The sequence below is a fragment of the Salvelinus fontinalis genome, chromosome 31 (assembly GCF_029448725.1).
Source record: "Salvelinus fontinalis isolate EN_2023a chromosome 31, ASM2944872v1, whole genome shotgun sequence".
NCBI classification, from domain to species: domain Eukaryota; kingdom Metazoa; phylum Chordata; class Actinopteri; order Salmoniformes; family Salmonidae; genus Salvelinus; species Salvelinus fontinalis.
In genome coordinates this window covers 34,119,897-34,408,254 of record NC_074695.1, presented here as the reverse complement: position 1 = coordinate 34,408,254, position 288,358 = coordinate 34,119,897, and the positions used below count along the sequence as shown (strand labels likewise).

At 42.0% G+C, this 288,358-nt stretch overlaps 7 protein-coding genes across 17 annotated transcripts; 4 read left to right on the top strand and 3 right to left on the bottom strand.

Annotated features, from left to right (window-relative positions):
- The first annotated feature begins 17,478 nt into the window (after positions 1 to 17,478).
- Positions 17,479 to 28,588, top strand: ttll9 (tubulin tyrosine ligase-like family, member 9). Its single transcript, XM_055892337.1, has 14 exons — positions 17,479 to 17,667; positions 18,022 to 18,068; positions 18,560 to 18,652; positions 18,896 to 19,007; positions 19,775 to 19,960; positions 20,345 to 20,413; positions 20,585 to 20,675; positions 20,800 to 20,840; positions 21,039 to 21,126; positions 21,721 to 21,779; positions 21,921 to 22,117; positions 25,195 to 25,308; positions 26,878 to 27,002; positions 27,194 to 28,588. Exons 1-14 carry the CDS (start codon positions 17,653 to 17,655, stop codon positions 27,262 to 27,264), a joined length of 1,308 nt encoding a protein of 435 aa, XP_055748312.1. The 5' UTR covers positions 17,479 to 17,652; the 3' UTR covers positions 27,265 to 28,588.
- On the bottom strand, positions 27,418 to 38,806 carry fam217ba (family with sequence similarity 217 member Ba). 3 transcript variants are annotated; one of them, XM_055892334.1, is made up of 4 exons: positions 36,072 to 36,574; positions 32,418 to 32,511; positions 32,226 to 32,290; positions 27,418 to 32,152 (listed from the first exon to the last, which is right to left on the bottom strand). In XM_055892334.1, the coding sequence occupies exons 1-4, from the start codon at positions 36,176 to 36,178 to the stop codon at positions 30,760 to 30,762; spliced, it is 1,659 nt and encodes a 552-aa protein (XP_055748309.1). In that variant the 5' UTR covers positions 36,179 to 36,574; the 3' UTR covers positions 27,418 to 30,759. The 3 variants fall into 3 exon arrangements, with proteins under 3 accessions (XP_055748309.1, XP_055748310.1, XP_055748311.1); XM_055892335.1 differs by lacking the exon at positions 36,072 to 36,574 and adding an exon at positions 38,308 to 38,806 and having other exon boundaries at positions 27,418 to 32,290; XM_055892336.1 differs by lacking the exon at positions 36,072 to 36,574 and adding an exon at positions 35,067 to 35,188 and having other exon boundaries at positions 27,418 to 32,290.
- Positions 37,145 to 45,791, top strand: ppp1r3da (protein phosphatase 1, regulatory subunit 3Da). 5 transcript variants are annotated; one of them, XM_055892340.1, is made up of 3 exons: positions 37,145 to 37,314; positions 38,766 to 38,939; positions 43,047 to 45,791. In XM_055892340.1, exon 3 carries the CDS (start codon positions 43,075 to 43,077, stop codon positions 43,981 to 43,983), a length of 909 nt encoding a protein of 302 aa, XP_055748315.1. In that variant the 5' UTR covers positions 37,145 to 37,314; positions 38,766 to 38,939; positions 43,047 to 43,074; the 3' UTR covers positions 43,984 to 45,791. The 5 variants fall into 5 exon arrangements, with proteins under 5 accessions (XP_055748315.1, XP_055748314.1, XP_055748317.1 ...); XM_055892341.1 differs by lacking the exon at positions 37,145 to 37,314 and adding an exon at positions 38,126 to 38,326; XM_055892339.1 differs by lacking the exon at positions 38,766 to 38,939 and having other exon boundaries at positions 37,147 to 37,314.
- Positions 45,792 to 50,275: 4,484 nt separating this feature from the next.
- On the top strand, positions 50,276 to 60,675 carry LOC129830102 (calcium/calmodulin-dependent protein kinase type 1B-like). The gene is made up of 12 exons (XM_055892332.1): positions 50,276 to 51,415; positions 52,261 to 52,347; positions 52,667 to 52,798; positions 52,883 to 52,957; positions 53,069 to 53,207; positions 53,476 to 53,599; positions 53,702 to 53,777; positions 53,874 to 53,986; positions 54,204 to 54,282; positions 54,987 to 55,074; positions 57,074 to 57,176; positions 60,286 to 60,675. The coding sequence occupies exons 2-11, from the start codon at positions 52,271 to 52,273 to the stop codon at positions 57,173 to 57,175; spliced, it is 1,005 nt and encodes a 334-aa protein (XP_055748307.1). The 5' UTR covers positions 50,276 to 51,415; positions 52,261 to 52,270; the 3' UTR covers position 57,176; positions 60,286 to 60,675.
- A 31,008-nt stretch (positions 60,676 to 91,683) lies between these two features.
- Positions 91,684 to 211,363, bottom strand: LOC129830101 (plexin A3). 2 transcript variants are annotated; one of them, XM_055892330.1, is made up of 32 exons: positions 211,156 to 211,363; positions 203,530 to 204,799; positions 196,121 to 196,303; positions 157,739 to 157,879; positions 154,173 to 154,273; positions 145,163 to 145,286; positions 144,776 to 144,932; positions 143,868 to 143,967; positions 137,145 to 137,259; positions 126,542 to 126,742; positions 117,084 to 117,180; positions 115,973 to 116,163; positions 115,669 to 115,817; positions 115,391 to 115,511; positions 112,036 to 112,172; positions 111,644 to 111,814; positions 111,009 to 111,102; positions 106,191 to 106,430; positions 105,724 to 105,867; positions 104,129 to 104,363; positions 103,548 to 103,696; positions 102,718 to 102,974; positions 102,520 to 102,586; positions 100,477 to 100,623; positions 94,729 to 94,888; positions 94,193 to 94,296; positions 93,966 to 94,062; positions 93,668 to 93,858; positions 93,378 to 93,547; positions 92,180 to 92,392; positions 91,930 to 92,080; positions 91,684 to 91,800 (listed from the first exon to the last, which is right to left on the bottom strand). In XM_055892330.1, the coding sequence occupies exons 2-32, from the start codon at positions 204,712 to 204,714 to the stop codon at positions 91,705 to 91,707; spliced, it is 5,688 nt and encodes a 1,895-aa protein (XP_055748305.1). In that variant the 5' UTR covers positions 204,715 to 204,799; positions 211,156 to 211,363; the 3' UTR covers positions 91,684 to 91,704. The 2 variants fall into 2 exon arrangements, with proteins under 2 accessions (XP_055748305.1, XP_055748306.1); XM_055892331.1 differs by having other exon boundaries at positions 103,554 to 103,696; positions 211,156 to 211,362.
- A 12,203-nt stretch (positions 211,364 to 223,566) lies between these two features.
- On the bottom strand, positions 223,567 to 236,375 carry LOC129829308 (tyrosine-protein phosphatase non-receptor type 18-like). The gene is made up of 16 exons (XM_055890987.1): positions 236,295 to 236,375; positions 232,749 to 232,857; positions 232,558 to 232,634; positions 231,788 to 231,883; positions 231,575 to 231,613; positions 231,360 to 231,428; positions 229,692 to 229,754; positions 228,821 to 228,963; positions 228,380 to 228,446; positions 228,146 to 228,223; positions 227,899 to 228,022; positions 227,216 to 227,247; positions 226,845 to 226,918; positions 224,376 to 224,704; positions 224,078 to 224,167; positions 223,567 to 223,867 (listed from the first exon to the last, which is right to left on the bottom strand). Exons 1-16 carry the CDS (start codon positions 236,373 to 236,375, stop codon positions 223,794 to 223,796), a joined length of 1,545 nt encoding a protein of 514 aa, XP_055746962.1. The 3' UTR covers positions 223,567 to 223,793.
- Positions 236,376 to 241,748: 5,373 nt separating this feature from the next.
- LOC129830100 (GRIP1-associated protein 1-like) lies at positions 241,749 to 285,077 on the top strand. Of its 4 annotated transcripts, none has more exons than XM_055892327.1 (28): positions 241,754 to 241,928; positions 242,877 to 242,943; positions 243,244 to 243,305; positions 243,466 to 243,492; positions 244,234 to 244,341; positions 244,556 to 244,712; positions 244,850 to 245,022; positions 245,996 to 246,044; positions 246,576 to 246,742; positions 247,077 to 247,124; positions 247,233 to 247,264; positions 248,901 to 248,948; positions 249,108 to 249,207; positions 249,445 to 249,522; positions 250,286 to 250,378; positions 250,793 to 250,927; positions 251,177 to 251,272; positions 251,720 to 251,932; positions 252,040 to 252,153; positions 252,558 to 252,635; positions 254,107 to 254,202; positions 254,379 to 254,435; positions 254,968 to 255,067; positions 260,733 to 260,866; positions 263,294 to 263,410; positions 265,087 to 265,180; positions 280,777 to 280,961; positions 282,900 to 285,077. In XM_055892327.1, exons 1-28 carry the CDS (start codon positions 241,887 to 241,889, stop codon positions 282,975 to 282,977), a joined length of 2,748 nt encoding a protein of 915 aa, XP_055748302.1. In that variant the 5' UTR covers positions 241,754 to 241,886; the 3' UTR covers positions 282,978 to 285,077. The 4 variants fall into 4 exon arrangements, with proteins under 4 accessions (XP_055748303.1, XP_055748302.1, XP_055748301.1 ...); XM_055892326.1 differs by having other exon boundaries at positions 246,573 to 246,742; XM_055892329.1 differs by having other exon boundaries at positions 241,761 to 241,928; positions 246,672 to 246,742.
- The last annotated feature ends 3,281 nt before the right edge of the window (positions 285,078 to 288,358 follow it).

Sequence of the window (288,358 nt, the reverse complement as noted above, 5' to 3'; positions counted from 1 at the left end):
CTATGAGGGGTGGCCAGTCCTCTTCTGGCTGTGCCGGGTGGAGATTATAACAGAACATGGCCAAGATGTTCAAATGTTCATAAATGACCGGCATGGTCAAATAATAATAAGGAGTAAATGTCCTTCTTTATATCCCAAAAAAGTTTGTTTAGTTGGCTCGTTTGACTCAGTAATCCACCGTTCCACTCGTTCAACATGCAGACAAAGGAATCCCAAAAGGTACCGGTAAACTTCATCCAAACAAGTCAAACAACGTTTCTAATCAATCATCAGGTACCCTAATATGTAAGTAAATGATACAAATTTAAGACGGAATGTAGTATGTTCAATACCGGAGATAAATAACGAAGTGCGCAAACTAATGAGAGTCCTAATGAGGGACACCTTGAAAAACTACAACTACTTGCTCATTTTTCAAAAACCAAGCCTGAAACCCTTTCTAAAGACTGTTGACATCTAGTGGAAGCCATAGGAACTGCAATCTGGGAGGAATTATTTTGAATATCCCATAGACTAGCATTGAAATGGCTTGTGACCTCCAAAAACAATCTGCTTGGATTGTTTTCAGGTTTTTGCCAGCCATATCAGTTCTGTTATACTCACAGACATTATTTTAACAGTTTAAGAAACTTCAGAGTGTTTCCTATCCAATGCTTCCAATTATATGTATATCCTAGCTTCTGGGCCTGAGTAACAGGCAGTTTACTTTGGGCACTTCAGTTATCCGAACTTCCGAATACTGCCCCCTAGCCCTAATCATTTATTTATTTTTATTCCAGGTTATCAGTTAACATTGTGTTACTTTCATCCCACCTGTATCTCCTGTAACCTTTCCCAGGTTTTTCCCTTTCCCTATGCTCTCATTTAGTCACTAGATGCGTTAAGAAAAGGACATTATGTGATTGGAACCTTATAAAACTAAACACTACTAACTCTACAACTGAAAAACATTTCTGGGTCAATTTCTTTACCTACGGTTGAAGTCAGAAGTTTACATACCATTAGATTGGAGTCATTAAAACTCGTTTTTCAACCTCTCCACAAGTTTCTTGTTAACAAACTATAGTTTTGGCATGTCGGTTAGGACATCTACTTTGTGCATGACACAAGTCATTTTTCCAACAATTGTTTAAAGAAAGATTATTTCACTTACAACTCACTGTATCACAATTCCAATGGGTCAGAAGTTTGCATACACTAAGTTGACTGTGCCTTTAAACAGCTTGGAACATTCCAGAAAATTATGGCATGGCTCTAGAAGCTTCTGATAGGCTAATTGACATCATTTGAGTCAATTGGAGGTGTACCTGTGGATGTATTTCAAGGCCTACCTTCAAACTCAGTGCCTCTTTGCTTGACATCATGGGAAAATCAAATGAAATCAGCCAAGACCTCAGAAAGAAATGTTGACCTCCACAAGTCTGGTTCATCCTTGGGAGCAATTTCCAAATGCCTGAAGGTACCATGTTCATCTGGAAAAACAATAGTACACAAGTATAAACACCATGGGACCAGCCAGCCGTCATACCGCTCAGGAAGGAGACGCGTTTTGTCTCCTAGAGATGAACGTACTTTGGTGCGAAAAGTGCAAATCAACCCCAAAACAACAGCAAAGGACCTTGTGAAGATGCTGGAGGAAACAGGTACATAAGTATCTATATCCACAGTAAAACAAGTCCTATACCGACATAACCTGAAAGGCCACTAAGCGAGGAAGAAGCCACTTGACAATTATGTGGATATATTGAAGCAACATCTCAACTTCTGACCCACTGTGACAACACAGAGGCGGATGCAAGATGCAAGCAACGATGGTTTAATGAAATACAGTTTACAGCAGCAACAGGACAGACAGACTGTACTCAGACGGAATCCGACCCAGGGACTATGGCGCATATACCGATGATAGCGTGCTGAGTAATCCAGGGGAATGTGTCCGGATGGGTAGGAAGGAGCCCAGAAGATAATCCACACAAGGGCGCCGAGAGAAAGAGCCCAGACACATGACACAACCTCAGGGAAGTAACAATGATCTGACAACAAGAAACACTGGTTACAGAACATATAAAGGGAAGATAAGTGATTCCAGCTGGCGCAGACAATCAGGCCGAGATTGGGAACCACGCCCACACAAACACGGGAGAGAGAGAGAGAGAGAGAGAGAGAAAAAGAGAAAGAGAAAGAAAGAGGGAGTCAGTGGATTCATGAACCGTGACAATACCCCCCCCTAGGAACGCCTCTTGGCGTTCCCAGGCGAATTTACCTGTCGATTGAAATCATCGATAAGGGAGTGATCCAGAATGTCCCTAGCAGGTACCCAACTTCTCTCCTCCGGACCGTAACCCTCCCAGTCCACCAGGTACTGGATTCCGCGTCCCCTCCTTCTAGAGTCCAAAATACGATTGACAGAAAAGGTGGGTTCCCCATCAACAAGTCGTGGTTAACCTGTCTAGGATCAGCGTGGCGCTAGCGGCACACCCCCCCCCCCCCCCACTGAAAAACCAGTGCCGCGAAATTCAAAAAATAATTTTTTTTTAAATATTTAACTTTCACACATTAAAGTCCAATACAGCTAATGAAAGACACAGATCTTGTGAATCCAGTCAACATTTCCGATTTTTAAAATGTTTTACAGGGAAGACACAATATGTAAAGATGTACATCTATTACCTAAAAACACATTAGCATAATCCACCATCTTTTATTTGTCCACCAACACCAGTAGCCATCACCAATTCGGCTAAACTAAGATATTTATAGCCCCTAACCAACAAAAAAACTCATTAGATGACAGTCTGATAACATATTTATGGTATGGGATAGGTTTTGTTAGAAAAAAGTGCATATTTCAGGTAGACTTCATAGTTTACAATTGCACCCACCATCACAAATGGACTAGAATAATTACAATGAGCAACGTGTTTACCTAACTACTAATCATCAAACATTTCGTAAAAATACACAGCATACACGAATCGAAAGACACAGATCCTGTGAATACAGACAATATTTCAGATTTTCTAAGTGTCTTACAGCGAAAACACAATAAATCGTTATATTAGCTTAGCACATAGCAATTAGCAGCCCAGCATTGATTCTAGCCAAAGTGAGCGATAAAAGTCAACATCGCCAAAAGATATTAATTTTTTCACTAACCTTCTCAGAATTCTTCCGATGACACTCCTGTAACATCACATTACAACATGCATATACAGTTTGATCGAAAATGTTTATATTTAGCCACCAAAATCATGGTTAGACAATGTGAAATGTAGACAAGCTGGTAAAGAAAATGTCCTTGCGCCACTTAGACAGTGATCTACTCTTATACATAAATACTCATAAACGTGACTAAAAAATACAGGGTGGACAGGGATTGATAGACAATTTAATTCTTAATACAATTGCGTTATTACATTTTTTAATTTATCCTTACTTTTCAATACAGTTTGCGCCAAGCGAAGCTACGTCAAAAAACATGGCGTCCTAAGCCACTAAAATGTTTCGACAGAAACACGATTTATCATAATAAAAATGTCCTACCTTGAGCTGTTCTTCCATCAGTATCTTGGGCAAAGGATCCTTTCTTGGGAGAAATCGTCTTTTGGTGGAAAGCTGTCCTCTTGCCATGTGGAAATGTCAACTGCGTTTGGGATGAACTGAAAAGCGTGCCCAACTTTTCACATCGTTGCAAAAATAAATGTCCCAAAATCGCACTAAACGGATATAAATTGCTATAAAACGCTTTAAATTAACTACCTTATGATGTTTTTAACTCCTATAACGAGTGAAAAGATGACCGGAGAAATATAACAGGCTAAACTAACGCTTGGAACAGGAGCGGGTCGGTGTCCAGCACGCGCGTTACGCAGCTCCAAAAGAATGACTAGCTTCAGGGTTTTTTCATTTGTAGGGCCTGTGAACGAGCAATCGACCCCGTTGGAATCGTCATCACGTAAAGGCATCCAGGGGAAGACGTAAGAAGTGTCCGTATAGTCATAGCAACGACAGTGCCCTTTTAAATGACTTCAGAAGAGTGGCCAACATTTCTCAAATCTGACTCCATGTCAGGGAAATTGCTGTAGAATGGGCTCTGTTCCACTTAGAGACAAAATTTCAACTCCTATAGAAACTATAGACTGTTTTCTATCCAATAATAATAATAATATGCATATTGTACGATCAAGGATTTTGTGGGAAGCCGTTTAAAAAATTAGCCAAATTAGCATAAGTAGTCTAAACAGCGCCCCCATCCCCAACAGGTTAATGCGTGCCTGAAACACAGGTTTTATTTTAGACACATGAAAGGTAGGATGAATTCTCCTATACGCCGGAGGAAGCTTGAGCCGGACCGCCACCGGACTAATGATCCTGGTGACTTTGAACGGGCCGATAAATTTGGGGGCAAGCTTGTTCGAAACGGATCGGAGTGGAATGTTCTTAGTAGAAAGCCACACTCCTTGGCCAACGACATATACCGGAGTCTTCGACCGGCGGCGATCGGCCTTAGCCTTGGTGCGCGCCCCCACCCGGAGAAGAGTCTCCCGGGCTCTGCTCCATGCGTGACGGCACCTCTGGATGAAAGCGTGAGCGGAGGGCACAGTGACCTCGACCTCCGTACTGGGAAAGATAGGTGGCTGGTAACCTAAACTACACTCAAACGGAGAGAGACCCGTGGCTGCCACTGGCAACGAATTGTGAGCGTACTCAACCATAGAGAGTTGTTGACTCCAGGAAGAGGGATTCTTAGAAACCAAACATCTCAACACTCTCTCCAAATCTTGGTTGGCCCTCTCCGTTTGACCGTTGCTCTGGGGATGAAACCCTGAAGACAGACTGACACTCGCTCCCAGTAACCTACAAAACTCTTGCCAAAACTTGGACACAAATTGGGGCCCCCTGTCAGAAACTACGTCCATCGGCAGGCCATGTAAGCGAAAGACGTGATCCACGACAGTTACCGCTGTCTCCTTGGCAGATGGTAATTTAGGCAAGGGAATAAAATGAGCCGCCTTCGAGAACCGGTCCACCACGGTCAAAACCACCGTCTTGCCCTGGGAGGGCGGGAGGCCGGTAACAAAATCTAGCGCGATGTGGGACCAGGGTCTCGAAGGGACCGACAGCGGTTGGAGTAACCCATCTGGAGGTCGATTAGAAGTCTTCCCAGTGGCACAAACCGAGCAAGCCAAGACAAAACTGTGAATGTCACGAGCCATCAGTGGCCACCAAAAGCGTTGCTTAACCAAAAAGCTAGTGCGGCTGACTCCTGGATGACACGCTACGTTGGAGCAATGCCCCCACCGAATAACATCGGACCGACACCCCTCCGGCACAAACAACCGATTAGGCGGGCAACCGGGCGGAGGCTTTACCCCTTCTAAGGCCGTTTTGACCCTCGATTCAACCTCCCATGTGAGTGTGGAGACCACTAGGGTCCCGGGTAGGATGCACTCGGGAGTGGATGGGCGTTCGGAATGGTCAAAAATGCGAGAAAGGGAATCGGGTTTGACATTCTTGGAACCCGGGCGATACGAGAGAGAGAAGTCAAAACGTCCGAAAAAGAGTGCCCACCGCGCCTGCCTGGAGTTGAGTCGCTTGGCGGTTCTGATATATTCCAAATTCTTGTGATCGGTCCAAACTATAAAAGGTACCCCCGAACCCTCTAACCAATGGCGCCACTCCTCCAGTGCTAACTTCACTGCCAACAATTTCCACGTGGGCGAGGATATTGGAAATTTAATCAAAGTCTACTAGATGATAAATTGTTTAGAACTAGGACAGAAGATTTTATAACTGACTTTTTCAGACATAACATAGGTACAGCAGATCCCCTTATTGTATGGGACACTTTTAAGTGTGCCTTTAGAGGCCATGCAATTCAGTACTCATCTATAAAACAAAAGCAATTTAGATCAAAAGAGTCCATATTAACAAAGGAAATTGAAGGACTAACAGTACAGTTAGATAGCAATAAAAACGGTACCATAGAGGCACAGAATAATTTAGAGGAAAAACAAAAAGAAATGGAGGAACTTATTCAAGAAAGATCCAGTGTAATATATTATAAAAATAAAGCGAACTGGATGGAATATGGGGAAAAATGCACCAAATTCTTTTTCAATCTTCAATATAGAAATGCTACCAAAAAAAATGTATTAAAACTTGTGACAAATGATGGAGTCACGCATGATTCACCAAATGATATTTTGAAAGAGGAAGTAAAGTACTTTAAGAATATGTTTTCGTTTCAGGCTCCTCCATCTCCACTAACTGAAACTAATTGTATGGATTTTTTTCCTATTAATAATGTAAAATTAACATCTGAACAGAAAGACTCATGTGAAGGCCAAATTACAGAGGAGGAACTGCTTGTTGCAATTGGGGCCTTTAAAGATGGGAAAACTCCAGGGCTGGATGGCATACCAGTGGAAGTATACAAAACGTTTTTTGATATACTCAAAGGACCATTATTAACTTGTTTTAACCACTCCTATATAAATGGTAGATTATCAGACACACAACAAGAAGGTCTGATATCGTTATTACTGAAACAGGACCCAAGTGGTATATATAAAGATCCAGTCCAATTAAAAAATTGGAGACCTCTTACACTTCAGTGTTGTGATGCAAAAATCCTAGCAAAATGCTTGGCGCATAGAATAAAAAAAGTTTTGTCAGATATTATTCATCCTAATCAGACAGGTTTTTTACATGGACGATACATTGGAGATAATATAAGGCAAGTACTGGAAACAATAGAACACTATGAGATATCGGGGACACCAGGCCTGGTTTTCATAGCTGATTTTGAAAAGGCTTTTGATAAAGTACGACTGGAGTTTATATATAAATGCCTAGAATATTTCAATTTTGGGGAATCTCTTATAAAATGGGTTAAAATTATGTATAGTAACCCTAGGTGTAAAATAGTAAATAATGGCTACATCTCAGAAAGTTTTAAACTATCTAGAAGAGTAAAACAAGGTTGTCCACTATCGGCATATCTATTTATTATTGCCATCGAAATGTTAGCTGTTAAAATTAGATCAAACATTAATATTAAAGGATTAGAAATCCATGGCTTAAAAACTAAGGTGTCATTGTACGCTGATGATTCATGTTTTCTTTTAAAACCACAACTAGAGTCTCTCCAGGGCCTCATAGAGGATCTAGATACCTTTGCTATCCTCTCTGGATTAAAACCAAATTATGATAAATGTACCATATTACGTATTGGATCACTAAAAAATACACATTTTATATTGCCATGTAGTTTACCAATTAAATGGTCTGACGGAGATGTGGACATACTCGGTATAAAAATCCCAAAAGAAAGAAATGATCTCACTCCAATCAATTTTTATAGAAAGTTAGCAAAAATAGATAAGATCTTGCTACCATGGAAAGGAAAATACCTGTCTATTTGTGGAAAAATCACCCTAATTAACTCTTTAGTCATACCACAGTTTACCTATTTGCTTATGGTTTTGCCTACACCTAGTGACCTGTTTTTTAAATTATATGAACAAAAAATATTCAATTTTATTTGGAACGGCAAGCCAGATAAAATTAAAAGGGCCTATTTATATAACGAATATGAATTCGGAGGGCAGAAATTATTAAATATTAAAGCATTAGACCTCTCACTAAAGGCATCGGTCATACAAAAGTTATACTTAAATCCAAACTGGTTCTCTAGTAAACTGGTACGAATGTCTCATCCTATGTTCAAGAAGGGCCTTTTTCCCTTTATTCAGATTACACCTGCTCATTTTCGGTTGTTTGAAAAGGAAATGATCTCCAAAATATCCTTATTCTTTAAACAAGCCTTAGAAAGTTGGTTGCAATTTCAGTTTAATCCACCTGAAAGGACGGAACAAATAGTACAACAAATCTTGTGGTTAAATTCAAATATAGTAATTGATAAAAAAACTGTATTTATCGAAGAAATGTTTAAAAAAGGTATAATTTTTGTGAATGATATCATAAATAGGACTGGTGGAGTTATGTCACACATGCAGCTAACACAGACATATGGAAAAGTCTGCTCTACCCAAAATTACAACCAATTAATTGCAGCATTACCACAAAAATGGAAGAGGCAAGTAGAAGGGGAAAAAAGTAAGGAACTTGTATGTCGGCCCTGTATTAAAGGACAAAAATGGTTAAAGAAAAGTGTGATAAATAAAAACATATACCAATTTCATTTAAGGACCAAAAAACTAACAGCTGTGCCATACAAATTGCAAAATAGTTGGGAAGAGATTTTCGATGTACCCATTCCATGGCACATGGTTTATGAATTGATACGCAAAACAGTTGGGAAGAGATTTTCGATGTACCCATTCCATGGCACATGGTTTATGAATTGATACGCAAAACAACGCCGGATTCAAAACTTCGAATTTTTCAATATAAATTACTGTACAAAATTCTTGCAACTAATAGAATGTTATATATATGGGGTATACAATCTTCCCAGCTCTGCAGATTCTGTTGTGAGGAGGCAGAGTCATTAGATCATTTATTTTGGTATTGTCCATATGTAGCTCGTTTTTGGTCACAGGTCCAGGAATGGCTGAAGAATTGCAACATTTGCCTAAAACTAACGCTACAGATAGCAATACTGGGGGATTTGAAAAGCCATAGTCAATCATTCAATAATATAATAATTATTTTGGCAAAGATGTTTATTTTTAATTTACAATGTGTAGAAGCTATGAGAATAGGAAGGTTCAGGTCTTTTGTGAAGCATCACAGCACAGTTGAGAAATGTATGGCAAATAGAAATCCGAAATGGATGATGTTGGAAGATAGATGGGAGGGGTTGGGTGGAGCTGAAGGGTGGGACTAATAACAAGATAAACAATATAGGGCATACGGGATCTGTGAAATGTGTATAGGTGCGGAGCTTTTGTGAAATAGCACAGTTACAAGTGGAAATAAAATTGGATGGACAACAGAAATAGAGGAAGGACTAAGAACAAATAAGAGAGAACTCTTGTAAAGTGGACTGTGTCTGTAAGATAGGTATAAGATGTAGAAATTGAAGGTAAAAGCAGAAGTGTTTATAAGTTTACTCCAATTGGGGGATTGGTGGTAGGGTCGCGGGGAATAATAATAAAGGCATATTCTTTAAAAAAGTATGTCTATATAGGTATGTGTATGTATATATGTGTATATGTATGCATACGTGTATGGATATATATATATATTTACCCAAAAATATATGGGGGAATGGAAATGATGCAGACAATTACATTGGAAGCAACATTCTTTCCGCAATACTAAGCTGATCCACCCCTAAATTAAAGAAAAAAAAAAAAAAAAAGAAAAAAAAACTTCACTGCCAACAACTCTCTGTTGCCAATGTCGTAGTTACGTTCCGGAGGTGATAACCGATGGGACAGGAACGTGCAAGGGTGCATCTTGTCGTCAGAAGAGGAACGTTGGGAAAGTACCGCACCTACCCCCACCTCTGAAGCGTCCACCTCCACCACGAACTGACGCGAGGGATCGGGAGCTATGAGGATGGGGGCCGAAACAAAGCGGCTCTTGAGTTTGGCGAATGCAGCCTCGGCTGTATCGGACCACCTGAACGTCACTCTGGGGGAGGTTAAGGCGGTGAGAGAAGCTACTATCTGGCTAAAGTTGCGAACGAAACGCCGGTAGAAATTGGCGAATCCCAGAAACCTCTGTAGGGCCTTACGGGAATCTGGGCTTGGCCAATCCACCACAGCCTTAACCTTGTCAGGATCCATGTGAATACCTTCAGTCGAGACGATGTAACCTAGGAATGGAACGGATTGTGCATGAAAAATGCATTTCTCCGCCTTGACAAAAATTCCATTCTCCAACAACCTCTGAAGCACTCGTCTGACGTGCTGAACGTGTTCCTGGAGAGAAGAAGAAAAAAATCAGTATGTCATCCAGGTAAACATATATGAACTGATCAATCATATCTCTCAGCACGTCATTGACGAGTGCCTGGAAAACCGCTGGGGAGTTGGATAGCCCAAAAGGCATGACCAAATATTCGAAGTGTCCTCTGGGGGTGTTAAACGCGGTCTTCCATTCATCCCCCCTCCTTATGCGAACCAAATGATATGCATTACGTAAATCCAACTTAGTGAACACGGATGCTCCCTGTAACCTTTCAAAGGCTGAGGACATCAACGGTAAGGGATAGGTATTCTTCACTGTGATGTTATTCAACCCACGGTAATCAATGCAAGGACGCAGAGATCCGTCCTTCTTCCCCACAAAGAAGAACCCCGCCCCCGCTGGAGAAGAGGAAGGACGAATGAATCCAGAGGCCAGAGAATCAGAGATGTATCTCTCCATAGCCTCCCTCTCAGGAACAGAGAGTGAATATAACTTGCCTTTAGGCGGAGACTCACCTGGCAATAATTCTATTGCACAGTCATAGGGACGATGCGGAGGAAGAGAAGCAGCACGGGACTTGCTGAACACCTCCTTCAGGTCGAGGTATTCAACGGGCACGTTAGACAAATCCACTGCCTCCTCTAGAAACACAGAATCAGACACAGATGAACAAGCAGACACTAAACAGGACTCAAGACACTTGTTACTCCACATGGATATAGAGTTATGACCCCAGTCAACTCTGGGGTTGTGTTGGGTGAGCCAAGGGTGGCCGAGAACTAATGGTGCAAGGGGTGAGTCCATGAGTAGAAATTATAGTGTCTCAGTGTGATTGCCAGAAGTGATGAGTGTGATAGGTTCAGTGGTATGAGAAATGTTGGGGAGTTCTTGACCATTGAGAGCGTTGACGGATATCTTGTGCGTGAGTGAGGTGATAGGAATCTGGAGTTTGTGAGCGAGCTTGAAGTCCATAAAATTACCCTCTGCTCCTGAGTCCAGTAAGGCTTGGGTGTCGTGCGTGTGGGTGGCCCATCTTAGTCTTACCGGGAGGAGAGTAGATGATGAGGTCTTCTCTGTGGTGACACCACCCGATAGTAGCCTCATACTTACTACCGGGCCTGATCTTTTACCGGGCAGGAGTGGATAAAGTGGCCCGCTCTACCACAGTAGAGACAGAGTCCTTGGGATCTCCGCCTCTCCCTCTCTTCCCGGGAGAGGCGAGCTCTCCCCAGCTGCATGGGTTCGTGAGCGGAGGCTGAACTGGCCGTGTTCCCGCCGCTGGCATGCCAGCCCTCCGTGGCGTTATACGGTCTGTTAGGGCATGCTCGGCGGCCAATACGACTCAGACGAGCGTCGACCCTCAAGGCTAGTTCCACTAGTCCATTTAAACTCCTGGGAAGGTCCAGAACATAGATCTCCTTCTGGATCCGGTCCCCCAGCCCATGCAGGAACATGTCCCACTGCGCCTCCTCGTTCCACTGACACTCTGCGGCCAGAGTGCGGAATTGGATGGAGTATTCCGATACTGAACGGTCTCCTTGGCGAAGGTCAGCGAGTAGTCTGGCCGCCTCCCTACCCGCCACGGCCCGATCGAAGACCCTTCTCATCTCCTCGGAGAGTGTCTGGAAAGAGGTGCAGCATGGGTCCTGGTTCGCCCACACCGCCGTTCCCCAAAGAGCCGCTTTGCCTGATAGCAGTGTGAGTACGAATGCTACCTTAGACTGTTCACGGTTGAAGGTCCGTGGCTGCAACGAGAAATGCATGGAACATCTCGTGAGAAAAGCTCTGCAATAGTCAGGATCACCTGAATAACCCTCTGGTGTCGGTAGCCGTGGCTCTAGCTGGGAATCCGGCTCTGGCGGGGCGGGTTGAACTGCCGGTGTAGGTGGCGCAGCGAGACCCCTCAGATGTTGTACTTGTTGGGTCAGCTGGGATACCTGCGTCACAAGGGCTTGTACTGCCCGACCTGTGCTGGAGATGTTCTCCTCTTGTTGATCCATTCTCGTGATACTGCGGGAAATGAATTCGGTCAGACTCGTTGAACTCGCTGCATCCATGGTAGGTCAGATCATTCTGTGACAACACAGAGGCGGATGCAAGATGCAAGCAACGATGGTTTAATGAAATACAGTTTACAGCAGCAACAGGACAGACAGACTGTACTCAGACGGAATCCGACCCAGGGACTATGGCGCATATACCGATGATAGCGTGCTGAGTAATCCAGGGGAATGTGTCCGGATGGGTAGGAAGGAGCCCAGAAGATAATCCACACAAGGGCACCGAGAGAAAGAGCCCAGACACACGACACAACCTCAGGGAAGTAACAATGATCTGACAACAAGAAACACTGGTTACAGAACATATAAAGGGAAGATAAGTGATTCCAGCTGGCGCAGACAATCAGGCCGAGATTGGGAACCACGCCCACACAAACACGGGAGGGAGAGAGAGAGAGAGAGAGAGAGAGAGAGAGAGAGAGAGAGAGAGAGAGAGAGAGAGAAAAAGAGAAAGAGAAAGAGAGAGAAAGAGGGAGTCAGTGGATTCATGAACCGTGACACCCACTGGGAATGTGATGAAATAAATAAAAGCTGAAATAAATCATTCTCTCTACTATTATTCTGACATTTCACATTCTTAAAATAAAGTGGTGATCCTAACTGACCTAAAACAGGGATTTTTTACTAGAATTAAATGTCAGGAATTGTGAAAAACTGAGTTTAAAGGTATTTGGCTAAGGTGTATGTAAACTTCCGACTTCAACTGTATATAAAGAAATGTCAATTGAAAATAGGTAAAACGAAACAAAGTGCAGCTAGTTTTCAGTCTTTCCAGCTTCAGTTTAAAGTGATTGTGTTAGCTGTGTTGTTGGCTAGCTCCTCTGAACAACAGTATCTTGACGAGTGATGCACATTTTCTATGCCAGGCAAAATCACGCCTCATTAGCTCATTGTTATGGATGTCTCCAAATAATTGTCTCTAGAAAACAGCTTAAACAAATGCAAATGCAGCTATTTTGCTGCTCTTCTGGCTGCAAAGTAGTGACTGTAAATTAGCTGTAGTTGGCTAGCTAGAAAGCAATGCATAAGAACATTGCCAGCCAGTATGGCAATAGAACATTTAGAATGAATGACTGGATCACGTCTATAGATACAGAACAAAAAGACTGAGCGTCTGGGTCGGATCTCTAGCAACCGAACCAATAGAACGAACAACCAGCCGGCTTGGGTAGCAACCCTAGATTTGTTTCAGGACTATATTTTGTGGAAGGATGAAATAGTATGAATAAATTAATGAAAATAATGTTTTTAATAAAAATATTTAAATCATTATTTGAATATGTTGGTAACCCTTTGTATAAAAGTGTTAATGCCCTCGAAGCCGGTGTTTGGAGGATATATTGGCACGGTTTGCCGGCCCAAGACGAACCATGCCAATATATCCTTTAAACACCGGCTTCGAGGGCATTATCACTTAATTAACACATTTCATTTACAGCATGGTAATGTCACCATGGAAGGCCAAAACTCCATCCCACCAAAACAGGCTGAAATGTCAGGTGGTCTTTTCAAACAGCTCTTACACTAAAAGAGCATTATCATCATGTTCACAATTTCACAGTATTATTCCAAACTTATAGTGTGGAAATATATATAAAACATAGAAAAATCACGTTTTTGACTACACTGGGCCTTTAAAACTGCCGGCCCTGCTTGGACACCACTTGAGGGATTGTAGTCAAGCCTACAGGCTATCATATTTAGTAAAATCTCCCAAAATGTAGGCTATAGGCTACAACTGAATAAATGTGAAGTTGTGTAAAAATCCTGCTTACTTGCGATTTGTGATAGAATAAAGGTTTTGAGAAAAAAAAAATGACCATGGGGCCTATTAAAATCGTATTAACTCTGACTGTTAATAAAGCTAATAAATCTTCCCTATAAAGCTAATAAGTATTTTTATTTATCCTCCTATAGGCTTTAGTATGAACACTAAAAAAAATCCAGTCTGCTACATCAACAGTCACTCCTCCCCTCTAACAAATGACCCAGGATATTCTCCAATGTGCTGAGCTATGGGGTCTGGGGGTCTACTCCTGGTAATTTACTCCAACTAGCTCAGATGTGTGAGCAAGGCAAGAAAAAACAATACTGTGGTCTGTGCTTGCCAATGTTCCTGCAGACGTCATCTGTAGCTGTCAGTTACTGAAAATCCACTTGCATTTTTTATGTATGGACACTACACTCTCAGACAAAAGGGTTCCAAAGGGATTCTTTGGCTGTCCTCATACGAGAACCCTTTTTTGGTTCCAGGTAGAACACTTTTGGGTTCAGTGTAGAACCCTCTGTCGAAAGGGTTCTGCATGGAACCCAAAAGGGTTCTGGGACACCCATGGTGGCCCAAACCCTGCGACTAGAGCCACACCAAAGCCTCCTGTGCACACCCAGAATGGAGCATTGGCAGCCACTCCGGTCTCCTGCAACAGCTTCACTCCTTTGGTGGGAGCTTCATCCGACCGGACTGATCTCTGCCAACACTGCTCACCCAGTTCCCGCCCCAGCCCCTGCATCCAGCGACTTTAGGGAGGTCTGTCGAATGCTCAGTCTGCTCTGCTCTTACATGGTTGGCCAGGGACCGTGGCAAAGTCTCAGCTCACTCAACAAATATCTGCAGGTGACTCTATGCCTGTTAGCTCTTATGGGAATGAGCTGAATACCCCCTCTGACTTTAAGTCACGTAGGAGGCTTGGGCTAATGCACCTAAATGTGCAAAGTATGATTTAAAAAATTGACACAATTTACATTTGGGTACAGGACTTGTGTCCTGACATTCTGGTTCTCTCAGAAACATGGTTAAATGGTTCTGTCTTTGATAAAGACGTTGAAGTAAATGATTATAATGTATTTAGATTTGACATATTACAGAAAGGGGGAGTTGTGGCCATATATGTAAAATCAATATTTAAAGTGTAAAATCTCATGGCGCCCTGTTCTTTAAATATTTCTGTTCCCAAGAAATTTGAGCTCCTGGTTGTAGATGTGTCCACAAACCAGATTACTGCCAAGGCAGATGCTGTTGGTGCTACATCTAAGTGTTTAACATATTTTCTTTCCTCTGAGTTGGTAATTTTTTAGGATTTGAATCTGGATTGGCTATCCCCAACCTCAATCAATTTAAGAGTAAATGCATTGATTTTAGTCTGACTCAATTGATCTCAAAACCCCCACGGCTAAATGGGGAAAATGCTGTTAACTCCTCATTGATTGAATTCTTACTAATAACCCCCATAAAAATGTGTCTAGTGAAGTATTTGCATATGATCTCAGTGATCATTGTCCCGTAGTATGTGTTAGAGATACCAAACAGCTAAATTCTAATCCTTGTTTAATTAAGAAGACACATTTTTGAAAGTTTTCTCCTCAAGGGTTTTCACATTACATGTTCTACTCTGATTTAGTCATACATATAGTCTCCTGTATTCCTGACCCTGAGTTGGCTCAAGAAAATGTATCATCCATATTTATTCTTCTGGCAGATACACATGCCTCTTTTAAACAATTCAGAGAAAAGAAATCCCCTGGGGTTGATATGATTGATCCATTTTTGCTGCAGCTCTCTGCCCCCCTGATTGCTGAATCCTTAAACCATATTCTTTTTTACTGACGTCCCCCTTCACACTCCCCCGACCCATATACTCCCCCCTCACAAAGCTGGTTACCGCTGTGACCTTACTAATTATCACCCTATTTCTAAACTTTCTTGCCTAGCTAAAATATTTGAATCCTTGATTAATTCTCAGCTGAAACCTTTCGTTTCTTCGAAATGTATTCTAAATGTACATCAGTCAGGTTTTAGACCAGGTCACATCAGTATCTCTGCTGCATCCATAGTTATAAATTATGTGGATAAAAGGCAACATTGTGCTGCCCTCTTCATTAACCTGTCAAAGGCCTTCAATACTGTTGATCACTCACTGCTAATTCAGAAGCTTTCCTCAATTGACCTAGACCAGGCTATATTAACGCACCTACCACTTCATTAAAGCCGTTAGATGCAGTTTAACATAGCACACTGCACTTTATTACTGGCGAGTTTTAGTACTCATCCCTGCATTCTCTACCAGAATGTTAGTTGGCCCTCTTTGATGTCACGTAGGGTGATACATTGCTATGTTTTCATGTATAAAGCTCTTTTACAAAAACTCCCACTTTACCTAGCATCATTACTAAACTTTAGTCTTATGAGTTACCACACCCGGTCTCAGGGATGGCTATTATTACTATTCAGAAATCGAATTGAGGACATTATTACTGATGAATGTATTCGTTTTTTATGAGACTTTTTCTATCTGCTTGTATTTTCTGTAATTATACTTTTTTTTAGAAACACTTCAACGTCAACCAGTACAATCTAATATTTTTATTAATAAACCAAGATAGACCAGAGCATGTCGTTTCCAATGGAAGCAAATTAATCATAGCGTGCAGAAAACTCAGTGGGCAGAGCCAAGCACGAGCTAGTGAGATCCTATTGGCGCGTTATTGCATTTATTTAAAACAATTCGTTAGCGAACCCTAGTTCTGTGAAGTGCGCGTGTGCACTCCTAAACAACGCAATTTTTTAGAAACTCCGTCCATTCTGTTTGTTACAGATTGTAGTTTTGGAAACAGAAAACTGTATAGATATTAAATGTTTCATAGATTAAAAAAATGAGCAGAATGTCGCCCAAAATCCATCTCGCTCCATCTTCTCTCACTGCCGGCCCCTGGGCTTCCTCTCATCACCATATATGGTACTGAGTGAACACGCCAAGCGGATGCTTCACATTTATACATCAGTTGAAATATCTGGCTCGTTGTTCTAGCTGTAGTAAATTGGCTCTTTGGCTAGCTTTTGCTACAGCCTATGGCATTGAGCGTTAGCATTCTAGCTAACAACTGCTGCATCCAAAATAGTTATTTTTGCAAAGATCACAACCAAATATAGTCTTAGCGACTGTTAAAGCAATAATCAAAACGTAATTAAATGCGTATGAGAACCTTAAAAAGTTAGTTTGTTTAGAAGTAATAAAAACGTAAATCTAGGCTATGTTGAATGGGCGCAGATGACGATGATGGCTTTCTCATGGTGCATTCAAGACAACTGAGAACTTGGGGGGGAAAACGAGGTAAAATGACGTCATGAATCTTAAATTCGTAAAGTCGGAGCTCTAGAAAGAGGCCAAAGTTCCCGACTTGAAATCCCGAGTTAGATGACCGTTGAAAACTGATTTTCCCAGTCGGGGCTTGTTTTTTCCTAGTTCCAAATTGTCTTGAACGCACTGAAGTTGGAGGTTTCCGAGCTTCCAGTTGGTTTGAAGGCTGCATTAGTTGCGCATTCAAAAGACAAGCGCGTCTGTGCGTGACGTCAGTGTGTCTTGTACTGACTGAAAGGGGGTCTACCAGTGCTGTACGCTTTTTCTCTCTTCCTATGATTTGGGAAATATGAAAATAAATGTAAATAAATGTTCAAAGATTGTGTGTGTGTGTGTGTGTGTAATTCATTGGAATTCATGATTATAAATACATTTTTTTCATTCATGAGGTTGCCATGACAACATGTGTTGTCAAACCAGGTAGATACTAGCTAGCTAGCTACTCCTTTCTAGTATCTCTGGTCAAACTACTCGACAGCTAGCTGACGTTAATGCTAGCTAGCTAAACATTTAGCTAATTAACCTTTTAGCTGACCCTGGTAAACAGATGTGGTGAATGCTACCACGAAAACATGTCAAAGAATAAGGTAGGAAAGCCCTTAAAATTAAAATCTATGCATGCTCTGATTAGCCAACTTTAACGTTACTGTTAGCGCATTTTGACCTGTAGTTCTGATATTGGTGAAGCTGAAGGCTCTGGTTCTTCTAGGCAGCCGATAGTGGGCTCTACAGCAGATTTAGCACCGATTATCAGCTGCCTAGGCTGGTCTGGTCACGACTTCATTGTGTCCGAAAATATATATTTAGCTTTGTCTCTTTTGTGAAAGTTAGCGAAGATAATCAACTAACGTTAAATGTCTAGCTAGTTAATTTAGTAGCCTATCACTTGTTCAGGCAATTGTGAATGGCTAGCTAGCTTAAATCATTAATTGTTTCACCAGACGGCTGGATACAAGGGTCCTTATGGTTATCAAAAAAGAAGAGAGGGGTGAGTTGTTCTGCAAATATGGTTGTTAACCAGCTAACGTTAGCTAGTTAACGTTACGCACTAGCATGATTGGAAACATCTGACAGTACATAGACAATTTGACATTCATTTTGACACCCAGCTAGTTAATTGATGATAGCCACTGTAGGCTAATGCTGTTAGCTGTATGTGTTTTGTTTATTTGCATTTTACTAGCTATATTGTGTGTACACACTTTAAGAATAAAAGGTTTTACATGTAACCAAATGAGTGTTCTTCAAAGTGTCCTCCAATGGGGACAGCCGAAGAACCCATTTAGGTTCTAGATATAACTTTTTTTCCTTAGTGTAGACGGACTTACTTACATGACAAGAAGTAAAATGCACATGATTTGTGATATGTGATCACAGTAATGGCAAATGGGATTGTATTTGGTGTGATGTTGGATGGCTGATGTTTGTGACATAGCCTGGCAATGGAAGATACTAACAAACCACTTGTTGACTCCATAGGGATGGAAGAAGTTGTGTACGTTACAAATGTGGCCTAACAAACACCATTCAAGATGTCTTGCGACAAAGACCAGGCTGGATGGAGGTCAAAGAGTGAGTTGTGTAGGCTAGACCTAGTGATGTAGCCATAATGTGTGTGTGTGCGTGCGTGCATCCACTACATTGAATTTTGATTAGGCTTTGTAGCATATTGTATCCAGAGTGTGTGTATCTATGTATGTGTGAGTGCATGTGAGCATTTTAATTAGCATATTGTATCCTGAGTGACTTAGCCTACATTACAAGATGTCAAATGCCCATGTTTAAAAACTTTTTTTTTTAAATCTGTGAGCGCAGTGATGGAGAATGGGATTTTAACTGGTGTGATGTTGGGTGGCTGAGGGAGAATTTCGATCACTCCTACATGGAAGAACACGTGAGGATATGCCATTTCCGCAATCATTATGAGGTCAGTCAGTACCATTACAGATTAGTCAGTAACACTTACTGTGGGATCCCCCTATCTATGTATTCATAAAGCCTTTACAACACTAGCCTACAAAAGACATTAGGCTATAACAGCCGTCATATGTATTCTTGTTAGATGACAGGCAAATCTGTTGTCATGTGCTTCTATGTCAACTACTGCACATGACAACAGATTTGCCTGACTGTAGCCTAACTAGCATCATAGAATATTTTGCCGGTGTCCATAAGGTTCATGTTTATCACTGCCTATGGGGGACATTATAATGTCTTAGCTGTTATGAAGGCTTTTATGATGCACGAGGATCCCTACAATAGTGTTACCATGTATTGTAAAAATAGCTGTTACCATATATGGACAGCAGGTGTCATTGTAACATATTTTCCCATGTGGCGCTCTTATTTATAGTCATGTGTATTATAAAGGCAATCTGCAGTTCAAACAACAAAGCGGTCACCCCACACTGTTTTGGTAAACAGCTGAGGAATGGGGCTGGAGAAATGCAACCACTCTCAAATTCATAGTTAGATAGACTTATGGATAAAAGGACTGACCATCCATCCCTGAGATCAAAAATTTACATTATTAGTTTAAGTAAGATCATAAGGCATTTCTTAAAGAATCAAGGTGTATATAGGCTATCATTAATTTAAGAGTCAAAAAATTGATGTACCAATTGCAGATTGCCCCTCATAACATAACACTTATGTTTGTACTGTATCATAATCTTCATTTGATTTATGATGCAGCTGACGCGCAAGAACCTAATGGTGAAAAACCTGAAGAGGTACCGCAAAACCCTTGAGAGGGAAGCTGGCCGCATTGAAGCGTCCAAATGTGACTTTTTCCCCCGAACCTTTGAACTACCCAGTGAATACCACCTCTTTGTGGAAGAGTTCAAACGGAGCCCGGGCAGCACCTGGATCATGAAACCGGTGAGAGGACTTGCAGATTTGTTTTATTGTTTAATATAGGCCTATCGAACCTTTAATTAATCCATTCCCATCAAAGATACAAAAACATATATATTCCAAGGGAGATGTGGCAAACAAGGCAGCTCCAGTTTAAAAAATACACAGAACAATCATACAACCAGAACATACTGTACCTGTGCACTAAATCTATAAGTCTACAAATACATTATTTTCAACAGTAAACGTGACAATTCACACAAGCTTAGTTTAGCATTAGGTTGCCATCAGTAATAAGAAGAGTAGACAAAACAAAACTTTTGCTTTTACATTATGCACTAACATAATACATTTGTATCTTTATACTATAGTTATGAAGTTCATCTCCCTCTATCAATCTTTGTTCAGGTTGCAAGATCTCAGGGGAAGGGCATTTTCCTATTTCAAAAACTGAAAGACATCATGGACTGGAAAAAGGTAACACCATGCGGTAATATAATAAATTGAAACATGACATTATATGATTGTTGTGCAATGTCGATGTCTTATAGGTTGTTGCCCTTAACTTATACATGGTTTATGTTCATGTTTGTAAAAAAAAAAAGACTGACAAACACACACTGACACTGTATGTTTGTGTTTGTACAGGATGGGAGTCGCTCAGAGGAGCAGAGAGATGAGACTCAAGTGGAGAGCTACGTTGCACAGCGCTACATAGAAAATCCCTACCTTATCAGTGGTGCATTAAACTTAAGTTTGATAATAGGTCTAAGTTTGGAATAAATTATTACACAATGGATTATTTTGATATTTCTGTATTGCTCTTCTCTAACTTTCTCTTTTTATGACCTTTCCTTACATAGGAAGAAAATTTGACTTGAGGGTTTATGTATTGGTTACATCAGTAAGTTTAGGTCTTCTCAATCACTAAATGAATCAAAATCAAAGTAATCAAATCTAAAACTATTTTGGTAGATCATTGGATTAAAGCACTTCACTCATACGGGCTTGACACACGTCAACCGATGAAGTAAGCAACACATGCTGTAAAATATGTACATTTAACACTGTTAACTAGAATTCATTTGTGTGTGTGTCTTAGTATATCCCACTGAAGGCATGGTTATATCGAGATGGTTTTGCTCGATTCTCCAGCACCCGATTCTCTCTCACCAGCATTGATGACCAGTGTATCCTTCTCCTTACCTCATTACAGCCTTGAATGTGAAGCTGAGTTATTGTCTAAGAACAGTTATCTGCACACAGTAGTCGACTGTTCTGCAGCCAAATAATAATTGTCTTTTCCTAAGAAACAAACTCCCAACGGTCGGCTCTATTTCATCTCGACTCAATTCAGGATTAAAACCCGGAATCCTAATAATAAATTGTCTCTAACAATTTGAGTCTTTTGAATCGCCTGGAATTTAAATACATTTGACCCAAATTCTGTTCTACTATTTCTCTATCATCTCTTTCTCCAGTGCCAGTCTGTTTGTGCCATAATGCCAACTCCTTGTCACTCATTATCCTGTCATATAGTGCATTCCAAAAGTATTCAGACCCCTTGACCTTTTCCACATTTTGTTACATTACAGCCTTATTCTAAAATGGATTAAATAATTTTTTCCCCTCATCAATCTACACACAATACCCCATAATGACAAAGCAAAAACAGGGTTTTAAGAAATTGTTTGGCTTGGCAATGACAGCAATGGAGTTGGCAGGAGTACAAACAGATCTGGGACGAGGCAAATAGAACATGTCTCTTTAATGCTTCTCCTAAGATGTCCATCTCACCAATGTGGCAGTGCAAAAAACAGCGCCAGATTATGATCCTGAAAAGGTGTGTAGAATTCCTTCAAAAGTCACAATGTTGGGGGTAATCTAATCCGAATGTTTAGTAAGACCCCTGCTAAACACAATTGAAGAATAAATTACTTTGCTATGAATCTCTCTCTCTCTGTTCTCCCTTCCGTGTGTGTAGGGCTGTAAGTGGCAGATGCAGCAGCTTCGGCGATACCTGACTGCGAGGCATGGCACAGAGACCATAGAGGCTCTGTTTAAGGACGTTGACAACATATTTGTCCGTAGCCTGCAGAGTGTGCAGAAAGTAATCATCAACGACAAACACTGCTTTGAGCTCTATGGCTATGACATCCTACTGGATCAGGACCTCAAACCGTGAGACACACGCACACCTCCCTCCTCATTCCCCACCAACTGACTGCATTTTTAATGCAAAACATTAACCAGTCTGAGCCCAGTATGTAACCATTGAATTGCTTTATAAATCTGACATTTATGTAGGAAGGAACCTCATGAAGCTGGTTGAGGGAATGCAAAGAGTGTGCAAAGCTGTCATCAAGGCAAAGGGTGGCTACTTTGAAGAATCTAAAATCTAAAATATATTATGATTTGTTTAACACTTTTTTGGTTACTACATGATTCCATATGTGTTATTTCATAGTTTTGATGTCTTAACTATTATTCTACAATGTAGAAAATAGTAAAAATAAAGAAAACCCCTTGAATGAAAGGGAGAGAGGGATACCTAGTCAGTTGTACAACTTCAACTGAAATATGTCTTCCGCATTTAACCCAACCCCTCTGAATCAGAGAGGTACGGTGGGCTGCCTTAATCGACATCCATGTCTTGAGTAGATGTATCCAAACTTTTGACTGGTACTGTATATATACACAGTATATATACAGTGCATTCGGAAAGTTTTCAGACACCTTAACTTTTTCCACATTGTTACGTTACAGCCTTATTCCAGAATGGATTCAATAGTTTTTTTTCTCATCAATCTACACACAAGACCCCGTAATGACAAAACAAAAAACATTTGCAGATGTATTAAAAATAAAAACTGATATAACATTTACATAAGTATTCAGACCCTTTACCCAGTACTTTGGCAGCGATTACAGCCTCGATTCTTCTTGGGTATGACGCTATAAGCTTGGCACACCTGTATTTGAGTTTTTCCCATTGTTCTCTGGAGATCCTCAAGCTCTGTCAGGTTGGATGGGGAGCGTCGCGGCTTAGTTATTTTCAGGTCTCTCCAGAGATGTTCGATCGGGTTCAAGTCCGTCCTCTGGCTGGGCCACTCAAGGACATTGAGACTTGTTCCAAAGCCACTCCTGCGTTGTCTTGGCTGTGTGCTTAGGGTCGTTGTCCTGTTAGAAGGTGAACCTTCACCCCAGTCTGAGGTCCTGAGCGCTCTGGAGAAGGTTTTAATCAAGGATTTCTCTGTACTTTGCTCCATTCATCTTTCTCTCGATCCTGACTAGTCTCCCAGTGCCTGCGGCTGAAAAACATCTCCAGAGCATGATGCTGCTACCACCATGCTTTTCCATAGGTATCAGGTTTCCTCCAGACGTGACGCTTGACATTCAGGCCAAAGAGTTCAATCTTTGTTTCATCAGATCAGAGAATCTTGTTTCTCATGGTCTGAGAGTCCTTTAGGTGCCTTTTGACAAACTTCAAGCGGGCTGTCATGTGGCTTTCGTCTGGCCTGATTGTTGGAGTGCTGCAGAGATGGTTGTCCTTCTGGAAGGTTCTCCCATCTCTACAGAGGAACTCTGGAGCTCTGTCACAGTGACCATCGGGTTCTTGGTCACCTCTCTGACCAAGGCCCTTCTCCCCCGATTGCTCAGTTTGGCCGGGCGGCCAGCTCTAAGAAGAGTCTTGGTGGTTCCAAACTCTTTCAGTTTAATAATGATGGAGGCCACTGTGTTCTTGGGAACATTCAATGCTGCAGACATTTTCTGGTACCCTTCCCCAGATCTGTGCCTCGACACAATCCTGTCTCGGAGCTCTACAGACAATTCCTTCAACCTCGTGGCTTAGTTTTTGCTCTGACATGCACTTTCAACTTTGGGACCTTAAATAGACAGGTGTGTGCCTTTCCAAATCATGTCCAATCAATTGAATTTACCACAGGTGGACTCCAATCAAGTTGTAGAAACATCTCAAGGATGATCAATGGAAACCGTTTGCACATGAGCTCAATTTTGAGTCTCTTAGCACAGGGTCTGACTACATATGTAAATAAGGTATATCTGTTTTTTAAATTTAATAAATGTGCAACATTTTCTAAAAATCTGTTGTCCCTTTGTCATTATAGGATGTTATGTGTAGATTGATGAGAGAAAACAAATATTTAATACATTTTAGAATACAACTGTAATGTGGAAAAAGTCAAGGGGTGTGAATTATTTCTGAATGCACTGTAGATGAGCAAACAAATAGATGAGTGATACCCCCTCCACTTATTTGCCCATCCAGAGAATTAACCAAATATACAGATGGAGATTGTGAAACAAAATCACATTGATTTGTTAAGACTTGTCAGTCTTTTGGTCGGGAGTAGGCCTAGGCTACTAATTGACATAGAGTGAAGAGCAAAATAATCCACTTGTTAATTTTTCAATTTAACCTTTATTTAACTAGGCAAGTCAGTTAAGAACAAATTCTTATTTACAATGACGGCCTACACCGGCCAAACCCGGACAATGCTGGTCCAATTGTGCACCGCTCTATGGGACTCCCAATCACGGCCGGTTGTGATACAGCCTGGATTTGAACCAGGCTTGAAGCTTTTGACCCTCTCCACTGTGGCCCTGTCGATGTGGATAGGGGCGTGCTCTCTCTGCTTTCTCCTGTAGTCCACGATCAGCTCCTTCGTTTTGTTGAGGGAGAGGTTATTTTCTTGGCACCACTCCGCCAGAGCTCCCACGTCCTCCCTGTAGGCCGACTCGTCATTGTTGGTAATCAGGTCTACCACTGTTGTCGTCAGCAAACTTGATGATTGAGTTGGAGACCTGCATGGCCAAGCAGTCATGGATGAACAGGGAGTACATTAGGGGGCTGAGCACGCATTTCTGTGGGGAGTGGTTCAGACCCAGGGCCCTGAGCTTAGTGATGCGCTTGGAGGGCACTATGGTGTTGAAGGCTGAGCTGTAGTCAATTAACAGCATTCTGACATAGGTATTTAGGGTCAGTCTGCAGTACAATGGCGATTGCGTTGTCCGTGGATCTGTTGGTGTGTCCACAATGTAAAGTGGTAGCTAGGTCTGTCACAATTCTTGGATCATCTTAATGTTAGATCATTGCCGTCATCCTTAATCTCTTTTGGGCCTATTCAGAATTATAAGCGGGCGCAACTCTTCACTTAATCTTTCATTGATGTCAATGGGAGACTGGTGCGAACATTCAAGTCGGATCGCAATTCCTAATTTGTGTCTCTCCACAGGTGGCTGATAGAGGTGAACGCCTCTCCCTCTCTCACCGCCAGCAGCAAAGAGGACTACGACATGAAGTGTTGTCTGCTGGAGGACACCTTACACATCGTGGACATGGAGGGCAGGTAGGGAGTGGGGAAAGGATACTCAACCCAGGGCCAACATGCCTACTGGTTTCCTTCTTTGCTTTTGATTTAGACCTTGGAAATCAAGATTCTCAGGCCAATCTGTGACATTATTTGGGTTTTAAAGTAACGCTCCAGGGAAAATATAATTTTTAAAAGCTCATTCTGTGAACTCATAGCCAAATAAGTTTGTTGACTCACAAGTCCTTTACTTTGTGGCCAAAGCATAAATTAGATAATAACCACTGTAATACCCCTCCTCAAACCTGTATCTGAAACAGACTGTTTCAAAAAGTTGACCTCTCACACTTTGGCCGATATGTCTCATTGGCTGAACAAGCAAATCAACTGTTCAGACAGGGGTTCACAGAAGGGGGGGGGGGGGGGGGGTAATCTATTTCACTCATATTGTATAGGTCATATTTCCTAGAAGATCTGGACAGCTAAAATACTGGACAGCTACTGAAAAATCCACAGACAAAATGGCCCCCTAGTGATAGAGCTGAATATCTCTGGATTAGGGTAGACGTCATTATGATCCTTTGTGGCAGGGTTGTGGGCAGTTCCATTTCAATTCAGTTAATACAGGAAGTACAGAAATTTCAATTGGAATTTCTTTCTTATTGAATTTGAGTTTACCAATTTGAGAAACCAGTAGGCATGAATTTGAGTTTTCCCTTTTTTAAAAGGGAAACCACACTACAGGTTCAACTCAGAATGTTTACTCTGTATTAACATTAACTGTGTTACACCTGACATACCCTATAAGCTCCAGTGCAGACTGCAATTGTCACTAGATATTGACCTAACCTCAAAATATACAGTATCAACATTCTGAGTGACCCGCAGTGTGGTTGCCTTTAGTGATGGAATTGGATCCATATATTGGCTTGCTCCTTTCCTACCTTCGTTACTTTCCACTGATGAAAAGACTTGATTGGTAGTCTCCCTGTGCAGATGGAGTACCTCTCGCATGAACAATGTTCCAACATACATGTCTGCACCGATACAAACGTCCAGTTGCTATAGTCGGAAATGGACAGGAAAGCAGGAAATCCAGCTTTCTTACTTCACTGCCTTTTCCGATTGTACCCTGGTATAAATATCCCCACCGGACACAAAATTAGTAGCTAGCTAGATGGAGCTGGCAGAGAATATCTTCAATATGTATTTTCCAAGTTAGTAGTTTGCATGAGCCATGACAGCGAACATTAGTGTTACAAGCTTTCCACCACTGACTGGCTGTGGCTATAATTAATTAGCCTAGCTATCTGCGTTCACGTTGGGTCCACCTCTTTCATGTTTCCGAGGTGATAATATATCAAGGGCACAATTCCCGCCTGCATTTTAAGCTGAGCCTACCCAAATGTATGATTTGTTGGGAGAGTTGTCTGTCTGAAGAGCACCCTCCCTGGAAGATTTTTTTCTCCCCTTTCGAAGTTGCCAAGAAAATCCCCTATTGTTCCCAGACCTAAGGCAACAGCACTTCCCGAGACTACTTAATAGGGGAAAGTGATTTGGTGATATTTTTCCTATCATCTATATTCTCTCTTTGGTTGTTGTCTTTAGATTGACTGGCAGAGAAAAGAGGGTTGGTGGTTATGACCTTATGTGGAACGATGGACCTGTCTACAGAGAAGATATCAACCTAGAGACACTGGGCAGCGCCTGTTTCACTGCAAACACACACCTCGGTAAGTCTGGCTTAAACTGTTACTCTCAGTCACCACACTTGGGTTCAAGTTCGTCTCAAGTCAAACAAAAAAGCCTCATAGAAAATGATTGGCTCTTAACCATGAATTTTTACACTTCAATACATTTGCTTGTCACCTTAGAGAGAGCATAATATCAGATTGTGTTTTGACAACTGTTTTCCCCACAACAGGCTGTGTAAACGACAGAAAGAAGCAACTCCGTCAGCTTCTAAAACCATTTCCTGGGAAGAAGAGGATATGACGCACTACCCAAAAATATTTTCCAATTGAAACCAACACGCCTACATATCACCACCATTATACAGTTTCCAGCAATATTTCATAAATATGTATTTTCTTACAACCTCACTCATAGATGGTAAGGTCACACTCACTCAATGATATCACTCAATGATTCAGTGCAAAGCATATTTATTTCTATGCCTTACAAACAACTGCATTCAACATTGAGAAAATATGCACCACTTTCTGTGTGCGTGTGAGAATGTTTACGACAACTCTACTCCCTGATCTATGGCTTTACATTAATATTGAATAAATAAAGTGCAATTTAACACAGTATGACTATTACATGTATGTAGCGCTTCAATTAATAAATTCCACATAAAGTACAATACATTGATAGACGTTCTAATGTAAACAAATGGAATAACTGTTAAATTATGCAAAAAAATATACATTCAGCTTTTTTGCTTAACATTTTTCCTACCCAAAACTGTAAACATAAATGTCAATGACAAATGCGAATCAAAATGTGATTAACACAATATCTATCATAAATAGAACTATGGTATACAAAATTTGGAAAAATACGCATTTACATTCGTAGCAAACATTAGACTGTCTCTCTTGAACAAAAAAAAGAGCTTAGCCCTATGCAAATTATACTTGTAATAGACAATGTCAATTAAAGTCTATTCAAACAAGAGAAAGCCCTTACACAAGTATACCTTGAATAGAGTATATCATTCATATTGAACCAATAAACCATCATTCCAACAATATCACAAAGTGTGTGTCTCTCCGTATTCAACAATTTAACTCTTAGACACAGAAACAAATGAGGCACCAAAGAAAGATACATGATGGTCAAGCAACAAAGAAAAACATATAGTGAGAGAATAAAGGAACAAATACATTCCAACACCAAAAACAGCTCCACTAGACCGATGATGATGGCTATTTTGAGTGAACCTCAGGCTCTGTGGATCAGCCTACTTGCTGACTAAATAATTAATGGTCGACTAATAATAGGCCTATATGTTGTCTACTTTTCAACATCAATAACCTGTACTAACAAAAATGGCTGTACAGTGCAAAGTGCCTTGAGCCAACGTCTTCAGTTTGCCTAAAAGCCTTAATTGATTACAGTCTGAAATAAACATGTTTGGAAAGAATATTTGCTCCACACATTAGATCATAATATCAGATATCATGGTCCAAGCTCCATGTAAAGGCTTGTGTGTATTGCCCAAACCAAAATTGTTACAGTGCAAGATTGTTACAGTACAACATGTTGGCAATGTTTTTATTCTTTGACCTATTAAAATATCACTTAAAATCAAGTCTACATGAAATAGATGATTATATATATTTTATTTGACCTTTTGAAAGTTGCAAACAGCTAGCGTAGTGATTTAAACAGCAGCAAAACAGTAAAAAGAGCCTTCAGAAAGTATTCACACCCCTTGACATTTTCCACATTTTGTTGTGTTAGATAGAGCCTGAATTTAAAATGGATTAAATTTAGATTTTGTATCACTGGCAGAGCCTGTTTCACTGTGGAATTATGTTTTTAGATCATTTTTACAAATTAATTACGGATGAAAAGCTTGAGTTAATAAGTATTCAACCCCTTTGTTATGGCAAGCCTAAATAAGTTCAGGAATTTCAAACAAATATTTGACCACAAATTCCAGGGATGTTTTCCAATGCCTCGCTAAGGGCACCTATTGGTAGATACACATTTTAAAAAGCAGACATTGAATATCCTTTTGAGCATGGTGAAGTTATTAATTACAATTTGGATGGTGTATCAATACAGTGTAGTCACAATGTAGTCACTTCAAAGATACAGGCGTCCTTCCTAACTCAGTTGCCAGAGAGGAAGGGAACCGCTCAGGAATTTCACAATGGGACCAATGGTGACTTTAAAACAGTTACAGAGTTTCATGGCTGTGATAGGAGAAAACTGAGGATGGATCAAGAACATTGTAGTTACTCCACAATACTAACCTAAATGACATAGTGAAAAGAAGGAAACCTGAACAGAATACAAATATTGCAAAACATGCATCCTGTTTTACAAATATTGCAAAACATGCACAAGGCACTAAAGTACTATTGCAAAAAAAAAATGTGGCAAAGAAATTAACTTTATATCCTTAATACAAAGCATTATGTTTGGGGAAAATCCAACACATCACTGCATACCACTCCATATTTTCAAGCATGATGGTGGTGGTTTCATCATGTTATGGGTATGCAGCAGCATACCACCCTGCATACCACTGCTGGCTTGCTTCTGAAGGGTTGGTCCTGGTCAGTCTCTGGATGGGAGACCAGATGCTGCTGGAAATGTGGTGGAGGGCCAGTAGGAGGCACTCTTTCCTCTGGTCTAAAAAATATCCCAATACCCCAGGGCAGTGATTGGGGACACTGCCCTTTGTAGGGTGCTGTCTTTCGGATGGGACGTTAAACTGGTGTCCTGACTCTCTGAGGCACTCCCATGGCACTTATTGTTAGAGTAGGGGTGTTAACCCTGGTGTCCTGGCTAAATTCCCAATCTGGCCCTCAAACCATCATGGTCACCTAATAATCCCCAGTTTACAATTGGCTCATTCAACCCTCTCCCCTGTAACTATTCCCCAGGTTGTTGCTGTAAATGAGAATGTGTTCTCAGTCAACTTACCTTGTAAAATACCAGAAAGAAAAAAAATGCTTGTCATCAACAAGGACTGTGGAGTTCTTTTTAGGATAATAGAATATACTATGCACAGGCAAAATCCAAAAGGAAAACCTGGTTCAGTCTGCTTTCCAACAGACACCGGGAGACAAATTCACCTTTCAGCATGACAATAACCTAAAAGTTGCTTACCAAGACAACATTGAATGTTCCCAAGTGACCTAGTTACAGTTTTGGCTTATAATCGGCTTGAAAATCTAGGGCAAGACTTGAAAATGGCTGTCTAGCACTGATCAACAACCAACTTCACAGAGATTTTTTTAAATTATAATGTGCAAATATTCTACAGTCCAGATGTGCAAAGCTCTTAGAGACTTACCCAGAAAGACTCAAAGCTGTAAATCGCTGCTAAAGGTGATTCGAACATGTATTTTTTTTTATTTAACTAGGCAAGTCCGTTAAGAACAAATTCTTATTTACAATGACGGGGGACTGCAGTGACGCCCCTTGTACTGAGATGCAGTGCCTTAGACCGCTGCGCAACTTGGGAGCCCCATTGACTCAAGGGTGTGAATACTTACGTAAATGAGATGTTTCTGTATTTAACTTTCAATACATTTGCAAACATTTCAAAAAACATGTTTCCACTTTGTCATTATGTGGCATTTTATGTAGATGGGTGAGAGAAAAAGATAGATTTCATCCATTTTGAATTCAGGCTGTAACACGACAAAAAGTAAAAGGATATGAACACTTTCTGAAGGCACTGTATATTATATAGAACTTTATCAAGCATAACTTTAAGCTCCTGTACTGAGCCAGGAAATGTGGTTATTTTGCAATAAAGTGAACATTCTTTGCTTTTCCATTCGCTTTGGCAGACAACGGTGCCTTGAAGAGAGAGAGTGGCTCTTTTACTGTTCTTTTAACCCCACTTTTAGATGCCTGACTTCCTGTTTCTGTCCTCTGACAGTCTTTCTCGAACCTCTTGATCGTGTTAGACTCTCGTTTACTTCCAGAGTGTGTGTATTTCTCCACACCTGCCTTAGCCGTACTGGACTCCTTCCTCACCTCGGCTTCCGAATTGGCTCTGGCGCGGCCTTTCTTCACACCGGCATGACCTGTACCGTTAGTGCCTGGCTCCTGGGCGGGTTTGCGGATGTTGCCAACCGCCTGCATGTGTCTGACGTGGCTTCTTCCTGCCGAGGGGCTACCTGGAGTCTGTCCTCCTCCACTGCAGCCTGTAGCCCTACTCTCAGAGGAAGTGACCCGGCTCTCACTGCTGCTCCTCTTCGGGGGAACCCCGGGCCTGGCTCGGCGCTCCAGCAGGGGACTGAGGCGCGAGTGGCGCTGGTAGGCGTAGGAGGAGCAGCTCCCGTTGCACAGAGGGTAGCGGATGTGACAATGGGGGCAGACAGGGAGGCGGGCGAGCTGCTGTGCTGCCAGCGAGGGGGGGTTGTGAGGGGCAAACGGGAAGGCGCGCTGACACTGCCGCAGGCCTTTGGGGGAGCTGAGGCGGCTGGGTGGCGCCGTGTGGGGCCGAGGTGCGTTCGTGGTGGTGGCAGAGGGGAAGCCCAGGGCCCTAGGACGGCCCCCCGCAGGTCGGCAGGTCTCCGCCTGCACAGTCTGGATCTGGAGCCACTCCAACTGCAGCAGCCTCTCCAGGTACTTCTCCAGGGGCCCCACAGGTTTGGGGCGAGGTGCGCCTCGGCCCTCCGTGTGGAGGAACACAGCCAGCTGGCGTAGGCTCCAGGTGTTGAAGGGAGGAGGCAGGAAGTCAGGGTAGTTGTAGCTGACGCTCTCATTGTCGCTCGTGGCCCCGTGTGGTCCTGGGAAGGCTGGGGGGAAGTCGCTGGAGTTGATCACTTCAGCACGGAGGTTGAGATGGGGTGGGGTGCAGGGGGTACAGGGGGAGGGGAGTACAGGTAGTCTCTCTGAGTCTGACAGGTCACTGGCGCTGTCCGAGTCGACTTCCTTCTGCTCAAACTGCCTGAGAGACTCCAGGGTGGGGACTTGAGTGTGTGTGTGAAGCCGCATTGGCCCCTGGCGCAGCCCAGGTATAGGGGAGAGGGGCAGAGAGAGAGCTTTCCGACTTCGGCCCAGTACCCCATGGTTCTGATCTAACTCACCGCAACATGGGGACGTTCGCTGAACCTCTCGCTTCTCCTGCCTCTGTGTGGAGGAGTGTGTGTGTGGTTTAGACTTCAAGCCTCCTTCTTGAGGGCTGTGGAGAGTTAAAGTGTTAAGGATTTGACTGGACTGAGTCATTTTAAGAAAGGGTTCCCCTATAAACTTACCTTGCCAGTTTGCTAGTGTTTCGAGTAGTGCCAGATTTGACTCTGCTTCCCTTTGAATGAATGCCCTGAGGAGAAAATGTACCATATAAGTTATTTGCCAAACACTAGTCTGGTTATTAATGGTAATTGAGCACATAACAAGACCTCATGATCTGCAAGACCTGCAAGATGATTTCACCACCAGTCACTCACCCTCTGGATTGTCGACACAGTGTCCTTATCCTGACCTGGAAGGGCATTCTTGAGCTGAGCTCCTGCCTTCTTCACCTTGTTAGCTTTCTTTGAACTGTTGAAACAAGAGAGTGGAGTGAGGAGACAGGAGAGAGTTTGTAATTATCTCTTTGCACTATACGCAATTTGGAGTGTTCCTGCATGTGGGCTTTCCTGAATTTGCAGGAACCCCTCTTTATACTTCTATTGGTCACTTTTTAAGCTGCAACTCCAGTATACAGGCAGGAGGCGGTGGCGCGCCAGTACAGTAGGTGGCAGTAATGCACCATAACGTTGGATGCCAACCGCCAATAAACCCCACAGAAGAAGAAGTGCCTGTCGGGCATTGCTTTCCTGCAGTTATGTTAACGATGGCAGGTGTTCGACAAGTGTTAGCGAAGGACACTGGATGCTAGGTAGCTAACTAGGACACCGGCGGTACATAGAAAGCAGGATGCGGGATATGTAGGTAGCTAGCACACTGTTTCCCCGCAGTTCTGTTAACCACGGTGAGGGCAGCAGGTGTTCGGCAGGCGTTTAGGCCTCGAACACACCGACTGCGTCATTGCGTTTCGATACACTAGAAGTACATTCATTTCCAATGGAACGCTGCATTTGCCTTGCAGCATTGCGTTGCAGAGGCAGTTGCAGTGCGTTCTGTGTGGTGCATACGTTCGATAAATTTTTATAAATAAAACTCATACAATTTGATGCATACGTTCGATTTATCAAATTATCAAATTGTATGAGTGGACTTGACAAAAAGGAGCAAAATATGAATGTAGATTTTTTTGTTGTTGCACACATTCAGTAAAAATTTGGGATTACATAAAAACAGTTTGATTGCATAATTTCTTTACATTTTTTATTTATTTATTTGCCAAGTATATTATTTATTCGATGACATCCTCAAATTAATTGTGAGAGCCTATAATATAATTTCCCTCCAAAATGCAGTTTTGGAGCGAAATGCAATAATAAATAGTCAAGATAGGCAGAGTAGGCTCTTTCAACAATGAGACCAACGTTGAGGTAGGTGGTCTTGATCGCGCTGTTGGGCCGGGACCAGCCCCGCCCGAAAGCGCAGGTCTGTGTGGGTTCAGAGATGGTTAAAGTCCCGAAAGCAGACAGGGGAGTTCCACCGTCTAATTCAAGAGCTTCGACTGTTTGGAGAGGAATTCCGATGTTACTTTCGTCTGGACCGAAGCCCGTTCGATCACCTACTCCAGATGGTTGGAGCCATGATCGCCCGGATGGATACCAACTACCGGGAGTCCATCAGCCCAGTTGAACGCCTGGCGATTTGTCTAGGTTAGCTAGCTAGCTAACGCTAACTAGCCACATCTAGCACAAGCTCACTACTAAACTGACCTGGCAATCCTACTATCGTGGACACTTGTCTCCAAGCAGCATTTTTTGTGTTTATGTCCCTGTAGCTGTCAGCAGTTGTGTCAAAAAGACACGGTTTTGAGGATACTGCGAAAATGATTCTCTCCTCCATGTGTCCAACCGCATGCGACCATTTGCAAAAGGTACCTGCATCAGTATAGTTGCCTAGCTGCGCAAAATGTTATGCAGCAGTGATGCAATGACGCAGTCGGTGTGTTCGAAGCGTTAGAGAAGGAGTAAATCCATTTGAATTCAATCACATTTTGTGATTGCGTCAAACAGTATGCGTAGCTGGCTTGACAGAAATGGTAGCAGAAGGTGAATGTTTAACTTTTGTTGCACGCATCCACATTATGCTGCATACTGTTTTGCCCCAACAACAGTATCTGTGTGATCAAGGCGTCCCGCACGCAACTCTGACGCTTCGATTGCGCGAAATAGTACGCAGCATCATCTGGATATGTATGCAACAAAAGTTCAACATTCACCTTCTGCTACCATTTCTGTCAAGCCGTCTACACATACAGTTTGACGCAAACGTTCGATAAATCCAACTTATGCACCACACCGAACGTGCTGCAACTGCCTCTGCAATGCAATGCTGGGAACACAACGTTTAATTGGAAATGAATGTAATTCTGGTGTACCAAAATGCAATGATGTCGGTGTGTTTGACACGTTAATGCTTTGCAGTTGTGCATCCTGATGTACTATGCTGACTGCTCCCTTTTATGTACTCTTTTGTACATACATTCTGTTTATATTTCAATAAAGTTTATTGTGACGTGCTGGCCACCTACTCCTCTTCTTTCTTTTACATTAAAAGGTACAACAATTTTTAGAATGTTTATTCAATTTATTTATGAAATTATAACATTTTGACAACCCTGTTTGTAAGCTTTTAAATGATATCAACCATTTACTGTATATTTTCCAGTGATGAAGACATTAATGTCTCTTGGTATGGTGGGGTATGGGAAATGGGTCAACTTCGAGCACCTCTATCTCCTGAATGATTTGGCATTCAGGTCCAAAAAGTAACTTACTGACCATTTCTTCCATGGGCAAACATGTATACAAAGTTTTATTTCAATCAAAAGCGAAGCTGTCAAAAAGTGATTGAATTCATATGATTTTACCCGAAGGACAAGTGGTGCTAGCTAGGACTCCAGCGGTACACAGTAGGCAAGAGGCTGGATAGGTAACTAGCTAGCACAGCAGTATAGTGTACTTCGCCCCCACCTGTCAGGGCACTGTTTTCCCGCAGTTCTGTTAACGACGGGCAAGGGCAGGTGTTCGGCATGCAGGCGCGAAGGACACTGTATGCTAGCTAGCTAGGACTCTGGCGGTACACAGCAGGCAGGATAGGTAGCTAGCTAGAACACCAGTAGACAGTGTCCTCCGCCCCTGAAAAACATCAATTATACTTTTATTTCCCATTTGACCCAGATTTTAATAACATAGACAATCAGGGGAAATCCAGAATATCAAAAGTGTCACACAAGCTTGAAGATGTCTTGCTCTTTGGGAGGGGGCGTGCCTGCAGATGCAGGAATGCCCACATGCAGAAACAATTGCAGGCCGCAATTACACACTATTGGGAAATTGTGGGGAATGCATGAATTATCAACCCAAAAAGTGCTAGCTAGCTCTTTTACTCCTGAGGTGCTGACCTGTTGCACCCTCTATACACCCCCCCCCCCCCCCTCCCTATTTCTATGGGCACAAAGACTGTTCATGACACAAACTGTTCACACCCCTCTTGTTGGCATAGAGAAGTTTGCAGGTTTAAAGCTTATGTCCTGTAATTCTACACATTTTGTCATGAAGTGCAGATAAAAAAAATACTTTTAAAGCTAATTTTCTTGCAATTTTATACATTTTACCACGCCTAATGTATATTCATATGAAATTTGAGTGACTCGAACATTACTACAGTTTTGGAAACCACTGCTATATATATAAGCACTGTGATTATTATTTAACCCTGCTGGTCATCTATGAACGTTTGAATATCTTGAAGAACGATCTGGCCTTAATGGCCATGTACCCTTATAATATTAACCCGTACAGCCAGAAAAGGAATTGCCACCTCTCAGAGCCTGGTTCCTCTCTAGGTTTCTACCAGCCACTGTGCTTCTACATCTGCATTGCTTGCTCTTTGGGGTTGTAGGATGGGTTTCTGTATAAGCACTTTGTGACAACTACTGATGTAAAAAAGGCTTTATAATACATTTGATTGATTACCTCGTAATCGGTCCGTTATTTTCAGAATTTTTCGTACGTATCTTCTCTTTGGAAACAACGCGTTTCAATGCCGTGGAGGCAGTGCGTTCCTGCATAATGGGGCCCATGATCCTGGAGCTCAAGGGCAGCTGCTTTCAGTCCAATGCAACGGAATAATGTCCTACTGTAGCTATAGATGCCAACCTAAATCCCATATGAGGTACTCTATGTCGAGGGTAAAATCGTCCATATTATCGAAAGTGATGCAGTGCATAATGCGCATATCAGCAGTCTATTCCCGTGCGAAAACAAATACTGTAATAATATTCCAGTTTTTTCAAGGGTTTACTGCCGTGTCGTGTACGGCAGCTAACGTAAGCCCCCGATCAATATAACAACTGTATCCTAAATTCGCTTCCACTATCAATGTGTCGAATAGGTTTGTTTACTTGCTGCGGTCCCTGTCTGGCACTGTTCTGTAGCCCACTGCTGGGATGCGTTCAGTTCATTAAACGATTTGCTACGTTGCATAACGTACACGTTTCCCCAAAACGCTGCGCACCGTTCTTCAACATTATTTGAAGTGTGTTTGCTCCCGTTTGACAGGTGTGATCAATATGTGTCTGCCCATTTCAAATCGCAAAACTCGTGCAGCACACAATCGTCCCCTATGCCACCATAGCCTATTCACAACATTCAACTGGTCGTTCAGAACAGGACCGTTTACAACACAACGCTTAGTTCTGCTGAATGCGGCCCTGTTATGTTAGCAGAGGAGAGCATTATGGGAATTGATGTCATTACAACTGACGCTTTAAACACACACATGCTGTATTGTTTTCTGTATTTAATCCTTAACCATACAGACGTTTAAATGTGTTTCAGGTTCAGTAGGTACATTTATGTTAACTTATAATGCACACTAAAACGCTGACAAATATTACTATCATGAGCTCAACCACTGCATTTCCCGTAAGACAGACAACCTGATAAAATCAGGTCTGTCATTGGCATGGCAAAATTAAAGTATGTGGGCGCATCTTCGATGATCTACACATTGTGAGTTTTGCATCCGGGATAGGCCATCTGTGTGTTGGCTACATGAGTATTTACCCACATGTTGTGCGAATCAGTCCGCGTAATCACACGCACGCGAATGGCCAACTACGAAATATATAGGCTGCTAGTAAATGGAGGATCAGTCTTCGGCTTCAACCTACAAAATATAGCCTACTTGACAATCACTACATACTTCGTACAAATGGTGAGCTGTTGTGATTTGTTCATTCGTTTTTATTGAATAAGCCAACCATTTCAAGTGATCAACATAAGAATATAATATTTATTTCCTGACTCGAGAGGATACGCCATAGACTGTAGAAAGACGCCAAGTCTTCCTTTCTGTCTGAAAGTGAAGTCGCACCATAAAGACCGAGGCTGTGTTTGAGAGCAACAAAACCGTGTTGTATCATGGGTAGAGTGTGACTGCCTGATCTACAAATAATGAGTCATTATGGTGTAAGGTGATTTGCAGATTATGTTAATAAAGTCTGATTTAAAAAACATACGACAGCAAAGATTTTTATAACTAAACCAAGACAGACCACAGCCTCTCGTTTCCAATAGAAACAAATGAGTCATAGTGGGCAGAACAAGCAAGGAGGTGGGCAGAGCCAGCGAGATCCTATTTGCCTGTTCTAGCAGACGTCTGCATATTTCCGTTAGGGAACGCACAATCTGTGAAGCGCGCGTGTGCAATAACGCAATTCGCCTTTGCACACTCTCTAAGCAACGCGATTTTATTTTTGCAAATGTTAAAGTCTAAAATACTTAATCCACTCTGTTTAAAACAGATTCTAGTTTTGGGAACAGAAAGCTGTATTGAGATCAAATGTTTAATCGATGAGAAATCCATCTCCTTCCATCTTCTCCCACTGCTTGCTACTAGGCTTCCTCTCACTTCCATATTTGGTAGTGAGTGGAAATTCCAAGCGGATGCTCCACATGTGTACATCCGGTGAAATATCTGTCTCATTGTTCTATCTGTGACAATAGTCCGTTTGAAAAAGGTAAAGGGTACAACATTTCCAAAACATCAGACTCTTGCCATGGTTAACCCAGGGATATTCAGTCTGAAAGAAGTCTGCCTAAAAAATATGCAAGACTCTACAAGCCAGAATGTTGGATAAAATGAGATTTACCGTTGTCAGTGCTGTTGGTTCTTTTGACAGTAGGAGAAGGAGAAAGTGTAATTTACCTGACTTTTTGCTGCGGTGGTAGGTTCTGTCACTTGTATGTTCAATCTCCTGATGTAATGCGCGTGATGAACAATATGTAAACAATAGCTTAATGTAACCGAAGGTAGTCAACCGAAGCACGTTTCCTTGCAATCAGCTGGGAGTGTTTGTCAAATTTGCCAGCTGATAGCGTGGGACAATGTTCGGTCTGTGGTTTGGTTAGGCTCGGCCATATTGTACAAGTGTTTGTCGCATGCGAAAAACTGATATACAGGATAGCATAGTGAAGGTTGGGTTGATAAGGCTTCCCTGTGGATATTTTGTATCAGATCAAACAAGCGGGGAGAGGCTGCCCGTTGTCACAGTTCCAAGATCAGTCAGAAGCGTCCAGTTAACTTTACCCCAATGAATCTTAAAACGGAACTTTGATCCGCATGAAATACTATTGATATCCTTCGCCACTGTCGTTTTACGACAGATATTTAGATCCAGTCATGACCAGGGGTGTAGTGCTACCGGACAACACTGGGCCAATTGTGAGCTGCCCCATGGGACTCCCGGTCATGGCGGGTTGTGACACAGTCTGGGATCGAACTGGGATCTGTAGTGACGCCTTGCCTTAGACCGCTGCGCTACTTGGGAGGCCCCTGTAGTAAGGATTTATGTTTACTACTTGGTCAATTGATTTGATAGCATGTTTAATCTATGCAACTAAATTCTATGAATGGATAGTTCACCTGTTTTCTTTTATCCTGTAGTAGGGTATATTGTATCCATCTGTTCAAGCTAATCAAAATTGATTTATGATACAGTGTGTAAGCTACACAAAATGCTTACTCGCAATAAAGCTATCCTCATAAACAGTGCAATGATAGTAAGCTATTTGTATTTACATTAGGCTATAGCCTACAAATAGATGTACCATGTAGTCGTAGGCCTATTAGGCTGTAGGCCTACTGCAAGTGATTGTTGTTTGTTCCTGAACTGGGCGAATGGCAGAGCTATCCTTCAGCACCACAAGTTGGTTCAACTTCTTTAACGTCATTGCGCGATTCTGGCGCTGTCCTTTCAAGTCCACAAAGGGCGCTCCAATCGCTTAAAATGACATCTCATCAAGATCTGTTGCCTACGCAATAGTCATACTCATCACTTCTTATTATTACAAATAGAAAAGTATCACTTCTCACAATGGTGCTTGTTTAGTAAAGTTAGATCAAAGCTGAATCAATCTTTTGCAAGATCACAATGATTCATTTGCATTTTACATAACAGAACCGAATATAATAACATAGTAGGCCTATAACATTAGTTACACCAAAAACGCCTAATTTCAAATTATATTTTAGGATGGTTAGCTGAAGTTGACCATACAGTGCATTCGGAAAGTATTCAAACCCCTTTACTTTTTCCACATTTTGTTATGTTACAGCCTAAAATTGATTTTTAAAATGGATTATTTTTATTTCTTATCCTCATCAATCTATACACAATAATACCCCATAATGACAAAGCAAAAACAGGATAATTATTTTGTGTGCAAATGTGTTAAAAATAAATACGTTGTTTACATAAGTATTCAGATCCTTTGCTCTGAGACTCGAAATTGAGCTCAGGTGCATCCTCTATTCATTGATCCTCCTTGAGATGTTTCAACAACTTGATTGGAGTCCACCTGTTGTAAATTCAATTGATTGGACATGATTTGGAAAGGCACACACCTGTCTATATAAGGTCCCACAGTTGAAAGTGCATGTCAGAGCAAAAACCAAGCCATGAGGTTGAAGGAATTGTCCGTAGAGTGCTGAGACAGGATTCTGTCAAGGGCGTTGGTCAGGGAGATGACCAAGAACTCGATGGTCACTCTGACAGAGCTCCAGAGTTCCTCTGTGGAGATGGGAGAACTTTCCTGAAGGACAACCATCTCTGCAGCACTCCGCCAATCAGGCCTTTATGGTAGAGTGGCCAGACGGAATCCCCTCTTCAGTAAAAGTCACATGACAGCCCGCTTGGAGTTTGCCAAAACAAGATTCTTTGGTCTAATGAAAACAAGATTGAACTCTTTGGTCTGAATGCCAAGCGTCACGTCTGGAGGAAACATGGCACCATCCCTACGGTGAAGCGTGGTGGCAGCATCAGGACCTCAGACTGGGGCGAAGGTTCACCTTCCAACAGGACAACAACCCTAAGCACACAGCCAATAAAATGCAGGAGTGGCTTTGGGACAAGTCTCTGAATGTCCTTGAGTGGCCCAGCCAGAGCCTGGACTTGAACCCAGTCGAGCATCTCTGGAGAGACCTGGAAATAGCTGTGCATTGATGCTCACCATCCAACCTGACAGAACTTGAGAGGATCTGCAGAGAAGAATTTGAGAAATCCCCAAATACAGGTGTGTCAAGCATGTAGCGTCATACCCAAGAAGACTTGAGGCTGTAATCGCTGCCAAAGGAGCTTCGACAAAGGACTGAGTAAAGGGTCTGAATTCTTATGTAAATGTGATATTTCTGACTTTTATTTTTAATAAATGTGCAAAAATGTAAAAAAAACGGTTTATTTTGTCATTATATGGTATTGTGTGTAGATTAAGGGGGGGCGGGGGACGATTGAATCCATTTTAGAATAAGGCTGTAACGTGGAAAAAGTGAAGGGGTCTGAATACTTTCTGAATGCACTGTACATGCACTAGTAGGCAGTATATATTCTTTGATTGAAACAAAATACAAGTGGGTGTAACGTGGTTCATTCTGCGTTGTGTACTTTTAATTAGGACGCTGCCACAACTGACGGTCTGCTAGTTGAATTCTTTTTATTTGCCCTGCACACGAAGAGACAACACACATTATGTTAACCCTTGGCGCAGTCCTAGCTCTCAGGCACCTTGCTAGCCGAAGGTCAGGCAAAAGAGAACAGTAAGGGGTACGGAAATACAGATAACCCGCGATGGGCCAAACCAAAATATACAAAACTTTTACAATCACATGTATGTACAATATTGATATGAAAAAGTGTTTGTACACCAAAGAAAAACATTAGCTATGCAGCTGTAATTAAATAAAAAATACACTGAATTATTATTAACATCCCCTCTTGACCTGGCCTATTTGAATTGGTCCTTGTGTGCAATTTGGTGCATAATCTAGGGGAACAACATCACACTGCTACATGGGTGCACAGGCTAATTCAGGAGACAGATTGTAGTTTTTATGCTCTGATATCAGGAGCTGGCAGTGAAAAGTTTGATTAAACAATTCAGAGACTGTAGCTAATAAATCAGATGACTTACATTTAAGGAGAGCAAATTGATATACAATCAACTAATCAGCTGTAACTGTCAATAGTAAAACAAAGCTTAAAACATTGAGTAAACCCAGAATACAGAAAATGAATGGGGAAGTTGCTTTCCTAATCCTCACCACTCTATGGCTGCCAGTCCACCCATTATGACATCATTGACTAGACTGGGGAAGTCCATTCTGTTCATTCTATTTCAATGCTGAATCATGCAAACCCCCCCCCCCCCCCACACACACACACACACAGGAATTTTGGGGACTGTATTTATGCTATATAAAGTCACATGTTCTGTAGCCCAGACTAGTCACACCATGAATTGTTTGTTTTACACTGGTTCTTTTTTGTGCATGTTATACAATATGTATTTGGACAGTGAAGCTAATATCTTGTCTCGATGGGTCGATGCTACCATTTTGGATTTGAGATCAAATGATGAATATGAGGCGGCAGTGCATAATGTCACCTTCTCTTTCAGCGTATTTTCATACATCTGTTTTGCCATTTAGAAATAAAAGCGCTTTAGGTAGGCCCATCTAGTCCACCCATTTTAATAGTTAAAGGGATAGTGTGAAATGTTGGCAATTAAGCCCTTTTTCTACTTACTTATGGTCAGATGAACTCATGGATAGGTCTACCATTTTAATGTCTCTGCATGCAGTTTGAGGGAAGTTGAAGGTAGTTTTGCGAGCCATCGCTAACTAGCGTTAGCACAATGACTGGAAGTCTCTGGAAGCATATAGCCAAAGATGTTTTATATCTAACCTTTCTAGAATATAATTGCGTATTTCTGTTAGGGAACACCTACTCTGTGAAGTGTGCGTGTGCAGTAACTCAATTCGCCCTTGCACTCCTAAACAACATTTTCCCAAACTTTGGCAAAGGGTAAAGTCTACAAAACGTAGTCCACTCTGTTTATTACAGGTTTTAGTTTTGGAAACAGAACTGTGTTGAGATTAAATGTTTCATCTCGGAGAAAATGTGCAGATGGGCAAATGATAAATCAATACCATGTTTGCAATTTCTTTAGCTAAATGGGTATATATTGCTTTATCATTTTCATGATTGAGTATGCATAATGCCTGCTAATTTGAAAAATAAAAAGCAAGCAAAGTGTGTGATATTTGTGCCGCGTTCACGTGCTCGCCGGAATGAGAAACTCAGACATTTCCGACTTGATAACTGGTTATACACGTGTCGCATTCAACCAGTTAGCAAGTTGGATATTTCCGAGTTTCCTATTTCTGACTAGCACGTCAACGCGACACCAAATTCCCATGGTACTATCCAGTACAATACTGACACAGAGACAAAATGTGAAGTTTCACTGTTCAAAAGCATATGGTGAAGAATGTAGTTAACACAGGATACTTTTTTATTTATTAAATGCCCTGAATGTGTTTTTACATTGCAAAACTCACCAGATTTGAGATTATGCACCCATAACTTTTTCCTTCCCTTTTTTTATAAGGTGTGAAGGACCTCTTTAATTAAACAGCATGGATTGGACTATTGGGAAGGAGAGAATTCCCTCATGTAATAGTGAACTGCCTAAGGCCTCAAAGAATGCCTCCGGAACCAACCTCACTATCAATCTGAATGAAATGCTCAGATCAAAAGCTGACGTGGAAGGGAAGCGTGTTCCAATCCGCCCACCCAACCCAAGAGCCTCTGCACCCAGGGAATTGGGGTTTAGTCGAGGCCTTTCGTGTGAGCCCATGCCCAAACCCATTATCCGAAGACGTGCACGATCTCTGTCCTCCTCCACAGAGTGGAAGAGGCACACTCGTAATGTTGGGGTGCGTTTTGTAGACTGTCTGGGCCTGGACCTAGAGGACGTTAAGGTTTTCAAAACCGGGGAGGATCCCTTTGTGCCACAACATGTCTCCTTCAGGCTTTTGATGGGTGCAGAGCTGGCTGGGGGGAAGAACTTGGAAATCTCGCTGCCGTATCTGAAGCCGGTGTTCCCTCAGCAACCCGGTGATCGACCTGAATTCTTCAGCCGCCTGCGCCAGCAGAGAGTCTGTCTGGAGAGGGTTTTGTGCTTTGACCTGGGCATCATCGGGATCACTCAGGTCCTCAACCTCCATTTTGAGAAAGAGGTGAGCGTGCGCTATTCTTTCACAGGATGGAGGTGCAGCTCAGAAACCAAGGCCTCCTGGGTATCCACCACCTGCAAGTCCTGGGATGGAACGCAGGAGCAGCTCAATTGTGACACCTTTCGTTTCCACCTGCCTGTTCCTCCCTTCCTGCTACCTGGAGCTGCCTTGGAATTTGCTGTCCGATACAAAGTGTCTGGGAAAGAGCACTGGGACAACAACGAGGGGCAAAACTATAAGTTGGTCTGCCATAGCTACAAACTGACTGTGCCCAAGGAGTGTGAGCATAGCATGGTGCACTTTATTTGAGCTCATTTAACAAGGAGCATTTACTGGTTGCTCTCATAAGTTCCAATAAATGATTTGGCCATGAGGTCAAAAACATCATCAGAACTGAGAGGCAGCAGTAGTGTTCAGAAAAAGACAGATCTGGTATATATGAATAACATGTTATTGGAGCACTCAGCCAATAGAGAAACACGTCATGGTTATCTGTGACTGTGGTGGAAGCCATGTTTTTTATTAATTCATACACATTTATTTTAACAGAGCACACCTATTAGTATTGGAGTGCATGTTTTCAAATGCAAATGCACTTTATTATATACAGTGCCTTCGGAAAGTATTCAGACACCTTGACTTTTTCCACATTTTGTTACATTACAGCCTTATTCTAAAATGGACATAAATCTACACTCAATGCCCCATAATGACAAAGCAAAAACTGTTTTTTATCAATTTGAGCTGGCCTCCCGGCCAAACTGAGAAATCGTGTGAGAAGGGCCTTGGTCAGGGAGTTGACCAAGAACCCAATGGTCACTCTGATAGAGCTCCGAAGTTCCTCTGTGGAGATGGTTGTACTTCTGGAAGTTTCTCCCATCTCTGCAGCACTCTACCAAGCAGGCCTTTATGGTAGAGTGGTCAGACGGAAGCTACTCCTTAGTAAAGACGCATGACAGCCCTCTTGGAGTTTGCCAAAAGGCACCTAAAGATTCTCTGGTCTGATGAAACCAATATTGAACTCTTTGGCCAGAATGCCAAGCGTCACAATTGGAGGAAACCTGGCACCATCCCTACTGTGAAGCGTGGTGGTGGCGGCATCATGCTGTGGTGATGTTTTTCAGCCGCAGAGACTGGGAGACTAGTCAGGATGTAGGCAAAGATGAACGAAGCAAAGTACAGAGAGATCCTTGATGAAAACCTGCTCCAGAGCACTCAGGTCCTCAGACTGGGGCGAAGGTTCACCTTCCAACAGGACAATGACCCTTAGCACACAGCCAAGACAACGCAGGAGTGGCTTTGGGAAAAGTCTCTGAATGTCCTTGAGTGGCCAAGCCAGAGCCCGGACTTGAACCAGATCTAACATCTCTGGAGAGACCTGAAATAGCTGTACAGCGACGCTCCCCATCCAACTTGACATAGCTTGAGAGGATCTGCAGAGAAGAATAGGAGAAACTCTCCAAATACAGGTGTGCCAAGCTTGTAGTTTCATACCCAATAAGACTCGAGGCTGTAATCACTGCCAAAGGTGCTTCAACAAAGGACTGAGTAAAGGGTCTGAATACTTATGTAAATGTAATATTTCAGTTCTTCAAACCAGTTTTTGCCTTGTCATTATGGGGTATTGTGTGTAGATTGAGGGGGGGAAAACAATTGTATGTATTTTAGAATAAGGCTGTAACAAAATGTGGAAAAGTCAAGGGGTCTGAATACTTTCCGAAGGCACTGTATACAGCACTTGTTCAGATAAGACTGACACAGAGTACACATTTCACTGTGGCAATGTGCCTCTGGATAATGCACTTACTTTATGGTTTCTACTTGTCGGATGTTTTAAAATAATTTTGACTTACTCTGACTCTGGTCATGTAACTGGTTGAGATTAATTTATAACAGGAAATAAAGAGTTGTCATCTTCAAGAGAAGATCAAGAGAAGATCAGCCAAGCATTTAAACTATGCTACCAAGCAGCTTTTAGTTCAAATATTACTCATGATATAAATTGAAAATATTTAGCTACTAACAAAAGAAATACACTGTTTAACTGGTCGTACTTAGAAAAGTTAATACTATTGTTTCTTGTTCTTTTTACATTAAAGCACAGTTGATGATAGAAACCTCTGTTGTGAATTATTTGCCTTTGTTGCTTACAATACAACACTAAAGTTGTCTTTACACTGTAGCTAAAATTGACCCAATTCAACAACAAAATAATTCCCCTCCTTTAGAATGGTGTGAACAGCTAAAAACCACATGGAGTCACATCTTTTCAGTTCTGATTTGGACCACATTCATATGTGCTAATATATCCAATACTTAGCCACGTGACCTGTATCTGGACATGCCATTCAGATTTCTTCAGTGCCCAGGTGATTTTTACTACACTCTCCATGCAACAGGTTAATTTTGTCACAACGCATTGGTGGTAACAGTTGAAATGGACAGTGACAGCACGTACCAGCATAGCCTCTTCGCTCGGTCGACCAATACATAATGGTCTCCCATCACTGAACACTATATCCTGGTACACCGCAAAATATTTACCAGCTCTATGATTTACATGTTTCCGGGAAAAAAAATTCCCATCACTGAATGCATATCTAGAATTAATCCGGAATGCCTTACCAGTCAGCATGGGTTATCCTTTTTACTTTACACCAGGGGTAAGCAACTAGATTCCGCTGCAAACCAATTTTTGTCGGAATGGATGGTAAGGGGGCCGAAACCTAATTTATAATCATTTGTCGAATTCAAATTGACAACAAGTAAGCCCAAATCCGATTTGTATTTGACAATAACAAGCATTTTATACCTTCATTACATTGAGACACGATTACATATGTCTCTTTATTTGTGAGGATACCTGGGAACATATTTCTTAGTTTAAATACATTTTCTGCTGAATTCCTGGTAGGTTAGTCTCATTGAGATTACAAACCTATTTTGCAAGAGAGACCTGGACAAAAAATCAGCAAGCAAAGTTTCAAACATTTACAACATAAAACACAAGCACTACAGTTTAAAAATGTCAGTTTACACATTGAACAAGCACATTAGTTTTGGCAGAAGTGGTTAATCTAGGGGTCAAAACATTGACAGCCCCCTAAACCATTTTCCACCATAGATTTTACCCTGGCTTTAATATCAGTTAAGGAGCTCCTGTCATTTCAAGTCCTTTTGTAGCTCCTTTAAAGTAGAGGGCAGGGTACTGGAACGCTTTTTTTAACCTTGGTCTGTGCCGGCCTTAGGTATCATCAAAGAGATGTAGTTCTGGGAGCAGACAGTGCTTTCATAAAGTAGTCGCACCCCTTGACTTTTTACTGATTTTGTTGTGTTACAGCCTGAATTTAGAATGGATTGAATAGAGATTTGTTTTGGCACTGGCCTACATACAATACCTCATAATGTCAAAGTGGAATTATGTTTTTCTGACTTTTTACTAATTAATAAAAAATGAAAAGATAATGTCATGAGTCAATAAGCATTCAACCCCTTTGTTATGGCAAGTCTAAATAAGTTCAGGAGGAAACGTTTGCTTAACGAGTCACATAATAAGTTGCATGGACTCACTCTGTGTGCAATAATAGTGTTTAACATGATTTTTTAATGACTGCCTCATCTCTGTACCTCACACATACAGTTATCTGTAAGATCGGTCAGTCGAGCAGTGATTTTCAAACACCGATTCAACCACAAGACCAGGGAGGTTTTCCAATACCTATTGGTAGATAAGTTAAAATAAATACAAATATAAAGCAGACATTGAATATCCCTTTGGTAGTTAGTCTTGTCCCATCGCTGCAACTGTACGGACTCGGAAGAGGTGAAGGTCAAGAGCCACGCATCCTCCGAAACACGACACTCCCAAGCCGCACTGCTTCTTGACACACTGCTTGCTTAACCCGGAAGCCAGCCGCACCAATGTGTCGGAGGAAACACAGTACAGCAGATGACCGAAGTCATCATGCATGCACCTGGCCCGCCACAAGGAATCGCTAGACGAGGACATCGCTAGACGCTAGACGAGGACATCCTGTCCGGCCAAACCCTGCCTTAAACCGCTGCGCCACTCGGGAGGCCCATGGTGAAGTTGTTAATTACACTTTGGATGGTGTATCAACACAAGTCACTACATAAATACAGTTGCCAGAGAGGAAGGAATCCGCTCAGGGATTTCACAATGAGGCCAATGGTGACTTTAAAACAGTAATGGCTGTGATTGAGAAATGAGGCTGAATCAACATTGTAGTTACTCCACAATACTAACTTAATTGACAGAATGAAAAGAAGCCTGTACAGAAGAAAATATTCCTAAACATGCATCCTGTTTGCAACAAGGCACTAAAGTAATACTGCAAACATTTCTAAAAACATGTTTTCACTGTCATTATGGGGTATTGTGCGTAGATGGGTGACAAGAAAATATATTTAATACATTTTGAATTCAGGCTTTAACATAACAAAATGTGGAGGAATTCAAGGGGTATGAATACTATCTGAAGACACTGTAGGTGATCATTGGCCTTAGTCTGCTGGACAATGTAGGTACGCGAATGAGAACTGTCTCAGTATGGTCTTATAAATAAAAATGTACCAATGACTTAGTCTCCGAAGAGCTATGGAAGGCCAGTTAACTGGTGTGATTACAAGTCCACTTGCTGAAGGGTATTCCACATGTGTGATTACTCATGATCTATTTCATGTTTTTGCAAACTTATGTATTGCAATTACACATTTCAAAGTCACCTGTGAATTACCATGTTAATAACTCCAAACAAAATGTGACATTGTTACATGTAACTACAAGGGAAAGTATAACAAAAAAAAACAGCTAGCTATATTGTTGATATGTGCATCCTAATAGACTAGGACCTTGTAACAACCCTTAAACAAGGCACACCTTGCCATGTTATAACCTGTCCCAAAGGATACATTGAATCAAATGTTATGTTACTACGATGCTGTTGCAAAGGATACACTTGTAATTATAATGTATCTACCCAGGATCAAGCAATTTGATGCAAAGTGAAACATGTATTTTTAATTGCTATGTATTTACAATGTAACAGTATTTGCAGACAGTAGGCTAACCAAGAGAAATAAGGACACAGGAGAACATTAGGTATAACCATGGAAAGAAGGTGTACCCAAACGTACAATTCCCTATTTCAGACTCATACCCAGGGTTGGGTAGTAACGGATTGCATGTAACAGGGATGCCTATGGACGGGGTGGTGGGTAATGCCCAGGGAGAGGGGTGATGGCGTGGCAAGGTGTGGAGGTCTGGACTTGGGCTGTGGAGGAAAAGTGGAGGTCAGGTGGAAAACCTGGACACCCAGGCCAAGGGAGAGGGCATGTTCCCTGAGCAGGGAGTATCGGCCAGGAGATCTGGACTTAGGATGTGGAGGGACAGTGGACTCTCTTAAGGGTCGGCATGCCATTAAATCTAGTTAAAGAGGAAACCGATACCGTTGCATCCAGAATGAAGGATCTACGGAGTGGTACGGGGGGACACGAATGTATTAGGGGTGGCTTCAATTCGGAATTTCTGAAATGAATCCTTGAATTTGAATTGAATTGGCCACAACCCACAGGAAGCATAATTTTAATTGAAGGAACTAGAATTTAATTAAAAGCAATTCAAACCAATTCAACTGAGACATTAAAGTCTCATTAATTTGACACATATTTTATCAAATGGATCTGCCACTTATTAATGCAAAGAATACTCATACCATTTGAAATAATAGTTTGACTTTCATTGTCATGAAATTGACATTGTCATTGGATTGTTCCGTTTCATACTGCAGTGTTTGAGCTAATGCATTCTGAGAAATGTATTTATGTTTCTGATATTTAAAACATTAAAGGAAGGATGAATTATTATAGACGACACACGTGTAATTATTTAAAATTGTTTTAGGAGGATGAGTTTTAAAAATGACACGTTTCAACCATATGCTACATGGCATTGGTAGCCATACATGAAGTCAAAATAAACATTTGGTATAGTGATGTGTAGAATAAATAAATCATTTGAATTTCATTTAATCAAATTATACTTCCTTTAATTCAAATTCAATTCAAATTCTGCTTTCTGTTGGGTGTGGACAATTCAAATTGAATTGAAATTCAAGAATTGAATTGCAATTAAAGAGCAATTCGCAACTCTATTCAGAACTGACCCCAACCCTGGAGTGTATCAGCAGCTGGGCAACCCTGGAGTGTATCAGCAGCTGGGCAACCCTGGAGTGTATCAGCAGCTTGGCAACCCTGGAGTGTATCAGCAGCTGGGCAACCCTGGAGTGTATCAGCAGCTGGGCAACCCTGGAGTGTATCAGCAGCTGGGCAACCCTGGAGTGTATCAGCAGCTGGGCAACCCTGGAGTGTATCAGCAGCTGGGCAACCCTGGAGTGTATCAGCAGCTGGGCAACCCTGGAGTGTATCAGCAGCTGGGCAGATTATGTTTGGACGTCAGAGGACAAACGTCATCAGGCATAATAGCGCCCTCTGGCGGGAATTTCGCCTGAGTCCAATGTGTAAAGAGAAGGGTTTTGAAATAAATTAAGGCCTATTTTATACATATATATATAACAGTAGAAATCTATGAATGGAATCTTGGGGGAACCTGTCTGCAAATCAAGGTGTCTTTTAGTACCAGTTTCACTGATTGTGCTACAGTGAAGAGTTTACAGATGCTTTCCCAAAGGTTCTACTGTGAACATAAAGACAACATCATGTGTATTCAGACAATGTTTCCCTCTAGTGGCTAAAATGTCCAAACATCACAGAAAGATGATTTTGTAATAGTATTCACATTTAAATTGGCAGTATTGGATGGCACAATAACAACAATATCAACCTGCCTAAAATGTGGACAGTTATCACTCAGGACAGTTTGAATTCTACACTGCAGTTAAAAGTTTGAAATTACCGTGTCTAACAGCAGATTATAGATTACAATAGAGAGTGTAATAATATTCATATGCAAAATAATATTCATATTAGTATACAGTATATATTTGGATTTCGGATGGAGTAGGCACAGTAATTAAGCCCAACTAATTGTTTTTATTTTTGTTCCAAAGCATGATTTTGTCCTCAGGGTAAATGCATCTTCTTCTGTTTTGCAGCTCTGCTATGAAAGGCATGCAGAATGTGGGATAGACTGTTCTTTTGGCCGAGAGGATTGTTTGAGTTCTTTGTGCCAGATGGATTGGATAGATGAGATTCACTGGATAACCCTGTGCCCGTAGAAGGATAGTGAAGGTTGGTGTTGCAGAGACAAAAGCCAGGTTACATAATGTAAATATAGGGCCTGTGGTGTTCCTTTCACAGGCTTAGACAACCTGCAAGTAAACTGGTGCACATGGCTTTCTCCTTGATCAAATTGTAAACAGTGCTACCAAACTTAATGTACCAGATGCAGAGAAATGTACTATTCACTGTATGTTCTACTGAGTAGTTCCTCTTGACAGGAAGCTGTTACACATGGCTTGTTTTCTTGAAGCTGATGCGTTGAGTAACTGTGAGAGGCAGTTTTCATCTTTGCTTTCTCTATCCGCTTTTCTCTTTGTACTGTTAGTGTGTGGGTGGAGTGGACAAGGTTGCTTCAGGAAAAAAGTGTGATTTTCAATTAATGCTCATAGAGGAGAGTGGTGACGAAGGTACAGAGAGAAGAACTGTGAAGACCGCTAACAGTCAGTCAGTCAGGATTATTTTCCGCCACTGCAATCAACAGGTAAACTGGCATCCTATTATTTTTTGCCACATATAACCAAACAGCACACTTGTTTTATATTGTATAGACTTTACAGGTAGATTAAAGTTTATTTGAATAGTCATGTGATATTTAGACTAGGAGGTTAGATTTGACCAAGTCATTCTGCCATTCTATTTGGAGGTAATACAATAGGTTATAAACACATGTATGTTATAGGCTTGAACACTATCAAAATATATATTTAAAATGCGCCTGAGGCTGTAAAGTTGAATTCTGCATTTAACATTTTGGTTACACTGTTGGAAAAATATAATAGTGAAGTCCTTGTACAGACATATATATATAATAGTGAAGTCCTTGTACAGACATATATATATAATAGTGAAGTCCTTGTACAGACATATATATATATATATAATAGTGAAGTCCTTGTACAGACATATATATATATAATAGTGAAGTCCTTGTACAGACATATATATATATAATAGTGAAGTCCTTGTACAGACATATTTGGCACGGAACATGACCATTCGATGGAAAGGGACGGAAACTTCAGAAACCTTCAAAGCAATATAAAGATGATTCAGATTACTTCCAGACTTATCTTATGAAGGCTATTTCATTTGAACACCTTTTAAAAGTAAGATTTGGGAAGTTACACACGTTAGAATATAAAATAAAGGCTACTCTTAACCTAATAATAAAGATGTGCAGACCCTAGAGTTATTTTTTGCCAAATAACTAACCAGTGTAATTGGATTGGGTGAATAACCTTATTGCTTTTCCTTTGAATGGTGAATTAGTTATTTCTGCTCAAATAAAGGAGACATTACATTTTTCTATTTTCCCATTGCATAAAGCCTATTGAAGATGCCTCTGGGGAAGGAATTCAGGAAGAAAGCAGAGGACATCACAGCAGTGTATGATCTGAGAGAGAAGATAGGAGAGTGAGTGTCTGTTATATTTTTGCTACATAGGATTAGATCTGCCGTTTCCACACAGATATAAGGCTCTTTACTTGGTGTGAGAGCCATACCATTCTGTGAGAGCCATTACCTTGATGCCTTGATGCTGACTGAAATACTGGCACATTCTTCCCATTATGAAGTATTACAATTCTCTAGCAGAGGCCCCCGGAGTTGTCAGAGGGGGAAGCCATTGCAATTCATCGGGTGACTGAGTAATTATTATCCCAAAATAAAGCAATGAGAACGAAAGCCTGTATGAATGGTTACTAATATGATGTGGGCCGTGGGCGTGTTTCAGGGGATCATTCTCCGTGGTGTACGTGGCTCAGCACCGCCGCTCCCTGAAACTTGTAGCAGTCAAGTGTATCCGCAAGAGGGCGCTAAAGGGCAAAGAAGGCATGTTGGAGAATGAGATAGCAGTGCTACGCAGGTTAGTGTCACATCTGCACTTTTAGCTAATACAAAATAGACAAGAAATCAATGGTTCAGAGTGTATCCATTGTTTCCCCTTCAGAATCAACCATCCCAACATTGTGGCATTGGAGGAGACCTTCGAGACATCTACAAAGCTTTATCTGGTTATGACTCTGTGGGTGGTGGGATTTTAATTTAGATACCCTGAAATGATCTAATCCAAGATGAATTGTTGATTATTTCGTTGCTTATATTTTACAATGCAATTGAAGGCTTGTTACCACAGTGTTACAGGAGGCGAGTTGCTGGACCGTATTCTGGAGAAGGGGAGTTACACTGAGAGGGATGCCAGCCGTGTCATACAACAGGTTCTGGAGGCAGTCCAATACCTCCACCAGCTGGGCATCGTGCACAGGGACCTGAAGGTACAACTGTCCACTAGCTGTTAGGAAAACACTTAACCTCACTATAAACAGCATCGTAGGATTACTGTTATGTCCCCCAAGTATATCAACATAAAAGAGAATAGAATGGATCTGAGAGTTCTGAGGTAGATAGATTTTCAATGTGCTCAATATAATTGGGATCAACACTCTCATGTGATTTTCTTATTGTTTGGTAGAAGTGTTCAAGTGATTATTAGATACAGCTTAATTGTCAATTATTTTAGGCCTTCTATTGTCATCATTCCAGCCTGAGAACCTACTGTATCAGACTCCATCGGAAGATTCCAAGATTGTCATCAGTGACTTTGGCCTGTCCAAGATGGAGGAGCAGGGGGTGCTCACCACAGCATGTGGAACCCCTGCGTATGTGGGTGAGGATCCCCAAATACATACATCACTTCTGAACCCTCATCATGTAGAATTAAAGCAGTTTGAGCCTCATACATTAACCTTCTCTTTCATTTTGTGTGCAGCACCAGAGCTTCTGCAGCAGAAATCATATGGCAAAGAAGTGGACCTATGGGCTCTGGGGGTGATCACCTATATACTGTGAGTGTATGGTAATGGTTAATTCCTCACAGTTGACTTAATACAGACAAGTGAAAAGTTATGTTGTGCTAAAAGGATTTATTTTTTACGTTCCAGACTCTGTGGCTACCCTCCGTTTTATGACGAGAGTGAGTCACATATGTACAGGCAGATCATAAAGGCTGAATATGAGTTTGACTCCCCGTATTGGGATGAAATCTCTAATTCAGGTAAAGTATGACCTTGGTCTATGAGAGATCCTTTTAGCTAGCCTGTATTAGTTCATTACATCACATCTCACACATATTTGACACACAACGTTATCACTGTCTTGGCTATAATTACTTATTTTTCTTTCTTTCAATGTGCTTTTAGTTTAACTTTCTTTTGTCTTGAAATTGTATGTCCTCCTGAATGCTGCTTCTCTCTCCACATTTTTCCGTTCAGCAAAAGATTTCATTCCGCACATGTTGCAGAAAGAACCAGAGAAGAGGTACAATTGTGAGCAGGCCTTGAAGCATCTTTGGTGAGTTTAAAAAAAGATTAGGAGCTTTGTGTGTATTCTTTTCTATAACACGTTTAGTACACATTCTCAGTACTATCAGTGTGCATGTCTTTGGTCAGTTGAAGAAAATAATGAGATGTTCTATACAACACAATGAATGGGTACTTTGATAAATATGGATATTTTCAAGTATTTCTATACTTCTATAGCCTATCGTAGTGTCCATGGCAGTTGAGTTTTAAACATAGATCACTTTAATCCAAACAGACAATAGATTCTTTCTGCTCAAAATATAATAATTTTCTTGATCTATATTGATTGCATATCACTTTATGTTTCCTTTGGGATTTTGATGAAAAGCATCCTGTAGGTCTGTTACTATATCACATGTAGTATACGGTACACATAGCATCCCACTGGGCACAGATGTCAGTTCAATGTCTAGTTTTGATTTACATTTGGTTGAGGTGTGGTTGTCAACTAACGTGAAATCAACAAAACATGTCACCATGTCATTGGATTTAGGTTAAAAGTTGATGACTTTTTTCAAATCCAATCAGTTTTCCATGCTGATTCAACGTCATAACATAGAATTTTGGTTGTTGAAATGATGTGGAAACAACGTTGATTCAACCAGTTTTTGCATAGCGGGCTAATGACTCCAAAGTTATATGATAATGGTATTGAGGGCTTGTTGATTGGTGCTGTGTGTGTTGTTGAATCAGGATATCAGGAGGAGCCGCTCTGGAGAAGAACATTCATGGATCCGTCAGTAAGCAGATCCAGAAGAACTTTGCTAAGAGCCAGTGGAAGGTAAGATTAGTCCTGCCTGGGCACTGTTTAAAATGTCCAAATCATCTTCCACAATACAATATCTCCCATAAAACTAGAATCTGGATATATGCCCAGTTACATTGACTTATGTAAATCAATTATTCTGTGTGCAGGAATGCACTACACTCTTAGAAATAAGGGTGCAGTTAGTGTACAATATTGTTCCCTGGGGAACAAAAATATCAAAATACACAATGTGCCTTCAGAGGTACACATAATGATCTCACATGGTACCTCTTAGTAAATTTTAGGGTACATATGTGGATAAAGTGTCTGGTGGTACATTTTTGTACCCAATATTTTGAATATAAATGTACAATAATTATACTCTTGTTCTCCAAAAAAGGGATACGATGTGAAGGTACATTTCTGTTTCCGAGGATACTAACAGCTTTGTCACTGGGGTGGTACCCTAAAAAGCCACATTTGTACCATAATCATTATCATATTTGCCAGCATGCTCTACTGCAGGTTCTTTACCTACTGTATTTATCTATTAATTTATTTTGCTCCTTTGCACCCCATTATTTCTGTCTCTACTTTGCACTTTCTTCCAATGCAAACCAACCATTCCAGTGTTTTTTTAGTTTTTATTTTACTTGCTGTGTTGTACTCACTTCGCCTCCATGGCCTTTTTATATTTTTATTTATTTATACATATATCTGTTTGCCTTCACCTCCCTTATCTCACCTCACTTGCTCACATTGTATATAGACTTATTTTTTTAATCTTTTTCACTGTATTATTGACTATATGTTTGTTTTTACTCCATGTGTAACTATGTGTTGTTGTATGTGTCGAACTGCTTTGCTTTATCTTGGCCAGGTCGCAATTGTAAATGAGAACGTGTTCTCAATTTGCCTACCTGGTTAAATAAAGGTTAAATAAATAAAATAAATAAAAAGGTAGATTATTTTTGAATAGTTTGTAATATCTTTGTTTTTGCGTATACATTCATTGATTGATTAGTCTTATGCTACATAAAGATAAATAACATACATTTTTCTAAACTAATCCAATCAGTTAGCTAGATTTTTTTGCACCTGTTATTGAAATGTTTGTTCCAGTTTAAATGGCGTAAGTAGTCGCCACACAATGTTTTTAATTTGTAATTTTATTTCACCTTTATTTAACCAGGTAGGCCAGTTGAGAACAAGTTCTCATTTACAACTGCGACCTGGCCAAGATAAAGCAAAGTAGTGTGACAAAAACAAGAACACAGAGTTACACATGGGATAAACAAACTTACAGTCAATAATACAAGAGAAAAATGTGCCTAACTCTGGCAGTCATAAAGAATGCAGGTTGCGGGTGAATAAAAATTCCAGCTGTTGGATATCCAAAATCTGTCTGGATTCAAATAGGAATTACATATCACTTTGCAAGCCAGCATAATGTGACTTGTAGGTAGGATAGCAAAATTCTGGTAACATTCCCACATTTCACATGTTTTCCAGAAATCACAGTTGGAAGATTCATGGAAAACAGAGGGAATAAGCAAGAAATGATTCAACCAGGATTTCTAGTTAGGGGAATATTGCAACCCTACTTGCAGGCCTGGTGTGGCCTGTAAACCATGAGTTTCCTAATGAGATATGTAAACGTATTGTCATAAAGAGCTTCATTTTAATGATAACATACACCTAGGAACTCACTTGGTGAAGGCCACGAGACTGAAAATGAACAAATTCAACAACCATTTCACTAACAAATACAGTCATGGGTGGTAACGCTACAATTTCCTCAACAAAGCAAGCCACACTGGGAAATTATATTGGATGCGTGGCTCAGCCTGTTCTTTCAGTTAGTTATTTTTGAGTGGAAGTGTTGTACCAGTTTAAGTAGTCTATGGTAGAGGTACGTTTTTGTCACCTACTAGAAACATGTGACTTTGTCACTGTGATACACTGGGGTATAATGGCAAAATGTACTTTTTCTAAAAGCACACTTTTGTACCTGTGGATTATATATTTTCAGAGGGCATTCAATGCCACGATGGTGGTGCGGCACCTCAGTAAGAAGAATCTAGTAGTAGAGGAGGAGGCTAAGGATAAGGCAGAGACCAAGGCTACACTGTAAGGTGAGGGATGAAATAATAATGGCACCGGAGAAGAAGGCAGACATTTTACGTGTCCCCAACTGGTTGTGTTTTTTGGTTAGTTTATTTGCGTTTTTTGTTACTTATTTTTTTTACTTATTTTGTACATAATGTTGCCGCTAGCGTCTCTTATGACCGAAAATAACTTCTGGACATCAGGACTGTGATTACTCACCATGGACTGTCAGAATCCTTTTTTTTTTTTCTTTAACGAGTCTGACGTGCCTGATGAGAACGATATACTGCTTTCTCGGGAACAGGCCCAGATCCCTGTGATTTGCGTGAAGAGGAGGTGGAGAAAAAGGGGCCAGAGGTCGAGCTGCCTTCTGAGAATTCGTAGGCGATCGAATAAACCTCCACTTCCTTCCATTCTTCTAGCAAATGTGCAATCTTTGGAGAATAAAATAGAAGACCTACGCGCAAGATTAAACTACCAACGGGACATTCAAAACTGTAATATCTTATGCTTCACGGAGACGTGGCTGAACGACGACACTATCAACATACAGCTGGCAGGTTATATGCTGTACCAGCAGGATAGAACAGTGGCTTCTGGTAAGACAAGGGGCGGCGGGCTATGTATTTTTGTAAATAACAGCTGGTGCACGATATCTAAGGAAGTCTCGAGCTCTTGCTCGCCTGAGGTAATCTCATGATAAGCTGTAGACCACACTATCTACCTAGACAGTATTCATCAGTATTTTTCGTAGCTGTTTACATACCACCACAGTCAGAGCCTGGCACTAAGACAACATTGAATTAGCTGTATTCCGCCATAAGCAAACAAGAAAACGCTCACCCAGAGGCTGCGCTCCTGGCAGCCCGGGGACTTTAATGCAGGGAAACTTAAATCCATTTTACCACATTTTTATCAGCATGTTAAATGTGCAACCAGAGACAAAAAAAACTCTGGACCACCTTTACTCCACACACAGAGACACATGCAAAGCTCTCCCTCGCCCTCCATTTGGCAAATCTGACCATAATTCTATCCTCCTGATTCCTGCTTACAGGCAAAAATTAAAGCAGGAAGCACCAGTAACTAGATCAATAAAAAAGTGGTCGATGAAGCAGATGCTAAGCTACAGAACTGTTTTGCTAGCACAGACTGGAATATGTTCAGGGATTCCTCCGATGGCATTGAGGAGTACACCGCATAAGTCATTGGCTTAATCAATAAGTGCATCGATGACGTCGTCCCAACAGTGACTGTACGTACATACCCCAACCAGAAGCCATGGATTACAGGCAACATCCGCTCTGAGCTAAAGGCTAGAGCTGCCGATTTCAAGGAGCGGGACTCTAACCCGGAAGCTTATAAGAAGTCCCGCTATGCCCTCCGACGTACCATCAAACAGGTAAAGCGTCAATACAGGACTAAGATTGAATCGTACTACACCGGCTCTGATGCTCGTTGGATGTGGCAGGGCTTGCAAACCATTACAGACTAGGGAAGCAAAGGGAAGCACAGCCGAGAGCTGCCCAGTGACACGGGCCTACCAGACGAGCTAAACTAATGGCACTAAAACATGCAAATGGCAAATGGCACTAAAACATGCATGAGAGCACCAGCTGTTCCTGGAAAACTGTGTGATCACGCTCTCCGCAGCTTAAACAGGTCAACATTCACAAGGCCACAGGGCCAGATGGATTACCAGGACGTGTACTGCGAGCATGAGCTGACCAACTGGCAAGTGCCTTCACTGACATTTTCAACTTCTCCCTGTCCGAGTCTTTAATACCAACATGTTTTAAGCAGACCACCATAGTGTATGTGCCCATGAACACTAAGGTAACCTGCCTAAATGACTACCGACCCGTAGCACTCAAGTCTGTAGCCATGAAGTGCTTTGAAAGGCTGGTCATGGCTCACATCAACACCATTCCAGAAACCCTAGACCCACTCCAATTTGCATACTGCCCCAACAGATCCACAGATGATGCAATCTCTATTGCACTCCACACTGCCCTTTCCCACCTGAACAAAAGGAACACCTATGTGAGAATGCTATTCATTGACTACAGCTCAGCGTTCAACACCAAAGTGCCCTCAAAGCTCATCAATAAGCTAAGGACCCTGGGACTAAACACCAGGCCAACAACCTCTCCTTCAACGTGATCAAGACAAAGGAGATTATTGTGGACTACAGGAAAAAGAGGACCGAGCACGCCTCCATTCTCATCGACGAGGCTGCAGTGGGCAGGTTGAGAGTTTCAAGTTCCTTGGTGTCCACATCACCAATAAACTAACATGGTCCAAGCACACCAAGACAGTCCTGAAGAGGGCACTGAAAAGATTTGGCACGGGTCCTCAGATCCTCAAAAGGTTCTACAGCTGCACCATCGCGAGCATCCTGACTGGTTGCATCACTGCCTGGTATGGAAACTGCTCGGCCTCCGACCGCAAGGCACTACAGAGGGTAGTGCGAACGGCCCAGTACATCACTGGGGCCAAGCTCCCTGCATTCCAGGACCTCTATACCAGGCGGTGTCAGAGGGAGGCCCTAAAAATTGTCAAAGACTCCAGCCACCCTAGTCATAGACTGTTCTCTCTGCTACCGCACGGGAAAGCAGTACCGGAGTGCCAAGTCTAGGTCCAAGAGGCTTCTAAACAGCTTCTACCCCCAAGCCATAAGACCCCTGAACACCTAATCAAATGGCTACCCAGACTATTTGCATCGCCCCCCCTCTTTTACACCGCTGCTACTTTCTGTTGTTATCACCTATGCATAGTCCCTTTATTAACTCTACCCACATGTGCATATTACCTCAATTAACCTGTGCCCCCACACATTGACTCTGTACCTGTACCCTCCTGTATATACTGTAGTCTCACTATTGTTATTTTACTGCTGCTCTTTAATTACTTGTTTTTTTGTGTTTAAAAAAAATAGATTTAACTGCATTGTTGGTTAAGGGCTCATAAGTAAGCATTTCACTGTAAGGTCTGCACCTGTTGTATTCGGCAAATGTGATTAATACAATTTGATTTGATTTGAATAGCATAAATAGCTCAGTATCACAATCCCGCAGCTAACAGACAATGGTCACAGTAGCTACAGTAACCTGTGTTTCTTTTCCCTTGGTTTAGGTTGTGACCTTTAATCCATGGGTAGAAGAGAAATTGCCCAGAAGAATCCTGTGACAGACCAGTCTGAGTGGTCATTTCTGTTCTCAAGCGTCTCTGTATGTGATAAAAAGCAAATACAGTGTGAAACTTTCTTTCTGCCAGCAGAGAGCACTCTTAATCAAGCTTAAGTTCTTATTTTTGTTGTCTGTCATCTAAACATTGCTCAGTCTCTGGTTGGGCCCCATACACTTCAGCAATAAGACTAATTTGACTCATCAAGTGTAATTGTGTTGATAAATCCATATAGGCTTAGTATCTGTTGACCATGCATGGATGTAAACATGTTTTCTTGAACGTTATTAAGTCTCTATAGACCCTTGTATTCTTCACCAATAAAAATGTTAGAAAACACTGTATTTTTTCCTCCTAGTTTGATCTATGATCACCCTCTTGTTGAGTTTGACACAGTCATTAGCATTCTTGATTGTCTTGGGAAGAATAAGAACAAATGAAATTGACTAAATCTGCAGCATTGAAAATGACGAACCCCAAATGAAAGGTTCAATGCAGCTGTTTTTATCTCAATATCAAATCATTTCTGATTAACAATTAAGTACCTTACTGTGATTGTTTCAATTAAAATGATCAAAAATAAACAAAAATAGCTTCTTAGCGAAGAGCAATTTCTCAAGCAGGAATTTTGCTAGGACTGTCTGGGAGTGGTCTAAGTGGAGAGTGGAAAACTGAAAACTAGCTGTTATTGGCAGAGAAGTTTGGAATTCTCGTTCTTATTGGTCTATTAACAAATTTACCACCTGGTGATGTCACCAGGCAGGCCAAAACTCCATCCCACTGAAATTTCAGGCGGTCTTTTCAAACAGCTCTTACACTAAAAGGGCATTATCATACTTTTCACAATTTCCCAGTATTATTCCAACTTCATAGTGTGGAAATGTATATAAAATATTTTTTTTGGACTGCACTGGGCCTTTAAAGCAACAATATGGGATAGGGGCAGAATACATATTGCCTTTGACAGGAGAAACAAACCATGCTTACCCTAAACTAATGAGACAGCTCCTAGAAAGCACTCCGCTGTATGTGTGTGAGAGAGAGGCAGCCATATGTGTCCTAGTGACCTAAGAACCCATAATATCTTACATTTGGGTCAGAATGCGTCAGAGTGCCCTTGAACATGGAGCAGTTCTCTTTTCATTAGAACAATGCCTGGAAAGAGTTTTAAAGGGGAATTTCACCCTGCCTCTGCCACAGAATATAGTCATTACTATACTAACAACATTACGTTTTTATCATAAACGTCACAATTATTCAAACCACAAGCTAAAACTAGCACATTTTAATTTCACTGCTATAATGGTGAAGTTTCAAATACCTGTGTATTTGTCTGCTCATAGCGAACCACAAAGTCCAGCATTCAAAGCGAATGCTGAAACCGCTCGCTAGGTAGAGGGGCCATGCCCACAAACTTGAATAATGACGTTGTTTACTTCAAACAACCAGCACACAGAAATCTCAGAACATTCTCGGCAAGATTGTTTTGAAAACATTTGTTTTTCAGTGTTTGTCATCATGCCCGTGTTGTGTTCTGTGCCTGACTGTGCTAATTACAAACAAGTGTGAAAATCTTTCACCATTTTACCTACCAGAGATTTCCCAGTGGCTTGCGACTATCAAGAATGATGCGGTGACCAAAGAGTATCTGAGGGAATTTCAGGCTGAACTGATTGGGAATCCATTTCGATGACAGCTGAGAAGTGATGCGATACCATCTATTTTTTTTATCCTTCACAACAAAACAGAAGATTCTCAATTAGAGGTAACCTAACGTTAGCTAGCCTCTTAAAACCTGTCTAGGACTCGCCAACAGCCAATTAAATTACAGAGCGCCAAATACAAATCAACAGAAATCTCATAAATCAAATTTCTCAAACATACAAGTATTAGGCACCATTTTAAAGATAAAATTCTCGTTAATCCAGCCACACTGTCTAATTTCAAAAATGCTTTACAGCGAAAGCTCCACAAACGATTATGTTAGGTCACCACCAAGTCACAGATAAACCCAGCCATTTTTCCCGCCAAAGAGAGGAGTCACAAAAAGCACAAATAGAGATAAAATGAATCACTAACCTTTGATGATCTTCATCAGATGACACTCATAGGACTTCATGTTACACAATACATGTATGTTTTGTTCGGTAAAGTTCATATTTATATCCAAACATCTTATTTTACATTGGCGTGTTAGATTCAGTAGTTCCAAAACATGCAGTGATATTGCAGAGAGCCACAATAATTCACAGAAATACTCATAATAAATGTTGATGAAAATACAGCAATTATACATGAAACTGTAGATACACTTCTCCTTAATGCAACCTCTGTCAGATTTTTAAAAAACTTGACGGAAAAAGCATAATCTGAGAACGGCGCTCAAAGCCCAAACCAGCCAGAGAAATATCTGCCATGTTGGGTAGTCAACATTATTCATATTATTTATATATAAATATTCCCTTAACTTTGATGATCTTCATCAGAATGCACTCCCAGGAATCGCAGTTCCACAATAACTGCTAGTTTTGTTCGATAATGTCCATCATTTATGTCCATTTATGTCCAATAGCTTCTTTTGTTAGGGCGTTTGGTAAACAATCCAAAAGCGTGTTCTAGTCCATTCGGACGAAACGTTCAAAAAGTTATATTACAGGTCGAAGAAACTTGTCAAACTAAGTATAGAATCAATCTTTAGGATGTTTTTATCATAAAAGTTCAATAATGTTCCAACCGGAGAATTCCATTGTCTGTAGAAATGCACTGGAACGAGAGCAACCTCTCAAGTGAAAGCGCTTGACTGAGAACGAGGCTGTAGGCAGACCACTTAGTAAAACAGCTCCCATCCGGCCCCCCTTCACATGAGCAGCCTGAAACCACGTTTTAGAGACGGTTGACATCTAGTGGAAGCCTTAGGAAGTGAAAAATAACCCATATCCCACTGTGTATTCGATAGGGGTGAGTTCAAAAACTACAAACCTCAGATTTCCCACTTCCTATTTGGATTTTTTTCTCAGGTTTTTGCTTGCCATATGAGTTCTGTTATACTCACAGACATCATTCAAACAATTTTAGAAATTTCAGAGTGTTTTATATCCAATACTAATAATAATATGCATATATTAGCATCTGGGACTGAGTAGGAGGCAGTTCACTCTGGGCATGCTATTCATCCAAAAGTGAAAATGCTGCCCCCTATCCCAAACAGGTTGATCCGACCCTTTTTTTAAATTAAAATGACATACCCAAATCTAACTGCCTGTAGCTCAGAACCTGAAGCAAGCATATGCAAATTCTTGATACCAAGAGTAAAAGAATAAAACACATTAGATCTGGTAAAAGATAATACAAAGAAAAAAATGTGTTTTTTGTATTTTTTTCTTTGTACCATCATTTTGAAATGCAAGGGAAAGGTCATAATGTATTATTCCAGCCCACGCGCAATTTAGATTTTGGCCACTTGATGGCAGCAGTGCATGTGCAAAGTTTTAGACTGATCCAATGAACCATTGCATATATGTTCAAAATGTTATGTCAAGACTGCCCAAAAGTGCAGAATTGGTTTATTAATACATGATTGTGTATTCTCCTCCAACAATAGCAGGGTATTATTTCACTGTAATAGCTACTGTTAATTTGACAGTGCAGTTAGATCAGCAAGAATTTAAGCTTTCTGCCCATATCAGATATGTCTATGTTCTGGGTAATGTTCATGTGACTTACAACCTCTTGCTAATCACATTAGCCTACGTTAGATTGACCATCCCGTGGGACGAGGACGGGGACGGGGGGTGGGGGGGGGATCCTGTTAACTTGCTAGCCTAGTTGGGTAAGTTAGCTAGCTGGCTAACGTTACAGTCCTGTACAGCTAAATCATGTATCTATCGTTTGGGATACACACTGTCAATCAGTTTCGCCCTAATGCCATGGCAGTCACTGCTAGACTGGTAGCTACCTTCAGCAGAGTAAACAAGTTTGTTAGCTAACGTCAGTCAAAGATAGAACATATTACCAAATAAAGGGTATCTCAATTTGGTGACCATCTATTCCACCCTTGTCTAGAAAACACTCCCTTAGTAAAAAATAGAATTATCGATATAGCTAACTAACTCTCTGTTTGTGAATGTGTATAAGTCGTCTATGGTTGGTTAGTTGGTTCTCAGCCAGCTAGCAATCTTGCTGCCAATTTCGTGATGCTAGTTAGCTGACAGCAAGCTGACAATGTTGAAATGTCCATGTAAGGTATGCTTAGCTAGCCAGTCTACTAGAGATCAATGCAATTAGTGGGGTGGTTAAATTGTGTATTTTTATACAGAATCTGATTCCACCAACCTGCGCTTGCCACCCCTAGCTCTGCACAAGGTAAAGGTAGGTTGGCCAAAATATTATAAGCTAAGATAGCTCAATTTAAAGGAAGCATGGTATAAACATGAATTGGGTAGTGTTTGTATGGTTTGTGTTTGCGTTATGGGGTTACAAGTGGTTAGAGGTAGCCTGAGGACCGCAGAATACCTTCCAGACCATGTAATCAATTTAGTCTACCCCTCTTCCCTTTTTATCTTTTATTTTTGTAAAACTCAGGTTATCTGGAGTCATTCCACAGTGCCCTGCTGAAAAATACCCCAAAGCTGGGGTATTTTGGATACACAAGCATGAGGGAGCGGACACACCTTGCAGTTATGGAGTACAACAAGATTGTGGGACAGAAACCAGCAAGAGACACTGAAAGGTCTAAAATCAAGACTACAACAGTAATGATACAACCACCTCATTATTCTCTCTGCAGATTCTCAAACCCCAATATGAACTTTAATCATATCCCAGATTACCTATTTGCTTATGGTCTTGCCTACACCAAGAGACCTGTTTTAAAACATTATATGAGCAAAACGTATTCCATTTTATTTAGGCAAGCCAGACAAAATTAAACGGGCATATTTATATAATGAATTTGAATTCGGAGGGCAGAAATTATGAAAAATTAAAGCATTAGACCTCTCACTAAAGGCATCAGTCATACAAAAGTTACACTCAAATCCGAACTGGTTCTCTAGCAGATTAGTAAGAATTTCTCACACCATGTTCAAGAATGAACTTTTTCCCTTTATCCAGATTACAACCTCTCACTTTCGGTTATTTTAAAATGAAATAATCTCCAAAATATTGCTATTTTTAAAACAAACCATAGAAAGTTGGTTGCAACTTCAATTAAATCCACCAGAAAAGACAGAACAAATAATACAACAAAAACATTGTGGTTAAACTCAAATATACTAATTGATTTTTTTTTTTTAAACATTATATATAAAAAAAGGTAGAATCTTTGTAAATGATATCATGAATAGGACTGGTGGAATTGAAAAATTACAACCAACTAATTACAGCAATACCGCAAAAATGGAAGAGGCAAGAGGAAGGAGGAGAAAGTAAGGATCTTGTCTGTCAGCCCCACATTAAATATTAAAATTGGTTACAGAAAAATGTAAAAATTATAAAAGTATAACAATTTAATTTAAGGACAAAAAAATTGACAGACGTACCATATAGATTGTAAAATGGTTGCAAAGAGATTTTCGATGTAGCGATTCCATGGAACATGGTTTATGAAGTAATACGCAAAACGATACCAGGTTCAAACTTAAGAATGTTTCTATTTAAATTATTATATAAAATTCTTGCAACCAATAGAATGTTATATACATCGGGGATACAACCATCCCAGTTCGGCAGATTTTGCTGCAAAGAGACAGAGTCATTGGATCATTTGTTTTAGTACTGTCCATGTGTAGTTTTTTTTGGTCACAGGTCCAGGAATGGCTTGTCACGTTCCTGACCTTATTTGCCTTTGTTTTACTTTGTTTAGTTGGTCAGGACGTGAGCTGGGTGGGTAGTCTATGTTATGTGTTTCTATGTTGGGTTGAATGTGTTGCCTGATATGGTTCTCAATTAGAAGCAGGTGTTTGACGTTTCCTCTGATTGAGAACCATATTAAGGTAGGCTGTTCTCACTGTTTGTTTGTGGGTGATTGTTCCTGTGTCTGTTGCACCACACGGGACTGTTTCGTTTGTTCGTTCGTTTGGCTAGTCTTTCCTGTTTGTGCGTTCTTCGTGTCATTATGTAAGTTCTCAAGTTCAGGTCTGTCTACGTCGTTTGTTGTTTTGTAGTTTGTGTAAGAGTTTTCGTGTTTCGTCTTTCTTTAATAAATATCCTTTATGTCTGCATACAACGCTGCGTTTTGGTTCGACCCTTACTCCTCCTCCTCTGCCGAGGAGGAGGCATTAGACAGCCGTTACAGAATCACCCACCAACAAAGGACCAAGCGGCGTGAGAGAAAGCAACAGCGAGCGCAGGATTCATGGACATGGGAGGAAATATTAGATGGAAAAGGTCCATGGGCACAGCCAGGAGAATATCGCCGTCCTCGTGAAGAGCTGGAGGCAGCTAAAGCCGAGAGGCGGTGGTATGAGGAGGCAGCACGGAAGCGAGGCTGGAAACCTGTGAGTCAAGCCCAAAAAATTATTGGGGGGGGGGCTACAAGGGAGTGTGGCGAAGTCAGGTAGGAGACCTGCGCCAACTTACCGTGGAGAGCGAGAGTACGGGCAGACACCGTGTTATGCGGTAGAGCGCACGGTGTCTCCTGTACGTGTGCATAGCCGGTGCGGGTTATTCCACCTCCCCGCACAGGCAGGGCTAGATTGAGTATTGAGCCGGATGTCATGAAGCCGGCCCAACGCATCTGGCCACCAGTGCGTCTCCTCGGGCCGGCATACATGGCACCAGCCTTACGCATGGTGTCCCCGGTTCGCATACACAGCCCAGTGCGGGTTATTCCACCTCCCAGCATTGGGCGGGCTACGGGGAGCATACAATCAGGTAAGGTTGGGCAGGCTCAGTGCTCAAGGGAGCCAGTACGCCTGCATGGTCCGGTATATCCGGTGCCACGTCCCCGCCCCAGCCCAGTACCACCAGTGCCGGCACCACGCACCAAGCCTCCTGTGCGTCTCCAGAGCCCTGTTCCTCCTCCACGCACTAGCCCTATGGTGCGTGTCTCCTGCCCATTTCCACCAGTGCCTACACCACGCACTAAGCCTCCTGTGCGCCTCCAGAGTCCTGTGCGTCCTGTTGCTGCTCCCAGCACTAGCCTGAAGGTGCGTGTTCTTAGCCCGGTACCTCCAGTTCCGGCACCAGGCCTACAGTGCGCCTCAGCCGGCCAGAGTCTGCCGTCTGCCCAGCGGCGCCTGAACTGCCCGTCTGCCCGTCTGCCCAACGGCGCGTGAACTGCCCGTCTGCCCAACGCCGTCTGAGCTGTCCGTCTGCCAAGCGCCGCCTAAACTGCCCGTCTGTCCTGAGCCTTCAAAGCCTCCCGTCTGTAATGAGCCTTCAAAGCCGCCCGTCTGTACTGAGCCTGCAAAGCCGCCCGTCTGTACTGAGCCTTCAAAGCCGCCCGTCTGTCATGAGCCTTCAGAGCCATCTGCCAGACAGGAGCCGCTAGAGCCGTCCGCCAGAGAGAAGCCGCTAGAGCCGCCAGCCAGCCATGAGCAGCCAGAGCCGCCAGGCAGCCATGAGCAGCCAGAGCCGCCAGCCAGCCATGAGCAGCCAGAGCCGCCAGCCAGCCATGAGCAGCCAGAGCCGCCAGCCAGCCATGAGCAGCCAGAGCCGCCAGCCAGCCATGAGCAGCCAGAGCCGCCAGCCAGCCATGAGCAGCAAGATCCGCCAGCCAGCCATGAGCAGCAAGAGCCGCCAGCCAGCCATGAGCAGCAAGAGCCGCCAGCCAGCCATGAGCAGCCAGAGCCGCCAGCCAGCCAGGATCCGCCAGCCAGTCCGGTGCTGCCCTTCATTCCGGTGCTGCCCTTCAGTCCGGTGCTGCCCTCCAGTCATAAGCTGCCCTCCAGTCATGAGCTGCCCCTCAGCCCGGAGCTGCCCCTCAGCCCGGAGCTGCCAGTAGTCCAGAGTTGCCCCTCGCCTGAGCTACCTCTCTGTCCTGAGCTACCTCTCTGTCCTGAGCTACCTCTATGTCCTGAGTTATCTAGGGGGGACCGGTGTTAAGGTTCCTAGACCAGGGTCGGGGGCGAGGATCGCCACTCAGAGGACGCTAAGGAGGGAGACAGTGGTGGAGTGGTGTCCTCGTCCTCGTCCTGCGCCGGAGCCGCCACCGTGGACAGATGCCCACCCAGACCCTCCCCTTGAGGTTCAGTTTTGCGGCCGGAGTCCGCATGTTGGGGGGGGGGGGGGTGGGGGGGGGGGGGTACTGTCACGTTCCTGACCTTATTTGCCTTTGTTTTACTTTGTTTAGTTGGTCAGGACGTGAGCTGGGTGGGTAGTCTATGTTATGTGTTTCTATGTTGGGTTGAATGTGTTGCCTGATATGGTTCTCAATTAGAAGCAGGTGTTTGACGTTTCCTCTGATTGAGAACCATATTAAGGTAGGCTGTTCTCACTGTTTGTTTGTGGGTGATTGTTCCTGTGTCTGTGTCTGTTGCACCACACGGGACTGTTTCGTTTGTTCGTTCGTTTGGCTAGTCTTTCCTGTTCGTGCGTTCTTCGTGTCATTATGTAAGTTCTCAAGTTCAGGTCTGTCTACGTCGTTTGTTGTTTTGTAGTTTGTGTAAGCGTTTTCGTGTTTCGTCTTTCTTTAATAAATATCCTGAGTCTGCATACAATGCTGCGTTTTGGTCCGACCCTTACTCCTCCTCCTCATCCGAGGAGGAGGCATTAGACAGCCGTTACATGGCTGAAGAATTGCAACATTTACCTGGAGCTTACTCTGCAGATAGCGCTGCTGGGTGATTTGAAAAGTCATAATTAATCAATCAATAATATACTAATACTTTTAGCAAAATGTTTTATATTTAATTTACAATCTGTAGAAACTATGAGAATAGAAAGGTTCAGAACTGTTGTGAAACATCACAGCACAGTTGACAAATGTATGTCAAATAGCAATCCAAAGGATGGTGTTATAGATGGGAGGGGTTGCGTGGAGCTGAAGGGCGGGACTAATAACAACAAGATAACTAATGTAGAATATACTGTGTCTGTAAAATGTATATAGGTTCAGAAATTTTGCGAAACAGCACAGTTAAAAATATATTGCAAATTGAAATCAAACTGGATGGTCTTCAGAAGTAGATGGGAGGGTTCGAGGAAAGCGGAAGGATATAAGTAAAAACAACAAAATATTATTATTGTAAAATAAACTGTGATGGTAAAATGTATATAGTATGTGGAAGCTGGAAGTAGAAGCCTAAGTGTTGTTTTTCATTAGTTTACTCCAATTAGGGGAGGGGTGATAGAGTTAGTGGAAAATAATAAAGGAAAATACTTAAAAAAAAATGTGTGTGTGTATATATATATATATGAGTAGGTGTTCTAAAAGTAAAAGCAATGAGTAGGTGTTCTAAAACTTTTGACCGGTAGTGTGTATATATATATATATATATTATTCATTATATACATATTCATTATACACACTACCGGTCAAAGGTTTTAGAACACCTACGCATTGCTTTTACTTTTAGAACACCTACTCATATATATATGCACACACTGCCAATCAAAAGTTTTAGAACACCTACTCATTCAGCGTTTTTTCTTTGTTTGTACTATTTTCTACATTGTAGAATAATAGTGAAACATCAAAACTATGAAATAACACATTTGGAATCATGTAGTACCTAAAAATATTTTATATTTCAGATTCTTCAAATAGCCACCCTTTGCCTTGATGACAGCTCTGCACACTCTTGGCTTTCTCTCAACCAGCTTCACCTGGAATGCTTTTCCAACAGTCTTGAAGGAGTTCCCACATATGCTGAGCACTTGTTGGTTGCTTTTCCTTCACTCTGCGGTCCGACTCATTCCAAACCATCTCAATTTGGTTGAGGTCAGGGGATTATGGAGGCCAGGTCATCTGATGCAGCACTCCATCACTCCCCTTATTGGTAAAATAGCCCTTACAGAGCCTGGAGGTGTGTTGGGTCATTGTCCTGTTGAAAAACAAATGATAGTCCCACTAAGCCCAAACCAGATGGGATGGCATATCGATGCAGAATGCTGTGGTAGCCATGTTGGTTAAGTGTGCCTTGAACTCTAAATAAATCACAGATAGTGTCACCAGCAAAGCACCCCCACACCATAACACCTCCTCCTCCATGCTTTACGGTGGGAAATACACATGCGGAGATTATCCATTGACCCACACCGCGTCTCACAAAGACATGGCGGTTTGTACCAAAAATCTCCAATTTGGACTCCATACCAAAGGACAGATTTCCACCGGTCTAATGGCCATTGCTTGTGTTTCTTGGCCCAAGCAAGTCTCTTCTTCTTATTGGTGTCCTTTAGTAGTGGTTTCTTTGCAGCAATTCCGACCATGAAGGCCTGATTCACACAGTCTCCTCTGAACAGTTGATGTTGATTTGTGTCTGTTACTTGAACTGTGAAGCATTTATTTGGGCTGCAATTTCTGAGGCTGGTAACTCTAATGAACTTATCCTCTGCAGCAGAGGTAACTCTGGGTCTTCCATTCCTGTGGCGGTCCTCATGAGAGCCAGTTTCCTCATAGTGCTTGATGGTTTTTGCAAGTGCACTTGAAGAAACTTCCAAAGTTCTTGAAATGTTCCGTATTGACTGACCTTCCCCAGCTAGCACAGTGGATCTAGGCCTATTCCGGCTGAGAGTCGGGGCACTCGGCTGAGAGTTAGACTCGGCCGACATCATGTGGCCCGAGTCTGGGCCACCTTTGGCAGTATTACTTATGGCTAGGATGCGGGGATTGAGCTCAGGCCGATTCCGGTGAGAGTTATCTGGCCCAAATGTATTACTTGGGGTTCGGGCCGATTGGGGCTACTCTCTGGCAGATGATTACACGGGCTGCTTTATATAATTAACATTTCATTATTTATTTTTCCATATTTTCTCATTGTTTCTGTGATCAAAAAATAAAATTAACATTTATATGAAATTCTTTAGGAGTCCTGTGTAGTATTTTAGTATTTTGATACTTTGTGCAAGGCAATTGATAAGTATTAAAAACTTTGTGGCTGGAACTTCCCGAGTGGCGCAGCGGTCTAAGACACTGAGTCGCAGTGTAAACTGCGTTTCTACAGATGCTGGTTCGAGACCCGTGCCAGCCGTGAATGGGCGACTCACAATTGGCCCAGCATCGTCAGAGTTAGGGGAGGGTTTGGCTGGTCGAGATGTGCAGTACCAGTAAATCTTCTGCAAGAGGACCAAACAGTTGGTGGATAAGAAGCCCTATGGCACTTTCGGGCAGAGTCTTTTCCAGCTGGCCCCTCACTGCATACAGGACAAGCCCATCGCCATAAGCACAAAGAATCTCAGCTTCCCCAGCCCACCATTGCCAGTGTACCGAAGCCGGTTAATGGCTGCGTTTACACAGGCAGCGCAATTCTGATATATTTTTCACTAATTGGTCTTTTGGCCAGTCAGATCAGTTCTGAAAAAGATTTGATGTGTTTAAGACCAATTAATGGAAAAAATATCAGAATTGGGCTGCCATTGTAAACACAGCCAGGGTGGCTCAGCATAAGACCATGTAGAACAGGGGTTTCCAATCATAGTTCCTGGAGTTCAACCCTCCTGTAAGTTTTCGCATCAGCCCCAGTTGTAACTAACCTGGTTCTGTTTATCAACCAGCTAATTATTAGAATCAGGTGGGCTAGATTAGGGTTGGAGTGAAAACCTACAGGAAGGTAGCTCTCCAGGAACAGGATTGGAGAGCCCTGATGTAGAACCACCATAAAATAAATATGGATATTTTCTATCAATCTTCGAAATTTGTCTGATCTTATGGATTCACAGAAGATATTTATATAAGCTGGACAGGGCTCTGTAGCATCAAACAGATGCTAGACATTCAGATATCCAAAGAATGTTTGATTATTTATCAAAATCTAAAATAAAGGAGAGTGTACACTATTTAATGCTAACTCAAGAGAACTGGGTATTCAACACGGCTATATGGTAAAAGTAACATACAAAAAACAGTGTAGTACAGTTCAGTATGTCCGAGTGTGTCTCAGGTGTAGAGACAAACAAGTGCAGAGAACTGTAGTTACAGATTGTTACACCAGATAATGTGATTTGCCCAAAGATTTTTGCCGTCATCTTGTCTATTTCAAATCTTCTCTCATTGATTGAGACAGGTGGGTGTCCACCCCAAAGAGCTGCATGACATGATGACAGCGACCTGTCTCGATCAATGAGTGAGAAGACTTGAAACGATGGCGGTGCACATATTGTTGGATTACTTTATGGAGCAAAAAAAGTATTTATTTTAATAACGGAGCATTTTCTAAATCCAAACTGACCCCCTGCAACTGGTAACAGACATTTTATGAGACTCCTGTTTCAAGGACGAAGACAGCACCGCTAAGGTTGGTCCAATATTCTCTGTACTTCACCAAACAGTACCTATCTTATATTGTCCAGTAATGGATATCAAAAATCTTTGGTTAAATCACATTATCTGGTGTAACAATCTGTAGGTAAGAGAACTGGTGATCAGCAGATGATGGGAGAGGTGGTCATGATGAAATTGCCATTCACAAAGAAACATACAGTATGTTCAGAGAATACTTGTAAAGCTGCGGGAGGAGTGTTGTCATGATCAAACTGCCATTCAGCTCCTCATGAGTCATCTGTTTGATATCCAGCATAATGTCTAATCCCTCGAGAGGAATACAGCTCTGTTACATTGACCCCCCCCCCCCCCATTTGTTTTGTATACTGCTGCTGCTCGCTGTTTATGATCTATGCATAGTCACTTCACCCCTATCTACATGTACCAATTACCTCAACTAACCTGTACCCCCACACACTGACTCGGTACCGGTACCCCCTGTATATTGTTATTTTATTGTGTTACTTTTTATTATTTTTTACTTTAGTTTATTTGGTAAATATTTTCTTAACTCTTCTTAAACTGCACTGTTGGTTAATTAAGGGCTTGTAAGTAAGCATTTCACGGTAAGGTCTACACTTGTTGTATTTGGCGCATGTGACAAATACAGTTTGATTTGATTTGACACGTGCAGGCAAAGGAATTCTGTTTCTGTGTCTAGAATCCACTCCAGGAAGACGACCAGGCGCCACATGATAATGTATGTAAGACTAAAAACAAATAAAATGATACTCTATTGTACAGTTTGTACAACAGTTGAACCGTGCCAGCGTAACATCAACATTAGGGTAGACTAGTTGAACATGCATACATGTGCACAGGCACAAAGATTAGATTTACAACAATATCTAGCCTAATAGAAAGAAATATTGTATAACCCTCAACCTTTGCACAGTGACCAAACCATACAAATGAGCCTAGGTAGGTAGACAGACAGTATCTACCTACAGCCATGTCTATCAGACATGCTTAAGCAAATATTTTTATAATAAAACCAGCTTCAGTTTTAGAGATTTACAACAGTAAATATTATTGCTTCTCCTCACTTTCTGCTAGTAAATGTAGCTAACTAGCTTGCTGAATATTTAATACTTGTTATTTGTTGGGAATCCTATCTTGCATCATGCCTATCATTTTGTGAGATCGAAATGAATCCAAAGTCATAATCATAACCAATGTCAACCCTCACCAATTATGTTACATAGCTAGCTTATTATTTACAGTTGTTAATGTTTGTTAACAGTTTACAAATGCGAGGCGTGGCACATAACAAGTTATCAGGCGCCAGGCGAACTAGCGAGCCAACTCCAGGCTAGTCAACTCCAGTCATGTGCTAACGTTTGCTGGTAATCCTAGGTGACTGGTTGTAGCGTTGTAGCTCGCTGTTAAGTAGTTAGCCATATCGACATATTTTACAATCGAGATACAAAATAACTCAGATTGTAAAACCTCTTCTATTTTTTTGTCGTAGATATGGCTACCGGTTGTTGTTTAGCTAATTTCTACCTAGCTAGCTACATTGCTAGCTAAATTAGCAAACATATTTTTTTTATATTTCCCTCCCACTGTAACACAGTATTACACTATATACAAAAGTATGTGCACACCCCTTCAAATATTTCTGCCACACCCGTTGTTGACAGGTGTATAAAATCGAGCACACAGCCATGCAATCTCCATAGACAAACATCGACAGTAGAATGGAAAGAGCTCAGAGACGTTCACGTGGCACCGTCATAGGATGCCACCTTTCCAACAAGTCAGTTCATCAAATTTCTGCCCTGTTAGAGCTGCCCCGGTCAACTGCAAGTGCTGTTATTGTGAAGTTGTAACATCTAGGAGGAACAACGGCTCAGCCACGACGTGGTAGGCCACAGAAGCTCACAGAACAGGAGTGCCGAGTACTGAAGCGTGTATCGTGCAAAAATCGGTTGCAACACTTGCTAGCGAGTTCCAAATTGCATCTGGAAGCAGCATCAGCACAATAACTGTTCGTTGGGAGCTTCATAAATGGGTTTCCATGGCTGAGCAGCCGCAAACAAGCATAAGATCAACATGTGCAATGCCAAGAGTTGGCTGAAGTGGTGTAAAGCTTGCCGCCATTGGACTCTGGAGCAGTGGAAACGCGTTGTCTGGAGTGATGAATCATGCTTCACCATCTGGCAGTCCAACGGATGAACCTGGGTTTGGCGGATGCCAGGAGAATGCTACCTGCGCAATTGCATAATGTCAACTGTAAAGTTTGGTGGCGGCGGAATAATGGTCTGGGGCTGTTTTTCATGGTTTAGGCTCGGCCCCTTAGTTCCAGTGAAGGGAAATCTTAACGCTGCAGTATGCAATGACCTTCTAGATGATTCTGTGCTTCCAACTTTGTCGCAACAGTTTGGGGAAGTCCCTTTCTTGTTTCAACATGACAAGTGCCCCCGTGCACAAAGCGAGGTCTATACAAAAGTGGTTTGTCGAGATCCGTGTAGAAGAACTTGACTGGCCTGCACAGAGCCCTGACCTCAACCCCATCGAACACATTTGAGATGAATTGGAACTCCAACTGCGAGCCAGGCCTAATTACCCAACATCAGTGCCGACCTCACTAATGCTCTTGTGGCTAAATGGAAGCAAGTCCCCGCAGCAATGTTCCAACATCTAGTGTAAAGCCTTCCCAGAAGAGTGGAGGCTGTTATAGCAGCGAAGGAGGACCAAATCCATATTAATGCCCATGATTTTGGAATGAGATGTTATGAGCAGGTGTCTAAATACTTATGGTCATATAGTGTATGTTAGCCAGCAATACACAATATGGGTTTCAGTAGATAAATTACGTTAGCTAACTAGCTAGGTAGCATCCAGGAAAAATAACTCAGCTAGGCACCGTATTTGTCATCTTCCCTCTTGATGCTGGCGTCGTATAACGGCTCTCGTCGAAAGGAGTGGACCAAAGCACAGCGTGGAAAGTGTTCATGATTTTATTTTCAAAAAACACTCAAACAAAAATAACCAAAGTGAAAACGAAAGCGCACAGTTCTGTCAGGTACAGATACTAAACAGAAAACAAGATCCCACAAAACCCAAAAGGAAAATGACAACTTATATATGATCCCCAATCAGAGTCAACGATAGACAGCTGCCTCTGATTGGGAAAAACACACGGCCAAAAACAAAGAAATAGAAAACATAGACTTTCCCACCCGAGTCACACCCTGACCTAACCAAACATAGAGAATAATAATGATCTCTAAGGTCAGGGCGTGACACGTCGGCTGTAGCTGAGCTTCTAACGTTATCTGAATCCAACTCTTTGTTTCGAATTCTCTTCTCTCTATTCCGGTTGAAATATGTGTGGTTGAATGTCTCCATGTAGCTAATAGATGCTCCATCGTCGAATTCGTGCTGATGTGAGAAATCACTTGAAGCCATTGTGTCTGGTCAGTTCTTTCAGTTTTGCCCAAAGGATTGTTAGTGTCTGCCTCCTTTTCAAAAAAATGTCTAATGGCTCTATCGAACAAGGACAACCATATCTACACCCACAAAAACGTATAGAGTGATCAGTATAACATAGAGCCTTCGCAAAATGCCACAAAGCAGGGCTATATCAATATCCCCCTTCCCCCCACCCCCATCAATACACCGGAAGACGTCATAAGGTGTATCATTCAGCACGCAAAGCCCTGACCTGCCTTCCTCCTGGGCAATTACGTGTGAAACACAGCTCACTGTCCTAGAAATGCCTCAGATATGATGACAACAAGCCCAGATTCCCCCAGGGTGAAATTCCACTTTAAAGGCACAAATATAAGGCTGTGTAAAGCTCACTCTGGTCTCACTCTGGTCTGTCTGGTGTTGCCCATATAAAACATCAATGGGCATAAAGCAATAAAGCAGCTCTTGCCTTTCCATCACCCTATGAAATCCTGGTTAGGAGCACTCATGTGGAAGCTATTTAGTGTGCACCAAAGCAATTATATATTAAACAATTTTAAATGGGCTGTAAAGGGCACTTTACTGTGTTGTCAAGATGTTCCAAGGCAGAGAAATTGAGGTAGAACCCTGATTGGGTACCGCTGATGTCTCGCTGACCAATAACAGAGTAACTGTCGGAAAGATTATTTTAAATGTGCCCACACTTCTGTATGAGAGCCATGGCTAATGCAGTGAATAAATAACTCATGGAGGAGGTTTTTAATCAACTGACATGGGAATGATGGAGATCTGGGATGGCAGGTCCTTGGGAACACAGGGTGACCTGGATTATAGTGCTGCTAACAAGGGAGAAGCCAGACGGGTAGCACCTCAACACATCATCCAGCCTGCATGGAATAGGTGTGAGGTCATGCCTGTGTGTGTGTGTGTGTGTGTGTGTGTGTGTGTGTGTGTGTGTGTGTGTGTGTGTGTGTGTGTGTGTGTGTGTGTGTGTGTGTGTGTGTGTGTGTGTGTGTGTGTGTGTGTGTGTGTGTGTGTGTGTGTGTGTAGGCTGCACCAATTGAGACCCAACACAAGTCTATGTTCCTACTAACATACTAACACCCATATGTGTTTTTTAATCGAAAGCATAGTGTTCAAAAGCCTACTGTGTAATCATTTTAAAATATGCAAATGACCCTAATGGTGTCACAGATACCTCGGGATGGAGATGTCCTCTCTGGCACACACACATGGATACATGTTAGCTATTGTAAGTTCCACACTGTTACCAGAACTGTGTTTACAGCTAATTTGGCTCATTTCCATAATGCAATCTGCCTCCCATCTGGTATAACTCATTTTAATTAAGACGGGTAATTCCCTCCCCCAAAATGCAGAGGCCTAATCATTAAAATGTCCACGTTTTTGTTTGTTCTTGACGTTTGATGACAATGCCCAATGTGGCTTGGGTCAGGTAAGAGCCCAAACACCTGTCAGGCGTCCGTCTCCCGGGCTGGTTCCACCTCACAGCCTCCTCTCCTCTCCACACTGCTGCAGCCGACAGCCAGGCAGCCTTTTCAGACATGCAGCCCCTCCTCTTTCTCTCCAGCGCTTCACTGCCCACTTCTGTGGCCAGATGTTTGGGAGGTTACGGAGACAGCAGAAGCATCCATTATTGCTTTTTACCATGTGAAAACAGTACTCTGTATGTGTGTAATTGTCCCACAAAAAAAATCTAGACTGACACCAAGTTGTTTTTCTACAGATCTCTCGTCCAGGTGGTCTCTTGTGAGTTCTGGTACAGTAACAGTGAGTCGACAGGATCTGTTTCTTTATCAGCATACTGGAAGGACAAATTGGTTATTTACAGTAGCTCAGTGTTTTAGAACATGTGTTTGATTTCACATCCAATATGTCTGCTTGCACTCACACATGTATCTCATTAGGTTGTCTAAACTTGTCTGTGTGTGTTTATTGCACACACAACCTATTGGATCCTGTTGGAATGCTAGATCAAATAACTGAATTTCATAGACAGATTTTTCCATGAGGAAATATCCAAACTCTCAAAATAATTTATCAAAACAGACTGATCCTTCAGAAGAACTATTGATTGCCAATAGAAAACGCAAGTTGGTTGTCTTGCTTGGCATTTCACCACTCTTCCCAACCCTTCAGTCAGAGTCCTGCCAAACCTTTCCTCCCTTATCAGTGGCAAACAGAACCCTCTGTTTGGCAAATCCGTGGCAGTTCAAATTGAGGCTAATGTCTTCCTCTTTGTGTGAGAGGCCGATCACATCACATGGATAAAGCGATTATGGAAATCCTGCCGTGGTGTAAAAATCAGCTTTAAGGGACCAGGGAAGGCAGTTGACATTGAGTCAAGAGAGAAGGAAGGGGCTGGGGAGTGTGGAGTATTTTATTGGAAACGCTGGGCTGTTCCATAATGATACAAGTTTTTTTGTAGACAGACAGTCTGCCAGTATTGATATTGATCTGTCACCTTGTCTGGATTTCACGTTCATCAGCAAAAACTGATTGTTCTTGATGAACCAGGGTACATAACATTTTGGCCAACATTTTGGCCAGGTTCCCTCAAGTCCCCGGACAGTAGACAGAATAAGCCTCTGATAAAGACAGGTGGTTCATCATTATCTCAGGAACGACGACCATTATTGATAAAGTGTATTAAAATTAAGTTTGATTTAGCTAAACCGGTATTCATGAGCAATCTACATCATTATCTAATATTTCAGACTCAGATTTCAGACAGGCAAGGGTGATGATGAATTCAATTTTATCCCAATTAGTCAGGGTTTTGGGCCATGGCATGGCAGTGGGAGAGATTAGGAATGTAATTTCAGAGAGCAAGCCAGTGTGTCTGGGCATGACACTGGTGTAGTGAGGAGATAAATAGGACTTTGATGGGTGGTGTGCTGTGTGAATGCCCTCTAGACTTATTATAGAGACATTACTCTAAGGTACTGTTCGGGGCGTTGATTTCACTCTCATAAGTGTAATAAGGATTTAAGAGTGAGGTTATAAGCACTTATAAGCAGTTTTAACAACTGATGCCCTGATTATGTCAAAGCTATGCCAGTAATGCCACTTATATTTCATAATTGTAGTTATGCCATATGTTTAAAGCTTCCATCATGGGCTATGCGAAATGCAATACATCTCATAAACTGTTTTACAGATTTAAACATGGCTTTTTCTGATCTGTTTATAAGTTTGTAGATTTAAATTGGGTGGATAGATTTCTCTGTTAAGGCATGGTTGCATTGGGTCATTTTTCAGTTTATTCATAGGGACATATTATGTGATGTGCTATTTTGTGGTTTTTATTTGGATTTAAAATGTAGTTCGGTGACCAAGTTAGACATCTTTGAGCTATAATGCATAAGTTGACCATGGTGCAACAGTTTGCCTAACTTTGCACTTTGAATGGTGTTTTGTTCCCCCACACTACAGATGGTACTGTCTGTATGCTCTTTGTGTGTTCCCCAAGGTCACCATTACAAGAATTCATAGAACAGTAGCTATTGGTGTTCACATACGCTACCGTTCAAAAGTTTGGGGTCACTTAGAAATGGCCTTGTTTTTGAAAGAAAAGCACATTTTTGGGCCGTTAAAATAACATGAAATTGATCAGAAATACAGTGTAGACATTGTTAATGTTGTAAATGACTATTGTAGCTGGAAACGGCAGATTTTTTATGGAATATCTACATAGGCGTACAGAGGCCCATTATCAGCAACTATCACTCCTGTGTTCCAATGGCACGTTGTGTTAGCTAATCCAAGTTTATCATTTTATCACCCTTTTGCAATTATGTTAGCACAGCTGAAAACTGTTGTTCTGATTAAAGAAACAATAAAACTGGCCTTCTTTAGACTAGTTGAGTATGTGGAGCATCAGCATTTGAGTGTTCAATTACAGGCTCAAAATGGCCAGAAACAAATAACTTTCTTCTGAAACTCATCTGTCTTTCTTGGTTTAAGATATGAAGGCTATTCCATGCGAGAAAATACCAGGAAACTGAAGATCTCATACAACGCTGTGTACTACTCCCTTCACAGAACAGCGTAAACTGGCTCTAACCAGAATAGAAAGAAGAGTGGCAGGCCCCAGTGCACAACTGAGCAAGAGGACAAGTAAATTAGAGTGTCTAGTTTGAGAAACAGACACCTCACAAGTCCTCAACTGGCAACTTCATTAAATAGTACCTGCAAAACACCAGTTTCATCATCAACAGTGAAGAGGCGACTCCGGGATGCTGGCCTTGTAGGCAGAGTTCCTCTGTCCAGTGTCTGTATTCTTTTTCCCATCTTAATCTTTTCTTTTTATTGGCCAGTCTGAGAGATGTATTTTTCTTTGCAATTCTGCCTGGAAGGCCAGCATCCCGGAGTCGCCTCATCACTGTTGACAATGAAACTGGTGTTTTGTGGGTACTATTTAATGAAGTTGCCAGTTGAGGACTTGTGAGGTGTCTGTTTCTCAAACTAGACACTCTAATTTACTTGTCCTCTTGCTCAGTTGTGCACTGGGGCCTCCCACTCCTCTTTCTATTCTGGTTAGAGCCAGTTTGTGCTGTTCAGTGAAGGGAGTAGCACATAGCATTGTACGAGATCTTCAGTTCCTTGGCAATTTCTCGCATGGAATAACCTTAATTTCTCAGAACAAGAATAGACTGACGAGTTTCAGAAGAAAGTTATTTGTTTCTGGCCATTTTGAGCCTGTAATCGAACCCACAAATGCTGATGCTCCAGATACTCAGCTAGTCTAAAGAAGGCCAGTTTTATTGCTTCTTTAATCAGAACAACAGTTTTCAGCTGTGCTAACATAATTGCAAAAGGGTTTTCGAATCATCAATTAGCCTTTTAAAATTATAAACTTGGATTAGCTAACACAATGTGCCATTGGAACACAGGAGTGATGGTTGCTGATAATGAGCCTCTATATGCCTATGTAGATATTCCATAAAAAAAAACTGCCGTTTCCAGCTACAATAGTCATTTACAACATTAACAATGTCTACACTGTATTTCTGATCAATTTGATGTTATTTTAATGGCCAAAAAATTCGCTTTTCTTTCAAAAACAAGGACATTTCTAAGTGACCCCAAACTTTTGAACGGTAGTGTACATTTGGATATTCTTCCCCTAAATCCCTTAGAAAACTCAAAACCAGCGTATCCTGCCTGAGCAACAAAACACAATCAAGAATCTATAGTCATGCATACTGTACTTACATTTTCCCTATTCAGGCAAATTAAGTAAGTATTAGGGCTTTCAAGAGAACCAGAATGAATAGCATTTTCAAATCAGTGTGTAGATGACAAATGAACCACATAAAATATGAGAAGAGAGAAAGAGGGCGCTACTAACTGCAACGTGCAGCCTGCTTGGAAGAAATGTGAAACCATGACCTATTCAAATGGATAATTTGCAAAGATCTGTCATGTCTTGATGGAAATGCTAAGCACATTCATTTAAGACCCCCTCATTTTTCTGTGCGGTTTAAAAAAGAGGCAGAGGAGTGAACAGGGGATTTGCCACAGCCAGGGATTAGATGAGGGGAAGCCTTTGATGGATTCAATTATTACTGAAAGTTTGTGAAGGAAAAGGGGAGGGACATCAAAGAGTGCAGGCGATTAACTCACTGCTAACTCTGAGGCGGGCGCAGGCTAATCTTAAAGGTGACACCAAACATCTTGTTGGCTCTTGAATCCCAATCTGGGCATGTGAGGGCTGAGCCTGTTGGTTAATTAGCCTGGATAACTTTAGTCCTGTCCTCTAGGAAGGGAAATCACAGAGGCCAAGCATCAAACACCGACTCACCTCTCCCCTCACTTCCCCAAGTCAGGAGGTCTGGCTCTGCTGCAGCTTCCATCTGGAGGATGGTTGCCCGGGATGTTACTCAATAACGCAATGCAGTTGGCACAAGCCGCAGTGGGGGAATCTAGGAGAGAGAGATAGGCTGTTGATGTGTCACAATCCCCATGTTCTCTGATTAGTTCATTATTCTGGAGGATTTGGTTCAATTGTTGAGGAATATCGACAGCATTTTTCTATTGCTCCTGTTGATAAAAGGCTTTAGAAGTAGCTGTAGGTCACCTGCATTGAGCTGCTAATCATGTCAATATAGCGGAAAACGTGAGATAATGGGCCTTGTGGGTATATATATGAAGTCAGGGGATGGGATTAATGATTTATTCTGCTCTGCTCTATGAAAAGAGCCTAATTGATGAATGAGTGTTATCTCAATACCAATTCTGTGGCTCTGAGACAGATGTTAATAGAGCATTAAAAGGCTCTTTGTTATTTATCATTCAGCATTAAAATGCCAAAGAGTTTATCATTGAGCCCCATATTTCCTTCTATTTGAACAATGCTTCTTGGAGTTTACAGTTTGACAAGTATTGGAGGATCAAGGGCATAAGTGTACTTTAACCGAGGATGTGCTCGGTTTGTTGTTTATTCTGGCATAGAATCTATCAGGCTGGGATCTGGTGAAGGGTGAAGGTAAGGACATAAGGAAAGTGGACATTTCCTTGAGTAATGTGCTGTAATGGTTGGTCCAGTCAGACAAGGAGGTAGAGGACAATAGGCAGCTAGTCTGGCATATTGACGAGGAAACTAAATATGGCTGCCTTCAATTCATTATTCGGATCTCATTTCACATCTTTACAAATATGATGTCATATATTTATGAATTAAATATGCGCAGAATTGGTGACTTCCAGTCATTTCAATAAATGATTCAAAGACTTTCTTCACTGGTGCCATGTAGTTTTTATGGTAGAATATGTAGGCTACATCATTGGCCAGAAATATAGCTTTGAGTGCCTTTTGAAAATGATATGAGTGATGGCATATGAGTCCTGACTGGTTGCCAGTCCATTTTTTAAAACTAGATAACAATATGGTAATCTCAGTAATCAATGCTCATCAAATGTATATAATTTACTCATAATTATTTTATCATCAGTTCCGCAATGAGTAAAACCAGCTATGATCACATAGCTGCCTGGTAATCATTGTTGAATTATTCTGTAATACATGATTGCTGTGTTTTTGTTCACTCTTGTGTGAAATATCACCTCATTGTTGTAGCTATCAGAGGAGTGAAATAACCTTGGCAGTGCACACACAGGTCCACAGTGGCATTGTGTAAATACGAGCACATGCAACTGCTCTAAAATCCTCTTCAGCAAAGCCTTGAAGGACGTTTCACCAGCTTCTGTATCTATAAGAGATTATATATATATATATATGATCACTACACAATCAGGATCTGGAGCTGATGATCACTACACAATCAGGATCTGGAGCTGATGATCACTACACAATCAGGATCTGGAGCTGATGATCACTACACAATCAGGATCTGGAGCTGATGATTGGTCATGACCTCCTCTTTATCCCACCTCATACAGACACAACAATGGGGCCTGTGTACCATTCTCCTTGTATACCTTCTCTGAGTCTTGACATAACATGGGCTTTCAGGCTGGGTCCAGTCAATGCTTTGTGTGATAACAAAATATGGGCATATAATCCCTCTGCAACCCATCCTTCCTGCTCATCCCTGGAGGTCGCACCAGATCACGTCACACGGTGAACACGCATATCTCCAAACACACATATCTCCTAACTTCTGTCAGTCCTTACAGAGTGAAAGCAATTAAAGTGTAGGTCTATGGGCCCAAGTCTGGATAGGTCCAGATTTCCTAAACTTTCTGGTTAGTGAAATCATTAATTTAGTGGCTGGCAGCCAGCTGTAGGGATTCTCCTGGACCTTGAGTTGAGCAGCACCTGTATTTGCATTGATACTCAGTTCAAAAGCCCTTCAGTGATGAATTTGCCAATTTACTCCTTCAAGCTCTGGTTCATTGATTCCACCAACCAGAACTTTGAGAATGATAAGGATTCTCAAAAGAAGCAGAATTCCTTAAAGCACAATGCCTGAAAAAAGTGTTCCTTCATCTCAGTCCAACCACAGAAAGCTCTCCCTATGGAGACTCTCTCTGCCAATGTTTTGAGGTTGGGCCATTCAGTCTATCTTACGTATGATCTTCATGTGAGCCAGTTTGATACAGCAGGAAAATACAGGAAATGTCAAATATTATATGGATTATAATTATTGGCAATTTTTGTAGGGGTTGATACATTTTTCGTAACGGAAAATCAAGTCTGAAATTTCAAAGTGGAAATTACAAACTTCACAAGCCATTAAACCTCAAATACACTACAAGTTGAACATTTCCTGCATTGTAGGAAAGCTCTCCTGCAACAGGCTGATCAAATTAAGACCTACATCTATACTCCTGAGTTCATATTCTGGCAGGGCCTTGCTTTTGCTGTGTTTATACCCCTATATCAGTAAATTATGCAAAAGGTAGTCAACTGGCATGATATTGCACTTCTACATCCAACACCATTCTGTGATATATGGTAGAGTAGTGTATCATCAAGTAAAATGGAAGACCTGCTTAGAAGAAATTGTAAAAGTATTCGATTCAATTCTCATCCTTTATCCAAATTGATTGAGAATACTAATATGTCTTTTAAAAGGCCATTACCTAATTGGATGCAACCTCATTCATAACAGCAACATGATTGGGCAAAGCTGTTTACACGTCTCTTCTCTACTTTAAGTAAATGAGACACCCAGTCTCATTGCCGTTTTAAGTCGTTTCCCTTGTTTTGTATGTCACTCATACGACTCCATGCTCATTAATCAGACAATCAATGGGGCGGAATGCAGAGGGAAAAAGTTAAACACCGATCAATAAAATGCAACATATTCTGAGTGTATGTGGGTATGTTGCGGGCTGACTGTCAAATAATGTGATTGGAGGCAGAAGGCAACTTTTTAATTTTCCAGAGTGGTTCTAAAGCAGTCTCACGCCTGTGGATTGGGATTAAATTAGGCACGCAATGACAGAAAGATGCATCCAGAATCCCTGGCTCCATCCATCCTGACAGCTAACTGGGGCTTCAGACTCGCTCCTGGATAAATGGAACGGACACAAGAGCATAGGGCCATTTAGAAAAATGTGTTCCCAGAAAACTAACCCCTGAGAATCCCATGGGTTGCATGGACAAAGTAGCTCTGCTCCACAGAGAATGAATTGAGTTGGATGGATAGACAGAAAATATTCTTACCTATCCAGAGATTATACAGGAGATATAAATGATTTGGCCTCTGTAATTGTGCAGAGCCATTCCTCTGAATTATTCATAAAACACCCAGGTTTATGATTTTTGAATGTGACTGCTGTCTGACAGTAAGAGGCTGGAAGTGAGGTCTGAATTCTGCATACAAGACTACTTCAAGACCTCTTGTTTCATTGTACTTCATTTTCAGCACAGTTATTACCTGCCTTTCATGTTCTTTCACATTTACTTTATTCACAGATTATAATTTTTTTATAAACTGCACCTCAGTTATTTTCTCCCACTGTCTTTATAAGTCAGTGTTTTGGAAAACAGCTTTTGGCTGGGCTTGGCTAAACTGTCACGCCTGCTCTTCCTGGTCAGGACTGTATCCGCAGGGTTTGGGCCTGTCCTGGGAGAATCTATTGCTATAGTAAAAGTAACTACCTTTAATAGTACCTATGAGGGGCTGTGTGTTTTGGACTTTGTAATCCCTGGATATCCCAGGCATATTTCTGTCCATACACTGCCTACTGGGAGAGTGGTACCTTGTCTTTTCCCATCCTACTGTGGACCCCTGGAGATAGCTCTCTCTCCATTTAACAATAGTGTCTCACAATGACTTAAATATACCTAAGAAAATCAATTTTTGGGGATACAACATCTGGATCATATTATGATATCTAAAGGTCAAGAATGTGGCGATGTTCCCCCTCAGTTGATTTCAAGATGAAAACACAATTGACATTTATAAAGTATGTACACAGACCTGCTAAAACACATCATCATTATAAAAACATCCACCTTCTGTGAGGCAGCGCTTGTGGCCCGTGGCATAAGACAGCAATATTCTCCTCACTCTGCTGGAGTCTCCTTTTAACTGAAGAAGTTACACAGTGGCTTGATAGACTATAGAAGAGGTGAAGAGTGTACTGGAGTCACCCAGCTAGGAGTGTGATTGTGATGGGGTAGCAGCAGTGCTTTAGGTGTATGTTGTGGAGATGGGGGTAGAAGCTGTGCTTGTGTGTGCAGTTATTTTGTGTTTTTGCAGCCACACATTTCTGTTCCCCTTAGTATTGAGAGTGCTCTGCTAATGAGCACCCCCCAGCATGCATTACTTATTTATAAACCCCACACCCCCAGAGGCAGCCTGCCTTTTGCCGTCTGTTTTCCTCTTTCTCTGTAATCCTTCCCTTTTGTCTGGAGGAGCAGCTCTTCCGCTCTCACTCGATTTATCCCTCCTCAGAAGTTGCACCTTCACACACATAAATATTCATGACCCTGTTTCTTCCTTTCTCAAACATATCAGCCAGTGAAAGGGCGAGTCACCATTGATTTGTAGAGGAATGTGCATATATATAACTGACTGTGTATGCCACGATTTGGAGAAAAAAATATGAAATTGCCATACAAACTGTAGATTGTTCTAGGAAATATGCTACGATTGGTCCGTCAATCCAAGATAGTCAATGTCATCAAACATCATCCTTATACACATCTCTAATAAAGACTGTTAAAGATTGTTATAACAAAAATAGAAAACGTGTATCAATTCACAACCACTAATATGAATAACATCCCACCTTGACTGTTTTGATTCATCTTCTAGGTGGAATATGGTTGTAATGATCTGTTTTTCAGCTTTATTTACAATCCTGCTTGATGTTCTACATCTTTGATCTGCTGTCCTAATTAATGAAGTTGAGGATTCTGGTACTATTTTTCTAAATATTCCACACCTAGATACTGTTTCCATGCATACCTGTACAAGTGCCCATCTTTATGTGTCAGGCCCAGATTAATTCATCTGTTTTTGATGAAATGTGAATATGGAAATCCCTGTACATAAAACGGTCTGCAATCCCATTTTTCTCTCTGATCTGTTTACCAAATCCTCTGCCCTGCTTTTAATCCAGGAAGGCAGAGAAGAAAGCACAATATCCCCCTTTCATGATAAAGAGATGATAATCGGAAAGGTGGGATAGATTTGCAATCTTTTAAAAAGATGTGATACATATTCTATTTTTATCATGAACATGCTCACAGCACCACTGGTTATTTCAAGTGTATACTTCTTAGACTGTGAATTGATCTCCTCTGTTAGTTTTGTAACAGTATTTTGAGTACTGAAGGAGCAAAGTAAGGACACTGAATTTCATATACGTGGTCCACTTTGGATAATCTTTGTGGAATTTTTACTAAAACACTTGCCTTTATTTGAATTCAAACATTGAGTTGTTCAGAGAAAATAATCCTTGAGGATCATACACGAATAAAACATTCAAGAACATACAGCATCATCCACATATTTTAATTAGCAAAACAAAACACCATGCTTGTCATTTCAACATTAAGTTAGAATCCAATCTTTTAAAAACCTCTGACTGAGTAAAAAAAAGTGCAAATATATACAAAACACTTCATTGCAGCCAGCGTTTAAAGGACTCATTACTACAACTCCTTCAAACTAACAAAATAAAATATAAAAAGAAAAAACAATAATTTAAAAGGAAACATTTTAAACAAATAATTATACAAAATATATTTATATATTTATATAGAATTAAGGACTAGGCAGAGCAATCATCCATTCGTCAGTCAGTCACAAAGCTACTTTCTCTCCAGACAAAGTTAATAAATTCCATATATCTTTGAAGCAGTAAAGAAATTTGTTACGTTAAATCGATTAAAACATTTGGGATAAACAGACAAAATCAACAAATAAATTATAATTAATTTATCTGAGACAAATGTTTAACTTTTTTTACTAGAACACTGACTGAAATGTAGTTATGGATCTAAAACTGACATAGCTTCTACAGTATCTACTTAGAAACATCACAAGTTTGCACTCCCTCTTTTCTTCCTTACATGTTACAGGTGCTTTTTTATGTTGCTGTTTATACAACATTACAAAACCAGACGTACCGCCGCGGCTCTGAGTTCTACAGCCCAATCACCTGGCCCTTCACTAGTTTACATATGATGTATGTGTAACAGTGTTGCTTCAGTCCCTCTCTTTGCCTCAATCTGGGCTCGAACCAGGGACCCTCTAATCACATTGGCAACTGCCTCCCAAGAAATATTGTTACCTATCGCTCCACAAGAGCCACGTCAAGGTCTCAGAGCGAGTGACGTCACCGATTGAAACGCTACTAGCGCGCACCGCTAACTAGCTAGGCATTTCACACCGGTTACATATGGCAGGCAGCCAAACTACTTTGGATATGATTACAGATTTCACCGCAAAAAATGTATACCTTATTGCAGTTACTATTTGAATTGTTTACTTATGTGGGTAGATTGCAACCAGATTCAAAACCTATGAGATGGCGTTAACCAAGAGGTACTAAGTCAAAATTCAAGACGTTCTCTTTCAGATTTATGATAAACTTTAATTTTGTAAAGTGGCTCAAGCAGAGCTTTGATATCTGTAATACACCTGCAATGCTGACAGGGTAGCTCTGGCAAGTTGGCAGTCATTTCTGACTGAGTCATTTTCACATATGGTGGAAGGTGATATCCCCCCCAGACCTAGATCCAGATACACTGACCCAATTTCTCTGCCCCAAAATAACACCAGGATGTTGAAACCCATTCTACTCAATTATCCTCCTGCAGCTCTTAACATGCTAATGAGCTCCAGTTTTATTTGAAAATGTATTTCCCTCAGAGTTCCAAGACCAAATTCTAAATTGATTTGGTGCTTATCTACAATGTGCATCTTCCATGTAGAAAAATGGGTCTCTCTCTCTCACTTGGTGTGGATTTAATGAAATGTGTGCAGCGTTATGAAAATATATAATAATGGCTCTTTTGTTCCTGGGCTGATAAGCAAGCCTAATTAGTCTACCGTAATGAGTTGGTTTCAGATCCATTTCGGTTAGATCTAAACAGAGCATAACCGTGTTAAAGGTCCCTATGAAAAACAACACACAGCCAGCGTCTAGAGGACTAACACCTGTACACTGATAGACCAAAGTATTGGTTTCATTTATTAACAATAAATTGTATTTCATCTTCGAGGAATTAATGGATAAAATAACTGTTAGTTATACTGAAATATTTATATTCAGGACCAGGACTACCGCAAACCTCTGGCTTTAGTAGTACAAATACATATTTGTCTAACATTAGTTATGGGGAACATTGGAATTTGAGGCTTTATCCTATTAAACTAAAAATCTTTTAAAGATATGTTTGTAGCTGAATTTTTAAACGTAATATAATCTATGGTTAACATATATTGTAATATGTGGGTCAAACCTTACGGCATTATTCAACCCAGAGACAAGAGCGTGATCATCTGACTGTTCTCTGTGCCTCCTTTGGTCAGTCTGCATTCCTCACTGTTGTCACCAAACACTTGATGTGGCGATCAAAGGTTTACTTTTCAGTTATGGATGTGAAGGAATTCTGTTATTTACTGAATCTATGATGTATCCTAAATGAACCCGGCCCTGTGCAGGAATTGGCGTCAAAAAGACTCCTGCAGCTGTGTTGCAGACTCGGCATATAGTACAGTACAGAGCGCACCAACTGTGTTCAGGTGTTCAGTCACTAAAACTGTACAAAACAAGAGTTCACATCCTTGTGTCAAATGTAAATAAATATGAAATAAATAAAGACAAAACAATAAATACTTCATCATTGGATAGGGCCAAACTCAGAACCACATGTAAATGCACTCAAATAATATTCAGGTATAAGACCCCCAGACTGCATTTCCTCCTAGTAGAGAAGTATGGAGAGGGAGCATGGGAGTGTGTACAGTAAGCCGCTGTACCACCACTGAAACACACAGAGCTTCTACTGTCTGTCATGGAGGGAGTCAACACAGAGCAATGGCATTTACCAGCTGATCAGAACCTACAAAACAGCCTACTGCTGCTGGCTCTCTGGGAACGTGGGGTAAACAGAATGAAGGATGAAGATCTCCTGGGTTGGGAATCAGAATTCAACACAGTAACCTCTAGTATGGTAATGGTACACAGGCAGCATAGAGGCATTTTCTCCATTAACTACTGCGAATGACCTACCGAAGTGAACTCACAACCACACAAGTTGTATTTAGACAGCATTCTGTTTCTAGAATTAAAAAAACAATGAATACTGGTGTCCCCTGCCTGTTGTGCTTGGTGTTGCGTTACACATTTTGATCAAGCTGTCATTTGCAATACGGAAAAAATCTGGAACAGAAAGATTACTACACAGAATGATTATCGCAACTTAGAGATCCTCTAACATAACTATTGGTTTAGTGTAATCTAATGAAACATGGCTTGCTGTTTTACAACTAGACTTATTGCTCGTGACGGATCGATTAGATTTAGGATGCTTGATATGGGTAAAAATAGTTGTTTCCACGACAGCAGTGGCCCTGGGCTCTGGATGGGAATTCCTCAGATCCTGACAGATCAGATTCACAGTGGTGCAGACTGACACAGGGATCTAAGTATAATTAGCTGGACAGTTACAGTAGGGGTGGAACGTCTACGAGGAGAGGGCTTCACTTCCTGCAACACAAAGGCAAGCTTTAAAACTCTGGACTCACCATCAGCAAAGGTCCATTTGGCCCCAAATTTCAAGAACAAAAAAATTAAGAAAAAGAAAAAGGCGCTTTGTCGCTATGGCATTTGAGAGACGAGGGGGATGGCCCAGCCTCAGCCCAGCCCCAACACTCCCCTCAATTTGTCACTTAATTAGGCCTCTGGTGCTTCCAGAATTTGGTCTCTTTTGTCCATACACTGCCTCCTTCATCACGCACTGGCATTGAACCTTCAACCCTAATACAACAAAACAGAGCCTCAAAGTTTTCCTTTGGGGCCAATAGGTTATGGTATACTACTTGTATCTTACAATACTTGTAGTAAAGTCAATACGTTTCTAGATAAAAATCCAGTCCACACCTAAATGTTACTTTTCAGGACTTTGTACAATTATTATCCCAGACCAAAAGCTACTCTTCCCATGGCACTAGCTTGGCAATTCAGAACAGTTTCCAAAGCAACTTACTGTATGCCTCTTTTGGAATGTATGTCATATTATCCACAGTAGTCCTCTTCCATTAGATTAGGCAGTTACTAAAGAGTCTGTCATTGAAAAGGCCAGTGTGGAGAAAAAAAATACTCAGAATGTTTCACTGGCAATGGCAGGTAGAGGTATGAGGGAGTGAGGATATTGGGCACAGAATCTGGTCAGTAGACATTGGGCTTAATGTGCTGTGCTGTGGTTCGTTGTGTTGATTGTCCAGTGTCTTATGTCTTCATTTTTACTAGCACAAGCTGTGGATGTTCCAACACAGGTCCGTTCCCCAGTTCAACCAAACCCCCCTTCCCCGCCCCCCTTTCCCCCCGACCCCCTGTTCCATCATCCGCCCTCAGCTGCTGCCCGACATCAGGTTAATGGCTTGTTCCAGTTTTTGTCGCAACTTGTGTTTGCGGCAGTACCCATCCCTGTCCAGTGCTGTCAAAATCTGAACAGAAGAGTAAGAGAAAGAATTCCTCAACATTAATAAGAACGTTCATTTACATTAAGGTATAAAATAAGATCACCTTTGCAATATGAGGAATAATAAAGTACAGGATTGGCCCATGCCTCTTACCTCCTCTTTGTACTTGTTAATGTAGAAGTAGAGCTCACTGAGAGCACTGAGAGTGTTGAACTCGGTGCCATGGAGACGAGACTGCTCCACCAGATAGGCATCCATGTCCTGGTCACTGATGGTAGGCATCTTACTGATATCTCTGTAGTACCTGACACAAGCAAAGGAACACAAGAGTGCTCAGTGTTTAACTCTTTGAGAAAAAAGTCGATATGACAGCAAATAAAATTGATGGTAACTGAAATCGTACCTCTCCACCCAACTCTTGTAGTTGGGGATGTCTTTAGCGTACAGCAGCTTGTTGGAGGGTGAGTCCTTGCCCAGGCGGTGCTCTGATGTAGAGCAGGAGTCCATGAAGGTCTGGGCCACGACAGACAGACAGGCGTCCGTAATGCTGCTCTTGTGGATGTCAAACACAAACTGAGGGTTCTTGATCACATTCACCCAGAAACGCAGGGGCAGACTGTTAGAGAGAAAGCAGAGAAACAGTAGGAGAAAAGGTTTGGGACCATTATAAGGGAATCTTAGAGTTAGAAACATGTATTAAAGTGTCACTGCACAATGATACAATAGTTGGCAATACAAAATACAGATTTTTAAAACCACATTGTGGACCACTCAAATAGAGCTTTGAGACAATAAAAGCAGTCACAGTCACGGTACTGTATGTCACGATTGTCGAAATAACATTCGGACCAAGGCGCAGCGTGATATGGGTTCCACATCTTTTTATTCGTGAAACGCCCAAAACAATAAAAAAACAGCAAACGATACGTGAAGCTCTGGAGTGCTCACAGGCAACAACACAAAAACAAGATCCCACAAAACACAGTGGGGAAATGGCTGCCTAAATACGATCCCCAATCAGAGACAACGATAAACAGCTGCCTCTGATTGGGAACCATACCAGGCCAACATAGAAAAAAACAACCTAGATTACCCACCCTAGTCACACCCAAACCTAACCAACATAGAGAATAAAAAGGCTCTCTATGGTCAGGGCGTGACACTGTATGGTACAATCTTATGAATTTTTATTAATTAAATCTATATTCCAAGTGTCCCATTTTAGTCATTTGTTATAAACACTTGACTAAAAAGACTCAGTTCTATACCTTTATAAAACGAAAGCCAAAAGCAACAGTGGTGAGGGAAAAACTCCCTTTGATTGAGGAAGAACCGGAAATTGCACATAATTCTTGTCATTACTCCCTCCTTTGAAAAGTTGATTATGGAGTGGGCTTGTGAGTATGCCTGTGCCATTCCTGGGAGGCTAGTAACTCTGACTCATTAGTGGCCTTTTCAAACAGCCAAGAAGACTGAGACAGATTGAGACAGAGGTCCCAAACTCTTTTACCAAATGCACAGATACAGCTTGGGTTCCATAGGCTTATTTAAGGGGCAGCTATAAGAAACAGGGGCAGACAGAGAGGTAACACTGTGCTCACCAGTTGCTCTTCCAGGTGTGGCGGACGTCCGGGTCAGTGATCTGCCTCCTGTCGGCCTGCTCGTCCAGGAAGTCAAACATATACTTGATGGCCAGAGGGAGGGCACTGCCGCGGTGGGCCGTGCTGAACACCGTCTCAAACAAATCATCAACAAACTTCTGCAGAGTTCCCTGTAGAGTGATCAGACAAGTGGTGTTAACACAGTGTCCAAGAAAGGAACGTGTGCCTGGCAATGATACCATATCATGACACATTATGAGACAAATCACAAAAATACAATGAAAAGAGACCTTGGTTGCCAGTAGGCGGGTGAGGTAGATCTCAGACACCATCTTGCTGCCGCGGTCGCCCTCCCGTTGGTCAGCGTGCTCGTGGTTCTTGACCAGGTGCCAGAGCTTGGTGCCAGTCTCCTGGTCAGGGGTGATCATGGGGGCACGGGAGCGCAGGCTGTCTGGGCTGCTGGACGTCCTCAGGAGGCTCTCTGGAAACACAACGACACACAGTCAGATACTGTAGGAGGCTGGGTGGGGCCAGGCTTTCAAACAGTAATGTAGGTATGGAAACACGGAAAGGGTAATTGATAAGTACCATAGCGGCTCAGAGAGCGGGTGAAGGTAAACGAGTTAGCAATGTTGTAGGCTGAGACCTGCTTCTGGACCAAGGCTACCAGAGAACCATCGGTCACCTGGAGGAGGAGAGATCTTTAATGTTGTATCATCAAATGAATGACCATCAATATGATAGTATTTGTCTTTGTGTGTGAATAATGTGGATGAGTATTATGTGGATGTGTCCAGCTGGTGTTGCTGTCTTACCTGGTAGTGGGCCAAGGTGTTGAGCCTCTTCCAGTCACTCTCAATCTTTGTGGTGACGTCCTCATCTTGAAGGATAATTCTGGTCAGTCTACCTTGTCGCCACTCTGTGAGGACATAAAAAACAACAGAAAATTGGTTAGATCTGATTAGTTTAATCTGTATCTTTAGTTTCAACAGGGAATCACTATTAACCAAGTTACAATAAATCCTAGTTACAATAAATCCTTCACATCCTTCACAATAAATCCTTCATACCCAAGAAGACTCAAGGCTGTAATCGCTGCCAAAGGTACTTCAACAAAGTACTGAGTAAAGGGTCTGAATACTTATGCAATTGAGCTATTTCATTTTTTTTTTTTTTTTGCAAAAACATCTAAAAACCTGTTTTTGTTTTGTCATTATGGGGTATTGTGTGTAGATTTATGAGGGATAAAATGTATTTAAATCCATTTTAGAATAAGTCTGTAATCTAACAAAATGTGGAAAAAGTAAAGGGGTCTGAATACTTTCCGAATGCACTGTACATAGGTTCTTACCCAGGTCCATGTCGTCAGCTTGGGGTCTCTGGGAGTAGGGGATGCCCTTGTATACAGCGTCCAGCAGTTTGTCCTTCACCTGAGTGACCGTGTCACAGTTCAGCACCTTCACCGGGACCTCCGTGCCTGCCTCTCCCTCCGGAGGGATACACATCAAAGTCTGGGTAGGGAGAAACCACAGGGCTGTCAGTACTAGGGATGATGCACTGTCAAACTTTTGTATAACTTCAGACCATCATTTTGAAAGTAGCTCTCTCAATCTCTCTCTGCTGTGTCCACTTGGGCCCGCCCTGCAACCACATTGGATAATGCTGGGCAGGCCTTTTGCTAGCTGTCACTCAAATGGTGAGGGGCAAGCTCATTGGCTAATACTCAAATGATCAGGGGGCTGGCGCACGTGGGGTAAAATGGAGCAAAAATGGCGCTGCACAGCGGGAGGTTTAAAAAAATACTTACTAGGAGTTAAAGTACCGTTCAATCTCTTTAAAGAAAGAGAGATTTTGACTGCAATTTCCTCAGATGTTTTTTTTTTATGCATCTCTTTATATGCAATTTTATCAATAGTCCCCCCAGATATATTAACTGTATTGTCGATAATGAAGATTTCATCTGTTTGAAGACAATCACCGAAGAATAAAAGCGATCTGGAGGACACATTTATGAGCCATCCTCAGGTCAATATAAAACTGACAGGGGACATTGATTTATCTACAAACAAGGATTTATATGACACAATGTACCATAGTTAAAAGGAGGAGATTGAGGATAGAGAGCAACCACATAACATCTTTTTAACAGTTCTGGCACCCCTTCACAGCTCACTCAGTCACAATATAGAGAAGTCAGGCTCTATTTGGGAAACTGTCATTATAACAAATGAAGATGCATTCAGCCTAATTTGCAACTTGCATTGACAGATTAACTAGCATAGAGGAGTGGTGTCACACCGAGGCCATCTTCATATACAAACTCTATGCAGGGATTATCATGTCACTGTATAGTGGACATAAATAATAGATTCCGTATTGTCTACTGGCTAATGCCTTTCTGTAAACTAGTGTGCCATGTTGACGGACGATAAAAAATGATGCTGTAGGCCTGACAGGTTTTCTGTGTTCAACACTCTTTCGCTAGAGGAATCCTGACTATTGGATAAGCATTGATTCTTGTTTTCACACAATCTACTAACTAAAACGCCATCAAATGACCTACGTTGCCTCTTGGAATGACCAAGGTGTAGTATCCATCCAAAAATGTCTATGATAGTGACCAGAGAGTAGAGGGGTCCTTCTAATGTATTTATATACTGGGCATGTACACACCGTGCTGCCAGTCCATATAAATTCATGAGGAGACCTTTGGTGTGGGCTGGGAGCGTTAATCAGGTGATTAGAACAGTGTGCAGCTGGCACAGGGTACCACAGACATCTGTACCACTGCCACTCACTGATCATTAGCAAAGTCAATTTCCTCCTTGCCATGCACTGGAAATAGTTAACAAGTGGGGAATTTGTGATTAAAAACCAATTATAAAGCAAATTATAGGAATTCTCAAGGAATGGGAGAATCCTCATCATTTGAGGAGGTCCAAGACCAAGCAAGTTCTGACAAGGGAAGATTTGTGGCACCTTGGTGGTAAAAGATGGTACAGTGCCTTCAGAAAGTATTCATACCCCTTGACTTATTCCACATTTTGTTGTGTTACAGCCTGAATTCAAAATCAAGTCAATTTTTTTTAAATATCACCCATCTACACACAATACGCCATAATGACAAAGTGCACATTTATTGAAAAGGAAATATAATATATATATCAATACAAATATACAAATATATCTAATTTGCATACACTACCATTCAAAGGTTTGGGGTCACATAGAAATGTCCATGTTTTTGAAGGAAAACTGGCCTTCTTTAGACTATCTTCAGTTTCTTGGCAATTTCTCTCATGGAATAGCCTTAATTTCTTAAAATAAGAATAGACTGATAAGTTTCAGAAGAAAGTACTTTGTTTCTGGCCATTTCGAGCCTGTAATCAAACCCACAAATGCTGATGCTCCAGATACTCAACTAGTCTAAAAAAGGGCAGTTTATTGCTTCTTTAATCAGTACAACAGTTTAACTGTGATAATATAATTAGAAAAAGGTTCTGATGATCAATTAGCCTTTTAAAATGATAAACCTTGATTAGCTAACACAACGTGCCATTGGAACACAGGAGTGATGGTTGCTGATAATGGGCTTCTGTACACCTATGTAGATATTCCATAAATATTCTGCCGTTTCCAGCTACAATAGTCATTTACAACATTACCAATGTGTAACGGTTTTCCTCTTCCTCTTCATCAGATGAGGAGGAGCAGGGATTGAACCAAAATGCAGCGGAGTTTGAAGACATAATTTATTCAAGAAAACACGAACTAGACTAATAAACTAACAAAACAACAAACGGTGTAGACAGACCTGGACGACGGACTCACATAACACGAATAACGCACGAACAGGGAAAAAGCCTACAAATAAAATGACGATGAACAAAACAAACCGAACAGTCCCGTATGGTGCGACAAACACTGACACAAGAGACAACCACCCACAACGAACACTGTGAAACAACCTACCTAAATATGACTCTTAATTAGAGGAACGCCAAACACCTGCCTCTAATTAAGAGCCATACCAGGCAACCCATAAACCAACATAGAAACAGAAAACATAGAATGCCCACCCAAACTCACGTCCTGACCAACTAACACATACAACAAACTAACAGAAATAGGTCAGGAACGTGACACAATGTCTACACTGTATTTCTGATCACTTTGATGTTATTTTAATGGACAAAAAATGTGTTTCTCTTCAAAAACAAGGACATTTCTAAGTGACCCCAAACTTTTGAACAGTAGTGTAAGTATTCACACCCCTGAGTCAACAGTTTGTAGAAGCACCTTTGGCCACAATTACAGCTGTGAGTCTTTCTGGCTAAGTTTCTAATACCCTTTACAGATATAGAACGCCAATACAGTAACGCCGCTACAGTAATGTGCTGATAGCGACAATTGATAACCTTTCAGACAATTCTTATTTTTTATTTTTATACAGTAGAATTCTGCTCTGCCATAGAATGTTCTGTATTGTTTCCGTGACAACAACAAACATTGCTGATTGATGTGCTGTTGTGTTGTTTACATGCTGTTTTTTTATGGTAGGGTAGCTAGATGTGTTTTCTTTCTACTAAATGTTTTGGTATGTCACGGTATTTAATGAACTTTAAAATACTTTTTTTAGGAGAGAGTGATCTGTGTGGAGGCAGCAGACATGCAAGCTGTGCACAGGCAGTTTATTTGATTGACAGTTTTGGTTGCCTAGTGATGGACATTAGTCCCGCTTCAAAAGAGGCATTCCTTTACAGACAAGTAAAATGCCTGTTCAGTGGCGCTTCGAAACTATCTCCAGAGAAGGTTTAGTTTTAAAAAGCTGTAGTGTACCCTTATAGACAAACAAACATGCTGTAGCCGAGACGCTTTCAAGGCAGCACATTCCATGTGTCTAAAAAGGGTATAAGAGCTTTTCACACCTGGATTGTGCAACATTTACCCATTATTATTTTCAAAATTCTTCAACCTCTGTCATATTGGATGTTGATCATGGCTAGAGAACCATTTTCAGGTCTTGCCATAGATTTTCCAAGTAGATTTCAGTCAAAACTGTAACTCGGCCACTCAGGAACATTCACTGTCTTCTTGGTAAGCAACTCCATTGTAGATTTGGTCTTGTGTTTTAGGTTATTGTCCTGCTGAAAGGTGAATTCATCTTCCAGTGTCTGGTGGAAAGCAGACTGAACCAGGATTTGTGCTTAGCTCCATTCCGTTTCTTTTTTATCCTGAAAAACTCTCCAGTTCTTAACGATTACAAGCATACCCATAACATAATGCAGCCACCACAATGATGGAAAATATGGAGAGTGGTACTCAGTAATGTGTTGTATTGGATTTGCCACAAACATAATACATCCTGAATTGCTTTGCCACATTTTTTGCAGTATTTCTTTAGTGCCTTGTTGCATGTTTTGGAATATTTATATTCTGTACAGGCTTCCAGTTCCCTCTGTTAATTAGGTTAGTATTGTGGAGTAACTACAATGTTGTTGATAAATCCTCAGTTTTCTCCTATCACAGCCATGCCATCAATGGCCTCATGGTGAAATCCTTGAGCATTTTCCTTCCTCTCTGGCAACTGAGTTAGGATGGATGCCTGTATCTTTGTAGTGACTGGGTGTATTGATACACCATCCAAAGTGTAATGAATAACGTCATCATGCTCAAAGGGATATCCAATGTCTGATTTTTTATTTTTACCCATCTACATGTACCAATAGGTGCCCTTCTTTGCCCTTCTTTTACTTATTTACTCAAGACATTTCAGCTTTTAATTTTTTATTAATTTGTATTTTTTTTAATACAAAAATCATAATTCCACCTTGACATTATGGGGTATTGTGTGTAGACCAGTGACAATATATCTCAATTAAATCTATTTTAAATTCAGGCTGTGACACAACAAAAAGTGGAAAAAGTCAAGGGGTGTGAATACTTTCTGAAGGCACTGTATATCTATCCGATCTGTGTATCTATGGTCCATAGGATAACTTTACAGTATCAGAGTATCAAATACTGAAGTAAAGTTGCCAGTCTTGGTTAATTCCATTTAAAGGGATTCAAGAGATAACTATGAATGATAGTTATCGATAGAGTGTACAGATGGCCCTAGATTTATCAATAACAGAGCCTCCATCATCCATAGGTGGTACAGATTATGAGTGATTTAAGGGTATATGGAAGCAGGGGGGCATTAAGCCGTCCTATAGGGTTGACCTTTACTGGGGTTCCCCAGGGCCAGAGATATAGACAGCTCCTCGGGGAGCATCTGTCTCTTTAGGGCTAATTCCTCTGACATCTGCTTTTCCTTCTATCGATCCCTCTGAAGGAGGTAGAGATGAACCTGTCCTGAGTTGATGCTGCAGTGTTTTACCAGGCAGTGTGCTCGCGAGTGAAGAATGGTCTCGGATACAGATTCATGAAGAAGTGGAGGGGTGGGTGTGGGACGTGCTACTAGTGTATCCTACTAAGTTAGAGTATTGTTATTTTTCCATATAAATAACTAATATGAGGTAATATTTAGAGAATTCCTGTGCTGTTTCTATTTTTTATTCGCAAATGTGGGGTGTGACGCTTTTATGTGGAAGTCAATGGGTTGCTGACGGTGAGTAAATCAATAATTGTTTAAGTGTAGTATTTCCTGGCAGTGCTGTTGTTGGGGAGAGAGAGCGATGTGGTGGGAAGGTTTGTTTTATGGGCAGACAATAAATGCTTGATTTGTTTGAATCATTACTGGCCCGCAGCAGGTCATTGTGTGATTGAGTGATGAGTGGGTTCGTTCCAAGAGACCTCCCTCACCCATACAGCCCCAGCTCTCCTACCACTGCCTACACTGGGATCCCACAGCCAATGGGGGAGCCACAGCCCACATCACTTCCTCAGTAACATGACAGGTGATTTCCATGGCAAAGCATGCTAAACATCCTCCTGTTTGTTTTGCTTCTGCAACCACATTAAGAGAGAATCAGTACATGGATTCATCTTGCTGTCCTGGGACTGAGGGGGTTGGCTCCGTTGGGCCACACTCTAATGAAACATGAAACTGGTGTGTGAGAGCTGTGTGTGTGTGTGGAGGAGGGTCCTTCCTTACCAGCTGTTTGTAGTCAATCTGCTGTCTGATGAGCTTGTCCTCACTGAGGGAGTAGCGAGCCTCTCCTGTGATGGAGTCTATAGGCCCCTTCTCCATCTGCTGCTTGATGGCACAGTACAGCATGAAGAGAGGTTCGCCCGCACACTCCTGAGAGAAAGGGAGGGAGAGAGAGAGAGAGAGAGAGAGAGAGAGAGAGAGAGAGAGGGGGGGGGGGGGGGGAGTGGGGGGAGAGAGGCGGAGGGGGCAGAGGGGGAAAGAGTAAAAGCGGAAGAGAGGGAGTGATTGGGAGAAAGGGAGAGGGATCGGCAATCACATCCCTTTCAGACAGCGTAGTGAAGAGTGGGGAAGTTACCAATTACCCACTTACAGGCTTTTGATTACTAACCAGTGATACTGAGAACACTATTATTTAGTTCTTAAGGCTGATTAATTTGACATCATTAATTACAACGTGACATCCTGAGTCTCAAGCTGCTCGCACAGAGTGGCCTTCCAGCCCAGACACACAGAGGACAATGGACAATCTAACAGGCCTCCAAATCCTCCTGCCAATGAGCAAATGGAGCAATATTCAAATCCATACTCAAACAAAAGAAAACCCCAAACATACAAACGACCCCAAATTGTCAAATTTAAGTAAGGCAATGAGAGTATGAGCAGCATTCAGTCACACTGATTGGTCATGCTGGGATATGTCAGTGATTTTCTGTATTACTGTACTGTGTTCAAGGACATGCTCTTCTGTGGTCTTAATCTGTAAAGTTGAGTTGACGTCATATTTAATAACATCATAACTACATATTTCAAGTTACTCTCCAGAATTTCTTCTCATTTGAAAACCAGTCAAACTTCTATATTTTTCCAGACCATGTCCGATGAGATTAAATCCTCAGATCATTTATTCTTCACTAAATGTGTTTATGTTGAAGATGCTATGTAAGTTTTTTGTTTGTTTTCAGAACTTTATAAATCTTAACATGGCATTACATTTGTTATTTTAAACAAGTCTAGAACCTTCACCTTCCCAAATAACATATATATTTTATTTAACTAGGCAAGTCAGTTAAGAACAAATTCTTATTTACAATGACAGCCTAGGAACAGTGAGTTAACTGCCTTGTTCAGGGGCAGAACCACAGAATTGTACCTTGTCAGCTCAGGGATTTGATCTAGCAACCTTTCAGTTACTGGCCCAACACTCTAACCACTAGGCTACCTGCCACCCCCAACTACTGTAAGGTACTGAACTCCCCCAGTTAAGATATATATTTGTTAAAACAAATGTTTTGCAGTGATAAGCCTTGCTAAGAAAGCTGAATATTGCTATGCAAGCTGAATATGAAAATGTGAAAGTCAATTCTGAATAGAGGTTTAAGTAAGGCTTGTGGAAACATTTCAGGGTAATTACTTGGGGAGACTGGGGAGATGGCCAAAACACTTTAACATCTGCACTGATGTAACTTAAATTTACTTGGCTGCCATCCATAGCTACATTCCAAGAGGCATTTCAGGCCTGAACGCTCAATGGGCCTGATGTTCGTGTCCTTAACGCAAATGGCCATTTCGATCCAACCCCAGAATAAAGCAGGAGCAGCATATGGGCAGGAAAAACACAGAAAGGCCATTTTGGTTGGTGGATGTGGTTAGACAAAATGACCACAACTGCCCCTGGAGTGATTCCCCGATATGGTTCATGCTGTGGCCGTGCTGTGTGTGCACTCAACTGTGCTGCGGTCACACAGAGTGAGAATTAACAGCACCAGGACCATGATTAGCCAAAGAACTCCACCTCAAAAATATAATTACAACTCACAGATTACACTAATAATAGTCATTAAAGATCATTCACAGAATTTCAGGTTCAAAAATGAAAAGAGAAGAATACAGTCCACAGTGTTGCTTTAGGCCTACTTGTGTTTCAGCCAAACAGACATTTTTTGAATAAATCACGAACATAAATCTTCTGCTATGTACCTAAATCTCTCTTCTCTGGACCTACATTAACCCTCAGTTAGAAATAAATCGGAGCACCATTAGAATTACCTTGAGGAATCGATGCAGCAGAAACGTAAACCAGTTGGTGAGCATCTTCTCTGCCACAGACTCTGTCCTACAGGAGAGATGAGAAAATGGTCAGTTTCAACAACACGCGTCCTGTACGCATACAGCATGAGTAGAGGTGTTAGTGAGGGAGCGAGAAGAGAACACCCAGCTTGTTTCTCTACAGGTAAGTAGCCTCACCGTCGGAGCAGCAGTTTGGGATGGTTGCGATTCTCAAGGTTCTTCTCGATGAGGTCTGCCAGCAGCTGTTTGAGCACCATGGTGGCATACTCCATGCGGCCCTGCAGCGCGGCCATGAGCAGAGAGGCCACGTTGCCGCGATCCCGCATGGAGAAGGACCTCTGGGCTTCCAGGGTGTGTATGAAGGTTAGCAGAAACATCTTATTGTGCAGCAGCAGGCTGAACAGACGCAGGGCTTTCTCCACATTGGCCGGGGACTGAGGGACAGGACACAGGAGGATGGGGGGTGTACACAAATCAAATTTCAAAGAGGGTGGTGTACACAGAGGTGGGAATAGACAAAATGAGGTCCAAAGGGTTAAGAGGGGAGCGGGATAGAGGGAGAGAGAGGGGGAAAGTGTAAGAGAAAAAGGGGGAGATAAAATTGTTTGTCTTTTGTAGTATGAGTATTACATGGAGTACCAGATAAAAACTTGACTATTTTCCAAACATTTCTGCGGCAGTCTCTAGACGAGTAGTCTACGGAGGCCTGGTGGGGCTCCTGGTTTGATTCTGCCTCAGGTTTTAATTAAAAAGAAAAGAGGTTGAGAGGAAAAGAAAATAGGTTGCTCTGAAGCTCAGCACTAAGAGAGGAGTACTGCTGGCTACTGAGCTTGGGGGATTTTTTAACAGGATCTATCGCTTTTTATATTCCTTATTTTTTTTAGCAGTGAGTTACAGTACAAGAAAAGTGAACCTCATGAAAGCATACTCTTCTAAGTTACCAAGACAAGTGAAGATAGAAACACAAGGCAGTAAAGTGAAGGGAACTGGCGCTGTAGTTCTCTTACACTTACATCCAGCTCCTTGAGGACGGGGTGCTCCTCGATACCGGGGAACATGACTCTCATGGTGTAGGTGCGATACTCCAGGAAGGGGATCTTCACTCCATCCATGTCATTGGTCAGCTCCTGGATGTCTGTCTGCAGCTCAGCGAATGCTATGTTGACAGAAGCAGAGGAGACAAATCCCTGAGTCACTGTCTGGATGCTTTGATAATCCTCATATTGTACACAGTCAGCTGTGTGACATGAGAAATACTTATTTTACCTCGTACAGAGTCAACGTCTGAGAAAACATATGGTAAAGAATGTGGAGTGATTAACTTGTATCATATTGTCACATATCTACTACAAGAGCATCACAGTAACAGAAACTGTTCAGAGAAAGCAAATTATGATAGCACACTTGTCACTACTCTTACAAAAGTACACACAGCTCTCTGATAAGAGAATATCAAAATAACCTGCGAGCACTGGTGTCATTTCAGTGACAGCCATGTATGTGGAACGCATACACATAAACCTGTTTTTTAGTGGTCATGGTGAAAAGGACAGGAGAGAAATAGGAGAAGGAAGACCAGTGCTCCAACCTTCTTTACACTCCAGGGCCACTCTGGACTCCAGGTTGTCCATCTGCAGCTGCAGGCGTTTCAGGGTGCGGTCAGCATCCCGGGTCTTCCTCTTGTAGGCGATGAGTACGGCGATGATGGCGATGAGGAGCACCCCTCCTCCCGCCCCGATCCCGATGATGGCCGGCAGGGTGAGGGTGCTGTCGGAGTAGATGTGCAGGGTGCCTGGGAAGTACTCCAGACCACCCACCACAATCTGGAGGAGAAACGCAGAGATGGAAAAATGTGTCTCCGTGATACGAAGGGTTTCATAACTACAGTATGTAGCAGAGACTCAGAGATACGAGTCGAAAGTTTTTAGATTTGACCCAGGTTCATTGGAGCCCCTTCTAACATCTCCTTTTTAAACTTCAGGCCAATTACTGATGGCCTCCAACAGGTTTGGCTAACGAGTTTCACCTTTACCCGCCCATTCCACTCTTGCTGTGTGCTTTAATTATTGAGTGGCGTGGATGGAAGGGAACAGGGAGAATGCCACTCTGCTGTCTATGTGTCTGTCGGTTGCTGTGCTGTGTGTCAGGTCATTAACACAGCTGGCCCAGCCTTCTCGCTATACCATGCATCTCCATCCCTCCCTCCCCCTGGGAGGGAGATCACTCCACCTCACCCATCACCGCTACCACTCTCTCCTCTCTCGATCTTCAATCTCTCCCCCTCTCTTTGATCTCAGCTTTGATTTGTAAACGTACCCTTCTCTCCACAGCTGACTCTATTGATCTGATGAAATTGAGTCTGAGCGTTTCACTGAATCAACAGCCAGTTACCTCGTCCAGGCGTGTTAATGTCAAGTCAATACCATAGGATCAGGACGAGGCCTTTGATACAAAAAGTAAACAAGTTGCCACACTCCAGACTAAATCTACCTGCTTCTAATCATTCTGTGCCATGATTGTCTTGGTAGCTGGCACTGTATAAGAATACATGGATAACTGCTTATGACACTTGCAGTTATCAAATTGACCAGACTGCCCTCTGCCGATTAAATCACCTGCTCCGACAACGGTTGTCTGTCCATAAAACTGTTTAAAAAGGAATTGCATTTCATCAATCCAAGATGATTATTTTTCACCTTTACTGCTTAAGCCCACAGCTGAAATCATTGTGCGCTGAGGCGTGCCTGTAATAAAGAGAGGTAGTCCTGTCTGGCATTGATGATAATGCTCCGAGCTGCGGAGTCAACAGATAGTTAGATTAAATGGGAAATTGCTTGTATCAGCAGGCCTCCGTAATCATCATAAGTGCTTAATGCAGGATGACCCTTTCCCATTTGACCTTTACATTTGTTGGATTAGCATTCAAGTTAAAAAAACATCCAGACAGCCAGAGCTATTATAGAATTGATTATGGATGTACAAAGCCCTGAGAGTCAGACATGTTCCCAAATAGCACAGATAAAAGTGCAATAACTACATGGCAAATACATTTAGGGAAATAACAGCACTGGGTTATGGCCAGAGCAGTTTTGACAACGTCAATAAAGGATACTTCACAAAAAGCTATTGTTGACATAAAATACTCAAACTACAGTAAGAGGTGGGCGGGACATCTGGTCTTACCAGGACTCTCTGCTCCCCGGTCAGGTCTGGCGAATCACAGAGCAGCTGAGACTCCGAGACGGTTAACAGACAGGGCGTTTCACCAATCATCACGCTATAGTTCAGGCGGGTGTTGCCCGGAGCAGGGGGAACCAGATTCTTTCCCTGTTTTAAAAAGAAGCGTGTTGTTAGTTTTCAAAATACATTTTTGGGGGACAACAATACCTTTATCAGACTAAAGCACACACACAATAAAGTGTTTTTATGGGTCTTCAGAGTATTATCAATCCTGACTTGTAAGTCCATCCTCAGCTCAGGGATTTGTAAGTAGACATGTAGGGAAGTTGTCTTTGTACTGGTTCTGTCTCACAGGACCTCTCTTACTTTGGGCCAATACCCAAGACGCTTAATCTCTAGAGATTTTTTCTCCTTTCTCTAAACTGACAAAAGTAACAGAAAATGAAACCAAACGAACACAATCTACTTACTTTGAGTATAATGGGAGAGCCAGGCTTGACCTCCAGTATCCCAGAGTTCCCTAGTGTTTCAAAGGTGGGGTTGGGGTAGTAGGTGAAAGGTGTCCCATTGAGGACGAGCAGTGCGGCCACGTGATCCAGGATGAAACCGTACTCGTCGGGGTGCAGGCCTGACTCTGGTGCCTGTTGCTTGGTGTAAATGATGCCCGGGGCCAGACAGGTCATCACAGAATCATTAACCACAGTGCACACCTAGACAGGAAGAGGAAGATGAAGGAGGAGGGTCAAACCAGGAACATGTATTAGAAAAAGGGCCTTATCTTACCAAAACTAGCGCAATGGTAAATCTTAGCGCTGGCGGTAGCGCTATAGGTCTGGGGGTGTGTCAGAAATATGTTTGCTATTTTCACAGCGGGAATTATGGGCACAAGAGGTGGCGGTGGTGTGAAAGGGCTGGATTTTGATTAACAAATAAGTTGTAGGTGTGACGAGGGCTTGACCATTCACTGCCCAATCAATGGCTTCCATGGCTTAATACTGCATGCGGTTTTCTCAAGTTGTGTAGCCTACTGTATGTTATTGACGGTCTTTGCTTTGTCATCAACTGCAATTTGTCTGGGGGCCGGAATATCCTCGTCCTAGTTTATTAAATACATAGCATAGGTTACAGTAACAAATAATACAAATAGTAGAATACATCCAGTTTTTGCTGAATATGTTTGAAGAGTTGGCAGTCAACATTGATGTAATTGCTTCCATGAGTATAGGCCATACATGTCTTGATGTATCACAATTCTTCTGAAAAAAAAAAAGACTAGGCTCCCCTTAAAATGTTATGTAGCCTATTGCATGTGTGAGTCACGTTCACAATAAGCAAGAGATAGGCCTATGCACCGTTGATATGGCATTATAGGACTGAATAATTTTAATATGTTTGGAGGAGCATGTCTTTGGTAACCGGACAAGAGGCACCATTTGGAAATGGGGATGGATACAAGAGAAATGGAGTATGCAGGTAGGCCTATGTGCATTGTGAATAATGAAAAAGCCTCACAATTAGACCATTTGGAAACCTTTTATGGATAGGCTACTTTGCTAATGCATGGCCAGGATAAGAAAGACACTCGACGCATTGCTGTGGAACCAGCTTTAAGGGTAGCTCACTGAGCAGGGTTGGGGTCATTACCATTTCAATTCCAATCAATTCAGAAAGTAAACCAAATTCCAATTCCGATTCCAAATTTTCCTAATTGAAAAGCAAGGAAGAGAATTGGAATTGGAATTCCAGTGTACTACCTGAACTGACTGAAATTGAAATGGAATTGACCTAAACCCTGCTCCCGAGGGCTAGTTTTTCAACAAAATGAAACGGAAAACAAGCTATTTTTACAGGAAATAACATAAACGTTTCTAAATACGAGGGTCACCGACATCATCTCATCTCTCGTTCCATGATGGGCATATGGACATGTAGCCTAACTGGAGGGGGTTTTACACAAATAATAACAGTAGCTGGCTGAAACTATGTAGGCCTACAATACATATACGAAAAGGGGATGTCAGCTAGATGTTTGCGGCTCCCAAATGTAATCTTTTAATAAAGCTTTGGTGATTAAGATTTATTTAAAAGCGGTCTCACGAGCCAAACCCTTTCTTGATAGACTTGGCTACTTTGTGTATGCATTGGGCAGGATAAAAAAACAGCCTTCATTGAGGGGAGGGGAGGCTATTCTTGAGTTTTGACTCAATTAAACAAAGTGTTTCTAAATACGAGGTTCACAGGCACAAAAAGCACATTTCTCTGTTCCATGTGCATATGGGCACTGTGTGTCACGGCTGGATAGGCTGCGGTTCCACTGTCCAAATCCATGCCATAACCAACACCGTTACTGCTAAGACCTGCTTTTGGTGAGTCTTGAAGACCCAGTGGAGTGTTTTATATATATTTACACACTATGATCCCTGATCTCTCTTTTGACGAACATATCAAGACTTTTTCAAGGACAGCTTTTTTCCATCTACGTAACATTGCAAAAATCAGAAACTTTCTGTCCAAAAATGATGCAAAAAAATTCAGCCATGCTTTTGTCACTTGTAGGTTAGACTACTGCAATGCTCTACTTTCCGGCTACCCGGATAAAGCACTAAATAGACTTCAGTTAGTGCTAAACACGGCTGCTAGAGCCTTGACAAAAAAATGTGGTCAAATTACTCCAGTGCTAGCCTCTCTACGCTGCATTCCTGTTAAGGCTAGGGCTGATTTCAAGGTTTTACTGCTAACCTACAAAGCATTACATGGGCTTGCTCCTACCTATCTTTCCGATTTGGTCCTGCCATACATACCTGCACGTATGCTACGGTCGCAGGCCTCCTTACTGTCCCTAGAATTTCTAAGCAAACAGATGGAGGAGGGCTTTCTCCTTTAGAGCTCCATTCTTATGGAATGGTCTGCAGACGCAGACTCGATCTTGACCTTTAAGTCTTTATTGAAGACTCATTTCTTCAGTAGGTCCTATGATTGAGTGTAGCCCAGGAGTTTGAAGGTGAACGGAAAGGCACTGGAGCAACGAACCCGCCCTTGCTGTCTCTGCCTGGTCGGTTCCCCTCTCTCCACTGGGATTCTCTGCCTCAAACCCTATTACAGGGGCTGAGTCACTGGCTTACTGGTGCTCTTTAATGCCGTCCCTAGGAGGGGTGTGCCACTTAAGTGGGTTGAGTCACTGACGTGGTCTTCCTGTCCGGGTTGACATCCCCCCTTGGGTTCGTGCCATGGGGGAGATCTTCGTGGGTTATACTCGGCCTTGTCTCAGGATAGTAAGTTGGTGGTTGAAGATATCCCTCTAGTAGTGTGGGGGCTGTGCTTTGGCAAAGTGGGTGGGGTTACATCCTGCTTGTTTGGCCCTGTCCGGGGGTATTGTCAGACGGGGCCACAGTGTCTCCCGACCCCTCCTGTCTCAGCCTCCAGTATCTATGGTACAATAGTTTATGTGTTGGGGGGCTAGGGTCAATCTGTTAAATCTGGAGTATTTCTCCTGTTTTATCCTGTGTCCTGTGCGAATTTAAGTATGCTCTCTCTCTCTCTCTCTCTCTCTCTCTCTCTCTCTCTCTCTCTCTCTCTCTCTCTCTCTCTCTCTCTCTCTCTCTCTCTATCTCTCTCTCTCTCTCTCTCTTTCTCTCTCTCTCTCTCGGAGGAGGAGGAGGACCTGAGCCCTAGGACCATGCCTCAGGACTACCTGGCCTGATGACTCCTTGCTGTCCCCAGTCCACCTGGTCGTGCTGCTGCTCCAGTTTCAATTGTTCTGTCTGCGGCTATGGAACCCTGACCTGTTCACCTGACGTGCTACCTTGTCCCAGACCTGCTGTTTTCAACTCTCTAGAGACAGCAGGAGCGGTAGAGATACTCTGAATGATCGTCCTTGAAAAGGCAACTGACATTTACTCCTGAGGTGCTGACCTGTTGCACCCTCTACAACCAGTGTGCTTATTATTATTTGACCCTGCTGGTCATCTATGAACATTTGAACATCTTGGCCATGTTCTGTTATAATCTCCACCTGGCACAGCCAGAAGAGGACTGGCCACCCCTCATAGCCTGGTTCCTCTCTAGGTTTCTTCCTAGGTTCCGGCCTGTCTAGGGAGTTTTTCCTAGCCACCGTGCTTCTACACCTACATTGCTTGCTGCTTGGGGTTTTAGGCTGGGTTTCTGTACAGCACTTTGTGACATCAGCTGATGTAAGAAGGGCTTTATAAATACATTTGATTGATATAAATACATTTGATTATGAGGTTGGAATAATACTGTGAAATTGTGAAAATTATGAGAATGTCCTTTTAGTGTAAGAGCTGTTTGAAAATAAATTTCAGCCTGTTTTTGTGAGTTTTGGCCTGCCTGGTGACACCACCAGGTGGTAAATTTGTTAATAGACCAATAAGAACGAGAATTCCAAACCTCTCTGCCAGCAAGTTTTCAGTTTTCCCCTCCCCACTTAGACAATTCCCAGACAGTCCTAGCAAAAATCTTGTTTGAGAAATTGCTCTTTACCATTTTGATTGAAAACAATCACAGTAAGGTACTTAATTGTTACACAGAAATTATTTGATATTGAGATAAAAACAGCTGCTTTGGGCCTTTAAATCTCTGTATTTGCACTGAATGAAATTGTCATTTTCCAATTGTTTTTAAGAACACACCTCAAATATTGCCACCCTCCCACCTCAGCGCAAGTAATTTGATGTTAGACAGGTAAATTGCAGAACCTGGCACAAGGGGTACTTTTTACATACGGAAATTTCCAACTAAAGTGGGTTGACATTTGCGCAGCCTTAGCGCCAGACAAAAATAGAGCCACCACAACACTGATGTTTCACTAGAATTCCATGGGCACAGTAGTAAAAGCTTATTGCATAAGTCCTTGCTGCTACAGATGTGGTCAAATATATTGGCACCCTTGCACTTTACAATGGAGTGCAATGGAGCAGAATGTTAAGATTTTTATTTCAAAACTGGTTGTATAGCTATTTTTACCCTGTAGACACCTGCAACTTACCACAGTTGAGATAAATTACACAGTAAACAAGAATAATTGTCTCCAACCAAATTCATTTAAATGTTGAATAATTTAGTCCAGGCCATTCTTTTTACTTCAAAGTGAAAAATCTCCATTTCAGTTTTGATTCGTTTCTTCTTGGTCCTGTGCAGGTGTAAATCAAACAAATACACGTGTAAACACCAAAAGTTTCAATTTCTGTAGCTATTATACACATTAACCAACTGTAATAATCAAAGCGGTGCTGTGTAAACATGGAATGTATTATATTTGGAACACTTGCATTAGTAGTCTCTATTCCTCCATACTTGGCACGGACTTTGGGCTCCTGGATGGTGAGCAGGTTGGTACCTGTGACGGTGATCAAGGTGCTACCACTGAAACACAAACAAGCATGGTGGTTAAGAGCTATCAAGCTATGCTAAAGACCTGCTTTCATGTCAAATAGTTATTGCACACTGGTGATATGGGCAGAGAGAGAAGGAATGAAATAAGAACTTCCGTGTAGCAAAGGTGCTATTTTGCTACAGCATGCTGTTTGTATGATTTATCTTACAGTACTGTTGGGATTCAGAGGAAAGGGAAGCTCTACAGTCCCCTCAAAGGTCCCATGAATTAGGATTTTATATACATTAGATACATCATCCCCCACACTGTCTATTGTGCTTTAAGTGTCATGGTGAAATGGCTACAATGGGACTGTGTGGGTGTCTGTGTGTGGCTTTGGGGATCATGTTGTAATCTCTGTGTGTTCCTGGGTCATTACTGGCAGTAATAGATGGTTGGGCTGAGTTTCTCTTCAGGACTCTCCCAGGACCCTGGTTATGCTCTGAGAGGCTCCAGCCCGTTGGCTGGGAGAGGAGGGGAAAGGAGAGTAGAGGAGAAGAGAGGAGCCAGGCTGGGATCACCACCACTCACTTCACTATACTCCAGCTGGGCTCGATGCTGGAGATGGTGGGGTCCTCTGTGTAGATGTAGCGTGTGTCACTGCTGGTGACTTCAGCTTTGTCAATGAACAGCTTGATTGACGCGGGGCCTGAGCCAGACAGTGACGACGGTGTCACACACACAATGTCCCTTTTGGTCCTCCTGTGTGGGTTAGGCAGAGAATGTCATATAGTAGTATCTCATAGAATGAATTCACTGTCTGAAATGACACTCAAGACAATGTCATGCTGTCACACTGTCACTGTCACAGACAGAGTGTGTCCAATATGTTCAGTTCTGAGTGTACTGCACAGACAACACTGACCTACTATACTACCACAGTCCATTCCCCTGAGGTGGGGTCAAGCTGACTGACTACTCACTTAACAAACAGACACTCCTCCTGGGCGATGAATACAGTGACAGTGCTCCCAGCGTCCAGATGACGGCCTGATATTGTCAGCCTGGATCCCCCAGACACGGGGCCCTTCTCCGGGCGCACACGGTTGAAGCTGGGGGTCTGAGAGAGGAAGGAAACTCACTGTTAACACCCAGCACACAAAACAATTATACAGTTTTTGTGAAAAGCTACAGTACAACAAACCGATTCCCATAATATTTCTGGTAATTGCTGCAACACACTGCACTGCAGTTTAAGTGTTTTCAACAGCGACATGAGTGAGAATGTTACTTTTTTCTGTAATTAGCTACATACATAATTGCTCCATTCACATGTATTCATTTGGCTGGGAGCTGCTTTTGGGTTCTGGTGGAATAGAACTGCAGGACTGCTATTGATTGCTTGTTTAAGGGCAGCAGTCAAGCCCATTCATTTCAGTCAGCTGCTCGCCTTGCAGGCTAAGGAGATTATAAACTAACGCCACATTCCTGTTTCACCGCTGCTTAATGCTCTGTTGGGATAGCTGGGTAATTACTGTATGTCACATTGGCAGGGTTGGGTAGGTTACTTTCTAAATGTAATCCGTTACAGTTACTAGTTACCTGTTCAAAATCGTAATCAGTAATGTAACTTTTGGATTACCCAAACTCAGTAATGTAATGTGATTACATTCAGTTACTTTTAGATTACTTTCCCCTTAAGAGGCATAAGAAGAAGAATGTTATCAATTGAACATCTATTGCAGGATAAATCAATGTTAAAGTTTACATAGCTGGCCATATATGGATGTTACATTTTACTTTGTTGGGTTGGTTATGTAGGCTTCTTTAACCCATCGCTTTCTACTACATAATAATAATATGATAAAATTATATCTTTACATCAATATATATCATTTATAAGTACAAAAATGGATGTAGCAACTACAGATTGCCCCTTTAAGATTGCCCCAAAGCATTACATGGGCTTGCTCCTACCTATCTTTCCGATTTGGTCCTGCCGTACATACCTACACGTACTCTACGGTCACAAGACGCAGGCCTCCTAACTGTCCCTAGAATTTCTTAGCAAACAGCTGGAGGCAGGGCTTTCTCCTATAGAGCTCAATTTTTATGGAATGGTCTGCCTACCCATGTGAGAGACGCAGACTCGGTCTCAACCTTTAAGTCTTTATTGAAGACTCATCTCTTCAGTAGGTCCTATGATTGAGTGTAGTCTGGCCCAAGGTGAAAGGAAAGGCACTGGAGTAACGAACCGCCCTTGCTGCCTTTGCCTGGCCGGTTCCCCGCTCTCCACTGGGATTCTCTGCCTCTAACCCTATTACAGAGGCTGAGTCACTGGCCTACTGGTGCACTTCCATGCCGTCCCTAGGAGGGGTGCGTCACTTGAGTGGGTTGAGTCACTGACGTGGTTTTCCTGTCTGGGTTGGCGCCCCCACTTGGGTTGTGCCGTGGCAGAGATCTTCGTGGGCTATACTCAGCTTTGTCTCAGGATGGTAAGTTGGTGGTTGAAGTTATCCCTCTAGTGGTGTGGGGGCTGTGCTTTGGCAAAGTGGGTTGGGTTATATCCTGCCTGTTTGGCCCTGTCCGGGGATATCATCGGATGGGGCCACAGTGTCTCCTGACCCCTCCTGTCTCAGCCTCCAGTATTTATGCTGCAGTAGTTTATGTGTTGGGGGGCTAGGGTTAGTCTGTTATATCTGGAGTATTTCTCCTGTCTTATTCGGTGTCCTGTGTGAATTTAAGTATGCTCTAATTCTCTCTTTCTCTCTTTCTTTCTTTCTTTCTCTCTCTCGGAGGACCTGAGCCCTAGGACCATGCCTCAGGACTACCTGGCATGATGACTCCTTGCTGTCCCCAGTCCACCTGGCCGTGCTGCTGCTCCAGTGTCAACTGTTCTGCCAGCGGCTATGGAACCCTGACCTGTTCACCGGATGTGCTACCTGTCCCAGACCTGCTGTTTTCAACTCTCTAGAGACAGCAGGAGCGGTAGAGATACTCTCAATGATCGGCTATGAAAAGCCAACTGCCATTTACTCCTGAGGTGCTGACCTGTTGCTCCCTCGACAACTACTGTGATTATTATTATTTGACCATGCTGGTCATTTATGAACATTTGAACATCTTGGCCATGTTCTGTTATAATCTCCACCCGGCACAGCCAGAAGAGGACTGGCCACCCCTCATAGCCTGGTTCCTCTCTAGGTTTCTTCCTAGGTTCCGGCCTTTCTAGGGAGTTTTTCCTAGCCACCGTGCTTCTACACCTGCATTGCTTGCTGTTTGGGGTTTTAGGCTGGGTTTCTGTACAGCACTTTGAGATATCAGCTGATGTAAGAAGGGCTAATTAAATACATTTGATTTGAGTCTATCAAAAGTGTGTGAGTATGTACATGTGTCCGTTAGGCCTATGGATAAAAAAATGTATCAGCACAAATTAGATTGAGCAATAAAAGCCCCACTTTTATTCCATAGGTCGGGATCCGCACCCAACAGCTGTTGCAAGAGCACATTTTTCACTGGCTGTCCACTGGTTTCAAAAACGATTGATTGATAGGTAGTTTAAACTTCTTCAATTCAACCATTATTGGGTTCAAATATACATTTAGATTTCTGAACAGCCATCCACAACAACCAGAATCCATAAGCCACAAACAGCTAAATGAGAGAGCAGCAGCGTGATTCACATCAATGCGCTATGTAGATATCAATATTACGTGATATCCATATCGCTGTAGACTACACCACTGCTCTCATCCTTACCTCCAAGCGTTTATTCAAGTTGGATAATCTTTAGACGCCGACAGCAGTCGCACCATTGGAAGACATAGCTTGGACTGTAGCCTACAAAAGCCTATTCCTGCTCTATACCCGCGATCCATCAAACACGTTTGGTGTGTCGTCATAGTGGTCTCTGACTTGTGGTCAGACACGATAAGGTGGAAAAAACTTAAACTTGCGCCTTTTTTCAATGCTGATTTGAATTTGATTGAGAAAACAACCATTTTTGTTTTGCAAACATCCTTTCTGAATTTAAAAGTAATCCTCAAAGTAATCGTCTAATTTTTCAAAAGTATCTGTAATCTGATTACAATATTTTTGCAGGTAACATAACAGATTACAGTTACCGTTTTTTTTGGTCATCTCTGACATGTAACATCGGCCACACTTTCTTTCACAACACGTTCACCATCTCTGTATTGCAGCATAAGACTAGTTAGTTGCCGGGGAAGAACCACTGCAATTGGTCGGGTATCCTTCCTTCGCCTCCGGAAACGGCCAGACACTTTCTTCACAGTCATCTTTCTGGGAACAGATGGGGTTATGCGGGGTCATACGCACCACAAAGGAGTAGGTCTGGGATGACTGAGTGCGGTACTCTGCACTGCACACCCCGATACACAGCTCCACTGGGCCACCTGGAGAGTGGGGCAGTAGCGCCTCGGCCATGTCACACACGATCCTGAGGGACAGAATACACACAGCTGTCAGTCAAAGGCCCACTGCTTATGTTGCCTAATGTTAAAAGGAAATAGTGTTAGCAGACATATGACCAAGTATTACTAATTTACTTGCATAGCATTCAAGTGAAACGCTATTGACAAAGTCACCACACTCACCTCTCAGCGCTGATGTACTCGGAGGGCACAGGGTTACAGCGAACCCCAGCCACCTGGACATGGGCGATCTCCCGCACCTGCAGCCCGAGGTTCTCCCCCTCGATCGTCACTCGCGTGCCCCCCTCTTTGGGCCCCGTCAACGGGCGGATCTGTCCATGGAAACAGGGTCAAGGTCACGGAGAAGCAATCTCCCTGTCAGCATGCTCGCACACAGCAGAAGGCCTGGGTTCTGAGGCTCTAGCCCACAGAATTAAACACAACCATACAGTATTATACACAGTATATCTCTGTGCTCCAGTCTTACCATGGTGATGCGGGGGTGGCTGCAGCGGACGTTGTGCCTGCCGGGGTGCATCCAGTTCTGTTCCGGCGTCTGGCAGTGCTGCTTCAGGAGACACTTCTTGTTGTCCAGGCACCAGCCACACTCAAACGCTGTGCTGGCCTTCAGACACAAGCCACAGCTGTCCCTCTGGGCCTCACACTTATACAGCAGGGCTGAGCACAGACAGACGGACAGACAGACAGACAGACAGGGACAGACGGACAGACGGACAAACGGACAGACGGACAGACAGACAGACAGACAGACAGAGACAGACAGACAGAGTTAACACTCGTCTAAGATGGAGTCTGAGACAGAAAGGTGAGTGGTGAGGTGCGCTGCACTGTGCTGTCTGTATGTGACAGCACACGTCCTGAGCTGCTAATCTCCCTTTATCCCCTTGCTCAGCCTCGTCCTCGGTCCTACTCAGCCGCCTCGATAAAACAGGTTTGAAGGTGAAGATGGTACACAGAGTTATTGACCAGTTCAGGAGGAGAACATAATCAAATACTGTGCAGCTAGCCACATGACTAGCTCTCTCCTCTCAGCTCATCTTCGTGCAGGGCCAATCGCCCAGTGGAGAGATGGTATCTGCAGTCTGATTGTGGAGAGCTACGAGTCTCTTTCAGAGTGGCCCGATGAAACCAGTGAGATAAAGCTCCTTTGAGGGAAGTATTGACAACCACTATGTGTCCCCGACTTGTCCCCGACATACAAGGTGTGTTCATACAAAACATGGGACTGCACATTTAATTCTGTATTTTTTATCTCTTACTCATCTACAAAAATGTTTGTCAATTTAACAGTTTTGAAGACAATTAGAAAAAAAACTGCCAAGGCTTAATCCACATTTGCGACTGAATTATCCCACTGAATATGATTTCTTGTGGTAGCCATAGCACCAATCCACATAGAGTCGATTCAACACTCAAGTGCCACTAGAGGGCTCAACATGGGATGACCACATATTTGACCTGTGTGTCTGCTGTTTCCCTGTTGTGTGCCAGTTACGTCTTCGACTTGTCCTTTACACTATTTAGCTGCAACACTATTATGAAGAATGTTCCATTCTGAAAATGATAAAACAACATACCTTTCATGGTGGCAGGCTTGTCGATGAAGAAGTCTCCATCCCAGACGATAGAGAAGTCAACAGGCAGGTCTCCCGTCTCGTCCCCATCATACCAGTACTGCAGGAAACACACATATAAACCATGAGTCAATCATCATACTGTACTGATGGTGCATAAAGACCAATATCATTCAGAGCATGACAAGCCTTCATAGGGCCCTATTAATAAAGACAGTGGCAGTCATTCCACTTATTGTGGTTTATGACTTGGCTCATCAGTATAAACTGAGTTCATGGCTGGCATGGCTGGCTGGCACAGTGCAGTGGAAACCATAATGCTATACTATACACTATACTGTACAACGAAAAACATTTAATCTTCTCTGTGTAACAACCCATTAGCCACCAGCCTAGCCACTAGCCACTACATTCCATAGTTGTGAGGGAGTCAGGGAAACATAGTGGCTTTTTTGACAGACTAGGCTTTGAGTTAATCTGGCTTTTTGCAGAGAGAGAGTGTTGCTGCTGCTGTGTGTCTGTCAAGTGAAGGAGGGGGTGTGGTTTTACTGCCTGTGTTTTAATTAGCAGCAACACTCAGAGCACTAAGCCAGCAGCAACCCTGAGAGAATATCGCTGATCAGCCACATTGATCCACGGCCAGAACACTTACGGGTGTTCTTAAGGAGGCGATGGAGGAATGAGGGCAGACTAAAAGCAAGCGAGGGCCCTGAATTCAGCATTAAAAATATAACTTATTTCAAACCACATTAAGATGACTCTCAGCAGATTCAAAGAGAGAGAGAGCAGCTACAGTATGACCACCAAGATGGAGATACAGTAGAACCTGATGGTTCCTGTTGAACCGTTAAGTCTTTATGAACGTATCAGATGTGACACCTTTATCCATCCATACCTATCCTTTATCCATCCACCTTTATCCATCCATACCTAACCTTTATCCATCCACCTTTATCCATCCATACCTAACCTTTATCCATCCATACCTAACCTTTATCCATCCACCTTTATCCATCCATACCTAACCTTTATCCATCCACAGCTCACCTTTATCCATCCATACATAACCTTTATCCATCCACAGCTCACCTTTATCCACCCATACCTAACCTTTATCCATCCACAGCTCACCTTTATCCATCCATACATAACCTTTATCCATCCATACCTAACCTTTATCCATCCATAGCTCACCTTTATCCATCCACAGCTCACCTTTATCCATCCATACCTAACCTTTATCCATCCACAGCTCACCTTTATCCATCCATACCTAACCTTTATCCATCCACAGCTCACCTTTATCCATCCATACCTAACCTTTATCCATCCACAGCTCACTTTAATCCATCCATACCTAACCTTTATCCACGTTGCCTAGTGGGTAGGAGCATTAGGCCAGTAACCGAAAGGTTGCTGGATCGAACCCCCGAGCTGACAAGGCAAAAATCTGTCGTTCTGCCCCTGAGCAAGGCAGTTAACCCACGGTTCCCCTGGTGCGGATGACGTGTATGTCTCTGAATTCCTCATCACTCCAGGGGCATGTTAACTGGAAAATCAGCTGTGGTATGTTGTTTTCATTATTAATTAAAATGTATTTTTCACTGCTTTTTTCTCACAAATTTTGTGATATCCAATTGGTAGTTACAGTCTTGTAACATCACTGTGCAACGGTTGTCCTCCTCCTCTTCGTCCGAAGAGGAGGAGTGGGGATTGGACCAAAGCGCAGCGTTGTTATACGACATGATATTTATTAAACAAGACGAAAACTAATCACACTTGAGAATTTACAAAATAATAAACGAAGTCAACAGACCTGAACAAACGAACTTACATATACACGAAGAACGCATGAACAGGTACAGACTACACAAACGAATGAACAAACGAAACAGTCCCGTGTGGTGCACAGACACAGACACGGAAGACAACCACCCACAATCAAACAGTGTGAACAGCCTACCTTTATATGGTTCTCAATCAGAGGAAACGTCAAACACCTGTCCCTGATTGAGAACCATATAAGGCTAATTACCAATGACCTAAACATAGAAACACAAAACATAGAATGCCCACCCCAACTCACGCCCTGACCAACTAAACACATACAAAAATAACAGAAAACAGGTAGGGAACGTGACACACTGCAACTCCCGTACGGACTCGGGAGAGGCGCCCTGCTTCTTGACACATTGCTCGCTTAACCCCGGAAGCCAGCCGCACTAGCCCGCCACAAGGAGTCGCTAGAGTGCGATGAGACAAGGACATCCTGGCCGGCCAAACCCTCCCCTAATTCGGACAATGGTGGGCCAATTGTGCGCCGCCTCATGGGTCTCCTGGTCGCAGTCGGCTGCGACACAGCCTGGGATCGAACCCGGGAATGTAGTGACGCCTTTAGCACTGCGATGCAAGTACCTTTGAACACGCTGTGGTATGTTTGACTGTGTTTGAATGTGTGTGACTATTTGTGAGTGTGTATGTGTGTGTGTGTGTGTTGGTTCTTCTCTCCTTGTGGGGACCTACAATCTCCCAAACTCCCCACGACAATAGTAAAACAAGGAAAATTCTCCTTCGTTGGGACATGAAGGCTATTTTAAGCTTAGGGGTTAGGTGTAGGGTACAAATTAGGGTTAAGGGTTAGTGGTTAGGTTTAGGGTTAGAAGTTAGGTTTAGGGTTTGGGTTAGGATTTTGAATGGAAATACATTTTGGGTCCCGACAAGGAAAGAAGAATAAAACGAGTGTGTGTGTGTACGCTCACATGCCTGTGTGTGTGTGTGTGTGTGTGTGTGTGTGTGTGTGTGTGTGTGTGTGTGTGTGTGTGTGTGTGTGTGTGTGTGTGTGTGCACGAGTGTGCATGTGTGTGAAGGCTTGAATCTTTGTGCAGCTGTTCTGCGAAATATCTGGGAGCAAGTCAAGCAGAGAATGCAACAGTGTGGGTGCTGAAAGGCTGAACTAAAGCTCACTGAACCTGTTGACACGTGGCTCCAAATGTTCTTACATCTCTATAGGGTCCAGTTGGTTCTGCAGGCACCAGACCATAATTGAGGTAACTGCAGCTCCCTGGGTGGGGTCACTGAATTAACTTCCCCCAATCATATCGCTTCACAGTGTCACACAACAAAAACTCAACTCAACTTGAGACCATCCTCACTCCGATCCATCAATCAGACATATAAACTACAGTTAACCTTTGTGGTCTCCGTTTTTCAGCCGAAAAAGGGAAAGTCTATCGAAAATGCCTCATTCAATAACAGCATATCGTGAAATGGTTGATAAGGCCAACAATATTCTTCACAGTCCAATGAGGCGTTACATTTGTTCAGTAGGTAAACCAAATCAGGTTGGTGAGTTGACGGCAGCGTTAAAGCCTTGGCAGGTTCAGAAACAGATATTCATTTGTAAATATCTAGGTTGTTGTCATGCAGTCTTCCCAAGGCCCTGATAATGAAAGCCACAGGAGAGCCATACAATGTATTTCTGGAATTAATATAATATGCATTTCCTAGCCTTCTCCCTCTTTTTCAAGTGAAAGGCAGGCAGCTTTGAGGAGATTAGCGGATATGTGTAAATGGGGGGACGCTTTTGTGTTGGGCCATACAATGCAGCTTATCTCTGCCAGTCGTGAATTGATTTTCCTCCGGCCTTGGTTCCACTGGATCTGAGACTAGCGAGTGGAGACAAATTGGCCTGGTTCTGTCAGACATGTCTCTGGGATGACAACGAGGCGAGTAAGTGAGGTAATCTTACCTTTAAAAAAACAAATCCATCACTGGATACAGATACAAACTTGCGCTACCTCTGAGACAGAGTCACTATTTTCATGATTTATTGTCTACTTATCCTTCGGTTTTAATGGGTTGCAAACAACTACAATGGAAGATTTTCCTTTTGATATTCCTTTTGATCAATGAAAATTGGGTCTATTGAAGGGACTAATGCGAGAGGTACACATTGTAAGCAAGTTCATTTTACTGTAGGAATTGGATGGCAGGTAGCCTAGTGGTTATTGCGTTGGGCCAATACCCGGGCTGACAAGGTGAAAATATGTTGATGTGCCCTTGAGCAAGGCACTTAAACTTAATTTGCTCCAGGGGTGCCGTACTACTATGGCTGACCCTGTAAAACAAGACATTTCTCTGCTGTATGTGACAAAAACAAAATTATACTTTATATCAAAGACGATACACGATACGCTCAGAGAAGAGAGCGAAGAGAGAGAAAAAAATAAAAATTTAGAATTTGTGTTCATTCAGAATAAAGTAATTAAGATTTCAATTAAGCCATTGAACATCGACAAGGATCGACTGTAGTTATCTGCAGCGGCTTAACCATCAGTCTAAATGAAGAGGACAAATACTGTGAGTAGTAGAATTGGCTGCAACTGTGCTGTCGATGCTGGCTCCTTGTAGTGACAGAGTGAAAATCTATTTACCTTAATGATGGAGGCTTTCCTCTTTCATTTAATTAAGTTTCAAAATTCGACCGACTACAGCAGAATTACCTTTGAGAAAAAGGCCCTTTTTCCTTTTTAAACATACACAGTAATTAATAGGGAGTCCATATTAGCGAACATAAATTATATTTTCTGCAAACCAAACTTTCATCATTATGATTACTGCACGAGGAAAAAATGTGTACTTGGTCATGGTGACAGATTTAAGGTCACAAGGTTTTGGTTAAAGGAACAGACAGGGTAATATGGAATGGTCTTATTGCCCGTGAAGAATTGTGCCTGGTTCAGAGCTCACTCCATAAACACAGAATATATGACTTGCATGTTGAGGCCATGTTTGAACTTGTGTCATCGTATTTGAGGTAAGTGCTTTAACACAAGAAAACTAAAGCATACTTTTCACATGATGACACCAAAGCATTCTTTGTAGATGACTTTGGGAATCTAAAAAAAAATGTCAGAGCAGGGGTAACTAATGCCCTGATTTCTCAGTTAGGGGAATACAGCTGAGGCTCTCTCCCCTTCCATTGCTAGTGCCTAAAACAAACAGGATGAAACACAGACATGATGAAACAGGCTCATAATTCATGCTATTGATTGATCACCTCGTTTAGCGGACAATTTATTCCACCAAAACCCACCTGCTACAGAGCCTCACAGGCACAATCCAGTATATCCAGCCTCAGAGACTGACAGGGATACGCAATACGCAACAATCAAAATAGAACGGATAAATACCATAGAATTAGACTGCCATTTTCTATGGTAAATACAACGAGCAGGTGTAAGATAAACCTGCATTAAAATGTATGTATGCAGTGTACAATATATCATATCCTACTACTTAGTGTGCATGGAAGCATGTTTACATTGACCATGAGGTGACATATCCACAGTATCACTAACATGTAGATTGTTTCATGCTACATTGTTTCCATTAGTGGGGCCTTTGGTGTCAAGAGAAGGGCAGGTCATTTCCATACCTTCCACTTAGAAGCACCAAAGACGTTGATCGTCTGATTGGACACTTGATGAGAATAATAGAATAATGAGGGCATGCTGGTTCAGAAAGGCTGAAAAAAGAACATGTAAGTGTTTTTATTCAAAAAGCTTTGCCACCATCGTTCGGGAATAATGGTGTTCTTTGTGAGAGCACTTTCCATCAAAAGGGTAGTTCACAACTTGGTCATTGTGCAAAAGGCTTTACTGTACGTTTCCTGGGTAACACCACCAATGCCTGTCGCTAAGGGGTCAGCAGCGCTTAGCAACACTTACGTCCATGGATTCATTTGGATTTCCTCTCATCTTGATACAAAAGATGAAAAGTCCCATGTATGCCGATTCAGCCTATCAAAGGTTTACATGTGTGCCATGTGTAATCTGCAACGTAAAGCATGCTGTCAAACAAAAATGCACAAAAACCCTTTACATTATCAAAGCAAATGCTTATTGAGTTTCAACGGCAAAGACCCTACTTATCATTTATTTGAAAGGCAGTGTGTATATGTGTGGGGGGTGTATCATACTGATTACTCTGGCTATGGCAGCACATTGTCTGCAGTACAAATCAAGCGGGGAAACAGATAAAAGACAGAAACAAGCAGGCATGCGTTTGAGCTGAATTACATCTACCCCTTTTGACGTGATACCAAATCACATTTCTGAAGGATATCCTACAGTTGGGGAATGTGATTGATGGATTGATGTGGATCAGCATGAATTATCATACAGTGTTGTCTAATCTTTATGCATATGTAACTTACAAAAAAGGTACTGTATTTCTTTTTGGATGCAGGTGGGATGTGGGCCATGCAGGATGCACCTGCTGCAGTAGAATTGAAATGACATGTATCCAGCAACGCCTGCAGGAAGCCAGTATAACAGTGGAACAGTATCTATTCTATTTAGCTGGAGAAAATGAATGAATGGAAAAGCCAAAGTAGAGGCAGAGAGACGGATAAGGTGGAGCATGGAAAGAGGATGGCATATATTTGACTTCAAGTTGTATGTGGGCAGAGGCAAGGGCACAACCTTGTGTTGTATTTATGCAGGATGTGCTGTCAGACATATGTGTTGTTCTGGTCTGTTCACTGGTCTGTCTGTCTGAGGGAAAACTGTTGTTATCTGTCTGCATCACTTACACAGGGCTACTCGAGATCTGTGGCAGATACATCTTTCACATGCTGAACTGCACATCACGGGTCAAATTCACATACAACAGTCCTGGAAACACACACACACCAACATGGACACACGAGCCTCAGGGCTAGTTTCTCTGGTGAATGACAGCTCTATGTACTATATAGTGGACTTTTAAAATGTATTTACCAGGACAAACCAGCTGGCTCTAAATTTAGATAAGGGTGTACATACAGAGAGAGCATTGTGAGAGTGAGAAAGGCCAGGCGGCGGGAAACAAGTGAGGGAGACGGGAGGGAGGCTTGTTGGTCCACTAGAACGGCCCCTCTCTCCCAGGGAGGGCCAGGAAGGGGCTCTCATTAGAAGAGAAGATCGTCACAGGGATAAGAGCGCTGATAAGAGGACAATTATGAGGCAGTGATGGGGTAATATGAGGGGTCTGGCTGTGTGTTTAGTTCCCATAGAATGAATCAAATCAAATCAAGTCTGAGTTATATCTCTGTTAGTTCCCCCCCCGAGTTCCCCCCCATTTGCATCATCAAGCAGGGCCAAAGTAGCCTGGGCGCCAGTTGTTTCTGCTCTCCTGTCAACTCCTTATGGAATTGTCATGCCAAACAATGACACGGAATACAAGGAGTGAAATGTTAACTAAGCAGACTGGTACCCAGGCTAGGGCCAAGGCTACAGCTGAGTCACAGAACAATCACTCAATCTCCGCATTACTCTACCTACAGTAACAGTTGTATTAAAGCAAGACCTGACAGTGAAATCACATCCAACTGCAACATTCAACTACACTAGAAGTTGAAGTTGCCCTGTCTGGTAAAACATACTGTCACAGCTGATGAACATGTCCAGCAGCATGTTTAACCTAACTAACCCCCACCTCAGTGGCCTCCCATTAGAGCAAAAGTGCTGACTGATACCTGAAAGTTCTCAGTGAGGGGGAGACTAAACAGCAGATGAAATTGATTGATTCAGCATTGCCCACTCACAATTGCATTAGCATGGACCCCATGGCCTCAAAGTCACCTGGCTGCAGCAGTCTTGACAGCCAATCGTCTTGATGGCCATACTGATTGATAGCCGTTGAGTGTGAGGGGAGGGAGGACAGCACACACCCCAGGAACTGAGTGTAATCTGCGGCATGTCTTCACTATGGCTAGATTACTATTCAGGAGAGATCCATCAGATAGGGGCAGAGCCAGAGAATAAGGGATGATGTGGCCCTAGCCCACTGTGTCACAGGTAATCACACTATCAATTCATCTAAAAATCCCCTCCAAACAGAGAGGGGAGGGGGGGGGGGAAGAAAGAGATAGACAGAGACAGCGGGTAGTAGCTACCAGTCAGAATGGGGGAGGGGAGTAGTAAAAAAACGTCAGGGCCTGAATATCAATCTCAAAGTGTGGTTTCTCTTTCTGCCAGATTGAGATGAAGCAGGGGAGTGTGAGGGAGGACTAACATTTACAGTTTAATGTTGTATACTCAATGTTTCAGCCTGTCCTTGCGTGTGGTAAAGAGCCTCGAATGTTTACCTTTAGGTTTTTTGAATAGATTTTTTATTTAACCTTTATTTAACTAGGCAAGTCAGTTAAGAATAAATTCTTATTTACAATGACGGCCTACACAGGTGAAGTGATTAACACACTAGAGCGCATCTATTTAATGCTGATTTACTCACTATATTCATAGAGCTGTTGCATTGTTCACACAGCATCTGCAGCTTTATGCTTTGAACAATCCAAACCCCAATGCCCAATCCTCTAACCTTTGTGCACTCACTTAATGATTGTCTACCACAAAACTACTTTTCAATTTCATTTTCAATGCATAGCCGCAGTGCGCAGGGCGGGGGTCAGAGAAAGACATAACGATGAGGGGGAGGAAATGAGTGGAAACAGATGGAAGGACAACAGTTGCTCTTCGCGGCAGGGTCCTTCCGAAGGCCTTCACAATGTAGTGCGCCAGACAGCATGTGTCAGCCAGGGAAAGGACAACAATCAATCCTAACCCGACCCGCTGGGGAAGGGCGTGTGTGCTGGATACGTGATCCTCATTATTAAATTGCCACGGGACATCAATTGTCCTGTCAAAGGACAGTGGCCCACAGCCTGACCTTTGACCGCCAGGGGTTAAGGGGGTTAGAGGGGAGACACTCCGTGGCAGAGGGCTAGTCAACCCCTACCCAAGGAACGCTCCAGCACCTCCACCCACACCACATTCCCTTTCCCTAGGTCACATTGTCCAACCAAATTAAGACCCGCATCCTGTGACTGGCTAATTATTTTACAAGATTCCCTGGGGTTACTGAGACAACCAGATGGGTCACAGAAGGCAGCCGTCTGTAACATTACTACGAGACAGAGGGAGTAGGAGAGAAAGGGAGAGAGAGAGGGAGAGAGAGAGAGAGGGTGCTACGGAGCGAGAGAGAGAGAGAGGGGTAGAGAGGATACTCTCAATGTCAGCTCTTTGACATGCCACATTTTTCACTGGGATTGAGAAAACAAGTTTAATGCTCTGAATTGATGTCTTTGCTGATTTTGCGGATAACGTTTTTTTGTGATCAGTGACTCAATGGAAAGTCACCTTGATTTTTCTGCCTATTATTTCCATGAGACAGAGAGGAAGAGAGGGAGAGGGGAGGCATACTCTTTCTTTATACAAGCATTAGTAAAGGACCTGTGGAAAACTAGTTCAAGAGATCGATATAAGAAAAAATAGTTTTTACACTGGACCAAGAACTCAAATCCAACAACAATTCACATAATCTTTAACAGTAAATACTGTATAAATAACAACATTCTGTAGGGCCTGGAAATAAGGCTGTCAGTGCGGGTAAGTCATAATTATAGGCCATGTACTCACTGAGGTGTTCTGGCACTGGATACATGAGCTGTTGAAGCGCACAGCTGGGATGCGTTGCATCTTGCCCTGGATGTTGAACACACACTCATAGTTCTTCTGTCCAGACTGAGGCTGAGGGAGGTTCCGGGCTCGCAGCGTGATTGGACGAATAATCCCTGCAGGTACCAGGATGTCACTGGTGGGCAGGATCTGGGGACAGCCCTGAAAATCAACAAACAAAGTTACAAATGAACACAGCTCATTTTCTTTGTAAACTCATCAGAATACGGGATGCCAGAACTGAATAATAAACATAATCATTCATTAAAACTTGGTCTCCATAGCTAAAGAAAATGTATTGATTCCAGTTTATTGAGCGGAGAGCAGCAGTGAGTTATGTCCATTAGCAGCTCTACTTCCCAACAAAGCAGAGGTACAGCCAACCAGATGTGAAAGATCTGCACAGAGGCCATTAAAAGTGGAATAGTTTGAAACCAAAGCAAACGGAGGTTAAAATCCCTATTACACAGCTGTTGGATCCATCTCTGATTTTATGAGCCACAAATCATACTGATGAAGCGGGAAATTAATATCTTCCTTAGTCCTGCATGTCTGCCTGTGCTAGGGAAGTGAGCACAGCTCCAGAGCCCAGTTAGGGTCCAGGCATTTATTAAAGGGATTACTAGTGACATTGCGGGAAAGAATACATAAAGAATCTCGGAAGTCACAGGAAAGTCACTATTGATGCAATGATTACAATCCGAGAAAATTGCTGATGTGCCCATCCCCAACCGAGATGCCACAGCAGGCTAATGTCCCTTCAGACCCCCTGTGTATTAAAGGATCTTTAGAAATAATCTGTTATCCATTTAGCGCTGAACAATAATCAAGGAGGCTGTAAAAGCAATTTGCCAGACTGGAGGTGATAAATCAGAGGCCTTGTCTGGGCAGGTGGAGGCGGCAAGCGACGAGGAAGGCGGTGGGGCGGAGGGGAGGGAGAGAAGCCTCTGTCTGCAGGAAAGATACACCGAGCACCAGCCAACACCATGGTAACAATGATGCAACTCCACAGCTCACACAGCCATAAATCTTGCGTCTGGCAAGCGATTTGTAAAGGTTTGTATATTGGTGCATCAATAAATCTCATTTTCATATTCTGTGGATGAAGAGAAAGATTTACTTCCTGCAGGGAGGTGGTGGTGGTGGTGGGCACAGGTGGTGGTGTTAGCAGGGGTCTGCCTGCAATATGAATCCGATTTATCAGCAGCGCCACTGAATAACCTCCATCTCCATAGTGAGGACAGAAGGCTTCAGACTGGAGATGGTTAGCCTTTTGGAAATGATGAATGGCTCAGATCGCTTCTCAACGCTGCTTTGTCAATTGGCAAATTGACGTTCAAAACACCAAATAGATCCACTGATATCACGTATGCCACATTGAGTCATCAGGGACCTAGCCTCAACACCTGGTTTGCCAGAAAATGCTAAATCATGTCCAGTATGACAAATGTATGCATCAAACGGTAATGTGAGTGAAAACATTTCTGAATAGCAAAACTTTCCCTGGTAACAGCCAAATATATTTGACCACATTTGTCCATTTTGACTGGATTCAAGAGAGGTCTGCCATGGTGAAAAATTAGATGAGACTAGCAACATCCTAGCAACCAGGCGATGGTGTACAGTAGCACATCTCTGATGGCCTAAGAGCTACTATCTTTGTAGAGAGCTCTATTCAATGGCTGACATATACAGTAGGTACAGTGGATCTGGTTACTTAGAGCCTGCTTATTGGATTTCATGGCTACCTACATCAGAGTAAAAGTAGCATCAGAAAGATACTTTGAGAGGTTGACACAACAGAAACACATGATTCATTTAACAGAGTAGTACAGTCTGTGACATATTTTAGGCGAGGACTCATGATGGAATTTAATGTTGTTTTTTTTCAATTATTTGAGTGGACACATTATAAAACCCCAAACGACTATTACATTGCTTCAGAAGTACTTATTTATGCTTCTTTTATCAGAAAAGCGAGAGTGTGTTTAATCCAAAATGTATCATTCTATTGGCCATTCAAAATAAACGTAAGCTTTCTCTAAGTCGCTACATAGAAATCCTGGTTGAGAATGAAACGACTGAACAAATGAACAGCGAAACAGCACAGGAAGTAAATTAATTAAATAGGTTCTGATGATGTTTTACTGGTAATGGGGACATGCGTAAATGCCAACAAAGTAACTTTTTGGTCAGTGTGGTGTGTGTGTAACCTTTATTTAACTAGGCTAGTCAGTTAAGAACAAATTGTTATTTACAATGACGGCCCGGATGACGCTGGGCCAATTGTGGGCAGCCCTATGGGACTCCCAATCACGGCCGGATGTGATACAGCCTGGATTCGAACCAGGAACTGTAGGTAGTGATGCCTCTTCCACTGAGATGAAGTGCCTTAGACCGCTGCGTCCATGTGTGTGTGTTAACTATTTAACTGTACTAGTATGCTTAAAAGGGCGCTAAAATGTTTAAATATCTGTTATCGGTATCGTTATTTTGGCAAGGAACATATTGGATATCGGTATAGGCCAAAAATGTAATATCGGTGCATCCCTATAATGAATACATCATTTAAATATTCACAGTGTAGGTTGGAAAAAGTATGTGAACCTCTAGCTAATTGGAGTCAGAAGTCAGCTAACCTGGCGTCCAATCAATGAGACAGATTGGAGATGTTGGTTAGAGCTGCCTTGCCCTATAAAAAACACTCACAAAATTTGACTGTGCTATTCACAAAAAGCATTTCCTGATGTGAACCATGCCTTGAACAAAAGAGATCTCAGAAGACCTAAGATTAAGAATTGTTGACAAAAGTATCTCTAAAAGCCTTGATGTTCATCAGTCCACGGTAAGGCAAATTGTCTATAAATGAAGAAAGTTCAGCACTGTTGCTACTCTTCCAAGAATTGGCCATCATGCAAAGATGACTGCAGGTGCTCAATGACATTAAGAAGAAGCCTAGAGTGTCAGCTAAAGAAATCTTTGGAACATGCTAACATCTCTGTCGACGAGTCTACGATACATAAAATACTAAACAAGAACGGTGTTAATGGGAGGACACCACAGAAGAAGCCACTGCTGTCCAACAAAAACATTGCTGCACATCTGAAGTTTGAAAAATTGCACCTGGATGTTCCACAGTGCTACTGGCAAAATATTCTGTGGACAGGTGAAACTACAGTTGAGTTGTTTGGAAGGAACACACAACACTATGTGTAGAGAAAAAAGGCACAACACACCAACAACAAAACCTCATCTCAACTGTAAAGTATGGTGGAGGAAGCATCATGGTTTGGGGCTGCTTTGCTGCCTCAGGGCCTGGACAGCTCGCTATCATCAACGGAAAAATTAACAACCTAAGTTTATCAAGACATTTTGCAGGAGAATGTAATCTGTACGCCAATTGAAGCTCAACAGAAGTTGAGTGATGCAACAGGACAACGACCCAAAACACAGAAGTAAATCAATAACAGAATGGCTTCAACAGAAGAAAATACGCCTTCTGGAGTGGCCCAGTCAGGGTCCTGACCTCAACCCAATTGAGATGCTGTGGCATGACCTCAAGAGAACAGTTCACACCAGACATCCCAAGAATATTGCTGAACTGAACAGTTTTGTAAAAAGGAATGGTCCAAAATTCCTCCTGACTGTTATGTAGATCTGATCCGCAACTATGATGTCTAAACTGGTTATTATCCTGGCTGGGTTCAGTATGATGTCTAAACCGGTTATTATCCTGGCTGGGTTCAGTATGATGTCTAAACCGGTTATTATCCTGGCTGGGTTCAGTATGATGTCTAAACTGGTTATTATCCTGGCTGGGTTCAGTATGATGTCTAAACTGGTTATTATTCTGGCTGGGTTCAGTATGATGTCTAAACCGGTTATTATCCTGGCTGGGTTCAGTATGATGTCTAAACCGGTTATTATCCTGGCTGGGTTCAGTATGATGTCTAAACTGGTTATTTTCCTGGCTGGGTTCAGTATGATGTCTAAACCGGTTATTATCCTGGCTGGGTTCAGTATGATGTCTAAACTGGTTATTATCCTGGCTGGGTTCAGTATGATGTCTAAACTGGTTATTATCCTGGCTGGGTTCTGTATGATGTTTAAACTGGTTATTTTCCTGGCTGGGTTCAGTATGATGTCTAAACTGGTTATTATCCTGGCTGGGTTCAGTATGATGTCTAAACTGGTTATTATCCTGGCTGGGTTCAGTATGATGTCTAAACTGGTTATTATCCTGGCTGGGTTCAGTATGATGTCTAAACTGGTTATTATCCTGGCTGGGTTCAGTATGATGTTTAAACTGGTTATTATCCTGGCTGGGTTCAGTATGATGTCTAAACTGGTTATTATCCTGGCTGGGTTCAGTATGATGTTTAAACTGGTTATTATCCTGGCTGGGTTCAGTATGATGTCTAAACTGGTTATTATCCTGGCTGGGTTGAGGTTATTGCTGCCAAAGGAGGGTCAACCAGTTATTAAATCCAATCCATTCTGCCGATTGTGTTGAAAATCGTTTCTTAAACGCAAGTAAACGGAATGAAACGGGGATAAACATACCTGAATTTGCCCAACGGAAACTCTTGTTTGTAACTTTTGGACTAATGATTACACCCTAGATCAGCTAGATGTAGGCAAGAGCGTACAAGGCGGTATAGAATCTGTCACTGTCTGTCACCATGATTACTTTAATTTTCCTCTCGACCTTGAACGTTGTAAACGTTAAATCATAGGCTTGGTTGTAGCAACCTCATGATGGGTAAAGTGAAAACTTGAGTCTCATGTAGTAGCTTAAACCTATCAATGTTCCATTGAGCCGGGTGAATGGAATATGAATGACAGTCATCCAATATGCTGTAATAGCCATGCTCATAACAAAAGATTTGTCCTCCCTCATCTTAAACCGCATGACTGCCACTGCTGGCTATGCTATAAGACATGTAATACATGTGAGGCTAATGCAATAAGCCATGTAATAGAGGAGCAGTCCCTCCTCGGTGGTAGGCCTACAGTAAAGTAACAGTATAGTCTCTGAGGCAGCTGTATATTCTCCCCCAGCAGGGCCGTTCCCTAATGCTGATTAGCACCCCATTAAGAAAGCCCGGGAGTTTACAGCCTGTTGACAGTGTTTCCATTAACCTTATTGTGCATATCCCAGTTATCATACAGCTAAGCACTTTTCTCTGTTGAAACATTAAAAGCCAGAGACGGTAGTGAGGTATAATTTTTCTCTCGCCTTCTCTCTCTCTCGCTCGCTCACTCTCTGAAAGCAGTGACTAGCAAAATCAGGCTGTTGCTGCTTACATATACGTACATTTCTCCGTCACCATTGCTTAGCCACTGTTCTTTCCCTTTTCTATTTCTCCTCTCTTAATCCCATTTACAGTCTCCATTCGCTGTAATCCTTGAAATGGGCTCCCTACGCGTGGTAGAAAAAACCACAACCATCCAAATCATCTGAGAGCTGCTCCAATTAAACGCTAGCTACACGGCAGGCTCCTAATTCTTCCTAATCAAACTCAAACTAGTAGCTTCTAAACTCAACGTGGGAAATATATGGATTGAACAATGTCAGTTTGCTATTCTGGACTCCAGCATCTTCTACAATTTATGCATGGATTTTTATTTTATTTTACTACTAATAGAAAAGCAACCATCTTAAAAAAAAAGAACTGTTATGATATCATAGCTGACATGGAAATAACCCTTGATGACAGAGAAGGATCCAAGCCACTTTGTGCCACAAAGACCGGTAGACTGAGGCAATAGAAAGTTCTCACATATAGGCTGTTACCAATAACAAAGCATGCAGGGAACCAATCTGATCTTGATGTTTTACTTGCAAAGTGTTTTGTAGCTTATCTTTCTTGTTTGGCATGTGAAGAGAAGACAGGGGGGGGGGGGGGGGGGTTCTTATGCTTCTCCTCAGTGGGTTGTACAGTGGCCTCTGGTAACACAGTGAGTAATGGGCCAACTTGATTTCTGTGGCCGTGGAGGGGGCTCGGTAATGGGCTGCTGGTGACAGATGCACACAGTGTCACTTCCTGTCTTGCTGAGGCACTGAACCTCTTTTGCCGTCCCCACCGCTGAGTGCCAGGACCACTGCCATGCTTCCTGCCGGGCTAATGGCTCCTCGGTCACTCATCCCATAATTAATTACTGGGCCATCACTCGTTAATAAAGGGCCGTCCCACTGAGACACAGCACCGAGGGGAACAGAGGGTTGTTTTCGAGAGCCCAGCAGAGCGCTGTTTGATCTCAGGGGCCCTCTGGGAAAGGCCAATATGAAAATGTGTCTTTGAGCTCTCACTAAATATTAGGAGTCCCAGTGAGACGCTCCCCCTGAGCTGCCGAGGAGCACCCTTTAAGGTTAAAGATCTGCATGGTGTAATTAACTTTAGTGTAATGATTAATGTGGGGGGAAATGTGGGACGGAGCAGGCAGCACAGTATCTATCTGCCAGCCTGTCTGTCTGTTGGGCTCTGTAGCTGGCTGGCTGGTGGGGCCAGAAGATTTTCTTAAGATGGAAAATCGATTCCTACTCCGATACTCTCAACTGAGGAGCTGAGGCTGAGAATAAAAGAGCATCCTTGGCCGTGAACAACTCCGCTATCTCTCGGTTTAACCAACCAATTAATAGTAAATAAGGAACCTTTCTCATCACAAAGCCTGTTTCCAAACTCTGTATGCAAGATTTGGACTCTACCCTTACATTTGCAGCACAGCAACTTTTTAAACCCATATCAGGTTTCAGTCATTCAAAACATTCCCCTCTCAGAAACCAAACAGTTTACGGCTGTTGGTCCCCACAGGGATGACTTTTCCCACCCTAATGAACGTGATGAAGGACCAGTAATGAGCTATATATCTCATGTCAATAGTAGTCATTATCACATCACTGAATACACCAACTAATGATGCTACCTAATCTAAATGATGGGCAAGAACATTTAACATTTGCCTGTAGATACATACAGAATGAAACTTTTATTCAGGGGGGAAGGGTTTTTATTTCTAATTTCCTGTGAGCCATGCATCCTTGTGGAGGACAGTGAGTTTGGACGGAGCTCAGTTCTGATCCAGTCCTATCTCTCTCTGCACACTCCTGGAATGAAGTAGGTCACTGTGCTGTGGATTATACAGTAGGATCTGGCGGGCTGGCGTGTCCTTGGAGAGACATGGGGGAGAAACCTGTTCAGAGCAGAGCAGCACATCTCCTCCCCCCAGCCCATAGCCCTCTCTCTTTCTGTTTGTCTGTTTGGAGTGCCCCCGCTGTTTCTCTGAAGCACCTCTCCAACCCAAGGCCAACAAAACCCTGGTAGCACATTGGAGAGCAGGGCTGCAGATGAGACACGCTCCACCGACACAATCACACACATGCATATGCAAACAGAGAGATAGACACACTAGAGGGCTACATTCCTGCGGGACCTGCATGTCCCGACAAAGATCATTGCTTCATGGTCTGTATTTTTTGACCTGCGGTTGGGAGCGGGCGGTCAAACAGACAGCTTTGGGATTAAAATATTTGTGTTGTCCCGCAAATCATTTGGAAACGGTTGTCTTTCTGCTTTGTATGTGCTAGCCTAGGCCAGGGAAGGGCAACTCCAGTCCCCTGGGTCTGATTGGTGTCACACTTTTGCCCCAGCCCCAGCTAACACACCTGACTCCAATAATCAACTAATCATGATCTTCACTTTAGAGTGTGATTAGTTTAATCAACTGTGTTTGCTAGGGATGGGGGAAATGTGTGACACCACTCCAGGCCCCGGAGGACTGGAGTTACCCATCCCTGGCATACCTCTTGTATTAAAAACACATCTTTGTTGCATTATTCACACACTCAGAATTCGCTGCGTCAAGTTAGTAACCTACCTCTCCTCTCCTAGTTGGGCGTGCGAGATCAAGTGTGCCTACTATATGTGTAGTCTACAGGTTCAGTAGCCATACGTGGTGCGCGTGTGGTCTCAATTCAATAGAGCAGGCTATAGCCTATGCATGGACGGAGAAGAACGGGGCAGTTAGCTATCCAAGGAAATGTACTTCACAAATATGATTAGCCTCTAGTTTACTATATTGTCTAGAAATAAATATTGGTCAACCATATTTGTCTCCGTCTGAAAATTGTCCCTCCCCTAAAAGGTAGGCTATAAAACGTAGCTCACGAGAAAGTGCAAGTCTCTCCAACTCTTCTCTCTTGAAACTATGTCTAGCCTATTGGCTGATATTGCCCAGTAATACAGATAGCCTATATAATGGGCCATGTGAGAACCTCAGCTAATTTAACATTTTCTTTGGTTATTTATGCACATTTTGATATTGCCGCGACCATGGCTGGCAAGTGAGCTGCGTCACATTCACCTAAAATAACATTGGATATATAATGTGGGAAATAATGTGGGACTGCGGTTGGTTCCGGAACCAGTTCTTGCGGTAGCGAGTGGGAGTCAGACAGAAAGTCAGCGGGTGTGGGCAGGTGTGGTATGAAAAGCCGCTGGTGGGAGCGGGTTGAATAAATCAGTCCCACACAGACCTCTAACACACACACATATGCACACAGAGGCAGAGATAGACACAGACACGTGCACGCACACAGATCCACACACTAATATCTAAAACTTAAAACCTGAACAACTGACATTGACCACTGGACAGAAATACAATCCGTTGAATAGACCACTGCGCTAAGTACAAAAAACGCACTCTGGCAGCCGGCCTACGTCAAAATAGATTTCCCCCTCTGCTTTACTTTACAGCAAATGACAGTGAACTTGTTTAATCACAACATACCAGTCCAAGCCTACTTCTAAAATCCTCTTATGATATGTGTGCTCGTTTGTGAATCACCCTCTCTTTCTCTGTGGGTGTGGAGGAAGAGGAGACAATACTGACCTGCTTCTCCACCATATTCCCCCTCCAGTATCAACAGTGCATGAGTCACTCTTTTTCGCTGAGTAATTCCTTTTTTTTCGAGGGAGATAAGGAGATTGTCAATCGTGGTGCTGGGGGCAAGGAGGCTGGGGGAGGCAGTGACGGGCGGGCTGGCACATCCCTGCCGCCCTGCTGCTGGCTGCCTCTGTCTGATAAGCCTAGATAAGGCATCGCTTTGATGTTCAGTTAAGTGTCAAATTAAAATGTGCCAAAAGCCGAAGGGAGTGTGTTTCCACCCCCCTGTTACAAAGGGACGCTGCTCCTCTTTTCTCTTCACTTCTCTCCCCTAACCCCAGTCACCCCTGATCCATATTCTGAACAGAGATTGCTCTTCTTGTAAAGTAAGGTGGTTGTTAATTAGGGGATGTATTCTTATATGATGCTTGTATTAGTCTCCAACGTCTGTCAAATTACTGTTTCATCTTCTGTCTCCAATTCATTACGATTCATCCATTATGATTCTCCTGCTAAGAATACAGAATAATGAGGGCAATTTGCTTTATTCTGTTTGTTTCAACGTTCATTGCTAATCTATCAACATTTTGTGTTATCAATCATGTTTGAACAGAACATGGAAGTTTACAAGCTGGTAGAATCTTCTGTGAGAAGACAACAACAGCAGATTGGGGCCTGTCTGCAACCCAGTCATATAAAGGGTGTTAAGGTTCTGTATGGCATCTCTTGCTGAAAAACAACCACCGCAATAAAGCTACAGTGTTAAGTCTGAGCCTCTCAATACCCTCCTTATATACTGCTGCCCTGGGATTCTCAGCTGGTCTGTGGCCCAGTCAAGTGTGTAATCAATGTGTTCTGAGACACTGAGAAAGAGAGCGAGGGGGTAAGGATTGATGCAAAGCCATTATGAGATCCAGCCTTTTTTTTGCGCAATTACTCTGGTGTCACTCTCTGTCACAGTAAACCATAAATTGGCCTAGTTTGATGGTTTGACACTCTCAGGGGCATTGGGGAATGAGCAGAGGCATATAAACGATGTAGGTTTTTATATATAACATCAAATAAATACACATTGTTCCAGATATAACGGAAATAAAAAAACTTATTGTTAAACCACATCATAGCACATTAGTTTATTGTTAACCAAGAAGCTAGTGACCTTTCTGGTCAGTTCGCTAGTCAGCTCATGCTCTTCTTTCCTGCAATTTTTTTGAGGGGAATACTACAACCCATCTTAAAGTGCCTGCATGTAAACGAAGGAAATTACATTTGCTTTGAAAAGATGGGCGAACAAAACTTCTATGGTTCAATATGACAAAGAATGCCAAGTTTACGACTGAATTGGACTTTAAGACCACTCCAGCAAGTTAGTTCCCAAACAGTGCCGACAATGTGTCCCGGTCGTAGTGAATGCTCCGATTGTGTGGATCACACACACAACATTGGGACCAGTGTGTTAGACTATGGGGTCAGCCAGACCTAGGTTCACAGGACCATGACCAGGTTGGATTCTCCATGGGCTGTAAAGGGTCACAGCGCTGAGGTCATATGAATAATAAAAGCAGACAGGCAGCTCCATGGACAGCCTTCCTGTCACCCCGGGGGCCTCATCCTGTGTTCAGTCTGCTGTAAGATGCCATTCATTAGTGTCTGTTTGGGCAGTATAGTCTCTTACCTCCACGCTGCTGACGCGTCCCTCCTGGAAGGAGCACTCAGCCAGGTTGTTGGTGCAGATGTGGCGGTATTTACACCAGTTGCAGGGGAAGGGGCTGCTCACACAGGAGGTGCACCTGTGGAGAAAAGGGGGAGGGGGTGAACTCTCAGATTTAACAGCCTGACTTTGACTAAAGAGATCTACTGTCTGTGTGGATGAGAAGGGCTGCCTACAGATCTCCTGGTCAATATGTCATCACCCTCTCTGGTAAGCCTGCAGGGCCAATGGGCTAGGCTAGCATCATATTCTAGCTGCCTTTCAATTAGAAGTTAGAAATGAATTACAGCCTGAAAAGCTGTTTCATCTGCAATCAAAATGATGATTCCAATTAAATAATGCATCTAAGAACTATGAAATACCTGTGGACAACTGACAGTCCCACCATCAACAATAGGCAACACGGGTAAACGTCAGACTCTCAACGCATTGTAGGAGGACAGAATAAAAAATCAAGTGGTTTCCTTCCATGCTCGTTCCACTCTTACTCTGAGCCTTTCTGCGTTCCCCTCCGCCCCTCCTCCGCACTAAAGCCTATTGCATTCTGAGCACAAAAAGGTCTGCATGAGGAGAGGAACATCCACTTTGTCCCATACTAATCATAGCCTTCCTCTGGAGGCACGGTTCAAATCCCCTTTGGAGGGTACTCAGCAGTCTGCTCACACTGACTCCTTAGCTACACTGCACTGTATAATCTCCAGGCTGACTGCTGCCTCCCTGTCGGTGTGGGGGATATCGGAAAGCATTTTGCAGGCAAGCCACATTTCATATACACCTGGAAATAATACCAAAACATTTTCAATACGGCGGACTGGCTACTTGTCGACCATGTTAATATCGCATTTGAGTCAGTGTATTCGTAGAGATTTACAATGCCTGCTCCACACATATCGTATACCTCAGCAGCCCTGACTCTTGTAAAGGGAATGAAAATGCCTGCTTTAACATGAGAACAATGAGTGCCAGTGGCTGTAGGCTGGTGCAGTGCTGCCTTCCACTGCAGAGGGAGGGGATTTGTTGTAAATACTGTGTGCAGATCAGCATGTCTTGACTGAAATATGCAATATGCTGCGTCAGGGGTATAAACTCCATCAATTCACTTTGGTCTAATTTCAGTGAAGCCTGAGAAACACAGCACAGCCAAAACTTGACACACTGATGAAGTGAGTTTCCTCCCTAACATCATTGCTTGGAAGTGGTTTCAGTAGCCTATCGGAGTGGTGTTTCTGGAAACTGGTCAAATCAAATGTTATTAATCACATGCTTCGAAAACAATAGGTATAGACTAAAAGTGAATGCGTACTTACGGGCCCTTCCCAACAATGCAAAGAGAAAGAAAATAGAAAAGTAATAACACATAATTGTCACGCCCTGACCGTAGAGAGCTTTTTATGTCTCTATTTTGGTTTGGTCAGGGTGTGATTTGGGTGGGCATTCTATGTTCATTTTCTATGTTTTGTATTTCTTTGTGTTTGGCCGGGTGTGGTTCTCAATCAGAGGCAGCTATCGTTGTCTCTGATTGAGAACCATACTTAGGTATCTTTTCCCCACCGATGCTTTGTGGGTAGTTATTTTCTGTTTAGTGTTTTGCACCTTACAGGACCGTTTCGGTTTCATCTATTCTCTTGTTATTTTATTATAGTGTTCTGTTCTAATAAAAAAACATGAACACTTACCACGCTGCGCTTTGGTCCACACCTTCTTCAACAGACGACCGTTACAATAATAATAAAAGTAATAATAAATACACAATGAGTAACGATAACTTGGCTATATACACGGAGTACCAGTACCAAGTCGATGTGCAGGGGTATGAGGTAATTGAGGTAGATATGTACATATAACTAGGACTATAGTACAGTTGAAGTCGGAAGTTTACATACACCTTAGCTACATTTAAACTCAGTTTTTCGCAATTCCTGAGATCTAATCCTAGTAAGAATTCCCTGTCTTATGTCAGTTAGGATCACCACTTTATTTTAAGAATGTGAATAATAGTTGAGAGAATGAAGATGATTGAGAGAATGCCAAGAGTGTGCAAAACTGTCATCAAGGCAAAGGGTGGCTACTTTGAAGAATCTCAAATATGAAATATATTTTGATTTGTTAAACATTTTTTTTAGTTACTACATGATTGCATTTGTGTTATTTTATAGTTTTGATGTCTTCAGAATTATTCTATAATGTAGAAAATAGTAAAACAATAAAAAAATATATATCCTTGAATGAGTAGGTGTGTCCAAACTTTTGACAGGTACTGTATATCTCTGAACTTTTATCTCCATATGAGCCAGGACGCAGCCTGAGATCCTCTGGCAGACCATTCCAAAGTCTAGTTTGAAAACTAAAGCAGACCGGGCATTTGCCATTAGGGCCCCTAGACCTTGGAATGATCTGCCAGAGGAGATCAGGCTTGCAGATTCAGTGCCTCTTTTTAAATCCCTACTGAAGACATACTATTATAAAAATACTTGATTTCACTGTAAGATTTTAATTAGCTGTCTTGTTTCTTTCTCCTTCCTTCTGTCTTGTTTCTTTGTTAGTACCTTTATTTTATTTGATCATTTTATGATGTGAAGCACTTTGTTACTTGTATTGAAAAGCGCTATACAAATAAAGTTGTTATTATTATTATTATTGGAATGCCTGTGGAAAATATGACTGACAGGTAAATAATGGAGATAGGAAGGGGAGAACTGAGAGGTGTTGCAGGGGAGACAAGAGAGAGAGCCTTAAAAGGTGTCCCAGAGATGTAATAATTTCTTACCTTCCAGTCAGACAATAAGAAGCTTTTGTGCTTAAATGCCTAAAATGGCAGGGGGAGATACGGTGAAAGTATATAATCAGTCAGAGCTTCAGAGCAAGCTAACTTCCCTTTCACAGGTGATCATTATCCCTGAGGATGCAAGAAGGGAAGGAGCTCTTACAAAATTGCGGGAGAAGAAAATGGGAGCCACCGTGGCAGGGCTGGGGTGAGTGAGTGCTGTCCACCAGCAACACCAGAGGGGGAAACAATTCAAGGGCTAAATGTTCCCACAGGGTTTTTGTGAAAACAGGAAATCTGGCTTGGCTTCAGGCAGATTGCTCTGGCAAGGTAGGCCTCTGCCGCGGTTGCCATGGCAACTGGCGAGCCCTGCATGGATTATGTTACCCTGCTTCCTTACACTAGAGAATTGATCGTTGTGTATGTATTCTGCCAGCCGACAAGGCAATTTTATTCTCTGACAAGAAAACGCATTCATTTAATAATAATAATAAGTAGAGCGCTTTCATTTACAGACGTAAATAACCAAGCTCTTTACATTGAGAGCAACCATTAAAATAAAAATTAAAAGGGCTCTACAAATAAAAGGGCTAAAAAACATTAAGCGAGAAATTAACAGATAGCTAGCAGTCTAGTACTATACAAGACACAGTAAAGGAGGAAACAAGGTCAAAACAATAGAACTCGACACTAACGTACAAGACCAACGACAGACACCCCAACAGAGATCACATTAAGTGAAAGCCAGTTTGAAAAAATGTTTCTTAATCTCAAACTTAAAGGCAGTGGGGGTCTGGGGCATGCGGAAGGTGGGTTGGAGCTCATTCCAGAGCCGGCGTTCGAGACAGCAGAATGCTCGGTCACCCATTGTTTTTAGGCGTGTCTTTGGGACTGCAAGGAGTCTTTGATCATTTGACCGGAGTGAACGTGAGGACTGTAAGGGCTGAGAAGCTCACTGAGGTATTGGGGACCAGAGGCATTTTTGAGGAATAACAGGACGATTTTGAAGTTGATTTTGAATTGGATGGGTAGCCAGTGCAGAGAGGTTAGAATTGGGGTGTGATGTGGGTTCTTGTGAGGACCCTGGCAGTTCTGTTCTGCACAAGCTGCAGCCTGTGGATGCCTTTTGAAGGGAGACCACCAAGGAAGGCATTGCAGTAATCGAGTCGGGAGGTGACAAGGCAGTTGACCAGCTTTTTCAGATCAGGTTTGGAGAGAACAGGACAGAGCCGGGTGATGTTTCTCAGGTAAAATTGTTTGCAGACGGATTTTATGGGGTCGGCGAAAGTGAGGGAGGGGTCCAGTAACACTCCAAGGTTGGAGACGGAGGAGGACAGTTGGATGGAGTGGCCGCCAAGGTGATGGTATTGGTTTTGGTGTGATGGGGAGTGCCGATGAGGATTGCTTCTGTTTTAGTATTAGCTTACGAGGGCTATAGTACCACTAACAAAGTCAACTACCCACAAACACCAAAGGAAAAAAGGCTGCCTAAGTATGATTCCCAATCAGAGACAACGATAGACAGCTGTCCCTGATTGAGAACCATACCCGGCCAAAACATAGAAATACAAAACATAGAAATAAAGAAACTAGAATGCCCACCCTAGTCACACCCTGGCCTAACCAAAATAGAGAATAAAAACCTCTCTATGGCCAGGGCGTGACAGATGAAGACTAAGTTTGCCAGATAACCACTTTTTCTATGTTAACGTATTAATCTTAAACTGTGAGGCATCATGTAAATTCAAAAACAATGGCAATATACACAATATTCAGTATGATACTGAGTGTCATACACTCCTCCATGTCAAAAAAAGAACACTGACACTCACACCATCGCCCCAGTGCTAACCGAGAGTCTTGTGCAGCTGAAGTGCAAATGCTCACATATGGCAGAAAAACGGTGCTGCTCCACAAACGAAGCAGAAGAAAGACGAGACCTCGGGCATGGAGCTCAGCACTTCACAGAAGCTGCAGCCAGCGAGAGGCTCTGAGAGAGGGGCTCCGACTGATCCTAGGAGAGATGCACAGTTCCATTGTTCTGCCTCAGCACAGATGTGGTCTGGAAGCCTGCCTGCCCTGCGTGAGGCTGCTGCTGCTGTTCCAGACCAGGACCATCTGAAATCATATTAGCCAGCAGCATCTGGCCAGCCTGTCCAGGACATGATCTGGTCATGTGTCCTGTGGTCGTGATGATGGATAACAGCGACAAGGAGTATGGACATAGCAGTGGGACATCACTCTATGTGTATGGCATGATTGCCAGTTCTCATTAGTCTTGTCATTGTATTTATGTGTCTTCCTTGTATTTTTGCTTTCTAACATGACGAGTTTCTGAAAGTCCTTGTTGAAAATAATGACAATAAACATAACTTTATACCATCTACAGCAGTGGTCACCAACCTTTTCTGAGTAAAGATCACTTTCGCAGTCAAAAAGCAAAGCCGAGATCTACCAATCAATTTGTTTTAAAACATGACTTGCATTTTTTTAACATTAACCTAATAAAAACAGTTATGTTGGAATGAGGTTTGTGCAGTAGGCAGGCCTAATACATTATCACAGTATATTGGCTCGATGTCAATATTGTTCTTCTCAGACCATATTATATTTCAGAACTTGAGCTTTGATGACAAAATAGAACAGTTGGTATAGCACCTGCAAGGCACAGCTGAGTATAAATTGAAATAATTAGCTTTTTTATTTTACTGGACTGATGGCACCTGCATTTGATGGTGATGGTGCTTTCAAGGCAACTGTAAACATGGAAAAAACTAGATAAAATCATGACGTCAGTGACGTTCGGTGTCGGAAAGTCGGGGCTCTAGAAAGACGGAAATGTTTTAGACTTGGAATTTCGAGTTGGATGACCATTCAAAGCAATTTTTCCCAGTCTAATCTATTTTTCCCCCTAGTTTCCAAATGTCTTGAACGCACTGAAGTCGGAGATGTCGGTGTTACGAGTTCCCAGTTGTTTTGAACATGGCATTAGTCTCAGCGGAGGGAGGGAGAGAGCAGCAGAGGGTCAGCCTCTCACGGTCCCTGCTCTCTCCATTATTCTCTCTGGTGAGACTGACCAGAGAGAGGGGACACAGTTGTCCACCTGATGGTGAAACTCGAGTCGCACCGCATCCGCATCTGCCTCAAGCACAAATTCATGTTGTTCCTGTGACCAGAGAAACTGAAATATTCCTTGATATTAAAATAGACATAACGAGCTGCTCGTTAGGTGTTTTATGTTTTGTAATAGTGTTGAATAAAAACAGTGACAGTGCTGAATAAAACATTAAACCTGAGCTCACTCATAAAAACAGCAGCTCTTTGCTGTATTCTTTGACAGTCTCTCTGGTCATTGTTTTAAAAGTGATGAAATCTCAGGTAGGCTAGTATCAAACTTCTAGGCACGGTGATTTGAGCTATCCAATCGGCCAGCGCAGTAGGCGCACTCGATTTAGCCACAGATCTCCTGGTCCACCAGGTAGGCAGAGTTTGTCTTTTCAGACAAATGAAATGGTTACAAACTTTGCCTACCCGGTATGCAGGGCTTCTGATTCAAGTGTACCTACAGCCAACAGTGCAACACGAATAATACAAAAAAAGAACGCAAGCCTTTATCATCTGCTTTTCTATAGAAATGTTTGGTAATCGACTAGAAATGCGATCGACCAGTTGGTGACCACTGACCTACAGTATTTTTTATACCACTATAAAAACAACTTGACAAGGAGATAAATGAATGAAAAAACAGGTAACCTGTTACTTGTCAAGGCAGTTTCTCTGCCTGACGTGGCTACACAGTCCCATAGAAATCATCAAGTAACTTCAAGTGACGGACTGACCCAATCAATATGTTCCTTCACTGAAAGCTCCTCTGTCTTTCCTCTCCTCAGAGAGATGAGAGATCATAGTAGATAGATACTTACGACTGGAGCACGCTGCAGTTGTAGAAGATGAAGTCAGTGGTGATGAACTTGTGGCCTGTCTCCTTGGACTTCAGGAAGAACTTGACCACTCGCTTGTCACCTGAAATGACAAAAGACCCACAGTAAGCCAAACAGCCTAGAAGCTCGGAAACAATTATCCGTCCGTCTGAGATCCCATACCCCCAGGAAAATATTCTTCTTCTAAGCAAATTAAATAATGTGGATTTGTATAAAAATGTCTAATTGCTCCTGCCTTTTATCTAACATTTCCATTACCAAGAGAAGTGCACTTATGGTCCAAAACAGGAACCCATGAACAGATGTACTATTTCATTTGAGGTAAAGGCCGCATCTCAACTAGCTCAATTATACCTGTAGGCCTGACTTCAAGATAATTGGCAAAGCATTTCTAGTGGACTTTAAATAATTGCCGTTAATGGAACAAAACACGAGCTACTGCACTTTTCAGGTTCCCATCAGTCCATCCAGCAAGAGGATTCAGTTGTTTTTCAAATGTTTTCGGAAAACACATTAAGGCCCATGTCCACAAGGCTCAGAAAAACCAAAACACTGTGTACGTCAGACACATTACAGCAGTGAATGAAGTGTATTAAAATGTATAGATAATATCATACACAAAAAGTATGGCTATAGTGATAAATATGATCATCAGAAAATAACAACATTATTATTCAATGGACAACCTTTGAACATGGTCCTCTGTATCTCAGTTGGTAGAGCATGGTGCGTGTAATGCCCGCATAGTGGGTTTGATTCCCGTGACCACCCATATGTAAAATGTATGGACACATGACTGTAAGTCGCATTGGATAAAAGCATCTGCTAAATGGTTTATATTATTAGTATTATTACTATAGAGTTATAGTGGTATCTGATAGAAGCTTTACCGTATCCCTGTGCGAGGGAGGGGACATCTCTGAGGGAGGGGGACATACAGAGGATCTGCCCCTTGGCCAGCACCTCCCCTGGGCTCTCTGTCAACTCCTCAAACACACACGTCACCCCGGCTGACAGGCTGGGCACGTTTACCACTTTCACACTCAGCTGGAGGGAAGAGGGGGGAGAGAGACGGGAGAGAAGCATATCAGGTGACAGGTGGAGTCGTCCCTGCGCGTATCCTTGCATCTCAGTGAAGGTTAGACTAACACCAGAAATCTTTAATGACAGCTTAATGAGCCAACTCCATATTGGTCATGTTGGGATTAGCTAGCGTCGTGCTTTTCTCTGGTGTGAACATTTTTTATTTATTTTATTTATTTACAGCCTGTAATTACCTGGGTGGAAGTAGAGGTCACAGATATGTTGTTAGGTGTGACACTAATGTCCACACACTGGTCCAGCTCTGTGTTAAAATGCTGCGGCTCGGCCCACTTCTCACAGGCCTCCTGTCTGGAACACCTGGGAGAAAACCCAATGAGGTTAGGGGTCAATAATGATCACAACATTACATGCTGTACTACTCCTAATATGACACTCAGCTCAATGCAGTACACAGCCCGCAGCCATATTACTGGGTAAAAATCCATCCACTCCATTGTCCAACAGAGCACCGGGAGTCTGGCACAAACTTGTAACCTCTGGAATAAGATTTAGGTGTAACAAATGACTGAGGTGGTTTAAGTGGGCAGGTCAGGTATGAGCAGCATAAGAATTATACCAGTGTATGGACTAAGGTAGGGTTAAGATGGCACCAATGGATGGCGCCTCGCTTCGAGCTCCTACAAAACATGTCAGGTTTCTACTTTTTCTTCACACCTGCACTGTTGGAGCTCGGAGCTTAAGTATTTCACTGTGTACTGCCAATACATCTTCAGCCCAGTGCACGTGACTAAATAAACATCTAATCTACTCTAATCATGAACACACATTTAGGAAAATACATGGAAATACCCCAAAATTACACATTTTGAAATATTCTGAGCCAAGCATCACATCACAACAACGTCAAAGATGTTTTTGTCACCAATTTCCCCATTGTCACGTTAATGTTGCATAGCAGAAACGTTTATACTGCTAACTGACCTAATTTACCTGGTCTTGATGATTTGAACCAATTTTTTCATAAATCCCTATTGAAGCCAGAACAATGACAATTCAACCAAATGTTTTTTGTGACAAAAAATATGATCAGGTTAATGTGGCACAGCAGCCGTTCTCTCTCTCGTTGCAGTTTTGTTTTAAGCCTGTTATTTTCTGCTGTGGAAGTGAATGTCCTATTTTTCTCCTTAGAGATTCGAAGGAGCAGCCGGATATTAAAACATTTATAACAGCAGCACATTTGTTAGACGTGGCGTTACTGTAAGTGCAGTTAAAAGTTTCACGTTTAAGCTTGACAGCTGCACTGAAAGTGGCTGAGGATTATCCCCAATAAAAAACTCCTGCTTACGCACCAACCAGCCCTGTCCTTTTTACCATGTCCAATATGCCACTGGATTTTACTGCAGACAATTAGGGATTATTTCACATTGGGACAGACAGAGCAGAGCATGACAACACACAACACTATCTCACTACAATCTCCATTAACACCATGTCCAGAAACCATTAAATAAAATATTGTAATGTGATAAAAATGAAATATAAGGAAAAATAAACATCAAAATGAAATGAATGAAAATATAAACTGTTTTGTTCTGCCAATAAAATAAACTTGAAATGTGTCACATGCCTACTTATATTTCACAGGCTCATCAATGCGAGAAAGCAGAAGCAGCGAAGCACAAACTTGATTTGAAGGTTAGCATTCAACTTAAGCGCGTGATAAGCGTGTCTCCGGAAGGAAATGTATTTTATTTTCCTTTAGAGGAACATCTTCTTAAAGAATTAAGAAGCCGCTACAGTTGCAGGGCTGTTTTTTTTTTTTTACCCAAGATGCAACACACCATAAATGATTTGTTTACTTCTAATTAAAGCCATATGTCTGGGGAAAGAATGGGGGTAGGCTTAATAAAAAATGCAGGGCCTAGCACCAGACATGACTGCTCTCTGTAAAGTAAGTGAAACTGTGGTGTGTCTCCTCGCCAGCCAACAACAAACAATTCATATCACTGCGATTCTTCTGTTGCTTTGTCATTTCTTCTCATTCAGTTTCCAGGAATGAGGTTTAATTCAATTACAGTGCAGCCCTCTTCCTAGTGGAATGGCAGATATGTGATTTATGGTGAAACGTTGTCCCCCTGGGGTGGAGGTCCCTTCAGCTGCTTTCTTTCTCTCTCGCTCTAACAGCCCTGCAATGACGCCATGAGAAATCCAGGGGATCAGGGACCTGCATTAGTGACTATTCTTTGTGGGGACAAAATGGACTCAACACATCTTCAATTAGCAGGTGAGGAGTCCTCTGTAATATATGATCAAGTGAAATGGGGCTAGAAACTGTCAGAGGATAATGTAGTGAGGCACTAAAGACACTAGAGGGACATGGGTGAGAAACAGGAGATTGGGGGCTCACATTAACCCTAAGAGAAAGCCATGCGTTGAGCACATGGCTTCCTTTAAACTTGAGAACAGGCTTTTTCTAAGGAATAAGCCCAGGAGAGCGGAGTAACTGATTTAGTCATTTATTTTGGCAGATAGGCTCCCTCCCTACATGCCCAATTCACCACTTCAGGTTACGTGAATTCTATTACCCTGCCCTCAAAGTCAAATGAATCCAAGGCCACATTCAAACCACATTATGACCTCTCTGTTCATTCTGACTCTAAAAGGCAAAGTTTCACCTTGTTCAAATGATTAATTGGACGGAGGAGATGAAATAAGCCTTTCATAACACATGTAAATCATCTACTAATAATGTCATTACATAACTAAAATGGCAGTGTTGGGGTTAACTGGGAAGCATTGGGACACAGAGACAGGATCAATTGAGCACATTAATTGAAATGGGGAGGGTGGGGGCCGTAACGGCCACTAAGGGTCTAGGTTAATTATCTATTTGACTTTGATTAGAGAGAAAGACAACACAAAAGACAATCATGTCTGCTGAGGGGGCGAAACTATTGAAAGGGCAGTCACTTATCACTGGCTTTTTTCACTGTCCATTTTACTATTAACCTTGAACCATGTTAATCTGAAACACCTTCTCTCAAAGACATCGGACAACATCTTCAGAATGTGCATTTGCTGTTCTGCAAAATGTTGGATAAAAGAAAGGCTATCTTCAAACAGTAAACATTGCAGATGTTCCATATTACATTAAAAGCAAAAGTATATGATATTTTCATGTAATAGTAGTTGCTCTCAATTATCCTCTAATTATAATAATACGCTGACAATCCCAGTCTTATTTAAACTAACGCAGAGGTACCTTCACCATTCAGTGAGCACTTTACATTAATAACTGAACAGATACTGACATATGATGGTGTGCTGTCATTTCACGGTGTGCTTTCATCATTTATAGAACATTAATGAAGTCTCTTGAGTAGGGGAAGTTTCCACAAGATAAATGCCACATGAGACATCCTAACCAATGCCCCCCTCAACAGATAGAGTAGCAGAGAAATCACTAAATAAGCCTGATTTGAATCACACTGCAAATCCATCTTCCAGTTTCCTGTTGTTACCATGGACACAGACCATTTCCCAGGGTGCATTTTTTTTCTCCTCTACCCTGGCTCGACTAACATGATGGCTCGAGGCTAAAGAGCCCTGGAGGAATAGCAGACAAAGCAGAGACAACAAGTAAAAGAAAGGGAAGCAGGTCAAAGCTAGTCTCCCAAACAAGAGTGTTTTTGGCAGGGGGTGTTTTTGAACAGCCATCTCCCATGGCAACCCATCTTCCCAAGGGAAGGGGAGCTCTGGCAACACAGTTTAAGAATTAAGATTTAACAACCCCAAAATTTCACTGCATCGTTTTTCGGAGCATCACTCCAATACGTGTCATAACAGTAGCAAGACAAGTGATAAGTGCCTAGATAAATGTAGATATTTCAGATCAGAGGAGCACATGACAACCCCCACCACAGTTTTCATATGAAAACTCATCATACCACCTTCAAAAGCTTGAGGCAGTGCATTCAGATTGATAAGTGCCTTAAATGAGGTCTTGAGAGTTATGTCACACTGTCACGTTCCTGACCTATTTATGTTAGTTTTTGTGTGTTAGTTGGTCAGGACGTGAGGTTGGGTGGGCATTCTATGTTATCTGTTTCTATGTTGGTTTCGGTTTGCCTGGTATGGCTCTTGATTAGAGGCAGGTGGTTTGCGTTTGCCTCTAATTAAGAGTCATATTTAGGTAGGGCATTCTCACTGTTTGTTTGTGGGTGATTGTCTCCTGTGTTTGTGTCTGCGCACCACACGGGATTGTTTCGGTTGTATTTCGTTTTGATGTAGTCTGTTTCCTGCTCGTGTGTTCTTCCTGTCGTTATGTAAGTTCCATGTTCAGGTTTCGTCTACGTTGTCCGTTTGTTATTTTGTTTCATTTCTAAAGTATAGTTCGTGTCAGTGTTCGTTTTGTTCAATAAATTCATTATGTCATCACACCTCGCTGCGCATTGGTCTACCGATCCTTCTCTCCTCACCTCATCCGAGGATGAGGAGAGCGTCACCCGTTACAAAATCACCCACCATCCGAGGACCAAGCGGCGGGGGAGAGCTCAACAGAGCAATCAGGACTCGTGGACTTGGGAACAGATCTTGGAAGGAAAAGGACACTGGGCGCACATTGGGGAATATCGCCGCGCTCGTGAGGAGATGGAGGCAGCGAGAGCCCAACAGCGGTGGTATGAGGAGGCAGCAAGGAGACGTGGCTGGAAGCCCGAAAAGCCAGGGGAGCAGCTGGAGGCACTGGGGAGTGCAGAGGCTACCGGAGAGAGGAACCGGAGCTATGAGGGAACGCGTCTGGCACGGAAGCCGAAAAAGCCCGTAAGTAATTCCCAAAAATTTCTTGGGGGGGGGCTAGGAGATAGTGGGCCAAGGGCAGGTAGGAGACCTGCGCCCACTTCCCAGGCTTACCGTGGAGAGCGGGAGTACGGGCAGGCGCCGTGTTACGCAGTAGAGCGCACGGTGTCTCCTGTACGAGTGCATAGCCCAGTGCGGGTTATTCCACCTCCCCGCACTGGGAGGGCTAGATTGGGTATTGAGCCAGGTGTCATGAGGCCGGCTCAACGCGTCTGGTCTCCAGTGCGTCTCCTCGGGCCGGCATACATGGCACCTGCCTTACGCATGGTTTCCCCGGTTCGCCTACATAGGCCGGTGCGGGTTATTCCACCTCCCCGCACTGGTCGGGCAACCGGGAGCATTCAACCAGGTAAGGTTGGGCAGGTTCAATGCTCAAGAGTGCCAGTACGCCTCCACGGTCCGGTATTTCCGGCACCACCTCCCCGCCCCAGCCTAGTACCTACAGTGTATACACTACGCACTAGGCTACCAGTGCGTATCCTGAGCCCTGTTCCTCCTCCACGCACTCTCCCTGTAGTGCGTGTATCTAGCCCGGTGCCTCCAGTTCCGGCCCCACGCACTAAGCTACCAGTGCGTCTCCAGAGCCCTGTACACACTGTATATTCTCCCCCTACTAATCCTGATGTGCTTGTCCTCAGCCCGGCGTCACCAGTGCCGGTACCACGCATCAGGGATAGAGTAGGCTTTGAGAATACAGTGTGCCCTGTCCCTGCTCCCCGCACTAGTAGGAAGGTGCTTGTCATTAGCACGGTGCCTCCAGTTCTGGCACCACGCACCAGGTCTACAGTGCGCCATATCCGGCCAGAGCCATCCGTCTCCCCAGCGCCATCTGAGCCATCCGTCTCCCCAGCGCCATCTGAGCCATCCGTCTCCCCAGCGCCATCTGAGCCATCCGTCTCCCCAGCGCCGTCTGAGCCATCCGTCTGCCAGGAGCCTGCAAAGCCGCCCGTCTGCCATGAGCCTGCAAAGCCGCCCGTCTGCCATGTGCCTACAGAGCCGTCAGCCAGACAGGAGCCGCTAGAGCCTTCAGCCAGACAGGAGCCGCTAGAGCCGTCAGCCAGACAGGATCTGCCAGAGCCGCCAACCAGACAGGATCTGCCAGAGCCGCCAACCAGACAGGATCTGCCAGAGCCGCCAACCAGACAGGATCTGCCAGAGCCGCCAACCAGACAGGATCTGCCAGAGCCGCCAGCGAGCCATGAGCAGCCAGAGCCGTCAGAGCGCCATGAGCAGCCAGAGCCGTCAGAGAGCCATGAGCAGCCAGAGCCGTCAGCCTGCCATGAGCGTCGAGAGCCGTCAGCCTGCCATGAGCGTCGAGAGCCGTCAGCCTGCCATGAGCGTCGAGAGCCGTCAGCCTGCCATGAGCGTCGAGAGCCGTCAGCCTGCCATGAGCGTCGAGAGCCGTCAGCCAGCCATGAGCGTCGAGAGCCGTCAGCCAGCCATGAGCATCGAGATTCGTCAGTCAGCCATGAGCTGTCCTTCAGCCTGAAAAGGCTGGATACCCAGAACTGCCCATCAGTCCAGAGCTGTCTCTCTGTCCGGAGCTGCCTTTCAGTCCGGAGTTGCCCCTCTATCCTGATCTCCCTCTCTATCTTTTTCTACCTCTATATTCTTATCTATCCCTCTATCTTGATTTATCTCTCTGTCCCGGTGTTATCCTTATTAAATATATTATTAAGAGAATTGTGTGGGGGAAAAAAGAGGGTGGACATTCTTGGAGGGAGGAAGTTAGGTTGGATTATGGTGGGGTGGGAACCGCGCCCGGAGCCTGAGCCACCACCGTGGTTAGATGCCCACCCAGACCCTCCCCTAGACTTTGTGCTGGTGCGCCCGGAGTTCGCACCTTGTGGGGGGGGTACTGTCACGTTCCTGACCTATTTATGTTAGTTTTTGTGTGTTAGTTGGTCAGGACGTGAGGTTGGGTGGGCATTCTATGTTATCTGTTTCTATGTTGGTTTCGGTTTGCCTGGTATGGCTCTTGATTAGAGGCAGGTGGTTTGCGTTTTCCTCTAATTAAGAGTCATATTTAGGTAGGGCATTCTCACTGTTTGTTTGTGGGTGATTGTCTCCTGTGTTTGTGTCTGCGCACCACACGGGATTGTTTCGGTTGTATTTCGTTTTGATGTAGTCTGTTTCCTGCTCGTGTGTTCTTCCTGTCGTTATGTAAGTTCCATGTTCAGGTTTCGTCTACGTTGTCCGTTTGTTATTTTGTTTCATTTCTAAAGTATAGTTCGTGTCAGTGTTCGTTTTGTTCAATAAATTCATTATGTCATCACACCTCGCTGCGCATTGGTCTACCGATCCTTCTCTCCTCACCTCATCCGAGGATGAGGAGAGCGTCACCCGTTACACACACAGACATAACCAAAATAAAGCTCTCTATCCGTGAAATGAGAGCAAGGGTTGAATGGGGCCATTGCAGACATCTGTGTTAAACACTGAAATATACAGCTGAAATAGCTACCTCATGATCAAAAAAGCAATATCCCACAAAGGACTCAAAATAGAAAACCTCAAAACCAACAAAAAAATAGCTTTAGAAAGTTCAGTATATTATTAGTTTCATTTTAGGACCTGTGACCGCATCGATTGGCCTAGAAAAAGTAATATCGAAGATATCGAAGAAACCACAATGAGTTTTAGTAGTCTGGTCAGAAATTCTCAAAATTAAAGACAATCTAAAGTTGAGCACCAAGTAAAGTGTGTGCTGTCTGAAAACGTGGCTCATTGACTGGGCTTGAATAGGAGATGCCCATTGTGGTCCATGGAAGCGAGTCATCCCAGTCATTTGAGTTACCTCCTGCACATGAATGAGCAGTCTGAGGTTGCCTGGCCTGGCCTGTACCCTGCTAGGAGGAACAAAGCCCTGCTCTCTGTTTCTCATGGGCCCCAACACTGTGAGACGACACAACTCAGACTCCACCGAGCATATGACCTGAGTGTGTCTGCTGTCCCACAGACTGAATGTGCCTGTCCCCCATCTCAATCTGACCCAATCAACTTCCCTTTGTTTCTCTGTTTGAGCATCATAGGGGTTCAAGTAGACAGCCAGCCTGACAGACAGCACGTTGAAGCCACCTAAAGGGGCAGAACACGAGTGGATGGGAATAGAAGCGGATTGTGTCACACTGGGATGACGCTTCACCAGAGAGGAACAGAGGTTGGACGTATGAATCAGGCACAATTCAGCCATTCAATCTATTCATCACTTTGCTTGATCTCACACTAATTGCGCTGTGCAGTGGTTGTCACAAGTTCATGTAAAAAATGTTGGGGATATCGCATTAATATGCAAACAAATGTCACTTTCAAACTAGTTTGGCAAAATATATGCTAATTATTACATCATCAGTCCGAAGATTGTTATCTTGATTAAAGTATGGATGGCAGGGAAAAATATAAAAGGACTGAATTATTATTATTATTATTTTCTTTAATTGGTCGTCATTGAGGTCTTCAGAAGAAAAAAATAATAATCTACCTCTGGACATTATCTAGATATGTAACACAGTGACAAAACCAGACCTTAGTGTGAGAAATGTAACATAATGAAACAGTTTCAGGACTTTCCCATGGCTGGCTATTTAAAAGACCTGCTTACATTTCTGGACGTTTCATTGAAATCCACTCAGGGGATTTCTGCTCTACTTTGTGTTACTTTGTTTTTCCGTTAATCATATGTCAGAGAAACCCCCTCCATATTGTGGCCATTACACTCAATAAATGAAAGTGTACACTATGCAGCAGCCACACATGCTTCTCCCTTCGCAGGAATACCCTTCTCCCCGTAACTGAACACATCACTCTGTCATGACGTACCCAGTCAATTAATCTACAGTGGGACTGGAGGAAATATTTGCTTGATGACAAGTAAGGGAGTGAGAGAGGAGTGGCAGAGGACCAGTAATATTTAGACATTTCCTGAGCTCCTACTAGCTGCTGCCCAGGGGTCATCCCAGGGGTCAATAGGAAGGATCACATCTGGAGCAGCTGTCACCTGTCACCTGTCACTTCCTACGTGGAGCGGACTAGAGCAGGCCAGGTGGACTGGGTGACAGCAGGCAGCTTCCCACTAGTTGGGCTGAACCCCGGATCTCTTAGTGGTGCCATTAAAAGTCCATAATAAACTGGCTGTATTGCTGCTAGACTGTTACATTCCAACAGCATCTGGCCACCCTGATGTTGAACAGAGCCTCCATTATTCTCACTTTGATTGGTATCAAATGTCACCTTGGAAATCTGTGCAGCAGTTCTGGAATCAATTAATTCTGTTAAAGTTGGCATCAACTGAGGCAACTTGATCACACAAACCAACCAAGCATTATTCCCCCCCCCCAATACATTCATCTACCCTTACAAGATATGAATGTAAAGTGATCCACTTACTTGTTGTGAAGAACACACCATCCACAGTGGGGGTCTCCAGAGCCCAGACAGGTCTTGCAGGTGGTGTACTGGCCACAGCTCTCCACAGGTAGCCTGCTCACCTGCAGAGCACAACAGAGCTTCAGCTTAGCATCTGATTCAACCCACACACACCCTCACAGGCTCACACTAGCACACTAGCACTGTGCTTTTCACACATACAGGTTTTTTTTTTTTTAAATGCGAAGAGAGTGTCAAACAAATCTAAATTCAAGGCATAACCGTGAATTTGTCACGATAGCATTAAGTTTACGTAAGATTTTCTGCTATGAAATAAAACAGAGTGAACATTTTATGCTCACAATTTTCATGGGTTTTGGGGCACATCCAAGCTTCACAGACTAAACAATTCCCCGACACGAGGTCTGAATCAATTTATTAAACTGTGGCTTTTGACACAGACGTCTCGGATGCTGAAAATCTTTTTTTAGTGTAAGAGATGATGTGGATGCATCAGACCAAAAAACTGTAAGCACTACACTACACTAGACTACACTAGACTACACTACTTTAAACTACACTGTATTTGGTTCAGTGACACCAGCTAAGCCTCCAGCCTCTGCAGTGATAGAGTGGGTCAATTCAACAGTGTTAGTAAACATTTCAAGCCTTTAAACGCTAGACGACTTATTCAACATACCACCCATGGCTAACTAAGAGTGACACAGTGCAGAGTCAGTGGAAAGAGTAATTTGCGGTTGTTCCCTTGTCGTAAACACGCACAGTCTAATGGGTTGCCTTGAATGATTGATTTAAATATAAAAAACATATATTTTAGTGATCATCCCCCTCCCTTTGGCATCAAGTGAGACCATCCTTTTACATTTCTAGATGTCACAGGGTAATATGCCACGTACAGTGTATGCACAATGCCGTTCTCTGCATGTCAATCATGTGCCCGGAAAGGACTTTAACAAAGACATCCTTGCCACTTTCATCTCTCCTAAAGTGCTGAAATGCTTACGCTGAGGGTAACTAATCTCCTTTGATCGCCTTAATTTTTTTAAATTTTGAAACAGAGAAAAACACAATCCCGCCCAAAGGGATGTGGCGTTGCCTTTCAAGTTGCTGAGCTTCTGGTTCCTAGTACTGCTGCAGTGGAGAGGGCTACTAGCATTAACGCTAAGCGTTAAGCCTGGCAGGCCCTGTGGAGCGCAGGCCTGCCTCTCTGCCTCTAGTGTCAGGGAGTCAGGCGCTGGGTGGGCGAGGTGTTATGCCGAGTTCCGTGCTTCCTGTCCCATGCTAATTTATGCAGCAAAGCGCCAGCATGTAAACATGCCACCACCACCGACATGTTTTATAATCCTCTGCCCTAAGTCTCCGTTTATGACATGATGCTCGGCTTTCAGCATCCCACAAGCACCTTGCAGACAGACAACTCACAAAGGGATGGAATTAAACAAGTCATTTTTATTGAAGCTGCAGCTAAAAACTGCTGAAAATGCAATATTTTTTCTTATGGAAAATATATATCACAGTGGTGTAGATGGTACAATGATTCTCTACACTATACATGCTTATTTTGTCACATAAACTGAAATTAGGTGATCTATTAGAATTTTAATAGCCAGGAAATGGCGGAGCGATTTTTGCATAGTGCAGCTGTAAATAGATAATAAAAGCAGGCTGTCCACTGAGGACTTATCTTTTATCCTTTTTATGTATGATGGTTATATATTATATATGCACAGTACTGTTAAAGTTTGTGTATAAAAATAGCATCATCAACTGCCACACATTAATCTGTGTTTAAAGTGGGCCCGTGTGAAAGGCAGAGAGCTATAGGAGTTAATCTTTGATCCAATGTATTTACCTCCCTGTGATGACCTACAACAAGAGGGTCGTTATGGGGCTGAGGTGCACTCACGCCAACCTGTGCACCTGCCTTTAATGAAATATTCAAATCTCCCTGCAACGCTCTGCTCTGCCGGTCAGTGTTGTCTATTAATTATTTACCTACCGCAATTCATTCACATTTCATAAATAGTGAAAACGTAAGCAGGAGGCAGGCTCTGAAGACACATGTACGGTACAGTAGGCAAAAATCCCAGTGCAGGAGCGGTTTTAGAGAAGATGAGAAAAAGGGTCTACTCTACATGCTTTTCTTTAATCAGTTCCAGATAAACAGCTCTTAATACACATTCTGCATACAAAACAAATCAATTGGGAATCATTTGACACACGCTTAAGCATCGGAGTGCCTCACATTTAATCATTATGGGGAAATATCAATATCTGGAGCAGACTCATGTGGTTTTACTCCATCATGCATAAGGAAGCCCTTTGTTTGAGTGAATGAGCTAGGCCGCACAGAGCGGTGCCATTCTCCCTCTATCAGATTCCCTTCTTTCATTCTGGCCATAGGGGATCCTCCTCTCCTCTGTGATTCCTGTCCTCGTGGCCACCCCACCCCCCATGCTCCAGGAGGGGCTGCTCTATTCTTTTGATCATGCACCACTTCTCTCTAACATCAGTCTCTATCTAACAACTCTTCAACGACAACTCTGGATTATAGCTGGGAGTTTAGAGAAAGGTAAAAAAAATTGCTATACACTAAACTGTAGTACTGAGGTTTAACAAGAGCTCTACAAGCTGCGTGGCGTATATCTACTTATATAACACTGCGCCAAAATCATATCTCCTCATTTTGACTACGTAGACCTTTTCTAAATAACAAGACAGCCTGCCAAGTCTTCTCATTGGAGGGCTCTTTCTTTTCTCTGAGACATGCATTCTGGCGGCAAAAAGTGAACGGCTAAAGATCAAATCTTTGTGAGAACTGCACAACGACAGCAATTCATCCTTTCTTTCAATGAATTGCTCAATTCTGAACAAAACAAATAACCTCTGAAAGATGTATTATGCAGGGAACCAGCATCATTATTGTGTGCAGCTGCGTGTACTGTATGTATGTGGCTCTCTTCTAGTCAGCTGCAGAGGAACTTGGTGTGTTAACCTTCCTATCCGATCCTCAGCTGTACAATAAGACCTCTTAGAATAGAGCTATTCTGCAAGCCTCTCCATGGAGACACTTCCCCGAGGTTTCCTATTAGGGAACCAGCTGAGGCAGAATTCAAAGACAGAACTGGTGTTTCATATTCCGTCTTCCTGTCGCGCAGATGCTAAAACAACATAACTGAAATTCCGGTTAGGTTTCAAAACAAAGCAGACTGTTGACAGTGCCTGAGTCTAATTCGATTCCTTTTGACAAATTTATCTTTATATGCCCAAGATAGGTCATCATAGCGCAGAACAAATATTTTCACACGCATTATGATTGGAACCATGAAACAAAAGTAAATCTCTCGAGAAGTAAATCAGTTAGAGATCACATAAAGGTCTGAGAATCTCTGAAAGTAAGACAACACTGTATTAAACTGTGGTGGTTAATGCTGGAACAATCTACTGTAGACGAGTTCATACTTTTCCTTTCCCACATCCTGAAATAAAACTATGGATCGTCTTTGGTGGTCAGTGCTTTTTTTATGCTGTGTGTGTGTTTGTGTGTGCGTGCGTGCTTCTCTCACCTGTTTGTCACTCAGCAGGTAAATGTATTGGTAGTCAGGGCTGAATACCATGTCACGCAGAATAGGTTTCCCTTCAACCACTGTAACGGTCTCATACAGCAAAGCACTCTGGGATGGGGGAGGTATGCCATCCACTCGGATCTGAGGAAGAAAGAGACAACAAATTGCAAAATAATTTCATAATTTTTCTAATTACTATTTCATGAATCATGACGATGTAATATCATGTGGAGTTTTTTTATACACCAAACTGCATGTGAGGAACATTTTTAAGGTTTACAAACATATTTATTTTTTATTTTGCTTTGCATCAGACACAAATAACATTCCACAAATCTCCCACAAATCCTCAGCTCTTTCGATGACCTAGAAAACAAATTCAGAGGAATTCTGAATATGGATGGCAGAGGGGGGCTGATGAGGAGGAATATCCTCAATATGTAAGATCAGTAAAAAAGATTAATCAAATTTTAATGATGCGTACTATACACAAACAGTAACAAACACACACACACACACACACACACACACACACACACACACACACACACACACACACACACACACACACACACACACACACACACACACACACAAACACACACACACACACACACACACACCCAACCCCCACTGTTTCATCATTACCACCTTCTCTGTTTCCTTACACTGATAATTAGAACGCTGAGCGGGCTTGGTAAAGGAGTTCTAAAAATGTCAAATTCGCATAATCTTTGATGTGATTGGAAATAAATGCTGTGAGCTCTGACAACTGCAGTTACAGCTGCAAAGCTCACCTATATTCACATCCTTTATTCAGGAGGGAAAAAAGGTGGCAGCTTGCTTTTCTGTCCTAATCAATTTTGATGGAAATGTGACAGGGGGAGGAATGGAACGGTAAACAAACCAAATGAATGCAGAGGAATCCATTTTGAAAGAACATGAAATAGAAACGTAGAAATCTAAGGGCAGATAAAGTGGAGCAGATGTCAAGGTGACAAGATCGGCTTTCTCCTAAATATCTGGGTCAGCCTGAAGTGACAAACATCGTTAGTCTGTTAATTAGCTGCCTCCTCATTGCTGCAGTCTTAGTAATTAGTGTTGACAAGGTGGCATCAATTAGTCGAAGGCTGCCATATTGGATGTCACAAGTTTCTGGGCAAGATGCAGACTGACTGAGACCATGTCCCCCCAAAGCAGTGGGACAGCAGGGATGGAAAAATATGACGTTTATTGTCAGCGCTTTGTCAGTTCAAGTGATACCAGCTGCAGTCATCTCACACCCAGCTATCTGCTGCCATGTTCCTCATTTTCACAACTTACAAATGCAGACACCATTAGCATGTTCCTCTATCCAGTTCTCATTTTTATCTTGGGCCATCAGATAATTCGGGAAATGGATCCTGGGGCTTATACCTGATTACACATGATCAAATATGAGATGTTAAACCACTTTGCATGGCTGTTACGCAATACTTTACATACAAACATTCAAAGCTATGAAGAAAAATGCCCTCAGATCAAACTGAAGAAATTCTTACTCATAATTAGTCGTGATCAATAGTTTCAGAATCCCATTTCATGGACTCATCCTCTCAATGTAGTGAGTTGGAATTTATTTTATATATGTTTTAAACTACATCCAACTATATTTTCTTGCCAAATCAAAAATAGCATAAAAAAAGGAAATTGAACTAAAAGTGGGCTACTTCACTGACAATAACTGAAACACTGACTGTAACAATTGTCGCATTATCAAGCAACTAAGCAAACAGGCAGCCAGAATACAGCAAGTTCACACTTAAACAAATCGCTGACATGCAAACAGCTAAAGAAAAACAACCTGCCAACCTGATATGATGCAGGACCTGCCAGGTCCAAAATAAACCACTGTCTAACAGTTTACCTTTTATTGGGCCTGTTTAAGACTGAAGAATATGTAAACACAGCAGAGCAAACTCCTTGCCTTGTTGATGCTGTAAAACCATGTGGCATATAGTTAATCAGGCCTGATGGTACAGTACAGTTGGCTAGCCCTGCGGGAATATGACATGCTAAACCAGAACAATATCACTGATGCTAAAAAGATGCTGAGGAAAATGCTGGTTCATCTGACTAAATGAAAGTACGGTGTTGTTTTAATGGAACAAATATTTGAAAAAAATCCTAATTAATAATCGGTTCTTATTTGTGAGCAGTCCTCAAGCCATTTTAGAATCACGCTGGCAGTCCTGCAGCAATGCTTCATGAAAGTAACACTGCTATGATCCACAGATATGGTGCTGCTAGTGATAGACAACATTTAGAGACTGCATGTGTCTAAATCAGTGGAGGTCAGTGCCGTTTAAGATGAGGGAGAACAATTTATTTTATTTCTATTAAGGCATATTGAATGACTATCATTTATATTTCATTCACCCAGTTCAATGTAACAGCGATAGGTTTAGGCTACTACATGATACGCACATTTTCCCTATACCCAACATGAGGTTGTTACAACCTAGCCTATGAATGACAGTTTATAATGTAGGTGCGCACAAGTCATGAGACAAATTGATACATGGACAGACATTGTCATTCAATACCGCCTTGCACACTCTTGCCTGCATCTAGCTGATATAGGGTGTAATCATTAATCCAACAATTGCAAACGAGAGTTTCTATTGGACAAATTCAGGTATGTTTATGCCATTTTGTTCCGTTTGCTTCTGTTTAAAAAACGTTTTTCAACAGAATCAGCGGAATGAATACACCCCTGATTACGCGTAAACACAGTTCACTTTCATAGTAGCAACGTTGTATTCCTTCTCACAGCTATGCGCTCTCCTCCTCTCACCTTGTCCCTTCGCTTGTGAACTTCAATGCACAACACATCAGCTGTATGTGACCAGGCGAAAAAACCTTTCCAAGCCAAACCGCTACACACAGCCTACACCGTTGTCACCATATTAGCTAAAGTAATGTCATAGTCAGCATAGCTAATAGAACTAAAGCGTTAGTAATCCCGCTACAATCATGCAGTAACAGTACAGTCATTACAGTCAATAAGCAGTTACACTGGCGGGCCCTGGTGGCAATAAATTAGTAATACCAAAAGCTTAAATTGACTTGAAAGAGTTCCAGAGCTGTGTTGGAAAGTCATAGTCAGCTAGCTAAAAAAACATCCCTCTGTTTGAGCAGGGTGTTTCAGTAGGTTAAACTAGCTAGCTGCATTTGCTAGCTAAATAAGTGAAACTAAACGTGAAAAAAAATGACAATCTCTTCCTATTTCTCTCTTGCATCTCCATCGTTTTGTAAGAAATGAATTTGTTAACCCTAACTACTGTCTTTCTCTCTCTGAGTCAACTACTCACCACATTTTATGCACAGCAGTGCTAGCTGTAGCTTATTCTTTTAGTACTAAATTCATTTTCTGATCCTTTAATTGGGTGGACAACATGTCAGTTCATGCTGCAAGACGTCTGATCGGTTGGAGGATGTCTTCCGGAAGTTGTCATAATTATTGTGGAAGTCTGTGGAAGGAGGTGAGAACCATGAGACTCCTAGGTTTTGTGTTGAAGTCAGTGTACCCAGAGGATTATCGAAGCTAGCTAGCTACACCATGGTGCTACCCTACAGAGTGCTGTTGAGGCTACTGTAGACATGATTTGCAAATAGTGTGTTTAATCAATTATTTGGTGACATATGATTATATTTAGTATAGTTTTATCAAAAAATTTGAACTTTTTCTGAAATTCACTGAGGAGGATGGTCCTCCCCTTCCTCCTCTGAGGAGCCTCCACTGGTCTAAATGTTTATAGATGTTGTCTATCACTAGCAGCACCATATCAAGTAACATTCTGAGTATGAGTAAATGTGCTTGGCGAATCTGATAGTTGTCTGCAGTCAGTATACTGCCACTGCCCTCCACACAAGCCTCAATATATCAGGACATAATGAAGTCTGGGATATTGCAACTACATGTGAGTCTCTGGGAAGGTAATGTCCTCCTCAGTGTCGTTGGAGTGTTTGAAATGCAGAGAGCTTGCAACAGCCTGCTGAGAGCTGACCTCTTGACATCAAACAGCTCAGATGAAGGTAATTGGAATTTAGATAAATATTACACTCTCCTGTCAAATGATGTCATGGTGGCACAGGGCTCCGATTCATCCATTAATGAACTTGCCTGGGCCCGGTTTCCCGACAGCGATGGAACTTAGGCTTACGAGCATTTTAACAATGCATCTTTCCTATAACGGCCGAAGATGTAACATGCGTTTCCCAAAATACCACCTGGAGAAAACATTCACTAAGTGCGTCGTTGAGGCATGTGTCAAGACTGATAGGATCGACAGAATGGCAGCACCGCTCTCGGATCAGCTATCTCCATTCAAATCTTACCTTAACATTAGAATACTGATGAAGGATCAGCTCCTAGAAAGATATTATCTCCTATGGCTGCAAATATTGAGGTGGCTTATTCGAATGCTTACCCTATAATAATACCCTAAATCAAGAATATGGCACATCAATGATCGCATGTTGTTACAGACCATGAAATATATTGAGGCAAAGATGGTAGCCTACAATAAGCAAAATATAATTAAATTGAATGACATGAAATGAAATGAAATGTATTAAAATATTACTGAAATATAGGCTTAATGCATGCAGTCATCTCGGTTTTCATTTGAAGCATATTTTTATCTTTCGCTTGTTTGTAACATTTGCAAAGACATTGGCAACTTTGTATTTGTAGTCAACTTCATTGTGAAGTTAGGGGATGTCACAGAGAGACAGATAAACATCTTGATTCTATGTTTAGCGGAGCTCTTGTCACGTTCCTGACCTGTTTTCTGGTGTTTTTTATGTGTGTGATGGTCAGGGCGTGAGTTTTGGGTGGGCAGTCTATGTTTTCCGTTTCTATGTTGGTTTTGGGTTGCCTGGTATGGCTCTTGATTAGAGGCAGGTGTTTTGCGTTTTCCTCTAATTGAGAGTCATATTAAGGTAGGGTGTTCTCACTGTTTGTTTGTGGGTGATTGTTCCTGTGTCTGTGTAATCCACATGGGACTGTTTCGTTTGTTCGTTCGGTTTAGGTAGTCTGTTCCTGTTCTTGCGTCCTTCGTCTATATGTAAGTTCGGTTGTTTCAGGTCTGTTGCCTTCGTTTATTGTTTTGTAGTTTGTTCTAGTGTTTTGTCAGTGTTTCGTCTGTTTTGAAATAAATAGTTATGTATTCATCACCTGCTGCGCCTTGGTCCGTTCATACACCACCAGACGAACGTTACAGCTCTTCTGTGTATAAAGTGACGCGGTAGGTAAAAAACGCATCTAATGACGCACTTAGCTGTTCTATGAGTGGTCTGAGGCAGGCGGTAAATGACAAGCGTTTTTAAGTGCAACTTTAGTAATGATGTTTTTGCGAAACAGCTCTGAGATTTAACGATGCTCCAACGAAGGTTCTAACAATGAGCTTAGCCTTAAGATGCTTTTGGGAAACTGGGCCCTGGCTGGCTGGTGGGAGAGAGACTGGGCCCAGGTGCTCTGACTGCAACACCGCCTGCCTGACGGGTTTCATCATAAGCCCATTTCCCGTCTATCTGCTTGTTTGGTTGCTTGCCTGCAATTGCAAGCACTCATCAGGCCTTCTTTATAAGGGCCAATCATGTGTAGTTTAGGCTGATTTGTACCTTCTCTCTGTGAATCTGTAATTTCAGTTTCCTATGATTTTGCACTGTATCATGGAATGGTGAGAGATACTTTATATTATATAGGCATTCTTGCATGTTTTCTGCAAATTTGAATATCAATTGATTATAGTTACTATTTCCGTAACTGCACTGAATGTTCTGTAAAATTGTACTTGATAAAAGAGATCATCTTCCTTTTTGATTAAATTTGAGATAATAAAATAAACATGACTGTACCCATAATCCTTTTATTTAAATGTCTGCATATCCTCCGAAGCCGTTACAGTAAATCAATGTAGCTATGTATAAGGTCCTCCATGCACCAGAATATAAACACATGTCAAAGAGAGCAAGGCGTTGTGAGAGATCTGACCTCTGTCTGTGTTCCAGGGCTGTGAGAATACACAGGCCGCTGGCCCTGGGCCCCAGCCATACAAGGTAATTGTGGGAAAGAGATTACATTTAAAAAAAAAAAAAGGGCAACAAACACATTAATTAATAAAGGTGGAGAGGGGAAGGAGCACTGTGAATCAGAGGTCGAGCAGGGGTTGTTGACTTTACTGCCAATCACAGCCGGATGGATTGTCTGTCTCAGGAAGCCGGCCATTCATCAGACAGAATGGAGGGTGAAAAACAGAAAGAGAGAGATAGTAGGAGGATGAAGAATGAGAGAAATGACACCATTTTAGGCCTTCATTGTAAAAAGGAAAATAGCATTTGGAGGCAAGTACTTCAAAGAAGGAAGGTACAATACCTCCCCCTTCCATAGACAGGAAGACATTTACCTTGAGCACTCTGTGGAACTGTTAATGAGCTATATAGTTAATTTGTCAAATCTCTCCCTAAATATCTAAGAGACTCACATTTCTCCTTGTTGCAAATGACACTAAATGTGGTCATTTTCAGAAATGGATTGAAAATCATCCTTTGATGGTGAAGAGAGAGTGGAACCTAATATTGTGTGTTTTTACACACAGGGGATGCACAACATTTTTCAATCTTAGATCAACTTCTTTATTTAGTTCCCCTTTATCCAGAATTCTTACGACAGACATGCAGTAAGCACCGAACACAGCTGAACTGAACGGTTCAACTATTTATATCTTATGTTCTACCCATGTGTAACGCTCCTCCTCTTTGTCTGATGATGAGGAATAGGAATCATCGGACCAACACGCAGCGTGGAAAGTGTTCATTGTAAATTATATTAAATAAACTGAACACTGAAGGACAAAAAACAACAAAGAGAGTGAACGACACGAAACAGTCCTGTAAGGTGAAAAAACACAAACAGGAAACAACTACCCACAAACATAGGTGGGAACAGGCTACCTAAGTATGGTTCTCAATCAGAGACAACAATTGACAGCTGCCTCTGATTGGGAACCATACCAGGCCAAACACATAGAAAAGGACAACATAGAACAAAATATAGAATGCCCACCCCAACTCACGCCTTGACCAAACCAAAATAGAGGCATAAAAAGGATCTCTAAGGTCAAGGCGTGACACCATGTTTCAGTCAGTATTACATATGCATCCTAAAACTGCAATTGCAATGCTCAGTGTTATCCATATAAGGAAATACAAAGGACTTGAACACAATAACCATGGTCTGTACCCTCTGAATCCAGCCAAAACAAATTCCTGTTGCCACAATGTGACTATAGTTAGGGTACGTGGGAGGACCATAGAATACGCTTTTTGTTCAATAACGGCAACATATATTTGATCCTCTGGTTTCTGTCAAAGTTGGATATAGCCTATCTTACACTCAGGTCAACCTCGCAAAAGAAAAAACTCCCAGCAGCCTCAACATTATGTAATAAATGTAAAACAGACATTGGCACTTAAAAGCACTGCCTTCGGACATGCCCTAAGCACTGCCACGCTGATCCTAAATATCTAACCTTTTCTTCAAAGCGTTTAATAAAAGCTGGGTACCTGGGCCAGATGTGGCCGTTCCTGGCTCTAAGGTATAAGTGTGCCTGGGGATGGTAATGGAAGATGGCTCATTCCCTTGGCAAAGGTGAGTTTCCTTCGATGGAGAGAGTACTAACGTTTTTAAGTGATTCAAGGGATCTGACTGTGCAAAGGTGCTGGAGAGTATTTTGCAATAACTGTCAGACTTGGGGCTTGAAATAAGACACAAGAGATGAGGGAGGAATAAGAGACGAATGCTATTTCCTTTTCTTTCTTCGTTTGCCATGTGTTGTATTGTATGTTAAACGTCATCAAAGAAAATTATTTTGTCACAAAATTGTGTATTCGAGTTAAGGAATACATTTGGAATGCAGTTTAAGTGAAGTGATATTTACTGCATGTTCAGTATTTATGTCTTCATGTGTCATATGTTTCAATGCAGAGCAAATGTCTACATAGCCTTGCTGTATTCTTCATCATATGATATTTTTTCACCTTGACATATATAGTGCCTTCAGAAAGTATTTACACCCCTTGACTTTTTCTGCATTATGTTGTGTTACAGTCTGAATTTAAAATTGACTAAATTGAGATTGTGTGTCACTGGCCTACACAGTACCCCATAATGTCAAAGTGGAATTTTAGACATTTTTACAAATTAATTTAAAAATGAAAAGCTGAAATGACTTGAGTAAATATAATAACTATTCAACCCCTTTGTTATTGCAAGCCTAAAAAAGTTCAGAATTAAACAATGGCATAACAAATCACATAATAATTTGCATGGAAGGGTACCTACAGGTAGATGGGTAAAAATAAAATAAATAGCAGACATTGAATATCCCTTTGAGCATGGTGAAGTTACTAATTACAATTTGGATGGTGTCACTATACACCCAGTCACTACAACGATACAGGCGTCCTTCCTAACTCAGTTGCCGGAGAGGAAGGAAACTGATCAGCGATTTCACAATGAGGCCAATGGAGACTTTAAAACAATTCGTTTACAGAGTTTAATGGCTGTGATAGGAGAAAACTGAGGCTGGATCAACAACATTGTAGTTACTCCACAACACTAACCTAAAGGAACACATGAAAAGAAGGAAGCCTGTAGAGAATAAAAATATTCCAAAACGTGCATCCTGTTTGCAATAAGGCACTAAAGTAAAATTGCTAAAACTTTGCCCCAAAAATTATTTTATGTCCTGAATACAAAGCGTTATGTTTGGGGCAAATCCTACACAACACATCACTGAGTACCACTCTTCATATTTTTTAAGTATGTTGTTATGGGTATGCTTGTCATCGACTAGAGAGTTTTTTGTAGGATAAAAATAAATGGAATACATCTAAGCACATGCAAAATCTTAGAGGAAAACCTAGTTCAGTCTGCTTTCCAACAGACACTGGGAGACAAAAGTTCACCAAGGCCAAATATACACTGGAGTTGCTTACCAAGACGACATTGAATGTTCCTGGGTAGCCTAGTTACAGCTTTGACTTAAATTGGTTTGAAAATCTATGGCAAGACTTGAAAATGGCGGTCTAGCAATGATCAACCAACTTGACAGAGCTTGAAGATTTAAAAAAATAATAATATGCAAATATTGTACAATCCAGGTGTGCAAAGCTCTTAGAGACTTACCTAGAAAGACTCACAGCCGTAATCGCTGCCAAAGCTGATTCTAACATGTATTGACTCAGGGGTGTGAATACTTATGTAAATGAGATATTTCTGTATTCATTTTCAATAAGTTTGCATTTGTCATTATGGGGTATTGTGTGTAGATGGGTGAGCGAAAACAAATCAATATAATCTATATTGAATTCAGGCTGTAACACAACAAAATGTGGAATAAATCAAAGGGTATGAATCATTTCTGAAGGCACTGTACATGTATAACACTGAAAGTTTTCACACAGAAAATGAAGAATTTTATAATTGTTAATTTCATATTGCACCTTACAGTACAGTGAATGTTAAGAAAGAAGTAATGCTGTTACTACACATTTGAAAACAGAATGGGTGAAAAACATCCCTGTTTCCCTATCAGATTATAAGTGAGAGATACACCCCTGCAGTTAGTTTCATTTTCAAAAAAAATGGCTACCCTTTTGTGTTAGAAGGGAATTTATTCTACATTAAACCTGAAAGCTCTGGGTCTGTGAGATGAGGTCAAAATCCTCAAGCTGCACATTTATCCTCTTAAGAGAAGGGAGGACACAAAGCCCTGCACCCCAGGAACTGAACAAAGGGCCTGTGATTCAATTAAGAGCCTTATCCTGTTTCCCCCCAGCCAGCCTGTCAGATCAGGCTAAAAGCACTGGTGGACCCAGCAAACAGAGGTGGCTCTCAGTCTCCACTCACACTCAACACCTGCTTTGTTCCAGCTCTGCTCCATGGCTCCAAGGCCACACAGCCTGAGGACCAGCTCAAAGTTTTCAACACAAACGGCCATTCCTCTCTTACACCTTGATGGTTGGCCTGTGGCTGTGTCTCTGTGTCTCTGTGACCCCTGACCTGACCTGACCTCTGTCAACAGGAATCTGTGGTGCATCTGTGTTATGTCTGTTTTACAACTGTGATGAACAATTAATCGACCTGTCTTTTTTTTCAATTAGTCTTCATTAAAACTAATTGTAGGCTGTGTGTAGAGGTCAGCATGATTCTGAAATTGCTGCCTCACATAGAAAATCAGCTACACAGACATGATACTGACCCCAATTTGCTACAGATAGCTGTAAGAGTGTGCATGCTGTGCGGCACACTAGAAATGAAATCTTGTTTGAACAAAGTCAGCAAATATTGGTTCTAACAAGTATGCTCACAGTAAAAATCAAATCAGGAATTTTGATGTCCAAGGGTGTCAAATAAATAAATGTCTGACACTAATTTTCCTTCTATGACACAATTCTCAGACTCTTCACATCACTTACACTAGCATCTGCTTTAGCGACATCAAGAGATACACTTACGTAAAAATGGCCTCTTTTAGAGAATCTTTTTGGAGAATCTCTTTTGGAAATGTGAGTTGCATACATGCTTGCCCTCCTCTCAGACCTGTTTCTAGCATGTTTCGGTGGCTAAGCAGTACTTGGTTTGTGTGTTATCATCATGTGCGTCCCAGGAGTCCTCGTTTCTGATCTCTAGGCCGGTAGGGTGAAATCTGTGTGCCCACACTTGGAGGTCCTCCACCAGCCAAGCATCATAGAGTGCCTAACTAGAGTCCTCCACCACAGTTGTCATCTATCTCACCAACAACCATAACTGCAGTCCTCCACTATGACATCCATCAGGTCTCATCTAAAATGAGCAATTACTGAGGAGCAGTCATGCTCACTGTCAATCCCCTACAGAAAAAGACAACGCAGGTGCAACACAGGTTGGTTTATTAGGTTAGAGTATGGTCTATCTTCTCCATTACTCTACAGCCATACTTACTGGACACCCTGAGGTGACATCAGCAGATAATGTAGGTTGATCATGTGACAAGGTTCTGGTTGATTAGACAACCAAATGCTGCACTTTGGTCAAGTTGCTATGTCTATCCGTTTAATCACAAGCACTACGTAAATGATCTAACGTATCACCAAAGGTCATCAGTAGTCACTATCTATTATCCTCGCTAGTTAACCTATCATTGTTTTATTATTGTAGAAAGTCAACGTGTCAATTGGTTGCAGATTAATCAAAGCAGTGGTGGTGAAATCTTTCTTCCTGTTTGTTCTAAAATCACGACTTGACCTGCCAGAGAATCCCGGCAGCCAGTGATTGGTGGTGAATTCCACTCAAGCCTCTGAGCCAGTCACACAGAGAAAAAGTAGTATCCCAGGATGTTCCCTTTCAAGAACTGCTGTCAGGAAGCAGAGTCTGGTCAGGCTCCAGTGATCACAGCGGAACCAGTTGCCAGCAGCCACTCCTCAGGTACTGGGCTGGAGCCAAGGGACTGTCAGTAGACTGCCCAGTCATCTCATAGCAAGACTACGAAACACACACACGTGTACGCGCAAGCATACACAAACGCACACGACACACACACTCACACAAACACACACACTCAGGCATCAGGAAGGTCTTTGTCAGGGCTCTAGTAAAAAGGAGCTAAACTTTGTCTATGACCCCAAAGAGACTCCTAAAACTCCTATAAGCCAATCCGCCCTCCACCTCCTGGCCAGCCACAAACACCCTGAACATGAAACTGCACTTAATCTCGGAATTAATTAAGCAGGAAATTGCTTGTTGGTTTAGCACATCCTCATGCTAGGAATCCACCCCTAAAAGTGAACTGGCACATGAGTAGACTGACAGTGTTTGTGTTAGCTGAACCACAGTCCAGGGAACTTTATTTCCATCAAATCTTTAACAATGTTTGAAAGCTTTCCTACGGTCTACAACATGAACAGCGTGAAGTATAAAAAGCAGATAGGCCTAGTTGCCCACAGGGCGGGTTATGACGGTTAACTAGGGGAAAACAATTGGGACTATTTCTGTGTAGAAACAGATAAAAATGGAGCGGCTGCCTAATTTATGATCCATTATGTTTCGAATGCAAGTGTGAACCAACAAAAGCAGGAAACTAGGAAATTCACACAGGAAATGCAAACAAATGTCAGAGCTCTTAACGTGACACGTGATATGACAAATGATTACTGACAAACCTTTCTATTACCTGTTGCAGTGAAGAATGTGGGTACTTTCTAGAACAATTGTAACGTTCGTCATATTCCTCCTCCTCGGATGAGGAGGAGCATGGATCGGACCAACACGCAGCGAGGTATGCAGACATAAAGAATTTATTTAACAAGACGAACACTGACAAAACACTTGGAAAATACAAAACAACAAAACGACGTAGACAGACCTGAACTTACGAACTTACAATAGACACGAAGAACGCACGAACAGGAAAGACTAGCCAAACGAACGAACAAACGAAACAGTCCTGTGTGGTAGACACAGACACAGGAACAATCACCCACAAACAAACAGTGAGAACAGCCTACCTTAATATGGTTCTCAATCAGAGGAAACGTCAAACACCTGCCCCTAATTGAGAACCATATCAGGCAACATATTTAACCCAACATAGAAACACATAACATAGAATGCCCACCCCAACTCACGCCCTGACCAACTAAACACATACAAAAACAACAGAAAACAGGTCAGGAACGTGACAACAATATTAATCATTGGACAGGTCGATACATACATTTCTGTCAATTATTCTATATGGAACAACCATTCTATTAAGAGGTTAGTAAAACATGATTACAATCATATAATTGTAATAAACTCATGTTCTGCATCTTGTTGACTTTACAGTATGCCTGAAGCAGTACAAGTTTGAAGATTTCCTGGTGAATGAAATACAGTAGCCTATACAACAGAATACATTATCATCGCCAGCAGTGTACACAATATCTGCATGACGAGCTATGCTGTTATCCTCCAAGTGCCAGTTCTAATCTGTCAGATTAATTTGAGTCATTTTGAGCAGAAACTGTGTACACTGTCTGTAAGGACAAACAACAGCCATGTCCCGATGTTTGAAGGCAAACAGAGTTAATGGAGCTTAGTGTGAGGCACTCTCCTGGTTCAAAACACTCCAGTGCTGTTGTTGAATCTCTCTCCGACTGTCAGGAATACAGGGCTTTGGCACAGTACAGTGCAGTGTTGCCACAACCAGTACTTCTTCTCCATCATCTTTACTGATAGTTTTGCCTATCGGAAAGTTGATTACGATTCAATTAATTTGCAAACAAAGGCTGTCTTCGTCATCCGCCTTCATTGTATGATCAACAGGGAAACAGAGAGATAAATTATAAATATAACGTCTGAAATAGTTATTCTGTTTATCTTAGTTTCACTTTTGTTTTTAAATTACTTATCGAAGCATCAGAGACAGACACCATGGGTTATGTTAAATCATACATTTGGCCAATTAAAATTCACTTAACACGTTGATTGTGTTTGGCTTGGCCAAAATGTGAGGCCCTGAGAAAACCATTAAACAGAGATTGAAGGAATCCAGGTGTCCTACTCTCCACACCCCTATGCCTGCCAACCCAGAGGTGTAGAGTTACTGAACAGGAATGCCATGCACTCAGGTTCTGTGGCTCAGACAGGATGGAACACTTGGGACATCCATTTCCCCTCTCTCACCTCTCTCTCTCTCTCTCTACGTCTGTGGCTGATGCTAGACCATGAACGCCCTCCCTTCTCACCCTAAATGGGGAATGACCAGCTGCCAGTGGTGGAGACTTCCTGGGACTCAGTTACTGTAGATATCCAAATTCCTCATCCCGCTCGGGTTCATAGACTTTTTACTCTCTACTTCCCGTTGGCATTCTCTCTTTACAATACCTACATGTCTGGTAGCATTCCTGGCTTCTAGGGCAATTTAACACACACTTACTCAACTTAATGTACTGTTCACTGTGCTGGAGACATTGTTATTTATGTGTGCGTATGAGGCATTTGTTTGATGTATAGGTCTTCATTCCATTGTATTTTTTTAAGCTGTCATACAGTGGTGTCGCTGCTAATAAATCTATGGCAGAAATGTGACTATTCTCCGTCACTATGCGTTACGCTCAATAACATTCCATTATTTGGTGTGCATACACAACACATATACTGCACATACATGAATCAGAGCCCATGATTAACACTGACAACTAAACAATCACACCGACCCAGGAATATTGTCACCAGTGTTCATTTGTGTTGAGGGGACAGGCCAGGGAGTCACAGTAGCACCCTGTTGTTCTCTACTGTAGAACACAGACTCAGGAAGGCTGTGGACCTGCAACACTCCAACCAGCTAACCCTTTACAACCAGTTCCTGGCCACGATTTATGACCTTTGAGTTGCAAAAAAAAAAAATAGACTCAACCTCTATATAAGCAATTTCAAGTAATCCTATATATTTGTGGCTGACCCGAATTGGTTTTTATGCACTAAATAATTACATTTGAACCATCTGGAAGGAAGCCTTGTGATCTAATTCCGTCCATCTCCAAAGAGCTAGCTGGCTGTAGTTTACAGCGTTTCCACCCATGCCTTTGTGGAAGCGGGAGGAGAGAAGGGAAAAAAAGTACAATTTTAGAGTGATGTGTCAGTAAGTCTCCCATATCTCAGAGCAGCTTGAAACTGCCTGGTCATCTCCGGGTGGGATATAGACCCGTTACTTCTTAGCACACACACAGCCTTGGCCTGAACTCACGAATCAATCAGAGCATGTGTATATCTCTCAATACAGATCTGTCTGTCGGGAAAGGTGGGGGTGTTGGTACTCGTCTGTAAATGGCTGACATGGGTTGGCCCTTTGAACCTGTCTCTTTCTGCTCTATGGGAATGGGGGTGTCTGTACGCCCCTAACTTGAATAGCAGCATGTAAGCGTAGTCAACACAGAGCCTTTAATCACACCCCTATCCTGGGCTTTTTGTGTGCTGCTGGCATCTAACACGTAAAACCCCACCCACTCGTTATCTGATAAGTTAGTGTTAAGACACAAACAGTCTGTGTCAACAGAGCTCTGTATGTCTGTAGGAGAGGAGAGCCTCCACAATAGAGGAGCAGCACCTGGCCAAGTGATTCTTTCACCCATCCCCCATCCCCACACCTCCTCGCTCTGCCCAGGCCCCCAGCCCCGTTTTAGTATGCACTTGCTAACAGGAGGCGATAATGGCTCCTTTCCACAGGGTGTGTGCTGCTCCTAAATTAGACACTTTCATAGCATATAGAGAGGCTGAAGCTTCACACAATTGTCAGAGCTGACTGAGGTTGGCAGACTTTCTCTCTCCCAGGACATTTATCCTGAAAAAAGGGACCGTCTGATCATACATTATCATATTTTGACTCTGATTCAAAATATGTGTGGCCAAATGTGGGAAGAAGGACATTTTTTGACATTCCCTCTAGTAAAGAAAGCCTGCAGTTCCTGTGTGAATATGGACACTGCGGTACAGTCCCTACCTGTTCGACCTCTCTCTATCTCTCCTCTTCAGGCCACAGATTAAGAGGGCCAGACCCAGTTGGCCTTATAAAGCCTTTTTAACTATCTTTTTAACATTGTGAGTGCTTTTGACCATGTACTGTCCAGAGGGTCTTGAACAAAGGATTGATTAGGTGGATAAAGGGAGGCCATTTGCTGATCTTTTGCTCTCCACCATGGAGGGAATTATGGGTGTCTGTGGGAAACCAGGGGAGGGAGCCACTGTCGACTCCTCCACAGCAGCATGCCTCTCCCTCTCTCTCTCATCAGGGGCTGGAATGAGCTGAGGATGGGGGGGGCTATGTTGTTAGCTGGGGTACATGAATTACTATCTCCAATATTAGTGATGACAGCAATGATGATAGGACTACAAGAGTGGTCTGAGCCATAAGCAAATCCCAGCTATACTCATATACCCACTTAAAGGCCCCCAATAACAAATCACTGTAATGTGACTAAAGTCATTGTTGATTATCTTAGCTAATATCTTTCAGCTCATTTGTGTTTCAGTGACGTATTCTAATCCAAGTAGACTCCTGGCACGCTTTGCTGACATTTCCAGTGAACAGGTGTTTCAAAACTTTCAGAGCTATTTAAAGCCCTGACTTGCACTCCCTACTTCTCTAGCTCTTGTACGACTTCCTTAAATCCCCGTCTTACTCTATAAACCAGCAAACGTTCCTGCCAATAGCCATTCTGAGGAGAGAATATTAATCCAGAGAATATCCTGACATGAACACAAACCAGTGCCAGAGAAATGTCCTTAAAATTGAAGTAGAATATTACCTGTATATGTCTGATAGGATTATGTGTCCTATTCCTCAATCCACAAAAACGAGCAATTTCATTTGTAAATAAAAATTGTCTTTATCCTTTCTTTTGTTTAATCTTTCTTTTGTATCATATCATATTCTAATTGTATTTAGTGGATTTAAAAAAAGCAACAGATTGATTCGTATAGAAACCAATTAAATCAACAGTGGTGTAAAATCAGTGGACATCAGTTAATAACAAACGGTAAAAGGAAGGAAAAAGCTCTCCTTTGTTCCAAGCAATTGTTGCAACAAATATCTAGAGACAAACCATTGTCATAGCGATGGCAAATACTGTAGGTGGTTGTGGATATTGGATGAAATACAGTGAGGTCCAAAAGTATTTGAACAGTGACACATTATTTGTTGTTTTGGCTCTGTACTTCAGCACTTTGGATTTGAAACAATACAATCAAATTTGAATATCTACATTAATGTGGATCCTAACATGATTACGGGTAATCCTGAATGAATAGTGAATAATGATGCGTGAGAAAGCTACAGAGGCACAAAGATCATAACCCCAAGACATACTAACCTCTCACGATTACAAATAAGAGAGGAGGTTAGCATTTTTTGGGGGTATGATATTTACAGAGCCTTCAGAAAGTATTCATACCCTTGACTTATTCCACATTTTCTTGTGTTACAGCCTGAATTCAAAACGGATTAACCTTTTACTGCAGTGGGCTAAATCAGGGTCACACAAAGTGTTTCTTGGTAGTCTTAAACAAATCTACTTTGAAACAAAAGTTTACACCTCATGCACATGGTTATGGGCTTTAAAAAAGGAAGACACCTGTACCATGTCAGATATAGTGTTGAAATGTATTACATTTTGAGTTTGCATCCCAATATTACACTTTATATACATCACAGAAGACTGAAATATAACAAAACTGTTTGACATAGAAACACAAGATTTTCGTCGCGGAAAAAAAACGTTGTTGATTATTAAATTATGAAAAATATTAAAAACATTCCACCCATGAGGTCACTATCTAATTTGACTGCAGGAAAGGGCTAAATAGATAGTTTTTTTACTCACCCATCTACACAGAATACCACATAATGACAAAGTGAAAGCATGCTTTTAGAAATGTTCTGAAAATGTATGGAAAATGAAATACAGAAAGATCTCATTTATATAAGTATTCACACCCCTGAGTCAATGCATGATAGAATCAACTTAGGCAGTGATTACAGATGTGAGTCTTTCTGGGTAAATCTAATCCAGCACACCTGGATTGTACAATATTTATCCATTATTCTCTTCAAAAAAGTTCAAGCTTGTCAAATTGGTTGTTGATCATTGCTAAACAACCGTTTTCAAGTCTTGCCATAGATTTTCAAGCATATTTAAGTTAAAACTGTAACTTGGCCACTCAAGAACATTCATTGTCTTCTTGGTAAGCAACTCCAGTGTAGATTTGGCCTTGAATTTTAGGTTATTGTCCTGCTGAAAGGTGAATTCATTTCCCAGTGTCTGGTGGAAAGCAGACTGAACTAGGTTTTCCTCTAGGATTTTGCCTGTGCTTAGCTCCATTCAGTTTATTTTTTATCCTGAAAACTCCCCAGTCCTTAACGATTACAAGCATATCCATAACATGATGCAGCCACCACAATGCTTGAAAATATGGAGAGTGGTACTCAGTAAAGTGTTGTATTGGATTTGCTCCAAACATAACACTTTGTATTCAGGACAAAAAGTTAATTGCTTTGCCACATTTGTTGCAGTATTACTTCAGTGCCTTGTTGCAAACAGAATTCATGCTTTGGAATATGTTTATTCTGTACTGAATTCCTTCTTTTCATTCTGTCAATTATGTTAGTATTGTGGAGTAACTACAATGTTGTTGATCCATACTAAGTTTTCTCCTATCACAGCCATTAAACTCTGTAACTGTTTTAAAGTCACCATTGGCCTCATGGTAAAATCCCTGAGTGGTTTCCTTTCTCTCTGGCAACTGAGTTACGAAGTTAGGAAGGATCTTTGTAGTGACTGGGAGTATTGATACACCATCCACAATGTAATGAATAACTTCACCATGCTCAAAGGGATATTCAAAGTCAGCTTTTTTATTTTACCCATCTATCAATGCGTTCCCTTCTTTGTGAGGCATTCAAAAACCTCCCTGGTCTTTGTGTATGAATCTGTGTTTAAAATTCACGGCTTGACTGAGGGACCTTACAGATAGTTGTATGTGTGGGGCACTATGTGTTAAACACTATTATTGCATACAGAGTGAGTCCGTGCTACTTATTATATGACTTGTTAAGATTTTTTTCCATAACAAAGGGGTTGAATATTAATTGACATTTCAGCTTTTCATTTTTAATTAATTTGTAAAAAATAAAAATAGAACATAATTCCATTTTGACATTATGGGGTATTGTGTGTAGGCCAGTGACACAAATTCAGACTGTAACACAACAAAATGTGGAAAAAGTCAAAGTGGAAAATTATAATATGATGAAGAATACAGCAAGGCTATGTAGACATTTGCTCTGCATTGAAACATATGACACATGAAGACATAAATACTAAACATGCAATAAATATCACTTCACTTAAACTGCTGCTTTTTGGGGGGGGTTACTCCCCTTTTCGATCTTGTCTCATCACTGCAACTCCCCAACGGGCTTGGGAGGCGAAGGTCGAGTCATGTGTCCTCCAAAACATGACCCGCCAAACCGCGTTTCTTAACACCCGCTCGCTTAACCCGGAAGCCAGCCGCACCAATGTGTCAGAGGAAACACCAGGCTGTAGATCGAAGTCAGCCTATGAGCCAAGTAAAGCCCCCCCCCCCCCGGTCAAACCCTCCCCAAACCTGGGCCAAATGGGACTCCCAATCACAGCCGGTTGTGATACAGCCTGGGATTGAACCCGGGTCTGTAGTGACGCCTCTAGCACTGCAATGCAGCGCATTAGACCGCTGCGCCACTCGGGAGACAAACTTAACAAACTTAAATACTTTCTGAAGGCATTGTATGGTTCTGTAACTTTCTCACTCATCATTATTCACAATTTATTCATGATTATCCATAATAACAGTACATCTACATTAATATAGAAGTGTTCAGAAACATATTCAATTCTTATTTACAAAAACATTACTCCAAAATGACACAATACATTATTTAGCATTCATTTCTATTGGGCACAAAATAATCTGAAACACAATCAAAACAAACTGCAAATGCATCCAACAAGTTTGAGAGTCACAAGCTTGATGTAGTCTTTGTACATATATGGAATATATGACCAAATAATACACTTTTAACTCATTTAATACACATATACTGAAGTGAATTTGTCCAGATACATTTGGTTCCCTAAAATGGGGGGACTATGTACAAAAAGTGCTATAACTTCTAAAAGGATCACCCGATTTGGATGAAAATACCCCTAAAATTCAAACTGTCAGTCTGCACTTTAACCTCATAGTCATTGTATCATTTCAAATCCAAAGTGCTGGAGTACAGAGCCAAAACCAACAAACAAAATTGTCACTGTCCCAATACTTTTGGACCTCACTGTAGTTGCATTCAAAGAGAGCATTATCTACATAATTAGTTTGACACTATATCTAAAAGCGATCATTTTGGCTGACCCACTTTTTTATGAGCTAATTGTTAATGTCCATCTGCTTTTTTGTGTGTAATGACGGCCTGCCTTATGTATTACATATTACATTACTGGTGTAATACATCCGTGACTATCCAGTGTCATGAGTAATGAACCTTATTGGCCAAGGGTGAACAGTACACAATAGATTAACAAGATGGACGACAGCAAGTCTCCTCTCCTCTGTCTGCAGCTGAGCTGACCATCATGTCTGCTTATCTCAAATAACTACCCAGGGAGCCCCTGGATACACCACCCAAGCATTGCCCACTGAACCATTAACCCTTGAGGAGAAAATGGGGTAAGGGGTGGTTTAAGCTCATTAATCGCCTTTCAGTCCCCCTTGTCTCACACACACACACACACACACACACACACACACACACACACACACACACACACACACACACACACACACACACACACACACACACACACACACACACACACACACACACACACACACACACAGATGCATCAGTCCACAGAGAGAGGGGAACAAACAACACAGGACCACCATCCAGCGAGGCTATCCCCCAAGGCAAGCAGCCACACAACTGTCCCTCCCTTCCCCCTCCTCTCCCAGAGAGATGCTCTGTCTGGACACCCCCTGGTTCCCCCTGTGCTGCCACTCATTGTTCCAAATTGATAGAGGCAGAAGTGGGGAAGAGGTGAAAGCTACGAGACACAGGCAGATGAAGCTGTTTCTACCGGCCCCCAACCAAATCAAATCAAATGTTATTTGTCACATGCGCCGAAAACAACAGGTGTAGAGACCTTACAATGAAATGCTTACTTAAAAGCCCTTAACCAACAATGCAGTTTTAAGAAAATACCTTAAAAAGAGTAAGAGATAAAAAAATAATTAAAGAGCAGCAGTAAAATAACAGTTGTGAGGCTATATACAGGGGGTACCGGTACAGAGTCAATGTGCGGGGTCACTGGTGTCGAGGTAATTGAGGTAATATGTACATGTAGGTAGAGTTATTAAAGTTATTAAAGTAGCTATGCATAGATAATAAACAGAGAAGCAGCAGCATACAAGAGGGGGACACACACACACGAGATACCAGCCAGTTCCTTTCCTTTCTTCATCTGGTTACATACAACCGAGGTAGATTTTTGTTGTGTGCAGTGTCTTCCAAAAATAAAACCAACGTAACTGTATTATTTATGACATATACTTATTACGTATGTCTTATAACGTAGCAGTGTACATCTATTCACATGGCTTTATGCAAAACAGAAAACACTGTGTGTTTTGTTTTCAGCATTTTTCAGGTCTACAGCCTGTCCCCATTTGACAATAGGCTCATTGTAAACTTTAAGCCAATAGTTTAGTCAGGCCAGGTGTTGACACCTGAGACGTCAGTGTTTGAGGCTTGCTATCTGATTGGCATCCTACTATTCTTCTGAATCCTCTGAAAGACAATTTATTTTAATCAGATGAGTTTTAAATGGTGTTATATCATACTGCGACAGTGAAAAATGTGTTAGTGATGAGGTCAAATGAAAACAGACCAGAGGATGGGCTTAAAGTTGAAATTCTGGTAAATATTTTAAAAATCCAAACACACTGGCTACCGTTCCGTTGCTCATGCAAATGTTTTATACACGGAAAATGTATATTTACTTCCGAGAGGGCTCTTAAATAATTCAACATGAATGTTACCACACACTGTACTTCTATCACAATTTTATTTCAGTGCCCCCGGAGACAACTTCCAAGGTCAGGCCTAAGCAGGCTCACTCCATCCAAGCAGCAAACCCCAGTACACTCCCAGACTTTACGGCCTAATCCACAGCTATGTGCCAAGGAGCATTCTCAAGTGATCCCAGTGGTTTCTCCCAGACAACAACACAAAAGTTTTAATCACATCTTGAGGAGAGAGGGAGAGAGATAGGGACGCAGGGAGAGAGACGAAAAAAACAAGGGGAATCATTGGGGAATGCCAGATTTGCGTATTCCTCTATTTCCCTGGCAAGCAAATAGTAATTAATTTACCTTTAATTATGGGCTTATCAGATTTTTTGGACTTTGTATCTGTGCCATGTCTCAAACAGCTGCCTAATGTCATTTCCCCATAACGCTCACCGCTGAAACCAACTGAGCACCAGTATTGATGAAGTTGGTTTCATGGTTACTCGTCTAGCTCCACTGTCCTATGCTGCAGACATACACAGTATTACCTTGGTGCTCAATGGAGTCATTACTCTGGCAAATCAATATAATTGATTAAGATATCTTTAAGCCGTTCTTTAATAATTGGATGAGGACATACTGTCTCTCAGGGACAGATGAAGCACTGAACAATACTAACTAGACAACTAGATATAAAAATGTAAAAACATAATTAAATCAATTCATGCTATTATAAGGCTTACTTCATCAGCCAGATTTGATGAGCAAACTCTTTATCTACATTATAATAATCTGGCCAATGATGATAGTACAATACCATACGTTATACATTCATAAGCTAAAGTCTAAAATGGTCACATTCAGGCATTTACTCACTCCAGTACACTTAATTTTGATTCATTTAACAATGGACTCAATCATGTCTGGATGCAAGCTGAGTTGTCTTGCTTCTGTTTCGAGGCAGATATGCAGAGGCTAATTGGAAGGAGAGCAGAGGGCTCTCAAAACTGGGGTTGACTCAGCTCTTTGTCAAGTAAAGTGCTCTCACTCCAGTGGTAATTCTAAAGTCTCAATCATAAATGTACTACTGTGAAGCATTTGTTATGATTCTCTGAGTATTCACCCCCTTCCTACGACCGCAGCGGACCAAGGTCGAGCCAAAAACAGTTCCTCACAAAGGGAGGGCGGGGTCACCTGACCGAACTTCACCACCTATGTACGTAAAAACTCAGATAAGATAGACCTACGTTTCACTCTGTCTGCGTTCGTTCCTCATCTCTCTATCCCTCGCAGCCCGGATTCAATCATTACATGTTTAATATTCCTTTGACATTTCTGTCTTATTTTCATTAGCTTCTTTCATCTTTATGTAGGTGCCCTAACCTTTTGTTGGGGTCAATGTGGATTCCAGACCCAGCATCTCCTTCCCTGACTTCATCAAGACAGAGAGAGGAGAGAGAGAAGAGAAAGTGCAGCGCAGTGGGGCTCGGGAGGATTGTAAATGTTTTCAGCATGAGGTAGCCAGCCTGTGCTAAGTCAATCCTGGTGAGGGGAGGCCTGGCTGGTCTGGTGGCTCAAGGGGAGTGTTGGACCAGTTCCCTACTGGATCCCTAATCATAAACACCGGGAACTGGGTGGTATCTCGTGTCAAAACCAAAATGTATCAGTTGGAGTTTTCTCTATCTCTTGCTCTCATTCTGTGGCACTGATATATACTGTGCTGGCAGCGGCAAAATAAATATGTCTAGGCTGCATTCCAAATCCTGGTTTGGATCTGCTACTGGTTTCTATTGTCTAAAGACATAGACAACACTTTCTAGAGATTATATAAACTTCTGTGAAGATAAAATGAGATGTCGTCTGCTTTCGAGCAAACTACATTTGTATTTAAAAGGAAACCTTATTTAGCTATGTTAATTACATTATTATGTCATTTACTAATCTTAAATGAGAAACAAATGCAACAAGTAACTCATGGTATCTAGGGGTTTCTGCTCTGACAGGAGACAGAACCCGTCCCTCTCCCTATTTGTGTCCCTTACTGCTGTACATCAGTGAGTTCTCATCTGGACAAAGAAATGGTCATAACATTAAATGACACAAAGCAGACCAACCACAAGACACGTATTTCATGTACGGTGAAATAAACATTTCAAAACACATAGAACGAGGAAAGCTGAATCTAGGGCAAAAGCTCATATCTGAAACAGTTTTTTTTTTTTTTTATGTTTTCACAACTGAATGAATAAAACTATTGTCATAAACCTCACCGCACCACTCCTGCTAATCCTTGTCAATTTTCAGAGGTGGTTATGAAAATAGGTTGCTAAATAAAGGGCTTTAAGAAGATTTTTTCCCACTCTGCCATGAGTGTGTGAGATTTGCACCGACATCAACGTCCTCTCCCCATTCAAACGACTGTTCAGCCTGACAATGCCATTAGCAGTGAGAGCCTTAAACGCAATATTGGGGACAGAATTGGACACATACTGTTAGCAGCCCATAACACCACACTGACGGTATGTCTCTTTTATCAATGCACTCTGTCATAGTGATGCTTGGAAGACAAAGACAAAGGAGGCTGGGTAGACAGGAGCGGCCGTGTAGCAGCATGCTACTCTATAGAGGTGCTGGAGGAGACTGTAGTTACTTAGGGGGACTGTCAACTCTCCCACAGGGAATGTGCACCCCACAATGCACTTTAAGAAAGAGCCAGTCAGGGTTGATTAAGTCCTGGGCTGACGGGGAGGGTGGGGGTGGGGAACGGAGGTTGAGGGGGACACAACCAATATGACACTGCCAGCAGGGTATGATTACACCTCATGTGAAGGCGGAAAAATCTTCTGAGGCACACTATCTTTCACACAGGCATCTGCCATGTCCTCTCTGTGTGTGCCTGGAAGTAATCAATAGTTATCGAGCAAATAAATGGAAAATAATAATTGATTTATAGAAAGGAGGAAGACGCCTTAATTTGCCATCTTCACATGATTTACAACATTAGAGGGGAAGACAAAAACACATTTCAAAAAGGATGTTCACATCACTACGAAGGTACTTAAAAAACCCAAGGTCACATTCCCCTCAGGGTCTAAAACTAAATAGTAAAAACTTGGAGGCTGTGCTGTGGATGAGGTGACGACACGCTAAAAGTGGCCATGTGGGCAAATAGACGATTAGAGTATGTGCAAACACAGGACCAGGCTAGTGGCACCGGCTCACCCATGGCTGCAAAAGCATTTCCCCCACAGCGGAACACATAGCAAATCTGCTCAACATAGATAAACCCAGACAGAACAAGACTGAGCAGCACCACAGCCCAAAAATCATCAGGCGCACACAGAGGTCAAGGTGTTTTTGGTAACTGCACTGAGAAACGGTGACCCTCAGTCTCTCCCTCTGTCTGGGGTGTTGATTAAGAAAACAAGCATCAGCACGGGGCTGGACTGAAGGCCTCGGCCGTGCATAAAGTATAAAGGCTGGAAATGTAATTAACAGTAAGAGCATGAGCACGTCCACTAGCAGCTGTTTCCAACCAATGTAAATGATCAATTAAGAATGTTCCATCCTCAGATGTTCCTAGCACGAAATCTCAGCCAGGACAATTCATTTACAGCATCTAAACACGGTCAACGCGGCTGCATCTTTAGCAGAGGGAGACGAATCGCTGCACCACCATCTAATCTGGGCGCAAGGGACTGGGTTCTGTCTAATTTACTGTGCAAACTACCATAAAGCAACGCTATTCAAGATGGCATGATTCATTTACAAATCCATCCCGGGCAACAATGATGAGGGCACCCGTCACATCCTGCCACTCAGCATACTAAACACTAAACACTGTCGAGCTACCGAACAGGGGAAGCAGTGCTGAGGAAGGCCTTATTATTGTAAGGAAATAATTGTCACTTGGCTCTATCTAGCTCAAAACAAACTTGCCAATAACAGTGTATGAACCTGATCAGCATTTTGATGAGAGTATTTTCTTGTTGAAACCATTGTCTTCCAGGGGGGGGGGGTAAATGCAATTTGCTCAAAACCTTCCTTGAATGTGTGTGTTCTCATGACCTTCCTGTTCTTTATGTAACAACAAAAACATAAATCCGATTTGACCGTCAGTCTACATGCAGTATGTGTCTTATGTAGATAGACCTTTAGAGACTAGAATACAGACCGCCTTGTCAGGCAAATGTGAGCATCCAGCCAAACTGTAAGAAGCATCTTATCAAGAACATCACCAGTGAAGCAGCAGAAGACTTAATTAAGCAGATTTTGTATGTGGCACTATTAAAGCCCATCAGACAGACAGACAGACAACCCTTTGTTTCCTTGTCATTGTGCTCCATAGAGGAGCGTTTCCTGCCTTCAACCCCAGAGACAATGGAGAGCACAATGAACAGTAATCATAGAATTATCAGAAATACAAGACTGATTCATTTGACAGATTTCATCCCTACCCTTTTCAAGATCGTCAAAAGCTAGCCTACAATTCTTCTAGCGACAATTTATTTTAAAAAATTATAATTCCATGAGGATTGTATTCAGTCTTTGGTTGTCCTTTTCCTCAGAGAACCAGGGATTCTGAAAGCAACACAAACAAGAGGTGTTCGAGCTGACACTTTTAAATAGAATATCAATAGGTAGATGTGATTGCAGAAAGAATCATTAGCCCATGTATTGTTTAATACACCAAACATGACCCTATGTAGGCCTAGTCGTCAGGTCGTCATGTTTAGACACATAAATATGAGTCAATAAACAATATCTAAATGCAATTTCTCACCCCCTTTTCCAATATACCCCCACCCCCTTTTTGCGGCATTCGCTTCACTGCTCAAATCAGTGTTCTAGAGAAATACCCCTCTCCCCTCCCTTTCCCTCCCTCATTCTTCAATTCGGTTATTTTTTTTCTGGGAAAATGACCTAGTTCCAGGTGCCGGGCTTAGAAAGTCGCTGAGCAAAATCCACTTTCACCTCTTGCCCTCTGAGGTCCCCGGAAACATATCCTACAATCCACTAGCAATGACATCAGACATCTGAAACGGCTGACACACCACACACTGACCTAGAACAGGATTCTGACTCAACAACAAAATGGAGGGAGAAATGGAGAACAAGCCTCCCATGAGATAAGGAGAGGCCAGTCAACCAGCCAGCCAAGCAGTACGTGAAGAGAACACATGATAGGTTTTGCGTTTGTCGTGCGGGGGAAAGGAAGGGGAGGATGGGTGAGAAGACACACAATCTGGAATGGATGTTCAATACTGTTCAATTCAATTGGAGGATCTGTATAAATCCATTCATGTAAACATTTGTTTTCTACCATCTGGTATTGCTTACATATTCATCCCGTCAAACGTGTTTGGGGTGTTACAGACACTTAACTCCAATGTGTACAGGCTCAAATAAGCTTTAAATTGAACTGTCTGCTTGGTCATTTAGAGCAGGATTGAAGGTGGCTGTTGTTGAAATGGGCCAGTGTCTTGTGACGAGGCTTTTCCCCATCTGTCTCTTCAAGTTAGCTCGTTGCCTCCAACAGGATCCCAGAAGTTAACCAACGCTAATTACCTTGGACAAACCATGTCAGTCTCAAAATATTATGTTTCTTTCCTTCACTGAAAAACTAGAAAAGCAAAAAAGACGGAAATTACATGAAACAAAACATATATAGTCCAGTGATAGTTGCTTGCCAAAATGTGGTGGTGAGCCCATTTTATAAACCCACGACTAACCATAGGCTTGGGTCACTCTCTTGAAATAGGGAGCTAGGCCTAATTAAATTAAAATATGTTAGATATTACTGCACTGCTGGAGCTAGGAACACAAGCATTTCGCTACACCCGCAATAACATCTGCTAAATATGTGTATGTGACTAATAACATTTGATTTGATTTGATAAAGGGAGAGTTATCTTTTTGGCCCAGCTATGTAACGGATAGCTTGTTAAGTAATGTACGATTCCTCCTTTTTCTGTATTCTGTCCTTGGTAGAAGCCATGTCCAATTATGTTTTCTTATGAGACAGTCTGTCTGGACACACTCATCACAAAAAAGGAATGGCTGACCAATAAGACATTCCACAACAGTAGCAGAGATGTAACTAGGCCAAGAATCAGGCCCATGTCATTCTGTACCACATTGACTTGTCCACAGAATCAAAGAGGCTTCAAGGTAAATTCTGCCCAAATCTGCCCGATTCCAGCCTTGCTGAAGCACCCCCAGATCATCACCGATCCTCCACCAAATGTCACAGTGGGTGCGAGACCTGGAGATGCCTGGAGATGCTACAGTGTCTCGCATCCACTGGAATTTGGGAGAAATGTTGTCAGTAGTTCATAGAATAAAACAAAAATAATAATTTTACCCAAACACATACCTATAAATTGTAAAACCAGAGAAACTGATAATTTTGCAGTGGTCTCTTAATTTTTTCCAGAGCTGTATGTGAAGGTTTGAGCTACCCTGTCACGATCCACAATAGGGTCTGTATTGAGGACTGGTGAGAGTGAATAGGGTCCGTGTTGGTCAGGGAGAAAACCGGTTTGTTGTGTGTAGTAGTATCATGCAGGTCACAGACACAGAGCTCTTCTTTGTTGGCCTCTTTATTAAATAACTCATCTCTAATCGTCCCATGTGAGGAGGGTAACATTTCCAGGGAAATTTCAAGAGACCCCTCAATAAAAACAAAAAATAAAAACAGAGTGTTTATTGAAGGTACCTTCATTGAAGTGCTATGCTCTTAACTCAGGACTCTCGGTTGCCAAGAAATTTGCTGCAACTTAAACGCCGCCATTTCTTGTTTACAGGAAAACAGCAACGTGGGTAGTGGAGAGTTGTTAATAGTTAACGACAAATGAATAATGGTGTCCGTCTCAAACACTGTACAGAACTACAGTGAATCTACAAAAGCATGAACATACTAAAACAGTATAATAGGAGGAGAGTCTGGGCCTCTACAAAAATATTCATGCAATAACAGCATGCCTTCTCCTTTGTCAACGTAATACATCTTCACTCAAGACCTTTCATCGTTTTTTGGGAGTCCAGAAACAGCAGGGAGTTGATGTGGGGCCATAGAGGAAGAAGAATGATAAACCTGCTGGATCATTTCCCCAGTAGACTCCCAAGGTTGGTTCCAGCCTGCTGCTAGAGCCTGCAGTCAGAGAACGAGAGACAGCAGGACAGCAGCGGAATGATAAAATGTGTCAGGCAGGCAAAGCCAGGCTTTGCAGCTACGTCGCATTCTGACCAACTGAAAAATGACACATCATTTTCTTATCGAAATTTCAGAAACTGTTCCAGTTCCCAACGGAGTATCCTGCACAGTAGTAAAGATGAAATGAAATGTTTCCTTGCTACAGAGGCCAGCCACTGAATCACCAGGAGGGAGGCAGGAGCACTGGGCCTTTATAGCAGACAGCCAGACACAGGTGCTTAAGTGCTAAACACCCTGCATTTACGACGGTGGCAGCACTGACCTTAAATGAAGTTATGAGCGGTACGCCATTAAATTATAAAAAGAAAATGCCCAGACGAGGGCTTATCCAAGAGGGACAGAGTCGGGCTGCCTGCCCAAAGGGGCGTAATCCCAAAACACAACACACAACCACTTACTGTACCTGTGTCAGATAGGTCAGAGGGGTAAAACAATTATTCTTGACAAGCACATAAAAACAACAACCATAAACACATTCAGTAGGAGCCTGCGCACAGTAGTGAGCAATGTCATGGCAGTGAACGAATGACATTCCTATTTTTCACCATGACAATTTTTTGGGGGGCGGGGTGCTCAACTCTGTAACCCTTTTATGTTCCAATTACAGTATATGGATTCTTGTCATAGCATACATTCCCATATTCCAAGTATGGCATAAAAAAATTGCCACTTTGTGACACCCACTTTGTTCTTCCATCAGCAACATGGCTTCATCACAACAAGTTGTCGGCACATCTGGTTTTAAAGACGGAAGGAAACATCAGTAGAGAGAATGGGATACACATCTGGAAGACATTTCCCCCACCATGTCTAAAACTCTCTACTGTTTAACAGCTCTCCCCTCCCCATTCTCACCACCATAGCAGCGACCTCCCGCTCTGGTTCTCCCTATCCCCGTGCTCCCGTCAAACAGAACAACAGCTCACTCTGGGCATGGCAAAGCCGATAGGAACAGCTGTGTGGTGGTCTACTACTAATCTGCTACTCGGGTGTTGGGTAATCAGTCCACTTGGGCAACGGAGAGCTTGTCTACAATGAAGGTATGTAGTATAGACATGGACTATGGGACTGAGGCATCTACAAAAAGGCTGAGGATCTGATGAATCTCTAGTTCATGAATAGATTCTGAGGATCTGATGAATCTCTAGTTCATGAATAGATTCTGAGGATCTGATGAATCTCTAGTTCATAAATAGATTCTGAGGATCTGATGAATCTCTAGTTCATGAATAGATTCTGAGGATCTGATGAATCTCTAGTTCATAAATAGATTCTGAGGATCTGATGAATCTCTAGTTCATGAATAGATTCTGAGGATCTGATGAATCTCTAGTTCATGAATAGATTCTGAGGATCGGATGAATCTCTAGTTCATGAATAGATTCTGAGGATCTAAGGGCTCAGACAAACCAATAGAGTACTTAGCAACTCTGAACGGAATTTGCATACCGAGTGCGCAACGATTTTACAAGTAGAATCGGGTGAAATGTCGGCAGTCAGACGTCTATGGTGGGTGGTCCCTAAAACACAGCACTCTGAACGATCAGCAGACAAACGCTAGATCCATATTCAGTGCGATGTGTGCGAGCCTTAAAACCTGTCAGAAATGCACTTGATGCCTCATCCCTTGGAAAGGCTGAGTGCTTAGCTATGTTAATGAATCACCAACCATATGTTTGTGAGACAATGCTTGAATTGCTCGACAACCTTGACAAGGTCAATGAACAGCAGCACAAGCGCAGGAAATATTTCTTAACCATAAGAACATTTTCCAAACAGAATGAAAAGCATCAAAAGTGAAAATGTACAGCTTGGCAGAAAACAACGCCTTTCCACACAAGAACGACATGACAGAGATGTGGTAGAAAAACGCTTGAGAACTCTCCTATTCATGTGATACAGAGTGGCCACTTCAGCGACACTCCCCTTAAAACAACACATGGAGAACAATGGACCCTGCTCTCCAGACACAACATCACTCAGCCTTGTTCTGGACCGGGGGATTTACAGCAAACACATTTCCCCATGATCAAACCTGTCGTGGGCCGGGAAGGCTCGTAAATCTAGGCCCTGGCCTGCTCCACAGCCCATTCACCCAACACTGATTTATACTGAAGAATTAGCTCCCATACCAATTTGAGGCTGACGCCAGACGCAGGGAGAATAGAACAGGAGACATCGGGATGCAGACCATGTCATTTAGATTAACACCTGACCTGCTTTACTTGTCTACTGCTGTAGATATAAACTGTTATAAGTAATCTTTAGGATGGTGGGCTCTGCTTGAATGTCCTATGGATTGCCAGTGCTGTATGTTGAAGCTCTATAATATACTGTAGTAAATGTCTTCGCTTATAGTAGTATTTCTTATTGAGTCCCAGCTATTCAATATTTCCAGTATCATAAAAAGCCAACATCCAAACAAACCATTGCTTGGCATCTAATATTAAAACAAAGTATTCAAGATTGAAAACTGTTGAAGAAACTTGATTCTTGTCGCATTAATTCCCTATGGAAGACGAGACAAGATGACTAGCATTCGGAGAAATAGGCCAGTTTATTCACACACACACTCGATCGCATGCGCTTGCACACACGCTCACACGCACACACACACACCAGCAGTGGCACCATACCAACACGAGCAATAAAATATATCTGAGAACCCTGGTCTCATAGACAGCCTGTTGCTAACTCACAGACTACGTAATCCAGAAAGGCCTTTTCCTATTTCAGCAGTAATATATTTCTCACTGCTCCTCCTCCATAGTGGTGATGGGAGTATGAGGTGTACTTGGACCAAGAGAGGAAATGATGCAGCCAACCACTGCTGCATTAATGACACTCTATTGTCTACATTTCAATACTTTTTTCAAACTGTTGATTACATTACAGTTGTTTCAGCTAAATGCATCTTGCTCAGTGTCACAGTGTAAGTATCCAATAGAGTGTAATAGAATTAGCAGAATCCCAAACAAATACACAGCTGTTCATTACCTACACAGGAGTACAGGTGCAAAATCAAATCAATCGGATGCAATCATCGTTCATTCATAATTAAAACTTTACAGTAATTCTTGCCTGAAAGTATCATCTTACAAATCAATACAAATACGTTAAAAGCAGTGCTCAGTTCGGTTCTCGCCACTTAAAATATGTAATATTTTCATAATAGCCTATTCTCAGTTACCCTAGATGTAATGTTGGTTCCTCATTCCTACAGATGTCATTGTATCCCAGTGAAAGCCATTGGTAGGCAGCAGGGAACAGGAAGTACTGGGGCTCATGGGTGATTTCCACATGGCTCCAGAAAGCAGCTTGTGTTCTCTATTCTTTTGCCAAAACAAACAAGCCATTCTGAGAGGAGATATGGTGCAATTATACAGCCTCCTCCTTCATGCTCTAGCTCCCGGTTATGGCAGGTAATCTAACACTGACATACAACAAGCTATCCCTCAAAGCAGCATTTCACTGGCATAAAAAACATAACATCCACGGGATGAAACGTGCAATATCCACTTTCAGTTAACCTTTTGCTGCAGTGGGCTAAATCAGGGTCACACAGAGTGTTTCTTGGTAGTCTTAAACAAATCTACTTTGAAACAAAAGTACACCTCACACACATAGTTATGGGCTTTAAAAAAGAAGACACCTGTGACATGTCCGATATAGAGTTGAAATGTATTATTATTTTGAGTTTGCATCCCAATGTTACACTTTATATACATCACAAAGACTGAAATACAACAAAACTGTTTAACATAGAAACACCGGATTTTCTGCGTTTAAAAAATATATAATGTTGATTAATTATGAAAAATATTAATAACATTCCACCCATAAGGCCACTAGGTCAATTGACTGCAGGAAAGGGCTACAGGGCAATTCCACCACTTTTCAACATCATTTTCATCATAATCTCCAGCACAATACCAGTGTCTACATATGTGAAAATGGAGCATTTCTACATGTTGTAAAAGAAAAAATATATAATTATATAATTCAAAAGATGACATCATCAAAAGTTACGTTTCTTGCTCCCCCACGAGCAAGGAACTTAAAAACATTTTAAAACTATGAGATTTGCAGTGTATTTTGGAGCAAGATAATACCCTCCCCTCTGGCTAGAAACTATTTGCAGGTTTGGAAATCACTGTTTTTCATACTTTTAATCCTACCCTGTGATGTCACCGAGAAGCATTTTTTAGGACCTTTCTTCTTCTCTTTTTAACCACAGATCATAGAAATGCCCCATTTTCAAATTTGTAGACACTGGTATGGTGCTGGAGATAATGAATATGAGGTTGAAAAGTGGCAGATTTGCCCTTTAAGTAGAACTGTGATGCAACCTATCTATTTGGTTTCTTTGAGGACAATTCAGTCAGCTTAACACCAAAGCAGCCAGTGGCTGGTGGGAAGAAGCCCTTTAAGATTGTGTGAAAATGTTACTTCCCTGCCCACACTTGGCCTCTGCAGTCTCCTGCTTTTTCTTTCGCAATAATACATTGTCATGCACCACTAAAACATGATTCACTCACAAATTCAAACCTCAACCCACTAAAATTGTGTGTTTGCAAATAATGGAGTTACAGTTTTTTAATACACCTAATTAATTCATCACGATGATCTATCTGCATTTAAGACAAGTGTATTAAAGTGACAAAAAAGCAGCATCTTTAAAAACTTGAAATGGGAAAATGTGCAGAGAGATGATCATAAATGTCTCCCTGTATTATTATTAAGCAGATAAACATATTAGGTACAGAATCCTCTTGACAGACACTGTCATCAGTATGGGCTAAATACTGCAAACTCTGTTTGTAGGCATAGCCTTGTGACCCAGTCATTTTAGCAACAAGCAAGCGGATGGAGGTAGGGAATATATTGAGACATGCATCAACAGGAGACCTCATAAATAACTGGAATAGAAAACAAAACACGAGACTACTATCCAAGGAGAAGAGATTCTAACTAAACCCGTGCTTTCAGTGTGTATGTGAGCACAGTTTAATTTCTCATCTGGGAATAGGATGGCAAGAATACAGAACCGGGGTGTAATTAATTTTCTGTACGAAGCATTATAATTACTGTGTCGAGTGAAAAGTAGCAAAGTCAGCCTCTACATCCTGTCCAACATCTCGTCTAACATCAGATGCTCAGTGTCAACTGCAAGTGAATCCTGTAAAAATAAACACAACAGACCTCCCATTTAACATACACAACAAGGACGAGGGACTGTGGCATCTATAATAGAATGATTATTGATTCCAATAAAAAACATGTTCTTGTTCTGAACTATAAAGATTTCTTCTCATCCAATCTCAAGCTATTATGTCAAATGCAGAGCACAGACTAAATGAATTGATGCTCAAAGATAGAAGGATAGTTTTAACCCAAAGGAAAACTAGAGGAGGGATGAAAGATATTGGAGTTGGCTGGGCAGGAAAGAAAGGGGTTCATTTCTCAGAAGCACCATTTGGAATACTGTTATTGTTCTAGGCAGGGGGCACAGAGGGCAGAGTGAGTCATGGGCTGTTTTTTATTTGAATGTAACATTGTGGGGGTAGACCATGATTCTCTCTGGTAGGGTGCAAAACTACATTCTCCTGTCCACAAAAACAATGGAGGGTGACTGAAATAGCATCATACAGTAGGTATCCCTCTCCCAGTCATCGTCACATTTAGTGGTGGTATCATTATGTCATTAAGTCCAAAATTAATTCAAAATCAGTGGTCACCAACCGGTCGATCGATCATTTCTGCACAAAAGCCAACTATGAAGGCATAAAGGCTTGCGCTCCTTTTTTTTATGTTGCGCTGTTAGTGGTAAGTTGATTCAGAAGCCCTATGTACCAGGTAGGCAAAGTGTTACCATTTTGAACCATTTAATTTGACAAACTGCGCCTACCCTGTGGACCGGGAGATTTGTGGCTAAATGAGTGCGTCTACTGCGCTGGCCAATCGGATAGCTCAAATCACTGTGCCTACCTACAGTGTCCACAACCCTGTCCACAGCAAAGTTTGATACTAGCCTACATGAGATTTCATAACTTTTAAAACCATGAACAGAGATAGACTGTCAAAGAATACAGCAAAGAGCTGCTGTTGTTATGCGTAAGTTCAAGTCTACGTTTTATTCAGCACTGTCAACACCTTTTATTCAACACTATTACAAAATATAACTCACTTCTGTCTACTGCTGCAGCTGCAATGAAGCTGCCAATTGCATCGATAGCCCTGCGATTTTTAAAATTATTATTAGCAGCTCATCATGTCTATTTTAATATCGAGTAGTTTTTCACTTTCTCTGGTTATAGGAGCAACATGAATTTGTGCTTGAGGCAGATGTGGTGCACCTCGAGTTTCGCCATCAGGTGGAAGATGGTGTCCCATCTCTCTGGTCAGTCTCACCAGAAGGAAAGGAAGGAGAGAGCATGGACCGTGAGAGGTGGACCCTCTGCTGCTCTCTCCCTCAATCCGCTGATACTAATGCTGTGTTTAAAACAACTGGGAACTCGGAAATCTCCGACATCAGTGCGTTCAAGACAACTAGGGAAAAACAAGGTCAAGTCATGACGTCAGTGAACTTCAAGGTCGAAAGCCATGCGTCCTCCGAAACACAACCCAACCAAGCCGCACTGCTTCTTAACACAGAGAGCATCCAACCCGGAAGCCAGCCGCACCTGGCTCCCTTGGTTAGCGCGCACTGCGCCCGGCCCGCCACAGGAGTCGCTGGTGCGCGATGAGACAAGGATATCCCTACCGGCCAAACCCTCCCTAACCCGGACGACGCTAGGCCAATTGTGCGTCGCCCCACGGACCTCCCGGTCGCGGCCGGCTGCGACAGAGCCTGGGCGCAAACCCAGAGTCTCTGGTCCAGTGCCCTAGACCACTGCGCCACCCGGGAGGCCTTAAATGAATACTTTTTGACGTGGCGTTGAATATAAACTACCCAGCATTTAAACCCAGTATGACTCACTGCTGATGATGTTCATCTATTTTAAATGACAGAGCAGTGATGATAACTTGTGTCAACCCAAAATAAACCCATGCAGAAGAAGAAGGAGGCTGGGCATATACTACCGCCAACTCAAGTCAGAAAGGCCATATCTATACAACACAAAGTCCCAAACTAGAGAAACTTCATTGATTTTCATAAAGCTTTTATAGACTCAACTGAGAAAAGACCTCCATGGCTTCCACTAGCAAACTCATGGAATATTCAATCCTGTTTTTGACAGAACAAGCATTCTACATCAAGCAACAACAAACTGTGAACCACCATATTCATGCATAAAATACCTAATAATGAAGGGAAAGCATTGTCATTTTGAATTTTGTAAAGTTTTTGTAAAGTTAGTGTGGGCGAGGTGGAAAAAGGATTCTTGTCCATCAATAATGACAAACCACCTGGTATTGACAAATTAGATGGAAAGCTACTGAGCAGGAGTGGACTATATTGTGTGGACTATATTGCCACTCCTATATGTCATATCTTGAATCTGAGTCTGGAGAAAAATGTTTGTCCTCAGACCTGGAAGGAAGCCAAAGTAAATCCGCTGCCAAGAATGGTAAAGCACCTTTACTAGTTCTAACAACCGACAATTCAGGTTATTGAATCTTAGCAAAAAAATGGTGTTTGACCAGATACAATGCTATTTCTCTGTAAACAAATTGACAACAGACGATCAGCATGCTTATGTTGAAAGGCAATCAACATGTACTGCACTGACACAAACTAATGATCATTGGTTGAAAGAAATCGATAACAAAAAGATGACTGATGATTGTGGGAGCTGTATTGTTAGATTTCAGTGCAGCCTTTGATATGATTGACCATAAGCTGTTATTGAAAAAACATATGTGTTAATGCTTATGTGTTACTTCTGCCGTATAGTGTATTCAAGAGCTATCTATCTAGCAGAACAGAGAAGGTTTTCTTTAATGGATACTTCTCTAATGTTAAACATGTAAAGTGTGGTATACTGCAGGGGAGCTCTCTTGGTCCTCGATTCAACATTATACATGTCAGCAACCACAGCTGGTGAAATCACTGCAATATCACTCCATAAACAAAGAGTTGCAGTCAGATTTAGATGGGTAGCCAGTAATAAACTAGTCCTGATCATCTCTAAATCTAAAATAATTATACTTGGCACAAATAATTTCCTAAGTTCTAGACCTCAGCTGAATCTTATAATGAATAACCTGGCTGTTGAGCAAGTTGAGGAGACTAAATTACTTGGTGTTCCCTTGGATTGTAAACTGTCATGGTCAAAACATTTTGATTTAATGAATGTAAAATGGGGAGAGGTCTGTCCGTGATAAAGAGATGCTCTGCTTTTTTGACACCACACTCCACAAAGCAAGTCCTACAGGCTCTAGTTTTATATTATCTTGATTATTGCCCAGGCATATGATCAGGTGCTGCAAAGAAGGACCTAGAAAAACACCAGCTGGCCAAGAAAAGAGTGGAACGTCTTACTCTTCACTGTAATCAGAGGGATAATATTAATACTATGTATGCCAGTCTCTCTTGGGGAGAGACTGACTGCATCGCTTCTTGTTTTTATAAGAAACATTCATGTGTTGAAAATTCCAAATTGTTTGCATAGTCAACTTGCACACAGCACTGACACACACACGTATCCCACCAGACATGCCACCAGGGGTCTTTTCACAGTCTGCAAATCCAGAACTAATTCAAGGAAACGTACAATATTATAGAGCCATGATTGCATTGAACTCCCTTCCATCTCATATTGTTCAAGTGAACAGCAACCCGGCTTTAAAAAACAGATAAAGCAACACAACGCCTTTCCCCTATTTGAACTAGATATTTTGTGTGTATGTCCTGACAGATGCTACAGAATGTAAATCTAATATATGACAATGTTCCTGATAAATGTAGGCCTAGAATAGTAGGTCTCTGCGTTTTTTCTCTCTCTGTGTTTTACATGTTTGCAGTTATGTCCTTACGCTGTTCTTGTCTATTAATGTTCTGTATTATGTCATATTTCGTGTGGACCCCAGGAAGAGTAGCTGCTGCTATCACAACAGCTAATGGAGATCCTAATTACATTTACATTTAAGTCATTTAGCAGACACTCTTATCCAGAGCGACTTACAAATTGGAAAGTTCATACATATTCATCCTGGTCCCCCCGTGGGAATTGAACCCACAACCCTGGCGTTGCAAGCGCCATGCTCTACCAACTGAGCCACACGGGACCACAATAAAAAAATAAAAAAAATAAAAAATAAAAAATAAATACCCCTAAAAAATACCAATGTGCTACAAATATTTAATAACATTCCAAAATAAATCAGACAAAACGGTTGGTGTTCGGTGAAATCCCATCTCTGCCTCCAACACCAGAGCTTCCCCAGGCCTTCACCTTTTAAGCATTCATGTAAAGAATTCTAACACAGCTACCGGGGAAATAGTTGATCGGCCCAACTGAACAGAAAGAATCAGAATTTCTCTCTTTACCTTTTTGAGGTGTCCGCTGCGGGTTCCCACAAACACCACTGAGTGGTCTCCATAGGTGTAGGCTGCTACTGCTCCCATGCCATCTACACGGTCGTCATACAGAGGGGTCCCCTCTATCACCCGTAGACCCCCCAAAGGCTGGTTCAACACCAGCCCACAGAAATCATCTCCAATCTGCTTTGGCTGCAAAACAAAACAAGAAGGGGACAATGTTCAGGTATTGGATCAAATGTAGCCTATTTACTAATTTGGGATCTGGAATACACAAAATGGTAATAAGTTTTGGTAGCTTTCACTACACACCTCTTGGGGTACATAAAGGAAAATGATAATGCAATTAATTATTAAGATAAGAAATGTAATAAGAAATACCCCTCTGAGCATAGGTGAAACTGTACATTCTTGGCATGTTAAATAGAGATATTTATTTTTGTTCCGAAAGCTACACACTGGGCACAGACTAGTTCAACGTCTAGTTTTGATTTACATTTGGTTGTCAACTAACGATAATTCAACGTGAAATCAACCAAAAAAATATACAATTGGTGAAAAATATATGAAATTCCCTTACGTTAATAACTTTTTTCAAATCCAATCAGTTTTCCACGTTGATTCAACATCATCACATTGAATATTTTGGTTGAAATAACATGGAAACAATGTTGATTCAATCATTTTTTGCCCAGTGGGTAGGCTGACCATGTCAGTCTGAAACATGCCGGTGTGGGAGGAGCAAACGGTTGTTGATGAGCCTTTATGAAGGATAAATATATCAAACAAGGCCTGTGCCAGAGTCTGGCACGCACACTCTCATTAAGAGGTCAAGTGCTATCGCTGTGCATGAGAAGGGGCTGATAATGCAGATGAAGCAGGCCATAATTTATCAAAAAGAGACGATTTGCATCAGCTATGGGGAGCCCTGTTCCTCCTAATAAAAACATCCCCCGCCTTCCTAAAGGGATCCAGGTCAGCTACTGATGCTTGTTGTTCTCCTCTCCATCTGCCTTGCTCTGCCCTAAAAACTAACAAGGTGGGTTTGGATGGGGGTGGAGTGCCCTCAGACATTATAAATGTACAGTACAGTCATGGGAGCAGCTCTTTAACTGTTCCTGATTTCAATCCTTGAGACAGGTACCCTAATAATATGCATTATTTTAAATACCCTGTTGTATTTAAATGGATCACAACTTAACTGTATGTTTTATGAGATCCCTCAGGAAGCTGCGAGACAAATAAATTATACTGTAATACAGTGTTATGACTGGAGTCAGCTTCATTTGAGATAACCTTCTAAAGATAACATTTTCAGAATTTTTTATCCCGGATCAAGTTACTGTAACATACATTTTTCAATTTTTCAAACATTGTATAGATCAGCAGGGATTTTTCATTCTGCAAAAAAAAAATCTGGATGATAAAAATACCAAAATAGTCGTCATAGCGTCATAAAGGTGGAGAGTGGTTAAGATATCATAGGCCTAGAACGGGTTCGCAAGCCTGTTAAGGCCAGGAACCAAACCCTAATAGGGATTTTTCTTCTCTTAATCATATCACAATCAACTTTTACCAGTTGAATGTAGACACACACACACAATGTAGACACACACAACACAAATTGTATCACAATCAAGGGTTAGAACTGTTTCAGGGAACAACATTTTTTAGGAACAGAACCCGAACCGAAAACAAAAGTGATCTATACTGTTCCGGAACAGAACCGTTAAACTAAAAGCATGGGAACCGGTTAATAACATTCCTTTACATTTCGGGACTTTTTTTCCAGTCCCACAGAAATCGTAACAAAGCGCCTATGCAAAGCCCCAACTCCGTCACTCAGAAACATATTCCTGCATCTGGCTTCCAGCTGGAAAACTTTGCCAGTGGGTGTGCGTAGGCTACCTGCCCCTCCCCTCCCCTCTGAGGCATAGGTTACTTTAGCCTACTGATGATGTCACAACCATAATTCAGAAATTAGGGAGGTATTTAATTAGAGAAGAATGGATTTACTTTTTCAATGCTAGTTAACGATACTATAGTTATCACGTTTTACATTGGATTTATTAACTACAATAAGGTAAGTTAGCCTAGTGGCAGGTAGCCTAGTGGTTCGAGCGTTGGACTAGTAATCGAAAGGTTGCAAGATTGAATCCCCGAGCTGACAAGGTAAAAATCTGTCATTCTGCCCCTGAACAAGGCAGTTAACCCACTGTTCCTAGGCCGTCATTGAAAATAAGAATTTGTTCTTAACTGACTTGCCTAGTTAAATATTATTCACTATTTATATAAATGATTTAGACAAAAATGTCCAAAATGCACAACTTAATTTTTATGCTGATGATACTGTTATTTACTGTTGTGCCTCGTCTCTTACAAAAGCTTTCCAGAACTTGCAAACTGCTTTTTATACTGTTCAACATACCTTGTGTCAATTAAAACTTATCCTCAATACTGACAAAACTAAATTAATGGTGTTTTCTAAAGCAAGAAATAGACCTCTGAACCTTTCACCTATTACTACCTGTCAGGGCAAGGAGATTGAGGTTGTAACCTCATATAAATATCTTGGAATTTTAATTGGTGACAGCCTCTCTTTTAAATTGCATATTCAACAACTTACAAAATATTTAAACTGAAATTAGGATTTTATTTTAGGAATAAGGCCTGTTTTTCTTTTGAAGCCAGAAGGAGGCTAGTATCAGCTACATGTATGCCTTTACTAGACTATGGGGATATTTGATATATGAATGCTTCCACTCAGTGTTTGAGATCAATTGACACCCTTTACCATGGCACTTTGAGATATATTTTAAACTGCAAAACCCTTACGCACCACTGCACTTTGTATACAAGGGTTGGCTGGCTTTCTCTAGTCACTCGTAGGCTCAGTCACTGGTATACTTTAATTTATAAAGCCATTTTGTGTTTACTACCTTTTAATTTGCGCATTTTTATTGTTCAGAAATGTGGTGGGTACTCTCTTCGTTCGCTGGACTTCATCCTGCTAACTATTCCAAATGTCCGAACTGAATTTGGTAAAAGGGCTTTTATGTACTCTGCCCCATCGTCTTGGAACGCCTTACAAAATACTTTTAAACTGGAAGAACTTGTCCCGATTGGTATTTTTAAATCACTGATGAATGATCTTGAGACTGATACCCTGACATGTCAATGTTTTTAATTTGCTGTTTTTTATTTTTGTTATACTCTTGTGAATTCTATGGTTTTTACTAGATTACTTGTAGTTTTTCATGTTGTTTGTCTGTAATTTTTGTAATGACTTGGTGCTGCCTATCTTGGCCAGGACGCTCTTGAAAAATAGATTTTAAATCTCAATGAGCCCTTCCTGGTTAAATAAAGGTTAAATTAAAATTAAATTAAAATAAAGGTTACACAAACACACACACCACACTGACCAAAAAGTTATTTTGTTGGCATTTACGTATGTCCCCATTACCAGTAAAACATAAGCAAAACCTATTTAATTAATTTACTTGCTGTGCTGTTTCGCTGTTCATTTGTTGTTGTTTCATTCTCAACCAGGATTTCTATGCAACGCCATTTGGGTCTTTGCGTGTCAAAAAAGATACACGTCAAATAACACTATTTGACCTGTCAAATAAGCTTGTTAATCAATCAGGACCTGAATATGACTGCACGTCACATAATAATTTAACGCGTTCATACATTTTTTACGTAGTTATTACACATTGATTACACTATCACTCGTATTTCATGTCACAACGATTCGTCGATACGTATGCTATGATGCTGGTAAAGTTGTCTCACGCACCTACAATGCTGGTCATAAAAAAAAGCTAGCTAGCTCATGGATGCAAACAATGTTCTTCCCCCAAAACATAACAAAACAACATAATCTGTTTCAGTATCTATAGTTAGCTAGCTAACTATATAGCTAGGTGTCATCATCTAAAATAACCCTCATTTATAAGACAGTTCTTATTTGATTCATGGTGGTCGGACCCATCTATGTGAAGCTAGCCACAATGAGGATTAGCCACAATAGTGGACTTTGCGGTTAGCCTTCAGAATAAAAGTATGTCATTGACAGTGATGCAAATGAATACAAATAGAATAATTATGCCATAATTTAATAGATCATGATAAACGAGGTTGGAATGTTATTATATAAAATCAACAAAAGACAGTTATTTGTTAATTTGACAAAAATCTGTTGAAATCACACTGGATGTATTATACTTTAGAGTTGCATTGGGGGCATACTTATTTCACTGTACAGCCTTACCTATGGATTGTGGATCAATGACATGGGTTATCAGTCTACTCAGTGACACCCATAGAAAATTTGCATCGTAGCTCTTATTGCGGGACTCTGAAACAACTGTGAATTGAGCCACATTTATTGTCAACCTATGTGTATTCAACACTATTCCCAAGGAAAAACAACACTGTGTGGATGTTTTGGAGTCTGATAACTCTGAGGAGGACGCTGGGAAAAAATATATTGGGTATTGAGTAGACTGTTACCCCATTTCATTGATCCACAATCCTTAGGTAAAGCTATACAGTGCAATATGAATGTCAATACACACAATAGGCTGAATGGGGAGGTGATTTCACAGTCACAGTCCCGCGATAAGAGATACAACGCTAATATTTGCGTAAAACTCTTCACAATTGTGTTCTGTAGGCGTCACCGAGTAGACTGATACCCTATTTCATTGCTTCACATTCGAACCTTGTTTAATATTATCTAGTCTAAATATGGTATGGTTCCACCAATTGTAACCATCTGCATCACTGTCAAAGAGGTACTTTTATTTTGAAAGCAAACAGCAAATTCCACTATTGTGACTAATCCTTATTGTGGCTAGCTTCACAACACATAACCCAGTCAGGTCGAGCTTCACTAGCAAGATGAAGCTAGCTAGCTGCTTATTAGGTTAGCTGTGGGCAACAGGGTTAAGTAGCTGGCTAGCTATTTATTTTCATGAACTGAAGTTCAATTTCAATAGGCAAACAACAAGTGGCTACCTAGCTAATACTTACTCACAAGGATTCCTAAATCATTGCCAAGAATAGTGAAAATGACTGTAGTTTCTATTGGTCATTGTTTTCAGGCTGGTTGTATTGGTGCTATCTAGGTACCAAGCTAAAGCTAGCTAGCTACCCCAGACGTTGCGGTCGAACAAATAATGCTTTATTACCAACGTGGCATTGTAAACATATCGTTCGTGGCCGGTGTTTGCTTGTTTGCAGACTTTTTTGTACAGCTTTGACAATGCTACTGATAGTAGTGGTGGCGCTTGGCTTGCACTTGCAAATTCAGAACACACAACATTCTATAATAGAACTGTGTTATTTGACGTGTCAAAGTAAGAGCTTATTTAACTCGTCAAATAGTGTTATTGTCAAATAGTGTTATTTGATGTGTATCTTTTTTGACACGCAAAGACCCAAACGGCGCTCCATAGTATGTCGTGAAGCTAATAGCAGTGACGCCTGTCACGTCCTGACCATAGTTCTTGTGTGTTTTGCTTGTTTAGTGTTGGTCAGGATGTGAGCTGGGTGGGCATTCTATGTTGTGTGTCTAGTTTGTCGGTTTCTGTGTTCAGCCTAATATGGTTCTCAATCAGAGGCAGCTGTCAATCGTTGTCCCTGATTGAGAATCATATATAGATGGCTTGTTTTGTGTTGGGGATTGTGGGTGGTTGTCTTCTGTCTTTGTGTTCTGCACCAGATAGGACTGTTTTCGGTTTTCACATTTATTGTTTTGTTGTTTGTAGTGTTCTCATATTCTTTATTAAATTATGTTGAACACTAGCCGCGCTGCATTTGGTCCTCTCCTTCATCCCAGGAAGAAAACCGTAACAACGCCACTCCTGTGTAACTCCGGTAGGGCAACATCTGAACAATAGCGCACTTGGTAACGTTAGTGTATACCAGTGCTCGACCAGTCGCGAAAGCCAACATCACCCACGACAGAGAACGGTTGATTGTCAAGGGCAATGAATTACATTATCTTAGCGTCAATGGATTTCGCCTTCGAGCTGTCTCGCTGAAATTTTCTTACTCTTTCAAATGACTGCTCGACTTGTTGACTGCTCGAGCCACTGTGGGCTAGCTTAGGAATGCTGTGTTGCACGTGTAGCGCAAAATTTTAAGTGGCGTCATTAAGTCATGTACATTGTACATGTACGTTATATAGGTATGCTTTGACATCTTTTTTTCACATTGCCGTTAAACTAGACTAGATGTTGGCATTTTTAGCTAATATCGGTCGATTCCGATATGTTCACCGATATATCGTGCATCCCTAGAAATAATTGAATGTCGAGCTAAATGTAAAAAATATATATATATATTTCAGAGGTTTAAAAAGGAAAAGAAAGGAACGATACAAACCGTGACTTTTTTTGGTTCGAAACCAGTTCCAAACTTTATTTTGCTGGTCAGAACATTGGAAAGGGAAAAAAAAAGAAAAGATAGTTCTGTTCAGAATGAAATGATTGGATTTTTTTTTGGTTTCAACCCCTGATTACAATTCTGTGATATCTCATCACATTTGAGCATATTTGCATATAACACAAATACATTTTTGGGGACACAGGATAAAGACAGCCGTAATATTTTGGTTAAGACATCTCCAGGACAGGACTTACTTAGCCCAAATTATTGATATATACTTTTTTTATCTTTCTAGCTGTAAAATACTTAAGACGTATGTAAAATGCATTTTTGGCAAATTGTTTCAAGATAATGTTATCAATTCCATCTGAGTAAGACTGGAGAATATATGTAAGGATAACCGCACAAACTTCGGTGAATGTAGATGCTTCTGAAGCTGAGAAAAATCTGTTGGCGTGTGGGAAGAGTCTGACTTTTGGGAAATGGCAGTTAAAGGCAAGTACACTAAATTTAGCCTACCAATCGCCAAACGCCTATTTTGACCCAATCACTATCTCTTAAAAGTAAGTTAGTATATACTCCAGTTTCTAACATTTTCTATTAAATGGGCTTTACAATTATATGTGATTCAATGTAGAGAGCTCTTGAAATGATGGATGTATGTCCATTTAAAAGTGCTTAAAATGAATGAAATGTTAATGTCGGTAGTATGATCAACTAAATAAAATATACATTTACATTAAGTTATTGACATTTTTACATTTACTTTTTGAAAGTACTCATATTAAAGTACCAAAACAACCAAAAATCTCAAAATGTATAAGTAAATGCAAAAATCTCTGGTGCCTGGCTTTAAATGTTTCAATATATTCATAGGGCATTTGGGTTATTTAAGTTAATGAGGTATGGATGAAATATGCAAGTAAACCCAGCAGAATATTGCCTTCGGGGCAGGGGCCTGAGGCTGGATAGAAGTACTTCATTTGAAGTGGAATTACTAAAAAGAAATGGTGATGACTCACCGTGTTGATGCAGGGTAGCTCCTTGTTGAGCAGCCAGGGCAGGGACAGCTTGCCTTCCCCACGGTAGCACGACTTGATCCTCTCCCTCATGGCCAGGTTGATCTGATGCAGGGTAAAGAGACACAGGACTGTTTCCCGAGGCGGGTTGGCCCGGTTCTTCTGGCCCTGGGAGAACACCACAAACAGCACATCCTCGTCCTCAGACAGCCCCAAGGCCTGGGCCAGCATTCGACCTGGACGGTGCTTGTAGGCAGACTGGACCAGCCGGTACTCCACCCCATCCTTGGTGCAACCCAGGGGGAACTCCACGTAAGAATAGAACTCGGTGTCGTTGGAACACATCCGCACTATCTTGGAGGTGAAGAACTTTTCACCGGTGGCATCCATCTGGGTGAGCTGTGTGTCCAGCTGCAACGTCAGGAAATAGATGTAGGTACGGCTGGAGAATCCATACACGTAGTAAATGTCAAACGCCGGGTAGAGGGACAGAGTGTCGGAGGGTATCTTGATTTGTGAGGACACAAACTCGTCCTGGTAGACCAGACTGAACATGTTAACACTCTCTTCATCAGCGACTAGTTTACGGCTGGACAGGGTAGGGAAATACTCTGACTTGCCATCGATGGCTGCCCCGATAAACAGCCGGCTGCCCCCCTTCTTCTCATTCTTCCACTTCCCTTCTGTTCTGTCAACCACCACTCCTGCCATGCCGTCGGCCTCCCTGGCTCCAGAGAGGTAATGCTCCTTGCGGTGGTGGGGCTCTCCCAGCTTGAAGAGGTCCTCCAGCCGCAGGAACTGACACACACCCTGCCAGATGCTTCCACATGCTACCAGGCGGTTGCCAGCGTAATCAACCAGCAGCAACTTGTTGACGTTGTCAGAGGACTCCAGTTTATGTGCACAAGCTCGGACGCTGGGAGGGGGGTAACATTTGGCATTGTCATCCACGGGGCCAGTCATGTGTGAACGCAGCTCTGTTAGGTTGGCAGACAGCTTATAGACCCGGTTTACTGCTCCCACATAGACCTCTCCCGTCCGGCTGTGCACTGTGAGATGAGTGAGGCTTGTGTCTGTGACCCTGTAGGTGCCTGTCTCAGGGGGAAGCTTGGTCGGGGCCATAGGGAATGCATTTTCGGTCCCAGATTGTAGAAAAAGGAAAAATATCACCAGCCATTTGGGTGTCATGATTGAGATCTTTTGGTGGTGGGAATAGAGCTCGTCACGTGAGCTTATTGCAGTCCTTGTCCGTCTCAGCTTCAGTGGTTCATGTCTGAAACGAAAAAGAGATGTTGGTTAGGATAGGATAGTATTTATTTACCTTTATTTCAACAGGGAAGTCATATTGAGACAAAAGTTACTTTTACAAATGAGGCCTGAACAATAAAAAAAACAAGCACATACAACAGGCAATGGATTGTATGCACAAGTAAATAGCGTCTGCTCTTCAAAGTTTAATGGGCTTCATGCACTCCAAAAATTAATTAGCGGGAGAAAAAGCACATTCAAGGAGTTGGTGAACTCCTCACTGTAGTCCATTTTGAGGTATTAATGACTAAATGTGCGAGTCAGCCACTGAGACAGTTGTGTGTGTGAGGGAGGTTTAGGGGAGTGTATTGATCGTAGGGCTTCTGCTGGTGCCAGGGATTGTCACTCCCGCTCCCTTCACTCAATGGATTGCTAATAAACTTTTACAGCCATCACCAACACTAATCCAGAGCACATTTGTTAATTAGAAAGTATCGCTACTAAGAAAAGAGAACGTGACGACAACAGAAGATACACAAATGTACAGGGGTAAATTACACAAAGATGTCTGTGCTGCGATATATTAGAAGCCGACCACAGGATTAAGCTCTTGTGCTCAATGGTTCAAACATCACTCCACTGCTCAGCCCCCCCCCCCCCCCCCCCCCCCCATTGATCAGAGCTGCCGGTATGCAGGAGGCTCAACAGCCTGGGGTAGGACTGAGATAGGAAGTAGGAACACAGGAAGAATGGGCCTTTAGCCATCTGACACATTTCAGCAGTTTGGGGTTTCAGGTATTAGCAGCACACAGACAGCACCTCTAGCTCCTTCTAACCGCTACTTTGTTCTCTGGGTGAGGTGCGCAAGATACTCTGTCGTCAGCTCATTTAGTGTGTCCACAGTGTTTGGTGAGTTTTGATATTGACGTTAACTCACAACAGTAGCTTTGTTAGGCTGCTGTGAGTGTAAACATCTTTGAAGACGTGTCTCTGACCTCACTGATTATGAGTCATCATGAAGTAGTTACAGAGAGGGCATGAAAAAACAGGAACTCATCACAAATCCAATCATCCATGTAATAGTGTTTTTCCAGAAAATAATTGTGTCTTACTAGCATTAACTACTCTCCTTTAATGCATTTTATGCCACATTCAACAACAGTTGGGGATATCAAATCCTTTGTTTCGCAAATAGATGCACGCCAAAATAGCACTTCTATCAAAACTGATTACCTTCATTGTGAGAAATGATTTATTTGTGCTCACAGGTCTAAATGGATACGCATGGATAAGAATGGCATTGCAAGACCTCTCCTAGTGATAGTCTCGTGTGAAAAGTGAGATTTTCCCATGTTTTTTTCCTCTTTCATCCACCCATACCACTGATGACAATGACGATGCTTCATGAATACAGAGAATGGATAGAATCATTCCCCCTGCAAAGATCAGTGCAACACTTTCTCATTAGCAGGCACTATTTGAAAAATCTGCCCCCGAGTGTTTTAAGTTTCATAACAAATGGTAGAATGTTTCAATGAATACAAAATATCTATCCGCTGCAAAAATGCTCATGGACAGATAGGAAAAATGTACTGCAAAAGAGAAATTCTGAAGATAGCGCATGCACCCTTCCCTTACACGTCTGTGACTCAACAAAGCACTCACGAAGTTCTGAAACAGAATAGGTGAGGCCACTTGCTGCCTTTAAATTCAGCGCAAAACTCCCAATCATTGTCCATTGTAATACAATGCCGTATTGTAGTACATTTTCTGACTTGTGGAATACTATTGAGCAGCAGTCACAATGATTTCATTACCACAGAAGAGAGAGGAACACAGGTGCCATTTAAAGCTGAATGCCCTAGCAGAAAATCAGGACCTGGAATCTCAGAATTCTAAAGCAGGGATGGTGCTACGGCTGAATTGAAAAGCAGACTCCAATGATTGACTTAAATAACAACTGTAAAGAACATATGAAACCTCAGCGGGAAATAAGACCAGAGAGAGAGAGAGAGAAATACAGAGAGAGAAAGAGATAGAGTGTGTGTGTGTGTGTGTGTGTGTGTGTGTAACTATTAACCATCCGAGAGTAAGCTCATTTGACAGTGATTAGGTTTAGTTGAAGACTTACTAGTGTGGAACATATCCTATGGGTTTGTGATGCGATATGTAATAACCTATAGATTCACTAGGCTATTACTCAATACCTACCAATGGCTTTGTTCAGGTCTAAGACATTATAAGAACAGATTGCACCCAATATTGCACTATTCTGATTCGTAATAAAAATTAACAAGCAAGTTCAGGTTATGTGAAGTGCAATTCCAAGGCTCAGACAGCCCAACTCCACTCTTTCTCCATTATACCATTATTTACCTGGACGTCTATCTACTCGTGTAGTTGGATAAGATGAAGGATGGAGGGGATGAGAACATCAGAATCATCCTTAAATACTGACTGGCTGCTGCTGCCTGCCTGCCATCAAACTCAATATCCTTTAGAGGAGGAGATGGGAGGGGGCCATGTTTTTAGATGAATGGTTAGGAATGGAAAGAGTCTGTCGAGTGTCTGTGAAACGTGAACTCAAAGAAGCAATCAGTGCAAACACAATTTCACTTAATCAAGGACTCTGAAAACACCACTCTCTTTTCACTCGTACTTCTCTAATGAGGGTCAACAGAGCTTGATAAAAAAAAGAATTGCTCTCTTTGCTAAATTAAAGATGCTGTACACTCATGGCTACAGATGACCAATACCAAGAATCTATTTGAGAGGTTCATTTCAAAAGCACTCACCCCTGCTCAACTTTTAAAAGTTCACATATGGGTCCGTTGGCCTCTTACTTCGTACAGTAAACTACTGCAGGGTGGCAGGTAGCCTCATGGTTAAGAGTGTTGGGTCAGTAACCGAAAGGTCGCTGTTTCCAATCCCCAAACCGACTAGGTTACAAATCTGTCAATATGCCCTTGAGCAAGGCGCTTAACCCTAATTGCTCTGGATAAGTGCGTCTGCTAAAGGATTTAAATGTCAGATTGAGTAGGACCACCAAGATCTTTCCTTTTATAATCAAGTCATATTTTTGCCATAAAAATTTATATGTATTGGGACGAATACAGCATACATTTATTTTGAGATTGCCTGCGATGACAACAAGCTCAGTCCGATGATGCTATGACACACCGCCCCAGACCGTGACGGACCCTCCACCTCCAAATCGATCCCGCTCCAGAGTACAGGCCTCGGTGTAACGCTAATTCCTTCGACGATAAACGCGAATCCGACTATCACCCCTGGTGAGACAAAACCGCGACTTGTCAGTGAAAAGCACTTTTTGCCAGCCCTGTCTGGTCCAGCGACGGTGGGTTTGTGCCCATAGGCGACGTTGTTGCCGGTGATGTCTGGTGAGGACCTGCCTTACAACAGGCCTACAAGCCCTCAGTCCAGCCTCTCTCAGCCTATTGCGGACAGTCTGAGCACTGATGGAGGGATTGTGCATTCCTGGTGTAACTCTGGCAGTTGTTGTTGCCATCCTGTACCTGTCCCGCAGATGTGATGTTCGGATGTACCGATCCTGTGCAGGTGTTGTTACACGTGGTCTGCCACTGCGAGGACGATCAGCTATCCGTCCTGTCTCCCTGTAGCGCTGTCTTAGGCGTCTCACAGTACGGACATTGCAATTTATTGCCCTGGCCATATCTGCAGTACTCATGCCTCATTGCAGCATGCCTAAGGCACGTTCACGCAGATGAGCAAGGACCCTGGGCATCTTTCTTTTGGTGTCCTAAGATTCATAACTGTGACCTTAATTGCCTACCGTCTGTAAGCTGTTAGTGTCTTAACGACCGTTCCACAGGTGCATGTTCATTAATTGTTTATGGTTCATTGAACAAGCATGAGAAACAGTGTTTAAACCCTTTACAATGAAGATCTGTGAAGTTATTTGGATTTTTACCAATTATCTTTGAAAGACAGGGTCCTGAAAAAGGGACGTTTCTTGTTTTGTTGAGTTTAAGTCCATTACATCAGTGGATAAAGGAGCTCATAGGGGACAAACGAAGGAAGTCAAAGAATCATCTGATTGTTTCCTCTTTCTGTTATTTTAGTACTGTTTATCATCCTGTAGGACTGGAGGGTCAGTAGTTCCCTCTCCATTTTCTCTCTATTACAGCAGAAATGAGAACAGGAATCCTGGCTGAGACACTGGCCCAATGTTGTTCATTATGAACACAAACCAATCCCCAAAGACCACTCACTTGCATAAAGGAAACAAACTTATTGCACAACTTATTACACAGTACCATAAACTAAACTAAGGAACAACAAGGGTAAAGAATGGCTAATACACTGCATAGGCAGATATTGGTATGGAATACCAGTGTGTGTTCCCATTAGGATGTTTCCTTTAGTCTTTGGTCAGACAATTAAGAAATTGGTACCATTACTTTAACCATTAGAATTTCAAAGATAAAGCTTACTGTGAGCATGAGCCTCAGCACATGGTGTCCACATTGTGAGTGTGGCTTTAACACATTGGGTAACTATTAGGTCAATCTATTGGAGGTTGCTCAATGTTTTTCTGCTCTACTTGTTGCCTATCATTTGTAACCACATAGGGTGTTTCATTTAAAGCCATTCCCTGGCTGTTACTTTTGGGAAGAGAGAGAAAGAAATTACCTACCCAGGAAAAAGAAAAACAAAAGACGTTATTAAAGATAAAAGCTAAGTGTGTTACCTCCATGGCAGAGCAGGAGCAGACCATGGAGAGGATGATATTAAACTGAGAAACGGCTTGCAGACAGAAGCTATAACCAATGTCTGTGACTCTCCTTGCCAACTAAGCCTGGACCTTACTTAGCCAATGATATCATGAAACTCTAATGCCCCTTGTATACAATGACAAATACAGGATAGAATCTTGCTTTGGTGATTTCAAGATCCCATGTCTGAACTGGCTGACCACATCTGCTCTCTGATATAGATGAGCCAATAGGTTTTGAGGTATGCAAATGAGTTTATTAGGTGTTCCATAGCCTTTATTTCACCAACAATTTTACCATTTATGAGTGTTAGCTGTAGTTTAGAGGAATAGGCTCAAGCACTAACAGTTTCATTCAAACTCATTCATACAGGGAGGGTAAAGTGAGGGTGAAAGAAGGGTGAAGGCCGGTCCCTCCATTAGTTTCTTTCCTTATAATCTCATAATATCTGGATTAGTCTAAAAACTGGCATTATTCTGCTGTGCTGACATTAAAAGACAACCAGACATCAGACAAGTGCTTGTTTGTGCAAATATTTTGTGGCACATGAACAGGACGGCCCTTGTGTTGGCCCTGTATTAATTGCAACCTCCCTATAACCTATGGTTTAAACATAATTTTCGTCAACAGTGGCTATAATTTTAATTGTTAAAATACACATTGTATCGTCTGCAGTTTCCTCCCTTGTGAAACCGTCAATATTTCACAGGGATGAAATAGGCTACGTGATTTGAAATTGCATTGTGAAGAAATCCATTGTCTTACTAATTGAGAAGGACATTTGAGGCAATGGGTAGCCTATTAGATTATAGTTATTCACAGAAGGGAATGTGTTGCTAATTCGCGTCCACATTTTCTGATCACAAATGCGAAGTCACGTGACAATATTTCAAAGGAGCTGTTACAGATGTATCAGGCAATAGTAACCTGTGTGAAAACAACCCGGAGACGAATACACCCTGTTCGTGTAGCAGCCAGGTAATCCAATTGGCAGGTCCGGCTTGGAAGACTATTGTAGTCACATAAAAAGCGCAGATTCCCAATGTAATAACATTAATCTGCCAAATTAAACCTTAACGTTGACATTCAACCTATATAATAGTCTACTGTGTTTTGGCTTAATCAACTCTCTAGGAAAATAACCTACCCATGATGTTATCAGATATTTGCAGATGTTGGATAATAATTCATGTGTCGTTTTGTAAATAAGAAAATGAACTATGTATGAAGACCAAGGTGTTCCCATGTTAATTTCAATGAAATATATGGCAAATCGATGTTTTTCAATCAGATAAATAATGTTTTTAACGCCCCCTTTGTTCTGAATGGAACGGCGGCGTCTCCTTGTATCACACACTATGCTACACACCCAGGCAAAGCCCGCACGCATCCTTTCAAAAGGCATGAGAAAACTAAAACATGCAGTCCAACTGACGATTGCTTATGAATATGTTATAATCACATTCAAGATACAAACTGCATGGTGTTCTAAAAGCCATATAAAGCCCCGTCATGGTTTTAAAAAAAACATGCTTCGGAATCAAACGTTTTAACGTTATTCTTTCTCACCAGCATCGGCATCGTGAGATGAGATCGGCAATGAAACACGGGCTCGTGGACCTACCTGTATTTAAAGTGCAACAGTTACATCCACAACCACGTACAGTTCTTTACCCCGCGGTAATCACATAGGCCTATAATTATTTGTTAATTAATTCTGTGCAAAAATCCTCGAAATAAACCAGCAGGGAATTCACTGCTTGAATTGCATGACAGTCTCTAACCATTAGGAATAGTCTTGCTTTCTTCAGGAGGAGAAAGGTTTGGGAAGCAATCCCTTTATGGAACGTACCACTTTCAACACGGGGATTGAAACTCACTGTTGTTCAATAAACCATAGAATAAGAACAAATACGATTGCTACACTGAGTTACGAACGAACTATTACATCTATTTAATTACAATACACAGTTTTTCTTCACTTTGGGTCTCTATTTATTAGAATGATATATGATCACATTTGGCATGTGCTTAAATCTATCCTAGTACCCTATTTGGAACAGGCTCGCCCATAATTTAGTATTTTTCTACCAAACCCAGTCCCAGAAGTTAGGGAGAAGGATGGATTTCCAAGGCGGATGGAGATGTTTGCTACAATATGACGACGAGATACATGAATGAATGATACAAATGTTGCAGATAAATTAGTCTAAACTCTCTCACGTGGAAATAATTGTTAGACCTGATCTGTGACTGTCTCCAGGTTATGACTTCAAGGGAATTTCTGTGCTTCAACCAAAGCAAAATGTAACTCATATTATCAGTCATTTTAACTCTGCAGAGTCACCAATCAATATTTTTATACAGACCTCTTGGAACTGGACAATGTGTTGTTTATAAACATTTATAACTGATATATTAAATGTTTCAATTACAGATGAAGAAGAAAAAAAGTAGGATACAATTTCATAAACCCAATGGTTATTTCCTCTAATTACCTGGCTCCATCTGCACCTTTGTTTAAGACACTCAATACCTTGTCTATTTATGACATTAATGTATGCCAATTATGCACTTTCATCTACTAATACTCATACCTCCCAGACAGTTTACCTAAAACCTTCAATGGATGCTTTGTTAGACTAGTCAAGGTCATATCACCTCTACCTTACTTGTCACCCTAGACCCACTTCAATTTGCTTACCGCCCCAATAGGTCCACAGACGATGCAATCGCCATCACACTGCCCTATCCCATCTGGACAAGAGGAATACCTATGTAAGAATGATGTTCATTGACTACAGCTCAGAATTAAACACCATAGTACCTCATCATTAAGCTTGAGGCCCTGGGTCTCAACCCTATCCTGTGCAATTGGGTCCTGGACTTACTGACGGGCCGCCCCCCCAGGTGGTGAGGGTAGGAAACAACATCTCCACTTTGCTGATCCTCAACACTGGGGCCCCACAAGGGTGCGTGCTCAGCCCCCTCCTGTACTCCATGTTCACCCATGATTGCGTGGCCATGCACGCCTCCAACTCAATCATCAAGTTTACAGACGACACAACAGTAGTAGGTTTGATTACCAACAACGACGAGGCTCTCGGAGTGTGGTTTCAGGAAAATAACCTCTCACTCAACGTCAACAAAACAAAGGAGATGATCGTGGACTTCAGGAAACAGCAGAGGGAGCACCCCCCTATCCCCATCGAGTGGACAGCAGTGGGGAAGGTGGAAAGGTTTAAGTTCCTCGGCGTACACATCACGGACAAACTGAAATGGCAGTGTGGTGAGTGTGGTGAAGAAGGGAGTGTGGTGAAGAAGGCGCAACAGAGCCTCTTGAACCTCAGAAGGCTGAATAGATTTGGCCTGTCACATAAGACCCTCACAAACTTTTACAGATGCACAATTGAGAGCATCTTGTCGGGATGTATCACTGCCTGGTACGGCAACTGCACCGCCCACAACCTCAGGGCTCTCCATAGGGTGGTGCGGTCTGCCCAACGCATCACCGGGGGCAAATTATCTGCCCTCCAGGACACCTACAGCACCCGATGTCACAGGAAGGCCAAAAAGATCATCAAGGACAACAACCACCCGAGCCACTGCCTGTTCACCCGGCTACCATCCAGAAGGCGATGTCAGTACATGTGCATCAAACCTGGGACCAAGAGAGTGAAAAACAACTTCTATCTCAAGGCCATCAGACTGTTAAACAGCCATCACTAGCACAGGGAGGCTGCTGCCTACCTACAGACTTGAAATCATTGGCAACTAAAATAAATGGAACACTAGTCACTTGAATAATGTCTACATATCTTGCGTTACCCATCTCATACAGTTGAAGTCGGATGTTTACATACATCTTAGCCAAATACATTTTAACTCAGTTTTTCACAATTCCTGACATTTAATCCTCGTAAAAATGCCCTGTTTTAGGTCAGTTAGGATCACCACTTTATTTTAAGAATGTGAAATGTCAGAACAATAGTAGAGAGAATGATTTATTTCAGCTTTTATTTCTTTCACCACATTCCCAGTGGGTCAGAAGTTTACATACACTCAATTAATATTTGTTATCATTGCCTTTAAATTGTTTAACTTGGGTCAAACGTTTCGGGAAGCCTTCCACAAGCTTCCCACAATAAGTTGGGTGAATTTTGGCCCATTACTCCTGACAGAGCTGGTGTAACCGAATCAAGTTTGTAGGCGTCCTTGCTCGTACAGGCTTTTTCAGTTCTGCCCACAATTTTTTTTATGGGATTGAGGTCAGGGCTTTGTGATGGCCACTCCAATACCTTGACTATGTTGTCCTTAAGCCATTTTGCCACAACTTTGGAAGTGTGCTTGGGGTCATTGTCCATTTGGAAGACCCATTTCCTACCAAGCTTTAACTTCCTGACTGATGTCTTGAGATGTTGCTTCAATATATCCACATAATTTTCTTTCCTCATGATGCCATCTATTTTGTGAAGTGCACCAGTCCCTCCTGCAGCAAAGCACCCCCACAACATGATGCTGCCACCCCCGTGCTTCATGGTTGGGATGGTGTTCTTCGGCTTGCAAGCATCCCCCTTTTTCCTCCAAACATAATGATTGTCATTATGGCCAAACAGTTCTATTTGTGTTTCATCAGACCAGAGGACATTTCTCCAAAAAGTCCGATCTTTGTGCTCATGTGCAGTTGCAAATCGTAGCCTGGCTTTTTTATGGCGGTTTTGGAGCAGTGGCTTCTTCCTTGCTGAGCGGCCTTTCAGGTTATGTCGATATAGGACTCGTTTTACTGTGGATATAGATACTTTTGTACCTGTTTCTTCCAGCATCTTCACACGGTCCTTTGCTGTTGTTCTGGGATTGATTTGCACTTTTCAAAGTACGTTCATCTCTAGGAGACAGAACGCGTCTCTTTCCTGAGCGGTAGGACGGCTGCGTGGTCCCATGGTGTTTATACTTGCGTATTATTGTTTGTACAGATGAACGTGGTCCCTTCAGGCGTTTGGAAATTGCTCCCAAGGATGAACCAGACTTGTGGAGGTCTACAATAATTTTTCTGAGGTCTTGACTGATTTCTTTTGATTCTCCCATGATGTCAAGCAAGGAGGCACTGAGTTTGAAGGTTGGCATTGAAAAACATCCACAGGTACACCTCCAATTGACTCAAATGATGTCAATTAGCCTATCAGTTCCATAACCGCAACTGTTCTGCCTGCGGTTATGGAACCCTTACCTGTCCCAGACCTGCTGCTTTCAACTCTTAATGAACGGCTATGAAAAGCCAACTGACATTTATTCCTGATTATTATTTGACCATGCTTGTCATTTATGAACATTTTGAAAACCTTGGCTCTCTCTAATTCTCTTCTTCTCTCTTTCTTTCTCTCTCTCGGAGGACCTGAGCCCTAGGACCATACGTCAGGACTACCGGGCATGATGACTCCTTGCTGTCCCCAGTCCACCTGGCCTTGCTGCTATTCCAGTTTCAACTGTTCTGCCTGCGGTTATGGAACCCCTACCTGTCCCAGACCTGCTGTTTTCAACTCTTAATGATCGGCTATGAAAAGCCAACTGACATTTATTCCTGATTATTATTTGACCATGCTTGTCATTTATGAACATTTTGAAAATCTTGGCTCTCTCTAATTTTCTCCTTCTCTCTTTCTTTCTCTCTCTCGGAGGACCTGAGCCCTAGGACCATACATCAGGACTACCGGGCATGATGACTCCTTGCTGTCCCCAGTCCACCTGGCCTTGCTGCTATTCCAGTTTCAACTGTTCTGCCTGCGGTTATGGAACCCCTACCTGTCCCAGACCTGCTGTTTTCAACGTTTAATGATCGGCTATGAAAAGCTAACTGACATTTATTCCTGATTAATATTTGACCATACTTGTCACTTATGAACATTTTGAACATCTTGGCCATGTTCTGTTATAATCTCCACCCGGCACAGCCAGAAGAGGACTGGCCACCCCTCATAGCCTGGTTCCTCTCTAGGTTTCTTCCTAGGTTTTGGCCTTTCTAGGGAGTTTTTCCTAGCCACCGTGCTTCTACACCTGCATTGCTTGCTTTTTGGGGTTTTAGGTTGGGTTTCTGTACAGCACTTCGAGATATTAGCTGATGTACGAAGGGCTATATAAAATAAACTTGATTTGATTTGATCCGAAGCTTCTAAAGCCATGATATAATTTTCTGTAATTTTCCAAGCTGTTTAAAGGCACAGTCAACTTAGTGTATGTAAACTTCTGACCCACTGGAATTGTGATACAGTGAATTATAAGTGAAATAATCTGTCTGTAAACAATTGTTGGAAAACGTTCTTGTGTCATGCACAAAGTAGATGTCCTAACCGACTTGCCAAAACTATAGTTTGTTAACAAGACATTTGTGGAGTGGTTGAAAGACGAATTTTAATGACTCCAACCTAAGTGTAAGTAAACTTCCGACTTCAACTGTGTGCATATACTGTATCCTATACTATTCTACTGTATCTTATTCTATGCTGCTCTGACATTGCTCGTCCATATATTTTTCTATTCTTATTTCTGTCTGTGCAATGAACTGCAACGCTCCCCATCCAACCTGACAGAGCTTGAGAGGATATGCAGAGAAGAATGGGAGAAACTCCCCAAATACAGGTGTGCAAAGCTTGTAGCGTCAATCCCAAGAAGACTTAAGGTTGTAATCGCTGCCAGAGGTGCTTCAACAAAGCACTGAGTAAAGGGTCTGAATACTTATGTAAATTACATATTTCAGTTTTAGATTTTTATAATTGTGCAACAAGTTTTTGCTTTGTCATTATGGGTTATTGTGTGTAGATTGATGAGGGAAAAAACAATTGAATCCATTTTAGAATAAGGCTGTAACGTAGTAAAATGTGAAAAAAGTCAAGCGGTCTGAATACTTTCCGAATGCACTGTACAATTCTTTTAGAGTACCGTTTTCCCTGAACAGCGTAAATATATAAGAAATAATTAATGCAAGGCTATTCTGATTCTGCAGTATGCACCTTATGTATGGGAGTCATAACCTATCAATGATGTCGTCTGTCCTTCACCAGTGATGAGGTTTGATGTCAACCACCAGTCAGCAGCAAAGCTTATTCAAATCATGTGGCCTGTTTAGGAGAAATGACACCTGCAATCCCCCACTGCACTAAACACAAATTCAGCTAAAGTACATTAGGTGTCTCCACAAACTACTTGTCTTTGTTGTGGTTTAAATTAATAGCATTGGATGCATTTCTATTTGTCAACGTACAGAGTATACCAAACATTAGGAACACCTTCCTAATATTGAGTTGCTCCCCCACTTTTTGCCCTCAGAACAGTCTCAATTCATCAGGGCATGGACTCTACAATGTGTCGAAAGCGTTCCACAGGGATGGATGCTGGTTCATGTTGACTCCAATGCTTCCCACAGTTGTGTCAAGTTGGCTGGATGTCCTTTGAGTGGTGAACCATTATTGATAGACATGGGAAACTGTTGAGCGTGAAAAACCCAGCAACGTTGCAGTTCTTGACACAAACCAGAGAGCTTGTCAGCTACTAACATACCCCGTTCAAAGGCACTGAAATGTTTTTTCTTGTCCATTCACCCTCTGAATGGCACACATACACAATCCATGTCTCCTTCTTTAACCTGTCTCCTCCCCTTCATCTACACTGATTGAAATGGATTTAACAAGTGACATCAATAAAGGATCATAGCTTTCATCTGGATTCACCTGGTCAGTCTATGTCATGGAAAGAGCAGGTATCCTTAATGCTTTGTATACTCAGTGTATGTGGGCCTTCATGAGGCCTGGGAACTGGAACCATATAATGCAAAACATTTCATTAGGTAGTATGGTATTCTAGGTTGAATCACACTCATTGAGTTGATGGGATTGGAATTGGACCAGTCCAGACACAAAAACCGTAAAGTTCCTAAAATAACCCTTGGTTTGGGTTGGGTGGGTTAGGAATGACCAAGTTGCCTGGCTCGCATTGGTAGCCTCCCTGTCCCTGTCCCTGTAATCCAGTTGGAGTTTGAGCATGGCAGGTTTGGCCACGTGTACTCCCTCCCTCTGTAATTGTGACTGTCTCTAATTGAAGCCACTTGAGGAAGACAGCCCTTCCTCCTCAGTTCCTCGACCACACTGTGCTTTCGGAGGATGGTGCCCTGCTGAATGCTGGGAGATGTGAGCAGGGGAAATGCAGGACCATGAACCTCCAGAGCAGATGAAATGTCCATGTGGTTTCCTTTGAAAAACACAAACCTCATCACAGGGACCCCAGCATCTTTACTGGAGCCACCCTCCAATCATATTTGGTGTGGGGTGTTCTTCCCAGATGTGTTTTTTTACATTTATTTTGTCTTGGGAACTACAAAAATACACTGCATCAATGAAGTTTCTAAATATAAGAAAACTATTATTCAGCAGTCATAGCAAAGTTCAATGGATTCCTCCAGAAAGGTTGCCATGTCTGGAAATGTCATTGCAAACAGATGACTCCCACTGAGGACACACAGTAACTAATTCTATCAATCTAATTACAGTTATTTTCTTATTCAATGAGCATCGATTGATAAATGTACAGAATATTCTGATATCAGTCTACAAAGCAGGTCTCTGTTATCATGGGACAATGATAATATGCCAGATACAAAATGGAAATCAGAACGGTATTGGCATTTTACATACAGGCCTATGGCACATGGTCTCTTTAGTACTGTATATGATCTCAGTCCAATTCTGTAATATTCATTTACCATTTGATAGAATAAAATAGTCTGTCCTTTATGATGATGTCAGGTTCTCCCTGGAAGTATCCTTATTAATTAGATTGCATACATTATTATCAGACTTAGTGCAGTTCAGAAGCAGTAGTCCCTTACGGGTCCTGTCTTCTCATGGGGCTGGAGCGGGGCCAGAGTGTATTAGAGAAAGACACTTCTTGAGTGTTACACAGATATATTGTTATGTTGAGGGACCTATGATTTCTGCAGTTAAACTTCATTAACCTCAATATGAATGAATTATTTAAGAAACCATTAATACTTTAAACTCAGCCTTTGAAATAAGAAATGATGTTGGCAATTTCAGAGGCTGGAAACATCTAATGGCCAAAGTTAATTCCACATGCTTTAACATTACTCTGTGCTGTAGTCAGCCTGAGAGCCTGCCTTGAACTGCACTCTACCCCCTGGAAGCCACCACTGCCTCCCAGTGGCTACAGGAATGCAACAATCAAACAAATTAGTTATTTTTGTAGACAGATACACATAGGGCTCTATTCAATCATAGCAAGTTGTCTAATGTCTCCAGGGTAAGAGAACAACATTTTTATTGCACTGAGAGAATATATGTTTGGATTATTAAATCAATAAAACAACTCAACATGTCACCCCCAGCTCTGCTGCAGTCAGTCTTTGCCAAACACTCAGCTGTACTAGAATATTCTGCTGGTACAGAAGCCTACCTACTGTATATATTTCCATTTTAACACAACACACCCTCTTGTCCCCAATAGTTGTTGTCCTGTTTTCGCAGTAATCACAATTTCAAAACTATTTGTCTTCAGCCAAAATCACAAGATGTGAAGCTTTCTTAATTTCCCAGAAAACCATGCTTGTAGTTACTGTTGCGAGTTCACCTATCATAGAATCTTATTTTCACACCCCCAAAAAAGTTAATGGCCATTTGCATTTCCAAGGATCAAACTGAAAATAGCGCTCCCCTTCAGGTTGTAACAGTTTGAAATGTTCATGACACACACACACACCCACACACACCCGTTGGTTTTACTATCCATGTGGGGACCAAAGAATGTATTCCCATTCAAAATCTTATTTTCCCTAACCCCTAACCCTAACCCTAACTACACAGAGAGAGAGAGAGAGACTTGGCAAACAGAAATTGTTACTACTACGGAGGAGGAATGTACGTGTAAATTGATGCCTACTCCCTGTTAATTTGCTCAAGTCACCATAAAAAGGGTTGCAGCATGCATGACAATGCTCCTTTCTATTGACTGCTGGGCAGTTAGGCCTGTCCCCAGGCTGCTTCTTCCACAGCACTGCAGCTTTAGTCCCATGAGCCTCACATCTGGCCCCTATAAGCCACTGCAGCTGTTTGTGAAATCATGTGTGTAGTTTAGAGGATCCAGACCACAAAGAGCCCCCTCCTTCCCTTAACCACAGTGAGGTGGAAAGGAAAACTGGTACATTTGACTGTTTGAGCCTGTATCTCATGAAGGTTCTCGTTAAAATCAAGCCAGTAGTCCTGTCTCATTGTAAAGATGTATTTTTAGGCCTTTCATGCAGCGGTTTATGTGCTAATTTTCTTTCAAATGTGTATGATTGCTTGGGTTCGTAATGGAAAACAACTGATCTCAAACTCTTAAAATGTGACATAAGAGAACACTTATCAAGTATGGCGATACACAGTAAAAAGACAGGAAAGCACTATATAGCTGCTTCTCATAGTGCATTATATCACTACAGTTTACAATAGTGTACAATTTCCATTGTGTTGTTTTTATCTTATTGCAAAAAAAATAAGTAAACTTCAAGATGGAGCTGAAACAGTTGCTAAGCAACACTTTTTTGTGCTGTGCCCCAACAGCAGTATTCACATTATTCCAGTCGGTGGGATATTCCAGGGGGGAAATGACTTTTCAGTTTGCATTAAACGCTGCATAGATATCTGGGAAAGTTCTCCATGCATTTTTCTACTCGATTGACATGGAATTTCTTGTGGCAATATATTGAGTAAAACTCAAAACATGAGATGCCAAAAATAATCTACAGTAAATACAGCAGTATTTTACAGTATACAGTGATATTGTGAATACTAGTGTATGTGGTAATACTAATAGGCTAGAGAGAAAAATATAGAGATAATAGTAGTATGAAATGTATGGCCATACTTATGTATAATGATCAATAAAGATGGTCTATGCTCAGGGCATCACAGTAGATGGACAGTAGGTAATGACTGGTATCAGTGATGGGTTGAGTGGCAATTTGGTAAGCAGCTGTTGTTCACTGATACACAGGCCTTTCCACTTGAATTCCAATTCATGCATGCCTGTGGTCTCCTTTCCACTCTTTGAGCCAACACCCCAAGTCTTGGAGCTGCATCAGCAAAGCCACTGCCACGCAGCACACTCACTGTGCCATCCCCCCACTTCTGCTATTTCAGAAAGAGCTGTACTTTGTGATTGGAGAGAATGAGTGAGTGAGTGAGATAGAGAGATAAAGAAAGCGAGCGAGAAAGTTAGAGAGGAAGTGAGAGAGAAAGTGAGACAGAGAAAGGGAGGGAGAAAGAACACAGTATGTATAAGTTTCAGAGGGAGTATAATACATTTTAACCATAGTTCCTGCTGCACTACCAGCATCCTTTGCTGTAATCATTGTACACTCCCAAACCTCCTACACTCCAGCTCTTTGCCCCAGAGAGTCCAACTCATAGGCATTCTCAAACTGAACTGGAGAGAATTCAGTTAGCTTGATGCTCGCCTCTAGCCTGTAGCTTAATCCCATATCAATGTATTAATCAATAAACATATCCAGTGATGGTGACATTTACATTACAGTTTGAAGTCTAGGGGGAACTGACAAAGGCACTAAGACAGGAAAACATTGTATGTTGCCCAGACACTGTATGAGACAATTCTTAAAGGCCCAGTGCAGGCAATAATGTGATTTTCCTGTATTTTATATATATTTTCACACTATGAGGTTGGAATAATATTTTGAAAATGATGATAATGTCCTTTTAGTGTAAGCGGTGTTCGAAAATAGTATCGGAAATGTCAGCCTGTATTGGTGGGATTGAGTTTTGGCCTGCCTAGTTAATAGACTAATAAGAAAATGAGTTCCACACCTCTTTGCCAATAACACATAGTTTTCAGTTTTCCCCTGCCAACTCAGACCAATCCCAGACAGTCCTGGCAAAATTATTGTTTGAGAAATTGCTCTTTGCTATGAAGCTTTTTTTGTTTCTTTTGGATCATTTTAATTGAAATCAGTTACAGTAAGGTACTTAATTGTTACTCAGAAATGATTTGATATTGAGATAAAAATGGCTGCATTGGACCTTTAAAGGTGCACTGTCACTCGCTACACATTCTGTAGCTATGGCGTAATCCAGTGGACTTTCTGTGGGTCTGGAAGTGTCATAATGTCATTATGTGGATTTCATTACAGCTATTGAACTTTTGCCTCTTTTCACCAGAGTCAAACTACTGAGCGTTCAGTCCTGCCAGGTATTTAATTGAAACCAGCCTCTTCCCCTCTCTACCTCCTGTCTTACAGCACTTTGACAGCGGTCCAACCCAACTCCCTCTCACCCCTTCATCCCTCTACTTACCTTCTGGCTCTAACCCTCAGCAGCTCAGAGCAATATACATCCAAAACCCCCATTCATTCAATGCCAACACACATATTCACAAAGGCCAGAGTTGATTTTGTAATCTTCACCCTCCACCCTCCCTCTCCCTCACACTCATTTTCGTACCGAACAACACTGTGTGCAATTGGATTCATGTTATTTTTCTTTATTCATATGGATATGGATTTATTTTCATTGATATTTGACCTAAAAGATAGGAAAGGTCTTACTGTAAAATTGATTTCTCTGAATGTATTGAATAGTAATTGAAGTAAGAAAACAGATGGGTAATGAGATCAGATGCAAGATATGGACCAATCAATACTTTTCCGCTCGTAAAAAAGCCTATACAAGTCAGGATCAATTTCTAAGTGCCCACCCTATACGCTCTGTGTCTGTAGTTTACACAATGGCCACAGGCTATGGTTGACTATTTCAACTTAGCTTCGTATTAACGTGAAACATTTGTCTTAGGAGAGCAGTTTTACACCTTATCTGCATTTTACTCACTGGTAACATTAACAATCCTAAGAGATCAACCACACAATGACCCACTTAGACTAAATAGAATAACTTCTGCCACATCAATACTGAATAATAAACTGATACAAATAATAGAACTTGTGGCATTTTAACGTAATGCTATCCAGATAACTACTTTTCTTTCTCTGATGTATTTGCACACAAAGCAAATCCGTCCCACTCAGTATGACAGTTACTGTACGATGTAGAGGCACATTTTGTTCTGATTTATTTATGAGTTTCTGTTAGGATGAGATTCTATTGATCCCCTAAGGGGAGATTTGATATCAGCCGTCGATACATCAGACACACCAGCAAATAAACATCAGAATAGGTCTAAATATGTATTCCGCTTTAGTGCATTTTAATGTGTGTGTATGTGTGTGTGTATGTGTGTGTGTGTGAAGCTGAGTGAGGGGTTGCTATGAGATAGCTGGAGGCTTGGGTTGAGAAGCCATGGCAGAAGGTCATTAGATTCTCATTTCACATTAGCATCTGCTGAATGGGATTAGCCATCCAGCCGAGTTTAAACCCCTGACATGCCACAGGCTCTGCCAACTAGAAAATGGAGTGGTCATTAGCAACACCCCCTCAAGTGTCTCTTTTTTTCTGCCTAAATCCAATACCCTCTCACTTTCTGATGCTCCTCTCAGCATTGGGTCTCCATGGATGGGGTAGAAAAAAATATGTTATTGTGGGCAAGTTTCTATAGGAACATGACATAGGACCACACATTTAAACCAGTGGCTATAATTGGTTAGATATTGAAGTGTATTGCAGACTTAATCTCCAGACTGCTCCCAGTTTTTTTCTGCAGACAGAGTATTAGCTTGGTACCTGGAAGACATGTACACTGCAATGATTGTGTGGTACACAGGGCTAATACAAAGACATATTTCAAAGAACCTTGAAGACATTGTTGTCTTTATTGTAAGTCCTTGTTACCAGCAATTAGTAGACATCAAAGCAATAAAGCATGAGTCTACCTGTGAAAACACATTTTACAATAGCTGAAACGTCAATAATGAAAAAAACTAATGATCTCCTGTTACTATAGTGCCACCTGTTGGTTACTACAATCACACTATAGCACCACTGCACTTCAATCGGTAAATGGTATTCAAAAGCAATACTCAGAATTGAAAGTTGTTTAATATAGTTTATTCTTTCATCGGTAATATAAATCACAAGATCTGAAAAATATACGAACTCAAATGGGTTACAAAAGATAGATAGATAACTGTATTTTTGTGATCACATACAGTAGATGTTCACAGAAAGTAAAAATAAATAAAGAGCCCATTTCCATTGCTTGTCAAACATGAATGAGTAAAGATGTGGCCAGGCCTGGTATATGGCTGCTGTGTCATCTCTCCACATGACCCCACTCTGCCGGGGGATCCCGAGGCCCTTTGGGTTTTTTAATGCGACAGTTGAAATCTGAGGGAAAGTTGAGAAGTGTGGTTGGAATTACTTGAAGACACCTGCAAGTGCATCTAAAAGATGACCTAGCCTTGTTTTGGCATCCAGTCACAATCATTTTACTCATGAGATTCTGAGGAAATGGATATTACATTGGGTAGCTATAATGGCTTTAGATACAGTATATGACATTGGACAACATTATTAGAAAGACAAGCAGATATTCACCCATGCTACCAGGAGTGCAGCTGTTGGTCATGCATTTGATGGGATTTGAGACATATTCATAGTCCTCTTCTGTCGAGGAATAACACTCAGCTAGAAAAAAGCAAACAATAAGAATCAGTAAGACATTTTCTACATAAACAGTTCAATATGGCCGTCAAGGAATTGTTACTGGCAAGAAACCTGAAAGTATTGGTCACTCGATCTAGATTGCAATATTTTGTGCAGGGCACTAATGACACAAACAGAACCATAGCTGGCCTCACATTGGTCTCCAAACACTGCCCTGAAATTCTCTCACCTGTGACCAGCTCATAGCCACTCTGGTCCTCCCCTGCCGAGGCCTCAGCTAGCCTGTGATTGGCTAGTCCGGCTGTGTCATATATGGATGAGACAGCTGGTGGCGGTTTGGCTGGAAGACACCTGCTCTTGGGCTTGACCGTGCTGTAAAGAGCACCGACATGGAATTTTGGGACGCCCAGCTCTTCGTTGTCATAGTGACAGAGAGCGGCCAGAGGGGCGGTGGAAGAGGCTGGTGGTGGGAGCTGTTTGGACTTGTTGACCACGGAATATACGTCATTCATCTTCTGCTGACGAGGCCGAGGCACTCTGTACTGCACATTAGAATATCTAAAGAGGAGTAGATATCAATATCAATTCCACAAACAGCGAAAAGCAAAAAGGTACAAATATAGCCTTGTTTCTACCCTACACACCAGATGGTCATGACTATTATATAGAAGACTGGATTTTCATTACCAAGTCTGTTTTCTTTTGGAGCATCTACAGCGGATCTTTACTAGTAGGATAGTAGAAATGAAGATTGATAAGGAATTGCAGCTTTACTATGATGATTTCCTACTAACTATATTATTGTTTACAGAAAATAGATCATTTTTCTCTAAGCCTGTGATGCGAGCTGAGGGATTTTCAGTAGCAGTTTAACATATGGGAGGGAGGAGAGAGGGTGTGAAAGGGAAGTTTAACAGCCCAGTTTGTCACTTCCTCTGCAACATGATGAATGTTTAGTAGTACAAGCATGGTAAAATCCTTCTGCTTCATTAATCATAAGGACGTTGTGTGTTGAATGTTAACCTAAAGCTAACTGGATTAAAGTCATGTTTTATTCAAGATCATCAATGTCTACCACAATACAGTATTTCAATATGCAGTACATATTTCAATATAGCCAACTATTTGCTTGTATATATTGTTACAATCAACTACTATGAAATAGTACTACATAACTTGGTGTTGATAAGCCTATGTACACTTAAACGTCATACCCTACACACCCAGCATGTAAAGTACGCAAACATAAAACTGTTGTACTGGAAACTAAAATAGAAGACCGTGAACTCACTTGAACAAAACAGGAAGCATTGAAAATCCCTTGTCTCAAAACTCTCGATCTCTCTACCAACCTGAATCAACTTCCCCCATTGTATCTGAGCACCTTACTGTGGTATCATTAACTCAGGCTGCTTATTAAAGTCACAACTGTTGTTGTAATTGTGTATAATACAATCACACAGTATAGTGTACAGCAAGCAGTTTATCAGTTACACTGGCGGGCCCCGGTGGCAATACATTTATAAATGCTTACCTTTACTTAGAAGAGCTGCCGTGTTGGATAGCTTTAGCCAGCTACCTAACATAAATAGCATTCCTATCAGTTTGTGTCAGGTTGTTGAGTAGGCTAAATTAGCTGCATTAGCTAAGTAAGTGAAAGGTAAACTAATATGAAGAAAAACACTCTCTCTCTCTCTCCCCCTCTCTATCCCTCTCTCTATCCCTTTCTCCTTATATCTCTCTCTCCCTTTCTCTCTCTATCCCTTTATCCCCTTCTCTCTCTATTTATGTCTCTCTCTATCCCTCTGTCTCTCTGTCGCTGTCTCTTTGTCTCTGTCTCTCTCTGTCTCTCTCTGTCTCTCTCTGTCTCTCTCTGTCTCTGCTCCTTCATTTTTTAAGAAATTAATTTGTTTAAAACTGTTAAACTGTCTTGCGCTCTATTTGAGTCAAATACTCACCACACTGCAGTGCTAGCTAGCTGTATCTTATGCTTTCAGTACCAGACTCATTCTCTGATCCTTTGATTGGATGGACAAAATGTCACTTCATGCTGCATAAGCTCTGATAGGTTGGAGGACGTCCTATGGAAGTTGTCATAATTACTGTGTAAGTCTACGAAAAGGGTTGAGAACCATGAGCCTCCTACTGTAGGTTTTGTATTGAAGTCAATGTACCCAGAGCTCCGGCTACACAATAGTGCTACCCTAGAGATTGCTGTTAAGGCTACTGTAGACCTTCATTGCAAAACAATGTGTTGTAATCAGTTATTTGGTGACATATACAGTGGGGAGAACAAGTATTTTAGATACACTGCCGATTTTGCAGGTTTTCCTACTTACAAAGCATGTAGAGGTCTGTACTTTTTATCATAGGTACACTTCAACTGTGAGAGACAATGCAATAAAATGCAAATTCATTACTTAAAAATCATACAATGTGATTTTCTGGATTTTTGTTTTAGATTCCGTCTCTCACAGTTGAAGTGTACCTATGATAAAAATTACAGACCTCTACATGCTTTGTAAGTAGGAAAACCTGCAAAATCGGCAGTGTATCAAATACTTGTTCTCCCCACTGTATTTGGTGATATATTTAGTATAGTTTTATCTAAAAATTACAACTTTTTTAAGGGTCCTCCCCTTCCTCCACTGAAGAGAAATTAAGTTGTTTCAAATTTCATGTGTCCATGAACTCCTACCTTTCTGCGCTGGCTGATGTTGTCGGTGGGGATGTCTTCACAGATGCAACATCATCATATAAAGGTTGGTTACTCTATTCAGAACAAAATCAACAGTACATCAGAGAGTTATAGGACTCTGTCTCTCAAGTTCAGGCGCTGCTCTGTCTGAAAATGGGTGAACAATGATTTCAATGCGCCAGCACTACATATAGAGGAAGCATGCAGGCTGGATGTTTCCTGCTTAACATTTCTCTTTTTTTCCTAACTCAACTCATCACATTTAAATCTCAGAGAGAAGTGTAATACAGTATGATCTGATGAAATGGATGACACAATGGGTTTTTGTCACAGAAAAACTCACACACTGGCAGCTGAAGTTATTTTCAAACTGTGTCAGCTTTGACCTCATGCAGGTTTCTGACTGCATCACAGACATGCCAATAATTACCATAATCAGGGTTTGGGAGTAAATGATTACATGTAATCTGATTACAAAAAACGGTAACTGTAGTCGGTTACGTAACCGGCAAAAATATTGTCATCAGATTACAGATACTTTTGAAAAATATATGATTACTTATTGGATTACTTTTAAATTCAGAAAGGATGTTTGCGGGGGAAAAAAACACAACACTTTTTTAAATGACATTCAATTCAGCATTGATAAAACTGCAAGTTTAAATTTGTTCCACCTGAGCGAGTCTGACCACAAGTCATAGACCACTGTAATAACACACCAAATGGGTTTGATGGATCCGTTTTGTCTTCTTCTAATGCCTCTTAAGGGGAAAGTAATCCAAATGTAACTGAAAGCAATCAGATTACATTACTGAGTTTGGGTAATCCAAAAGTTATATTACTGATTATAATTTTGGACAGGTAACTAGTAAATGCAATGGATTACATTTAGATTAACCTACCCAACCCTGACAATAATACTGCATGCCCTCTCATGTCATTGCTTTAGTAAAGCTTGCTTGTCCATGAATGCCAGTATGGCATGTGCTGAACACTGTGTTGTAGAAAGGCTAACACCTGGGGGTTGGAAATAGCAATTACAAAAACATTATACTATGGTTGAACAAAAGTAGCAGTTTCTGTCTTACATTGGTGAGATTCTGGGAGTTGTTCTCAGCTGACCGTAAAGCCTTCTCAAACATGTAAGCCACAGCAGAAAACACAAACTGATACTGTTCCTGAGGGGAGAGATGGGAAAAATATTATTTCCACAGTAGAGTATTTCAGTATGTACTATAACACATAGATGTAAATAAACACAATTTTGATCTGATATCAAATTCTGTCTGATAATAAAATACCTTTGTCTGTACTGCTGATGGCCTCTGTCTCCTTAGTTCCACTACAATCTTCATGATACTGAAATCTTCTTTAATTTGCTGGTGTGGAAACATGGATTTACCAAAACACTTATCGTTTTTACAGTTTGTATTGTTCTTGTTTTATTAGTCATCAGTGCAGTATACAAATGTTTAGTTAAACCAATTCCCTCAAGGATGCCATCAATGTACTGTCCTGAACATAAGTAGTAATACCTTTGTCACAAGAAGATCGTGAACATAATCCAGGGCACAAATCACCCCTGTTCTTCCACAACCAGCACTGAAAATACAAGAGAAAATACATGCTTCATTCATCACTCTGATAATACTAGAACATAACCACAGAAGGCCACAACATAGACATAAGTCATATGAGTCGATGGACCACATCAGGTCCTGAATATTTAACATTTCTCACTTCATTTAAATTGCGTCATTAAAATGCATTGAGCTCAAGGAGTACATGTGGCCTCGTGATAAACAACATTAAATTATATGCATGGATGAATTTTAATGGGCATATGGATCATAATCTGTCTGAGCATGATCATTACATCTCAGAGCACAAAAAGCCCACCAGGCAGACAGTAATAACAGCTTGGCATTTTGGGCTGTGCTGTATCAAATGTACTGTAGAGTAGGAGACAAACAAACCTGCAGTGGATGAGAACAGGGCTAGTGTTGTTTCCCTGGTCTTTGCGAGCCATATCCATCATTCCTAAAATACCATAAACCGTGTATGGAACGTCATGATCAGGCCAAGCTGTGTATTGGAATTGAGAGATTTTCCGTGTTTCCTAGCACAAAACATGGTTTGCATTACTACCCTACCAAGCAAAAGAGCAGTAACTGCACATTTTGTCAAAAATGAGTTATTGACATTTTTTACACATTAAATACATGCTTTATCATGTGGACAAATATCCTGCCTACATTGTGTTGTGTTATGGAGAAAATGGGGGGTTATGCTTACAGTAACTGGAAAAAGGCAGTAACTGCCATCACTCAATTCAGTTACTGCCTTTTACCTTGGTTTCACTGAGCTTTGGACTGGTGTCCACGGTTTACCTTGGTATTATTTATTGTTCTTTGCTGATACAAACTATATGACCCTGACAGCCACATACAAATAAATATATTAACACAAGTTTGTGTAAAAAAATCAATATATTCCAGTGGGTGTACCAAGCAAGAAGGCAGTAACTGCCGTCTAGGGTCAAAGGTCATGTCAGAGGTCAGGGTCAATATTAATAAAAAATAACCTCATAGTAATAATAAAACAACTTTGAAGTCATTTTTCTCAGTTTCACTCTACGAGCAATTACTGCTAATTTGCTTGGTCGAGCAGATTACTTCACTGGCTCCCTCATTCAACTTCCTGGAAATTTACAAACAATGTGAGATTATCCAAAGTGGATAACGGTTGTTGGAAAATACTGATTAAATTCAACCATTTTGATTTTGTGTGACTAGTGCTGCACAGAAATAAAACAATATTTCCCCTTTTTCATAGTTGGACACTTACCTCATGATATTTCACTGTCAGAGTGCGGAAAACGACTTCCTCATATGGGCTAGATTCCTCAAACTGCAAAGACATTTCACTAAACATTTTCTAGTGTTTCCTGAAACAGATCCCTGTGTTCCATGCAGACAACAACATATGGGTCAATGTGCAGTGCCATGAAATAACAAAAGAGGGTACACTTAGTTCACAGGAAATGACAAATCATCTCTGCAGGCTGTTAGGTAAAAATGGAACTCTTCATGAATAGTTTCAGAAGACTATAGGTCAACAGCACTGTGTGCACACTGGAACATTGGTGTGGGAGGCAATCCGTCTGTCTAGAGACACTATATTTCATGAATAGTAATACAACTGAGCACATACACTACCATTCAAAAGTTTGGGGTCACTTAGAAATGTCCTTGTTTTTGAAAGAAAAGTACTTTTTTTTTACCATTAAAATAACATCAAATTGATCAGAAATACAGTGTATACATTGTTAATGTTGTAAATGACTATTCTAGTTGGAAACGGCAGTTTTTTTTTATGGAATATCTACATAGGCATACAGAGGCCCATTATCAGCAACCATCACTCTTGTGTTCCAATGACACGTTGTGTTAGCTAATCCACGTTTATCATTTTAAAAGGTGAATTGATAATTAGAAAACCCTTTTGCAATTATGTTAGCACAGCTGAAAACTGTTGTGCTTATTATAGAAGCAATAAAACTGGATTTCTTTAGACTCGTTGAGTATCTGGAGTGTCACCATTTGTGGGTTCAATTACAGGCTCAAAATGGCCAGAAACAAAGAACTTTCTTCTGAAATTTGTCAGTCTATTCTTGTTCTGAGAAATGAAGGCTACTCCATGTGAGAAATTGCCAAGAAACTGAAGATCTCGTACAACGCTGTGTACTATTTCCTTCGCAGAATAGCACAAACTGGCTCTAACCAGAATAGATGGAGGAGCGGGAGGCCCCGGTGCACAACTGAGGCCAGCATCCCGGAGTCACCTCTTCACTGTTGATGTTGAGACTGGTGTTTTGCAGGTACTATTTAATGAAGCTGCCAGTTGAGGACTTGTGAGGCCTCTGTTTCTCAAGCTAGACACTCTAACAAAATAGCTTTCATTTTTCAGAACAAGAATAGACTGACGAGTTTCAGAAGAAAGTTATTTGTTTCCAGCCATTTTGAACCTGTAATCAAACCCACAAATGGTGATGCTCCAGATACTCAACGAGTCTAAAGAAGGCCAGTTTTATTGCTTCTTTAATCAGTACAACAGTTTTCAGCTGTGCTAACATAATTGCAAAAGGGTTTTCAAATGATCAATTAGCCTTTTAAAATTATAAACTTAAAAAGCTAACACAACGTGCCATTGGAACACAGGAGTGATGGTTGCTGATAATGGGCCTCTGTACGCCTACGTAGATATTCCATAGATATTCCATTTCCAGCTACAATAGTGATTTACAACATTAACAATGTCTACACTGTATTTCTGATCAATTTGATCAAATTTGCTTTTCTTTCAAAAACAAGGACATTTCTAAGTGACCCCAAACTTTTGAACAGTAGTGTACATCTGCATCAAATGAAAGTTGCATAAATGGTGCTAAAACCTCTATGTGGTCTACGTATCCTTCGCATACAATATAATGAAGATATACTGACAAACACTTACGTTTGACACAATAAAGGGACCAAAATGGGTTGTTTCTTTGAAAGTAGTCCAGTAGCGCTCACACTTTTTCTACAAAAAGACATTGAATAAAAATGTTATGAGTCAAGTGGACACAAGCATCAAAATCATACAGTTCATAAATCTTACAGTACACTAATACGTTTACACTCCCACTGTGCCTTTTTCAAAAAGAGGTGATTTAAAAGGGCATTTACTTTTCCCATTTCAATTTCTCTGCAAGCCATGATTATGACCTAAAACAGGGAGAGAAAATATGGCAAGCATAAGATATGGAGACAATTCTCCCATTATTCATCTTTTAGTGTCATTTTGTCCTATACATTTAGTAATAGAGTAAATTATATGGAAACAGAGCTACTGTACAAGCTGCACTACATGTATATAAAGCAGAAAATGATCTTCCACACCTTTACATCATACTGCCAAATCATTCGCCAGAAGTCCACCAAAGTGTGTCTCAGAGGCCCTTGGGTCGCTATGTATTTTTTGGTCTTTGTTGCACCCTAGAGGAGAGATTAAATAAAGCAATCAGTTTAAAGAGCGACTGCTTTTTAAAAACAACAAATCCCTTTGAAAATGGCCTACGTGACATCGATATGAGTCAAAAACAGTTATTCTAGTGTCAAAATGTACTACAAAGTGTAAATAGGATCATTTTGGTCATGAAGTCAGTCTGGTCTAATATGGAGTTTGGAACATCCGTGCGTCACAACAGGTAAATTAAGGTTGGGTTTTGATTTGACGATGTCCATTTGCCCACAAACATATGGGTGAACAGCTGAGGTAAATGCTCTCTATCTGACTGTTTACATAAGACAACCCGTCGCACATTTTTCTACATGAGAAATACTGCACCAAACACCTTAGTTAGATGTGAAATTGCACAACTAAAACATCCTTGGCAAAAATGTCCAAATTAATAACTGATTAATCTTGAATCATTCTGGGGATTTTGATGAAAAAAATAGACTTCCCTGTCTACAGTGTCTCATGGGGGACAAACATCATTAACCAAATGCGGAATCTGTCAAGAAACACACCACCAAGACTGAAATCAAATTTTTCTAATAAGCAACAGAAAAATACAGGTGCCAATCGATGTGTTCAGTGACTCTTTCAGATTGAGCTGAATGATGATACAATATAGGACTGTTACTAAATGCGAGCAATACTGTACCTTAATGAAGCTGGCGTTGATATAGTCAAAATCATTCTCATTTGTCAGTAGAGTCAGGGGCACACGGGTCTGGTCATCTATATAAAAATACATGAGTTTTTGTTCAGATAAGTTTAGTATTAAGCAAGAATCTCATTTTCAATTAGAGTAAAAAACAACGACAGTTTTTAAGCCTCTATTGTGGTGCTTACATGGTAAAATGTCTCTGTAACGGTTCTTCTTTACATTCTCCATCAGTGCCCCCGCTATCGTCGTAAGGCCAAAATCTTTCTTGACGATAGAAGTCTGAGCACGAATATTCTACAAACAAATAGAAACAAACGTAACACATGAAAGCTGAGTTTGGGAGAAATGTCCATTGTAAAAGTGAAAGTCACCCAGTAAAATACTACTTGAGTAAAAGTCTAAACGTATTTGGTTTTAACTATACTTAAGTATCAAAAGTAAATGTAATTGCAAAAATATTCTTAAGTTTCAAAAGTTACAAATAATTTCAAATTCCTTATATTAAGCAAACCAGACGGCACAATTGTTTTTAGTTTTTATTTAAGGATAGCTAGCGGCACGCTTCCACACTTATTTACAAATTAAGCATTTGTGTTTAGTGAGTCCGCCAGATAAGAGGCAGTAGGGATGACCAGGGATGTTCTCTTGATGAGTATGTGAATTGGAAAATGTTCCTGTCCTACTAAGCATTCTAAATGTAATGAGTACTTTTGGGTGTCAGGAAAAATGTATGGAGTAAAAAGTACATTATTTTCTTTAGGAATGTAGTGAAGCAAAAGTAAAAGTTGTCAAAAATATAAAGAGTAAAGTAAAGTACACATACATCAAAAACTACTTAAGTAGTACTTTAAAGTATTTTTTACTTAAGTGCTTTACACAACTGCATACAGTGTTGTGATGTTCATGTGATGTTCATAACATAAGATGTTACACATGAAACATATAAGAAGCCCTTAGCTTAGTGCAAGAACTCACAATCCAATTTACGCAGGAGCTAATGTAGCTGACAGTCAATGACATGCAACAGTATCAATATGGCATGCTCTTTATTTTTTTTTACATGTATCTGAGAAATGAAAGGCCCCTGAGTGGAAATAGACTTGTCTTTGTCAAAAACCAAAAAAAATATTGGTTGCTTACACATATTTTGCAACTGTTTTCGTGGGTGTGGTGAAATATCAGAATAAACACATAAAAACCTGTGGTGTCTGTTTTCACCACAGATGTCTGTGTTAAGCTCCTGTAATGTGGAACCAGTACAGAAAGGCTGGCCAGTTATGTGATAACACAGGTCTATTCATAGCCCAAAATAGACATCATTACATTATTACATGACCACCATTTCTCACTTTGCGCATTCTGCCACTTGAATTAGGCTACTTAGAAAGAGTTCACCTATATTACTATTTTGGTCAATGTTGTCATTAATTCAACATAAAAACATAATCATGTTTATTGATAAAAATCTGGCTCTGGAAATTAAAAGACACTGACTTCATTCACAATGGACCGGTAGGGCGGAAAGGGCAGTGCTGTAACAAGGAAATGTTAGTGGACTCGGTGTTAATAGATAACTCACTTTGCAACCTAAATGAGGAACAAAATGACTAGCCTACCTATCTTGAAACAGAGGTTCAGATGTAACAAAAACCTACAGTAGCTACAGTTGAAGTCAGAAGTTTACATACACTTAGGTTGGAGTCAACCACTCCACAAATGTCTTGTTAACAAACTATAGTTTTGGAAAGTCGGTTAGGACATCTACTTTGTGCATGACACAAGTACTTTTTCCAACAATTGTTTACAGACAGATTATTTAACTTATAATTCACTGTATCACAATTCTAGTGGGCCAGACGTTTACATACACTAAGTTGACTATGCCTTTAAACAGCTTGGAAAATTCCAGAAAATGATGTCATGGCTTTAGAGGTTCTGATAGGCTAATTGACATCATTTGAGTCAATTGGAGGTGTACCTGTGGATGTATTTCAAGGCCTACCTTCAAACTCAGTTGCTTGACATCATGGGAGATTCAAAAAGAAATCAGCCAAGATCTCAGAAAAATTATTGTAGACCTCCACAAGTCTGGTTCATCCTTGGGAGCAATTTCCAAAAGCCTGAAGGGACCACGTTCATCTGTACAAACAATAAAACGCAAGTATAAACACCATGGGACCACGCCGCCATCATACCACTCAGGAAGGAGGCGCATTCTGTCTCCTAGAGATGAACGTACTTTGGTGCGAAAAGTGCAAATCAATCCCAGAACAACAGCAAAGGACCTTGTGAAGATGCTGGAAGAAACAGGTACAAAAGTATCTATATCCACAGTAAAACGAGTCCTATATCGACATAACCTGAAAGGCTGCTCAGCAAGGAAGAAGCCACTGCTCCAAAACCGCCATAAAAAAGCCAGACTATGGTTTGCAACTGCACATGGGGACAAAGATTGGACTTTTTGGAGAAATGTCCTCTGGTCTGATGAAACAAAAATAGAACCGTTTGGCCATAATGACCATCGTTATGTTTGGAGGGAAAAGGGGGAGGCTTGCAAGCCAAAGAATACCGTCCCAACCATGAAGCACAGGGGTGGCAGCATCATGTTTTGGGCGTGCTTTGCTGCAGGAGGGACTGGTGCACTTCATAAAATAGATGGCATCATGAGGACAGACAATTATGTGGATATATTGAAGCAACATCTCAAGACATCAGTCAGGAAGTTAAAGCTTGGTCGCAAATGGGTCTTCCAAATGGACAATGACCCCAAGCATACTTTCAAAGTTGTGGCAAAATAGCTTAAGGACAACAAAGTCAAGGTATTGGAGTGGCCATCACAAAGCTCTGACCTCAATCTTATAGAAAATCTGTGGGCAGAACTGAAAAAGCGTGGGCAACTTACAAACTTGACTCAGTTACACCAGCTCTGTCAGGAGGAATGAGCCAAAATTCACCCAACTTATTGTGAGAAGCTTGTGGTAGGCTACCTGAAATGTTTGACCCAAGGTAAAAAATTTAAAGGCAATGCTACCAAATACAAATTGAGTGTATGTAAACTTCTGACCCACTGGGAACGTGATGAAAGAAATAAAAGCTGAAATAAATAATTCTCTCTAATATTATTCTGACATTTCACATTCTTAAAATAAAGTGCTGATCCTAACTGACCTAAGACAAAGAATTTTTACTCTGGTTAAATGTCAGGAATTGTGAAAAACTGAGTTTAAATGTATTTGGCTAAGGTGTATGTAAACTTCTGACTTCAACTGTAAATAGACTTCTGCAAATGTCACTATTCAGTGTTATGTCAAAATAAAGCTGAATTAGTGATTTACTTCTATGTACACTTCTTTCTAAATGTGCCTTAAAGACTTAATCCACTGATTTGAAAGGTTTGTGTTAATTCGGCTATATTAGAGATTGTGCATTTATTTAGAGCCAACATGATTTTCAGCTTTATTACAGGGGAAACATTTCAGTAGCCACTTTTCCTTTATCCTACCTCGCAGGTTTACCCCATCTGGACCAGTGATCGACATGTTGCACATCACAAAACATCATTAGACCTATTTTAACCAGTAAATTGCAATCAATTCATGAATACACATGCCCTAAGTCATATATTTAACACCTGAAAATATTGCCTGGTCTTATTTGTCTATATATCGGAATTAATTATAAACTAACAATAGAGAGTTATGGTGAAGGTCACACCAAAGATTCCCACTTACAATATACTCAGATGAGATGTTGCCCGCTCTGCTGTCATCTGCCAAGGACATCTGACCTACGAACCTCGATAGGTGCTCCATCTGCGCGACTATGGATGTCAATTTCACTTTTTAAATGCCAGGCAGTGGTTGACCGCTATAGCCTATCGATACAATTCGAGACAAACGCAGAGCGCCTTGCCGCTCCCGTCTCTACCGCGAAGATTAGCCTTTAAGTTCCGCGTGTAGCCTACCTCTTGGAACGTTCCTCATGTCACTGTCAGTATATGACAGTCATGTAAATTTCCGCATTGAAGGCTACTTTGCCTTAATTATTGGCGTCAAAACACAGGTGAGGAACTTTCACATAAACTCCAATACACTACAACAGCTGGAAACATGTATAGTATTTATTTTTGCAAACAAGGATATTTAAAGCATCTTTAAAAAAGAATTTAAAGCTTTTTCAAAGCTTAATCATGAAGTTAGTTAAACAGTTAAATATAGGCGAATGTTTTATTATTACATAACGCTATCAAGCAGGCTATCAGTACACTAATCTAATTTAGACCTATAATATAAGTGAAATCTAAAACGTGCACCCTGATAAGATTTTCAGAAAGATTGATTATCCTTAATAAAAAATTATCCGTTCTAAAAAATAAATATCATATGCGGTTTATTGCATTGGCCAGAGGATTCGTAACCCCATATGAACTCAAAGCCTCTGTATTCTAGCAGGAATTGTAAAATCACGGAAGTTTCCTGAGTGTTTTAGATGGGTGTTCTACTGCCTATTCCTATTAGGAAAGGCATATCGAGGCATGGTTTACTGTAACTGTACCTTCAATGCATCAGAAGATGCCTCATCATCAGCACGTGCCTTTTTCTTTTGCATCGCAATGATACAAAAAATGGCTAGCCTATCTATAGCTGTCTCCAGATTCACACAGACACCAGTTACACTCAAAACGGGTGGCCTTATTGACCTGACTTGCCTGCGTACATTTAAACAGACTGGAAAAGGGATTGTCAACTTAACTGTGAATGGTGAAATATTTTCATGCGAATATTATAAAATCTTCATTTTCCCATAAATAACCTCGTTTCCATCCACAGTTTTTATTCAGTTAAAGTAAAGACAAATCGTGACAGCTGTGATCGAAACAGGAAGTTTCGGTGCAATTTATAAATGCCGACAGATAGGCCTAATTTGTTTGTTCGACATGGTAGGCTCTTTTTGTGTCTGTAAAATTAATTATGCGAGAAATGGCGATGACACGCATTAATGCGATAATATTGATGTAATACGCATCATATCGATGTAAACTTGGAGTCATCAGATGATATGGTGTGTGGTCCTCCCACTACTACTAGGGAAACCATGCAGTTCATTAGGCTACAGATGAAATAACTCATGTTGAACTTCACAGGGTGGTGAAAGTGCTTGGTGATCGTGATGCTCCTTTCCAATAAATATTGAGGGTCTGATTCTGGTGACAGGGTGATGGATGCTTGACTGCCATTTGACAATAATAAATATTCTTGCTCTTATCCATAATAATCTCATCATGTAGACTAGCCTATCTGCACGGTATCAGCAAACTGTTGAGTGCAAGTGTCAAGACCACAGTCGGCACATTGCTACATATTTAACTATGTGCTACATATTTAACTCAACAGGTTTTTTTTTTACAAAACTATTGGTAGAGTAGAAAATGTGATGGAAACACATTGAACTTTAGATGTTTTTTGGTACATGAAAACATAAGCGAAAAAGTACATTGTGTGCACTACCTCATCACACACTATTTTTTATCTGCAACAAGTCCATTTGGTGGAAACATCACTGGCGGGAAAATTGGCATATTGTCTTTAAGCGAATTCTAGAATATTCACATGAAAATCACCAATTGGATGGAAACCTAGCTAATGACACTGAAATGTTAGTTCAAAAACTGGTGCGGTACTAGATGGTCTGAATTGACCTTTTGTAGCAGGTTCGTAGAACTTACGCAGCAGGTTAGGATAATTAACGTAGCAGATTAGAATAGTTAGGTTAAGGTTAGGAAAAGGATTAGGGTTAGCTAAAATGCTAAAAAGTTGCACTTTTGACGTCAGTTTGACATAAACTGTATACCATCTAGCCATGTCCCTTTCCCACTGCCTCTGGAAGTTGGTGAACCCTGCCTTAACCCTAAACATTTAAAATGTAAATTTAATATAGTACCACAGTATGAGCCATAATATATTGATAAAAGTCACCCACACAAAACACAGCCCTTATTTTAAGTTTTTCTAAAATTCCCTATTGGAAAAATCAATGGTGGAAAAACGATTGGAATAATTTCCCTGTATGACCGCTAGGTTTTAAGGGTATTATGACAATTCCACTGTGGGGATCTATTGGGTGGTAGGGACTTCCCTACCAAGGACCGGAAATGCAAAACCATATTGTAGAAAAGATGGCGGATAAATTAAGATGTCCCACTCAGGCCGTTTACCATTGGAAAAATGGTCCCCGGGTCTGCTTAAAGGGTTGGCTCTCCCATAGGCTGAACTCCTTAGTTCATAGCAGTCCTTCATGAAGTGATGTTCACTGCGATCACGTGGGTCTTACTGGGGTACGGATGTAAAAATACCTTCAAATCTGCTGTTGGCGCCCATTCAAATTAGCCCAAAGGTTGCCTTGTTAAATCTTGTTCATTCTCTAAATTAAATACCATGACTATTTTCTCATTAGCTGGAAATGTTGTTTGAAATGTCGGATACAACATACTTTATTGATATTGTTATCAACCTACTGCATACCCCTACTGCATGAAATATTGGAGTGCAGGGTGTTCTATTAGCGTGCTAACACTCATTAAGACAGGTAGAATAGCTAGCATAGCTAACCATCGCTAGCATTCACTGGTTAAAGTTGAAGTAACTTTTGAGTGTAATGGAGTTGACTGGTGACTATGACATGAATATTTAGAGAGCTTGGGACTATAAGGTTCTATATGCAATTTTGTCAAAATGTTGTTATGGACATAGCCTTGTTCAGTTCAATGTTCTCTATATAAATAGCACTATAATATATAACATAGCACTCAATACATAATTCATGACATTTGGTCAGGAGCTATCCAGTTATAACAAATTGAGTTTTTATATGCGTGTCATTTTTACTTGAAATCAGGCTTAGCTGCATTGTTTTCAATGCTGAATGATTGCTTCCGTACCCCACTCGTCCCAGCTTGCGTGAATTTCGTGGAAAACGTCACTTTGCCATCTGGACCTATTGCTGTAGCCTACAGTGCCTTCGGAAAGTATTCAGACCCCTTGACTTTTTACATATTTTGTTACGTTACAGCCTTATTCTAAAATGGATATAAAAAATCCTCATCAATCTACACACAATACCCCATAATGACAAAGCAAAAACAGGTTTTTATAATTTTTTGCAAATTTGTTACAAATAAAAAACAGAAATACCATATTTACATAAGTATTCAGACCCTTTGCTACGAGACTCGAAATTGAGCTCAGGTGCATCCTGATCCCATGGATAATCCTTGAGATGTTTCTACAATTTGATTGGAGTCAAACTGTGGAAAATTCAATTCATATGACATGATTTGGAAAGGCACAAACCTGTCTATATAAGGTCCCACAGTTGACAGTGCATGTCAGAGGAAAAACCAAGCCATGAGGTCGAAGGAATTGTCCGTAGATCTCTGAGACAAGATTGTATCGAGGCACAGATCTGGGGAAGGGTACCAAAACATTTATGCATCATCATTCTTAAACCACCAAGACTTTTCCTAGAGCTGGCCGCCCGGCCAAACTGAGCCATCGGGGGAGAAGGGCCTTGGTCAAGGAGGTGACCAAGAACCCGGTGGCCGCTCTGACAGAGCTCCAGAGTTCCTCTGTGGAGATTGGAGAACCTTCCAGATGGACAACCATCTCTGCAGCAGTCCACCAATCAGGCCTTTATGGTAGAGTGTCCAGACGGAACCACTCCTCAGTAAAAGGCACATGACAGCTCGCTTGGAGTTTGCCAAAAGGCACCTAAAGGATTCTCAGACCAGAAACAAGATTCTTTGGTCTGATGAAACCAAGAGTGAACTATTTGGCCTGAATGCCAAGCGTCACATCTGGAGGAAACCTGGCACCATCCCTACCATTAAGCATGGTGGTGGCAGCATCATGCTGTGAAGATGTTTTTCAGTTGCAGGGACTGGGAGACTAGTCAGGATCGAGGGAAAGGTTAACAGAGCAACGTACAGAGAGATCCTTGATGAAAACATGCTCCAGAGTGCTCAGGACCTCAGACTGGGGCGAAGGTTCACCCTCCAACAGGACAATGACCCTAAGCACACAGCCAAGACAACGGAGAAGTGGCTTCGGGACAAGTCTCTGAATGTCCTTGAGTGGGCCAGCCAGAGTAGGGACTTGAACCTAATCGAACATCTCTGGAGAGACCTGAAAATAGCTGTCCAGCGATGGTCCCAACCTGACAGAGCTTGAAAGGATCTGCAGAGAAGAATTGGAGAAACTCCCCAAATAAAAGTGTGCCAAGCTTGTAGTGTCATATCCAAGAAGACTCAATGCTGTAATCGCTGCCAAAGGTGCTTCAACAAAGTACTGAGTAAAATGTATGAGCACTTATATTTAATTTTTGTATTTTTGATACATTTGCAAAAAATTCCAAAAACCTGTCTGTGCTTTGTCATTATTGGGTACTGTGTGTAGATTGATGAGAACCCCCCCATTTAATATATTTCAGAATAAGGCTGAAACATTTCCCACATTTTGTAATGTAACAAAATGTGGGAAAAGTTAAGGGGTCTGAATACTTACCGAAGGCACTCTATATGAACTAGAAAAAACTAGCGAGTGAGATGTCTTGCTTCCTCTTCCCGTTTCTGATTGTCGGTAACAGGTGGAGGTGCATTCATCATATCTGCAAACAATCGAAGCAAACAAACAATTAATGCAAATGTACCAGTAAGATCGTAGTTCACGATCAGGTGGTAATTCACTGATAGAGGCACCTCAACGCTGTTACTTATTCATGCATTATGGTTCTGGTCTCCAACTACTGGACAGGTGTGATTATTGCAAAGACAATTACCTGGCTATGGTGCAATGTTTAGACTAGTGAAAATAGTTAGTGCGGCCCTCCCTTATTTAATAGCCAAGTCATCCCATGAAATTAAATTTCCCTATACAACTACTCTGCGTTTTCCATAGGATGCAGCATGACATGAAAATGTGAAGGTTGACGTTTATTGGCATGAATTTTTCCCCGGAGGCAGAACTCTGCGATTTTCGCTAGATGGGCCAGCAGCAAAGTAAAAATTGGCTATATTGTAAAAATATATGAAAACAAAATGAGATTGTTGGTGTTAATTTAAGGTTAGGCATTACTGTTAGCGGTGTGGTTCCGTTTAAAATCAGATTGTATGACTTTGTAGCTGTTCCATCTAGTGCGCTGCAGAGCTGCCTCCAGAACAACATTTGTGACGAAAAACGCTAACCTGCTGAAATTGTAGCCTATTTCTCCACACCGACTCCTATCAAACCTCTTCTAACAGCAGAGTCCTTCCTAGCTCTTCAGTGAAGATGGCGCAGGCATTATCAGAGGAGGAGTTCCATCGAATGCAGGTAGGCGGAAACCTGTCCATTTTCAATGCCAGTTGTTTGAAATATGCTGCGATCTTCAGAGTATTTCCTGAAAATTGGATTGGCTATCAATCTGTCCAGCGCTAAACTACGGAATGGCAAAAGCATCACAACCTAGCTAGCTAGCTTGCTAGCTTCCCTTAGCTAGGCCAAAAGCAACACCAACCAAGGAATGTGGCTAACTAGCTAGCTGCTAACTAAATAGCTCATGTCTGCATTCATTGCTCTTCGAATCCAATAACCGATAGTTAACATATTTGGTCATTTGGCTATGTCATCTTAGTATTCAATACAAATATATGGAAATGTGGCTTCGTGTCCTACCTAATAACATTATCAACTAACGTTAACTGGTTTGCGAGTTATCTAGTCGGTGTGGATGGCTAGCTAGTTAGTTAGCCAGCTGGCTAGCTACATATCTTGAAATTACACTGGTCTTCGGTTTATCTTAATAACAATGAATATGTTATTGTATTCATGTGAGATAATGATTTCAAATGGCTGTGTCTTATAGTTGTTTGCTGGGTCACGGGTTTGGTCAGATAACGTTAGCCTAGTGTTAGCTTTCAGCCTGTGTAAGGACTGGATACCAGTTAACGTTACTTAAGTTATTATTATGGTTATGTTCAGCTTTCCAAACCAGATATTGCACAACAACTGTACTGTTTGTGTAGTAGACAATTCTCAATTATTAAGGGGTCATCAACACACCTAGCTAACATCCAAAGCGTTGAAAACAATGTGAAATTTCAGTGTGTTACTGTCATCACCTCAGTGATGTGGATTTGACACATCAGTTAATAACACACTAAAAGCAGTGGCATCAACACACTCAGCTAACATTCAAAGTAGTGTTGTTCAATAAGCTATTTTACGTTTTAAATTGAACCTGGATAAAGTCATCCACTCCGCCTATAACCTTTTTTCCAGGCTCATCTTTTAGAGCTGAGGACACAGAACTACCAACTTTCTGATGACCTGCGGAAGAACACAGCTGGTAAGCGTAGTTAATAAAATAAAGACATTCTGTAAGCCAATTTGTGACCATGAACAGGGATCAATATTTACTGCTGAAATGAAATGAGCATTGCATTGCAACTCCAGGATGGGCTTCAGATTTAGTATCCCTCCTAAGTGTGTGTGTGTGTGTGTGTGTGTGTGTGTGTGTGTGTGTGTGTGTGTGTGTGAGTGAGAGAGAGAGATGCATTGTTTCCAACTTCAAAATGGGTTAGTTCAAGTGACTGAAATGAAAATACTAGTAACTGGTGATAAAGATTTGTGGTTGTTTCTATTTCAGAGCTAGTGGCTGTTCGTCAGAAGTCTGTGACCTTGGAGAAGGATTACATCAAAGCACAGAAGGTATTGCAAGCTAATCTACATTTGATTAAACAAACTGATAATAAGGTTGTGGATTTCAATACACTGAAACTAAAGGCATCATCATGTTTTAGAAAGAATAAAAGGCAACTTTGTGTGGGATTTGACTTCGTTTCTAATTATCTTTTTATTTCATTTGCAGGCTTTGAATAAGAGCAAGAAAGCTCAGGTGAGTTCCTTGTCATATTTCTGTTAATCTTCTCAAACTCATCAAAGCGGTCTATAAAATGATCTTGAAAAGATAGTCTGAACATTAGTTTGTCATATGTTATATACTGTATGTTTATTACAATAATGGATTGAAACTTCCTCAATGAAGACAAGGTGATTTTTATGCCCAAGCAAAGGAGGAAAACACTGCTGTAAATTCATTTTATACATTTACTCATTAGGATCACAAATGCTATATTGGCCTGGTTTATAATTTATTATTGTAGTTAACTGCGCCATCTGCTGTTGCAATATACATATTCCACCTTTTCCTCAAGTATTTTAGATAATTTGACAAACTGATTTTGAGTCTCATCAAAGTATGAAACAGACATTTGAGATGGAAGTCCTCCAACTTTTTGTTTTGGTTAATTTCACAATCCTGTCTCACCAGCAAACAATATTGTTATGTTTTTTGTGAGATTATTCAAACTAGAAATCTGGGGTATCATAAAGTCCTTAGCCTGTGTTTTTCTTATTGGATTGGTTATTCAGTGGATATTCTCAAATATTGTATTACCTTTTTATTGTGCTAGTTAGAAATGCTTTCAGTTCAACAGATCAAATATTTCAAGTAGGGTTTTTCTATTAAAGTGCCATAAACCCCAAGGTGAGGAGAGTCTGTAATTTGTGTTCACAAGGGTTGATTTACGGTATGTCTGGTGTGTGTGTGTGTGTGTGGGCGCGCGCGCACGCTCAGGAGGTGGATGCCTTACTCAGCGAGAATGAGATGCTGCAAGGGAAACTGCACAGCCAGGAGGACGACTTCAGACTGCAAAACAGCACCCTGATGCAGGAGCTGTCCAAGGTACTATATCTCCCCTGCTCCCACTTATGCCACTGGGGATGGGTTGTGGTTATGAGTAGTTGCGCCTCGTTACAGCAGAGGGGAATGTTCTTGTAAATGAAGATGTGATATATGTCTAGCTAATGTAACATAAAAGCCCCACCTTTCTGATCCCGTTTCATGATTAAATTACAGAAATATGTATTTTTTTTATTCCCTTGTTTTGTGTTTTTAGTTATGTACCCAGATAGAGGAGCTAGAACATGAAAACAAAGACCTAAAGGATGGAAAAGTGTTTCAGGCAGAATCCTCCAGTCCCACCTCCAGCTCTGTGGATGGAGAGCTACTCCGTCTCCAGGCAGAGAACGCTGCCCTTCAGAAAAAGATGACGGGTATGTTTATGTTGGTTATCATTGTAGGAATTCCACTTTTTCAAAAACATTTCTTAGATATGATGTATCTAAGTAATGGCAACACATCAGTTTTTCAAGTTCCGGCTTCTATTTCCATCCCTGTGTTTTTCCCTCAGCTCTCCAGGAGCGATCTGAGAGTGTGATAAAGAGCCAGAGTGGAGTAGATGTCAGTGACACCAACGCCTCAGAGATGGATGGGCCGGCTGACACTAATGGTGTCCAGTTGCATGCTGATGTCAGTGAGAACATGGAGGATTCTGACGCCGGAACCAATGACAGACTGGAACAGGTGACAACAAAAAGAAACCACTAGGCACTGACAAAAAAACAAACATTAACACTTCTCTTTTGCTACTAGCACTGAATTTGCTGATAACTAATTTGAGAACAAATGTACTTACTACGACTGTGATATGTGGTTGTCTCACCTAGCTATCTTAAGATGGATGCACTAACTGTATGTCGCTCTGGATAAGAGCGTCTGCTAAATTACTAAAATGTCAAGTGTGACACCATGAACAAGTATGTTCTATGAAACTGCAATTTGACAATATCCTGAAGTTCAAGTTTTGTCACATACACAAGTACAGTGAAATGCTTAACTTGCGAGCTCTACCCAACAGTGCAGTAATTAATATCAAAAGGCGAACTAATGATAATAAAAAAATGTATCTACGGTACCAGTCAAAGGTTTGGACACCTACTCATTCCAGGGTTTTTCTTTATTTTTACTCTTTTCTACATTGTAGAATAATAGTGAAGACATCAACACTATGAAATAACACATATGGAATCATGTATTAACCATCAGTAGTTGTGACAAGGTAGGGGAGGTATACAGAAGATATCCCTATTTGGTAAAAGACCAAGTCCATATTATGGCAAGAACTGCTCAAATACGCAAAGAGAAATGACAGTCCTTCATTACTTTAAGACAATGGGTCTGAATACTTTCTGAATGCACTGTACATGTAAACATGAGTAATGGTTACCAGTAGCAGGAGAAATACAAATGTTAATGGCAATCAATAATCACTGAACAGCAGAGCGTAGTGGTAATAACTCGGGTTGCTCTGTTTATTCTGCCCATTATGATGTGTCTATGTTTTTACATCATATTGAACCGTTACAGTATGGTACACCAACTGGGATATTAGAGCAGACATGAATCAAGCCCTATTTAGATAAAACTTTTGAATTATGCATGGCGTATGGAAATGTGTTGAGTTGTCTTTAAATTACTTGAATTTTTTTTCCCCCAGGCAGAGGCAAAGTGTGCCAAACTGGAACAGCGAGTGAATGAGCTTATCGGTGAGTTGAGTCTTTTTCTTATGGAGAATATATCTTCAGAAATATTTGGGAAATCTCAGTACAGCAGTCATTTATCTCAGTGGAAACTTTCCCATTTGGTTGTTGTTCTACTTTACATGAGTAATTGACTTAATTGATGTCTTTGTTAACAATGTTGACTTTCAGCACCCAATGTTGCGTAAATAATTTAACTGCTGGTTTCCTTCCAATGTGATAGGACATAGTCCAGTTCGCTGTTCCTCAATACAGGCTCTGTGGGGCATAGGTCCAGCAGGTGTCTAGTTTTTCTTAACAGCATGTCAGACTAATTCGGTCAGGAGCTTGTGACTGAAGCAAGTGAGTGGGGTACTGTAATTGTAGATGCTAAGTTGGACCCTTGGGACGACCCTAGCTTAAACCTAACCTTAACCCTTACCATAACTGTTAATTTCAACTTCAATCGGGTGGCATCAGTTGGATGTCCCAACGATTCCTCTTAGCATTTACCGTACTGTAATTAAGACTAAGATGGACTACCTGCGTGCCCAGCAGGACCTGCAGTGAGGAGCACTGGTCTAGTTATGAAACAGGATGCTCTTAGGTGGTCAGCACTGTGTCCAAATCCAATAACGCAATGCTTTGGGCCAGAGGTGGAACTGCAGCTGCACACTGAGGTGGAGGAGAAGCGCCTACTGAAGGAGCAGCTCCAAGCACTAGAGGTAACGACCAATCTTACAACCTTGGGCTAGGTGTCAACATCCCAGGATGAGAGAAATGGACAGTCTTAGATTTGTTTTTGCTGCTAAGTGATAATTGCACTTTAGGTTAAGAAGAGTTAAGTTGTAGTCAGTTCTCATGTTACCTGCCCCAGTGCCTCCAAAGTGAAGCGATAAGCTACCTCATTTACTATGCTAATTGAGGGCATGTTGGTATGTATAAATATGATGAGCTGTGGGCAGACTTTCCCTAAGTCACAATAAAGGACAACAATTTGGTTTGGCTATTTCGAAGTCTTCATTTTAAGTACTTATATCTTTCTCTTCTCTCCTCCAGTCATCCAAACAGACAGACGTCACTAAACTTCAAGAAGAGATAGCGAAGGTAACTATTACAGATGTGTTCTTCAATGTATAAATTAGGCTGTAGTGTATGTTAGCATCTAGGCCCCTGCATGTAATCTAACACTGATTTTGTTCATGTGTGCCCTAGCTCTCTGAAAAATTGAAGAAAAAGCAAGACAGGTAATATTCTATTTAGCTTGCAAATGTTGCGAATGCATTTCTTTGGTTCTACATAAAGTCAACCTTAAAGCCAGTCTCAGTAAGTTTCAGTGATGTTGTTTATGACTTCTCAAACTGTCGGGCAAGACGTCGTAATGTTGTCTACCTGAGAGTTCCCAAGCTGCCTCTGGGCCAGCCACTCTTGATCAGACAGATGGTAGTATTCTCATTTGCTTGTAGCCTATACAATAAGCGGGCTACTGTATTAAAATGATAATTTGTAAGTCGAGTCAGCTATGAAAGTTTCAGCAGTAAAATGTTATTCTAATGTACATGAACAACACTAATAGGCTACTGCGGTGCAATGTTAGCAGTTTTCTGCTTGAGCCCTTGCAGTGCAAACACTTGTCTGGAAAAGTAAACGATCATATATGGTTCAATTATTATAAATTTAAATAAGCCATCAAAAGGTTGCAATAGTAAACTCCACACCCAAGAGGAAAACATTTAGCCAGCTAGCAACTCCAGCAAAGTAAGCAAGTAAGTGCAGGAATGTTTATTTGGCTGTATAATCACCGAGTGGTATGCTACCAATGCATGTGTGACTATATTAGGTGTTTGCTAGCCAGCTGAATTGGCTAGGAAGTGAGCTAGCTAGCTTCTTAAATGTCTTCATTTACCAGTAGACAGGTATAACTGGCTTTCGTGATTATAAAACACAGTCCAAAACACAGTCCAACTAGCAAGTATTACACAAGGAAAATATTCCCTTGCTGAATCAAAATTGGCCACAATTCCCGTTTCATTCCGAAGCTCAAGCAACATCAAAGCAACTTTGTAAATGACCCGTCTGCTTTTTCAAATATGCGCTGCTGCGCATCAGATCAGCTGTCGCACAGACCGACAGAGGGACTGACAGCCAGGAGCCAATATGAACCGTTACCACTCGCATCTGTCAGCTAAAAAGGACACTTACTCTGTATCACTCAACTCTCATTTATAATGAGTCTTGTTTATAATGAGAGGGATATACATTTGATATTCGTGGATGGATCAGAGGAACAGATGGAATGTGCGCAAGAGAAATTATAAATAACATATGCCTCATATTTACCTAGAGAAATCTGACCTGCAATTTGTAAACAAAGCTGCTGTACTTAAAATGTGTATCATTTTGAAGTGACACACATGGCAAATTATGCTTTAATCTATTAATTTCGAATATATTAACCCCCCTCCCATTGGAAGACAATTCCATGATAAATTGATTGTATTTCCTTGCAGAATTGTGGATGAACTTATTTTTAGTTATCTTGGCTCAGCTGATGAACTACATGACAGTAGGACAGTCATGATTATCCCCTGTCCCATTATAGTGGTATTTCTCTGGCAATATTGGGCAGCTGTCTCAAGCTCAGTACTGTATTGTGACACTAGGCTCTGGCCCCATGGACAGTCAGCAGGCAAGAGTAATGAGACTGAACCTGTCATCTGCTGCGTCTGCAAAGTCGCCTGCCCAAAGCTGCCCTTATGTGCTCATTTCACACCGGCAGAGCCCTGGCCTCCCGCTCGAGAAGTCTGTCTGTTATACCTCCTATACTGGGTGATTTCAGGGTTGAATAGTTTTCTCACTGGCTCTTTGCGATTTGTTTTATAGCTTTCTGCATTTGCAAGGCGAAAAAGAAGACCTTTACAATGACAGCAGGTAAGGGTATAAAGATTCAACTTATATTTCACTTTCACCAAGCTTCTGAAGGTGGTGTTACTTGTTTATGACTTAGAGAAAAGTAACAAAAAAAAACTGCCAGACGCCATTTGGAGAAGAACAGGACAATTAGATGAATATACATTCTTTCTGCACCAGGACCAAAATCGACGAGATTCAACAGAGGAAGGAGGAGGAGCTGAAGTCAATGAACATCCGCATCCAGAAGTTACAGGGAGATCTGCTGTCAGCCAACCAGGTTAAACATCCTGATGTTGCCTGTTCCGTTATGAGATCAATCCCCCAAAATATATTTGATTTGGTTTTGTACCTGGAGTACTCATATGGTTGTATTATAACAGTACATAGGCCTTCTTAACCTCACAACCTGATCTGTACCTGGGTTGCAGTAGGCATGCCATGGAACCATATCCTTAAATGATTGACAGAATTTAGTGGGAAGCTGACTCTTGGTACCTGTTAATCTTTTTTCTAGAGTGTTGGTGAGATGAAGGAACAGCTCCAGAGCCGGCAGAAGGAGCACGAGTTAGTTCTACACGCACTTAAAGATCAGGTAAACTCAAAACTTTCTTGAACTATATGCTCTCTTCCCTTCCCGTTGAAGTTCCAAAACATTCAAATTATCTTAGAGTCAAGACATTTTAATTGACGGTTAATGAAAAGGCAAAGTGAGGATCACCCTAAATAATTGGAGATTAGTCTGTGTCTGAAGAGGTTGTCTGGAAGAGAGTGGTCCACAGTCTTAAGTGGGCACAGTGCACTTCATTAGGGACCAATCTGTTTTTCACTTAATTAGGCCTCCTAGCACGACTGGCACTTATGTCTTCTGTGATGTCGCAAGTCTTAATTAACTTGAACTCCGCTTTGGGTAGACGACAACAAGATAAGGCATTCGAACCTGCTCTTACCTTCTCTTAATTTTCTCTTTTCAAAATGGAAGTCCAGCTTTCTGTTTTGGCTAGTCATGCAGAAGTTCTGTTTCTGATCTGGCTTCTGTCACCGTTCTTTGTTTCTTTTACATTGCCTAGTTTATACTTATTTTTCACATTTCTTTGCCATCTGACTTTCTTGTCTCACTGATCCTCTTCTGGTCATTTCACCCTGCCCCTTCTTCCTTCATTCTTTTAATGATGATCCATCCACCCTATCAAATCCAACCCCCCCCCCCCTTTTTCTACCCCTATTCTTGAGCTGCCAATCGCCACCTTTTTGTATCCTTCTCTTCACCTTGCACATTGTCTTTTTCCTCCCTCTCCCCTCCTTCCCTCCCTGGGTGGTGCCCCCTGTGTTACCCTGTGTGTGGGGCTGTGATCCAGGTAGCTTGTCAGAGTGCTGTGAGTCAGGAGCAGGTGGAGAGTATCCTGACTGAGAACGATGCTCTCAGGACTAACCTAGCGGCTCTAGAACAGGTACAGCTCATCTTACTGCCCTGCCACTACCCCGCGGAACCTCCTTAATATTCATTCTGCTGCCGTCACCACTCACCAGCCATTAACCATGATGCATCACCAATATGACAAGTCATGCTAATGTGAATAAAGTCAGGGAGGTACAGAGATTTTTCACATAGTGACGAATGGTGTTCAGGCATGAATTGCTAATCCTTACAATAATACTGTTTGTTGTTTTGCCCTACAAAGCTTAATCCTAAATCATCATTGTGTGTCAAACCTCTGCTCACCTGCTTTTCTTTTCTCACTTTTTCCACGTCTGCCTTACTGACCCATTTGATCCACTACCATGTTTCATTAGACAAAGTCGTCAGATGTTGGTCCATTGTGATGGTGAGTGTGTACTGACTAGTGGGTGTTGTGTGTCATTAGATTCAGACAGTGAAGACTCAGGAGATGAACCTTTTGCGTGACCAAAACACGGCTCTGAATGTGGAGCTGCAGCAGAAACGAACGGAGCATGAGAGCTTTCTGGCACAGAGAGATGACCTTAACTCTCAGCTACAGGTTTGTGTGGCCCTCACACTGTCCTAGTACATGCATACTTAGGTTCTCTATCTTAAACAAATGTGGAGCACTGTCTATGACAAATAATGCAGGACTAGGTCCTCTTAATTGGTAGGTCAGAATCCTTACTTTTTTTTACTATGATATAGTGCTTATCTTGTAGGTCAGGGTGGAAAATGCTCCCGTTGCAAATGTATTTTTATACCCATCTCTTTCTCATGTGCTCCTCTCTGATGAATGTATCTGTAGGAGTCAAACCGTGCCAACAGCAGACTGTTGGAGCAGCTGACTGAAGTTGGCCAGGAGAAAGACGCGGTACAGCAAGAGCTGGAGGAGGCTAAAAAGGTATCTGACACACGCACGGAAAGGGAGTGATCAGAGACACACACAGGAGGCTTCATCCCATTCACCAGAGCACTGGTTATTCGAGCACAGTGACTATTGTTCTGAAATACACATGGCACTCTCATTACTGGCATTCTCCCAGAGAAGGTGGGAATGCTGAGTTGACCTCTCTCAAGCTCCACTCGTTATGCCCACAGGATCACCGACCGTAAATGGACATCACAGCTTCAATTACCTTATGTGCCTGTCTTAGACTTAGCATATCACAGAGTTATATTTGAGTCCAATTTATATTATGATTCAAAGATTTGTCTTACGGTTTGTTTAAGTGCCAAGTAAGATGTGAGATGTGAATGTTATTGGTCGTGTATCATCACAGTAAATGTCAGAGATGTGTAGTAACATCCAGAGATCTCATCTCCCATTCCCATGTCCCTCCCCCTTTAGACAGCAGACAAGCGGAAGGCCATGCTGGATGAGCTGGCCATCGACATTATCACAGAGAAGTCACGACACAAGGAAGAGCTGAGCGACGTGCGTCTGCAGCATGAGAAGGAGGTGCTGGGGGTGCGGGCACGCTACGAGAAAGAGCTGAGGGGACTCCACGAGGACAAGAACCGCACCGAGGAGGAGATCCGCTCACAGCTCCGAGATGAGAAGGTGGGGGGGTGGTGCGAGTCTGGGCCAAAGGGACAATGAGAGGGAAGAGAACATGAGAAGGTACACTGCTTGTGTATTAATGTGACCTTTGCCCTATGACCTCCTAGGCTCGCAACAAGGAGTTGGAGGGTCTGCAGCAGAGTGTAGAGGAGCTGCAGGCCCAGGTCCAGTCTATGGAGGGAACTAAGGGCTGGTTCGAACGCAGACTCAAAGAGGCTGAGGTACAGTACCAACTTCAGTTTCACGTTTATTTATTCACTAGGATATTACAGTGTATATACTGCCTGCCCTGTAGTAATGCTGGGTTCTACCACTATACACTTTAAAGATTTTACATTAACATGAATAGATGCTATTGAAGATAAGGTTAATGGGTGATCAATATTGTTTGTTGAGAGTGGAGCTCTTCACTGCCTCGAGAACCCCTGTCACATTATCACTGACCACTTGGTGTCACTAGTGTGTTTCTTCTTTCTGCTCAGATTGTTTTGTTTGTTTTGATGCATGGTTTAATTAAGGACCTTAAATATTTCGTTTAGCCTTTAAAAAAAGAAGGAATGCTAAGAATAGACGTGTGCTGATTATTAGGTGATGGCTTGTTCCAACGTTGTATTCCTGTGTTCAGGAGAACATGGAGGAGAGCAGGCTGGAGCACCATGAGCAGATGGAGAAGCTACAGAAGGAACATTCTATCCAACTGGAGGTAAACTTGTTTTCCTCTTCCCAGACAGACATGGCAGAGTGCTGTACACAGCAACACACTCTGACACTTTCATCCCGGCCCAGGGGAGTACTGCCTGGTATTATGTATAGTGTGTGTAGGCTTTGTTCACTGCAGCATGCCCTGAGAGATGAAGGCAGGACTCAAATCGCTATTCTCATCGCCTGAGTACCTGATGTGTGTTTAACTGTACATCTTCAGCAATTAAGTGTTTCATCTATTTAACTGTCATTTCTCAGCATATGGTGGCCGTTAGGTTGCTAATAGGGCTCATAGGTTTGACGATATGATAGTGTTTGACGTGGTCTGGTGTGTGTTTTTGGTGACATACCCCAAATTGTACCCCCACTGTTCCAATAAAAATCCTGTTAGTGCACTATATATACAAAAAGACACCCCTTCAAATGAGTGGATTCAGCTATTTCAGCCGGACCCGTTTATTAAATCGACCACACATCCATTCAATCTCCATAGACAAACATTGGCAGTAGAATGGCCTTAATGAAGAGCTTAGTGACTTTCAATGTGGCATCGTCATAGGATGCCGTCTTTCCCACAAGTATGTTTCTGGCCTGCTAGATGCCCCGGTCAACTGTAAGTGCTGGTATTGTGAAGTGGAAACATCTAGGAGCAACAAAGGCTCAGCCGCAAAGTGGTAGGCCACACAAGCACACGGAACGGGACTGCCGAGTGCTGTGAAGCGCGTAAAAGTCGTCTGTCCTCGGTTGCAACACTCCCTACCGAGTTCCAAACTGCCTCTGGAAGCAACGTCAGCACAAGAACTGTTCGTCAGGAGCCTCATGTAATGGGTTTTCATGGCTGAGCAGCTGCACACGAACCTAAGATCACCATGCGCAATGCCAAGCTTCGGCTGGAGTGGTGTAAAGCTCGCCGCCATTGTATTCTGGAGCAGTTGAAACACGTTCTCTGGAGTGATGAATTACACTTCACCATCTGGCAGTCCGATGGATGAATCTGGGTTTGGCAGGTCCCAGGAGAACGCTACCTGCCCCAATGCATAGTGCCAACAGAATAGTTTGGTGGAGGATAAATAATGATCTGGGGCTGTTTTTTATGGTTTGGACTAGGCCCCTTAGTTCAACTGAAGGGAAATCTTAACGCTACAGCATATAATGACATTCTAGAAGATCTTGTGCTTCCAACTTTGTGGCAACAGTTTGGGGAAACCCCATTCCTGCCGGTGTCCACATACTTTTGGTCACATAGTGTATCATGAAGTTAATTTCAAACTGTTAAACATTGTCCAACTGTTATGTTAATCTTGTAATTACTGTAAGTGACACCATTAGCATGGTTTAAATAGAACCCTAATTTTGTTGAAACGGATTTTAAAATGGGGTTTTCCCTCTAACCTCTTAAACCCAGCAGATTCTAAGATTGTATATAGGAAAATAACAGAACTGAATACATATTCTTTGTGTTTCTCATTCAGGGAAAGGCATCTGATATAAATGGCGTGAAGCTGCATTTGACAGAGGTAGAGAAAGAGAGGGATGTGCACAATGAAACCATTGGAAAACTGAAGCAGGTAAACTAACCTCCTTGTAATTAGCATAAACTACTATTAACCCCCCCATCACATTTTCAGAGGAATGTACAGTTTAATGTTCCATAAATGTACACAATCCAGTATAAGCAGTATAATGAGCCTGTGTTCATCTAATGATTTTCATGATGTACTCTCCCTGTCGGTGTGGTATACAGGAAATTAAAGATACAGTGGATGGCCAGAGGATCCTGGAGAAGAAGGGCAGTTCAGCAGTAAGTGGAACACCTCTGTTTCTGTCTTACCACTAACAGCTGAGCTGAGGGGAAACTGAGTCAGGCCCCTTCCTTTTGCTATGGAGAGGAAATTGAATGATTACTTACAGGTGGCAGGTAGTCAGTAAGTGCACGACGCAGCACCCACTCTGCTCTTTAGAAGTGGAATCGGGGCAGCCTTTTCAATATGCCAGTTTGACCCCTTGTAACCAATTATTCGATGCCTGCCTTGATGATAAGAATCTGCTTCTGCAGATAATTGCAAGAATATGGGCTAGCCTGAGGCGTAGGGGTCGCGAGGGCTTTGTAGCTCCTTCTTCCAGCCAGCTATCTAAATTGTTTTCTGGGGAGGGTGGGTCATCTTATTTGATTGTTTTCTTTGTCTTAATCTGATGCCTGTCTGAGATTACCTTTGTCTCTCCCTGAGTCACAGACTGGTGCTGTTGTCTCTATAGAAAATCACCCGTATGCTGCAGTATTTTTCAAATTGTAGTGTACTCTCCTCTCATGGGCTTTGTAATGCTGTTTGTAGCTGAAAGACTTGAAGAGGCAGCTACAGCTGGAGAGGAAGAGAGCTGATAAACTACAGGAGCGGCTACAGGAGATCCTCACCAACACCAAGACCAGGACAGGTGAGAGGACATCGGAAAGCCAGGTTGACCGCCACACATATTATGTAGTCAGGCAAAAGTCTATATACCAGTACATGTTCTATATTGGCATTTGAGGGAGGGAGATGGTTGACTGTTTTGAATGACATCCTCTCATTCACTGCACCATGATGTAAAGTCTGTTAGCCTACATCATCACAGACATGAAACATTGAGCACAGGTAAGAGAATATGCAGATTACATATAAACAAGAGAGCAGATAAACTGCCATATCACAGTGTGGTTTGCTACATGTGATCTGAAACATACTTCTACATAACACAGATAGGAAATAATGAGGGGAAAGAGGTGCTTTGTACACCAACATCATACATTGAAGAAGTGAAATATGTTTAGGTATGGTAATTGTTTGGGACCAATGGTGTGCTTGTACGTTAGCTTTCTTGAGACCATTATGTTCTAGTACTGGGCATACATACAGTGGGATCCAAAATGATTGACAGATAAAGATGAGCAATAATGACTGTATAATTCTAATATTGAGCTATATTTTCTGCAACAAAAAAATGGGTAATCACTCTTGTGACTCTGCAAACTTGATGGATGCATTTGCAGTTTTAGTGCGGCAGGTAGCTTAGCGGTTAAGAGCGTTGGGACAGTAACCAAAAGGTTGTTGGTTTGAAGTGAAAAGTCTGTAATTGAGCAAGGCATGCAACTGTAATTGCTCCTGTAAGTCGCTTTGGAGAAGTAGGTCTGCTAAATTACTAAAATGTCATTTTAATCAAAAGCTTGATGTGGTCATTGCATGCTAGGAATATGGGACCAAAACTAACCCCTACCTTTTTGAGTAAAACAGAAATGATTACTTGTTAAACAAGTAATTTATTTTATAGGCATTATTGCTTATCTTTATCAGGGGTGTCAATAATTTCAGACCCCACTGTATATGGATGACCAGCTCATTGTTGAACCAGTTAAATGTGATATCAATATGGAGAGGATGGTTCATTTACTAAGCTAGTAAGGATAAAATATTTACTTGCCAACTGGCTAGGTGTTTATCCCACACCCTACCCATTACCATGATAGCATCACATAGTCTGGAAAACACCAAGCTCTGTCTGGAAAGGCTGCTTGATGTTGTAGGCACGATGCGTGTCGATAATGAAGGGGCTGTGCTTTTTTACTGATTGGTCCTCCTCTGTGTCTTTCTCACTCAAGCACTTACATGGACAACCACACACAGTCCTCAGGCGCTGCCCCCTTCCAATACAACTGTGGATTTTCTAATCCAAACCACATGAGGTCTCAATCCCCCCAGGAAAGAAAAATACTTTTGAGAACCAATCAAAGCTACAACCGCTGTGACTATTATTATTTGACCCTGCTGGTCATCTATTTACATTTGAACATCTTGGCCATGTTATAATCTCCATCCGGCACAGACAGAAGAGGACTGGCCCCCCCTCATAGCCTGGTTCCTCTCTAGGTTTCTTCCTAGGTTCTGGCCTTTCTAGGGAGTTTTTCCTAGCCACTGTGCTTCTACATCTGCATTGTTTGGGGTTTTAGGTTGTGTTTCTGTACAGCACTTTGTGACATCAGCTGATGTAAGAAGAGCTTTATAAATACATTTGATTGAAAGCTCAGACCATTTCTGTGCGACTACTGCATTTACGACAGACTCCTGTCCAGACCAGTGTGTCACAGCTCTCATTTGCTCAGTGCCAGGCTAGGAACCACACTCTTCTGTCTTCTGAATTTATCTCTTTACTTTACAAATCCCAATCTGATGGCGCCGACAGAGATGGTCGCCTCGCTTCGCGTTCTTAGGAAACTATGCAGTATTTTTTTAATTTTATTTTTATGTATTATTTCTTACATTGTTACCCCAGGAAATCTTAAGTCTTATTACATACAGCCGGGAAGAATTATTGGAAATAAGAGCAACGTCAACTTACCAACATTACGACCAGGAATACGACTTTCCCGAAGCGGATCCTCTGTTTGGACCACCACTCAGGACAATGGATCGAATCCCAGTAGGCGACCCAAAACAACGGCTCCGCAGAAGGGGCAGACGGAGCTGTCTTCTGCTCAGGCTCTGTAGACGGGCACATCGCCCATCGCTCCCGAGTATACTACTCGCCAATGTCCAGTCTCTTGACAACAAGGTAGATGAAATTCGAGCAAGGGTTGCCTTCCAGAGAGACATCAGAGATTGTAACGTTCTCTGTTTAACGGAAACATGGGGCTCACTCGGGATATGTTATCAGTCGGTACAACCACCCGGTTTCTTCACGCATTGCGCTGACAGAAACAAACATCTCTCTGGTAAGAAGAAGGGCAGGGGTGTATGCCTTATGATTAACGAGTTGTGGTGTGATCATAACAACATAAAGGAACTCAAGTCCTTTTGTTCACCTTACCTAGAATTCCTTACAAACAAATGCCGACCGCATTACCTACCAAGAGAATTCCCGAGGATGCATTTATTGTAGCTGGGGATTTTAACAAAGCTGATCTGAAAACAAGGCTCCCTAAATTTGATCAGCATATTGAATGCGCGACCCAGGCTGGCAGCATTCTGGATCATTGCTACTCTAACTTCTGTGACGCATACAAAGCCCTCCTTTCGGCAAATCTGACCACGACTCAATTTTGTTGCTCCCAGCCTATAGACAAAAACTAAAACAGGAAACGCCCGTGCTCAGGTCTGTTCAACGCTAGTCCGACTAATCGGATTCCACGCTTCAAGATTGCTTCCTTCATGTGGACTGAGCTATGTTCCGGATAGCCTCAGACAACAACATTTGATGTATACGCTGTGGAATGATGGTAGCATTCGCGCAAAACTGAAAGCGTGAACCACTGCTTTTAATCATGGCAAGGTGACTGGAAACATGACTGAATACAAACAGTGTAGCTATTCCCTCCGCATGGCAATCAAACAAGCTAAGGGTCAGTATAGTGAAAGTAGAGTGACAATTCAACGGCTCAGACACGAGATATATGTGGCAGGGTCTATCACGGATTACGAAAAGAAAACCAGCTCCATCGCGGACACCGTCTTGCTCCCAGACAAATTTTAACAACTTCTTTGAGGACAATACAGTGCCACTGACATGGCGCGCTACCAAAACCTGCAGGCTCTCCTTCACCGCGGCCAACGTGAGTAAAACATTTAAACGTGTTAACCCTCGCAAGGCTGCCGGCACAGACGCCATCTCTAGCCGGGTCCCCAGAGCATGCACATACCAGCTGGCTGGTATGTTTATGGACATATTCAATCAATCCCTATCCCAGTCTGCTGTTCCCACATGCTTCAAGAGGGCCACCATTGTTCCTGTTCCCAAGAAAGCCGTTTAGCTCAGTTACCTTAGCTATCTCCCCGTAGCACTCACTTCCGTCATCATGAAGTGCTTTGAGAGATTAGTCATGGATCATATCACCTCCACTCTACCTGACACCCTAGACCCACTCCAATTTGCTTACCGCCTCAATACGTCCGACGCAATCACACAGTCCTAACCCATCTCGACGAGAGGAATACCTATGTAAGAATGCTGTTCATCGATTTACAGCTCAGCATTTACACCATAGTACCCTCCAAACTCGTCATTAAGCTCGAGACCCTGGGTCTCGACCCCGCCCTGTGCAACTGGGTCCTGGACTTTCTGACGGGCCGCCCCCAGGGTGTGAGGGTAGGAAACATCTTAACCCTGCTGATCCTCAACACTTGGGCCCCACAAGGGTGCGTTCTGAGCCCTCTCCTGTACTCCCTGTTCACCCACGACTGCGTGGCCATGCACGCCTCCAACTCAATCATCACGTTTGCAGACGACACTACAGTGGTAGGCTTGATTACCAACAACGACGAGACGGCTTACAGGGAGGAGGTGAGGGCCCTCGGAGTGTGGTTTCAGGAAAATAACCTCTCACTCAACATCAACAAAACAAAGGAGATGATCGTGGACTTCAGGAAACAGCAGAGGGAGCACCCCCCTGTCCACATCGATGGGACAGTAGTGGAGAAGGTGGGAAGTTTTAAGTTCCTTGGCGTACACATCACGGACAAACTGAAATGGTTCACCCACACAGAGAGCGTGGTGAAGAAGGCGCAACAGCGCCTCTTCAACCTCAGGAGGCTGAAGAAATTTGGCTTGTCACCGAATACACTTAAACTTTTAGATGTACAATCAAGAGCATCCTGTCGGGCTGTATTACCGCCTGTTACTGCAACTGCTCTGCCCACAACCTTAAGGCTCTCCAGAGGGTAGTGAGTTCTGCACAAAGCATCACTGGGGTAAACTACCTGCCCTCCAGGACACCTACACCACCCGATGTCACAGGAAGGCCAAAAAGATCATCAAGGACAACAACCACCCGAGCCACTGCCTGTTCAGCCCGCTATCATCCAGAAGGCGAGGTCAGTACAGGTGCATCAAAGCTGGGGCAGAGAGACAGAAGCTGTTTTTCAATCTCAAGGCCATCAGACTGTTAAACAGCCATTGAGTGGCTGCTGCCAACATACTGACTCAAATCTCTAGCCACTTTAATAATAAAAAATTGGATGTAATAAATGTGTCACTTTAAACAATGCCACTTTATATAATGTTTACATACCCTACATTACTCATCTCATATGTATACACTGTACTCTATACCATCTACTACATCTTGCCTATGCTGCATGTCCTTTGCTCATCCATATATTTATATGTACATATTCTTATTCATTCCTTTACACTTGTGTGTCTATAAGCTAGCTGTTGTGAAATTGTTAGATATTACTGCACGGTCGGAACTAGAAGCACAAGTATTTTGCTACACTCGCATTAACATCTGCTAACCATGTGTGACCAATAAAATTAGATTTGAAATCACATGTGGCAACCAAAGATTCTAACAGAAAAATAACCCTCTTACTGCTGTACCTGTATGTTTCTCAGTAATGTGTATGGCATCTTGAAAACATTTACTCCTGTGGGGACCACCCCACCCCAAATAAACCGTCAACAAAATGCAGACCTCTTTAATATTTTGTGGTGCCCCCTGCCCCTTCTTAAAATGTGCCACAGAGCAATGCATACTCTTGGTTCCCGGCTGTAGGTTGTTGATGATGCCAGGGAAATCCTCTTTTGGGCCATGTATAATTTACTAGGTGTCCTTAAATGTTTAATGGTTGCTCTACAGAAAGTTGAAAATCAGACATTTTAAAGTAGGGAGCTTTTATCTTTGTCCAAAGTTAGTGCACATCAGTGGGCGACTTAAAGATAGATGCCTATATCCCTGCAAATACAGGAGTTCTTCCTACATTAGCCTTTAGTTTACTATAGGGAATCCATCAGTGCTTATGGACTGAGGTTTCCCTCTATGCACAATGCAATCGGTCCTAACTTAATTAGTGTGTGCTTCCCCATCAGAAACACACAATGGATGTTGTTAGTTGACAATGTTCTGTAGTTATCGTTGGGATGATTGGAATGCTGCGTTTGAAAAACTGCCAGACTTAAGAGGGTTGAGAAGGTCTACCCTTGCTTTGATATGGCCTGAAAAGGAATATTAACCATGTCAAGAAAATGCCAAAAGGTGTTTGACGTTAGAACGACTTTTTTCCCCCACTTAGAATAATTACTTCTGATGTAATTCCTTAGCAAGACTGCTCGATTGTGTGTGTGTTTCTAGGCCTGGAGGAGCTGGTGTTGTCAGAGATCAGTTCTCCTAATCGTACGCAGCAGAGGGGAGATAGCAGCAGTGTCTCCTCCTTCAGCTATGGGGAGATCATGAAGGAGGGCGCCTCTGCACAGTGCACCAACAAGGTACACTACACCAGTCAGCACAGAGCACCAACAAGGTACACTACACCAGTCAGCACAGTGCACCAACAAGGTACACTACACCAGTCAGCACAGAGCACCAACAAGGTACACTACACCAGTCAGCACAGTGCACCAACAAGGTACACTACACCAGTCAGCACAGTGCACCAACAAGGTACACTACACCAGTCAGCACAGAGCACCAACAAGGTACACTACACCAGTCAGCACAGAGCACCAACAAGGTACACTACACCAGTCAGCACAGAGCACCAACAAGGTACACTACACCAGTCAGCACAGAGCACCAACAAGGTACACTACACCAGTCAGCACAGAGCACCAACAAGGTACACTACACCAGTCAGCACAGAGCACCAACAAGGTACACTACACCAGTCAGCACAGTGCACCAACAAGGTACACTACACCAGTCAGCACAGTGCACCAACAAGGTACACTACACCAGTCAGCACAGTGCACCAACAAGGTACACTACACCAGTCAGCACAGAGCACCAACAAGGTACACTACACCAGTCAGCACAGAGCACCAACAAGGTACACTACACCAGTCAGCACAGTGCACCAACAAGGTACACTACACCAGTCAGCACAGTGCACCAACAAGGTACACTACACCAGTCAGCACAGAGCACCAACAAGGTACACTACACCAGTCAGCACAGAGCACCAACAAGGTACACTACACCAGTCAGCACAGAGCACCAACAAGGTACACTACACCAGTCAGCACAGTGCACCAACAAGGTACACTACACCAGTCAGCACAGTGCACCAACAAGGTACACTACACCAGTCAGCACAGTGCACCAACAAGGTACACTACACCAGTCAGCACAGAGCACCAACAAGGTACACTACACCAGTCAGCACAGTGCACCAACAAGGTACACTACACCAGTCAGCACAGTGCACCAACAAGGTACACTACACCAGTCAGCACAGTGCACCAACAAGGTACACTACACCAGTCAGCACAGAGCACCAACAAGGTACACTACACCAGTCAGCACAGTGCACCAACAAGGTACACTACACCAGTCAGCACAGTGCACCAACAAGGTACACTACACCAGTCAGCACAGAGCACCAACAAGGTACACTACACCAGTCAGCACAGTGCACCAACAAGGTACACTACACCAGTCAGCACAGTGCACCAACAAGGTACACTACACCAGTCAGCACAGTGCACCAACAAGGTACACTACACCAGTCAGCACAGAGCACCAACAAGGTACACTACACCAGTTAGCACAGTGCACCAACAAGGTACACTACACCAGTCAGCACAGAGCACCAACAAGGTACACTACACCAGTCAGCACAGAGCACCAACAAGGTACACTACACCAGTCAGCACAGAGCACCAACAAGGTACACTCTACACCAGTCAGCACAGAGCACCAACAAGGTACACTACACCAGTCAGCACAGAGCACCAACAAGGTACACTACACCAGTCAGCACAGAGCACCAACAAGGTACACTACACCAGTCAGCACAGAGCACCAACAAGGTACACTACACCAGTCAGCACAGAGCACCAACAAGGTACACTACACCAGTCAGCACAGAGCACCAACAAGGTACACTACACCAGTCAGCACAGAGCACCAACAAGGTACACTACACCAGTCAGCTACAGGACACCAAGAAACTGGCCAAAGCACATGCTACTGCTTTAACAAGCATTGTATGTGGAGTGTTGAGAAGAAAGGTGTTGGAGAGTGGTGATAATCAGAATGTGAATGTTGAATATACATTTTGTAGTCAACAGAACAGCATAAGCCACATAGAAGAAAAAATACATTATTTGATGTAAGGAACCACAAAGAGAACCAATGAGGTCGTCTGCATCAACACATCACCTTTTTACATTGCATTTGTAACTGCCAAGAGTACAAACTGTACATTCTGAGGCAGAGATGAGTCTAAACTTTCACCAACCACAGTTAAGACAGACAACTCAACAGGGAGTTTACATACGTTTCACTTTTATGTGCTGCTGTTAATAGCCTATAAATAGCGTGGATACTATTATTATAACCCTTTGAATAAACACATGTCCTGAATGTTTTTCTTTGCAAGGGAGGTGGATTGTTGAGGAAAAGGAGTGGGAAAGACTGAGAACTCTCTGAAGAATACAATTTAGAATTCTCCAATTGTTTCCACTTAAAACATAATGTATTCCAGTTCTGTACTGAACAGACCTCCTGCCTAGGTTGTGTACAATGTACAGATAAGCCTGTACCATTAGAGCTGTCAAGCTCTGAGCCAGTGATGCAGAGATAATGAATTATATTACACAGAATGCACAAAATAGCTTTTCTCTGTCTGACTCTCTGAGTGAATGTTAAGTAGGGAACAGACGCTTAACAGTTGTCTGGTCCTGTGTTCTAAGTCCGCCAGCGGCAGCCCCCAGTCCCAGCGGCCTGCTGACCTGTCTGATGATGAGGTTGGGGAACTCTTCCTGAGGTTGGCTGAGGTGCAGCAAGAGAAATGGATGTTGGAGGAGAAGGTAGTCATGCTATTCATACTTACAATACAACTTTATTGTCTATGTTACTAGCGAACAATGGAAATGTGTCTTATGCTACGTTTTCAACTTGGCTATCATTTACTATAAACTGTGTAATATATTCTATACATGGGCGGCAGGTAGCCTAGCGGTTTAGAGCGTTATGCCTGTAACCGAAAGGTCGCTGGTTCGAAATCCTGACCCGGCAAGATGGGAAAATCTGCCGTTCTGCACTTGAGAATTGCAGTTAACCCCCAACAACAACTGCTCCCCTGGCTTAATCGACATTGGGTTAAATGTGGAAGGCACATTTCGGTTGAATGCATTCAGTTGTGCAACTGACTAGGTTTTCCCTTTCCTTTCCCACTCCCCTTCGTATTTATTTGCACAGTTAAGCAAAAATTTGTACATTTGTCTCTCTACTCCAGCATTTTGGATTTGAGAACACATGTTTCATATGAGGCGACAGTATAGAATGTCACAATTTTTATTTAGGTTATTTTCATACGTACAGTGGGGAGAACAAGTTTTTGATACACTGCCGATTTTTTTTTTTTTTTTTTTTTCAGGTTTTCCTACTTACAAAGCATGTAGAGGTCTGTAGTCAAAACAAAAAAAAAAAAAAAAATCCAGAAAATCACATTGTATGATTTTTAAGTAAATAATTTGCATTTAATTTGCATTTTGTATATAATTTGCATTTATCAAATACTTGTCCTCCCCACTATCTGTATTACCGTTTGGAAATGAAAGCACTTTATGTATCTACTCCCCACCATTCTTTTGTAAGTAGTTTTTTCCCCTCTAAGTATTTGGACAAAATCACTTAAAGTTTAGTATTTGGGGTGATATATTCTTTCTCACTCATCATTATTCATGATTCATTCATGATTATCCAAAATCATGGTAGCATCCACATTAATGTAGAAATGTTCAGAAATATCTTGTCAAAATATTTATGAATTTTTTTTCAAATAGTGGTATTAAGATACAAAAACTGCTTTCATTTCTAAATGGTAAATCAGATATGTATGAAAAAACCCTGGAATAAAAGGTGACATTTCTATACTGTCGCTTCATAAGAAACATTTAATCAAATAAAAATGCTGCAGTGTTGAGTCAAATTCTCACATTTTTGTAAAAAAGGTGGGGAGTGTATGGTTGTACAACTAAATTACAGTTAGTAGTATGAATGTAAGATCAAACGAAACCAAACACAATAAAAAAATAATTAAAAATTTTCAACCTGAACTGTCAATATTATTTGGTGAGAAACTGACATGAAAGATAGTTGTGAGATAATGTTAATGTTCTTCACTGCAATTTATGAGTCTGTGGCATTAATGAATCCTTTTTTTTTTACCACTAGAATAGATTTTATTTCCAATTAAATTGTGAAACCATCTTTTATTGGTGACTTTATAAAATTCACCAAAATATGGCTACACTGGACAGGGATCTGCTGCTATTACTTGTTTTCGTGCCTTGCTGTTCTTCCCCGGATCATATGATCTATTCACACTTGCTGCCTGCCTGCTCTGTGAGAGATGATTGATGTACATGCTAGTAGCTGTGACAGGTCCTTTGCGTTGACATTTGGTGCCCCTTTTCTCAGTAAACCAGCTGTGGGGCTATCTCTTTAGGTGTATCTAATGTGTGTGTCTAATATGCTGCAGGTTAAACACCTAGAGGTCAGCTGCTCCTCCATGGCTGATGACATCTGTAAGAAGAGTGCCATCATCGAGACCTATGTCATGGACAGCAGGATAGGTAACCATCTGTCTGTCTCCTTGCCTTGTTGAACTGGTTTTCCCTTCCTTTTAGATGCTTGTTTTTCACTGACAGGAATATGTATGCCTACATTATAGTTTGTCTATTGAACTGTTATGTACAGTGTAAAGCCATCTAAGATTTACTTGAAAATGGGATCATTTTGTCTGCTGAAATGTAGCCCACCTAGGGAGTTCAGAGTTCTTTCGCTCTTCACTCAATTTATTTTGAATCGTGAGTTTAAATCCTCTTAAGGATCGGACCCTTTTTTTCAATTTTCGCCTAAAATGACATACCCAAATCTAACTGCCTGTAGCTCAGGACCTGAAGCAAGGATATGCTTATTATTGGTACCATATGAAAGGAAACACTTTGAAGTTTGAAATGTGAAATGTGAAATGAATGTAGGAGAATATATCACATTCAATCTGGTTAAAGATGATACAAAGAAAAAAACAGCATGTTTTTGTACCATCTTTTGAAATGCAAGAAAAAGGCCATAATGTATTATTCCAGCCCAGGTGCGATTTAGATTTTTGCCACTAGATGGCAGCAGTGTGTGCAACGTTTTAGACCCAATGAACCATTGCATTTCTGTTGAAAATGTTGTATCAAGACTGCCCAAATGTACCTAATTGGTTTATTAATAACTTTTCATGTTCAAAATTATGTGCTCTCCTCAAACAATAGCATGGTGTTATTTCACTGTAATAGCTACTGTAAATTGGACAGTGCAGTTAGCTTAAATTCTTGTTAATCTTTATGCCAATATCAGATATGTCTATGTCCTGGGAAATGTTCTTGTACAGCCTCATGCTAATCGCATTAGCCTACGTTAGCTCAACCATCTTGAGGGGGCTCACAAATCCTGTAGAGGTTAAGGTTGACTGTTGAACCAAAACCAGAGAGCGCTCAAAGATGAGTTGACTCTTATTCCAGTACATCTTGTTTCATGTCTTGAGGGTAAAACTATACTGAACAAAAATATAAACACAACATGTACAGTGTTGGTCCCATGTTTCATAAGCTGAAATAACAGATCCCAGAAATGTTCCAAATGCACGAAAAGCTTATTTCTCAAGTTCGGTGCACACGTTTGTTTACTTCCCTATTAGTGAGCATATCTCCTTTTGCCAAGATAATCCATCCACCTGACAGATATGGCACATCAAGAAGCTGATTAAACAGCATGATCATTACACAGGTGCACCTTGTGCTGGGGACAATAAAAGATGTACAGTTTTGTCACATAACACAATGTAAAAGACATCTCAAATGTTATAACCCGGAAGCCAGCCGCACCAATGTGTAGGAGGAAACACCGTACATCTGGCGACTGTGTCAGTGTGCACTGTGCCCGGTCCTCCACAGGAGTCGCTAGTGTGTGATGGGACATGGACATCCCTGCCGGCCAGGCCCAGCCCCTATCCCGACGACGCTGGGCCAATTGTGTGCTGCCCCATGGGTCTCCCGGTTGCGGCCGGCTGCGACAGAGCCTGGACTCGAACCCAGAATCGCTAGTGGCATAGCTAGCACTGCAAAGCAGTGCCTTAGACCACTGCGCCACTCAGGAGGCCCCAGATGTCTCAAATTGAGGGAGCATGTAATTGCCATGCTGACTACAGAGATGTTGCCAGATAATTTAATGTTAATTTCCATACCATAAGCCACCTCCAACTTCGTTTTAGAGAATTTGGCAGTACATCCAACCAGCCTCACAACCGCAGACCACGTGTAACCACGCCAGCCTGGGACCTCCAGGCTTGGGGTGCTGCTCAGGAGTATTTCTGTTTGTAATAAAGTCCTTTTGTGGGGAAAAACTAATTCTGATTGGCTGGGCCTGGCTCCCAATGGCTGTGCCCCTGCCCAGTCTTGTGAAATCCATAGGTTAGGCCCTAATGAATGTATTTAAATTGATTGATTTCCTTATGAATTGTAACACAGATTTTGCAGAGTTTAAAATATATATTTTTGTTCAGTATAGAAACAGTATTTTACTGAAAAGAACCCATGCTAACAGCTTGCATAAATAGCTACTGTCCCACTCTTTCACAGTAGGGAAGTTATTCAATTCTATTATTACATTTGAACCTGTTTCACTGTCTTGCTTTTTTATAATCCACTCGTAAATGTTTCACCGGTGCTATTTATAATAATTCTATTTTAAGTTTGCCGTTATTGGAGCGCTCAGATACACTTTGTTCAATCTAATAACTCTATGATCTGAGCTGTGGGCTCTGCTTAACATTTTATGAGTTTCTCTTTAAAGATTGGGGTGTTTTAGGCTGGCTGTGTTTTTAAGATTCTTCTGCACCCTGTTCTGCTGCTCTCCTCAACCAGATTAGCACATAACGTCCCCTCCATATTATCCTGCTTCTATGATAATCCATGAGGCATGGTTTATAGTTTGGTGATAATTGGAACCCCATTACCATATGGAACTGGCAGAGTTTACAAAAAATGCTAGAATGAAATATGATTACTTTTTAGGATTAGCACTGTGAGTAATGCATTTACGATAAGCATGCTAGCTGTGGTGTTTAGACACGAGTAAAGACAAAGTTTCACAAACTCAAATCAAAATAGCAGTTTTTGCAGATCCTAAATGTCAACGATAGCGACATTTCACGTTAAACCGATGTAGACGGGGTATGAAATGTACCGTAAGCTTTGGAATGGAGACGTACCTGGACTTGTCTGTAGTGCTCAGACTTGTCTCTGTCTGACTGCCTTCCTCGTAAGCATGCAGGCACTCAAGCTCACTGATATCGTCAGGCTTTCGGGATAGAGCTGCACTGCACTCAAAGGGCACCCTCAAGTGTATGCCTTTTAGGAAAGCACTATTCCAAAAAATATTTGGAAGTAGTTCACTCTTGAATAAAACGCTCGTTAACCCTCATAGGTCGTATTCGCCCTATCCCATAGGCTACGTCAAAGTTAATGTTTTCATTAGCATTTTCTTTGTAGATGAGGTGCCCTTAGCTGTAACTACTACAATGATTGAATTAATAAGACTTTCATATAGGCCAAGGCATACAGAGTTTACAGCTTTGGGCTGGAAGGGACAGCCTTTCTGAACCTAGGAATGTGTTTACGCCACACTGTTCTAAAACACTACAACGTTTAAAGATTATAACTTTGAACATTTAGCTCACATATTGAAATGCATTTTTTAATTTGTCTAATGCGTCCTTTCCGTGCCTCCTCTATAACCCAGTTAAAGGAATCTCAAAGAGAGAGCGAGAGAAATGGGGAATTGGTTGTTTTGGAACTGGTGCGTTGTCGGAATGCATGAGGCCAATGCATCTTTCATATTCTTTAAAAGTAAGCTAGACCACCGGCAACGGAGAGGGATGTTCTGTGACTTCAGCAATACTGCAGTAGTCTAGTGTTTCAAAACTCCATAAAAAGAAAGGCTCAAACACAGCAGATACAAGTTTCTCAAAGCAACTTGTCTTTCAATAGGGATTTTTTATTTATTTTTTTGCCAAAGGAAAGACTGCAAAACTAAAATTGAATGCCTTGAATATGAACAGGCTTAGATCATAGCAGATTTTTCATTGGAGATAATTCAATGAAGTAGAGTGTAAAAACATGCCAATCTATGTTTACTTCCATTAGGCCTACTAAAGAAGTTCCATGGTCTGTAGTGCTTTCTGTCTCAGCGCTGAGTGGAGGTTTAATAAAGAAATAATCTTCCAAAGGACCTAATCTCTTTCCACAGTGCTTGGCACACGCTCCTTGACACTGGTTATGTCCTAATAGCCGTACTTGGGTTCTAAATAGTAGGCTTTTTGGGTATGCGAAAATGACAACATCAAATCAAAATGTATTGGTCACACACACATATTTCTCAGATGTTATTGCGGTTGTAGAGAAATGCTTCCTAGCTCCAACAGTGCAGTAGAATCTAACAATACACAAATCTAAAAGTAAAATCATGTAGTGTTATGGTATGACATTTCGAAAATGTAGTATGCTTTAAATGCCAGCATGTCATACTCCATTTTGTCTTTTCATCTAGTAAAATTTGCTGCACTTGAGGAAGATAATCGTCTTTACAGACCCACTTGTGTTTGACAACACCTGATATTCAAAGAAGGGGATGGGCTGCACCAAAAATGAACGTATGGCGGTATAAGGCATTGTCAGTATGAATGAGCCTAGTATGTTGATATTTGTGGCTTACTGCATTCATTTTTACTAAACAGTACATTCTAAATAGTATGTAGTACAATTATTACAGTATGTTTTAGGCTGTAGTAGACAATAGATTTTTGGAGGAGTGTTGCATGGTTTACTGAAACTTTGGTATTTTTACTTTCAGTATTTCTGTAAAATGTGTGTCATGTTATCTACTGATTTTAGGATCAAGTCTGTCACCGCAGCTGATGTCCCCTTATAGCATGCGCTTACCGTGACTGCTCCACTTTAGTCATTGTCAGCTCTATTCTGTCCTGAGGAACCACTGCACTCACTGGGAGTCTGGGCTGCATCACGTTAGCTCCCCACTCATACTGTCTCTATTCTGTCCCGAGGAACCACTGCACTCACTGGGAGTCTGGGCTGCATCACGTTACCTCCCCACTCATACTGTCTCTATTCTGTCCCGAGGAACCACTGCACTCACTGGGAGTCTGGGCTGCATCACGTTACCTCCCCACTCATACTGTCTCTAGCCTGGCCTGAGGAACCACTGCACTCACCGGGAGTCTGGGCTGCATCACGTTACCTCCCCACTCATACTGTCTCTAGCCTGGCCTGAGGAACCACTGCACTCACTGGGAGTCTGGGCTGCATCACGTTAGCTCCCCACTCATACTGTCTCTAGCCTGGCCTGAGGAACCACTGCACTCACTGGGAGTCTGGGCTGCATCACGTTAGCTCCCCACTCATACTGTCTCTAGCCTGGCCTGAGGAACCACTGCACTCACTGGGAGTCTGGGCTGCATCACGTTAGCTCCCCACTCATACTGTCTCTATTCTGTCCTGCGGAACCACTGCACTCCCTGGGAGTCTGGGCTGCATCACGTTAGCTCCCCACTCATACTGTCTCTATTCTGTCCTGAGGAACCACTGCACTCCCTGGGAGTCTGGGCTGCATCACGTTACCTCCCCACTCATACTGTCTCTATTCTTTCCCGAGGAACCACTGCACTCACTGGGAGTCTGGGCTGCATCACGTTAGCTCCCCACTCATACTGTCTCTATTCTGTCCTGAGGAACCACTGCACTCACTGGGAGTCTGGGCTGCATCACGTTAGCTCCCCACTCATACTGTCTCTATTCTGTCCTGAGGAACCACTGCACTCACTGGGAGTCTGGGCTGCATCACATTAGCTCCCCACTCATACTGTCTCTATTATGTCCTGAGGAACCACTGCACTCACTGGGAGTCTGGGCTGCATCACGTTAGCTCCCCACTCATACTGTCTCTATTCTGTCCTGAGGAACCACTGCACTCCCTGGGAGTCTGGGCTGCATCACGTTAGCTCCCCACTCATACTGTCTCTAGCCTGGCCTGAGGAACCACTGCACTCACTGGGAGTCTGGGCTGCATCACGTTAGCTCCCCACTCATACTGTCTCTAGCCTGGCCTGAGGAACCACTGCACTCACTGAGAGTCTGGGCTGCATCACCACTTATGCTGCACAGAAGTTAACACACTTGAATAATGCAACACGGCATGTAGAAATGTTGAAACTGTTAATTACTGTTCGCAATGTCCACCATTACAGGATAGAACACTCGACAGTGCAAGAAGATACTGGTAGCATCCAACTTTGTAGGCTAACTTTCCTTGCTCGCTTACTGCTGAAGCTGATATCAGTTCACTACCCCTAGTACCTTGTTTGTATTATGCAAAATATTGCTGATTTCAAAGCTGATTGTGACCAAAAACTTTTCATTCACTTAGTCGGGGTTCAGACCCAGGGCCCCGAGCTTAATGATGAGTTTGGAAGGTACCATGGTGTTGAAGGCTGAGGTATAGTCAATGAACAGCATTCTTACATGGGTATTCCTCTTGTCCAGATGGGATAGGCCAGTGTGCAGTGTGATGGCGATTGCATCGTCTGTGGATCTATTGGGGTGGTAAGCAAATTGGGGTGGTAAGCAAATTGAAGTGGGTCTAGGGCAGGGGTCGGGAACCTGTGGCTCTTTTGATGATTGCATCTGGCTCGCAGATAAAACAAAATATTCTCACTTTTTATTTTTTAAATTTTATCCCCTTTTCTCCCCAATTTTCGTGGTATCCAATCGCTAGTAATTACTATCTTGTCTCATCGCTACAACTCCCGTACGGGCTCGGGAGAGACGAAGGTCGAAAGCCATGCGTCCTCCGAAGCACAACCCAACCAAGCCGCACTGCTTCTTAACACAGCGCGCCTCCAACCCGGAAGCCAGCCGCACCAATGTGTCGGAGGAAACACCGTGCACCCGCCCCCCTCGGTTAGCGCGCACTGCGCCCGGCCCGCCACAGGAGTCGCTGGAGCGCGATGAGACAAGGATATCCCTACCGGCCAAACCCTCCCTAACCCGGACGACGCTAAGCCAATTGTGCGTCGCCCCACAGACCTCCCGGTCGCGGCCGGCTGCAACAGAGCCTGGGCGCGAACCCAGAGACTGGTGGCGCAGCTAGCACTGCGATGCAGCGCTCTAGACCACTGTGCCACCCGGGAGGCCTAATCTCACTTGTTTTAATCCATCCATCGATTTTTCACTGCTCATGTCCTGTTCAGGGCTGCAGGAGCAATTGTCCATTATTTTTAATTAAATGAAACTGGCCTACGTTGGCCGTTGCTAGGTAAAACAGGTAAACGCCTCCTTTTGAATCAGTCTGCTCAGTCATTAGCTCAAAGCTAACCCTTCGACGAAGAAGATGGCGAAAAGAAAAAAAGATGACGAGTATCTAAACATTTCAGGACGAGTGGACCAAAGAATTCGCCTTTGTGGAGAGAGCAGGTTCTGCGGTGTGTCTAATTTACAATGACAAAATTACATCGATGAAACGGTCGAATGTAAAGCGGCACTTCGACAAATTCAGAGGCTTATTATACTGACATTTAGTTGAATTCCCTTTTAAAATATATGGCTCTCACTGAAATAAATTTCCAAAGTTTTTGCTTTCATGGCTCTCTTAGTCAAAAAGGTTCCCGATCCTGACACCCTGGTCTAGGGTGTCAGGTAGAGGTGAAATCGCAAGACTTCCGGGAACATTTTCGAAACCGACCAGGCCGGGGTTTGATTCAATTCGACGCGAGACAACCGTTAGACCCAATGTGTTTCTGTCCTTGAGCTTAGCTAGCCATTGTCGACATCACATCTCTTCCAAGTGTGCTCAGGATTTCTATTGGAGAAATCTTCATACTGCACCGGCTTTGCTGAAACTGTGTTAATGATGTCACGGGTCTTAGACAGTGCTTTTATCATGTAAGAGATTGCTTATTCTATGCTAATCAGTACAATAAAATAAGTCTCAAATGGAAGGGAAACATATTTTTTTTCTTCATCTGAAGCCCCATGAAATCAGCCAAACTGAGCTCAATAACTTGATGCGTGCACACACTCTTATTGAATATACATTAATCTGTATTGTGCGTAGGCTACATATTGAGTTGCCCAGTTTATCATTAGAGATTTACCATTCAAATAAATGATTACCATTTATGTTATGTAGTTAGATTTTTTAAACCAATGTCAAATTGATTGTATAATTTGATTCATTAATGCATACATTCAAAAATGTAATGTAATTATATTGAACTCTATCTGTCTGGACTAAGTGCCATTCTGTAACAGGCTACTGTTCCCCCCCCCCCCCCCCCCACCCCAGGGTATTGTTTTGGTATTTTCATACTAAACCTGGTATCGAAGTAAAAATGATGGTATTGTGACAACACTATTTCGGGGACACTGATGCCAGTTTACAGAGGGGTGGCGGTAGGATCCGTAGTACCTCCTGTAACAACCTTGGTTTAGAACCACAAGATGATGGTAATTACTGTGTTTCACACAGTCATCCCCATTTAGAGGAAGTTGGTTAGACTTCTTATCCCCTGCTTATAAGAGAAGAGCTTTCCCTTCCACCACTGTCTGTGTGCTTTCCTCCTGTTTTAATTTCATGACTGACTGATTTAACATTTTAATGCCAGGCTAGATTCCATTACGGCCAGTTTCTTCTAATTGTAAAACTGCTATAAAGGCTGAAGGTCTCCAGTAAACAGCAGGGTGAAGAAAAAAGCATTTATTTTTCCGATATTTTTAAAGGGAAAATAGGTGTAAGATATGAGAGCTAGCACAACTTTTTTAGTTTTTTGGGGGGGAGGTGGTTCTTGCTTACATATTGCTACTGGCTAGTTGCATGTTTTCATTTAGCTGGAGTGATGGCAGTATTTTAGTCTATTCAAATACTGCATTGTGTAAAATTTTTACAAGGTTGCTAGTGAACATGACTTGAAATATTTTGAGGCATTTTATGAGGGTGTTTTGTCACACTTGTTAAAAACACTTTAATGTTGCTAGATATTAACATGTTCACGTCTGTCAAAGGAGGGCACCTGAAAGCAGACACTCAACCTGATGTTTATGGCGAAGGTGCATAAAGATGGAGAAATTCAGATATGGCGTGCGTCTTTGTTTTAGCACTATCGACAGACTTTTTTTAAACTACGGCGCGAGGCATGGTTCAATGGGCCAGTAAATCAGCACAATTGTTTTTTCTAATTGCCGTTGTCTTGGAGCTAGAACTGGGATAATCTATACTGTTCTAATGCCAGTACAAAAGTGAGCGGAATGTACACTGAACAAAAATATAAACTCAACAAAGTTTTAATGAGCCCGAAATACAAGATCCCAGAAATTTTCCATACACACAAAAAGCTTAATTCTTTCATCTTTTGTTCACAAATTTGTTTGCATCCCTGTCAGTGAGCATATCTCCTTTTTGCCAAGATAATCCATCCACCTGACAGGTGTGACACGTCAAGAAGCTTATTAAACAGCATGATCATTACACAGGTACACCTTGTGCTGGGGACAAAAAACCATTCTCTAAAATGTGCAGTTTTGCAACAGCACAATTCCACAGATGTCTCAAGTTTTCAGGTAGTGTGCAATTGGAATGCTGACTGCAGGAATGTCCTCCAGAGCTGTTGCCAGATCATTTTAATGTTAATTTCTCTACCATAAGCCATCGCCAATGTCATTTTAGAGAATTTGGCAGTACTTCCAACCGGCCTCACAACCACAAACCAAGTGTGGGCGAGCAGTTTACCGTTGTGAACTTTATAAACAGAATGTCCTATGGTTATGTTGTGGGCAGGCATAAGCTATGGACAGCGAACACAATTGTATTTTATCGATGTCAATTTGAATGCACAGATACTGTGACAAGATCCTGAGGCCCATTGTTGTGCCATTCATCCGCAGCCATCACCTCGTCTCAGCATGATAATGCACGTCCCCATGTTGCAAGGATCTGTACACAATTCATGGAAACTGAAAATGTCACAGGTCTTCCACGGCTGCATACTCACCACACATGTCACCCATGTTTGGGATGCTCAGGATCGATGGGTTCCAGTTCCCGCCAATATCCAGCAATTTCGCATAGCCTTTGAAGAGGAGTGGGACAACATTCAACAGTCTGCTAAGGAGATGTGTTGTGCTGTGTAAGGCAAATGGTGGTCTCACCAGATGGTTTTTAAGGTATCTGTGACCAACCGATGCATATCTGTATTCCCAGTCATGTGAAATCCATAGATTAGGGCCTAATGAATTTATTTCAATTGACTGATTTCTTTATATGAACTGTAACTCAGTCAAATCTTTTAAATTGTTGCTTGTTGCGTTTTATTTTTGTTCCGTATACCATACGGCGAACTTATCAAACAAGGCATTTGTGTAAAGTACATGGGGGCCGCCATCTTTATGCACCTTCGCATCCCTATAATGATCATACAATGGCCATATTTACAGCCAGACATACTGTGTAATGTTAGTGTAGCTATTTCTTGGTTCAACAACAGAAGACCGGGTGGGACAGCAGTGGCAAATATCTTTGGTAAATAACCTTGCTCCCCCCCATAACAGCATCTGAGAGATCCGCAGAGAAGGCTGTGTAGGCCGTGGGAAAATGAAGAAGAGCCTCCAGAAAGCAGGCAGTAGGGCCCTGGTGCTAGATGAGAGCTGACATTAGCAAGATATAAGTGATTCAGGGTGCAGACATGCCTGAGTGAACCCAGCACATATTCAATAATGCAGCAGCCGACTGAGACCTCAGCCCTGCTGGTGAGATGGGAGGCGCGCACAGTAATGTTACAGTGCCTGCCAGGCTGCCTACCTGGTCAACACAGTCTACTGCTGTCTGTCTGCTCTGCTGCACCTTGCGTCATAACGTAGTCCCACCAGCAACTAAATGACACCACATCATGTTCTTGTAGCTAATGGTAATGTAAACACTTGTGCTGCTGTAAACTGGTGGTGTACACAGTGACAGTTCTTTGATTAATCATTTTTCAAATGGTTCCAACTTGCTTTCCTCAGCAGATTTTGTTCACTGAGATCTTCCACATCTTATGAAAGGGCTTGATGGATAATGATTCACAAACTCTCCACACGTTACCAGCATGTTGATGAACCATCTCTGAATCAGTTCATTGGGCTTCTGTGGAGGAGCACACTGGCACTCCGTTCTACTTCATTTTTCCATGTATCTCTATCTATCAGTTAGTGTAATGGTGGAAGTGTCTTGACTTGATGTGTAAGACTGCAGTCTGGTGATGGAGAGTGTAGTAGGGATTGTGGGAGTTGGTTAATCGAGCAGTCAGGTACAATGCCGCAGTCGTGTGGGGAGTGGGACAGGGGGTTTATTTGTAGATGAGCTTCCTCTCCTGGCTAAGTGCTCTTCCCTGTTGGAGAAGTCAGCTTGGGTAAGTTTCCTACTGCTGCAGTCTGTAACCCCTGCCTCTCGCCTAGTATTGTACATGGCTGCTCCCACTGTGACGTAGCCTCTAACCTTTTCATCCAACACTGTTTGTTCTGCATGGAGAACTCCAGGAACGTCACAACCTTCTAGAATGTTAGGATATGAGTCCGTTATAAAGCAGCATACAAGTTGACGTTTATAGGTTGTAATTAATAACAATAGGTTAAGACTTGGGAAATGTGTTGTCAAATTACTTGATGGTTATTCTATTTTCTGAACCTGTTAATGGAAAACTTGTCTTGGGATTGCTCCGCACAAAGTCGTTTTATAATGATGAAGTTGTTTTAAGTGAGCATTGAAAATCTCTTGCAAACGAACGATTCATCACTGGGAATGACACCTGTAATGGACGAAGGGGTACATTACAAGAAATGAAGCATACACTTTAAACAGGCAGGGCTACATTTCTATAGATCTAGCTTGTATTTTTCCTGTCAGTGTTTCCACTTAGCACACTGTGATCCTGTGGGAGTTGAGAGCAGGCAGGGCTGCAGTTAGTTGTAGTGACTCTGTGGCAGCAGGCAGGGCTGCAGTTGTAGTAGCTCTGTGGTGGCAGCCAGCCACGGCTCACTGTGTTGCTTCAGCAGTTCAGTAGCAGCAGGACCACTTAGACTAGTAATGTTACTGTTCAACCATGTTGGCATATCAGTGCACTTCTGCAGCACACTGCTCTTAGGGGAAGAAAGATCTGGAAGGTTTCCATGATTCAAGATGAGAAAAGCAATTGTCACCTATTAGGGAGACTGGTGTTTTTTTTCAATGTCTGTAGAATTCTTCCCATACCAGGGCAAAGTAGAATAACTGTTTTACTACATTTTAGTCATTTAGCAGACGCTCTTAACCTGAGAACGACTTACAGGAGTAATTAGGGTTAAGTGCCTTGCTCAAGGACACAGACAGATTTTTCACCTAGTCAACTCCTTTCGGTTACTGGTCCAACCCTCTTAACTGCTAGGCTACCTGCCGCCCCTGACTAGAGGTATCATTGGTTAAAGGGAGTTGAGAATGTCTATCTTCCATCTGTGATCTCAGCCTGGCTTTCAGCATCAGCGAGCCGGTGTTGCAGATGTCAGTTTGGGTTATGTCATTCTGCTCTGAGTCAACGGAGCCTCCCCTCACTGCACTCAGCGCTAGTCCCAGAAGAAGAGATGCGTTTGGAGAACAAGTACATCTAGGCTATATTCATGTGTAGCTTTAGAGGTTTGTTTATTTTATTTTTTATTTGTCAATTAAGTTAATTTCTTAGAAGAATCACATGAATGTAAGGGTGACCTTTTTTAAAAGTCAGGACCGTAGCATTTCTGTACTGTATTATCGCAATGAAAGAAAGGCTGTCTAATTTGTGTTGTTTACTGTCTGTTTGCACGGGTGAGTGAAATGCCAAGCATAGCATGGAACAATAAAAGCAAGGCAAGCCTACAAGATCAGCTTAATCCTTAAGGGTTGGAACTAATGTTTCCGTTGACAATGTGTTGTCACTTACTCTGCCGAGCTTGCAGCTTTTTCTTGATAAGACCGCTGTTCCTTTATTAGCTACAGCACTAAAACACAATATTGATTTGTCACGGTAAACATTTTTTTTAAAGACACATTTCCGAAGTGTCCCGTATGAATTGTGCGCCCGTACAAAAGCCGCAGAGATTCAGAGAAAGTTGGTCTTAACTTCTGCTCAATATGGGCTTGATGTTTTTAGTGTCAGATTGTGAAAAGTGATCTTGATTGGCTGTGCCTGCCCCACAAAGTGTATACTGAGCGACAAATAGTGTCATTTACAACGTTGGCAGCCAAGGCAGTTCAGACGATCACTGCGCTCGTCCTGTGGAAAACCCTACTTAACATGGCGACAGTTCAGCAGGGACCCACCTGACTAGTCATGGCCAGAGGAGTACTGTGCAACTTTCAAGAGGTGACCCTTGTGTCTACAAGGAGCTGACAATGTCACCAACTCCCCCAATAGAAAATATGTTCTCAATGAATCACACCATAAGCTTGTCCAGTTACAATATCACGCCAATGACTGCTGCCATGATCTTTAGGTAAAGCCAACTGCGTTTAGGGTGACAGTTGCTCAACTTTCATGTTTCATTACATAACTCGATTTCAGTCCTTTAACTTAAACTTCCAGAAGCTTTTGAAATGGGAACACTTTGTTTGAACCTGCAACACTTTAGAAATGGGTATGCCCTAGTTATAATAAACCTGAAAATGTTATGCTTTAAGTCTTGAACTGCACTATGGGTACTCTAGAAAACGTAAACTCATTATCACACGTGAGGTTCAGTATTTTATCTCGACTGTCGTTGTTTGGCAACATGTATACCTGTCTTGTAGACCAGCTGTAGCGTTGTTGTTGTTGTTTGAAATGCTATCAGACGTGAGGAACAGCTTCTCATCAGTCAGACAGATAACTGCTCCAAGGCCTCGAGTAAATTGTTGAGCGGTTTGATGATCCCTAACCAGGGATCTACAGCTGGCTGTACCCCACCCTGAACAGACTGACTACAATCCATATATAATGGAGCAGCTGACATAATGTTATCAAGGCAGGAGTGAGATTCTCAAGTGATTGATGTAGGCTAATGGATGGATGATACTGCTGCATTTTAAAACATTAATCATGTACAACATTGTAACCAGTGTAATTGAGCTTGCAGACCACCCGAGAGGTGGGACAAGTACTGCATTGAGCAGAGAAGCGTAGCACTGCCACCACCTTTGTTTTAACCGGTATGGTCCAGCATCAGTCTTGGATCCACCAGAACTCAACACAGATCCAGTACCTTGCCTAGTTAAATAAAATAAAAAAACTTCAAGTATTCAAACGCCTTGACTTTATCCATATTTGTTGTGTTACAGGCCAAATATTATATTTTTTTTACATTGAGAATTTTGGGCACTGGCCCAGACACAATATACCCCATGTCAAAGTGGAATATTATACTTTTTTGGGACAAATAATACAAAATTAAAAGGTTAAAGTATTCAACCCCTTTGACGAGCCTAAGTACGTTCAGGAGTAAAAATTTGCCTCCAGTTGCATGGACTCACTCTGTGTGAAATAATAGTGTTTAACATCATTTTCTTTAATGACTGCCTCATCTCTGTGCCCCACACATACAATTATCTGTAAGGCCCTTTAGTCGAGCAGTTCCTCACTGCAAACACAGATATAACCACAAAGACCAACGAGGTTTTCCAATGCCTTTCAAAGAAGGGCACCTATTGGTAGACACAGCAGACATTGAATATCCTTTTAGTATGGTGAAGTTATTAATTACACTTTGATGGTGTATCAATACACCCAGTCACTACAAAGATACAGGCTTCCTTCCTAGATCCGTTGCCGGAGAGGAAGGAAACCGCTCAGGGATTTAGTGACTTTAAAACAGTTTATTGGCTGTGATGGGGGAGAACCGAGGATGAATCAACATTGTAGTTAGCCCACATTACTAACCTAGTTGACATGGTGAAAAGGAAGCCTGTACAGAATAAAAATATTCCAACACATGCATCCTGTTTGCAACAAGGCACTAAAGTAATACTGCAAAAAATGTGGCAAAGTAATTAACACTGTTGTATTCAGGACAAAAATGTATGTTTGGAGCAAATCCAATACAACACATTACAGATTACCACCACCCATATTTTCAAGCATAGGGGTGGTTGCATCATGTTATGGGTATGCTTGTAATTGTTATAGACTTGGGAGTTTTTCAGGATAAAAAATAAATGGAATTGAGCTAAGCACAGGCAAAATCCTAGAGGAAAACCTAGTTCAGTCTGCTTTCCACCAGACACTGGGAGATTAATTCACCTTTCAACAGGACAATCTAAAACACAAGGCCAAATCTACACTGGATTTGCTTACCAAGAAGACATTGAATGTTCCTGAGTGGCCAAGTTAGTTTGGACTTAAATCGGCTTAAATCTATGGCAAGACTTAAATGGTTGTCTAGCAATGATTAACACTAATTTGACAGAGCATGAATAGTTAAAAGAATAATTGGGAAATATTGTACAATCTAGTTGTGCAAAGATCTGACTTGCCCAGAAATACTCACAGCTGTAATCGCTGCCAAAGGTGATTCTAACATGCATTGACTGAGGGGAATGAAAACTTACGTAAATTAGATATTTCTGTATTTAATTGTCAATACAAAAAATATATAAAAAATTATGTTTTCACTTTGTCATTATGGGATATTGTGTGTCGATGGGTGAGAAATAAACATATATTAATCGGTTTCGAATTCAGGCTGTAACACAACAAAATGTGGAATAAGTCAAGGGGTATGAATACTTTTTATGAAGGCACTGTACAGCAAACAATTCTATTTTTACTAGAGACATACAATTTCATAAGATAATGTGGATTAGAGAGAAGTCCTGCTCAATTCCTGTAATCCATTGAACATTCATACAACAATGATTCACATTGAAAGAATTGCATGTGTCTTGTTACAAATAACAATGTTCATTAGATATAATTCATGGGCCAGTTATAACTAGGGCCCTAGGTTTTTCCCTGGGTTTGTCAAACACTCTAGTTCAATGAAGCATGCCGGAGATTGGTATCCTTTAATTGATTTGTTCCCCCTCTCCCCTGCAGCACATGGTGCACATGGTGCAGTGGCGGTGGCCAATCACGGGGGCCAGGTGGGGGGCCATGGACATGGTCTGGGCTCTGTGCTCCGGGACCTGGTGAAGCCTGGGGACGAGAACCTGCGGGAGATGAACAAGAAGCTGCAGAACATGTTGGAGGAACAGCTGACAAAGAACATGCATCTACAGAAGGTAGGCGGGGGTTGGGGAACCGTTGCTGTTGAGGGTGGTGGTCATGCTAGTGAATTAAATGGTTTGTGTTCCGTAAACACATTGGATGTGTTTTAAGTGGTTCAGAACCTGTGGACATCCCTGGGGCCTGTAGTTAAAGGGTGGGGATCCATACCAATGACCACTGACTGGGTGATGTGTGTGTAGTCAGTGTGACTGTGCGTGTGTAGGTGGCATGCCTGCCTGTGTGCTGCTGTCGTCCAGCTCTGAGACTAGCGCACCGTGGGGGGAGTATTCATCACAGGCCAAGGCGTGGGCGCTCCTTAATGTTCAAATGGTTTTCTATGCAGAAATAGAAATGGGTCTCCTCCAAGCAAAGCATGGTGGTGCAGTCTCATGTGTTTGATGGGATTACAGTGTGGTGTTTCTATCTTCATGCAGATTTTTACCTCAGAACACGAACCTATCAAATGTCTCCTGGCCTTTTGATGAACTATGGTGAAGTAATGGGTGGGAGGGCTCTTTCCACTGTCCATACTGAGTGGTAACTGACCCTGCTCTGTTTTAGTGTTGCATCAGTGATACTGTGAGATGTCTGTGTTTTTAATATTTTGTGTGTGTGTGTGTGTGTAAGCTGGTTAGCTACAGTGAGGGGGTGTAGTGCTGTAGTCGGTCTTGGAGACAGTCTGGATCCTTGGCTGTGTGGTGTGTAGGAGTGCTGCGTGCCCATGGGGAGTTGTAGGTTACACAAACACCCGGCTTAAACCTTGGCTTGGAAGACACCCGAGAAATCTAGGATGGGACTTGCAGGCACTCTGGCTCTGCGTAAAAATAAAGCTAGGCTGAAATTCTGTTGTCCTTTTCGATATCCAAAATGAAGAAATATACACCTTTTTTATTTATAGACAGCCAATGATCCTCTTTGACGTTGTCATCGTAAAATATAATAATTTATGCATGATACATTTTCTGAGAACTTCATGCATTGGTTTTATGCAGATAGGAGCTCAATTACAGTGCCCAAAAATATGCCAAGGGATAGACTGTATTAAAAATGACCCATCCAAGAATGAGACATGGAGAATTGTCATTCAGTCACAAAGCCTTTACATGGCAGCTGGAAGAAGTGGCTGCAGGCTCTTACATGAGCATCCCAACGCTGGTGGCAAGTTGTACCATGCTTGTTAACAGCAACATAACGGTTTGCTTTTATCCAAATTTAAATGAGAAAAATCTTGATCTGATTAAACACTTAAGAGGGTGCTCAAGGGGAGAGCAACCATGTGTAGCTGCCCCCATCCCTCTCCTCCTCCTCTGCTAATGCCTCTCCACCCACCCCCTTCCATCCCTCCTGCTACCAAGCAGCCCTTCAGGCATGGGCTCCTAATCATGCACTAGAACATGATGAAGCAGTGTCACAGCCCACCAGAGCAGAATGACAGGGCGCTGTAGCGAAAGTGCAAGACGGTTGTGTTCGCTACTGGTGAACCTGCAGATGGGCAGGCAGGCTCCTGGTTGCCCCCATCTTCTCTCTGGATTCCAGGGGCGGCGGCGGGCAGCGAGCTCATGAATATTTAGTGCCTGTTGGGGCCGCCAGCCCAGAAACAAACAGGCCTGTTAATATTTCATGGCTCTTGCTTTAGTGAGCACGCAGAGGATAGAACGTTGGCTTTTTATGGGAGGAGATTGCAGCTGAACCCGAGTCCGTCTGTCTAATGGCTCCCCCGCACCCTCCACGCCAAAATTGTCACTGTTACAGTTCTTTCCCAACACCTTGAATCAACTCTCTGAAGTTCAGTAGTCCGTAGCTGAAGTATATCAGAACAGAATGGAAGAGGATGCATGATGAAAGAGATGTCTTGCAGTTAGATATGAAGCTGCCAGAAATTAGCAGAGGTTGTTGTTTGTACCCAGCTTTGTGGTATTAAAATAGCAATTTATGTTTTTGTCTTTTTTTAGGATCTTGAAGTTCTGTCTCAGGAGATTGTCCGTTTAAGTAAAGACTCAAGTTATGGAGCTGGCTCAGCCATGGGCTAAAAGACTGGACCCAGTCCCGCCGACCAGCACTTCACTCTCTCATCACCTGTTTCTGTCGCTAATAAGAGATCACTACACATTCATCCATGCTGACTGACTGAACCTCTGGCCGGGAACGCAGAGAAATGGAGAGAGGGGAAGGGGGGGCTAGTTATTTTGCTACTGCTTAACAACTGAATGTACTTATTGTAACACGTCTTGGTTCTTTCTGTAACTCTTGAGAAAAATAGCGTATTGGGGCCTGACTTGTATGACAGGCTGCTCTGTCTGCTCTCTCTGCCGCCCCCACCCCACACACACACACACACTCTGGTGTGCTCTGAAGAATGCAACGCTGGCAGGAAGCAGGATACCAGGAAATCTCTAGGACAGTGCATTACTGGTTCACATCTTCAACAGATTGTTTCATGTTGTGAATAACAAGAGACATTCTGCTTACTCATACAGGGGGGCTTAAGCTGTTGTGTTTTGCCTGTACTCGTATTAATTTCGCTAAACTTCAAACTCTGCAACTCTTGTTTTTTTTGTTGTTGTATGAATCCTGTATATATGAATATGAAAAATCAACTAGTAATTTATCGGTCTCGGAGTTAGAAGTATTGCATATGAATCAAAATTATTGTCAAAGATTTACATCCGGCATAGATTATAGATGCTGTGTCCAGTTGAATATATCTGGGAAAATAGCAAGTATCCTAAAGCCAGTAGTACAGTAATTAGACAAGAACCTCAATAGATTGCATAACCTATCATCTGACTAGCTTTGCGGACTGGACCAAACCACCGGTGTCTGGACTCACTGGGTTAGATCTCTGTGCTCTTTTAGGTTGCACCCAGCACCAGGGCTGTGACTCCAGCAGAGGCACGGATGAGGCCTTGGCTGCTGAGCATCTGCTGTCAACTTGAAAAGGCTGTCCAGGAACTGGCTAGATGCCTGCTTTCAAATGTCACTTTGGCTGCTTTCTCTATCCCCAATTACCCCCCGTGGTTAGATTCGTGGATGTAATTCCGGCTTAACTCCACTTTGATATGTTGTTAAGATATTAGATTATAGATGCACTAAGAAACAGAGGATTCTCTTAGAGAGGATTCATTTGTTTGAGAACTAATCTCCCCCTGGCTAAGTTCTAACAGCAGTGTTGGTAGTCTGAGTGAAACTCTTCCATTCACTCTGGCCAAGCTCATCAGAATGGTCTCTGAGTTTCACATGGAATGGAAACTCATTCCAAATAATTATCTGGCGTCTTTACCCGGCCATTACCGTTTTTATAAGAACTGGACTAGTGTACTGGAGTGACGGTCCAGATGAGGGAAGCTTGGATCATGTAAAGTTGGGCTCTTAGTTTGCCTTTGACTAATTTGGCAAATGTATTATTTGAAATGATTTCTCAACGTGACTGATCAACAGTAGCTTGGCAGATTAAATGTGTGATCGTTTAAGTGAACGTGTGTACTGGTGTTAGCCTTTCACACTTTGAGACACGTTTCCCTTATTTGAGGATGTTTTTACTTCAGACCTCAGTGAAAACTTTAGGAACAAACAGATTGGTTCATTGGAAGCCCCCCCAAGAGTCTTATCTCCTGTCTACATATCTGCATGTCACTAGTTAATGTCATTTCACATTACTTTTATCTTTAACATTTTAAAATTATCATTTTTTTTATAGCAGTAATCTGTGTAATGCTAAGTTTATACAGTAATGTACTCCTACCATAGGCATGTTTGGCGGATGTGTTCCGGAACTTTCTTTGGAGACAAAATGGACTTTGATTCAGATGAGTATATTGGGTATAATAAGTGATACTGTAGATAAGTACACTCTGCACTTTTTCCAATACATTAAAGATTGTGTGCTTTATTTAAATAATCCTGTCCCATTTACTTAAATGTTTGAATAGCCAAACTCGACTGCAGCAAAGTCCTCATAACTACTAACAGATATGATCATTCAGGGTTTTATTAAAAGGTCAAATATACAACCCAGCCCTCGACTGCTTCCCCAGTGGACTATTCCTTTCCTTCAGATGGATGTATTTGTCAACTGTTTATCCAGCTAAATGATATTCATGCAGTGTCAATAAAAATGGCTGTAAAATGTATTCCATGTCTAATCTCTTTGGTGATTTGTCATTTTGGAAAGTAAGAGCAACTTGTTTTCCACCTTCTATTCTCTCCAAGTTAGGATCTGAAGTTATGTTTGCGCTCATGTTTCTGCAGTTGTCAGTGTCTCCCTTAACGTATAGCTCAACACCTCTGTTCTAACACCTGCTGAGTTCATATTGTGTGTAGACTAATATGCTGAAACAAGGACATGTGAGACAAACCACAATCACACAAACATTTTGTGTGATTGTGTTCTTTATAGTTGTTGATGACCGGTCGCTGCACCAATCCAAATGTTCTCTCTCCTATGCCTGCAGTTAGAAAACAGCAACTATTATTTGTGTATTCTTTGAGCATTGATAATTCTGTCACTGTTTAGAGCGGTGATTCTCAACCTTTTTTGTTTTCTGTACCACCAAGTGCTTTTTGCTCTGTCCGGAGTACCCTACTTGTGCATTTTACCCAGTAAGCCCTATGGTCTCCTGAGTCATCTCAAATACCCCCTGTGGATTGGCTAAGTACCCCCAGGGGTAGTAGCAACTCCGGTGGAGAACCACTGCTTTAGGCTGTTTACACAGCCACTCTAAGAACCCAATTCAGATTTTATTCTGACTGTCCATACTCATATCCCATTCATTCCTAGTCAAAAAAACTGCCAACTTTAGCATATCGACAACATTTGACCACCTTTTTCTTTGTACAGAGCCTTCGGAAAGTATTTAGACGCCTTGACTTTTTCCACATTTTATTACGTTACAGCCTTATTCTAAAATTGATTAAATCGTTTTTTCCCCTTCATCAATCTACACACAATACTCCATAATGACATGACTCCATTTATGTCTGCAAATTTATATATAAAAATGAAATATGACATTTGCATACGTATTCAGACCCTTTAACCAGTACTTTGTTGAAGCACCTTTGTAATCACTGCCAGTCTCGAGTCTTGGGTTTGACACTACAAGCTTGGCACACCTGTATTTGGGGAGTTTCTCCCATTCTTATCTGCATATTCCCTCAAGCTCTGTTAGGTTGGATGGGGAGCGTAGCTGCACAGCTATTTTCAGGTCTCTCCAGAAATGTCAATCGGGTTCAAGTCCGGTCTCTGGCTGGATCACTCAAGGACATTAAAAGGACATTAAAAGACCTGTCCCGAAGCCACTCCTGCGTTGTCTTATGGTCGTGTCTTGTTGGAAGGTGAACCTTCGCCCCAGTCTGCGGTCCTGAGCGCTCTGAAGCAGGTTTTCATTAAGGATCTCTCTCTACTTTGCTCTGTTAGTCTTTTCCTAGATACTTACTAGTCTCCTAGTCTCTGCTGCTGAAAAACATCACCACAGCATGATTCTACCCACCATGCTTCAATGTAGGGATGGTGCCAGGTGTCCTCCAGACGTGACGCCTGGCATTCATGCCAAAGAATTCAATCTTGGTTTCATCAGACCAGAGAATCTTTTGGTGCCTTTTGGCAAACTCCAAGCGGGCTATCATGTGCCTTTTTACTGAGGAGTGGCTTCTGTCTGGCCACTACCATAAAGTCCTGATTTGGTGGAGTGCTGCAGAAGAACTCTGGAGCTCTGTCAGAGTGACTATCGAGTTCTTGGTCACCTCTCTGACCAAGGCCCATCTAATCTGATTGCTCAGTTTGGCTGGGCGCCCAGCTCTAGGAAGAGTCTTGTACCAAAAAAGGGTACCAAAAAATGTCTGCAGTATTGAAGGTCCCCAAGAACACAGCCACCTCCATTCTTAAATGGAAGAAGTTTGGAACCACCAAGACTCTTCCTAGAGCCGGCCGCCAGGCCAAATTGAGCAATCGGGGGAGATGGGCCTTGGTCAGGGAGGTGACCAAGAACTCGATGGTCACTGACAGAGCTCCATAGTTTCTCTGTGGAGATGGGAGAATCTAACATAAGGACAACCATCTCTGCAGCACTTCACCAAATCAGGCCTTATGGTAAAGTGGCCAGACAGAAGCCACTCTTCAGTAAAAGGCACGTGACAGCCCGCTTGGAGTTTGCCAAAAGGCACCAAAAGACTCTCCGATCATGAGAAACAAGATTCTCTGGTCTGATGAAACCAAGATTGAACTCTGGCCTGAATGCCAAGCGTCACGTCTGGAGGAAACCTGGCACCATCCCTACGGTGAAGCATGGTGGTGGCAGCATCATGCTGTGGGGATGTTTTACAGCGGCAGGGACTGGGGGACTAGTCAGGGTTGAGGGGAAAGATGAACAGAGCAAAGCACAGAGAGATCCTTGAAGATGAGCTCTTCAGACTGGGGCGGAGGTTCACCTTCCAACAGGACAACAACCCTAAGCACACAGCCAAGACAATGCAGGTGTGGCTTTGGGACAAGTCTCTGAATGTCCTTGAGTGGGCCAGCCAGAGCCCGGACTTAAACCTGATCGAACACCTCTGGAGAGATCTGAAAATAGTTGTGCAGCGATGCTCCCGATCCAACCTGACAGAGCTTGAGAGGATCTGCAGAGAAGAATGGGAGAAACTCCCCAAATACAGGTGTGCCAAGCTTGTAGCATCATACCCAAGAATAATCAAGGCTGTAATCACTGCCAAAGGGAATTCAACAAAGTACTGAGTAAAGGGTCTGAATACTTATAAAAATGTTATTTCATTTTTTAATAAAAAAAAAAAAAAAATTCTGAACCTGGTTTTGCTTTGTCATTATGGGGTATTGTGTGTAGATTGAGAAAAATCTATTTTAGAATAATGCTGTAACATAACAAAATGTGTAAAAAGTGAAGGGATCTGAATACTTTCAGAAGGCACTGTAGTGTGTGTTTACCAGAGACGGCAATGTGAAGAACAACATGACCTGCACCAAAGTCAGATTAGGATATAGGCCCATGGACTAGATAGTGTATTTTTACGACTACTTTTTGCTACTACTTTCACCTTTTGTACTGTCAAGATAGTTCATGTCCATTCTAGTTTTCTAATTTCATTGTCCAGACAGATTGCAAATGGAGCATCAGAATTATATCAGGAATGAGATCCACATATGGGATGTAATCTAAATCATACCAAAAGTGATCCCATGTGTTTTTTTGTTGCTGTTTTCATATTAGTGAGGAGATCAGATGGTCATCAGATATGCCCAAATGTATGGCAAAAGATCTTAATTGGGCTGCCTGTGTAAAATGTAGCCTTATGGCTGGCTGGTTTACAGTTGGTCTGTAGACAGCTGTCACGGTGACATCATAAACATTCTATTGTCGTCCGACATCAAACTGTCATTATGAAAAAATATAAACACAAA

Coding starts and splice junctions, on each gene's coding strand:
- ttll9 (XM_055892337.1), top strand. Junction 20,414..20,584: donor ACATCATGGACTGGAAAAAG/GTAACACCATGC, acceptor GTGTTTGTACAG/GATGGGAGTCGCTCAGAGGA. Junction 21,127..21,720: donor CACCAGCATTGATGACCAGT/GTATCCTTCTCC, acceptor GCTTCTCCTAAG/ATGTCCATCTCACCAATGTG.
- fam217ba (XM_055892334.1), bottom strand. CDS start 36,178: ATGGGCCCCATTATGCAGGAACGCACTGCCTCCACGGCATTGAAACGC. Junction 32,512..36,071: donor AATAACGGACCGATTACGAG/GTAATCAATCAA, acceptor TTGTTTCAACAG/TTCAAAGAAAGCTAACAAGG. Junction 32,291..32,417: donor CTGTGTCGACAATCCAGAGG/GTGAGTGACTGG, acceptor TTTTCTCCTCAG/GGCATTCATTCAAAGGGAAG.
- ppp1r3da (XM_055892340.1), top strand. CDS start 43,075: ATGGATTGGACTATTGGGAAGGAGAGAATTCCCTCATGTAATAGTGAA.
- LOC129830102 (XM_055892332.1), top strand. CDS start 52,271: ATGCCTCTGGGGAAGGAATTCAGGAAGAAAGCAGAGGACATCACAGCA. Junction 52,799..52,882: donor GAGATAGCAGTGCTACGCAG/GTTAGTGTCACA, acceptor TTTCCCCTTCAG/AATCAACCATCCCAACATTG. Junction 53,987..54,203: donor GGATGAAATCTCTAATTCAG/GTAAAGTATGAC, acceptor TTTTCCGTTCAG/CAAAAGATTTCATTCCGCAC.
- LOC129830101 (XM_055892330.1), bottom strand. CDS start 204,714: ATGACACCCAAATGGCTGGTGATATTTTTCCTTTTTCTACAATCTGGG. Junction 154,274..157,738: donor ACCTGCTGAGTGACAAACAG/GTGAGAGAAGCA, acceptor TGTGCTCTGCAG/GTGAGCAGGCTACCTGTGGA. Junction 137,260..143,867: donor AACTGCAGCGTGCTCCAGTC/GTAAGTATCTAT, acceptor TTTTCTCCACAG/GTGCACCTCCTGTGTGAGCA.
- LOC129829308 (XM_055890987.1), bottom strand. CDS start 236,375: ATGGAGCACCTATCGAGGTTCGTAGGTCAGATGTCCTTGGCAGATGAC. Junction 232,635..232,748: donor TTACAGAGACATTTTACCAT/GTAAGCACCACA, acceptor ATTTTTATATAG/ATGACCAGACCCGTGTGCCC. Junction 224,168..224,375: donor TGGCTATGAGCTGGTCACAG/GTGAGAGAATTT, acceptor GCTTTTTTCTAG/CTGAGTGTTATTCCTCGACA.
- LOC129830100 (XM_055892326.1), top strand. CDS start 241,887: ATGGCGCAGGCATTATCAGAGGAGGAGTTCCATCGAATGCAG. Junction 241,929..242,876: donor AGGAGTTCCATCGAATGCAG/GTAGGCGGAAAC, acceptor CCTTTTTTCCAG/GCTCATCTTTTAGAGCTGAG. Junction 247,265..248,900: donor TTGAAGAAAAAGCAAGACAG/GTAATATTCTAT, acceptor TTTGTTTTATAG/CTTTCTGCATTTGCAAGGCG.